Raw genomic sequence first — 232,072 nt, 5'->3', positions numbered from 1 at the left:
AACCACAGCATGTTGGGACAAAAAAATGCAATTTAGCATTTTGAAAAAGTGGGTGAAAACAACAGAGCATAGCATGTGAAGATACGTCAAAAGCAAAAATGTCAAAATATGACATGTTGGAAAATGGGCTAAAAAACAACATAGTATAGTTCGGGTGACATAGGTTTAATCTGCTGAGGGACTTTTTAAGATATACTGAGCTCCTTTTTCCTTCTCTTGCTCCCTCCATCTGCAAACAGTCATGTCTGTTTACCGCATTATGCTAATTCCGTTGCCTCTCTGGAGCATTTGTGCTCCCATGTTTCCTTGTTTCCCAGATCGTGGATGCAATCTTGGCTGCGCCTGATTTTGGTGATGGCTGTGCTGATGCTGTGATCCTGCCTTTGGTTGTGCTTGTGTTGGGCTGCACTGATACTGTACCTCTGGCCTGCCTTGGTCTTGGTTTTGCCGTTGCTGTGGTCCTGTCTGAAGCTGAGCCTGTGTTGTGGGTCCATGGTTGAGCAGATGCCATGATCCTGCTTGACAAGATGTATATGGAGAAACGTCAAAATAGAGCATGTTAAAAAAACAGTTGAAAACGACATCGTAAAATATGATAAAAAATGTCCAGATATGATATATCAAAAAAAAAAAAAAAAAAACAGGTTGTAAACAACATGGTATGGCATGTCTAAACACGTCATTGTATAACTTGTCCAAAAAGTAGCAAAAACCTCATAATATAGCATGTTGAAAAAACGGCTATAAACAACCAAGTATGGCATGTTGAGAAACGTCATAGTATGGCATGTTAAAAATCGACTGAAAAGAACATACTATAGTATGGCGAAATTTGACATGTATGTCATATGTCGATAGTATGTCCAAAAAGGCATAAAAATGTCACAAGATAGTATGTCACCCAAACAGCTTAAAAATGTCATACTATAGCATGTCGTCGACAATGTCATTAAAAGACCATACTATCGTATGTTGTCCAAAACAGCATGGCATACTATAACATGACATTTTTTTTACAGTTTTGCGGCAACAAACTAAACTATGTTTAAAGTAAAGTTTTTGATGATTTTTGAGTGACATACTATACTCTAACATTTTTGATTATTTATGAGTGACATGCTTTACAATGACATTTTTGATGATTTTTCAGGAACATGTAATATTAAGATGTTTTTAATGATTTTGTGTGACATACTTTACAATAAGTTCTTGATGATTTTTGGGCGACCGTTGTAACGGGTTTTTGATGATTATTGGAAGACATAATAAAGTATTACGTATTTTATGGTTTGTGACTGACATGCAATACCTAGATATTTTTAATGATTTTTAAATGACATACTACACTTTGACTTTTTGATGGACATACTACACTATGATTTCTTTGATGGTTTTCGAACAAGATACTTAACGATGACATTGTTTATGTGTTGGGACCCAGGAACTCCACGAATGATTTGTTCATTTGACCACCTGACATTGCACATGTGTCACATGACCTGTGAGTTCCTCCTTCAAAATGGCTACTGTTGTTTTCGTGATAAATTTTCACAAATAAGTGGCATAGAATGGTATGGCATTAAAACAAGTGATTTTAAAAAAGTTATAGTACAGTTTGCCATAAAAAATGTCATGCATTTTTTATAATATTGTATGTCACAAAAAATGTCATCATATAGTATTAAAAAAGAAATGGCACAAAAAGTCACTGTATATTATGCCATATTATGTCATTAAAGGAGTCATATTATAGTGTGCTGGATAACAGTAATATAAAGTTATAGTTTAATGAACAACCTTTTTTTCAATTTTACAACAAACTACAAAGGTTAATACCTCAGAAAAGCCGTTTCAGTCTAATTAATACTATAAATATTAAGAGCCTTGATTGTCACTAGATTTAATTATTAGATTTTAATTCTTCTTTAAGACCCCACAGACACCTTGTGACTTATTAAATGTTTTTTTCTGAGCCTTGGCTACTCATAACATCAGTTTAACTGCTGTGATGGTCCTCATTCCCCACACCTAATTTAAAGCTTTCTGAACATCAGCCACAATGTTTATAATTTAACTTTTACTGTTTAAATCTTATCCATATGTTTGAGAGAGGGAAAGACAGAAACTTTAACCAATGCATGTTATGTTCCCTCCATAGGAATTAACTGGAGCAAATTACAGATGAAGGGAAAGACTGGAAACAACTTGAAACAAATTTTAAGCACTTCTGCTGCCACTTCTTTCCTATCATTTCTAGTTTCAAACCTTTAGATAGAAACTTTCTGTCAGTTTTCGTATCACAATAACTCTTGACTGAAGGGTGCCAGGGCATATTAAAAAGCTGAGAGTCTTACCTGAGATTGCAACAGTAGTCTTAAGTCTGTTCCTTGGCTGTTGCAGCGAGCCATCTTGACAGTATTTTCCAATCGAAGCTCTGCGCCTGCTGTCATCCTACACACACTGGCACTGGCAGGTTCTGCATCGGTAAATATAGACGCACAGGGCTGCATTTGGCTCGCCTTAGTCTTGTGTCAATCCCACACAATGGAGCATAAAAAAATGGCCCAATGGGAGATTTTACTCTCTTCCTTTATCGATCTCTCCATCACTTTTTCCTCACACACCTAAGATGAGAGAAAAACAGAAATGAAGGACTGTCACTCCAGGATTTCTTTTGAAAGACACAAACAAACAAAAAAAACAAACTGTGGCATCTTTGAGTATGATGAGAAGTGCTTCAGTCTCAGAGGACTGTATGGTGGGTGTGCAGACAGGGAGACAAGTGCTTGAGTTGGATTTGAACCATATAAAAATATTATTGACTGTGTGATGCTTTATTGATTACATTAAGGGAAACTCTGCTCGCTATCCCCACTGAAGTCAGACAGCAGGGTCAGCTGGGGAGCAGCACCAACTGAGAGTGTGTTTCTCACTTGGTTGGAGGACAGACCCTCTACCCATCAGGCATTTGTTTTATTTGGTGCAGCCTTGAGTGGGGCTGGCAGAAGGGGAATCTAAAAGATTTATTGCTGCATCAGACAGACAGCCACTGCGGTCTTCAGCACATCATCATCCATCTTTCATTTGCCTCATGTCTTTTTTTCTTTCCTTTTTTTTTTTCTTTTTTCTTTCAAATCAAAGCCCGAACATATGGGGACTTCTGAAAACTCAAGCAATTAGAGGCGCAAACCTCACGGTCCAAAAACAGACACCCGAAGCAAAGTTCAGTTCCTTTGTTGCCTCGTCTTCATCAGACCCCTCTCCTCAGTGGTTCTCTTGCTCTTCAAAGTCATCCTGAGTGATTCATGGGCTCCGGTTCACAACAAAGTACCCGTCCATTTTACAACATCAAGAGGTGTCAACCTTCACCAGAATTAGCTCCTGAGAGACGCAGACGAGAACAAAAGACTTGCGTATGACATGTTCACTTGCTGAGACTGCTTTTCACCAGAAATAGAACAAAAGATTGTGATGTGCATGTGTGTGTATGTGTGTTTTAAAATGGAAACACAAGAGAGATGAAGGGGGTTTAGTGATATAAAGAGGAAATCAAAAAAGACAATGCAGTGTTGGGGTTTGACTAAAATGTATATGTTTTAAAAAAAAATGAGTGAGATATAAAGATGACAGGTGAGAAGGGGACCGTTTTAGCTCTGTTAGGTTCAGTTTCTTCTTGACAGGTGTGTTTCCTGCAGGAATATGACAAATGGTGCAAAAAAAAGTAAAGGCATTTTAGAAATACAGACACCATTTTTCTTTAGCTATTCAAGATCGCATAATTAGAAGACAAATACAAGTTCTGTGTGGAGTATTTACCCAGTTAACACAGTTACTTTTTTTGACAACCTCTTGACAAACTCTGACAATGAGGAAAGACCAGAAGAGAATATCAGAAAAAGGGAGTTTGATTTCTGAGGTCAATAATTAAGTTTGAATCGTAGGTTTTAAATGAGGAATGTGTGGGATTTAGTGTTATCTAGCCATGATGATTGCAGATTTCAAACATCTAAAACTTCTTCAACGTGCCCATGGATAGATTACTTAATGGGCCTCCCGGGCAAAGGCCCAGGGGCCCAAAGTTTTAGGCCTAAAATGACCTCAAAAACAGCCCAAAGAGACATAATATTACCACAAAGAGACACAAAATTGCTCCAGAGAGAGGAAAAATGACCTCAGAGATACAAAACCACTATAAGGAGACACAAAATGACTATAAAGAAACACAAACTGACCAAAAAAGACACAAATTTACCCAGAAAAGACAGGAAATGACCACAAGGAATCCCAAAAATATCACAAAACAAAACAAAACCCAAGACACAAAACAATCACAAAGAGACATGAAATGACTAATAAGAGAGACAAACCAACCAAAAAAAAGCCACAAAAGTACCCAGAAGAGATACAAAAGGACCACAAACAGACTGCAAAAAGATGCCTAAGAGACTACAAAGAGATGCAAAACCACCCCAAAGTCTGTGTGACTAGCTCCTAAGTAGGAGAGGTAGTGGGCCCTTTTGCGTATCTGTGCCCAGGGGCTCAAACTCCTCATTAGAATTCCTTTAATTGTTTTAACTGGGAGTTGAATTATCCCCATATGTCCTTTCCTCTCCAAAACAAAATAACCCCATGATACAAACAGGTAAAAACCCAATAAAAAGCAGTGTCACCTTGCAAAAAAAGTGTAGACATCTACAAACCAGTGATACATCTCAAGGCTTCAGATCAGCTCCTAAACAGATCTTTTCCTCAACTATTATTTCCAAGGTGAAGAATGAGGAGAGAAAAAGCTTGTGTCTATTCTGAAATTGGCAATACAAATCAACTTGATTTCCTTTAATCTACAAGAGTTTTTCACTTGTGCAGAGTGAATGCATCTTGGCAGAGACTTACTCCTCTTGCTGCCCATTAGAAATGCATTAGTCCTGGTGTGCTTGTATAACTCTTGTAAACACTGACTGACTGCAGCAGTGTCTTCAATCAATCACCACACAACCACCAGCGAGGGTAAGACGCTCCGATTCATTATCGAGATAGCTGAGATTAAGCAACTGTTGGGGTGGACATGGAAATCAATTTTAGAGTTGTATCCGTTTATCTAAATCACAGTTTCCTGCTCTGCTGGGATGATCTTTGTCTGGGTTAATGCAATCATTTCGCCCTGCTAATCCTGGCCCAGGGCCCCGGGTGCTGCAGCTGGAGGAGTGGACACAGCCGCTCATCTGCCTGTTCAGGAAATTTACCTTCCAACTCTAGGTTTCAGCTGTGAACATGCAACTTTTTTGCTGTCACTCATCTAGCCTGCTCACCTAATTATCATTAAGATATAAGTAGAAATACCCTTAAAGGATAACATAACACAAGGCTGAAAATCAGCATTTCACTGTACTTGCTGGCTATAAGTTTCAAAAGCTATCGCACATTGGTGTGCTCTGTTTAGGGGCCCCATACCAAAATAGATTTAGTATGACATATAGATATGAAGAATATTGAATTATGTTGAATTATGTTATGCTATTTAAACTTAATGTACCTCCCAAATATCTTAAAACACTTTAACACTTTTAAAACACATAAATCAACTGTATACCCCTCTACATCTTAGGAGGAAAGCCAGCCTCAAGTGGCCATTCGATGAACTGTAGCTTTTAGCACTTTTGCATTGGCTTCATTTTTCAGTCTTAGAGGTTGCTAATAAAACTTTCTTTGTAATGACACATTTCCAGCTGTATTTGTGGCAACCAAACGAAGTATTTTGAGTTAACACATGATGTTTTTCTAACCCTAACCCAGTGGTTTTTGTGCCTTAACCTAACCAGAGAATAACCACAACAAATTTAAAATTAAAATACAAAGAAACATAAGGTTTCATGATGTATGCTGCGTAAATTTACAAAATTTAACATATGGCATATACAAATGTAACATATCCGTAGTTTGCAGAAATGTACAGTGCCAACATTTATCCCGGGATATAGATTTCAGATTTTGATTCAAAAGTGCTAAATCTGAATGATGCTCAGACGTTTGTGACTGTGACATCACCTTTTTCCAACTGATCCTGAGCCACCTCAAACCAGCGAGAAGACACCGGGCAAAATGACACAGACAGAAATCTGTAACGTAAAATAACCAAATCTGTTCTGACTTTGGAAAACTTTCCTCTAACTTCGTACAACCACATTTCTCATAGTGACAAGCTGATTGAGAAACATTTATGCATCAGTGATCTACACCTGAGTTTTTAATCAATAACTCTCTGCTCAGCATCTGGAGGTGTCCGTCACATTGAAGTAGAAAATGCTGCACCCAGCATCGGTCTGTCTGCTCCACACTGACTGAACAGAGTTGCTCTCGGGTCAGGTGAATAATAATGTACAAGGGATATGGATCTGTCCCTCCACAAATCAATAACATCATGTAGCAGAGCTCCTCCCTGCAGTCTCTGATGGGTCCACATTGGACAAATGTCTCCCGTAATGAGAGACTCGGAGAGAACAAGCAGAGAAAACAAGTCAATACAAATGATGAGCAGGAAAACTTAGAATAGCTCTCACCCGTTTTTTCTCTCTTCCCCTTAAGCTGCGATTTTGGCACCATTAGATTTGTGATTTACTCCAGTAAGACGACATTTTGTCAATAACACCCTTAGGGAATGGCTGAACTATGGCAGTCGATAATGAAAGACGAGAAACAGCAAGTAGAGTTTCTTTGTTTGTATTGGTTTCACCCTTAATCCTTGCCTGCTTTGAAGATGCTTTGATGATGCAGCATAAAATCGTTAAATGCACACAAGCTTCCTGGCCTAAAGTCTGAGGTGATTATGATGTCGATCTAGAGGCAAGAAAACCAACAACCATCACAAGATCTGCTCTGACTTTGAGAGAGGTGAAAGGGTTAGTTCACCTCTAAATCAAAAACAACAAAAAACATGTTTTTTGAATAGGAAATTTGATTTCTTTTTTCTGTAACTGATACATCTGCTGCCACCCAATTATGGAAGCGAATTCAGTTTTAAATGAAACTCTCACTCACATAAATGGAAATGAGGCAATGTCCTAAAAATCCACAGCACTCCCTGTCAATTGTTTTAATTGGAATTTGGTAGAAAGTCTTTTTTTTTTTGGCTGATTTTGACCCTACAAACAACATCAAGCGGACACTAACAAGCGCAGAAGGCGGACGAGTCTCGATGCCTTGCCAACTTGTCTGAGAGCCCGCTGTAGAAGAATGCATGCCCATATAATCAGTTCAAGCTTTAATCTGATTTGATTAGTGAGTCCTGCTGGACGAGCAGAGGAGCTGCACCCTGCTGGCTGCAGCCCTCAGGCTGCTGTCACACACTCTGCGTGAAGTCTCAGAGAACCTGTAATGAGGCCAACTAACTCCTTTTCTCTCCTGTCTTTCACAGGCAAGTGCGTGCATGAAGACACATGCACAAACACAGACACAGACACATACACACACACAGACACACAGACACACAGACAGACACACAGACACACAGACACACAGACACACACACCTGGAAACGAGTACTTCAGGGAATCAAGACATGGTAAGGACCTAAAAATAGTCACTTTGCTGAGCACTGAAGCCTTGCTAGATTGTTTTCTCCAGCAGCTGAGAGTATTCACATTAACCTTTTGTTAGAACACACACACATAGAGCACACAGTGTTACTAATATACTGATAATTTATACGGATTTATGTAGAAATAAGATTCCTAAAGAGATACATTATTTGGTATCAGAGATTAAATCTCTGTTTTAGTGTGTGTCAGATGATCTGCATCGATATCTACTGGGAAAAGCACAGAAACCATGAAATATGCACATTTATAGGAACAGTGTGTAAGATTTAGGGGAATTTAGTGGCATCTAACAGTGAGGATTGAACATTGCAAAGAAGTGAAACTGCTCCCGATTAGAATTCCTTCAGTCTTCATTCATTGTTCAGGGATTTTCACCGGGAGCCAAATTATTGGCAGAGGTCTCTACCTCTCCAAAACAAATGGACCAGGTGATTAAAACGGTAGAAACACAGAATAAAGCAGTTTCACATAAAAAAACAAACAAAACAAAATAAAGCAGTATTTTTCCAATGCTCTTGTCGCAGAGTGTCCGCTCCCTATGTTGGCTGACGCAAAAGTACAAAAGGCTCTGTCTAAAGCCAGTGTTTGTTTGACCATTCTGGGCCACTGTAGAAACATGGCAGTGCAACATAGTCATCTCCACGGAAGAGGAACCACAACATATGTAGATATAAACATCTCATTCTAAGGCAACAAGAGCACAATTATTCTTGTTTTCAAGTGATTGTAAACTCAAGAAAACATATGTATCATATTATATTACATTTCTGCCAATATATCCGCCTAAATCCTACACACTGGACCCTTAAGACGCTGGAGTCCGAGAACTTTGACTTTTTTTTTCTTTTAAAATTACTCAAACTGATTATCAAACACGTTTGCAATTAATTTAGCAGTTGACAGTTAATTATTAATTAATTAATTGATTCTTCATTGCAGCTCTACTTCACATATCAAGAAGTTAATATTTTTTATGGTCTGTATATCTGTATTGAAAACCCCTCTTTATTCTATCTTTTAAATAAAACAGAATAAAAATCATATTCATATTTACAGTGAGAGATGGTGTCCCACACCGAGGAGTGAGGGACTGCTATGACCTGTGTGTGGGGAAATAAATATTGCAACTTGTTGCTGTTGTTTTGTGTACATTCTGCATTTGTCTCACCTCTTTTAAGCAGAATTCCTCTTCCCTTTCTGTTGTTTCTCTCTCTTTTGTCCATCTTTGTTAACGAGTGGCTAAGAGTTTCACCAGCTCCAGTGAGTAATCCACTTCACAGACCAGCTCTTCTCAGCCCCGAAACACCACAGCCTCTCCTCCCAGGAATGGATCCATTTAAGTGTGACTGTTGACATATCTGCCTGCTGTGTGTGAGCCAGAGACGGGGCGAGTGATTGAAAGAGTGTGTGGTAGGCTAGAGAGTGTTTTCTTTTTTGCTCAAGAGAGTGCGAGACAGATGCTGTTAGGAACTGACTTACATTTCTAATGAGCACGAGGGCATCGGTATCCATTGGTGAGTGAACAATCTTCCCCCTGAAGACGGAGCTCAGCGGAGGTTCCTGGGCTGGCTGGTAGATAGAGCCGTCAAGCAGGAAATGGTGTCACACACCGAGGAGTAAGGGACTGCTACTACCTGTGTGTGGGGAAATAAATATCCTGTGACACAGCCAGGCATGTAATGGGAAAACCCAGGCACCAAAACCCAAGGACGCGCGCACACACACAGACACACACAGACACTCACACAGACACAAAGGCAAACTGAGTTGAAATATTCAGGAAAACAAAGGCAGCTTCTCGCTTTTTCTGGGTCATAAAATCAATAGTGTTTGACAGATTTTTTTTCACATAAATTTTTAAGGATGACGATGACTTTTGCAGTGAATAATTTATAAACTGCTTTATTTACTGTAGTGTTGAGATAATCACATTCTATAGTGGAACATAACATCACCTTCAAAAATAGCATTTTTTGCCCACTTCAACAAGTAGAAAATGTAACTAAATCTAAATGGGTTCAAAGAAAATGAAGCTGTGATGAAGATGAAGGATGATGTTTGAGCTTAAAGACAGTGTCTGTGTACAGCGGGGTGTGTTTTAGAAATGACAACAACAGTGACACAACATAGGCTACCAAGGCATTGTTTTTCACTATAAAGTTTTGTCTGGCCACGTCTGCAACCTTGCATGCAGTGGAAGCTCATCAAAGGAGATGAACTTGGCAGTCTGTGGAGGAGGCGTCAATGGGATGGTGCAGACACGGTGCCACTGTGGACGACATCTCTTCCCCCCCAACCAAACTGTAGAGTGTGTGTGATGAGGAGCACCTCTCATGACCAGACAATAATTTAAGCATGTGGGAGTGTCTTTGTTTCACATTACTACAGACTGAATGAATGAGAAGTGCACAACCCAAGCTGAAGACACTTTTTATAAGTATTAAATTTGTCATCTAGTTTACTATTTTTTGTGTATGTTCTAGAGCTGTCAAACAATAGTTTTTTTAAAATCGTGATTAATTGCAGAATTTCAATAGTTAATCACAATTAATCACATTTTTTAATCACATTTTCAGTTCAATCCTTTTACATTACAAAACAGTTATGAAGTCCATTTTGAAAAGGTAAAGCAACAAGGTCAGCGGTCAAGGGACCCACGTGAAATAACCTTGCTGTTTTTCCATCTACAAAAGTTAGCCTAACCTTGGAACATTATTCACCCCCCTTTTCTGAAAAGTATCATCACTGTAGCTTTACAACTCAGCTCGGTACAGCCTCTCAAAGACGGGATAGTTGGCTGGCAATTAACGCGATAAAAAAATAAATTACACGCCGTGATTATCACGTTAACGCTGACAGCCAAAGTGCTTAGACTGGCATAGTTCTTATTAGCAGTGGATAAAATAATGTCTATATGTGTAGATTTTTTTTTTTAATTGAGTAGATGTTTTCAACATCTGGCTTTGACTAGTTATGATTTATAATAATGAATGTGTGTTGCTTGAAATCAGGACAAACAGATGTGGAAGGTAATTGCACAGGGTGAGAGACGTGAACAGGCAGATGATAAAAAATGCCGTTACTTTAGTAAGTCTTCGTTAATTATGTTTCAATGGCTTTTCTATGAAAACAATTGACAACTGTTAAAGTGTTCACACCATAGACTGTATATAAAGATGGACAACATGAGCACATAAGAGAAGTCTGCCATTTATTTTAACCCAAATTGCAATTTGTAAAGTTGTTTTTCAACTGTTTGGACACTACAAAAATTGGCTTTAAAGCCTGGCACACTTCCTATGGGACTGTGAAAACCCTGAAGGCAGAAGTGAAGCCAAAACATCTTGATCAACTCCTGGTGACTGGGTGCAGTAAAGGTCATAAATCCCACCCTCTCCATGTTAGCAGATGCCAAAGCAAAACAATCAAACAACACGTTTTTCCTTCCCAACACATTTTTCCTTAAGATGGTTTTACTCATTTGGGGTCATTCTAATAACACTTATGTTTGTTCAAGAGTTTGATTTTCTTTTAAGTTTGGTTTTAAATAGTTATTTGATGCTATACAAAGGGGGTGTGATCTCATAGCAGCTCTGTGTCAACTGGTGTGACTGGTGTGCGAGTTGTGCAGGTGTATGGGCAGGATCTAGGCATGTAAATGACCGCAGCAGCACAGGATGGAAGTTTCCATGATATTTTGGTTTTATGTTTGTACAATGGGACAAAGTGGAGACGTGTTGCCCATCTTTATAAACAGTTTATGGTCCACTCAAGTCTATGTGGGAGATGAATCATCACAAATGACCTAATATAGTGGAACCCAACTGTCATGGTGTGAGTTTGGATGAGGACTGAAATGCAGAAAACAAAAAAAAAGCGGACAGGTATGCAAACAAAAGCGAGCTTTAAATGCAAACAAAAATAAAAAACCCAACAACAAAAAAAGCAGGTTACCAAAAACACACAGTACAAATAACCCAAACTGGAATAAACCAGGATCACGGAGAAGAACCTGGGTGAAGACAGGAGCAAAACAACACAGAGGATCACCACGAGGATAACGGCAAGGCTTACAGATGAACTGACAAAGAACAAAGGGGATCACACCAAACACACACACACACACACACACACACAGGGCACTAAATCAAGAAGACAATGGCACACAACTGAGGACGGTGGACACAGCGAACAGAAGGGAAACACAGGGATTAGCTAACAAATGAAGGTGAAGCAGGGAACACGATGGTGGAGCAAACACGACAAAAACAGAAGAGGTGTGCAGAGAAGACTCTAACAAGGAAGGACAAAGAGACTGATACATAATCAGGGAAACACAAAGACAGGAAGTAAAACCAGACATGACACAAGAGGACAGATACTACAAAATAAAACTGGAAACAGAACACAAGTAACATGAACACATAACAAAAACAAAAACACAAAGTCAACAATATAACAAGAACCATGAGACCAGTAGTGAAAATCAGACCACGTAGCAGGTTTGCTGTTCTTAATTAAGTAATAGCCCTTCACCTGGATGTGCAAAACACCCATATGATCCTTTCAGTGCGTGTGGTTGAGAATGAAGTTGATGTTGATGAATGAAGAAAGGAAGAGCAGGAAGAGGTAGTTACAGTTCTTAAATCTTTAATGTAAACAGCAGTTTTGAGGGGCTTTGAAAAAATCTAAAGAAAAAACATCTGAAGGTATTAAATAGGAAGGGGAAAATATATAAATCATACTAGAAATAACAACCATGATCTGTTTTTAAATTAAAAAAATACATAAATTTCCAATTTTGTGGCCATATAGTCCTGAAAACACAAAAAAAGACAACTTCCCTTTACCAAAAACACTAACATCCTCTTTATATCACCAACTACTAGGCAGTTTCACAATTTAAAATCCCTAAATTATGACCATCTTACAAATGATGAACAAAAAAAAGCTCAAATATTGCTTAGGAATGTTGTGTACAGCAGTCATTACAACGAGAGAGACTCAAATGAGGGAGAGACGAGTGTGTGTTTCACAACGGTGGTGCTTTTACGGTTGTTTTTGGCAAAGCCACTGTGTAGGTGTGTACAATATGCAATAAGCAGCGGTGGGATAGCAACATTAACATTAGAATATTTAAAAGAAAGGCTTTTTACTGTAGTACAGTGCCTTGATTTTTGAGGATCTACTTATTCTAACAGTCTTCAGTATATGTGTAGCAGGACAGAGCAGATATAAGAGACTATTTTTATTAAGTATTTCTCTTAAAATGAACTTCAATCTTCCTTTTCAGCCTCTTGAAAAACATTTAGCTGCCACAAATACTGTAAGTGAGAATGTGACAGGAAATACTGCGGGGGAGAGGTGACGACAAAACACGAAACTCTGTCCCTCCCTGCTCCTGAACTACACGACCATCATCCCTCCCCCCACAAAAGCCCTGAGGAAAAATAATAAAGTAAACTTAAAAAGAAGACAACAAGGAAGCTGAATTTCTAAGCATTTGTCTACACCAATCTTCAAGCAAAATGACAGCGGGCGCTGCAGTCAAGAAGAAGAGGAAGTGAATGTCTCAAAACATCAGACACAGGAGGAGAGTGAGGAAAAAGACGCAGGACGACCGACGACAGGCCAAGAAAATACTTCCTGGTTTCTCTTCTCCATGACCTGATGACTCTGCATCGAACCCGAGTCCCCTCAAGTGCAGCGAGCCTATCAATACGCACCGATTTCTCTCTCATAAAGGTCTAGCAAGAAGCAAGAGGAAAATATTTCAATAAATCCTTTTTCTTTCAATCACAGTTCATGTTTTATATCATATGGTTTTATTTGTTTTTGTTCCAGTTTATAAGAAAAGGGGATTGGTCCAGTGAGTACAGTAGGTGCTGGGTGGATTCGGGCTCGTGGGGTCGTTCGTCTAGTTACAGTCGTAAACAAAGTCATAGTTGCTAGGTTCTTTGGGAATCGGGGGCGGGGCCTCGGGAATCTGGATGTTCTCTAGATCTAAGAGGCGGAGCTTCATCTCCATGGAGAGCAGGGTGTCCATGTCAGATTTGGTGTAATCGCTGGTCATCTCTTTACCCAGGAGGGCGTTAAGACCATCTGTCCACACGCAGTACTGCAAAGACATGGATAGCGGGAGATCCAAGATGAAATCAAATCACACCCACAAACTTAATAATCCCAAAATCTCCAAACTAAAGTTAAGCATGATGTGTTTTTCCAAAGGAGTGCGTTGGCAGCGTACAGACTCCACCTGCTACAGAGGCATGCAGGCATAAAAGATGCTAACCACCAAGGGAGAAAAGTTTGTGTACACTGTGACTCAGGAGAAATACAGCCAGGACACTGTGTTCTCTCTTGTCCTAAATTCTAACTTCTATGCTTAAAAAAAATGTCTAAAAAGTTTCTGGCGTCAAAGCACAATGTGAATCCTTAGAGGTAGTCTTTAAGTATTAGATCTCTGTTTGAAATGTGGAATATTACACCATAATCTATGAAAAACAAGAACACTTTCTATCTAGCAAGTTAAAAATGCATTGTAGTTTATAAGCAGAGCTGTTTTGAAAAAGTTTTTGAGGTAAACTACAAGTTGAGTCTTAAGTTAGGTGAGACAAGTCCAAAAAAAGGTGTAAATCCAAGCTACTGTATATGCAAAAATATTTGGGTGCTATGATGACATATACACCATCAAACAGTAAATTTGCTGGAAATGATCACGCTAGTGTATTGGAGTAATTGCCCATAAAGGTCTAAGGGACTCTTCACCCCCATATTGTATATTTTTCCGTTTACCTTCAGTGCTGTTTATCAGTCTAGATTGGAACATAATGGAAACAGATGCAACTTGGCTTGAGCGCCAAAGAAAACCCAAAATAACTCGACAGCAATGTTACTTTCAAAAAATCATGAACCGGTTATTTAAGATAATCACAGACCTCGCTGTGAGAAGTTTCATGTAGGAACTGTTCAAACCTTTCACTAAGCAGAAGGAGGTGTGCATCTACTGCTAGCTCATCTAGCGCCACAGAGCTAGCTAACATTACAACTCAGCTGAAGAGGATGCCATTAACATTCACATCTTGTGCTGTCACACGCGTCGTGACCATGAGAAGAAGTTCCTACATGAAACTGCTCACAACAAGGTCTGTGGATCATCTTGAATAACCGGGTGATGATTTCTGGAAAGAGACATTGCTGTTGAGTATTTGAAATGTTTTTTTATTTGGTCCTTAAAGCACCACAAGACAAGTGCAATCTAAATTCCATTACATTGAATGATAAATATTGATATTGCAAGCTACATTTACACATTTACCATGACAAGTTATTTTATTCATATCCCCTATTCAAAAGTGCAAATTTTCAATCGCTCTGAATGCATACCATTAAAGTGACACAGCATTTTCCACATTTTCCTTTTAAATTTGTTTTAAATGTGTGTTATTTTGACATTGCTGAAACTAATACACAAACATTTAGTCTTCTGTGTTTGTTTTAAATGAACCACTTGAACATAGTGATAGTTTGCAGTACATATTTGACTCCTACACTTGCATCCACACTACACTTGTATACTGAAGCAAAGCCTGTCTCTTTGTGTGATCACACATGCTCATTCTGTCAGACATTGTCAACAGCCGCTGGGCCGCCGCTGCTGCTGGCTTACCTCATGCTTGTCAGGAGCAATAAAGTTTAAATATTCGTCCGACTCATAGAGGACAGAGAAGGCCAGCTCTAACACCTCCTGGAGAGAGGACACAGTGAAAGGCAGAGATGGGGGGGGGGGGACGGTGCAGAGACAGAGCCGTAGATACAGGCAGTGACAGAGTGGAGGAGGTGGGATGGAGAGATTAAAGAAAAAAAGAGTGCAGAACAGGTGAGATTTACACCACAATATCTTCATACCTATGCAATCTCCCTCTCCTCCTCACGTCTTGTCACCATCTCTTACATCAGCTGCACATCAACTCATCGGGTATCAGTGAGGTGGAGCTCAAAGAGACGAATACCTGGGATGCCCTCAGACACCAGACATCGAAAAATGCCTGGGGAGGCTGGGAATATGATGTGATATGATTTCGGGTGCATTCCCTCAAAATCCACTACGGTCTAACTGAAGGAAATGAACTGAATGCAGTGTGAGGACAGAACAGGTACACTGACAGCCACATTTGTATACATAAAATCAATTCATTAAACGCTTGCTTGCAATCTGCGTGAAATTAGCGTCTGATTTACTACGGCAGCAGGTAATTACACAGTCAGAGAGTGAGACTGCAGCCTTGGTGCACTCTGTGAGGGAGAGCTTTAGCTCAGTGGTGGGATTTGTCTCAGATCAGGAGGCTGAGAAAAGAAAAGATGTAGTGATGCTGAAACAGATACTTATTACTGAATTGATGGGAGTTCAAAAACATTCATACGGCCAAATTCAATTTGACGAACACTTATTTGGACATTTACTACTCAATGCATATTTTTTATTCATGGAAACGTCTATCAAAACAATACTGTGAGAGATTTAATTCAAAGCCTTAAAATAAGTACTAGAGAATGAAAAACCTTAAAGGAAACCAAAGGTTATATTTCAGACTAAGGCCATGTTCACCCTGCCAGCTCAAGTCTGTCTTTTGGCATATTCACAGCGAACCCAGATTGATTTTTAAAGGTCTGGACAGCTTGAGACCATATGAAATGCGATTTTTGCAAATCAGATCTAAACCACATTTGTAGGTGGTTTAAAATTTGAATCCAATCATATTTCTACAGATTTGTCTCAGCGCGGACACTCTGGCCACTCAAATAGGATTTCACAGTATCTTTCAACGTGACACAGTGATGATGTCAAATCCAGAGTGACGGAGAGCTGAGCAGGATCCATGCTGCTGCTAGCAGAGCGCGCAAGAGGACAACATTGAGAACAACAGTCCGTGGACAGACGCTGAAATAAATTTAAATAAATAACCGCAACTAGAAAGCATCATTTTTCCAATGGCGAGAAGACGGACCTTCATTTTTCATGCTTCAACAAACACAAATCTGATTTGCATGCAGTCTGAACGTAGCCCAAGAGTCTACGGTCATGCTAACAGCTCTCTGAAGCTGTACTCAGGCACACTGGTCCTTTGAGTTAATGCTAACATCAGCATGCTAACATGCTCACCCTCTCGATGCTAACATTTTAGTCGAACATCATTTCATCAGTTTTGCAGGAGTGTAGCAGTAGTGTAATAAAGTTATATGTCAAAATCAACATTTTGGGATCACAAAAAATCATTACAGTTCATCCTGTGGGGACAATGAATGTCTGTACGAATTTTTTTAACAATCCATGAAAGAGACATTTAGATATTTCAGTCCCGATGACATTCTCCTCCCTACAGCCATGCCACTAGCTTGGCTACAAACAAATAATTAGGAATATATTAACGAAATAGCAATATAGCCAAGTGAAACACCAAAAATGCAGTAGCTGCAATTGTTTTTATGTCAAAATAGTTTTAGTATAGTATTACAAAACATACTTTTATAAATGAAGCATTGTGGAGCTACAGAGGCCCCAGCCTAACAGAACATGTTTGTTTGTTACAGACCCCAGCAAAAATCACATAATCATTTTTGTATTTTTTTTCCCAGTGAAAATGAAATGTAAAAATTACCATTCTCACTAAAATCACAACATTTTTTGCATATCTTGCAGCCCTAAAAAAGAGATGGTGGATGTAGATGATACCAAAGTCTCCTCAGAGTCACAAGAAAACTGCAACCAAATTCATGAATGAAATAAGTGTAATCCCTCCAGTGCATCATCAGCCTTGTTAGCAGTTCAACTTTATGGCCACAATGCGCTTTATTCTGTGTAATAAAATGATGGCGCTTATTTATAAATTTTCTTTTTTTTAAACTATTTTTTGTTTGTTTATGAACCAATTAAGTCCCCCTCCCCTTTCTTGCAGTGGTTTCTCTATTAAAAGAGATTTCAGTAAAATACTGCTTAATTAAATCTTCTATTCCCTGCTGCACAAATCTGCACCTGCTCTTTAGATGCAGAGGATTTTCCACACAAATCGGACCCATTGCAAATTGCATTAAATACAGCAGAACACACAATCATCCACACTTATCACATATCCTCCAGTCATTTGGGCGATCCTCCCTTTAAATGCATGCACAGCACATAAAGCAGAAGGATGTGCTTCAGTAATGAGATGCAAAATGCCACACAGATGACAGGCAAACTGCACTTCTGGGTCATTACTCCTCTTAGTTAAATAACATGCATACCTAGAGGCACAGGGAGTGTCTGAAGGTAAATATGGCCCTGACTACACATTTAGATATATGTGTATGGCATACATTTGAAATTAAATGATGTGGAACAGCTTATGATGTATATATCTGTATGAATTTTGGAAATGTAGTCAGAAAACACTGCCTGCCACCTCACCCACCCGCCTCTGTCTCAGTGTCCCACAAATGGTCCCCATGCCAGCTCTGTTCCAAAGCCCGTAGAGGTGACTTTGGCTGGCCTTGTAACAGTGAGTAATGAAATGTGCTTGTGTTCTCATTCACAAGGCTGGGACAGGCCTGCTAGACGGCCCGCAGACCCCCCTCGGGTCATCCTCCTAGACCTGCGCTTATCGACAAGGTAATAAAGGAGACAAAGCAGAGAGGAGGCGTGCTCCTTTGTCTTCAAGGCTATTTATCCAACATCCAATATATCAGGGTCCCGTGGGTGGGGGGGCGAAGGTTTGCAGAGGCAAAGTGCAGGAGAGGAAGGGCTGATGTGTACACAGACGCAGACAAGACGGCTCTTTCATCCTGGTTAAGGCTCTGCAGAGGGCATGCCGATGTGTTACTTTCAAATTTATACAGCAAAGAAAAGACGGCGGCATGTTTTCAGCTCTTTTGCCATTTGTGTCTGCAGCTAAAGGGCTATTCTGCCAATTTTTTTCCTGCAACAAAACCGCTGGTGGATACGTCTCTGTGCTGAGCATTGAGACGCAAGTTATTGTGTTATTTCCCAAAGCAAAATTATGTAACTGACATCGTGTTATGCAACTATCACGCACACAGAAACACATTCTCTCGCCTGGATACACACCCACCCACCCACACATATGCACGTGTACACAGGCGTGTGCACACGAAAATGCACAAACACACACACATGCATGCATGCACACACACACACACACACGCACGCACCTTGTTTTGCTTCAGGGCTCCCTTCTCCTTCATGTGAGGACAGTCTTTGCCGGTGATAACAGCTTTGATATCAGCCACAGGCACTGCAGAGAGGACAGAAGGGAGTTCACAACAACAACAACAACAACAACAACAACAACAACAACAACAACAACAACAACAACAACAACAACAACAACAGCAAAAGCAACAACATCCTTGTGACAACTGTGTCATCCCAGATGGGTGGGTGGTTTATTCAAGTGACTTAAACTTTACATTTTCTCCACAGATCTGTCACTGTGCGAACTGATGTTAACACTGATTTTTAAAGCCAGCAGCAGTCAGTGTCAATGACAGTCGCTTGTCACTGCCCACACTGTGTTTTGGTGCTTCAGCGAGGACAGGGACTGTAGACTTGTACTGGAGAAAATATATATTTGAATGAACTTGGTGAGCTGCAATAAAAATACAGACAGTGTTACAATAGTTGATAAAGACATCAATAATTTCATTTAACACTCACGTTTGTCCTGTAATGAGTCGTGGGGCACTTCACCCTGAGGGCTCTCTTCCAAATCCCCATAGTGCAGGACTTTATGGTTCGGAGAAAGACGGCAATACCAAAACTTATCTAGACGAACACATGAGGAGAGAGAGAGAGAGAGAAACAGAGAGACAGATTTAGAGGAGTTATGAAATAAGTCAGTGGCTGGCAGAAGACATCATATGGGATCGCATGAGTCATCAACAGGAGAGAAAATTAGCATGGTAAAAAAATCTGTGACAAAAAGAGAAAAAAGCCTTGAGGAAAATCCACAGATGGGCAATAATGCTCTGCATGAGGGGAGGGCTCCTGATGGACAGCAATACAGACAGTTGGCCTTCATTATTTTAATAATGATCCAACAACAATCCACACACTCAAGTTAAGATCACAGGACAAAGACATCCAGAGTGCTTTTCTCTGGCTCAAATGAGGCAAAGACGAAACCTTAACTGTGAACTGATGACATCTATTTTGACCAGGTCCTCAGCAGATGCCTATTCTACCTACAGGAAGCACCAACTAGGACTAAGATTATTTAATGAAAAAACGGGAAAGGTTTTAGACATTTCAACATGATTTAATTTTAAATAATCAAGGTAACAGTGATTAGAATTTGCACTTAAATACACAAAAATGAAACTTTGACACACATCACGTCTACTTTTGAGACCAAGTATAAAGAAGAAGATACACTTATATGACCATTTTTACAGTTTGTAAACATGCTCATATGCAAAAGTGGAAGTAAAAGCCAACCCCAGTTTCACTCTTGTTTGGCATTTTGCCTCTTTACATGTGTACTTTTTCCACACTGTGTCTCTTGGATGCCTGTCTCTTGGTTGCTACCTGTTTATAAAGCCACAACCTAACAAAGGGAATTTTTTGGTCATGTTTGGGATCTTTTTTTGAATTAAGATGGAAATAGGTGCCTATAATATGCTAGGGGAAGAAGGCTCTTATCTATTCTATTTTTTATTCTTTTAATTTATGTCACTCAAAGTTGAGTATATATGTGACACTGGATCTAGTATGTATTAATAAATGTTGATGCACTTTGTTATCGTATGTATATTTGATGATATTTATTAATGTTGCTGTTTTTTTTCAATGGTTGTATTGTTTATTTTGAAGTGCTTGTTTTTCTTTACCCAACGTCTGACTCATCAAAGAACGTAAATAAAAACTGAAGTGACAATAAAAACAAAACCTTGGCTTTACCTGACTGCTGCTGTTGGAACACGCTCATTAAAGTCCCAAGCACAGGGAATAAAAAGAAAATAAAAAAATACAGTGGGCAGAGTGTCTGCAGAAAAATACACTGCCCAACACTTTTAGTGGGTCATAAGTGATCATTGAGAGTCATTACTTCTGTATGAGTCTATGCATTTTTTTCCTGGACAATCCAGCATAGTATAACTTTGAATTTCACCTAGCTGTATCATTTCTACAACAGAAATAGCTACATGACCTCTATATACACCTGCTAAAATGAAAAGCAGTTTTGAGGCATGTTTTTAAGCCTTGAGACAAGTAGTGCTGCAACAAAATGCCACTGAATACTTTGTTTCACCTACACCAAAGTAAGAAAGCTCTTGAAACAGGTTTTAGTATAACATTATTAGTTTTGTTGTTAAAAGCTGGACAGAATTAGAGTAAGACATCAAATGCTCAATAATACATAATTGCTGATCAAGTTAAGTGCTCTTCTCCTGGCTGCTGTGATGTGTAATCCTCCAGCAGCCTGTAACTACCAGCTGCGTCTATAAAGCGCTCCTCTGCAGCAAGCCTCTGCGGACAGCCTCTGCGGCCAGCGTGGTGTTCTTTAGTGGTTTCCTGCCAAGGTGGGCACGGAGCTGCGCTGGCAGTGAGCGGGCACAGACTGGGGAGGCCTGTCTGGCGTGTGCATGGGTGGTACAGTCCAAATCCTAATTGCTGAAAATAGACAGTTGGCGCTGCCAGGCTGGTGCAGAGTGGCACCAGTCCATGGGGAGCGACTAGATATGTGTGCGGCGGCTGCGAGTGGAGGGGCATTTTTGGAGACGATGCAATCAAATGTTCAGCTTAACTGATAGCGTGACTGATTTGTGCGTTTATGCATGTCTACACACAAGCGCATATGTTCCTCCTTTGGCTTCAAGACGCTGTATCTCTATCTTGGACTGAACATACTTTTTGTATCATTTACACTATAATTGCCTTGAAGGAGTACTACCATAAAATGATCACTTGTACATTGACTTTTTGAAGAAAAAGTTTTTTCCTTGCATGCTTCTACTGTGAAGGACAAATCCAAAAGTCTTGATGAATTGAAGTCATAAGGGGCCAGCTCTAACAACAGCAAACTTTACAGTACATCTGTTTAAAAACTCCCACACAACCTGAGCAGTACAATTCAAGTCTCATTTATCCAGTCGCACTATCAATTCTTCCCAAACACGTGCATTTTTACTAAAACCATACCATCTAAAGCTTCTGCATAGGAGAAGCGCAATTATCCAGTTGTACTGAGCATACGACTGGATAAATGAGACTTGGATTATACTGTACACGTTGTGTGAGAGTTTGTAAACAGATGTTTTGATATAGTTTTGCTGTAGCTTAACGTGAACCCTTTTACTGCAATTCATCAGGAATTTTCTCCATTTTTGGATTCCTCGTTCACGGTGGGGGCAAGCAAGAAAAATGAAGGGAAAATAAAGAAGAGTTCTCAAATTCAAGGTAACACAGGGTGAGTATATGATGGACAAATTATCACTTTGTGGATAATGTATTTTCTTAATCTGATTTAGTTGTCAGAACATGGGAAAATGATACAATAAGATTCAGCAAAATCAGGCCAAATACTAAGTTTACTTTTGCTTTAGTGCAGCGTTTACACAAGGTACACTCTGCTGAGCCCCAAGTGACATTACCTGCCAGTACCTGCACTTAAAAGACAGTACAAGTAGTACTTTTTCTTCCAAACTTCACAACACCATCAACCTGAGCTTTTACAGAGAAGCACCCCCCTTGTAATGGGCAGAATGGCACTTCGGAAGGTAGAGAGAAGAGTCATCTGCACTGAAGTCAGCCAAATTAATATTTGATGTGGGTACTTGAGTCCCTGCAGGCTGGAGGACTTTGAAATATTCGTACAAGATGCTGAGGGAGAAGTGGGAGAAGGAGGGAGGAAGGGTAGCACGTTTTTTTGTATGTAAAAAAAGATAGGACATGACACATAACAGTAGATTAATAAGTATACGTATTGTAGAAGTTTGTCTGAGCGCAAAAGAAAAGAAAAAAATGACATTAATAAACCAAGTTTCCGTATTACGTATGCAACACCCTGCTTCTGATTTAACATCTGGTTTCACGTGATCCCCAAGTGAAATTAAAATTGCTATAGGGCTCAATTTATTCTTGTTCAGCTCGCCTAAGTTCTGCAAGACAAAAGGCTCTTTGCATTGGATATACAAATGGTTATACTGCATATAAGTAGCAGCATGAGAACAAAGGCTCAGGGATAAGAAGGAGGAATAGATGCATGGGTTACAGGGAAGAGAGATGGGAGTGAGGGGAACAACTGAGAGTGGTATACATTCAAACATGCATAATAGGAAAAATACAAGCAAACCAAAATAAAAGGAAGTCTTGTTGAGAATGTCCTTGACGCCTTTAAGTCTTCAGATGCAAAGACAGCTACAGCTAACTTGTAGCAGGCAGACGACTTCACTACAGTCGGGGTGCTGTTGCAGCAGATTAAAGTCAGTGTAACCCTACAGGCTAGTGTGCTAAATTAAATCCAGTGAGGCTCATGAACTGCTTCATATACGACTATGTGCGGGCGTACTGCTCCTGAATGTAGAATGCTTTTATTTCTGTGTTTAGTGTGTGTGTGTGTGTGTCCTCAGTTTCTTCGACAAGGAATCTAGGATCTCTGAAGTAACAAGTTTGATACGGTAAGATGAGACTTTTCACAGCTTCTCGCCCAGTAAAGTCAGACCAGCATAAGTCAGCCAACCGTACGCAGCGGAGACGATTGGACATCCGATCTGGGCGATGCTAGCCACCTGAACATCTGTCCTGCAACATCTTTTCAATCTTTTTTTTATCTTCTTCCTACATTTGTTTTCAGTTTTTCTCCAGTTTTTTTTTATTATCTAGCTTTGACAACATCTGTATGACAGCTGCCAAGACAAATCGTGATCAAATGCCAAAATGTAATGGTGTTCATAAGAAAAAACTCCACCTGGTTGTGCTCAATTAGATTTGACTTATTGGAAGTATTCCTGCAGGGAAGCTGATGGCAGTAATGCAATAACAACAAACCGACTCACAACCTGGGCTTGTCACTGTGTTTTTTTTTATTATTTTTTAATTCACGTGTTTGTATGTGTAGACAGAGAGAGGTGAGGAAAAGGGCAAGAGGGAGGACACAAGAGTGAAGCGATCAGGTCTCAACTGGATTAAATCCTCTTTGACCGAGGAGCAGTGTATTATACAGGCTAAATGCTGCTACTCCTCTCTCTGTCCTCCCTCCTTTCTCTCAAGTGGCAGCAAGTGTGAAACACGATATTAGGCCGAATGATTCGAATATGCTCTTATCTGAGCTGGCTGTTGGGTATTCACTTAATATCCTTCTTCCACTCTCCTCCACTGTATCATTGAAGAGGAAAACTATCAATGCTGACACTGAATCAAGTCAAAAGAGCACCAGTATAAATGGAAGGATGTAACCCCTCCATCGCACAGCCAATGGATCAAAGAACATCAAGCTAGAAAAAATAAGTGCCCCCTAAATGGCTCCATTAAGAGGTTTTACAAAATCTCTTAATGGAGAACCTAGAATCTGCCTAGAACTATGAACCTATGACTCTATAAGCGGTCTGTCCTGTATGTGCTTAAATGCACTACAATGCAAAAGTTTCGTTTTGTTGTGTGACCTGTCCGTTTCCCTTTCTTTTGCTTCCATTTCTCTTTACATTTCTGTTCATATTTGTACCTTCAGGTTCTATATTACGTTAATGGCTTATCTGATAAACTGAAAGCATCTCTATGAATAAAGTGTTATAAAAAAAAAACACTCCTATAACTGGGCTCAGGCTGCAGGAGTTTTAGGCTGACTTATCTCTGCTACATTCCTCCCGACAATCGGAGGACATATCTGGCCTGGGAACTTGATTGGTGTCGATTACATACCAGATTATCAGGTAATGTGAGAGGTTTACGGATCCAGTCTTACACCTCCATAACTGCTCACAGGCAAGTTGTTGCAAACCCCAATAATTTCAATTGTTAGGATTTTAAAACTTCTGTTGTCTGAGCCTGGCACAAGTCCATAAATCCACAAGACATTTGCCTTCAACATATCATGGTGGCACACACAAATCAGACAGGTTAATGCCGGGTACACACACTATATGAGAATCAAGCCAACTTTAGGCATGATTGCCTCCTCCCGACCTGATTTTTAATCATTCATCTTGCCAGCAAGTTCCTGTGGTGTGAGGCATGTTAAGAGTGTTTTAAACATCCCCTGATCTGTTGGAAGGTTCGTCCTGGCTGCACTGAAATGTTGAACATGTTCAATATTTACGATCCAATTCTCTATTGTGTGTGTGTGTGTGTGTGTGTTTGTTTGTATGTGTGTGTGTGTGTGTGTGGGGGGGGGGGGGGCTGCAGGTTAATTAACTAACCTGTACTCCCACTGTAACATGTACAGTCCATATATACACTGTCTTCACGACATATTTCTTTCTTTGTTGAGTGTTTTCCAAACAATCATTTATTTTGGCTAAATCGAGCACCACACTCTCAGACCCCACAGGGCACTCTGGGCACAGACAAGGCAGCAGAGCGCCAGGCACAGAGAGTGAAACTCAGCCGTTCATTAATACATGTAGAAATAGAATAGTCTATTTTTATGATCAATGGCACTTTCATTTTTGCGTTGTCCAGCATTTATTTTTCAACCTACTGTAGAGGAAAACTGTTATCTTACCATAGAAACTGTACACCATGCCATCCAACATTTGGTCTAAAAGTATGCTGTCATTTGCCTCCACAGCAGTTGCTCCTCTAATCTGATCTGATAAATCCTGATCGATCTGATTGCAAACTGATTGCATGATCAATTCTTAATCCTGCAACTCAAACTGAATAAAAAAAAAAAAACATGAAGTCGCAAAATGTTTTCATATTTGTTTACCCTAAAGTCACGTTGAAGTGATTTGTGAAATGTGTGAGATGTGCAAGACTGTTTCTAAGAGTCAGGACTGAGGATGTTCATGAAAAGAATCTGTTAGCGTGTTATGTGCAGTTTTGGCCAAATTTATGCTCTTCACACTCATTAGGAACAAAACTGTTCATCACTTTGTTCAAAACCAGATTAGCATTGACAACATTGCAAAAATAGTGCAGTACATAAACAGGCGGTTGCTTGAAAATCCCTGAGCTATCAAAATAATATTAAATTATAAATAATAAATAACTACAAATTCAAATATGAAACAATTCGAAAACTATATGTTGACAGCTTATGTTGACGTAACATACCGTTACGTTTCCTTACTTTAAAACTGAACATACGTGGTTTTTTGTCGACTTACCCTGCCGTTAAACTCCTCCTGACTTTCGCTTTAGATGCTGCGTCATAACCGTCGTGCTCGCGTGTCCTTCACTTTTGCATATTTAGAACATACTTCTTTGTTTTATATAACGTGAAGTGTTAATGGATGTATTATAAGTCCTTTAGAAGTTTTCATACTACGAAACGTCCTCTCTGCCTCCGCCATGACTCTCCAAAACACCCGCTTCTCCCGTCTGCATGTGACGTAATCAGTCCCGCGAGACCATGCGCGAGACAGCGAGTGACGTAATAATCGCGCGACACAACGGCTGTGTTCCAAAAGTCGTTCAACATGCCCTTGTTCAATTCCCCTCGGCACTTGATGTGAATTTAGTGAGATCGACCCTTGACGGGCTGAGGGAGCAACTGGACAATGATGGTCACTTCAGAGGTCTATGTCACCCACAATGCATTGCAGCTATGCATGCTTTGCAAAAAATTACATCCATGGTTAGGGGGCAGTGATAATTAAAACTAAGGTTGCACCATGGAAGAAAGAGAGGATGAATAAACTGGTAAATAAATAAAAAATAAAATTAAATAAAGGTACATTCACCATCTGATACTTTTCAGTTTCACATCTTCTAATATATCTCACATGTCTGTAGCTACAGGTCGGCTTACTCGTATAAAAATCCACATTATCTGTAAATACATTTTGCAAGATATCATAAACCCATTAAAAATAATAGTTTTGATAATCGTGATGCAGATCACACTCAAAAATTATTATATCAGAAAGTGTATGTGTGTGTGTGTGATAATTAAGAAATAAATGCAGTATAGCGCTAACTCTGCAACTGGTGGTCGATCCATGATAGTCGGGCTGAAAGTGAACGAGGGCAGATGTGTTTCATTTCAGTCCCCCGCCAACTTTCCCTCGGCTTTCCAAGTGGCCTCCGTGCGATATCCACTGTTACCTAACATCAAGTGCTGAGGGGAAGTGAAGGAGGGCAAGTGGAACAACTTTTGGAATGCAGCGGTTAGTTTTATTTGTTGCCAATGCATGTAAAAATCACTTTTATCGATTCAATCGATTTTATCAATTTGTTGTTACAGCCTTAAAACACTCTGTCTTGTGTTATGTCTCAGAGAAACACACACTGCTTTATTATCTTTACTACACCCTCCTTACTGCACCGTAGAGCCCGGGGTTACCACTGTCTGCTCTTTTGTCATTCTTTCATGTCTTTTCTCAGAGCTTTCTCTACAATATATCACAACAAGTGTGTATAAATGTGTGTTCACTTTGCCCTTTGTGTTTCTCTGCATGGCATGTATCTGTATGTAGGGGCAAAGGGAGGGGAAGACGGTGTGTTCGTGCATCTCAGGAGTAAAAGAGGCGGCATGTCGCTATATGTTTTTGTATCACAGCCTGACAGAGACAGAAAAATGTGTGCGACGATCATGACAGCAGATCCACAGCAGCCCAGAGCTTCAAAGATCTGCTGTGATACATATTTCCAGTGGGATTTCTCACAAAGCAGAGGGAGTACGGCGATGAGCCGGGAAGCAGGAGGGAGAAGAACAAACAGAAGACAAGAAAGAAAACTGAAGGATTGTCCTCGTGAACACAGCAGAGGGTGATGTGAATTTCGATGCCTGTGTGGTTACGATATGCGAATGTATGTATCTTTTTATTCATGTATGCATGTTAGTACTTTGTGTCTCACCTTGCCTCCTGCGACTACTTATTTTCCTAAAGCAGGTTCCCTCGCACAACCTGTTGAGCCTCTGCTGTTTGATCAGCTCCATGATCTCGGGCTGGATCTTCTCTCTCAGCTCCCTTTGGACAAACAGAAAATGCACGTTATTGGTTTAATTATCTATATATTCTTGAAACCACACCCTTCCAGATGTAGAAAGCATGACATCAGCAAGCTCTAAGATCTGGAAGAGAATTATTTTACATATCCCGTGTTTACTGGCAGCGTAAATATTCATGTGACTGAAAAAATCCCCTGGATTACGACTATCAGGAGGGAGCAGAGAATGCCTGATGTACTTCCACACATGCATGCACATGAACACACGCTCTGGAATATGTCATATAGCGTTCCCAAAAGGCTGATCTGTGGGAATCTGTGCTGCTTCAGCTCTCCTCGTCATTTATTCATCCTTCATGTATGTGACTGTATTGCATATGAATGTGGAGCACACAGCACTAGTCAACATGAATTATGTATATCATCTGCCCAAGCAGTGCTGCTGCTCCCCATATTTTATTTCTCGTTATTATAGCCTATTTGAATCCTTTCTCTTCAATTTTACCTTTTTTTTCTTTTTCTCTCTTTGGAGGCGAGGAGACGTTGACAGGATTTCAGGGTTTTTTTTCCCATGTCACATAAAAGCCACGCGTTTCTATCATTTCCTTGTATGTCCCCTCGCGGGTGTACTTGATCACACTTTTGTCCTTCTCTCTCTTCCTCGACTCCTTCAGGCTCATCCGCTCCTGTCTCCCTTCATCTGTCTCCCCGCTCACCCTCGCTGTCTTGTGTGTTTGCTTCATCAGTGACTCCAGTCATTACATTGATCTGTGGTTGGACCCTCACTCCCGCATCTTTAAAGAAGCAGCTTGTGGGGAAGGCGTGCCTCCAGGCAGGGAGGATGGATGATGATGGCTGGACTTTACTGCCTCATGTGCTATCCTTCTGCATGCAGACGTGCAGGGCTGCTCTTGTCTGAGAGTTTCAGATACTTTGGCTGTGATGTGTTTTTAGGTCATAGCTCCAGTTTCAATTTCAAACAATTATTTCCAGCAAATGCAGAAAATCAGTGACACGTGAATTCAAGGGCACTCTGGTTTCATATCAGGTTTTCGAATGATGAAAACCAATTTCCATTTTGTAGCTTTGTAGAGATTTACAGTACCTCCACAGTTTATCAGTAAAATGTTTAAAGGGACAGTGTGTAAGATTTAAGAGGATTTAGTAGCATCTAGAGGTGAGTCCATCAGCTGAAACTGAATTAGATTTCCTTCAGTGTTCAGGAGGTTTTTACTGGGAGCCGAATTATCCGCAGAGGTCTCTTCCTTTCCAAAACAAAGAGACCTGGCTAAGTAAACCAGTAGAAACACTTACTAAAGCCGTTTCACGTAAAAAAATAAAATTATAAAACGTTTTTCAAATGCTCTCACTGCTGAGGGGCTGCTATCTATGCTAGCTAACACAAAGTGGCCCTATCTAGAGCCAGTGTTTCGCTTGTCAGTTCTCGGCTTCTGTAGAAACATGGCGGTGCAGCATGGTGCATGCTCCGTATATATAAATGGCTCATTTTGATTTAACTAAAACAAAACAATTCTTATGTTCAGGTGATTATACTCTAAAGAAAACATACTGATTATATTATATTCCATTTCTCCCTATATATCCCCCTGAACACTATACACTGAACCTTTAAACACAAGTTGAGAAGGGAATCAATAATGAATTAAAACCACTTTTCATGCTAATTTCCCCAAGACTGCATTAAAATTAGGTTGTGTTAGTATTTTCTCATAAGTGTAACCTCAGCAGTTCTGAGTTGACCTGCTGCATAAATTCTTTATGTGATGTTTTTATTTTTTTGGTGTTAGCAACTTTCAGTAACTTTCTGCATACATTGCAAAAAAAACCCCAGAATTTTACTTATTATAGCAAAAACACCTCAAAGAGTCAACATGATATAAAACAAAAAAGACGCTCTACAGGAGACACAGCTTTGATCTGAAGCCATAATAGTTCCTTTTCACCTTCTTTTGATGTCTAAAGTCATTCTCCAAAATAATTGATAGCAGAAAACTGGCGGCACTTAGAGGAGATAATGCAGAGCTCCTTTAAATCTGCGCTCTGACATGCTCTACTCATTATGTTTACAAGTCATGACTGTGCTGTATTGATTTTAAGAAAATTCCATCTGCGAGTAGGTTCACGTTGTTAAAGAGAGACTCATCAGCCTGTGATGTTCAGTGCTTTTTAACAGTTAGTCTGTGATAAAATCTTAAAATGGGCTTTTTCATTTCAGCATCTTATTCAGCCTGATATTGATTGTAAACTTGTTGCATTCTGCTATACTTTTATTTTTACTAGTTAATGCAGGAAACTCAATATGTTATATATTATAAAAAGGTTTGTAACCTCATTTTGAATGTAAATATCATCTTAAAGTGCATTTTCCACAACTCCCTTCACTTTTGTTCTGCTTTCTTCAACAGGATTAATTGGCTGCTAAAGTTTGGTCTCTACCCTTCCGATATCGATTCAATAAGCCCTTGGCTCAACATTGATTACTGTTTGGAGGGACAAGCTCTCTCTGTGAAACGATTTTCCAATAGTGCTGGCTACTTCATTAAATACGGGCCGGACAAAACAATGTTCTCCATTACAGGCCCTGCATCCATGATCAGTCAATGAATGATCTATTACAGACGAGCTCTCCATGCTTAGTGAGCTGGAGGGTCGTTAATGGAGTATTCAGCGGGAATGCCATTTGCAGAAAATTTGAATTTAATGCATATTTTCAATCATGGGGAGAGAGCACAGATGCAACCTGCTTTATGTCAGTAGCTGGCGTTCGGTTGACAAATGGAAAGGAGGAAAAAAGGAAGCAATTACAAGCTTATTAATGACCATGGCTCTATTTTGTAGATGCAAATTATGTCCTCATTTGAGACTTAAAATCTGCTTGGGTTGAGGAGAGGAAAATATAACATCTCAGAGCAGTTCATCCTTCTGTACAAGAAAAGTGCTTACTTTTCCTTGTATTCAGAGTGGATTTTCCTCTACATAAAGCTGCCAGGCCCACAGTATGCATGAATACAATAGAGAGGTGGGACCAAGTCATTTTTTCTGCAAGTAACAAGTAAGTCTCAAGTTTTTGCACCACAGTCCCAATTCAAATCCCAAGCAAAGCCTGACAAGTACCAAGTCAAGTCCCAAGTCCCAAACACTGAGATCTGAGTCATTAACAAGTAAAGTTCCACAACAAGTTTCCCAGATGTAATATCTCTGTCTGCAATTTTCATTAACATTCTCCAATTTTTTATTTTTGGTTGACCACCACATCATTTTTGTATACGAAAGCAAAATTAGTTTGGGTATCATTTTTTCCAACTGGCGCTCAATAACTTAGTATCAGCTCTCTCTTCCGCAGCTTGACTAGATGCTGTCAGATTGGCTTAAACAAAGTGGATTTTGGGAAATATCAACTAGCAGGGGATTAATAAAGTTAACATTAGTTGAGATCATTTTTAAATAACATACTTTTTAATCTTTGGGCTTGGGAGAAGGTATAAAGCCTAGGTCTTCAACAAAGGGGCCTGGCGGCTGCCAAATTATTGTTTGGGATTTTATTTATTTATTTTTAAAAAAAATAATAATATATGTCTAAGAATGCACATGAAACATTTTTAGCAAAGACAAATTGGCATATTCATAAAAACACAACCCATTTGATTTGCAGTACACAACACAGTAACATACAAATCTGCGGGGAAGTATTATCTTAATAGTTTAGTATTGTATGCACCAAAAAAGGTATGTTTAGATGAGGCACTTCGGCTATTCTACACACTGTCTCAGGCAAAGTTTAATATGTAATTTTATCAAATAAATGTAGTGGGGGGTCCCTTTCAGCTAAGGGGTCCTTGACCTGGAAAACACTGAAGACTCCTTGCATTAAGTATTTTCTGGCTCAAAGGCTAGAGTCCAAGTGAAGTCACCAGTCCAAGTCAAGTTGCAAGTCTTTTTTTGATTTTGTCTAAAGTCATCAAATTTTTCATGTGACTCGAGTCCACACCGCTTTCTTTCGCATTAAGTTCAGCATTTTGTTCCCATCTTGACTCCCCAAAAAGCTTTTATTGGGATACTTCTAACCAATATGGCCCTCTGACAAATGTGTCAACAAAACTGATTACTTGACTCACAGGATGGGGCGGGACTGGAAGTCTTCCTGATTCATCCTTTCGGACTGGCGTATCTTCAGGATCTCTGTGTAGCTCAGGTTCTGCAGGCGACTCTTGAACTGGTCCAGGGAATTAGGCTTGAGAGTCAATGCTCGCATGATCTGCTCCCTCACCACCTGCATTACCTGCAGAGAAGAGGCAGAGGAGGGAGCGGTGAGGTCATCATGGATGCAGGAGCAGTACAAGATGTAGAAAAAATGTGTGTGTGTGTGTTGACGAAGCCCCTCCCTATTTTTTTGGGGGGGTGGGGGGTGTCAAGGGAGCAAATAAACTTCTGTTCAGTTCCCGATAGGATTAATGTGGGTTTTTTCTTAGCTGTGTGTGTTTTTTTTGTCAGAACTGGAGCCTGTAATCCAGTCTGGTGCACTGAGCCTTAAGAGGAAAAGAGCAAAGCAGAATAATTCAACAGTGGCTAGTCAACTGTTAGCGCCAGGATCATGCATCAGTGAAATGCATGACAGAACTCGCCTATAATACCCCAGCTGGCTAATACCATTAGTCTGGCTGTGGCTGCAGAAGCATGACACGAGTGGTGTTCCGAATCATCTATCCCACTCGAGGGGTCTTTGTGATCAACGGAGCTGACACTACAAAAGGAAGGCACTCCTCAACAACACATAAGACACTTCATGCATGTCTGGATCAATTAGCTGGCTGTGTATGCATTGCTGTCAGGAGATAATTAAAGTCTACACGCAGAACTCTGTGTGTGTGGAAAATCACATCATAATCAGCAGTGAGCAAACAATATCCTCTCAACTCACACAGACCACAAACACAAACCGAAAGAAGATATCTCACGCTAATGCAGATAAAAAAGGAATTAAATTGGAAAACCGTGGTCAGCTGGTGAAAACTAACAAGGGGATTTAACATTCTCTAATTAAATCTAATGATAGAAGTCTATCAATAATTATAAGTAGTCTTATAAATGGTTAACATATTGTGACTGTTTACAATTCTGACACACTTGCATTAATATTGCGTTCATATTTTAGCAATGTTACTTTTATCAATGAAAACTATGACAAAAAATGTTCATCAATTACCTTTTTTCCGCAATCAGACATTGATGAGATAAAAACAGATATTACAATAAACACTATTACAAAATGTATGTTTTGTTTTTGTTGGTGAGACAAGACAAGGCTAAAATGTTGGTGGCAGGCTTCTGGATTGTAATATATGATATTTGCCTCAGTTGTGTGTCACTGTTTGCCAAAAAATAAGTAATGCTATCAGCTGAATTGGTTGAGGGATGTATGAAGGTTCCCTGTGAAAGCGATTTTTGTGTGATTACACTGCTGCACTATTGCACTGTTGCATTTTTCCAACAGCATATATTGCTGTATTTCTGGTGTTATATCGCTATAGCATTGGTTGGAAGATGTGAGTGCATCTCTAACAAGACTGACCATCTAATCTGTAGCATTTCAGTCACTCACTGTCATCCAGTGTTTGGAGAGTATCACTCCTACCTCTTTGTCTTTAACCATTTTCTCCTCTGCTTAAGAAACTCCTAAGCATACTAAAAGTCCCTCTCTCTACTTGTACCATACCTGAGGAGCTCTCTTAATGCTTTGCAAATTACTCTCATTACCAAGACTTACTCTCAACTTTAAGGGGAATTTCTTAGAAAAAATCAGATTCTAATAATTTTCTTATTGCAACACTGAGAGCAACTCTTTGTACTGTGAACCTTTGTGAATACAGCCCCAGGTCTTTAAGCTCTGAACACTGGAAGAGACCAAAACCAGTGGCTGATCAAAACCAAGGGCCTGAATTGAACTGTGCTTACACTCATTAAGGTGTGAAATGGTATTAAACCCCCGACTGAGTTACTTTATGACAGTTCTACACTGACTTTTACACAGTTGATAAAGCACTCATTCTTATCAAAGTATTAAAATCTCCTCATCCTTCACTTGAGCCTCTGTAAAATGAGTCCTAAGCTGAAATCTTCAGTGACAGCTGCTTCCATTTAGATGTGCACTCTGACAATCTGATTTGCAGTCTGCGTAATTAGGATCTGAACACTAATATATCTCAAAGGTAGATGCTTTATTTGTGAAGGTGTTCAGCCCACACACAAGAGACTTGACTGAACTGCTAATGTGCTGGAATTGTTCAAACGCAACAGAGCAACACCTGCAACAGTGGCTTCCCCTCAAAACTGAGAGCTGCTTGCAGAGCTTCGATATATGTGAGCTTGTAAATCCAGCTAAAGCACAATATTTGACCATAAAAATAAACTTGGCTACATAATATTTTTCAAGCCAGGTTAAGCGGTGCTGTTCCAGTTAGTGCGGACGATGTGATGGTAGACGTGACGAGCAGCCCTGATTATGGATCAGCCTTGTTAGCAGCCACCTCCGGGCCTGCAGATGCTGATTCACTGGATGAAATCATACAGAGGTGACAGAAGAAATAGACTGTCTACCCTTCTGTTCTCTTTGATTTAACTATTGTGCCTCTCTTTTCTCCGAGTGCCTTGTTGATCAAATGCTTGAGGACACACATAGGTATTTCTTGCCTCTGCGAACACTTCCTCACAATGCGTTGACTCTCTTATAACAAGAGACAGTAAGAGTTTAGTGTGTTTGTACTCAGAGGTGTAGATGTTTTTGGACTTCCCTTGGTGTGCTCTCCTGTTCTGTACTATTCTCTTTCATCTGGGCTCCTCAACCCTAACAACCATGCCAAAACCCAGTGAGCCAAGATCCCAAACATACTGTTACGTAATATTGTTCTTGCTGTTTGCCTTCACTGCAAGGCGATTACTCATCAACTCCCTAACCTCTGAACTCTCACTAGTCAGACTAAGCCAGGGGTGAGAGCATTAAAAATACACAGTTTGAGCTGCCAAAAATGAAACACGAACAGCATAAACCTCCAGCCGGCAATCAAAACCCAAGACAACAAAGGCGATCAAGGATAATCCTCTTGAATCAGCATTCGCCATGTAAAGAATGCATTACGAAGACGTTTGGACTCAAAGTCCCCGTTTTGAGACGCTGGTGCAGTACAGTGAGAGCGCCACAAAAAGGAATTAACCCATTTCTAATTCTATATCTGATAAGCCCTAAAGGTAACACTCAGCTACCACCAAACACACACTGAAAAAAAAAACAGTCTTTTTCTTACTGATTACAAAATTTAATCCAGGGATTATCTTTTGGAATTCAAATATGTTTGGGGGCAGTAATCACAGTGTATTTTCTATCAAACAGGCGACAAATTGACCTTGAACAAAAAAGAAACCACATGACAACAACAACAAAAAAGAGAACGGTTAGGTCAAATGGAGTTATTGAGAAGCATGAATAAGCAAGTAATCAGCAAGTAATAAATTAGGTGGTATCAGATCGGTGCAAATACTCTTGTACATGCCAATACCTGATTGAGCATTTGAGGCGTTTCCGATACTGGTATCAGTATTGGTACATCTCTAATGACAAACGAATCTTGTTGATTTATATCAAGGATTACTAGCAGAGTCTCCTTTTTGCACTGCATGACAAATAAACTCTGACTGATTGAATGTATTTGATGATTAAACGCACAAGACTGCACTGCAGTCATTACATATGTTCCAAATCTCAAAGGTTATAAACTCAATAGAACCTGATTTCTTTTATTTCTGTTATGGTTCTCTAGTAAACACTTAACACACCACAAGATAAAACAGCCATCAACAAGATATCAAGTGCAAACAACACAACCAACGTATATATAAGCAGCAGGTTGCTGGGTAACTGTGTCAACATGCTCTTGTTTTCTTGGTTATAAAACGTTAAAAATCAAAATATGCTACATGGTATTGCATGCAGACATTTCTTTATTTTAAACGAGCAGTGTGTAGGACCTAGTGGCATCTAGGGTGAGGAGTTCAGATTGCAACCAGCTGAAACTTCCTCTTGTCAAGCATAAAGCCCCAGTTAGGATTCCTTTTGTGTTCAGTGTTAATTAGCCAAATTATCAGCAGAAGTCTCTTCCTCTCTAAATAAAAAAAAAACAGACTCTGTTATTGATCCTGGTAAAAACACTGAAAAAGGAATTGCACATGAAAAAAAAATGTATTGTTCTAATGCTTTTCAGCTTGTTATATGAAGATTGCTAACTACAGATGTTAAAACACAAAGCCCTAACTAGATTTTGGTTTGTCTGTTCTGGGCTGGTGTAGAAATATAGTGTTGCAACATGCTGGACACAGAAGACGAGGACCTGCTCCCCATGTAGATTCAAATGTCTCATTCTAAGGTAACAAAAAAATTACACTTAGGCTGAAGAAGAACATCAGCTACTCAGCACTAGTATATTTTTCAAATCCCCTTTGACAGGGGCAGACAAAAAGGTGAGATCATGCTTTTGGCCCTGTGTGCAGAATATTACCTTTTGAAACCAGCATGTGATGGTCACAGAAAAGGACCAACCACTAGAGGGCGAGGGTCGACACACTTTATATCCCAGCCGGTCAAGACTTGTCTCTAGGTGACTACGTGCAGAGACTCTGTGCTGAGACTTGTGGTAGCCAGTTATGTGACGCAGGATTTTTAAAATTTTTTTGTTAAAATGCGTCTCTTACATCCCTCTATCAGTTTATCCATCCATAAAGACAGCTGTCCAAACGTCTAGGTTCATATTTATGTTTTCAGTAATATGTATGCCATATTGTCATGGGGAGAAACAGGTGTCCGGCTTACAGTAAATTTACAACCCCCAGGACTGGCCTTTCAGCCTCCTCCTCCTGTTTGAGCTGAAAAATGGGCAGACAAATGGATGAAGCCACAGCTTGCAATCATGCTACGAGAGATTCATCACTCCTGTCCACTACTTTTAATCACAGAGTTGCCTGTTATAAATTTTCACACACATACACACTCCTATAATCCTGATAATTAGGCCTCAAATTAATTTATTTTCCCATTAAGATTGCAAATGGTCTGTCAGTGTGTCTGGGAGGAACATCCCTCCCTTAAGAAGCTATTTAAAAATAAAAGAAAGTAATTTGACTGGATAGCAAGGAGTGAGCTTGGATACCTATAACTGATTTCAAGGTCCTCTTCCTTGTATACAAAGCTCTAAATGTGCTTGGACCAAGCGCCAACGCTCACTCCTTGACGACTATCCACATTCATGAACACTGCGATCATCTACTGTGGTTCCCTACAACAACCAATAACACACTACCTATAGATATCAGAGAAAACAGCTCACTAAAGCTGCAAACGTATATGTTCACTCTAGCCTTTAACTAATTCTGACTTTCTAAAAATCCTCTTTTTACACCTCTGACTGCTGCAATTTGTTTCAAATGTTTTTATTAATTTTACAATTTATGGTTTATCCAATGATTTTATGATTTTTAGTACTTAATTTTAGTTTGAAGCTGCTATTAATTGCCCTTTTATGCTGAAATGCCTTGCTGGCATTTTTTTTGTAAAGCACTTTATGCTGCATTTGTTGTATGAAAGGTGCTATATGAATAAAGTTTATCATTGTTGTTGATGTTATACCTCAAAACACCCAAATTATTCCCTGAAATCATAAAAAAAAATCAATTTTTTGTCTATTTAGGAGCCTCTTTTTGCTCTCTTGAGACCGGCTGCTATCCCAGTCAGGGTGGCAACTCTGTCCCAGGGGAACAGCCATTAATATGCCTTGTTTGCAGTCATGTCTGCAGCAGGAAAACAATTCTGTTGGCCCATGTGGCTGCACTCATGCTAATTAACAGCGCGAATATTCATCACATTTAATACGAACACATGGTCCTTTCACAACAGGGCGGAGGGGCATGATGAATATTTAATATTCATCCTTCTTTTTCATCTGCTGATTGCTCAGAGAGCACCTTGGTAGAGGTGAGGTGACGTCAGCGCTGGAACAAACTTTGCAGGCTGAGCTTGGGATAAGCTCAGCTTTGTCGTCTTAGCTGATCTAAATTGTTCGTTCTCGGAGCTGTTGATCCAAGATTTATCTTTTCTGTCTTGTCTCTTTTTCTGTCTTTCCCTACATTCCCCCTCACGCTCTCTAATCTCTCCCAGACAACAGGCCATCATTCATTCTTGTGGCTCTTTGGAAGGGAAGTTAGACAGCAGAGCAAGTGTCAGCAAAGTAATTAAACACTGTCCCATGAGCCGACTAGTACACATGATGAGCCGGCCACGGAGGCTCTGTCACACTCCTCCACCCTCCTCCTCACTTGCTTTCAGTTTCTCCTCAAACAGGACAGTTGGGCAGTTCCCCTTTCCTGGAGTCGCCCCGCCATCCATCATCGCCAACACATCAGCCGTGACAAATTACCATCCTCCCTCTCTGACCAATCGACTGCCGCTGCTGCTCCATTTACCTAAGAGGATGCTAATGACATCATTTACCAGCTGTCAGTCAAACGCTCACCCGCCATTCAAGCCTGAGTGGGGAAATCTGGAGATGGTGCTGGAGAGGCACTTTGGTGGGCAAATAAGGCGGTAATCACAGAATAATGACTTTGCTTATGCTCCCTGAAAGCAATCAAAAAGTTGATCTCACATGCTGATAATGGGAGCGTCAGCGGAGTGTGTTTCTGCATTTGAAGCATTCAAACAGACAAAACAAGCATGCATTAAAAAAAGGAAGTATTGACAAGCATGAAATGGCATACATGTTCACTTGTGTCAGAGTGCCTATTTTTTTTAATAAGCAGAGAAAAAGAGAATACAAGGAATCCATTTCCCCTGTTATTGAAATGGTAATTACATATCCCCTCCCTGCCACCATGTTCAATTAATAATTATCTCTTCCAAAGTTGACCATGATGCCATTAAAAATAAAACAATACCACAGAGATGGACATGAAAGGATGCCTGTCTATCATCATGCTTCACAGAGAAAGGAGTGCTGCTACAGGTTGTATTAAATTTAGAAGCAGAAAATGCATTGAATAAAAGATGAAAAAAAAACTGTTTTGGAAACTGACAGGAGTGACAATATGAAAAAGATGTGGTTGAAGATTTATGACTGCATTACCAAATTTAAGGCAAAGCTGCCATCGTCAGGTATATATTGTAATGTATTAAAATACTGTCCTTTTAACCTGGAATATGGCTACCAGAGTTTAGTCTACACCGGCTCAAATCAAGTATTGACAGGTTTAAGAGGAGCATTGTTTTCCACTCACAATGTAGACAACAGATATTGTTTACTTCTGGTTTCTCGTTATGAAAAAATAGTGACACAAATCTGTACCGACAATGCCAACTGTGCCCGTTTTTGTTCTCCGTCAACCACACGCTCAGTGTGAGAGGACATTTGGGGAGGCACGACAAAAGACAGACCTCCATTTGACGGGTGTCAGACAACACACACACTATGGTTTCTCTTTGGTCGCAACACAGTGTAGCACTTCAAAGGCTTCCAGCTAGGGCTACGAAAAGCTTTTTCTGAAACAACATGCTGCTCTGCATGTCAGCTTTTGCCGGCGTCGAAGCTAGAATATTTACTGAGACATAGCAGGTGACATAAAGATGATGACAGAACATGACAACCTTTTTCTCAGTTTGGATGTGCTTCAAATGGGTTCATGGTTACCATGTTCACAAGAGTCCATATAAGCACCCACCTCTCGAGGTATTCACAACCTTGTCAATGGACATTTTCTGAAAGAACAAGTTTTGACATGTTTTCTGACAGAAATGGCGGGGGCCATAGACATTAAGTTTTCAGTGGATGTTAAGTCAATATTTCAAAATTGTTGTTTTTCCTTGTAATTTTAAATTATATGTCTGAGGAAAAAGTTGATACTCTAAACAGCTTCATATTTATTCTCTGCCATTATGCCTTTTCATTTCCTGCATCATGCTACCTGTTCACTACAAGCGTCTAGGAACAGCACCAAGCCTTAAAGCCAATTTCATTTCTTTTTTTTTTCTTTTTTTAAAAAATTTTTTTAGTCTGTGTGGCTTCTAGATGCCATGTTGCTGTTAATCAGTGTTCTCAAAACTTAACCACTGAATGCCAGACATGTCATTTACACAACTTCCCACGTCATAACCACAAGCTCACAAGTTCCATTTGGCCATCAGCCAGGATGGAAATCGTCAAATGTGAAACAACCGAAATATGGGTCAAACACCGAGCAGCATGACCAGCAGTGAAAGCCTGTTGACAGCAATTGTTGGTTCACTATCGGCATGGTTTTAGAATCTTAGCTATACATACTATATACCAACCAGAGTGGAAGTCTAGGGCTGACCTGAATGCTTCGAAGCTTCAACCACAGCCATGGTTATCAATGTCTTAATCAGTATTAAAATGCTGTTTTTTCTTTTGTTTCTTCACTAATAAACTAAACTGAAAGGAGGTGCCCAGTGTCCTCAGTGAAGTCATTGTACCCCTCTTGAAACAATTCAATTGGCTGTCTGACAAAAAGGAACAGGTAAGACGAACTGCAGACAGTTATTCATGGCTGGCAACTAAAGTAAAGCACTGGCTATGTGATGTGGCCTGACCTGCAGAGTTTAAGTTATTAGTAACTTACATAAACATTACTTGCAATAGTCTAGCCTTCACCTTCACTTTCCCCTCACTATCTATCTCTCTCTCTCTCACAAACACATACACACACACACACACACACACACACACACACACACACACACACACACACACACACACTCACACACTCACACACTCACACACACAGCGGTGCTTAATTGGGTTAGTTGATAAATCTTCTAAATTATCTGGTCATCTTCTGCATTATATATAATTTTACATAATTGTTTACTGAATGTATTTGGGTTTAAGACTATTTGTTGAACAAGATAAGTTATTTGCAACATCGCCATGGGCACTGGGAAGAAATTTCCTTGACATTTTTCATTACTTTCTGGCATTTTCTAAACAAAATTATTAATTAATGAAAAAATAATGTTTAGGTGCAGCCTTGGTAATAACCTTTCACAGTAAAAAGCTAAAAGCTTTGTAATTCCAAGATTTGTGTGGTGGCACCTTTACACTGCTTGATGTATTATATGAAATGTCAAAAAAGAGACAGTCAGAGTGCCATTTCATAGAGGGTAAGGAACAGGAGGTGAATGCTGCAGACAGATTCGCAGATTATATTTAGTATATTCAGCTTTTCTTGTTAGACTCTCCTGACAAGCCTGTCACGGCTATATGTTAAGTCTGCTGAGAGCAACTAAGTAGAAAGGCACTACTCTTATCCATTAAAATTTAAATTATGTATCCTACCCCCCACGGCTGCAATGTACGGAGTCACTGTATCTTGGTATTTCAATAAAATACAATAGAGTGATAAGGGGTAAATGTAACTTGAAAGCACAGTGAAAAGCAGCTATTTTCTCTCTTTGTGAATGCCTTGGGGACCTGTTTGACAGCATTAGTGCACCACAGGGAACAGCACATACTGTATTGTGGGCAAGACAGATATGCACACTCTCAATGTACACACTTGTACTGCACACATACTTATTCACTCCCTCTCCTACATTAATTATACTGCATGAACAAGCCCCAATACACACAAAACAACAACATTAGTGAGTATTCCATGTAAATTCCAAATATTTTCATGTACACAAGCACAAAACAACATCTGGAGATCTTCCTCCATCAGTCCTAGTCTTCCCTACATATGAGTGATGCAGAGTTGACGCCCGCTCTTGCTGCTAGCCGTTGTTGCCATATTTAGAGTGCTAGCCCTGCACGCCCAGACAAACTGTCAGAGGAGCTCTTTTTCAACAACCAGCTCCATGTGTGGTGCAGCACGGCCCATATGGATAACTGGAAAGCAAAGTCGCCTGGGAAATCGCCACTTACTGCGAGTCAAGAAATGCTGATGAAAGCCAAATGCTGACCTTGGCTTGTGCACAGCTTTGCATTAATGAGCATTTGTTATGACACAGTTGTTGCAGGAAATATGAACATTCTGCATTAATTGTCCCAGAGGGATGAGTAAATTGGTTGTGATTAAACATCCATTCAAGGACATTAAATCAAGTATTATTTAATTATATCTCAGATAATAACTCCCATCAGGGATGATCCTTATTCTAGAGTCTATCCATAATGCATTATTAATGAGTAGAAATTCTATCTGAAAAATCTGGATCTGATTGAAGTTGTCGGTTGAAAAACTGAAGTCAGTCATGTCCTCAATGAATAATGCAAAGAGCACCTGTTTAGGCCAATTGCAGGGCTTTCGTACGAAATGATTGACATTGCAAAGAGCAATGCCATTTTTGGAGAGAGCAGCACAAGCAAAAACAGTGGACACAGATTTGCAACCAGGTTTGGCTGCAAAGAAGCTATAAAATAATAATATAAATAATAAGTATCAACAGTTATGGTGGCGACAAGGCGAGTCTCAACTAGAATGGCACAGGTCTAGTCTGGTCCAGTCTTCTATGACATGCAAATTTGCAAACCACTATATACATCTGGATGTATTTCAGAAACTATTATATCAACTAAATGGAGCAACCGCTAGCTCATCTGGTACAGCCTGCATCCCATATAGGCTGAGTCCTTTGCAGTGCCCTGGGTTTGATTCCAACCCACTAACCCAACCTATGCTGCATTCATCCCCTCTCTTTTTCCTTTCTTTCCTTTTATGTGCTGCAATATAGGCAATAAAAGCCCTAAAAATAATCTTAAAAAGAAAAATTCTAATACAAATACCCAAAGGATTACTTGTATCCGTTAAATTAGATTTTAATATAGAGTCAGAGGTTGATGCTGGGTTCTTCATTAGCCTATGCTATACCCTTGCACCAAGGTTTAAGAATATTGGGTCAGTACTCTTTCCAAAATACTGCAGAAATACTGCAGGAAAAAAACTATCCAAACTAAAAACATATTCCTTTCTTGGTGGAGGTAACAATATTGACTAGAGATACACAATATTGGATTTTTTTCTGATCTATAACAACTAACTTTCACTTTCAAATGTTTGGTCTGACATGCTGAGGCACAACACACTCGCCTTTTTGCTGATATTTGAAAAAAAAGTGGACCATTAAGAAACACTATGACCCCCAAACAAAAAGTACCAGATATCCTCCTTACACGCGTCATCACCCTCTCACTGATGGATGCCTGAGTGCGTCAAATTAAACCCGAATTCAAGCAGTGAAACTGGATTATTAGGCGATAATAAAAATGAGAAGCAGCCATGTTCCAGTACATACCACATTAAGACACACCCACACACCCATTAGACTTTTTATCATCTGCATGCAATCTAAGGTATTGTGTGGACTGCTGTGCCCAAAAATGAACACACACACACACACACACACACACACACACACACACACAAACATATTAATAAACAAACTGGCGTAAATAAATGAATAGATAGATAAATAACAAAATCAAAAGACAAGAAAACTTGAGTGTGCCTGTCATCTTTTCCCCAGCGAGCTGCTGTGAAGATGAAACGACAGTATAATTATCCTGACACACAACAAAACAAAAATGTTAGCTCTGCATCTCTGCTCATGCAACTCTGATGGTTTGATGCTAATGGCTGATGATCTCTCTGGTCTGATTAGTGAGCTTAGCTTCTGCGATCTGAGTGTGAGTGGGCCAGCGCTGCCTGAGATCAGAGATCCCCCCCTTTAGGCGCACACACACACACACGCACGCACACACACACACACACACACACACACACACACACACACACACGAAAATACGTTCATGAAAATCTAATGCACTGAACAAAAAGAAACAGACACAAACAAGACATTCACATTCTTCTCTTACTACACACTCATAAAAAACCCCATACTAACAAAAACAAACTCATAAAACCAGACACACCCCTACAAGGACTCAAACACAAACACGGCAATTTGTTGCGACACATGTACAAACACACATTCACGCACTGTCCGAGTGCGCATACGCACAGGCAAAAACAATAAAGCAAACCTTGTTAAGGGAGTGGGAGGTGAGGCAGCCAGGCAGAGAGATATAAATAGCCTGTCTGAATTCAACAATAGAGGTGGAGGGGGGTCAAAAGACAAGAATAAGGAGGAAGAAAAAAGAGAGAGACCACAGGAGGGAAAGAAAAAGAAAAAGAAATGAGCTATAAGGGACTGAGGAAAAGAAGGAGGTAAAGAAAGATCTAGGCTGTTGTGGAGGTAAATAAAACCAGGGTGGAATAAGAAAACAGCAGGTCTCATTGCAGGAGAGAAGGGGAGTGGGGGAGGGGTCGGTTCCCTGTTTCCTGATACGAGTCATATATGTAGCGCTTCATGCAAAGCACGACAGCAGCAGTCACAGTTGTTGGCATATGGCAGCATGTGCGGCGCTTTCACCAACTGTCCCAGGCTGCCAAATATGGCATCCACTCAAAACCTTTGGCACCTGCGCTCACATTATCATTGTCACATCACTTCTGACCGGACACACCAGCACCCATTTTATTAATCATGCATGCACCAATGTTAACCTTCTGGCAAAGTAGAAGAACTGTGCCGTTGCTAAAGAGCACAGTCAGAAGTCATTTGCATTGATTTGCATTATGTGTCCTTAATTGATTTGCGCTGACGGGCCTGAAATAAAATTAGAAAAGCGGCTGAACAAGTCAAAAATATTCTTTCATAGAAACCAACACACATTGATGTGTGATGGTTGATGAGAGGGTTGGTTTTCTGCTGCTGCTGCTGCTGGGGCTTTTGAGGGTTGCCATGTGTATAATCCCACATGGGACAGGTCAGTCTTCAACATGGGTTAACAAAAAAGATTATCTACTCTCCTCTTTATCACCTCAGACCAGAGCAGAAATGTTTAATGACTAACTAAAAAAAAGGCTTTGCTTTACATCTGTTTGTGGTTTATACGATGTGCTGGGCGACCAGGTTCAAGGTCTCCTGCTCAAGGGCACTTTTACAGGGCACTCATACAGACACAGGCAATATTTTTCTTAGTAATTGAACTTGGCTTTCCATGTAGGGAACAATATAAACACTGAGCCAGGAGAGAGTTAGGCTACATCCTAACAAATATATTTTCATTTTAAAACTCCGTCTTTGAAATGAAAATTATCACTGTACACATGACTGATTTAGCGCTAGGGTTGTCGACAATTCAGAATTTTGGCAGTCAAATCGGATTTGGCTATTAAATACGAATATTCGACGATTCGTTTTGTTTTATACAGCATTTTAAAGTTTGAACGGGCTTCAAAGGATGTTCAGTGTTACAGCAGCTTTCATGTATGTATAGTGAAGAAGCTAGACTACACGTCAGACATAAGAAATGAAAGAAAGCCAGAGCATGTATTGTATTAAGCTGCAGTGAGCAGTAAATTAACCACATCCACGCATGTTTCTCCTCCTTCCTCCTCTGTGCCACTGCCTGCATGTCCACAACTCCCTGTACCCAAGGGTAGAGTTAAAGTCAGTTCAATTCTGGCTTGCAGCCCTTTGCTGCGTCTCATCCCCGTTCTCCCTTACCCTTTCCTGTCACTCTAAAACCAGGCTATAATAAAGGCATGAAAAGCCCCCCCCCCCCCAAAAAAAAAAACATAAGATAAGATGAATATTCAAAGGTAAGAGAGCAAGAGGTTGGGGGACACCAGGGATGTGGGTATAACGTAGCGTTTGTAGCGTAATGTTTTGTGTTTTAAAGCAAAAATGTGTGGTTGTAGCCCTAGTTAAGCCTAGCATAAACACTGGAAATGGCTAGCCCGGCCCCTCTGCATGAGTGAATAAATTAATGAATGAATAAATCAAAAATAAAATAAAAAAGTGCTCCAAAGAAACCATAATGGGGCTGTTTTTCTGCCAATTCAGCATGTTGAACTGGTGGCAGCTATGGAGCCTGTCGATGAATGAAATCCTTCTTATTCGCCGTTCAGTTCAGTGCATAAGAAGACAAACGGAAATGAAAAATGCAAACAAAGGGCTAAAGACAAGCGGAGTGAGTTGAAACAAATTTGCTCTAAAAGGTAAGATTACTTTTCTTCTGCCGTTGGGCTCTTAAGCAGAAACGTTTCCTGATGGTTTTTGTTGAAAAGTTAATATGCTTTGTTCTTTCAACATAGGATTGTGCTGTTAATGTGCTAATTGGCTATCTAGCATCATGGCAGTCTTCCCATTTTGAATGGCTATGACAGATGACCGCCGTCTGCTGGTATGGAGGGGAACTTTGGCTGTCACTTTGGTGTGTTCTTATGTAACTTTTTTGCCAAAACACAGTGACATGAGGTGACACAGCAGGGGGCTCACTAGTTCTCTGATGTCGGCTTGGTGTGTCACGGCTCTTAGAGGTGCGGGTATGGGTGGAAATTTTTCACCAAAGCCATGCTAGCTGTTTCTCCTTGTTTCTAGTCTCTATGCTAACCTGTCTCGAAGCTGTATCTTCATCCTGAACACGTGGTGTTGATCTTCTCATCTCTACAAAAAGTATTTACAAAATGTCAAACTATTCCTTTTATATGTCACTTCAATTTTTTAGACAAACCAATTTTTGTTAATTAAGTGTCAGAAAATAGTGAAAAATGGCCAACACAATGTCCAAAGCCCTTGTTAGCATTTTCTGAATGTTTTGTATCAATGTAAATTGATTACAAAGTAGAGAGAAGCAGGAAATCTAAGCATTTCAGAAGCTGCAACAGGAAAATGTTCAGCATTTTTTTCTTTACAAATGACTAATGATTCACCACTTGTCAAAAGTGCTGAAGAATAAATTTGCTTGTCAACCAACTGATTGATCTACTGAACAATTTAGCAAAATTCCTTACAGGTAGCCACCTGGAAGCCAATACACAGTTCCTTTAAACAAAGCCAGGTTTTAAAACACAGGAAGTGGATTCAGTTGTACTGTTTATTGTCCAAAACGAATGAGATCAGGTTCTGGCAGTGTATCACAGACTCCTGCTCTACAGTCTGGGGCTGACCCCACTCTAATCCTGTGTCAAACCCCTTTGGCTAAAAACACTGGTTGAAGCTCATCCAAAGCTGAGCGAGACGGTGTGGAGTGAAGCAGATCAGTGGTAGTGGCATCGAATTCCTCTGGTGACAAATGGTGGGTGTTGGTGATGTGGAGTAATCCCATTCACAACAAAGCCCAACCCCCCATCATACACACGTACACACACTGTACACTGGAATACAGAGTGGAGAGTGATGGGGGGAAGCTGTGTACGCATGCATGTGGATGTGAGTGAAGCTGTAATCTAACAGATTATATTTGTGTGACTGAGTGTGTGTGTGTGCGTGTGTGTGTGTGAATAAAAAGACTGATCTGGGTCCTTGTCTAACTTGCTTACGCCTCGCTGAGTCCACACCAAGCCCCATCTGTCCCTCCTATTTCTCTTCCCCTCTGTCCCTGTCCCATCTTCTCCATCCTTGCCTTTTCTTCTCCTCTCCTTTCACTCTCTATCCTCCTCCCTCCTCCTCCGCAGCCAGGCAACAACACAAACAGTCCCTCTTCCTCCTTTACTACCCATTGCTCCATCCATACTTGCTAATTGAAAACCACTCTCTCGTTCCCATTCTTAGTACTTACATGTCACCTCCATGTTTCCAAGAGTGGAGGGATACTTTCCACAGTGACTGGTGAATCCTCGTGCTTTTGCCAGAGAAGGACTTTTAAAGCGCCCGACGGGAGACAGGGATGGATGTAAGGATGGATGGAGGAAGCAGATGGCTCCTTGGAGGAGCGGTCTAGCTGATTGTGGACAGTTAGCTTTAGCCTTAGCAACAATAAGGGAAGTCTAGTCTGTCAACACGGCTCGTGCACCTCCTCCTTGTGCCTTTTCCTTTTTTGGCTATTTGCTCCCTCAGGTTTTCTATTTTAGCATATTCCTTTTTTAATAAAAAAAAAATAGCAACAAACTCTCCCTGTTTCTTCTTTAACTCTGCCCTCCTCTTACTATAATATTTCTGTATGCCTTTCTATCTGCCTTCCTCCCTCCCTCTGTGAATCTAAGAGCATCAGCCAGGCTGCTCTGCTTCGCTTATGTTGATCTCCAGGCTTATGCCCTGATTGGACACACGCCACGATCAGAGACGCCAATGGTGGTGCAGCAAGTGGATCACATGATAAGTGTGTGTGTGTGTGTGTGTGTGTGTGTGTGTGTGTGTGTGTGAGTGTGTGAAGGGGGGAGAGAGGTTTAGACAGAGGGGGAGGGAGGGATGAGAGAAGAGGAGGAGAAGAAGGAGGAGGAGGGGTATCGTGAGTGGCTGCAAGCCGCTACATCAGTGAGGGATTTTTTTTTTCCTGAGCATAGAGATGGAGGCTTTTTTTCCTCCCTCTGGTGGGGAGGTAGAGGAGGAGGAGGAGGAGGAGGAGGAGGAGGAGGAGGTCTGAGCACAGACGTTTGGATGAAGAGACGACAGGCAGCTGTACAAGAAAGAGTCTCTGATAGACGCACACAAGCACTGACGCATATAAACACAAGCGTGTACACATGCAGCGGAGAAGTGGCTCCATCTTACCGAAACACAGCCAGAGTAGTGCAGAGCAGCAGTGGTAATTGGACAGGGGTTGCTATGGAAACAGGGGAAACGGTTGCCTGGCGGTCGGAGCTGTGCCCTGGGAGCATCAGACTTGCCTCCATTAAACACACACACACGTCACGTACACACAGCACACACACCTCTTGTTCTCTATAACCACTTCTTTTACTAAACATCCAGAAAACAAACAATAATGTGGCTCTACATGGTGTGTGTTTGTGTGTGTGTGAGAGGTTTCAGTACCACAGTTGTTTTTAAGCTTCATTTAAGCCCCTGTGCCTTTGTCTATAATGAGCATAAATTCATGTAAGAGCCCTCGTGTGCACGTTCACGTCTTTGTGTGCAGGGCAGATGCTCAGTGAGCCATGAAGAGCCAGTGGCTGAGAGAGCCTTCAGCGTTTAAGAAATGCTCACACACACTTGCAGGGGCACAGCACCGTGCACATCCAAATATCGATAAAACCCGAGCGAGGTGTTTTAGTATTCCACACCTCAGAAAGCTAAGTGCTGTGAGCGTCTGGCAGCGACTATGGGAGCTGCAGGGAAATATAGCCATACAACTAGCTGCGTTTTGAAGTGGACGCCCTCAGGGTTATCCTCAACGCAGCTTATTATCCTTCCTCACACCTTTGAGAGGATATATCGTCATATACTGTATGTGCATTAGGAATTAAATGCAGCATTGCATTTAAATTTACACACTGCAGATAGAGACAAGTCCTTTAACAACACAAATCTGTTCTTTTGAAACACAAAAGCACGTTTGTGAATATAATCATTCTCTTTGATGACTAATGACGGCTCAAGACTCATTTAATCAAGACACGTTATAAGAGCCCATACATTCCACAGTCGACCGAGACACCAAAAAACATTTACATGACGAAATGCCTAAGACGAGGCAACTTAACTACTAAGTTCAATAGTCCAATTTAAATTACCAATTGGTTGCAGTTAGAAAGGACAATAACTGTGCTCCAAATCAGTGGAAGTGGGACGGACAGCTTTATATATGACTGATCTCAGGCTCTGATTACAGTTACACCTCTTCCAGCCATCAATAGGCAAGTAATGTCTATAAATGCTTATATAAATCAGTTTTCTCTTTGACAGTATTCATCGAAACTTTCATAAATGCTCTAATCTTTGTAAGAGCATTTATGTCTTTGTTTCTGACCTTTCTCCTCATTCCTTGTTTCATCCATTCAAGATTTATTTATTCTGTCCTTTAATTAATCCAAATGAATTCTTCCCTCTTCCTTATTCCTGTCCTTTATAGAGACAGTGTTTTAATCCTGTTTCTGTTTTTTTAGTAATTGTTCGTTTAGCTCTTGGTATATGCCACATATAAGAAAAAAAGCAAACAAACATTTACAGCATAATCATTCACTTTATTCCGTAAAATGTTATTATACTTTTGATGTCTTGTCTTAAATTTTGTGCATATGTATTTTTTTCCAATCACATGTGATGAACTAGCTACACTCAGAGGTATCAGGGGTAGTAGAGGTCAGTTTCTATCGGTAGAAATGTTTCTATTTCCCAGAGTGTGGTTGCGCTTCTATTTAAAGCTATGGTTGATGACTTTCATAAAAAATGCTTGTTTTTATTCTGAAACTGTCACTATATCCACACAGTGGTACTTGAGCTATGATCTGTAAAACAAAAACAACAACAACAAAAAAAAAACCATTTTCCTCCGTCCCCTCGTGTTGCTTATAATGGCATTACCGCACATGAACGAAAACAACCAATCAGAGCCACGGACGGCTATGTTAGACTCCTCAGCTCTGACTGGTTGAATTTGATGCGCCACAGTTAATTCTAGCAAATGCCAATAAAGGTAACAGGACGAGGTACTTTGTTGAGACTGTCTACCTCATGTTATACTTTCTGGATGTAGTGGAAGTTTCAGCAAATATGAAAAGGTTATTTTCATAAAAGTTACCAACTGTAGCTTTAATTTATTATTACAACAATATTATCTACATTTGTCCAATCAAATCGGAACGATGTGATTAAATCAAATTTTCTCTTTCATATGTCACAGAAGGAACATTTAAGACACTCTTACTGTTGTGTGACTTTAAATGTTGATTTTTGTGATTTGCATTTTCCTTCATCCTTTTATTTAAGTACTCACTTTACGGACCGCATGAAAGCAATTTAATATCTTCTTCTTGTTTTGATGTCATTTTTATTTGCTCATGCTAATGCTCAAGATTTAGTGGGATTTACACGGATCTTTCCCGTGTACATTCATTTCGGGACATTTTGTTATTTGAAATGTGCAGCCAGTGACTGTTTCAGTTACAGATAAACAACTCGGTTTCTTGTTGACAGAATTGGGTACAAAATGACAACTTTCAGACATCATCAGAGGGGCTGATGTCTCCAGAGTGTTTCCAAGTTCATAGTGGATACAAACCGAGACACTCGGCGTTGCAGACTGGAAGCGCATAGCTCCGCACGCACCATTTAGCTGATAGGAAGCCCTCGAGACCAAACAGTCTTACTATCGACAAGCTGCTGCTGAATTTCAAACTCCCAAGGCACCGTGTGATGAAAGATGAGGTTGGGGAGGGAAGAGGGGAGAGGGAAGGGAAGCATCATCTATCCCACCTCAATCGAAACTGACTCTCGCCTTCAAGGGAGGGTGTGAAGGATGGGACTGGATAATAGGATCGCTTGCTAGGGGAGGTGAGTGTACACTACGTGTGTTGAATTTTACCCATAGATGAACTAGAGATACAGCTGAACATGAAATATCGTAGTCATTCCGAGCCTATTAGAGATGGTTGCATCACTCCTGGCATATCTATCATAAAATAAATAAAGTTGCAGCTCATTATGACAACATTAAGATCATCAGACTCACAGACGGACACGACAAATTATCCCTTTTTTCATCTCTGAAATCATTAAAGGAAACATAGAAGCATTCTCAGAAGTAGTGAGTGGCAAAAGTAGAAAAACAGATGGTGTGAGGCCTTCAATAGACTGTAGGTGGATTCAACAACAGCTTCAGAGAATAACTACATTTTTCTGTTTCTCATCTTGACCACAATATGTTATGATACTCCATCTGTAGCCTCCTGCAGTGGATCAAAAACGCTCCAAATCTCAAAACAGCAACAATACATTTTACAATCAAACGGTCATTTCCTTTGTGGAAAAGTGGAGAGCCAGACTTTATTCACAATCTTGCATCTGAGCACTGTTTGCAATAGCAGACTGGCTTATGAAACCCACACTGCTGCCTTCCATCTTTTCACTTGTAGAGAAATAACGGAGGATGATGCAACTCCTTCATCACTTCATTTATGCACATGAACTATCACTCCATTCACAAACAAAAATAAGACGTGCACACTCCTAAAATTTCATTTTCCGGGTTGCTGGAGGCTGAACAAGCAGTTACAGCATCACTTTCATGTCGCACAATATATGTCCATTTACCGTAGTGTGACATATTGGACCTGCAGAGCAAATGTAGAGGTGAAGACCGGCTCATTCATGTGTGAGAAGCCATTTCAATGCTGATCAAAGCCTAAATATGAGCAAAGGATTCGGACCACAGCTTGGACACAACCTGTGACAGCCTGGTATTTGACACTGTAAGATAATCATAATTTGTTTGACAAATCAGGGAAAAAGGATACAGCATCTGTTGACTGCTACATCTGATGCCCAATTGAATACACAACACACAATATCTGTCATAAACACCTCATTACTATCGCCGTCTGGCAGTGTGCACACACTCATATTTCCTGTGCAAGTCGACTCAACATTAGCCAGCTTACAGGAAGTTTTTCATCTTCAGCCAGACTCCGATGAGCTCTAAATGAAGATGTAGTAGCTTAATCAGGAGCTCAGCTGATATAGAAGCGGCTAATGTTTCATATCCAAGGGGAAAAAAAAAACAATGTAGGAAAAATTCAAATTCTAAAAAGCCCCCAAGATGTGTTTGCAGTTCCTGCTCTCAATCTGTGCCCTTAAAAAGGAAACGCCTAAAGCATGTTCGTCTGTGCAAACAGGAAAAAGACATTTCCATGTCTTTACACTTTAATCAGGCCTGATATTTGCATGGGACTCTTAGCAATGCCTTTCTAATAACTAACATAATTTGAGATATGATTAATACTGTTAAGAGAGAGCTGTGAGGCTGTGCTTCTTGCAAGTGTCAACAACAAGAAAGACAATGAAGCATGGCACAAAACATATGCTGCCTTAATTCTGTAAAAACACTGTTTAGTCCTCAGTATCATTGACTATCAGATGTCATTTTCGACATTAAAGGGACACTTAAACACAAGATGAAAAGTACATATTTTTGGCACTCAGCTGTTATGGCACTCGGCTTGTGGTACAACGTGCCAAAATAAATAAATAAATAAATACAGTTGAAAAACTCAACAGCAATGTCTCTTTCCAGAAATCATGACCTGCTTGCTCAGACCTTGTTGTGAGCAGTTTAATGTAGGAACAGTTTTTTTCTACTGTCTGAATTATTTTTGAAAAGAGACATTACTGTTGCGTTTTTTCAATTTATTTTATTTATTTATTTTTTAAAATAAAGCACAACAAGCTCCATTATATTGAAGAGATGGCAGACATCCCTAAAATTGATGTCTCCAACATTCAGCAGCTCACACCAAATAAATCCCAATTGATGAATAGCATTACAGGTAAGAAAATTCAATTTTTTTTTTTTTTTGGTTTGGGGGTTAACTGTTACTTTAATGCCCATATCATAAAACTTCCCAAAACTCTGAAAACAAATTTACACTGTTTTTGTCTAATGAGAACATTTATCACTAACGTTATCTGTCAAAGCAGCCCAAATGTATATGCATGCCATGATTTTACCATATGCATGCTCATATGGGGACAGCCAGCCGCCAAAATGAATTTGATTACACAAAAAACTCATGCTGTGATTTCTTATGATATCTCCTCGTTTTGTGTTCAGTTCTTTTAATGTGATTTTTTAACTAGCCAAAGACATGAGTTGTGTCCCAAATCAACAAGAAATTGTAAAAAAAAAAAAAAGAAAAAAAAACCTGCCAGGAATCAAACTGGGACTTTTAAAAAGCAACTGCCAATTTTAAATTTGGAAACTCACTAAAAAATGTTCTTGGGGCTGTATCATCTGTCTTTACAATGTGTTTTAACTTTTTCCAGCAGTCCATAAACAACATGCTCAAAAATCAAACACATTTCGTATGCATACTGGCATCAGCGTTACTTAATGTTGTCTCCTCTCCAGTGTGAATGCACCACAAACAAACAAAATCAAGTTATAATCAGTATGAGGTATGGAAATTCATCTCAACCTTGCATCTCCCAAAACCACACACATTCTGTGTACCTTGTTGAAGTCTTCACTTGTGGCCCTCATCTCCTTCCAGGTTTTGTTGAGCAGCTGGATGCAGATGCAGAAGAATTCCTCAAAGGAGCGATCATGGGTGAAGAACATAGGGTGGAAGTCATGGCAGTTTTCACTGGCTGTGGACACAAAAAAAGAGATGAGTTGTCACCTGCAGTACAGCAGCAGTTTAAATGAGAGCTGACACCAGTGAGTGACAGCAATCCATTTTATGGTGACATTTAATTTATCACAAGACAAAATACTTTGCATTTAATTTATACAAAAATGTCAGTGCCCTAAATAATGCTCTAATGGGGACAATGATGACTTAGTATTCATTGTGTAATTAGTAGGCTAGAACCAGTACTTACTGGTATTGAGGACTTCAACATGTTAGTGCACCATTTTGTCAGACTTGTGATGAAGTAAAAATTGACGGGCATTTTTTATATTGCCGTTTTATGATGATTATTTTCTATGATAAATGTATGTTTACAAATTAGTTGTCTGAGGCTAATAAATTGCTATTACAACATTCTGAGCAACTGCTGGGCTACAAGGAATATTTTACTCTTTTCACTTTTAGTGGACTCTTTTTAAATATATAGTAAATTAAGCTAATTAGGGCCCAAGCACCGAAGGGTGTGAGGACCCTATTGAAATTGGTCTGTTTTTTCTTATTATTATTATTTCCTTAAATGAAACGCTTTTTTGAGGCCTTTATCATATTAAAAACTCATGAAATTTGGCATGATTATGGGGAGTGGTGAAAATTTTTGTATTTTATAGGTTTCAAAAAATGAGCTCAGTAGCACCCCAAATATGCCAGCCCTGGCAAACCATTTCATGTAGAGGAATAAAAATTTGGATGCACATAGGACATGTCAGGACGGACAAAAAAGCCTCTTGAATTGTTATTTTTTGCAATTTTGTGGTGTTGGAATTTAATGCAGTGGTCCTACAGATTTCAACAGATTGACTTGAAAATCCCACAAACACAAAGTTTTACATTAAGAGGTCCAGCTCCTAGCAGGTTGACTTGATATATCTCAAAATTGTGTCAAAAAATCATTAAGATGTTTGGTGATGATGAAAAATGAATATTGTGTCGTTTCTTTGAATGGTGTTCTCGTGACGCCACGGTGAATTTCAATGTTGTGACACGACATCAAAAACTGTCATAACTTGACCCCAGATGGTCAGATCTTAACAAAATTTCACACATTTGATGAGAGTACATTACACACTACATTACACTATTCTCCATAAAACAGAAAGCACTTTTTAAGGGGCAAGGCACGCATGAAAACGCACCAAATGTGGCTAGATCCATCAGAAATCCTAAATTGTAACATCTGATATGATTTTTTTGCATTGATGTGCAAAAATGGCTTTTGAGCACCCCCTAGAAAATTTCAATGAATCAGCCCCCGCAGACCATTTAACTTAGAGCTACGAAACTTGAGAAAGATGTTCAAAAGACCAAGACCTACAAAAAAGCCTCTTGGAGCCATGTCCTAAACCCAACAGGAAGGGCGCCATTTTGATTTGAATTTTCGTATTTTTTGTCATTTTAGTGTCTGTTTCGTTCAAACACTTGTCCTCCAGATTTCATCTGATCGACTTCAAATCTGAACATCAGTATTTCCTAAAGTTGGTGATGTTAAATTGCGAGTCGTTTTTCATTTCATCAAATGCTATTGCTGTTCTGTGGCGTTCTTCACCATGAAAACAGAAAGTTGTGTTTTTTTTCCCCAAATGCACTGATAGGAAAACTCTGTTCACAAACCATATAAAACAGGAAATGATACTGGGATGGTTTTGAAATGGTTGCATTCTATGGTTTGTCCAGCAGAGTGCGCTCCTACTCCATTGCTGACACTACTCTCAGCACTGTAAATCACATGCACCACAGAGCAGCAGAATAGAGCACATACAGCCAAGGCACAATCTCACAGGCTGGATGCTTCCCTTTTTCACACCTGTCACAGCTGCAGCTGTGCCTCTTTCTCACACACACACACACACACAGACAGAGAGAGAGCGTCAGAGAGTCACAAACACCTCTTCTAAAGAAATTTCACAAGTATCTACCTCCACCGCTACATGGAAGAAGCACTAATCTACTGCTGCGTGTAGTGTTGCCCCTTCTCAGAGAGACGCGGTTGCATCAGTCGGCGTCCAGCAAGTAGCCGCGACATGCGCAGAGGTACGAGGGGATGTTCATCTATGCTTGCAGCTTTAATTAAATTTATTTTCCCCAGGGTAACTTCAATGGATACGTCACTCAAAAAATTGACCATTTGTATATCAATTACTCATGCCATGTAACGTTGAATTTGTAAAAAAAAACAAACACTTTTTCCCTCTTGTTAGCCTCCACGGTGAACAGAGAATCCAAACAGAGTGAGCATTCTTAATGGACTAGCATCACAGGGTGTGTGTGGGCATGGTTCAGCATGGGCTAGAGCGTGCGTTTGAACTCTGCATGTGCATTCCTTTGAGGTGCTGACGCGCTCTATTCATCCATGCCGACTGGACTGTTTATGCAAAAGTGTTTTAAATAGTAAGATTTAGCAAAAATGCATGTATTTGGGAAGTATTAAACATACAACTGGATAAATGAGACTTGGATTTTATGCACGAGTTGTGTGATTGTTTGTGAAGAGATGCTTTTAATTTGTGTTGTTGCTAAAAGCGATCCCCTATACGTTTCAACTAGAATATTTGCCATTTTTGGATTCTTTGTCTACCTTGGAGCCATGGAAGAAAAACACTTTCTTTGGGAATTCAAAGTAACATTGGTCGAGTAGTTAGTCATTTTTGGGCAAAGTATTCTCTCAGTGATGATCTTTATGGCCTTTGCACACTGATGCCCCGTTTACACGTACACGGTTATTTTTAGAAATGGACATTTCACCCTCTCCGTTTTCAAAAATAATTCCGTGCACACATATCCGTTTTCAGAAAACTTTGCGTTTACACGAACCCGTGTATGTCTGCTGCCAGGACATTCCAAAACTGTAGGTGGCAGTGTAACGAGAAGCTGAAGCCCACGTTAGCCAATCAGAATCCCGACGCAGACAGGCTCTTGGTGTTGGAGGGAGGAGAAGTTGTTGCAAAATTGCTGTCCTCCGAACACTCATCCGTCTCTGCTCCTCCATGTAATAAATCAGCTGTAGTTGTAAATGTAAGCATGAGAAGAGGGCTTGCACCAACATAAATACGGCTGCTACTCTGAGGGGATCCATGGTTACCATAGCAACATGTAAACATAGGTCGCACTTTTGACGCGAGTGCAAGTTCTGTCGCATACTGTGACGTCTACTGCCTGCGTTTTCTCCGTTTTGCTCCGTTTACACACAAACGGGCAACCGGCGTTTTCCAAGATCTCCACCCTGGCCGGAATTTTTAAAAAGCATCCTTTTCAGAGGCGAATTCTCCGTTTGCATGTAAACGAAGGGTGCAAACACAGGAATATTTCTCCGTTTCTAAAAATAACCATGTACGTGTAAACGGGGCATGAGTCCATTTTTCAGATGTGTTGTTTTTTAATCTGGGGGAAAAAAAGTTACGCACAGAAACCTTGCACACTGAATCCAATGCATTTTATAGTTCTATTTTTTGTAAAAATTTGCAATACAGAACAAAAACAAAACAAAAATGTCCTCCCTTGCTTGTTGCTTCTTTCCCACTGCATTTCTGGCTGCCATCACTATCCCTGTGTTTTGCATTCGGCACTGCAGCTGCATGAAGGGGCTGAGCTGTCCTCTCTCTCTTTCTCCACACTGTCTGTCCATGTGCGATCTTCATCCTCCATTACATCCTGCTCCTCTTCATCATCATTCACCTGAAAATTACTCTCTGATCTGTTAAAAGCAGGCTATCTGTCCGCCTGTGTCCAGCCGGCAAATATTCTTTACTGATTCTCTGTGAAACAACTTTCTCTAGGCCTTGGACAGATACAAAAAACGCAGAAAATCAAACGAAAATTTCTGAGTCAGTGTGCAAACGTGATTCACACAACTTGAGGGTGTATTTATTCATTGTTTTAGATGTCAGACAAAAAAAGTGGACTCTGTGCAAATACCTTTACTGCATCTACTTGAGGGGCAATGTAACATTAGTGGCATCAATCTTCTCATCTAACTCTCAGCAAAAAAGCACATTTCCCAAATTGTCAAATAGTATGCAGGATTTAGTGGCATTTAGTGGTGAGGATTGCAACTGACAGAAAAGTCCTCCCTGTTTAAGCGTGTAGAAAAACCTATGTTGGTCATTACTTCAACGTCGAAACACAAAAATCAAAATCAAAATTTCTAAAGCCAGTGTTTGGTTTGTCCTTTCTGGACCACTGTGGAAACATGGTGGACTCATTCTATGCTAATGAAAACACAACAATTCTTAATTTCAGGTGACTATACCCTAATGAAAACATCATTCTGAATATTTTATTCTATTTCTGCTGATAGATCACCCAAAACTTATCTGAACATAGTCTGGACTATTTTATATAAATGTTACCACTGCACTCACGTAATCACAGCTCAATAAATCTAATCCCAATAAGCCTAATCCTGACTCACATCTACTACATGTCCACGTACACTGACACATAATAACAGCCAGTTGGCCAGCAAAGGTCCATTTACTTTTTACCTCTCTCCTCCATGGAGCGACTCATGCCATATGGTTGCCTTCAATTTATAAATATGCAATTGGGCCTGAAGGAATGTGGCCCCGAGCCTGGACCTGCGCACCTGACTAGTGCGCAACAGGGCCATGCAGACCACACACACACACACACACACACACACACACAATGACTACAGGTAAATATCACTTAGCTAGAAAATGTTACAGATGAAGTCATCACATAACTGCTGGTGAAAAGTTCTGCATCACACTTAAAGTGACAGTTTAATGATCATACATGATCGCTCTGACACTTTGGCTCCAAAGAATAAATCATCAGACTCGTGCACACTAGATTCATATTCATAATACAGCATTTTCCAGAAGATAGAGTGCAGAGTAATATGTGATGTGACAGACTGCTCATGAGAGATAATCTAACTAGTCTGGGAGGGATTTTCAGATTTTGCGGTACAGACATGGCAGAAAGTTGATGTGTTTATTTCATAGAAACAGCCACTGAGAATGAGATACGGTTCCCCAGCGAAGGAAGGCTGTGCGTTATTGAAAATTTAGCTCCTCATCAACTTCAAACACAAAACACCCCTTGGAGACAAATTGTGACCAGCAAACATCGTTCCAACTGGATTAAATTGAGATTTTTCATTTTGCAAAGCTAGAGGTGGTTTATTTTCTATATTGGCAGTGCACTGAAGCGCTTCAATCCCCACTATTTGTGCGAGAGTGTGTTCGAAATAAGAATGAGAGGGAAGAGAAAAGCAAGGGCTCTTCAGTGCCCAAACCATATTAACCAAGAGGTAGAATAACAAGGCTTGACATTCATTTGAACCAAATTCGTCTCCCTCTCGTCGTCTCGCTGAGATGAGTGGCAGCCCTTGAGCCAAAGGTTGGTTCATTTAAAGAGTTTCAGAGCAGAGCAGCAGGGACACTGGCCCACCGCAAGCAGCCATGAAATTGGATGGAAGGGGTCAGGCAGCAATTGAAACTTCACAGTATAATGAGTGATGCCCGCAGGCCATGGGTACAACGACCTGAGCCTTGATTTTGTGCGATGGATGGGAGATTAAGGCGAGAGCGAGGTGGAAAAATCCGGGGGGATGCGCTACCGGTGCCGTTAGTCAATCAGGAAACTAATGGAGGTGAGTCAAAACAGATGCTGACTGGCTGCTTAGTCAACAGTACATCGCCCTTCGGGACACAACAAGGAAGGAAAAAAAACAGGAAAAGATGAAAGAATTTTAAAAAAGTCAAACACTCTTTAGGCCGACTGGTAAAAGTTGTTGGGAAGGTTGAAGTCTGGACTGACCTCTGAGCTAAATGGGCTGTTTATTGATAGGACCAACAGAGCCCTGAGGTGTCAAGGTGAGGGGAATTACATGTCAAGGCTTATTTGGGAGATACAGGCCGTGAGCGGTCTCATGTGGCTCTGCAGAAATTTCTCCATCCTCAGGTTTTGCAAGGCATGCTGCCTCGCCGACAGTTTTATTACCTCTCGCAGGGCTCAGCAGGACCTGGCGCAGCACAGCGACAAGGCAAAAAAAACATTATCGTGTGTTGATGCTCAAAATAGTTCCCAAACATTGTTCTGCATTGTAATACTCTTATTGCAAGCTTACCCAAATGGTTACAGAGTGTGGATCACTGAATATTTCATCAAACAAACATAATTCATCCATGCTGAGGAAATAATTTAAGAGGGGGGAATGTGGGCGCAGCTGCTCTGCATTTCAGCAGACTCCTGAGATGAAAATGCAACAGTATGTCGGTGTAACACTTATATCTATGGAAAAAATCACAATATATAGTCTAAATCACACTAGATTTCAAATGGCTTGTAGATATTTCGTTTTTACCCTTGGGGTTTTATGTATAAAAAGGTCTGCGATTTCATTAGTTCATTAAATGTTGATGCAAACACCTGCAAGTTAAAGCTGAGAGTCAGAACTTTAACCTCAGAGTTGCTGTTACTTTCCATATTCAATACAGAGGGGAAACAACTATCCCAACACTCATTATAGACTGCATTATATTTCACTGAGCCTGTGAGAATTACCAGCTGTTTACATGTATAATTTTTGCAGAGAAAGAGTCTTTATAAAGGACATCTTAAAGGATTCTTTTTGTTACTTTCCAGCCAGCTGAAATGTCACGTCTGAATCATTCTCACCACTGCACAAATGCACTTAAAATTATACGCCTGAATGAAGATGGCACTGTGTGAGTGCAAAGTCATGTTACTGTGATTAGGTAACTATTACTTTAAGCCTTACTAGCCTTAAGCTGGCCTTTTGGATGTTTCCTTTTTTCCTGACTAAAGCGATGCCTCAGCATTATTCTGGAATAGAAAGATCTTCTATACAATAAAATACTGCACCACCCATCACACTGACTTATGGAGCTCAGTGGCTGGACTGACTGTACTGAAGAAAAAAAGAAACAGACAGCTCCTTGCCACTGTTGCCCCAAATCATTAGTCTGCACACGACCTTAATCTGAGGCTGAACGCAGTCATCCTGTGTGTGTATGTGTGGCAACGGGGAAACATTCAGTAACAAGAAACGTCATTTCAATCTTTACATTAAGGCTATTGATGAGTGAAGCTATCTCATAACAATGTCTTTCTATAAGGGCACAAAGAGATGAGACTTACAGTGTCAGTCAAAATATAGAAGACAGATATTCAGAATATACTTGAGTGGACCTGAAGAGTTAGTGTTGCATATACTGTCTTCAGCTGTGATGTCATGATGTAGTGTATCCATTTCTTTTCATTATAAAACATTATTGCCCTGTACGTCTGAATTAATGAAGTTAACACAGGCTCAAGGCTTAAACTGTATTAATAAGGTATGAAATCACTGTGACACTGCCCATTGAATCCACAACAGCTTTGAAGGCTCAAGACTGAAACTGAGGCTGTCACCATCTTATATTTTTGGAGACAGAATTGACTGTTTTTGGACGATTAGAGGTTGGAGCTAACCCTGCTAACAGCTAGCTTGTTTTTTTTGTTTTGTTTTTTGGAGTATGGTTAACTGTGATTATGGTAATTCTACTTTAGAATAGTAAAAAAAAAAAAGAAAAGGTTTAAAACCATTGTAACAAAACGTTCTTGCAGGAAAAGCTTAACATATATGACTCCTTAGATGTTCTTTTGATGCAACTGAATACTGAAAAAAAGAGGTTGTAAGGTAACAAAAATGTTAAAAAAATAACGTTCTTGAAATGAAAATGCACCAAAAATAGCAGTATATTTACCTATAATCTTTGAGTCTGGGGTTATGGACTAGTTTCCTCTCATACCCAACCTTGTTCTTTTGATACAACTGAATACCGAAGACTTGTCGACGGACAGCACCCATCACTCAAAGCAGCCATGCCATTTATTTTGAATAACTTTAAGCCTTACAAACATTTAGACAGGTGAGTTAAAACTTAATCAGCTCACAGTTGTTACTAACAGAGAAATGAGCTATAGAGACCACACCCTTTTTTGTACCAGGCTGTAAATATAAATTTTTTTTCTGCTGGGAAGTTGGGCATTTTAAAATGGGGGTCTATAGGGATTGACTGGCTTTTGGAGCCAGCCTCAAGTAGCCACTCAAGGTCCTGCAGTTTTTGGCACTTCTGCATTGGCTTCATTTTTAAGCCCCGGAGGTTGCCACGGGGGTCAGGGAAAAAAAAATGTCCAACACTTTATCTGTCAGTGATGACGCAAAATAATGATGATTGATAATTATCAGATATCAGTGAACTAGAGGTTGTCTATTATTTAAAAAGGTGTGAATAAGTGAATCGGGTGGGGATTGCAGACACAGCGTTAAGCAGTCTTTGCTGTTATTGGAAAGCTGCTTCTGTAACATCATTAAGAGGTGACCAGAGAGAGCTTCTTATCTTTAGCACCTTCCTCTGTTGTTGCAGTCGTTACTTACTAAATTCTCTTTTTGAAACTACATCACGCCATGACCCATGTCCCTAAAACAGGTAAGAATCCCGAGGCTAAGCACTCCTGAACCACTTTGAACTGAACTCTTAATCGGTGGAAACTGGGTTATGTAAAACCTCTCTGCCTTCTCTCCACTGAGGAGCGGCCTTCTCTCCCACAGGCAGTCTAACATGGTCATGAAGATGGGGTGGGCGACTGGACACATCAAGTGCCTGAGGAGTCTGACACTTCTCGATGGATGAGTCACGCATCCGGGGAGACAGACACACACACATACATACACACACACACACACACACACACACACACTACCCCACTTGTAGCCAGATGACACGCCACAAAGCAGCAGGGTAGATTTGACCTCTCTCTCAATTTAAGTCAAGATTTATGACTCTTTTTGGCCGAGCATATGGGTCCACAGCAGACCACGAAGATGGATGGAAAATGGACTGTAATGAGTTTTCTTTGTCCTGTATGCTTTTTATACATCTGCACAGCCAGATGTTCAGTGCATGTGCCACCCATAAAGTAGGTAACAGGACACTGCAATGACTGGTTTAGGTTACGTTGGACCAAATGCGCATATGGATCAGCAGAATGACTTTTTTATGGATACGGTGCAATACTTTGTGACCATATGTCACTGCAAAATGATGACAAATACAAATTGTACCACAATTTGGTGGTACAACTTTTTTTTTGTTGCTGTGACACTTAACTGATAACAGAAATGTATAGTTGTCCTGCTTCTCGGAGTAAGTGCAAGAAACACAACAAAACTTCCCCCAGGAAGTGACAGGGAGCTTTTTTTTGCTTAAGGACACTTTAGCAGGATGAAATCTGAAAAGCCTTTCAGGTAAACAGTCACAATAACGCTGCAGCTAGGAATTATTTTTGTCACAGTTTTACAGAGCCAAAAGGGATGTCTTCAAATTGTTTGTTCCAACCAACAAGAAGTCCAAAACCAAAGGTACAGTATTCTATTTATGACTTACACAGAAAAAAGAGGAGATCTCAGCAAATCTCAGCAAAAAAATAATTAAACTTTTGACTAACAGACTATTTCTTCCCCATTCACACCACACCATCCTGTCAGGCTTCCCTTGAGTGAACAAAGAGTTCAGAATTAGTTATTTAAGCTTAAGAGTCAAGAAGCCTGTTTGAAAGACAGGGCCTTGTAGTTATCAACTTTCAAATTAAGTAAGACAAAACACAAAGGAAATTTCACACAACAGCGACAATGTTTCTGATGCAGAACCAGAATCTCATTTTTTCTGGTGGTCTGCTCGACTTATAGTCATGGCTGCTGGTTCATTGACAAGTAAAACAGATACAGAAAAAACGTTGTAAAGCTTCTTATAAAGGAGACCTATTATGCTCATTTTCAGGTTCATACTTGTATTTTGGGCTTCTACTGGAACGTGTTATATGTTTAATGTTAATAAAACACTTTTTTTCCACTCATACTGTCTTTACCACAACACCTGCATTCATCCTCTGTCCAAACTAGACTGTTTACAGCGCCTGTATCTTTAAACCCTCCTCCTGAAAAAGCCCAGTCTGCTCTGATTGGTCAGCATTTCCGTGTCTTTTGCTTCTTGGCGTCTCTGCACTATCATTGCAGCCAGAAAAATGACTGTAACAAAGTATAGTGGCACTTTGTACTATGAGAAATCCCCAATAAAAAACTAAACACAACCACACGTTCCAGCAGGAATATTATATGAAATCTGAGAGAAATTAATAACATTAGCGACCAACATGTTTCGCTTATGTAAGTATGTAGTTACATGTATGTAACATACAGTGTATGTAATGTAAACACACAAGTAGCGTTTGTGGAGCAGAAGACCATATAAAGAAATCCATCTAATTTAAAATTTATTTCCAAAGTCGGGCCGTTTCTCTCTCTACAGAGAAACTAATGCACGCTTTTAATATTAGCAGCCTACACTACTGTAACGCTCTCCTTTTAGGTCTATCACAGAATAGAATTAATCTGCTGCAACTAATTCAGAATTCTGCAGCTTGAATTCTGATGGAGACCAGAAGGAGAACACACATTACACCTGTTTTAAAAACTTTACAATGGCTACCTGTTCATTTTCGCATTGATTTTAAAATTCTTCTATTGGTTCATAAGGCACTGCATGGCCTTGCACCAGACTATATCTCAGAGATGCTTTTAGTTTATGAACCAGGAGCTGTTCCACAGTGTAGAACTAAAACATTTGGTGATTCTGCTTTTAGCCATTATGCCTTAAAATGCAGGGACAGCCTGCTGGAGGATCTGAGAGGAGCTGAAAATATTTATACTTTTAAATGTAAACTCTTTTTAGTCAGGCTTCTCTGTCATGTCTTACTGTCAAAATTCTATGGTTTTCGCTTATTCTACTTTCTTTAAAATCCATTTTTGCTCATTTTATATGTTGTTCTTGTTTTTGTTTCTTCAATTAAACTGTAAAACACTTTGAACTGCATTCAGTTTGTTCGAAAGGTGCTATATAAATCAAATTTGACTGAGTGATTGATTGATCAAGCTGATGTCAGCGTGTCTCGAGAGTAGAAAAAAACCTGAATGAGATTTTTGCTCACAGGGATTACTTTTACGTACGTTAACCTTATTATTTGAAACTTCACATTTAATATGAACATTGGACATTATGACTATGACTATAAAATAAGGAAAAGCAGAATAGGTGCCCTCTGAATAAGCTGAATAAATTATAATTTCATTGCGAACACTGGCTTTTAGGTAGCTGTAACTGCTGGGGATGGTAGCTCTGCAGTCATGTTGTCTTTTCACCAAGTGGGAGATAATATTGCTGCTGGAAACGGGATATTGTTAATATTATTAGCAATATATTTTAAACTCAGAATTACAACTCAGCAGACTGGTACTTTTTTCCTCCTCAGTTGCTCGCAATTGTGGTCTGAGGGACATAATGTGAACGCGTTATGAGCTCTGTGGGCAGCGAGGAGTTTCAAGTCAGTGTCATCCATCTGTCTCTAGGGACATGTCTGGCTGGGCTGAGGTCAGGGGTCACTGCCATCTCTCTAAGGTGACTCGGTTTATGGGTTTATGTGTATGTGAATAGGAGCGTGACTGAGTGTGGGACAGCTGTTGCCTGTCACGCTTTTATCAAAGTCCATTCAACGTGAGGGCTCTGTGACGTCAACTGAGAGCTAATTACACAACTGGCCACCACACAGAGTCCTGGAGGAGAGAGAGGTGACTAAGCATGTGTGTTAAAGTGAATGTGTGTGCAGCTGTGTGTCTATTTGTATGCATGCATGTGTGGGTATCGGTGTGCATGTGTGAGAGTAAAAAAGAGACAGAGGGGGGCGTGAGAGCTGAATGCCACCCTGACATCTGTCAAGGTCCACTGTGTATTTGTTTGTGTGTATGTGAGTGTGCACTAAGTAAGCAAAACAACCCCTAGAGTCACCTTGCAACTATGCCACATGATGAATACACAGCGAAAAGTGTCATCCTCACTCTAATTACAATACCAGCATGCTATGATGTCCAACTGTGACAAGGGGAGTGAGTGTGTGTGTGTGTGTGTGTGTGTGTGTGTGTGTGTGTGTGTGTGTGTGTGTGTGTGTCCAGCGAGCAGCATCAGCATCATCTTTCCGGTCCAGTCACTGTTTGTGTGTGTGCAGGATGCCAAGGCAGCAGGTAAACAGAGATGCAAACCACGGACGGCTAGATGACTTAGCAAGCTGACTGTGTACTTCATGGCACAGCAAACAACACCACAGATGCTGGTAATGCAGCCTAAAATAAGCTCATAGTAAAGCCATTTATCAAAGCAAACCAATCTATTTACTGTCATTTTCACTGACTGTGCTGCTCTAATTGGGAAAAATCTGTTGCGTAGATAATTTTTAGTTGCTAAGATTATCCTACACTTCCACATGTCTCCAGGAAAAACAGTGAGCTGAACAGCAATTCTGTCATAGCTACATTTTAAAGTGCAGGTCACATTATGCTCTTGGGCACAAAAAGGTATTTTTCAAGAAACAAGCAGGATTTTTTTGTGTGCCTGCTAGTCAGCAAGGGAAACAATTAAATGCGAATGTGCTACAGCCTCACAAACAGACTCCTGAAAAGCTTTATGAGCATCTTCACTCGGAGTGCAGGTTTAATTAAAATGGGGAACCATCCTGGAATACTATATGAAGTTAGTTTAAAGGGACAGGTCACCCCAAAATAAAAATACACAGTTTTCCTCTAACCTGTAGTGCTATTTATCAGTCTAGACTGTTTTGGTTTGAGTTGCACAGTGTTGTAGATATCGGCTGTATAAATGTGAGCTTTCTCTCCAATATAATGAAATTAGATGGTATTCCGCTTGTGGTGCTCAAAGCACCAAAAAAACATCTGAAAAACTCAACAGCAATGTTTCTTTCCACAAATTATGACCCGATTACTCGAGATATAATCCACAGACCATAAGCAGTTTCATGTAGGAACTACTCTTTCTTCAGAACTATACCCACCAGCCATATCACCCAGCAGAAGGAAGAGTGCATCTACTGATAGTTCATCTCGCACCACTGAGCTAGTTAATGTTACAGCTCAGCCAACAAAAACGCCATTAATGTTAAAATCTTGATCTGTCACGAGACTCTCACCCATGAGTAGATGAACGCTTTCTTCTGTGCAGCAGTACATTTGGCAAGTGCAGTTCCGTAGAAAGATAATAGTTCCTACATGATACTGCTAACAACAAGGTCTGTGGATTATTTCTGGAATTGTTGTTTCAAATGTATTTTGTGGCTCTTCGAGCACAACAAGCAGAGCGTCATTTAGTTCCATTATGGTGGAGACATCTTTACAGCTGATATCTCCAACACACACAACTCACACCAAAACAAGAATGATAAATAGTTCCACAGGTAAGAGGAAAAGATTGTATATTTGACTTTGAATTGAACTGTCGCTTTAATACAAACATGCATTGGTTCAACACAACACACAAAGTTAGGACTCACACAGACGTTCAGTCAGCCAAGCATCGATTAAATTGGCCTTCAAATCGAGAACCACGACTATAATGAGTACTTGAGTTCAGTGAGGGAAACTCATAAGATTACAAGCTAATTTTTATCTTGCTAACAATGCTAGGGTAGAATCTGGGCCAAATGTGTCCCATTAAAATGTAATGTCTGGTTTTTGAAGTTTGGCATCTGTGTAATGATAAACCAGTTTTATAATGTTTGGGTGACACCAGCAGGGCTGCTGTGTGGTACTCGCTCTTACAATTTGAGTATCTCTATCTTGAAACTAATGATCATTATATAATGGAGCCAGGAGAATGAGGTCACTGGTTCAAGTTGCAATGGAAGACAACATTATGCTGTGCAAAATATGCTATTTGTCCACAGTATTGAATTTGTTTTTCTGAGTTTATTTACACCAAGTAGTCCCTTTCAGGGAGGAAAGGAAGCATATGGAGAACCTTGATTAGATAAGGATGAAAAAGTCAAAGCCTTATATCCTCTGCGGTTTCTAATTACGTAACTAAACCATTTTAGCATGCAGTCCCCAACAATGGTCAAGATGCATTAGAGGACAGAGGGAGAGCGAGGGAGAGCAGAACAGCAGATGGAGAGAGGGGAAAATGAGACAGAGGGAGGCATGCAGTGAATCCATCGGCGCTATATGAACTGAGACACGCACCCAACAAATTCAACCATACATCTGCTTTCACAGACGCGTGTCCCCTCAAATACAACAAGGCAACAGGCATCAAGCTGTGGATTTTCTGTCAAGTCAAAGCTGCCTCAGGATGCATCTTTTTTAATAATTCTTGAATACAACTTGTGTCTCAATAAATCAGGTACAGGAGCAACGGTGCGGACTCTGATATGCACATCACGGCAGATTCTTCCGCAGGAAAACCTCAGATCAGACGGTCTTAGTCATGCAAACAAACACACAATCTGTCTGAGTTTGCCCAAATGCAGAAACAGAATTGTTTAATCATAACAAAACAACATAAAATTCTCTAGCTTACATGCACATATGTGCGTTTGCACACATATACACCCACATGAAAGCACACAAACACAGCCTGTGTGCGTGCATAAATGATAATTATGCTTCTAAACATAGAGATGCAGAGAGAAAATGACACATAGGTATTATCATAAACCATTAAACTCAAAGATAATAATGCTGTAACTGTTAGAGGTAAAAAAAAAGAAAAGAAAAGAAAAAAGCATGTACTCATCTAACTAAAAAGCAAGGAATCTTTGTCTTTCTATGTATCTGTCCTTTGCATATCTTGAAAACCTTTCAGCCAATCTACTTCGCACTTAGCAAGTGTTTGCTGGGGACCCAAGGACTTGCAGCACAAAATCTGGTGCAGATTGGACATTCAATTTGAATGAACTTAATAAACAAGCCAACAGCACTTTGTGTCTCTGTGCAGCCGCAGGTGCGATGCGGAGAGTCGAGCGTGACTTGCTGACTGTATGTCTACCTGTTTCCAATAGCGTATAGCCACACTTGGGTGTTTCTTTGTATTCTAACTTCTAACTTTACTTATGTTACCTCCTGCAAAATACCTCTATTAAGTATACACATGCTTTATAACCATAGTGGCAAGCTAAAAGGTCTATTTGGAGATTTATACTTCAGCTACATGTATTTTTTCTGGATTTTTGACCTTGATTGGCCATGACAGGTGTTTCTCAGGCATATTAAGTGATTTGAGGGCCCAAGGCAAATTTCTCGCTTTACTTTTCAACCTTTCTCTAACTGCTGGTATTCACAGTAGTTGAGGAAGTACTTCAAACCTTCCTCTGAAGTAAAACTATTAACTAACGATCTTAAAACTATTAAAACAGCACAGTGAAAGTCCTGCATTAAAACCCTTTTTTAAGTGAAGAGAGAAGAAGCGGTATTATTACACTTACATTTACATCACATCTATTTCAGGTGGAGTGTTTAATTCTTATTTAATGCTGGATAGATTGATGAGCAATAATGCTAATATTTCATTGCTATATTTTGTGAGTAAATCAGACTCTGCAACATTAACAGTAACATGTCCCTGTCAGATAAATGTAGTGGTAAAGTGTTGCCCTTTTAATGTACAAGTATCAGTACACAGTAAGTAAGACATATACCATGGAGTTGCATATTTTTTTGAGTGCTTTAGGGACTTTTTGCTAGTTATTTTGGGATACGAGTTACAATAGTAACACAATTCAGTCAATTGTTGTGTTGGTGTTTAGGGCCCAGGTTTATAGCTCATGACCCAGTGAAGCATAGTGTTGAGTGTTTTTTATATGCACGTCAGGCAGGAATACCACAGGCATATTTTGAACGGGCACTGCACTAGTTTATATGAATTCACTTCATAAACAAACCTCTTTTGAATCTGTGATTGCGTGGAATAATAATTATCAATTGGAAAAATTTGCAATCCTTCATTTTTAATTTGTTGCTTTTTAGTGGTTTCTGTGCCCAAATTTATTCTGTTCTGTATCTGTTCTTCAATAATTTACTGTAAGTAATTTACTGCCTGCTAGTAAGCGGCCTTTTGGGAAAACAGCTTCAGTTTTTTAAGGGTACGGTGTATAATTTCTGACAAAAAAAAAGTTTGAAGGAGACAAGCTGGGGAGAGTTTGATGGTAAATTACATCCAAGGAGCTCAGAGTACGGCAGTTGAGTGGCAGCGCTGTCATAGGCTACGCGATGTTTCATCCACAGCGCCACTTCAATCCACCAAGGATTGCTGAGAGCTGACAGGGGACATGAGCGTCTGAAAAACTCCAAGGATGCTCAAAACTTGAGATTCTCTAGCACCCATCTGTCAAGTTTGTTGTTATTTGTGCAATCCAATTTAAAACATTTTTTCGCTGCCTGAGGCTATGAAGTGGAAAACCCTGAAGACGGCACCCCTCCTTTAACACAAGGCTGCAACTGACAACTGTGTGAAGTGGATGCTGACTGCCAAATAGATCCTCGTGTCACGACTTGAGGGATACTTGGAATTCTCCGCTTGGCCTTTCCTCCCCTCGCCATCATCTACTTCGCTCATGAATCATGGAAAGAGACCTACGGGAGGGATTAGCGGCTGAAACCTTGAGACTTAACGAGTCATTCCAAATGGGATCAGTTTCCGGGCTAATGTTCGGCTCACACTAATGTTAGCATACTAATGTTTGATGTCGGACATAAATTCTTATCCCATTAATGCTTCATTAGTGGAAGAAACTGTTTACAGAGGGAGTTCACTGAAAATGATGAATGAGACAGGACACAAACATATCATGAAAGGTACATTTTGTACACTATAATTTAGTATGTCCTTATCTAGTGTCTCATAAAGAAGAGCCAATTAAAAATATATATATATAAAAATTAAAAATGGAAAATTAGCAGTAGATTTATTAAGCAAACTCTTAGAAAGTCATATTGTAGTTCATATTTTAGCCCAAGCAACTACTCATGTATCACATCAATTACTGGATAATATAATGACTTCAGCATGTGGGGGAAACCTCTCTCTCAATGGGTCAGAAATGTAATTAATCCTATTTAAGTGATGCTCTATTCAAAGTCTGTTAAGTTTAAAACACTAACTTGCTATAGACTTGACTTTTATTAATATTATGCAAAGTTTTAAGGGCTGAAGGTCTAAAAAAAAAAGTGCATGCATAATAATCTAATTCTCCACAATCTAGTGTGCTCATTGAATCATACAATTATATTTTCACCACCATCTTGTTGCTTTCATATCTCAGCTCTTATTAGGGCTACAACCAACGATTATTTTCATTACTGATTTATCTGCCCATTATTTTCCTGATTGTTTTGTCAATTAAATTTTAGAAAACAGTGACTCTACCCAATCTCCCAGAGCCCAATGTAATGACTTTTAATGGTATTTTTTATCCCACCAATTAACTGATAAGTAACAATATGACAAAGTATGATAAAGAATACATTTTTATTTTACTGAATAAAGTAGTTTCACATAATTAAATCAGTGCAATTGCACTGTGCAATTTCTCAGATATGTGTGTGTGTGTGTGTGTGTGTGTGTGTCATGTGACCAGGAGTGGGAGAGATCATGTGACCATGCAGTGTGATGTCACAGTGTGATGTCACAGTGTGATGTCATATTTTTAGAGTTGAAAGACATCACATTCTATCCTTTATGATGTAACGGAATGGTCAGCATACATTTAGCCCTCAGAATCTTATGTTCTCTTCAGATCTCTTCAGCAAGACTCCGGTACTGCATTAGATATCTCGGCTCGACAATCATCACTTCAGTGACAAGTATTTTCTTCACCGACATCTTCGAGAAACATTTCATTAAGCCTTCCATTGATCTAGTCTGGCCTGCCTTTACTTTGGACAAAAAACACTACTTCCAAGTAGTTGAAGTCTGAAGTTTGCAGTGTCAGGCTGACCTTGGGTAGACTTTCTCTCACACATCACGTTTGTTACTTTGAGTAACTTTAAGTACAACATGCAAAACCAGGACAGCTCAGTTCAGGAGGTGCAGGTGAGTGAACCCTCCACTCCCACTCCCAGCACACAGATCCAAGACCTACAGAATGTCTGTGAGCTGCCCATGGACGTTGCTTCTCTGCAGCAACAGATCACCCTCATGGACCTAGAAAAACAGAAAATCCTGAAGGCTCTTAAGTCAGAGCGAGCCATCAGAAAAGTGGCCGAGGGTGAAAAGAAGAAATTGGCCAGAGAAAAAGATGAGGTGATTCGCTCACTTCAACAAAGTCTGTCTCAGGGACTTAAAGACCACCACTCTCAGGAGGCAGATATTGATACCAAAAAGTTGTTGGAAGAAAAAGATGAGCTGATCTGCTCCCTTCAGCAACAACTGAGACTTGCCTCAGCCAATTTTGCGGCCTCCCAAGCAGAGTGGGAGAGCATGTTTTCGGCAAAGGTGGAGGAGATGAACTCCAAAGCCAAAAGTCTGCAGGACAACCACGACAAAGAGTTGCGCCAGGTTCGCCTGGAAAAGGACACTCTAGTGGCACAATTTACCACCAACAAGAATGCTCTTGAAGCCAGACTCTTGGAGTGTGAGACCAAGCTCCAAGAGAAAGACATTAAGCACATCCAGAGCGAGGCAGAGTGGACGGTAACACTCACCGCTCTGGAAGCTCGCATGAACACCGAGCTGGCTGCAAAGGAGGCAAGCTTTGCCAGAGAGGGTTGGCAAAACAAAGTCTGTCAAATGGAGGAAACCATCAAGCTCCTGACAGAACAAAACACCAACCTCCAGGAGCGACACCTCGGCCTCCAGGAGCGCCAAAAAGACAGCAGCATGAGGGAAGAGGAGTTGCCAACAAACGCACCAGATGGAGGAAACCATCAAGCTCCTGACAGTAGAGAATACCAGCCTCCAGGAGCGTCACCTCAGCCTCCAGGAGCGCCAAAAAGACAGCAGCATGAGGGAAGAGGAGTTGCGCCAACAAACGCACCAGATGGAGGAAACCATCAAGCTCCTGACAGTAGAGAATACCAGCCTCCAGGAGCGTCACCTCAGCCTCCAGGATCGTCACCTCAGCCTCCAGGAGCGTCACCTCAGCCTCCAGGAGCATCACCTCAGCCTCCAGGAGCTCCAAAAAGACAGCAGTATGAAGGAAGAGGAGTTGGGCCGACAAATGCGCCAGATGGAGGAGAGTATCAAACTCCTGACAAAGGAAAAGACCGACCTTGAGGTGCGCAACCTCAGCCTCCAGGAGCTGCTGAAAGCCAGCAGTGAGAAGGAGGAGGAGTTGTGCCAGAAAAACGGTCACATGGATGAGACAATTAAGCTCCTGACGCAGGACAACAACAACCTCCAGGAGCTTGCCAAAAAAACTGATAAGGAGAAGGCAAAGATGAAGAAGGAGGAAGAAAAAAGGCTGAAGAAGGAGAGGAAGGAGAGAGAGAGAGAGAGAGAAAAAACAGAGAAAGGAAGATGAGAAAATACAAAAGGAGGAGAATTGAAGAGACAGAAGAAAGAAACAGCGGAGAGGGAGAAGAGAGAGGAAGGAGACGAAAGAAAGAGAAAAGAAAGAGAAGCAGGAGAGGAAGGCGAAGGAGAGGAGAGGGGAGTAACATCCTTTCTCTTCTCGAGGGTTTTTTCCGGGTGATCCGGTTCCCTCAAAAAAACAAAACACAAACAAGGGTAATCTCCGGGTGATCCGGTTCCCTCAAAAAAACAAAACACAAACAAGGGTAATCTCCGGGTGATCCGGTTACCTGAAACTGAAAATAAAAAATCCCCCCCCCCCCCCCCCCCATCAACCAATAATCCCCCACCCCAACCCCCACCCCCCCCCCCCCCTAAATAAAAAATAAATAAAAAATAAATATTATCTGACAATTTCTCATTTTAAATCAGCACCATTACCATGACATTCTGACTTTGGTGGAAAAACCTTAGTGTTGCCATTCAACTTAGACCATGTGTACCTTGGATGTGTGTTTTAGGTGACTTTTAACTTTTGACATTTATTTACAGGACACACTAGCAAGTACATTTCATCCAATGTTTTCATGAGATATTACATGGGGCACATGTTATGACATTCTAATGTCAGCACGACTGCATATGAAAATTAAAAGTAGTTACATTATGGATTGGTTAGGGTTGGAGTAAGAGTGTCAGAGTAAATCAGAGGAAGAGTACGGTGGGCTATTCCTTCGCCATCCAAGGGATTTACGAACTCCTCCTCCTGGTTCCCTCATCTTGAGGTCAATGGGATTTTTGAATGGGTTTTTGGTTAGACGCCTGAAATAAGGTCTGTGGTTCACACAAGCTTAAGAGAGTTTCAAGTATTGTTCTATGACATAAAATATGTCAGTAAATAACCCACATGTGAACTTTGAAGCTTTTCTGCACCCCAAAAAAGGTGGTTGCTAAATAGTGGTTAAAAGAGACAACAGTATGTCATCACATCAAACGCGGTTTGACAGCCTTCTTTTGGTGGCGATGTTAAGTCATGCAACTGTGGTGTAGTTCATCTATAGCCTGCTGTTAGCTTTTTACTTTTTTTACTGGTGAATGCATTTAGGCTTCAAAATTATTTTAGGCTTTGTTCATCTGTGGAGATTATCTTTCTGAACAAAACAAGTAAGTACCATAAATGTTTGTTTGCCACAAATCTTATTTTCTGCAATAATCCAGTGGAAAAATTCCATTGTTCTCAAGGGAACCAGGGCGATACTAACTGGAGTGTCAGCCTACAGAAAAATGTCATCCCTGGTGCATAATAATGGATATTAGCAACTGTGATGTCACCCACTGATTTTTTTGGACTGTTATTTTAAAGCCTAAAGTTCAGCATTTCAGTGGTTGCTGTGTTGCATTTTTTTTAATCAAAGGTGGCCAAAATTAAATAAGAAGGCGGGACTGTGGTGGAGCAACTGATGGATCTGACTCTCAGACTGCAGCAATGCCCCATAGACAACCTGTCACTCAAACAGCCCTGCACTACAGTGCTGGCTTCCACACTGCAGCTGGTTGAACAGGGACTGCATGTGTCTGTGTGTGAGGCTTCTGTGTTTAGTGTGTGTGTGTGTGTGTGTGTGTGTGTGTGTGTGTGTGTGTGTGTGTGTAAATTAGTTTTTGTTGTTTGTTTTTATCGCAGCACAGTGGGAAACTTAGAAATGTCATTACAGGGGGAGTTGTCCAGTTAATGAGTTTGGATGACTCTGAATCACCTGCTGGGTTTGGACATACTGTATACACACCTGCTCCAGCCACCCAGGTACACACATATCAACCACAATGGACATACACACCACGGCAGTGCCAACATGACAAGACATGAATTAACCAGTAGCCCCTAAAAAGGCAGTAGACTCACTTCATATAAGATTATTGGAGTGCTTTTTCTTCACATACTGAGCTGTAGGGTTTCTTATAATGGCAGCTGGTAAGACATATAAAAGGTCTAGAAATTAAAATCTTTTCCAACTACAGTATTTTTCACTAAGGTTTAAAAGCCAAAGATAAAACAGAGAAAGTGGAAGGGAATCAGAGGGGACAATTGAAACATCCTCTATTTAAATTTGCTTGGCTCCAGACCTTTGAATTTGCCTGCTCCACCGTGTTGACCAATTTGTCCAGCATCGTGACATGAAACAGTAGTTTTTCCATTGAAAAACACATTAATTTAACAAGTGCTGCATGGCAATTGTCAACCCTTGTCAAGCTGTGCCTGCATCACCCAACATCATAGTTGTTTTTTTACTTTGCTTAACCAAAAGTCTGACATTAGATAAAGGCAGATACATTGGTCTAGAGGTTGGTCAGGGAAAATTATATATCCTTTCCACCACGGAAATTGGTTAGGGCGCTGACACACCAAGCAGTCAGCCGTATGTCAATGTTGTGCCATCAGTGAGTGTCTGTCAGCCTCGTTTTTGCTGTGTGTCCCACACCTTTTCAATTATAGTTAGCGGTTTGTTGGTAGATCCAGCATGTAAATTCAGCGTTGAAAATGGCAGAGCTTGTTCGTGAGAGAAATCACTCTGATGGGACGAGAAACGGAAGTGATTAAAGCAAACGTCAAAAGTCAAGAGAGTGTGAGATCAAAATATACTTGTTATATTAGATAAACGGTTCATTATCGTTTGTGTTATTATCCACTGCACCTTAAAAATCCTTTGTTCTTTCAAAATTGGGTTGTGTTGTTGATGTGCTAACTGGCTAACTAGCATCTTGAATCCATCCAGTCAATCTTCCAAGTATCCCTTTTGACAAATACAGACTACTGCCACCTGCTGGTATGGAGTTATTTTTCTCCCATACGGGTGCAGAATATATGTACTAGTTGGCTATAATTTTAGCTGTGTTCAATTGCAACTTTCTGGCAGAGACACAGGTAAACTGAGGCATTGCAACAGTTGGCTTTCATTCCCACCAGTTCTTTGATGTTGGTTTGGTGTGTTTGGGCCTTTAGAGTGGAGACAGTGTCAGACAGAATATGGAAACAGATAGTAAGAAGTTGACATTTTTGTCAGATATAAAGCAACTTTTTAACAGGGAGCTAAGGAATTTATAGGCAATGTGATTTTAAGAAACAAAGATAACACTGGCAAGAGATTACTGCTACAAATCACGTAAGTGTGTATCTTATGCTTATAATAATTCCCCCCAAAACAGCTTATATGATTCCATCATATTGATGTGTAAAGATACTATATGTAGCATCTAAATGGTGTAATGGTGTGATTTTTGTATATATTTTAAGTGTGGAGGCATTATCTGTGCAGCACTGAGTCCAATACAAATTTCCCCTACAGAGACAATAAAGTATATCATATCCTATCGTGTCGTATCGTATCGTATCGTATCGTATAAATCAAAATGCCTCATTCGGAGTTCTGACGATACACTGGTCTTGTCTGATGCATTCTCATAACTAAGTAACAAAAAAAGAAGATATAAACCTTAATCTTGTCCTTGACAAGAAACAATATAAAGAAGAAAAAAAATCAGTAAATACATCCTAACAGAAAATCAATCCAAATATTCTGCATTGTGTTCTGTGTTTGTGCACTATGATCATAAACTTAGATGTACAATGGAGCTGTCCATGGTCCTGAATATGACCCTTTATTCTGACCTTGGCTGATGGCTCTCTGATGGAAGACAAAATATGAGGACATCATGTGACGTCAGTCTGGAGCCTGCCCATATCTGCCTCTGTGTGTGTGTGCGTGCGTATGTGTGCTAATACATGGCTGGGTCTGGTCTCTTTTTGAGTTTCATGTGTGCATCTGTCAGCATGCCTATGCAGCCATGCACGGACCTGCCATGGTTCACCACCCAGCTCTCCATCTCAGGAACAAGATGCCGCACCGTGAATCACCAAAGAGGGCCATTACTCACGACGCCTTTCTAAATATCTTCATAAATATTACATGGACTCACTTAAACGGGAGAGTCTGAAAAGTCGCGGCTTGGTGCCTCACCGACGCAGATTCCATTAAGCCTTGTGCTGCAGCAGAAACCTGGCGGGACAATTAATCTTTCAGGATCTGAGGCAGGGCAACAACAATTGCAAGAGTGAGAGAGAGAGAAACAGAAACGGTATGAATTAATGGAAGAAGGTAAGAGAGGGGAAACAGAGAGAGAGACACCTGGATGGATTTATGAATTATGCAGAATCCCTTACATCCTTTCTCCAGATTACATATGCATAGAAATTAAATATCTCAACAACAATCAAAAGGTAAAATGTCAAAACACGTCAAAACTAGGATAGCATTAAACTGAAACATATAATCTGTTGGCTTGAAAGAGCACTAACACAACTGTCATCCCAGACTGTTGAGTGGCTTCTCGGTTATTTATTTGAAAAATGTGAAGATGCTACTTCTTTGTGTATTGGTGTCATTTTTTGTGAAATTTATGGGACCGGAAAAGAGAAACCCAGAGCATGAAAGCATGTGAAAGGATTACAAGTCTGAGAGGGATAGATGTTCTTTAGAGCCACACAGAGGGGAAATAAAGAGCGAGCCTGAAAGGAAGAGCATGAAGAGTGAGAAAAATTAAGCTGAAGAAAGAGAGAGATGGAGCTTGAAGAAGAGGGCAGGGAAGAAAGGCAACTTCAACAGCTACTGGCAAATCCAGAACCCCCCTGTGTTTCATCCTCGTGAGAAAACAAGAAGAGAGTGTCTGGCCTCTGCCAGAGCCACACTGGCATTTCACACAGACAGGGAGAGCAAATGAGGCACTGAGACATCAACACCGTCACCATTAATCTGCTGTCTCTTTCCTCTGCTTTTCTCCACAAAGGGGGATGGGGAGAAGCAAAAGGGAAAATGTAAAAAAAAAAAAAAAAAAAAAAAAAAAAAGCTAAAATTAGCTTTATTTTCTGCACAAGGGGTTGGGTCTTTTTATAGACACCATTTTTGATACAACCACAAATTATTATGGAGAATTATAGAGTGCTTGTGTTCTTTAATAAAGTTTTGGATATCAGCCAGAAGCTTCGTGTCATAGTTTTGCTGCGCGATTAAAAGGGCAATATACAATATTTAGAGGAAATCAGGGTCTGATTCAGGTTGTCTGCACACAGATCTTAACACGGAGGTGGCTGAGCCAGTGGCTAGCAGCTAACAACGCTAGCTCCATAAACATCACTAACAACATCAACACATTTGAATGCTAACATCATCATGCTAAACACTACCCTAACAATGATGGTGCTAACATGCTGACATCATGTTCACCCTCTTAGTTTATCGTGTTGACATGCTGACGTTTGCTGATAACCACTAAACACAACACAGCTGAGGCTGATGGGAAAGTCATTAGCTTTAGCCAAAAACTAAAGTACGGGGAAAATTAACACTTTGACTTAATGGTGGTTCTGTATGAAAAGTCAGAGGATCACCAAAGCTGTTACAATTCATCCCAGTGATGACATAAAGGTCAATTCTACAGCAATTCATTCAATAGGCCTTTTTCTCCCTGCAGAAGACATTTGACATGTCACAGGAAAAACACAGGTGTCAATAATAAAATCAATGGTGGATGACTTCCTTTAAGCTGAGAATGTGGCTCGCTTTCACACTCAGACACATGAACAGAATGGACCAGTCATTAATGTTATTGTTAACACCTGCGCTTTTCCTCATATGGCTATTAAACTTCTGCTGTTAAAAACGGCCTATGGCTGTCAAGATTTTCACTGAAATGCACAAATGTATCCTCATAAGGAAAAGGGGATCACCAGAATCACTGGCTTACATCGTGCAGGCACAATGATATCTGTACTTGGCATGAAAATTGAAAATTTTATGTCAGGGTTATTATGAAAATAAATTGCAATTCTGGACATTCTTTGATAATACCTAAAATATGCTTAAAATGACATTAAAACACAGTGGAATCACTTTAGCCCATATTTTGTTAAGATACAAATAATTTGGGATACAGGGATATTAAACTTGGTTGTTTGGGGGCCACTTATGCAAAATAACACAAGGCCGGGGGCCAGTTGCAGTTCCCATACATGTTTCTGGGATTTTAGGACATTTCTAGGATTTTGGTATGTTTCTAGGATTTTCAGTTATTTCTCTGATATTTCAGTCTGAATTAACGTGGTGCACCAACCGACAGGCTAAAAATGATTTCAGGGTGTTTTATATGTAGAGCAAAAAAAAAAAGACCTGAAATGTCATTGCTACACTTCAAGTTATTGGTGAAATAATGCGCCACAGTTTCTAATATCATTCTGACTCAAATACCACACTTTCAGAACTGATAAAACGATACAGAGACACAGACACACCCTCCAACATCCTCGTTAGTGTCAGGTATTTCATTGTTTCGCTGTTGAAAGGTCAACCGGATGATGACAGTCGGCGTAGAAGCTGAGACTCATTTTTCACCCTGCTTTCCTCTGGGAAAACGCACACTCATGCCCCTATGTTTTACACACACACACACACACACACACACACACACACACACACACACACACACACACACACACACACACACACACACACTTTTTCTAATGACCAGCAGTAACTCGCAAAGCATTTACAACACCTGCCCGGCCCATGTTGCATCCCTCCTACTCATACATTCATTAGTGCATGTTAATATACACAGGGCTAATGGGGTGTGTTTGTAAATGCACTTAGCTCTCTTCAAGTGATGATGCATTGTAGCTTATGATTACTGTGGGACTTACTGGCTTCCTCCCATAAGGGCGAGACACATATAATGCACTGTGAGTGCAAGTGTGTGCAAATATTTACTGGAAACTGTGACAAAGATGGATGGGAGCATTAGGATTGGGGACGCAGTAAATATGAATATATCAAAGATGTCATCTTTCCTCTCCTGTCCCCAATGATTTTCTGCAACAGATTTATTTTATCTTATTCCCTTTGCTTATAATTTTTTTGGATGCTCATAGATGACCTATTTGTGTATATGCACTCTTAGAAATAAAGGTTCTAGGAGTTACATTAAGATCTAAAACCATGGTTGGTGGGAGAGAGCTCTATGGGTAATGTAGTAAATTACATTTTTTTATGGGTTCTATATGAAGTCCTTTAAATATAAAAGGGTTGATGATGGAACACTCAGGGCAGGATTCTCAACAGAACCCCCTGGGGCGAGTTCTAGACAGCCTTTGGAATATAAAAGGGTTCTCCAACCCCTTGGGTGGGTTCTTGTTAGCACCCTTAGACAATGGAAAGCTTCTGGATAGAACACAGAGAGAGGGTTCTGGGTGAAATCATATCACCATAAAAGGGTTCTCTGTAGAACCTCTCATAGGAGGTTCTGGGTGGAATCTTTTACAGATCTTTCACGTTCAGTCCCACAGGCTATCGGCCTCAGTAAAGAGGACAATATAGAGCCTCTGGGGATAAAAAGGCCCAGAACTCTGAGCTGAGGTCACTGCTAGGATTCAACTTCAGCATTCAGTCTTGTAGAGAAATTTCATAAAATAACACAATTCCCATCTTCATAATAATAATAAGCAGTTGTATTTGCTAATGGAAAAAGTTTGGAAAGTGTTATCATGGAAATGAGGAAGATTACGCCATGTTGGGGCAAAACTTTGTAGGTCGGGTTGCATATTCTCGAGCATATCTTTTGAGTAAGTTATGTGAAATCCTGCGCTCGTCCCCGCTCTATTCATTTAAACAAGCAAGTCTCTCAAAAACAAAGTCTTATTCATAATGATGGCCTGGCATTCATCCTGGGGATTTAGCTCTATTGCATAAGCCTTCAACTCCATGCTTAGAAAAGCCGCGGAGAGATAAAGATGTTTCCTCATTTTGGGGACAAGTCTGGCTCTTTAATCTGCATTTTGATATGAATGAGGTCAGAGCGATATTTCTATGAGGGACTAAAGGTAAGCAATTTCGGTCGGCTAAGAGAGAAGATCAAAAGGGCACGTGCATTTGGATTGAAACTAATGAGACACTCTGAATAAAAATAAAGCCCGAGACACAGCTCAGAAAATAAACATCACAAGTAGATGCACAGAAACACACATTATTAGGAAGAATGAGCCACCAGATCGCTGAAAGAAATAAAAGCTGTATGTGTGTTTACATGTCACGCAGCACCGCAGGAGACATTACCCATTCCCTTGAACTGGCCTAAAACCCTCTACTCTCTGTCTCCCAGTGGTGGACAAAGTACACAACTCTATTACTTGAGTCAAAGTATAGATACTCCTGTTTAAGTATTACGCCAATACAAGTGAAAAGTATTGGAGTACTTGCTTTAAACATACTTAAGAATCCAAAGTACTTTTTTTGGTCTGAAATATTGTTGTAAAATTTCGCAATACATGTATAAAACCTAATGTCTCCAAAACAAACTACTGAATGCACTGAATGGCAGAACCTGTAGAAAGCTTGCTGTATATGTTGAAATGCCCTCAGAAACACAAATTGACAAAATGACCTCTATTGTCCTTTTTTTAAAATTTAACTGCAGTTCTTGTTAAAAAATAAAAATAACATAATACTTAAATAAACAAGCTATGTTAACGTCCCAGTTTTTTAACTTCAACAGCAACTCAGCTAGATAGAAAAATCTTATTAAAAATGTTATGAATTTACAACCAAACAAAACCTTCAAACAATGTTTAATTTTGGGGTAACATCCACCCAATTTTGAGTCCAAAAGTGAGCATCTGTCCCCAGTGCAAACAATTTGTGGATTTATGGACTCTTTCATTTTAGAAGAAAAAAAAATCTGCTATATTCAAAGCAAATTAAACGAGTAACAAATATACTCAAAAACATTACTTAAGTACTTAAGTAAATATACTTCATAACTGTCCACCACTGCCGTCTCTCCAGGTCAAGGCATGCCTGTCTGTTAACTACATTTGTGTAATAAAATCGTGCAGACAGCATCTTTGTGGTTGAAACATCTAAATTAATTTGCCTCTGCCGACTGTGTGCTCTAAATGTGATGTGTAAGGTGGAGACGTTTTCATTAGAGCAAAGTCTGGCAGAGATAAGAGCATATTTAAAGAAGGACAGGAAAATTACAATATGCTTAGAAATGTTAAAAAAAAACTACTCCTGCACTGTCTCATCTTGTATTGAAACCTAGCCCAGCACTTTTATCTGCATTGTTAAGGGCAGATGAGAGAATTTGGATGACATTTCTTTGAGCACTTTTAAAGTCACAGATACAGGAGTGGACACTGTTCTTTCATGGACTTAAGTTTAATGTCCCTCGCTGCAATTTGCACACCAGAGTGAAGAACCCTGCAATGCAGCCGAGTCTAAATCCTCTATGAAAAAAAAAAAAAAATGAGAAAAAAAAATGAAAAGGGCACATCAGTTTAAAACTGAGCTAAGAATGCCGTCTCCCCCCCTACAGGGAGCAGCAGGGGTCAGTCTGGAGCGGAACTGAGACCAACTCGCCCATTTAAACAAGTAAAGACAAATGAAAAGGGCACATCAATTTGGAGTGGACGTGGGCACAGCATCTCTTTCGCTGCACTGTGTGCCTCCCAGAGGCGGTATATTAGGCTGAAAGGGGCTTACTGGGGGCGAGGTGCATCACTAAATAATGAACTCCTGGCGGCACAATTACTGAGCATAATGGCTGCTTTCATCCTAACAGGGAGGTAATGTGTGCATTTGTGATTATGCGTGTGTGTAGGTTTGGATTTTTGTGCACATAGTGTATGCATCGCTGTGAGTAAAGCAGTCCCTGAGCTATTTCTTCTTCTGTTTGTGTGCTTGTTCTGAAGATACTGTGATCAAAAAAAAGTAGTAGTGAGATGAAAAAGAAATAATTAGCAATAGTATGTGGTAGGGCAGCAACTAACAGTTATTTTCAGTGTCAAATATTCTGTCTATCTATTTTCTTGATTAAGAGATCAGTTGTTTGGTTGATAAAATGTCAGAAAATGGTCCAGAATATATGACAGTGATTCCGAAAGCCCATGATGATGCCCGCAAAAGTCGACCCAAATATTGAGTTTAATGTCACAGATGAATAAAGACACAAGACAATATTCACATTTAATAATGTGAAATCAGAGAATTGGACTACCAGCAATGCTTTTTTATGCCTCTTCAGAATCAGTCAAGTTGCAGTTACAGTTTATGTCTATGCCTCTCCAGGCACACACAAAGTCATGACAGCTGACCCTGTCTCAAATGGATGTTGTTGCAAAGAAACTACAAATTCTAAAATGCGGATGCTTCACACACATCTTTCCCCCAACAGCACAGAAGATCTACACAATCAGCACAGTTCTTGGACACCCAAAAATAGTGTCTCAAACTCAATATCTGACCAAATGTCTCCCCTTCTGTTCCTAAGTTATGACGTTGAATAATGGACAGAAGAGTGTTTTTGCAGAACATTATGATGTCATAATGTGGTTGACCTTTGACCCTTTGGATATAAAATGTCATCACTTCAACATTTTATCCTGTTAGACATTTCTGGTAAAAATTGTTAGAATTAGCACATAAATTCTTGAGTTATGGCCAAAAACATGTTTTGTGAGTCACAGTGACCTTTTACCACCATAATCTTATCAGTTCGTTATGGAGTCCAAGTGGATGTTTGTGCCAAATTCGAAGAAAGTCCCTTAAGGCATTCTTGAGATATGGAGTTCACAAGAATGGATGGATAGCTGGAAAACATAATGCCTTTCTCCACTGCTATCACCGGGCAGAGGCATGAAAATGACTTAAGCCAATCAATTGATTTTTGGCTATGAATTTAATAGTTGACAACTGATCAATTGATCGTTGCAGCTTTAGTACAGGAAGAGTGGAAAGTGTGTGTGTGTGTGTGTGGTTGATAGACTTACGAAGCTCGCCCACTTTCAGAATCTCACAGAGCATCTTAGTCAGCTCGATGCTGCTGCGGCCGAAAGGACACTCGTGCTTGTCTTCTCGACTGCTGTTCTCCAGAACAATCTAGAAACACAGACAGTCAAATAAGTCCAAACAGAAATATCGGGACAGTGTCCCCTCAGGGGTAAAACATGGTAAAATATGATGACATGACTTACAAAGGCGCTAGAAAATGCCAACCATGCTAACACTTAAACTGAGGAAAATGGCTTCAAAGTTATCTTTCTACCGTCCAAGCCAAATGTTTTACAGATACGAAAGTGGTATTGCCCACTTAATTTATTAATTTTTATGCCTAAAAACCATGATGGGTAGTTTGACCTATGACCCCAAGAATGCACTAAAATTGTTGTACCTGCACTCCACCTTTCAGTATGAGGAAAACTGTTTTCATTATCAAGAAATGTTTCTCGTCATAACAATATATGTGATTGCATTATAAAGTGAAATGTTTCACTTAATAACAATAAACTATATCAGATTATAACAGGATAAATAGTATACTCTTTTTTTATAATAAAAGTTTCTTGTTATAACATGAAAATATTTTGTTGGAACAAAAAAAACTCACTGATCTCTGTTACCAATTATTTTTTATGTGGCATCATCTTCATTCTTACGTTCTTCGTTCGCTGTAATGCACATACTGCAATCTTCCTTAACCTGATAGAATCCCAAATTTGCAGAAGCCCAAGGCAGAGTGCAATAACTAAATTTACTACAGTTTGCCTTGGGCTTGGTAACATTTTTTTCATTTTATTCTATAGAACAGAACAAAGAGAACAGATATCCAAAGTTTTCATTTTAGTCACAACTCAATTTTGACCAAAATTGTAGTTATTGCAGTTACTATTTGTATGTTTTGGTGTATTTACTCTCTGAATAAAATAACAGACATTAGGTTTGTCTTTTGGCTCAGCTGATTCTTGTAGAACACCCGACTATTCACTGAATTTAAATAATATTTAAAATAGCATGTGGATCTGGATTAAGTTACAGATTAAAGCCTCTATGTGAAGAATCTTTATGCGATATTGCATCATGCTGCTTTCATCCCATTATTTCCCACTGTCACTGAGTGCTAGAGGCATCTATTGGTGTCTCCCACAGTACCTGTTTTGACACCACAACTAGGAGCTGCCAGGCAGAAATGCTCAAAGGTAGCTGTTTTAAAGACATCCATCATTTTATATTAAAATAACAAATTTAGAATATTTCGAGGCCTTGGCAGAGATATACACTTTCAGAGCGCTTTGCAGTTAAGTATATGTAAAATATATTTGCATTAATTTACAGTGTCTGGCTCTTCATACTGAAGGTCATTTCCCATAAACATTTCCATTATAGTTGAAACTAGTGGTCATTATCTAACCTTATCTGACCCTCTAAAACTATCTGCTTGGGAGCCAGAAAACATAAATTAAATCTGAACGGCAAAAAAGTCACTCTAATTATATGGATGGTGGCAGGGCGCCATGAATGAGGCCATCAAGGTCCCAATCATTTTAGCTGGTGACAGTTTAATTTGGGAAATTGTAGGCTGTGTTTCATCCCTCTGGTCGACTGATAAGGGCTGAGTCGGCACTACTAAGACAGCTCTTTTCTCGCATTCAAGTCCAGAGAGTATGAGAAGCACACACTAATATTATGATATTATTAGAAGAACACGTACACACACACACACACACACACACACACACACACACACACACACACACTTGCAGGTGCAGTGACTAAACTGCTGCATGTGTACAGTTGGAGACACACAAAAGTTTAATTACAATAGAGTGCTGGACAGCTGCTTTAAAACGGTTCGAACTGACCTGAATTGTCAGGTGGAAACTGGAACACACTAATCACCAAACCAGTGAATGCCATCCAATTACAAACGGCCACTGTAGTTGTTCTACATCCAAATTAATTTGTTTTTACTGCATCTCCTTTTTGTAACGTCCGATGCGATTTGTAGCATTTCTATTATGGTTTTGTTGTTTAGTTAAATGTTTTGTATGTTGGTTTCATTTTTTTGTTTTATGTGCATTTATATAACATATAATAGTTGTTATTATGGGACAAAAGACAAACTGCAACCATATCCTGACAGTCGTACATGAGACAGATAATCTGTAAAAAAAAAAAAAAAGTAATGTCCCTCCTCCTCATTTGCATGAATCCAGCGCAGGTGAGTGAAAACAACCAATCAGAGCCGAGGAGTCTCTAATGCAACTGTTAATCATGTCAATCACTCACGAACTGCGGTCCAACTGTCAACCCAGGCAGCGCTCAAATGTCTTTAGCTGCAAAATGAGGAAATTTGATACGATCTGCCATGTTAATGAAGCATCGCCCACCTGCCGCATCAACTATTTCATTTTACAGCTAAACAGCACACTAAAATATGTTTTTGGTGGGAAACAGGTGATGCAGTAACAGAATATTGATTCGTATTTGTTTGGTGTTGCCTCGTTTGACAGTTTGACTGCAGTTTGCAAGCAATGATTGACAAATACATGAGAGGCTCGACTCAGCTGTGATTGGTTATTTTCATTCAGTCGCAGTGGATTCTTGCAAATGCCATTAGAACCATGATGAGGAGGAACATGATTTTTTAAAGATAATCTGTCTCATGAACAGCTGTCAGAATTAAGCGACTGAGCAACTATGACAAAACATAATCTGTTAGAAAAGTTATCCACTGTAGCTTTAAGGGACTGAAAGGAATGGATTCATTTATATCATCGGAGCCAAGCAACTTCATGAAATGCAGTTTTAGCTGTAAGAAAAATTGGGAACAAGTCAGAAACTACAAAACAGTGAATGAGCTGGAGGGAAGGTGGTTTGGTAGGAAGCAGAGGTGACAAGGAGAAATATAACACCACAGAAATCACTCACCAGTGTGAGTCTGTATGTGTGTGTTAGTGTGTCTACACGGGATAGAACTGTGTATGAAAATGTTTGTGCATGCTCACCCTGATGTAGGCGTCCTGGTGGTGTCTGGCAAAATACAACATGTTATCCAGAGCCAACATGCCTGGAGGAATTTGGGTGAAGTCCACAGCTGGATTCACATGGTTCTGAGAGACAGAGGAGGAGGAGGGTGAGAGATGAGCTTAAACACATTCCACCAAATCTCTTATTTTAACCTTTATTCTTCTAAGTATAATCCACTGAATGTGCTATTTTTCCCGGCACAAAGCAACAGTCAGGCAATCACACGGGAAGTTACACATGGTACAGTCAGTTTCCTTCTCACAGCCTGGGGTTCAAGTACCACACATCATAAACTGCAGTATACCAGAGCATAATTTAAGTGTTTTGACTGACCATTCAATTCAATATAGCATAAATATCAACCTGCAAGGGCTTGATACTTTCTTGGAATAGGTATTCCATTCAGAGTTATGTTGTAGTGGTGGTAACCTTTTTAGAATCTCTGAAAATTTGGTTTTAATCCCTGAGATTTATTCGATAGCATTAAATATTTGTAACAAATTAAGTAACAAGGAAAATTATCCCTAATCAATAAGAAAAATCTCCATTAATCTTCCTTTTAAGGACTACACGGCTGTATTTTGACCAGATTTGATTGGCAGTCACATATTGCTAATTTCTTATTGGTGCATAAAAACAATTTTAAACCTGTGAGACAAAGGCAAAAACAGAAATACAGTGATTTCTCATGTTAAATAATCAAAAACATTCTGACTTTGTCTTATTATTTTGTGTTTGAGTAAAATGCCAATTTAGAAAAATAAGTTTTTAAAACATCCTTCCTTAAACAGTGTCCATGCTTGCTTTTTGTTTATTTTCTGGGTTCCATTTAAATCTTTTTCAGGGTTAACTCTCTGGATGTCAAAATGTCCTTGAATGCACCTCTGAGATGCCTTGCAAATGTGACACTATCTTTTAGCTAATTTCAAGTCTGTAAGTTTATTTTCAAAATATAGTGAAATAATAGAAACAGATGGCTGCCTGGAAGGTCCAGCTGTAAATCAGTCTAAAAAGTTACATCATGCTTTGCGAAATGGTTGCAAAGAATTTCGGGTATACACAATATTTAGTTTGGCCTAAAACCACCGACACCCACAATGTCAAGAACCAAACCCAAAACTTTGCAGTAAGATTCCTGCTCGTCTTGCCTCTACACTACCAGCTCCCATAACATCTGAATATTGTATGAGATATGCAGATATACGCTGCCTGTGCTGTCACAGCCTATCATACTTAATTCCTTGCAGACACTGCAGAGTATTCAAGTCGACTAATGATTAAATCCACGAATACACCTGCAAACACATCGCTCTGAAGCGCATCTGGAGTTTAAAAGGTGAGACAGGATGTTGAGGAGAAAAGCGACAGGAAGAGGAAAAAAGAAAGGATGAAAGAGGAATGGAGGATACTGAGATCTGGCTCATCAGTTTTGTAATTCTGCTTGACAGGAGAAAACATATAGGCTTAAAACAGACACACACACACTTGGGGACATGAATATCTTTAAAAAAAATATATCCTCAAATGGACAAGTGAAAAAATATTTCAGCTTGTGTAAAAATCCCTACCTAAAGAACCTGAAGGCATTAGAAGGCAAACAAATGATCTCAGCAGTGATATGGTCTATCTAGAGAATTATGGTGTGTGTGTGTGTGTGTGTGTGTGTGTGTGTGTGTGTGTGTGTGCGCGCACGTGTGTGTGTGCGTGTGCGCAGTGTTGTCTGTGTGTCTGCAAGCTGTCTAGCTTAGAAAGCAGACTAAGGATTTCAGGGTGGGTTTTCTCCACACTAGCGGAGACAAGGCAGCCCAATTGTCCTTATCTGTACTGAGCACACTGCAGTGGGAGTGTGGATGGGAAGAGCCGTGAAACAGCTCTGGGCTTACACCAAGCCACTGTGGGTTTAGTTCAAGTTCTTATGCTATAGTTAGACCACCGCATACAACACAAAGTCACACACACTCACAAATACAGTATGTTAAAACATGCATGCCTGAAGGTAGGGAGATGAGAAAGAAAGTCAACAAAACACATTTTAGGGAGAATGTGAGTGAAAGAAGATTAAAAAGCCTAAAGAGGAAATAGAGTATAATAGGATTAGGGCTGGGTATCAGTACTTGATACCTTTAAGGTATCAACCAAAATAACCCAGTACCAAGTAGTATAAAAACATATCCAGTCAAATGATGCCCACATTCAACCATACCCAAATCTAGAAAACAAATGATCTTTTGTGTGGTTTTGCTCATAACCAGTCACTGCGAGTGTTCTTTGATTTGATGCTACATGTTATTAGCCCACGACAACCTGTACAGTCTATGTTGGTGACACTGAGCACTGTGTTTTTGACAAAGTTGGCAGATCAGTGGTGGGGGGTGTCATAGAAAGCCCCAATAAAGAGTCCAAAAACCCAGAAATCCAATGGAAAAATCCCATAGGCCTTTTGAGGAGGGAACCAGGGTGACATTTGCTTCCAGGTTAGTCTACATTAAAGCGTCATCAGTGGGACACTCTTCAGTGGGGGAAAAAGTGGGATTGATTACTGAAGGGCCCAAATGGCAGGGGGAGTCCCTCGAAAAGCCTGGAATTAAAAGTTTGGTTTTCTTCGCAATTTTTTATTAATCAATCATTAATTAGTATTAATGCCATAAATCAAAACTGGCTGAATGAATCAGTTGAAAGACTCAACTTGGGATAAAAAAAATATAGTGGAAAGTATTCTGATGCCCTTCTCATCCCTTAAAAGGTGCAAAATGGTTCAGCCCGCCCCTGCACTAGGATATTTCTCAAAATGCAGCTAGAGCTAAGTGAATGACTGCTTAAACAAGGGAATGTGCATATCCACAAAAGAAAAGAAAGAAGGCGCGTGAGCGAAACACAGAATAAGAAATGAAGACTGAAGGCCCACAGAGACTGCACACTCATCCCAGAGCCTAGCACCAAGTTCTGGGATCTATAAGCAGAGATGCCATCACAGTGTTAGACATATGTGTACAATTGTTGTGTCTGGTGGCATTTTAACCAACTAAATGCTTCCATAGGTATTGTATGAAGTAGAAAAAAATGTATCAAATGAAGCAGTATTGGTATAACTTCAAGGATACTGGTATTGGTTCTGGTATGGTAATTTTTCAAACAATGGTGATGATAATGATAAATGATAATTTTGTGTTTTATGAAACAATCTAATAATGTCATACATAAACATATATGAGTCACATGGGCCATTTTATGATGAAACTGGATCAGTATTGTTGTATTGTTCTAATTGTACTTTTACTTATGCATGTAAAATCTTAATAATTCTTCCACCACTGCACAGAAATAATTTCTCTAAGCATGCCAAGACAGATATACACACGCTTTATTCTGCAGTGTCTGAAGTGAAAGACAGTCATATCCAATTAAGAGCCGTCCCATGTGGCCAGACTGGCTCATCGTTTCCTTTCTGATCTCAGTTTTGAGTTGTGTGTGTTTGTGTGTGTCTGTGTGTGTAGTAGCCACAGAAAGTCATCAGAGAACAAGTAAATTTTATGAGACCCTTTGAAACACATGCCAAACTCACAATGAAGCCGAGCTTCTTGTAGTCGCGGGTGTACATGGACTTGCGCTTCTCGATGCTGCCACTGTTGTTGGGTTCACACTCCACATCGAAGGCAATTCTCCGCAGCTCAAAGATGATGTCCCTCTGAGCCTGTACACGCAGAGAAAAATATTAAAGTGCTGCTCCTGAGTCCATCTGTCTTTTCTTCCATTCACCATTTTATAATTTAAGAATGCTTCAGCTCATCTCCACTGTCTGGGGTCTTGCAGTGCCTAAGGCAATCTGGCCAAAAGCCATGTCTCTCCACTGTTTTCATTACTTGGCCAACCTAAAATAACTGTTTTGAAAAACCAGCCAGATCAGGACCAAACTGGCCACAACTTGCCCTTTTTTCCTGAGGTTTTCTTGAGTTACTTGTGCAGTATAGGCTACAGTTAGACTGGCAATATTCCGGCTTCTTATCATTTTGTCTTGCTCATGACTTATTTCAAAAGACAAGTATAATGATATTCCATATTTTTTCTTACTGTCAACAAAAATACCAAAATCAACAGTGAATTGATCTAACGTGTGTCTGTGTAGCCTAAGCCTGATACATATTTACTCCTTTGTGCTATGGAGCTCCATTGTTGTCAAAAAGCTACACCATAGTTACACTATGGCAAATGTTCCCAAACTTTTCAACTTGTCAACTTTGTCAATCCTACATGCACTGTCTTGCTGTAAAAAATGTTCATGAAAGCAAAAAGTGTCTATCAATATGTAGCCAAAGCTCCTCCTAAGTATATCTTTGTGACCTATTTTTAAAGATTAACATCACAAGCGGGAATGAATGAGTGCAGGGCTGAGAGCATCATATTAGCCAGAGAGGTTGAGATGTATTGAGAGACGAACAGATTTGGTTGGTTTTGGTCAATCGAAATGACAATAACAGAAATATAGAGTTTTACAAGTCTCATTTTAAAGATATCACTTCCTTTTCTTGTGTCATCAATTGCTAAGTAAGTTGATCAGGACAGTTTTCACAACATATTTCTGTAAGACATGTCTGAAAAAAAAGTACGACGAATCGACTAATGACTTTGTCAAATATGTGTTTATCAACTCTTTTAAACTGCTAATGAAGATAATGATGCCATGTCCTTTCCCTTTTTGGCATTTCCCTTTTTATTCATCCTTTCATCCATCCCTCCATTTGTCACCCATTCCTGCATCATTCAAAGTACCCCACCTGGTCCTGGGGATCCATTTTGGTCATCATGCGGTCCTCCAGCAGGTTGAAGGTGAGCACCTGCAGGACGTACAGCTGGTGGGCCATCTCATCGTTGATGGGTGTGGGGCTCCGGATCACGTTCTGCACGGTATGGAGGACAAACAGAGGAGGATGAGGAAGGGAGGAGGGGAGAGTAAGACAGAGAGGGGAGCGGAGGTGTTGGGTGTGCAGAAAGAAGGCAAAATGAGAGGAGGGGTTTCAGGGTCAGAGAGACGAGACATGGATTTTGGAGGAAGACAGTGCGAGATAAAGGAGAATAAGAGGATTTGGGAGTGAATCACGAGGATTAGAAAGCACACGTCAGATGGGGGAACAAGAGAGGAAGAAATGAGATTTAACACAAGGGAGAGGATGAAAGAGAGAAAAGGGAACAGGTGTGAGACAGTAAGTACAGTAGATAATAACCAGCGACATGAGACGGCGGCAGAAGTGGCAGGTGTCATTTTCTTTTCTGATATCACACTGGTGCAGAGGCATAAACCCGAACAGAGATAAAGACAGATAGAAGGAGACACAGAGACAGAGGAATACACTGGAGACGTAAGAATGAAAAGGGCACGGTTTGACTTACACTGAGAATGATGGAGCGCAGCTGTTTCTGGGCAAGAATGTGGGCCATCTCCTGCAAAAGGGAGAAAGAAAAACAAGGAGAAATAGAGATAGAAAGACAGAATTTAGGAAGAGCAGAAAGAGAGTGAGAAGATGAGACACAATAAGAAAACAAAAAATACATATTTTTTAGGTTTTTCATACATTGAAATGAAAAATGAATGAGGGCAAAATTAATAAAAACTGCCACAGCACACTGCAAGTATGCAGCGACCGGCCGCAGAAAATAAGAAAGCCATCCCAAAAAATAACTTAATCTTAAAAAAGGGATACTAAATGCACTAACTGATGTCTTCTACAGTGCAAACTACAAAGTGGGCTGATCAAGGGTGCACTTACTGTCAGGGGACAATTTAGGATGTCCACAATGTGCTCATCAAACTACCATATCGTGTGCAGTGAGGAAACAAAGTCAGAGACAGAGAGACAGAGAGGGTGAGTGAGTGAATGTGAAAATAGAGTCTGAGAGGAGGTTAAAAAAAAAACACTTTCTGTCAGTGGTGCATCTTGTGGAGGAAGGAGAGGGGTGTAAACAGTCAGCAAAATGGCAGGAGACTGGGGGTTCATAATAAAAGCTTTACTGATGGTCGAGTCCTTTCCACACATGCACTGTCACCTCTCCTTTAAGACACACACACGCACAGTGAGAGCCATAATGGTGTCATTAGTCTCTCACATGTTTTAAAATCTGTGACCGACCTTCGCATAAAAGATCCTAACACTATGAGTGGGTGCTGTCCCATAACATCACATTATAAAAGTGCCTCTCTGCAGAAATGAAACAGTTTGCTATAAATTTATATTACCACACATGATGGCACCTGAGCAAAAGGAGACATTGTTCACTCATCCCTTAAAACAACCCATAAAGTTGCTTAAAATTGCTGCCAACCAACCACATGAATCTGATTTGAGCAGACCTCCTCTAAAATCGCCAAAATGTGCACATTTGGCCTCAGCAAAAGCACCGCAACATCTGAGCTTGCTACAATCTGTATGCAGCTGTGCTGTGGAGCTTATTTCTTCCTTCAACTCTGTATGCTGCATAGGAGGAAAGCTGTGGGTTAGCGTCATTCATTATTAATGTCAAAGCACATCGCTGGACCCTATAGTGCCAAATCGAGGGATCATGTGATTATCTATGGGGCAAAGCGTGACATAGGTGAGAGAGCGAAGGAGAGGGATGAGAGCATGGCTGAGAAACAATGTCTGCAGAGAGAGATAGAGAGAAAAATGAGTAGAAAATGAGAGCATTTGTTTGGCTTTTACACCTGTTTTATCACTACTGTTCTACTACTGTTTACTGTTACTCCATACAGTGCATTGGTTATGATCACACGCCAAAAAAATACACACAAAGAACACTGTTACGGAACAAAAATGCTGATGCTTTTATGCGTGAATGAGCCATGTAAAGCTCACTACATCATGAAAGTGATGTACAGCAGAGTGTATGCAGTAAGTGCTGAGTATGCACACTGCAGCCTCACCTGTCTCTTCTCCTCAGGAGCTTTGAGGAAGAGAGCATTGATGACAGCAATAGTGTAGGTCTGAATGTCTTGATCGGTCCTGGATTTGGAAAATAGCACACGCAACAATATTAACTAATTATAAATATTACTGTTATTATAATTAACAAATAAGAGTATTATTAAGATACACAAATTCATCATTAACTAGTTGCTCATCAGGATGCATATCAGAAGCATAATAGCTCTTTATTTGTCATTATAAGGCACTTACTAATGTCTTATTCTGGATGATCACATTTTGCAACTATCTTTACAAGTTTTTCCTCAATAACATTTAATTAACTGAGTAGTAAGTAAGGAAGTTTTTGTATATGAATTACAATCTTAAAGTAGCAGTGTGTACACTTTAGGGATATTTAGTGGCGTCTAGCGGTGAGGACTGCTCAGTATGGGCAATAATAATAGTAATTTTCCCTTAATAACACTTTGATTAATACGGCCTAATCTTATGTGACAAGACACAAAACTATTAATAGTCTCTAAAAAACTCTAAATTAAGTCTGAAGCTCACAGGATTCCTATGCTCCTCCTCACACCTGGTAAACCCACTGTAGAGCCAAAGTACTCCAAGAGATCCTAATCTTAATAGGTTTATGTAAGTAGTTCATTATCACCTATCCATGTGGTTTGACATGTGCTTATCACACAATAGGCGATATTGATAGAAATAACTTGGTTTGTGTTAATATATACAACCTACTGATCCACTTACCCTTGAAGATGTGGGATGAGCTGCCCAATGGTGATCTCTTGCGCCACCTTGTGGTAAAGATCCTGACTGTTGAGCACCATGGACTCCAGGATGGCCAGAGACCGCTGCAACACTGCTGTATCCATGGCTGACTTGTTCACGTAGCTGGCAATCTGCAGAAAGGACAGAGAAAAGGAGATAAAGAATCTGCAAACAACACTACATATATGAGAAGTGATGCTTTAAAGAGATAGTTGGGGGTAATCGAGGGTAGCAAAAATAACTTCTTCTTGGCATCCGGGAATATAAATTTGAGGCAAAATTGCCACTCAGTGCTTCCATTTAGTTGTTGTGACATTACATTTACAATAAAGGAATATCTATTTGCAAAGAATTGAACTGTGTAATATGTATTAGCTTTAATTTCACTAAGATCATCACCAAACTACTTAAACACATTAAAGGAACTTCATCCACCAAATGATCATTTGCATATCAATTACTCACCTAGTGTTAAGCTGACTTTGGGGAAAAAAAACTTTCTTGCATGCCTCCAGTTAATGAAGAATCCAGAAATTTAGAAAATGAATGATAGATTGAAGACATAGGGTCCGGGTTCAATAACAGAAAAATTATTTTAAAACATCTGTTAACAAACTCGAGCAGTATAATCAAGTTTTCATTTAACCAGTCACATGTGCAGTACTTCCCAAACAGACAGTTCTTTCTGATGGGTAACTACACTAAAAGGGAATATTATCTGTGCTTTTTTTGGAGCCAGACCCCACTGACAAAAACAGTAATTTTACCTCACTGAACAAAGGGACTGTTGGTCCAACACTGCCTCAATCAGTTGTTCTGTGTTATTGTGTATCTTTGGTGTTTTAAAGAGTTAATTTGGATTCACCTAAGTCACACAAGAACACAAACAAACTTACTCATCGAGGCAGCGGTAGACCAGCAACTCGTGTTCAGCAAGGCAAAATTATAGTTTTTGTCAATGGAGTCTGGCTTTGAAGAGAGCATAGATAAATTACACCACTCGTTCAGTTCAGTTCCAGTTCAGAAAGTGTTTTCTGTCTGGAAAGTGCTGAGCACACGACTGGATGTATGAGACTTCTCTACATTTTTGGATTCTACATTCACCAGAGGACTACGAGAAAACAATACTTTCTCCCTAAATTCAACATAACACCAAGCTAGGAACTCATGTGTAAATGTTCATTCGGGGGGTGCGGGTGAAGTATTCCTTTCAGAAATGTCACAAGTTGGGTTCATGACTGTATCAGGTGAAAATGCTAAACTTCCAACTCTGTATTTATCACAGAGGCTCTAAAAGATATTATACAACAGCAAAATATGCAGTGTAACAGCAGGATTATAAATGTACTCCCGAAACTCCTGCCCTGTTAAATGAGACGTTTTCTTGGCTGACCTTCTTGATGAAGGCCACAGAGAAAGTGTCCCAGGAGACAATGCCGTGGTCCATCAGCTCCACGAAGGCCGTCAGAGTGAAGGACAGCAGGTCGCCAAAACTACAAGACAACACACACACAGACACACATAGACCATAGGAAACTTCTCTCCAGCAGATGGCTTAGAGCAGTGGATAGCTGCAAAGCCCAGATGGCTTGGAACATAACGAGGAATGAGCGGTCAGCAGACAGAGAGAGAGAGAGAGAGAGAGGGGTGGCGGGGAGGGGACAGAGGCGATTAAGATCAATGCTGCGACCAGGCTTGCTGAAAAAAAAGACAGAAAAAACACAGAGGAAGAAATGGGAAAGAAGTTTGCGATGCAGTGCAGACAGACTGGCCTTCAACAAACAGCAGGGGCCGTCAGAAGGCCAGTAGGAGCCGGGCAGCACAGTGCGGCATTCAATCAGGACCAGAAAGCTACATAATAGAGTGAAGTCATGCAATTACACAAATATCAGGAGAAATAAATCACTCTGCAAGAGTCACAGGAGGCCAAAGCAGGGAACACATTAAACAGCTGTTATATCCAAGACATATTACTGCTGGAAGTACTTAATGAGAAATTTGGAAATCATAGTTTTAACTTGCACATAATTTATAGCAGGGTCTACAGTAGGTTATTTCTGCTAATTTGTGTTACAAAACTGTTTCAACTTTTAGATGTTTTATGGCTTCACCAATAGATTTTACAATACTGACCTCTACTGCTTAAGACTGGCATTGCAGAACAACCTGCAGGCTTTTCTTTGTTTATACTTTATACACCATTTGTTTTTTTACTGTTTGCTGCATTGTGTTAATGTGATATGGAAATATACAATACCTGTGGTGCTATTACCAAGACTATATGGTCTCTTACTCTCTCCAACACAGCACAGAAAAAAAAAAAAAAAAAAAAAAGACCTATCAGGCAAAACATTAAAAACCACTGACATGTAAAGTGATTAACAATGATCATCTTATTACAATTCAGTGTTCTGCTGGGAAACCTTGGATCCTGGCATCCATGTGGGTGCCACCCACCTGATATCCACTACCCACCCAAACACCTTTGCAGACCAGGTATATCTCCTCATGGCAACCACAGTCCACACTGGCAATTGACCCCTAACAAGACAAAGCACCATGCCGTACTGCAAAAACTGTTTAGGAATGGCCTGAGGAACATGACAATGAGCTCAAAGTGTCAGACTGGCCACAAATTCTTCTGATCCCAAGCTGATCAAGCATCTGTGAGATGTTACAGTACCTCATAGTTCCCGTGTCCATGCCTTGACAGGTCAGAGTCAAGTCAGCTCCACGATGGGGCCTCAGACGTGTCATAGCTTGGACACAGGACCTCTAGAGGGTGTCATGTGATGTCTGGCACAAGAGCATTGGATCCTGTGGGTTGGGAGGTGGGGCACCAGACCAATCAGTGGATGTTGATCAGATTGGGATCAGGTCAATTTGAGGGCCAGTTTGAAGCCTTGAGCTTTTTGTCCCATTCCTTGGGCCATTCTTGAGTAGTTTTTTACTCAGGCTTGGTGTTGGTATTTGATACCTTTAAGGTATCAGTAAAAATACCACCGTAAGTACAATAAAAATGTCTCTTGTCAAATGATACCTTGATTCTATCCTCTTTGCACAGGGGGTCTTTTGAAGTCAAGGGTGGTGTATAACACAGAGTTAGCAGTTAAGTGTGCCAATATGCCACAAAACATTTCAAAATTATGGCTACTGGTATACTACACACCAAACTATTCATATTGAATGGGTATTGAATGAGGTACTCTGTATTGCTTTAAGGGTACTGCTATTGGTAACATATAGAACATGGCATAGTTACGAGATGATCGATGTTATTCACTTCACCTGTCAGTGGTTTTAATGTTGTGGCTGATCGGTGTATGTTGAACTATAGAGACAGAGAACTTTCAATGACCCATTTCTGTCTATGTTCAAAAACCTTCAAGGCATTGATTTTTTTTTCTCAAATTCACAAACTTTCAAGGACCCTGTTTTTCATAATAGGAGACCATCAAAATCAGCAAAGAAAACAATAAGAAATTTATGGTATAGGCTTTCAGGACACAACTATTCCCTACAGCAGATCAACATTAGGAGTCAGTGTGGCTGCATGTTAGGCGATTAGTGGACGGTTAAATGGACAATTAGTAAAACCAACAGCTGAAGGACGAAGAGGCTTTTGCAGATGGCACTGGGCATTGAGATGACTGTTTTTAACTATATAATACTACATGAAATCACAGACATTAGAGGATAGATTAAAGAAAAGGAAACTTTATTAATGGATGGATGATGTTCCTGTTGTTATAGAGGCTATCGGCTGATAATGTTGAAGAAAAAGTGAGAAAAGTAGCTGAGTAACCCCTTACAGTGAGCCCACAGACAATCTCTTCACCCTGAGCAGAAATATTTTGGAAAGAACACCAAGATTTAATTCAGGGTGACTTGATACATGTAGCTGCACCAGACCTTCATTACAAAACATTGGTTTCAATAAATGTCATATTTCAGGTTTTTAAAAATAAATCTTGGCTTTCTTTCCATCTGTGCTGAAGAATTGGGAAGTCGTTTGAGTCACTGAGTTGCCCAAAACCACATGCAAGAAATTAAAGTGCAACACTGATTTTGAAGCCTGGAAGTGACTGTGTTATACATCTATTTAGATAGATAATTTCCCATAAGGCACTGGGGCTAGAGTCTTAATCATGCAGACTCGTCCAGCAGGTTAGGAAGAGCACAGAGCCAATGATGTTACCCGGCCGGGGGGGATAGGGGAGGGGCTTACCAGGGCTTCATTATCTTCTGTAGTTTCTGATAGCGTCTGCAAAGATTTGAGAAACTTCGGTGTCAAAGATGGGAAACAAACAACCAAACCTTTCAGCCAGCACACAACAGGGAGCAACACACATCACAGTCTGGTATTAAGAAACCACAGTCCAAGCACGTCCAATCTATTGCACATCATAGAAGATTTCTTATTGTATCAATTCAAACACAGGGAAACTGAAATTGTATGCCAATATTTCAATCAATATAAACTTTCTTACATCAATCTATATTAATGAATGCCTTTCTATTTCAATCCTGCTCAGACATTAAAAGCATGCTAAGCAGAAACAGTTGAGAAAGCAGTTTGCTGCCAACCTTACTGTCACACAGCAAGCTCGGCTAGAGACAACAATGCACAGCAATGACCATACATCGACACTTTGACTTCACAAGAAAAAACATACTGTATTATGAAATGAAATCCTGCTGCAGTTAAGTTACACACAAACAAAGACACCATACCATTGACAGAGAAGAAAGTTGCATATCTGAAAATGTCAATAAAAAACTCAAACTGGTGTTTTCTAAGAATCCATGTCCCTGTTACTCTGTATGATCGTTTTTCACCGTGACTACTTCTTTAGTAGTAAATAGTTCCTATTAGGGCTGGGCGATATGGAGAAAATCAAATATCGCAACATTGACTAAATACCTTTATAGTAATATTGTGATGATATTGTAGGATTGATTATATCATTAACAAAATATTTATACAATAAGATTTTTGTTAAATAATAATCAGTAATGTGGATGTAATGACTAAAGGCCTTTTCAGACCAAGTCATATTTTTCTTGTGTTTATTTAATTGTCGTCAACATCATCATCTACCTAAGTATTACTATCTGACGTGTTGAACTCAGACTGTCTATCTATGAAATGATAATGTGCTCCCTGTTCCTCTCTTTTGTTTGCCATCGTTCTTCACTGCTACTCCGTCAAACAACTCTCTAAAGGCTTCTAATAAATGCAAAACAATGCAAAAAATCTGAGCTGTTCTGAAAACTGGAATAATGGCTGAAGATTTCAGAGCTGATGTGTAAAGGTGACTGACACAACATGAGGCTGTATTTTTTTTTGAACATGTGACAATTTCAGAAGAAAGATTCACACTTGGTGTGCAAACACAAATAACATAACAGCTAGAACATTCTGTAGGTTTGGAAAAATTCATCACTTAAATGCAGTCTTTAAAACCAGGAAAAATGTTTCTGTTCTCATATTACAATATCAATACATCAATATATATTGCCCAGCCCTAATTCCAGTGAAAACATCTGACAGCAAGTAACAGGACACTGTTTTTTGAACACCTCCATTGTATTGAGACTGCAGCAGAACTCTCACAAACACACATCTCAAAGTCTGTGCAAATATGACAAAACCTCTGCAAAGATTTATACCACTAAAGGTAAATTAGAAAATTCTCTTTATTTTATTTGAGTAAACTTCAAAACTAAAACCCCTCCTACCATAGTTTTAGAATGCAATAACATCCCTTTATAAGATGAGATTGATGAGGTAAGCTGAAGTTGCACTGTACATTCTGACCAATGACGGACATAAAGCACATTAGATGTTCCAGTTTTCTGTCAGTAGAGGGCGATATCTGCCTTCCACTCGTGATGCTCGTGTGGGCAATCGCAGCATTCTGCCAACTTATTTCCACATGAACACAGTACAACATCTCTGGCAGAAGCATTAGATCACAGCAGTGCTCTGCCCTCGAGAGTCTCCAGCACTGAGCCTCTTGAATAATTACAGTTCACCAAGTTGGTTGGCAGGCACACTAATGAGTGTGTGTGTTTGTGTGTGTGTCAGACACTGATACCTATCTGCGTGTCTGTGTTTCATAAGCTCCTTCTGTTGAGATGGAAATGCAGCAAAGTCTCTCTCTCTCTCTCTCTCTCTCTCTCTCTCTCTCTCTCTCTCTCTCTCTCTCTCTCTCTCACACACACACACACACACACACACACACACACACACACACACACACACACACACACACACACACACACACACACACACACACACACACACACACACACACACACACACACACACACACACAGGCCACTCTGAAACTCTCCAGTCCTGAATAACTGATGTGATGGTAATCTACAAAAAAACATATTTAATGAAAGAGCCAGAGGCAGAGCGGAGTCAACACCAGTGCTGCTCCGATGGCTCTGAGCAGTAAGATCAAACAAGGGTCAAATATTTGCTAATTCAAACATTATTTGCAAAAAGGACAAGATTTTTTGTCAAATAGTAAAAGTGAGCATAATGCTAGAGGCACTGCTGTCTCAGACCCAGAAAAGGGACATTATTAGGTAGTTTCTGATGACTAGAAGAAATTAAATATCCGACTGGCATTTGACCCTACAGTACAAAACAATCCAGCACATAAAAGAAGAGATCCTCCAGTTTAGAAAAGGTTTGCAGGTTAAGAATTTAGTGCAAATAATTGTTTGAAATTGCTTTGCAGAGTTCCCTCAAGTGTCTGTCAGTGCTGTTTGTGTCTTACGCTCAAGTGTTAGGGTTTTCACCGAGCCGTAATAAGAGCATATTTGACCTTGTGTGAGTGTGCGTTTACAACATGAGTGGAGCCATCTCCTTATGCAAGCAAACAATTCTTCAATCTATCCTTTCTCTCGCTGGGTAAAAACAGATGAATAATGAGAGTTGCATGAGGCAGAAAACGAGAGGGTACCGGATGGCTGGCTGCTGCTGCCCTCCCTGCCAGTTTGCACCGTATGTCTTCTTGTGTGTGTGTGTGTGTGTGTGTGTGTGTGCGTGTGCACTCCTACTGTAACTTTCCTCTGTGGTTTTGCTCTGTGCGGAGCCTTGCACTCCTACTGTAACTTTCCTCTGGACACACGTTTTTACTCTGGCCAGCCTTGCACTCACACAGTGCGCACACACACACACACACCACACACACATACACACACACACACACACACACACACACACACACACACACACACACACACTTCCCACTGGCATCACAGCTGAGAAATTCCACCTCAGCGAAAAATGTCCTCGCTTTAACCTTCAGTTGAGACGGTCTCCAGGGCCCTCTGCTCCCAACACACACACACACACACACACACACACACACACACACACACACACACACACACACACACACACACACACACACACACACACACACACACACACACACACACACACACAATGAGTTTTTGGATCTGCTGAACAATCAGAAACCAGTGCAGAGCTCGCAGTTGTATGTAATATCACCATAATGTAAAAAAAAAAAAAAAAAATGAACAAGAGCCCCTGGGCATGTTCTTCACAAGCCACTTCTTCTCCTTTCAGCTTCTGGATGACACCTTCAGAGTGTATTACAGGATTATTGCCGAGCTGTGGATGTTTGCAAGTAGCCTCTGTAGCTTTGCCGTAGGCTTAACTGGACACAGCTGACGTAGACTTCCTCAAAAATTTAACTGTGCCAACGCAAAGCTGCTCCATGGAGACAGGAAGAGCTGTGATTGGTCAGGTCAGGCTCCTGGTGTTTTGATCCTACACAGATTACTTTTGCTATCAGTGAGTGCATGGCAGCAGTTTCCTTTCATTGGCTAGATAGGACAAACAGTTCAGTTATCACTCAGGTGCACAAGGTGAATGTGAGAATAGAAAAAAGAGCCCTTCAGGAATGTGGCCTGATAATGACATATCTATATGGGGTTGCTTTGATGCCATGAAATCCTAAAATATGCTGAACTACAATCAATGCTTCACCAAAAGGCACCATCACAGAGCGTGCTGTAACACCTGAAGCAAAGGTATAGATCTAGTATGAAAGGTATTCTATGCAGGATGTCCTAAAACACAACGTAAAGACAAGGACTGTCTTCTGGAAGTCGAGGATTAGTCAGAGACCCCTCTGTTGATTAAGATTCTTCAAGGTTTAGCTGTTAGATTTTCTTGTTTTGCTTTTTTGTACAGTCTTGGGACATTTTGGTCCCCAGATTTTACTGCAAAGTGGGCACTCCTTGCTTTCACTCTACTCTCCTGTACATGCAGCTGCAGACCCCGGATGAGTCTTCATGAGAAGAAGGAAGCTGCCCAGTCAGGCTCAGAGAAAACTTTATCTTCTTCCTTCTGCTTAGAAATGGTAAAATTTACAGCTCATAGCAACTTAATACAATACAGTTCCTGGCTTTTGTTTGTTTTCTTAAATGTTGATGCACATATACAATAAGTCGCTTGCATAGTTAACATGCATTAGCTTGGAGAGCTAACTTGGCTTGTTTACTATATTACATGACAGTGCTTACACCCTGAATGGACCCCATTAAAACTTGCAAATCTTTATGGAATAAAAAAAGAGCAAATCAACTATTTGTATTGACCAGCCAAGTCCAATTTGACTAAAGCTGCCAGTTGAATCGAATTTGGCAGTTCAATACAAATATTTGACTATTAGTTTTGTTTTTTTATACAAACTTTTTAGGTCCAAATGGGCTAAACAGGACTGTCAGTGTGACAGCGGCATCAACTTCATATAGTAAACAAGCTAACAGGGGCAACAACGGATCACAAATGCGCAACATTTTTTGCCAGCACTAAATATCAACAAATGCCAAAGACTGCACTGTATTGACTTGCTGTGAGCTGTAAATTCACCACTTATTCACCTTACAGAGTAGTGTCTCTCTCCTTTTGTGCCGCTGCCTGCATGTCTGCAGCTGCAAAGAGAGGCGTTTAAGTCTAGAGCACTCACTCTGCAGCAAAATCTGGGAACCAAAATGTCCCCATAGGTGCACTGCACAGGAAAAAAATGACTGCTTGATTTGAAACATTCTCAGTCAATTGAGGGTCTCAGACTGATGATTTGAGCCTCTTCAAGAGGCAGCCCTACATTTGCCTAACATAACTCTGAGTTGGGAACAGTCCTAGTCCCAACTCATACAATAGTTATCACTCTAAATTATCACTTGTCACTCACAAGACGTATGTAGAAATATATTTATCAGCAGAGACCCTCTTTTTTTCTTATTGTATACCCATTTTGCTGTGTTGGGTAGTGACCAGGTGCCAGACTGTAAGCAGCATGCATCCAAGAGGAAGCTACAAAAAAATCACAAACAGCGCACCAAAAAAGTGAATCTGTGGTTGGTTTTTTACTTTTGCTGGCAATAGTATTCAGAAACAGTAACCAACAATTCCTGCAAACCTCAGTACCTTTAATATAATGATTTTTAGAGCGTTAATGAACTGAGAATTTGTCAGGCGGCTTAAACTTCAGCAATCAGAATGCACAGTGCAACTCCAACAACCCCTGGATTTTCACCAACGGCAGATCTGTGTAGGTGGGATACTATTAAAACTTAACTTGGCTCAACATTCATCACCCGAACCCACAATACATGTCAGTGAGGTTATATCAAACATCACGAGCTGAATATCGGAAACTAATGTAAATCTATGTACTTCCAATCGACTACTGTTCCCTATGTTACCTATCATCATCATCACACAAGAGGAGCGAGGAATTGTATAAGAGGAGAAGTGACAGTGGAAATCCTAAATGGCAAAAGACTTACTCTGTCCCACTCTCCACCATCTGAGTGAGCAGGGAGATACCGTCCAGGTTGATGAACTCTTGGGCGAAGGTGATGTCCCGTGACGCATTGGCCAGATCCTTCAGAGACTCCAACTTGGCGTCCATGCTGGATGACTGGATTCGTTCATGAAGCTGGACGGCAGTTTGGTACTAGAGTGAAATAGGTGAGGAGAAAAACTTTATCAAAAATGCGTTGGGATATCAAAAATAAAAATATCTCTCTGTGCACCCACTATGACCAGAGTGTTGCATTTACAAGGATATTTGCAAAGAAATAAAACTTACAGGAGAGGTGGTCAAGCGCAGGATTGATCCATTCTTAATGTCATTGCGATTCTGTGGAGATTTACCAAGATAAAAGCAGAAGTAAATGAGCACTTGAGGCATATTTTTACCTTGAATATTGCTGCCTGGTGTTAAAAACAGATAACCAAACCTTTTCTGTGATATAGAAATTCGTGGCATCAGCAATCTGCAGAGCAAAGTTTTCATGGTTCCCCAAGGACCACCTAAAAGCCATTGGATGGAGAGAGGAAAAAAAACATTGCATAATTGGTGTTAAAAGTGGAGAACGACTCGTGTAAAATAGAACTAATAGGATTTAGGTAGGGAGATCGAGAGAGGGGGCATTTGCAAGAAGCCCTGGGAGAATTATTTTCAAATCCAAAGGCATGCAGACACACATTTAAAAAAAAAAATCCAATGCAGACTTACCCCTCACACACTTCTTTAATGATGGCTGAGAGAGGCTTTTTCTGTGGAGGAAGGCAAAACTACATTTAGTCCACAGTCCAAGCACAAGTTCCGAAAACAGCAGTCAACTCAGAGCGAGCAGCAATTACTTTATATTACAGGACTGGCACAATGAGAGGCTGTTCTTCAGGAGCCTGTATTTAACTGTCCCACTGCTGATGTGGGATAGCTGACCATGTCTGTAGCACCATTTAATTCAGTGTTATTGTACTTGAAACTGCTTCCAGATCAGCAGCTGTGATATTCAGTTCCACAGTGGTGCAACTCTGTAGCTTTACTCAAGCACTGTTGAATACATGTACAAATCAAGCTTCTTGTGCTTTACGTGAGTATTTTGGATCACTACAGGGCTGTTGTTCTGACACCATGAAAAGGAGACTTTTTAGAGATACATGTTTCTCACAGGTCTGCATCGCCACAAACATATCTTATAGAATATGATGCATAGTTGTAAATTAAAGTAGCCAACAGCGTATAAAGGAGTTCAAAATAGCATAACCTTTAATATCTACAGCAGTGAAATGAAACATCAGCAATCAAAGAGACAGGGGCAAGTCAAATTCAAGGATATTCAAATACTCTTTCAAGCACTCAGTTTTATTTTCAAGGATGAACATATTGCATCTGTTGCAAAAGAGTTGTGCAAATTTGTAAATGGAGCAAACATGATTCCAGGGCCTAAAATTAACTTAATAATAACTGGTGGAATATTCAGGCAAGGGCAAAAGACAAAGTGTTTCATAAAATAATTTATCACTCTTTTCTCCTCTCAATTATATTCAAATACTCTTTAAAGGGCCGAGTTAAAAATGCCTGATTTCAAAGGTATTCCAGGACTTAAACTTCTGAGAAAATTCAAATTCAAGGTCTTCAACCCCCTTTAGCACCTTGTGTGAACCCTGAACATACACATAAATCTTGGCAGTAATATTTATCAAAAACATCATATATGATGATGTGCAGGGTATACTGCACAATGAGTGGTTTTAATTTAAGTAATCTTAGTACATTAAATACTTGCACACTTTGACTTTAGTAAGGTTTTGCATGCTTTTTCAGTGTACTACTGCAGTTGCAGTAATGATATAAATACTTCTTCTACACCATCAGTATTTAGAGTACATTTGTCCCCCCAAATAAATACACGGAAGTAGTAGAGGACTTTTATCTGCATGAAATTAAATACCATTCCACCATAAAATGATGCAGAAAAGGCACAAACCAGGCCTTTGCACACCAGGGGTGATGTGAATAAACAGCACAAAATTGCCTTTAATTTGGAGGTGAATTTTGATGTGCCTGTCTATTCACTATTCACATGATAATGTTATTTTTCTTATGTTTTCCCTTTTATCGTACAAAAATGGGTTTTGTGAAGAAAAACGATCAACCGGTACGCCATATTGAATGTTTGCAGTGTGACGTGGCAATAATGAGCATTTTGATTGGTCAGACGTGTACTCGTTGGAAGTGAAACTTTGGAAAAATCCAAAGATCCGAAAAAATAAAAGCCGCAATTTTGCTCGGCAAAATGACGTTGCCGGTGTGAAAGCTTGCATTGAATAACTACAGGATCGAAAACAAAATCATGTGCACTGGTGTGCAAAGCCCTATATTGACCAGAATGCAGAAAATTAAGTGTTTGACAGTCATAATTGAGGAACCCCAAACTTCCCATTTCATCTTTATGTCAGTGCACTTTCAGTTGCATAATGGGAAATCCAGCATTTTAAGAGCCTGGCCTGTACTCAAGACTCAAAGTAAAGATTGTGGTCCTCTGTTGCTTTGTCTTTTTCTTCTTTTTTTCTCTTGTTTTGTTTTATTCTGTCTTCTGTGAGTCTCTCAGCTTCATGAAGCTTAATCTCTGGAGTACCCCTTAAAAACCGCTGTACACTGTAGCTACATTTAGTTGAGCAACAGATCTGAGAGCAGGACTTCAGTCAGAGTCTTATCCACCAGTCGATGTGTGTTTTAAGGATGAGAGTGTTTAAAGGATAGGTATGGGTCTTTATCCCTACTGTGCCAAACACAGGCTTCTTAAAACACACAGGTACAAGCATGTGCACACACACACACACACACACACACACACACACACACACACACACACCAGTTTAGTGAGCATCTGTATACAAACACAATGTACAGAGCATTGTTGATGATGTTGTTGCTTCACCAGGGATTACCCTGAGCAGTGAGAGGATGCTTCAAAAAGCAAAAGCTGTCGTGATGAAGATTTACAGAGAGGAGATAATGGTGGCAGGATGATGGGCATACAGTACGTGACAGGGAGAGAAACGCAGAGCAATGACAGAAGGAGAGGGTCGGCTTATATGTGAACAGAAGATAAAAAAATTGAGAAATGGGCAAACTGAATATGATGAAGGGAAAACAAGAGCAAACACAGGAAGGGGGACAGTGGATGATGATAGTGAGAGAGAGAGCAGAGTGGCTGTTGATCACAGAAACAGGGATTGGAGGAAAATGAAGCCAGCAAGCAAAATACATATGGAGGGATGAGGTGACAAATATAAGGAGCGTGTGTGCATAATGCCAGGAAGTATTAACTTAATATCTGCTTACTCGCCACTGCTGTCGTCCTCAGGCTCTTTGGGACCTACAGTACACTGCCAGAATACAGTGAACACACACACACACACACACACGCATCCAAAAGCACTTCACACTATCTGTGCATTTTAAAAAGCTATTCTAAGATATTATACCTGAAACTGAATTAAAGAATACAAAATAAAAAATAAACAAAAACAATGTAATGCTAAAACCTGTTGAAAATATGCACAATATCCTCCTTTGATGGTAAAATATATAAAATATGCAATAATATACTTATATTGTATTATATATTATATACAAATATGTAAGAATACAAATACTACTCAAAAAATCCAGGTTTATACCTCAAATGTTCAGTACTTAGTTCTACCGTAGCTTTTTTAAAATGAGCAAATTATTAATATGCTCTATCATCAAAGAAATAGAAAAGGTTTGCAATATTCTAAAAGACATTAAACCAAATTAGCATTGCTTGGAGCTATTCCTCTACTCATACATGATCCAAGCTTTTCCCAGTTTTGAGCTGTATTATTAATTAACTCATATAATTATATACTACATATAATACATATAATTTGTGGATATTAAAATAATATCAAAAGGTAACCTTTTTTTGTATAATTTGTAAAAAGGAAAAATTGTACTTTAAGTCTTTAAATCGGCCTCACATTAGAACAAGATTTAAGGTTTGCACTGAATACTATCAAAATGTATTCTCCAACGAATAACGTATGATCTGGTATTTGATCTAGACAGTGGTTTTAGACCTTTTTAGTGTAAATGGCCCCTAATTTGATAGGATTTCCCAATCCATGTAAACCCATGCGCTGCAAAACTTAAAGCTGAGAGGACCTAGCATAGTGTTTAGAGTGAGGAAATCTGTGTAAGGTAGTAGGGATTGGAGGTGGATGGGTCAAACTAAATAAGACTTTCATCAGGAAACCCCAGTTCACACCCTTTGTGAAACCAAAAGTCAAAATTTGTTAATTACAGTAGCCTGAGACTTAATTGTGTCACGTAACATCACAAACCCAGTTTTGTTGCATAAACCTATCTGCAACCGTTTCACAACATAAACCACATTACAATGTGTTTTAGTTGTACATCACATAGACATGCTAAAGTGTGGCCTGTGCATCTCAATGAAAGATGTGACAATTTTTTACATTGGGTTGGTTGAGGAGGTAACTGAAATAAAAACCTATGATCACAATAGTCACTCTTATGACAAAATGTGTCTCTTCTGACACGGTCCTTTACCTCTAAATTGTATCTCAACTGAGGTTTAACTGTTTAACATGCACTGAAATGATTAACATCATCCGTCACCGACTGTTTTAGTTTATAATTCATTTGGACTGGTCTGGGTCTGTTAAAATGTACCAAATAATCTAAATTAATTTATATTTTCGAAGTTATCCTTTCCACAATCTTCTTCTTTTGGCCTCCATCTCCTTTCTCCTTTTATCTCATCACCTCTGAGGTTTACACGCACAGCGCTTTTGCCAACCCTTTCATCATCAAGGAGTCACGCCACCACCACTATCTCATCTACTCTTCCCCTACTACTCCATCACATTTACCCTCTGAACTCCCACATCTTCCTCTCTCTTACTATCAGCTCCACTCATCTGTGCTACTGCTATCAAGTAAAGAGAACCATGCAGGTGTCACACCTGCTATTCACCTTGTGCAATGGCAGAAATGTGAAAAGCAAAGCTGTGATCTACAGCACAACAAAAAATTATATAAGTCTGGTGTTCAGTGATTATAAACCATCTGTGAGCTCTTGAGCTCCTGTTATCTGACACAAACCTCCTCTCTCCAATGGTGAGGATAACAAGCACACTTCCTCTTTTTCTTTCCGAGGCCATACGGTTATACAACAAGCAGACTTCACCAGCTCCTAATGACTGATGGCGGCATTGTCTGCATATCCATTACAGACATCTTAAACCAGGCATGTCAAACCGGTCCACAGGGGGGCGGTGTGGCTGCAGGTTTTTGTGCCAACCAACCAAGAGCACACAATTTGACCAATCAACTGTCTGAAGACGGAGATCATTATTAAATGAGTCAAGTCTGGTGTGCTGCTACTAAACAAAACCTGCAGCCACACCGGCCCCCCTGTGGACCATTACGTCACACAGGCATTCATTTTGATTTTTCACTTCCTGAACATTTTTAATTTGTCTGCTATTCTACAGTCATTATGTATGCACTAGAATCTCCCCTAACAGGCTATCAAAAAAATTCAATCTTATTTGGGGTTTCTTCCACAACCTGTCCCTGTTGGATTTACTCTTTTGTTGTTATAACGCTATTCTCATCAGCTAAAGACTGCTTTATTCATTACATACACACAATCTATACATTATTTTTTTATTTAAAAAAACAAAACATGCTGCTTTTGGCATAAGTTTGCAGCCAAAAGTCACTTTCCGTAGCATCAGGTTGAAACGCTGCCAGTAACATCGTAATAAGTGTGGGCAGGAGGGGTCGTGGATGGGTCCAAAAAACAAAGGACTTTCATGCTGGAGTCTGCAGTTCACTTCCTTTCTGAATGGGATGGGGGTTTTTTTCTATACCTTACTATGTGCCTTCTTCCCCTAATCCTAACCATCTGTGCCAGCATGTGCATTTGTTGACGTTCCGGGGTTGATTGATATTTGCTTGTGTGGTCGAAACATAACCATGTGCCAAAACACCCCACCGTGTGCATTAGCTGACATCTCGGTAGCGACATCCTGCAACGTAAACAGCAGACGCAGAAGGATACCTAAAACAAAATATGTAGACTCAGAGGTCTACTGCAAAATGGCAACATGTGATGAATTGGGATGAGAACGTGTTGGGCATTTACAAAGTTTCCTAAATGGTAATCTATTATACACACCTGTAAGAGGTGGCTGTAGATTCCTGAACACTGTCCACCCAAAATTTATAAAGCTGCAAGTCAATGTTAGGGCGTCAGTGATTGTCTGTTGACCTAGTAACTGCTGTGTGTCCCGCACCATGGGCCGTCATTGGTGTTTGTCAGCTTTTTTTCCCCATCGACTCAGCATGTTGAATCAGCAGAGCCCGTGGGTGAATGAGAAATGAGAAACAGAATAGGAGAAACAGAAGTGAGGAAAGTAAACAAAGAGCTAACGTCAAGAGGGAGTGAGATGGAAACAAATTTGTCATATAGGGTAAGATTATTTTACTTTAGCCACTGATCTGTTTAGCAGAAAGGCGCGACGTGCAGGTATATATAGGAAAGTATACCCACTCCCGCCTTGTTAACCTACCTATCTACCTAGCAGTACACACATCAACTTACCCCACACCACTGCTTCTTTCAGACTGCATAAAGCACCATCACTGTTTCTTTTCCTTTAGTTTCACTCAAATTTTCCATCTTGTTTCCGAAACGTATTTTCTACCTGCAGACATCTACAGCCCTTCCACCTTGTTCTCTCCATGTTCTCTATTACATTTCTCACAGACAATAACAATAAAATGCTTATTACAATCGTCTGCACTTGTACCAATTCCCCAGCTTTCCAACAAAAACATCGGACTTTTGTGCCTATAGGGCATTGAAGGTATTTGGATAGATACAGAAATCACAGTGTGATTTATGCACACAAACACACAGGCGCAGATGTACCTAAACACACTCTTCAACTAACACTGTAGAGGAGCGCACACACACAAACACAGACAGAAATAAGAAGAAAAAAAAAAGAAAACAAATCCCCATACAAATGGAGACACACATACACAGAGGTGTCAGCACATAAGCGCACACACATGAATAGTAACAACTATTCATGTTGCCACACAAACACACCCACGTACTATTTCACTTATGCAGAGTTGTACCCACGAAAACAAACAAAAAAACAATCGCAAAAATTCGCCTACACACACTTTCTCTGGGTCTCAAGACAGTGCAAGCAGCTGAAGCCCACTCCCCATCGCATGACTCAGACGGCCATATGCTGCTGCAGGGCCTATTGTACAGAGATGCAGAGGGAGGAGGAAGAGGTGGGGGCTGATGGTGGAGGACAAGAGAGGGGGAGGCACAGCACAAGTTTCACAGTTACAACAAAAGACGGGGAGGAGGAGTGAGAGAGGGAGCGCACAGGAGAGAAAGCAAAGGAGGACAAGGAGGAGGAGGCAACAGATAGGAGGAACAAAAGGAAGATGACAGCCAGAGATAACAGAATGAGAGAAAGCAGAGGAAGGGGAGGAGGAGAGGTGGATTCCTAAAGATGCAAGAAAGACCAACTGACAATTCAGACTGAGAGCTCTGCTGATAAGGAGGCATTAAATACCAAAAACGACGTCCTTAAATGTACGCTTAAGTGCCTTAACGACCTCATGGCAAAACCCGAAGCACATGTGCTCCGTAGTTCAATGTTTCATTCACTGGTTCATCCCCGAGAAGGGCAATCGTGGCTCCAGTTGCCAAGGTGACTCATGAATTGTACAATCATTAGCCCATCCATGACTCACTCACACACACACACACACACACACACACACAGACACACAGACACACAGACACACAGACACACACACACAGAACAGGCCATTTTACACACTGTATGTGTAATCAAACAACGTAATGGTAAACATGTCATCCCCCGCCACAAGGTAGTCATTGTTTGGGCTAATTATTTTATTAGCATGTCATGCACTGTTTGTTAGATGCCGATGATTGCTGACATACTGTATGGCCTTTATCTGAGCCGTGTGCTGACACACTTGCTGTGTTAAAAGCCCCTTATCAGGCAATCAGCATCATGATTTTAGCACTACAGATTGCATTAATTTAATCACAAATATCACCAGTATTGTTGAAAGCGTTCTCTGTTTTGACCCTGATTTACCACATTATGTAAATCAGTGACATTTTTAGTGATGATTTGAAAAAATCAAAAACAAATCCACTATCAAACTTTTTATCAAATCTAATCTAGATTAAGATTTTAGCTCTCCTGGTTAATTAAGGTTCTAAACAACTAAACCTGATCTGCAGTCTACACTTAACACTTTCATTTTTAGGGGAAGCCCAGCTGATGTTCACAACCTGTATCTTCCACTTAAAAACCAGATAAGCGTTTCAAAATATGAACGGTTTAGGAGCTGTTAGGAATTGATCAGGAACTGTTCTGATCTGATCTCTAGGATAAGTGTCAGGGCTGATCAAGGCATTTTTTAACTGATGGGAATCAGCTATACTGGGCTTTAAGTGTCTATGCAGAGAAACGCAATGAGTGCAGCTGCCCTCAACTTTCCAAATCTACATCTCCTGTTCAGTGCACTCTGAAAAAATGAAGTATTGCATCGGATCTCTGTATCAGCAGATATGCAATATCAAATGACATGAATATTATGATCGGGGGAAAAAACTGATTGGGACAACCCTAGAGGGCTTATTGCAACAACAGCTTATTTAAAGCTCCTTATAACCAGACAACAGCTAAAAAAGTTCATTTTTATCCTTTACAGCTACAGCCGATATAAATGAGAAGCCTGCTACCCAACCAAGTGTCCCTTTGTACAAGATTTGTTAGCCTCTGAGCTTAGCCAGTCCAGGTATTTTGCCATGCAGGAATTCATGGATTGTTTCTGCTCTGATAATGGCCTAAACAGATCTGGCATTGGCCTGACATGACTGATCACATATCATATATATAATGAATAAATATATTTTTTAGTCACTTTTCTTTTAGAAAAATAATAACTCTAGAAAGCTAAACTGATGGTGTAAGACGAAGGTTATTAATTACAGAACCTCTGCCCTCACATTCAGCATAATGTCTTCAAAGTTATGTCAAAGCTGTGGCTGTGTTGCCCGTTAAACATCTTTAATTAAGGCTCTTCCTTTTGGTAATTAGTATAATTGTTAGAAACAAACAAGGATGCATCTTGCCCTGATCACACCTGCCTATCTCCTCCAGACACACACACCCCCACACATATAAACTACTTTCACGTAAGCACAACAGCAGATTACTGTGATAACACTGTGTTCAGACAAAACATGCACCTTGTTTAATGTCTGCTAGGTTTTGTCTGCTAAATTTAGGCTTAGTCTGGATTTAAAGGGCAGTTATGTTAAGTGATAATAAGTCTGTTTTAGTGCTCAGACACGTACCTGGTCTATCTCCATGAGCTTGGGGAAGGCCCCCGGCCACTCAATGGCCACCTTGACGATGTCTGCCGGCGGTGGCATGGCTGACGGGGGTGGGTGGTGTGGGTCTTGCTGCCTCACACCTCTGTCACTACTGCTGGAGGTAGCTCATCCAAACCTGCAGGAGGAAAGTAAAGGAGGAGGAGAGGATGGAAAGAGAGATTAAGGGAAACAGAAGTGGATGGGAATAAAAAGAGGAAAATGGAGCACATTAGTGGAGAACTGGGTCGTTTTTTGAGTTGTTTGCTTGCATTAGAGTCCTCTAAATTCATAGAAGATTATATATGACTGTGGAGAAAAGTTAACAAGGGCAATGCTGAAAAATACATAAGAAATTAGTACAGTGCTGCACTCTGGAGACTGCTCATCAGCAATTGATATATTCATATTGGCAGTAGAAACTACTGAGCAGCTCAAACCAATAATTCACTTTCATACAACATTTAAAGAGGAAACAGGGTGTGTTCATTTGCATTGGAAAGCTGGAATTTTGGATTTCCCAATAAGAAATGTCAACTGGAGATCCCCCAATTACCATGAATTCACAGCACCACATGGCAACTTCTGAGAAAAACGGAACGCAGCTTTTTCAACCCTCCAGCCCCAGTCTAACATTTCCAAGTAATATTATTGTCGGTGCTGCAGTTGCAAAAACAACCACATCACTTTTGGTTTTCCTTAGAGCCTAGCAACTACCAACAATACAGGATTGACACTGCATTTGTTTTCCACTGTTGCCTCGCTTGCTGAACCGTCCGCCATTTCTACTGGGGATGGTGACAGCAAAGAACTTGATAACCTTTGGTAACTGGGGATAGCTGCTAATAGCTGCTGGAGAAAACAAAGTCAAGTCAAGTCAAGCCAATTTTATTTATAGAGCCCAATATCACAAAACACAGTTTGCCTCAGAGGGCTTTATAGTGTACAACATCCCTCTGCCCGTAGACCCTCCCGAAAAACTCCCGAAAAAGAACCCCTGTAACGGGGAGAAAAAAGGAAGAAACCTCAGGAAGAGCGGTAGAGGATGATGAGGGATCCCTCTTCCAGGACAGACAGACGAGCAATAGATGTCGTAAATAACAAATGAAATACAATCATGGCAAAAAAAGGAAAGAGAAAGAGAGAGGAGGAGAGAGGGGGAGAGAGGCACAGCAATAATAGAAACAGATGCATGTCATATTACAATAACGGTAGAGGTGAAATTATTAATTGCACTCTATGATGATGTTGAGGGTGATAATAACAGTCTCATGCATATGAAAAGCTCTAATCTCTTCCTATGTCGATTTCACAATGGTTGACCCACTTCCTGTCTGCCGTAAAAATAATCTTCATTTTAAGGGGCGTGTCTAGAAATCGACAGTTCGACAAGTAAAATGAATTTTTATTTACAGGTGCAATTTAGTCTTAAACCTGAGAGGCTAATGTACCAGAGTCATGTCTAGCCTAACTAACTAATTTTACAAATACATTGATACAACCATTAAAAAGTTTGTTCACACACTTGTTATTTTAATTTTTTGGCACTTTTATACTGTTCACACTATACACTATTTATTTTTGGAGGAACAGTTTTTTTTATAAATTATGGAAGCTTTATGTTACATTTATGTGGTGTCGCTGTGTTGCGTTGTGATTGGTAGGCTTATTTATCTTTTAAAATAGACTATAAACACAATTGTAAGACACTGAAGTGTTAGTTATTAAAGAAGGTATGGGTAGTGGAGACAAAAATGATAAATTAAAGCTATGCTGACTTATGTGTCCGCGGCAGTGATCGTATTTCATGCCACCCCTGCATAAGTTAGTGCCCCATGTGGGCCACCCCAGTAAAAAAGTCTGGACATGCCACTGTTCACTGTCCCAGATCATACCTGGGGACAGACAGAATTTCAGAGTGAAATCAAGGCTTATAGGGAAGCTATCTGAATGCAGATGGTGTCATTATTTCAGAACCATTACACTTTTAAATCGATGTTTAATTTATAATGATAAGTTAAAGCAAAGAAATCTGTCTATATCCACTTTAAAGATCTAAAGGAAAATAGTCAATTGACCTACTTACACCAGTTCACAGTTATTTGAGCAGACACACACAAAGTATACACACTGGCCCCTTATGCAATCATCACCATCTGAGGTCAGGTTTCCCAGTCGCAATGCGTAAGGGTCTATCATTAGTGCTAGTATAGAAACCACACATGCATTACCGGCCATCTCAAGTCATTAGACCACCACAGCTAGAACACGCTCCCCCATTTGTGTCAAGGTTGACTTTAAAAACTGAGCATGTCATGCAAATTCCAGCGCTTAAAATGGTATTCAAATAGACAGTTCAACTTCTAACACCCACTTTAACAAACTAAACCAGACAAACAGAGTTTTCATTCGTCCTCTGAGATGACTTTTTTCCAGCGGTAGCCTAATTTAATTTGCAGTTGTTGACACACAGAACATCAGGACGTGCCGGTGGGGCAGATTCACTCAAGAGCTTAATTCAAATCAAAGTTTAACTGCTAATGAGGTCACAGCAGGTGAGTGAAAAAAAGTTACGATGTTTGTAAAAGATCTACTCTGTTTCATTGGGACAGTCATTCAAACGCTGCAGAAAGACACAAACGAATCCTGCAGCATCTTGCTACAACTTCCAGAGTGTTATATGTGACTGCTTTTAAACACACTCACAGCAGTAAAAGTGCAAGAGCGCCCGCAGTTTGACAGATAAAGCAGCTCCATCTCTCTTTCACAGAAGTGATATAGCAGCACTTTAACCACAATAGCCAGTAAGCATGCAGGACAGCATCAGCTTAAGCAGGTTACTAGTACAGAGCTTCTTTCTCTGCCATATACCTCTGGCTTAAAGGGATATTCCACCAATTTCAAGCCAAAGCATCAGTTTAATCATCACGAAGAGCACAAAACAGCTCTTGAAAACTTTTTTATAATGTCTTCAGTCGTTCTGGATGAGCTTTGACAAACCTTGAGTATTTTACTCAAGTGACATCACCGCGACTTATCTGCTTAAAAGTGTAACTGATGAATAGGCCTGACTGAGAGCACTGAAAACTTTATTTTTCAACCTTTAAAATAACTTGCTCAGTACAAATTTTGGTCAGAAGGGTTGAGTATCATTCCCATTTGAGCTGATAATTCTTCCTCTTCTGGTACCTAGGATTTAGTGCTGGTACCCAATGGTGCTACCAACATAATTTGGTTGATACAGTACTAAGTTCATTACCACACATTTGTTTTTTATTGTCAAATTCAAGAGATCTTCACACAAAAAAAAAGTTATATATGTGAATGTATGAACAATACATTTTTGCAGATACATTGCCATCAGATTTTATGATTTTCTCTGCACATATTCTCAAATTTCAACATTGGCATCAGTCTCAATAATCCAGTCTCAGTCAGGCTTTAGTTTGGAGACTACAACTTTAAATCATAAAACCTCCTTCCTAAAATGGAGTGTGAAGTTTGTGAAGTGTGGGTGTTTTTAATTATTATTTTTTCGTTCTTTTAAATTGCATAACTTTATAGTATAATACTAAATCGGGAGGCAACAGCAATGGGCAGAGAGGGGACAAGGACAGAGTGAAGAAATGATAAAAAACTGTAACTGTAAACTGTCTTGCTCAGAAGTTGTTGTTTTCTTACAGCTGATACAAGTGATACTAGTGAAAAAAACAGTTTTGTATGAGTATATATTGCAATATTACATTTATTGCTATAAGATTTTCTTAAGTTCTCAAATATCAACATTAGTGTCAGCCTCAAGAATCCAGTATCAGTCACTAAAGTGAACAACATTTAACATAAAACCTGCTTTACAAACTGGAGTGTGTGTTAAGTTTGTAAGGTGTGGGTGTTTTTTATTTTTCGTTTATTTTTTTCTTTCAAGTCATCCAACTTTATGGTGCAACACCAAAACAGAAGATGAACGCAATGGCCAGAGTGAGGACAAGGACAGACTGAAAACATGACATAAGAGGTTTAAAAAAACATCATGCTCCAGTGAGTCACATAAGTTAGCTACTAACATCAGAAATAAAGTAATGTCTTTTACTGGTGAAAAAACAACTCTGAACCTGAACTAAAAAACATGTGCACCCTGTCATACACATAGCAACATGCACACCACCTCTCCTCTTTTACACTAACACACCCCTCCCTGGCTTCTGTCCCTCTGCAGAGGACGACTGTGATATCTGACAGAGGAACAGGCAGCCAGCTTGACCTGAAACCCTGCGGCTTTCTAAAATAAGCCAGTTAGAGGTCCCATGGTGGAAAAACAGCCAAATCACAGTCACTCCAAACCACACAGGGTGAGCTGGGTAAAGCCACTTCTGCATGCTTGCAGGGGGTCTAATGAAACCCACCACCGACAGTTATCAAGTGGAAAATGCACCATAGATATCCCTAAAACCCACTGAGGAAGGCATCAATAATTCACCTTCCGAGCCTGTCTCAAAAGCTTGGATCATCCAAGTTCCTGGTTTAGAAGCCTGTTTACATATTTAATCTCAATCCATAATGCATAAAAACAGGCTCAGTGTAATTCCTGGGAGAAAACTATTGAGCAGAATAGTGTGAGTGCTCATATATACAGCATGTGTGCATGAACACAGGCAGAATAGAGAGTGATGAAATGTGTGTGCGCACAAACACTGACCAAAATTGTTTGTGTGCATGTCTGGTGTGCCACTGTACAGTGCAAACAGTACTGTGTGAGGATTTGTATGTATGTGTGTATTTAATGAGCACATATTAATCTAAAGATAGTTTACGTAATGAGACTGGCCTGGCGTTGTGTGTGAGTCACCCCATAATGATCCACATAGCCTTTATTCAAGGGCCCGTTGCCATGGCAGCCGCTGCATCAATAGCTCGAGATGTGGATGCATCTTTCTTTCCAAAGCGCGTGTCATACTCAAGTCACGTTTGTCACAACTCCCCAAAAATGACTCACTCCACCCCTCTGCTTTGAATTTCAACCCTTGAAATATGACCGAGTGTGTTTATTGAAGATTAGAGTAGTTTCGTAATGTATTTGAAATACTTTATGAGACGCATTGCCTCCAGCGAGGCTCAGTGTATGCAGCTGTGTATCTGTCTGTCCCCCCACCCCACCCACCTCTCCCCTGCAACCATATGCAGAGAAAATATCTCTTCTGATCACATTCTTGAAAGAGCAAGGAGGTAAATAAAATATGAAGAGAGTAAATTGGAAACAAAACACGGAGGGATGCATGAAAACATCTGGCACAATCCTGCACACATTACACGTCATGGAGTATTTGCTAAAACAAACATGTATAGTTTTAATATCAGCTGCACTAATCAGTGTATTCTGTTAGAATAAAAATGGGTCTGACGAGCCTCACTGTATGCCCAGAATGTGCAAATGAGTGTTTAATTCAGTTATATTCTATAGATAACCGCATGTTAGTCATCGATGCACAGACCATCATCCTTCTCAATACTGACTGAAGACATGAAGAGGCAGTTAGTGATGGCTATAAAATTGTCACTCCTGAGACTGACAGTCAAGATTTTAACCATGCCATAGCTGAGTGGCTATAAAAAGATTAAAATGCTGATTTGATGGTTGGTCTGAAATATCTCAAACACTATTACACGGATTTCTATAATATTTTGTACAAACATTCATGCTACCCTCAGGATGAACTGCAATAACTTTGGTGATCCTATAATTTTTCTTTATTTTTTTTTAAAGATTATTATTTGGGGTTTTTTCCTTTATTTTATAGGACAGTTGTAGATTGACAGAAAATGTTGGAGAGAGAGGAGGAATGACACGCAGCAAAAGGCCACAGGCTGGAGTGGAAGCCAGGGCACTGCAAGGGCCTCAGCATATGGGGCGCACACTCTAGCAGGTGAGCTAGAGGCCAATCCTATAGTTTTTCAACCTAGCCAGTGTGAGGTTCTCATTTTGGGTTTAGACTGAAATTTTTGCAACAGCTATTGGATGGATTATCTTGAAACCTACCTACCTCTAATTCTGGTGCCCCTGCTTGGACCTAATCTCCTTTATTGTGATCTCAAGCACACACACGTAAAGTTAAGTGAGCCAGGGTTGTGAAAGTTAGGGGGCCAGTGGTTCTTTTCCTACGTCTTACCCCCCCAACTTCCGGTCCTCACGTCAATCTTAAAACTTGGCCTTCATTGTGTTGCGATGCTATTGCAGTGACAAAATCTGTCCACAGACAGACAGACGGACAGACAGACAAACCTGTCAAAGTTCTTAAAACAACTTCTGCAGTAGTTCCTGCTACACCAGGTGCCACCAGGACCAAAGTTTGCCATGATGACACACACACAGGCTCAAAAACCAAAATGTGCCATCATGACTTTCTCATGGCTGGTAATAATAAATTGACTGGGATGATACATCAGTAGATATTACCTTTTGTACCAGAGCCAAATGTCGGTATCTGTTGGTGGATGAGTAATGTGAAACTACAACACAGAAATTATTTATCTGAGAAACGGTGACACCATTACCCAAACAGAGATTGCCAACAATTTTTTTTAAACTGTAAAATCTCTTATCCTGATCTTAAATATCAATATTGGCTTCTAAAATCCATCAGTGGTTGATTGAGCTATATTATAAATTCAAAATCTAAAGTTTGACTTTAGATTGGTTCACCTTTGACCTCCTGCAGTCCTTTGAGTGCACACAGTCTTTCTTAGTAATGCACGACTGGTTTTCATATAATCTGGCTAACCTGACATTTGTTTATGGCTTGTCCAACTGCCCAACTGCTCATTTTTTTGCCCAGTCAGACTTTATTGTAGCCTAAGTTCCAGAAATAAGACCCAAGATGCAATAAACAGAAACTATACTTTAAATAGAAAGTGGAGTTTGTCTGTGTGCTCAGTCAAAATATAATGCTATCCCTCTGACTGAGGTTTTGCTTTGGTTTTCCAGTGAAGACAGCGAGTATGTGTGTGTGTGCCGTTGTGTGTGCGTGTGTATTCCGAGCATCTTGTCATCATCTTCCGAGAACTAGATGACTGAGATGGACGGCCTTGAGGCTTATTGATTTGAGACATACACACACTCACCAATCTCATTGCTGACAGCCACGGTAAATCCCTTGAAAATGGGCTCATATGTAATTGAGAGGCACAGAGATTCAACATACCAGGACACCATGAGCGTGGCTACAAATGGTCCAGCGCTCATTTGCTCAACATGTTTTGTCCTGCAATCGACACACACACGCACTGCTCCAGTGAACACCAGGATTTCTCTCAGGTGTGTGTGTGTGTGAGTGTGTTTGTCTCCATATATTCTCTACATGTCATCATGAGTGTTTACTATAGCCTGGGGGGGAGGCTGTGTATCAATTCCCAATCTGTCGTTCTGGCATCTTATCGCAACTTCCTTACAGTGTAAAAGGAACCTTGTTATCGAGCTACTTGCTGTCAGAGCTCATCATGTCAGAGCAGGTGATTTGCTGCAACCTGGTTTGGTTGAGTGTGAGCGAGTGTGTGTTGACTTTTCGCTCTGCCAGAGGGTTAAACAGGCTGACGGGACACAGAGCGCACATCTTTTATTTGGAGGAGAGCATTTGCAGGATCTGACCTTCCTTTCCTATTTTCCACTTCTCATTCATTTTCTTCACCGCATCTGACATTTCTCTACTTATTGCCAAATCTCCTTTTCCTTAGAACATATCATTTTGCAGAATTTGACCACATAGGACATAAATCAAGCAATGAAAAATCTTAAACAGACTCTACAACCTTTTTTCATTCATTTGACACACATTTATAATCCTTCCCTTGTTTTAATTGCAATAATGTACTGTATGCAACAACATGCTGCCAAATCATCACACCACTAGTCCAACTAGGCTCTAGTCCAGCAAGGTATTGTAATCTGTGAATGTGTGCACTAGTTAATCTGCCTTCAAGAGCTCACCCACCTGCTGTAACCAGAGAGGCATGTGCCGCTGAGTTACAGCAGCCATAATACCTCAGGATTTGCTCCAAAACAAACCTTAAAAAAAAACAAATCTCATGTTACCCTGTGATCTGATCTGGTGCCGGAGGTCGAAATTAAGGAGAAACCCATCAATAAAGAGGGGGAGAGGGTAAGAGGATAGGAAACAGAGATAGAGATAGGCCTGTGATTTGCTGGACAGCAGAAGAGTATAGGTTTTCACCTCAATAATTCATGATGTGTAATGTGGGGGTCACATCGTCTCCAAAGAGAGGAGAGAGAGAAAGGGAAAGAGAGGAGATGGAGATGGAGTGATGAAGGTGAGAAATACAAGTGAACACGAGGAGAGAGAAAGGGAGGAAGAGAGTGATAAGTAATTAGAGAGATAAGTAATAAAAATAAAGGCAAACAAATAAAATTAACATGAAATGAAGAAGATTAAGATCAACAGAAATAATTACAAAAAAGGATAAAACTAGAATAGCCCTCTCACTGTTGTATACCTCCACAAACCATCCAAGTTGCACTTACAGTTTACATTCATGTCTGTGAAATCATGGAGGCTTCACAAACATTTTCTACACAATCAGTTCAGTTTAGAGGTGGTCACCAAAGATTAGTGTCACCAATTCAGTGTCTGACCAAATGTCTCGCTTTCTGTTCCCGAGTTATGACGTTATAATGAATTTTTGTAGATCATTATGTCACAAAAACACTTTTGACCTTTTGGGAAGGAAATTACTTTATCATTTTATGCTATTAGACATTCGCACAAAATTTTATCATAATTTGAGTACAAATTCTTCAGTTATGGCCAAAAAATGTTTTGTGAGGTCACTGTAACCTTGACCTTTGACCACCAAATTCTTATCAGTTCAGTCTTAAGTTCAAGTGGACATTTGTGACAAATTTAAGGAAACTCACTCAAGGCCTTTTTTAGTTATCACGTTTACAAGAATGAGATGGAAGCAAGGTAAAGGTCACCTTAACCTTTGACGACCATGTTCTAATCATTTGAGTATGTGGACATTTGGGCCAAGTTTAATCTTGACATAACACATTAACAACAGATGGATGCAAGGTCACTGTGACCTTTGGCTATCAGGATCTCTTCAGTCCATTGTTGACTCCAGGTGGACATTTGACTTAAATTTGAAGAAATTCTCTTGAGCTGTGCTTGAGATATTGCAATCACAAGAGTAAGACAAACAAGGTAAAAGTGACCTTGACCTTTGACCTATGACCACCAAAATCTAATCAGTTCATTGCTGAGCGCAACTGGACATTTGTGCCAATTTTGAAAAACAAAAATCCCTCAAGGTGTTCTTGAGCTATTGTTTACTTGATAATGGGACGAACATTCAGACGGATGAAGGGACTGACGAACAACCCGAAAACTTAATGACTTTACCCACGGCCATCGCCAATGTAGAGGCATAAAAACCTGCAGATAGAGTGAGCAGGAAAAGGGCACAACAGAGCAAGTGAAGAAAAGACGATAAAAGAGATCAAGATGAGAGGACAGAATAAGGGAAAAGAGAGAAAGAGTGTTTGAGAAGGAAAGACAGAGAAGCAAATGTAAGACACTCCCTAAACTTTACCTCAAAGTAAACAGAAGAACAACTTATCCAAGATCGAGAACCCAAAAGCTGAATGTACAAGAATTGTACAAAATACAATCAATACTACTACTCCTGGTGGAGTCACTCATATCCTGCAGTACAACTTATGTAACTATGCGGCGTATGGCATTTGTCTCATCACATTTCCAGTTCTCTTAAAGAATCCATCAAAGATGCTCACTCTCCGCGTTAGAGGGATTTTAACACTTTGAAGTCTAATTAAAACTTTTAAAGACTTGCTGATGGAGAGAGAGAGAGAGGACACAAATAGAGTGAGACTAAAGGCAATAATATCAAGGGGAATGTGATCTCAGTAATGCACATCCTTTCCTGCCAGCTCCTCTTGGGACCTTTTACTACAAACCCTAATGGTGTGAGAGAACATGAGGCAGCAGTTTTTACAGACAATGTCAGTGTGACCAACCTCGGAAGTTTTATAAAAAAAAAAAAAAAAAAAAAAAAAAAAAGCCTTTGTTAACACATTTGCTAAACTGTTATACTTAGTTTTTTTTTCAAAGTATGTCAACCTTTAAATTGTAGATGATTTTATGATTACCTCAGGCTTTTGCATTTAAATTACAATTAATTTGGAACACTTAGCAGCCTGATGCATGCTAAACACCATTTTCCAGACTTTGTGAGTAATTTTGACACATGATACACATACATATACATATAACGCCTTTCTCTCCTTAACTTCTACTGTCACATCAACTATACTGCAACCAACAGTGTTGAACTCAAGACCACCTAAACGGAGACCAAGTCATGACTGAGACTACTGTAAGACTTTGAGGGGTCGAGATTGAGTCAACACTAAGACTACAGTACTGCAAGTCTCGCCCTGCATGACACATTTGTGATAAACTATGGAGCATGCAAGCCATGCACACTCCTCAAACTGATCTGAAAGAGTGACATTCCTATAAAAAAAACTCAGTAAACAAGTTAAGACTCCTCTTCATTCATCTCTTTACATGCATACTTTACATATGTGTGTATGTGTTGCACAGGCTATTTAGTGATATCCCCACAGTTGTGATTTTGAAACAAAATCCCAAGTCCTTTTTGTCCAGGACCGAGTAAAAATGTGGTTATGTCCCAAACAAGACAGAGACCTTCAAAAGTACCCCTTTTCCACCAACAACCAACCAGTTCCGATCTGGTTCCCACACCTAATTTTGAACTGTTCAGAGCATTTCAATTAATTGGTTCAGAACCAGAAAAGTTGGTTTCTCAGCTGAAACCAAAACCACAGTCAACTGACAAATCAAAAGACAAAAAGAACGTACAGTTTTGTCATTAATTGTTTGGTCCATGCTTGTTTTTTGGGTAAAAACCCCCAACTGTAATAACCAGATCCACTGTAATCTCACACATCCCATTTTTCATGAGCTACTTGAACTAATTGCTGACAGCCCTGATTGAAGTATAAAGTTGAGATGCTTAAATTAGTTATATGATATGAATGAAAGCTTAAGGGAAATTTCCTTCATAAAAGTCACAGATGCTAGGTCAAATCTTTTGACTCATCTCTCTTTTGCAGTTAAAAAAAAGCAACCATAAATTTAATGTAACCTCATCCTCCTACAGAAGACCACATAGGCAGCTGTCCAAAGCTTGATACTTGTCGCAAACAACTCATAGTTCAGCCACTTCTTATAAAACCCTGACTCACCCTGACAATTCTCTTCATTTTTTACCCATTTTTAAGCCATAATTACAATGGATTTGGGAACATTAAAATCTATTATTGTCATAACCAGCAACTTAAATGAAGGAAACCAAACATGTCAGCAATAAAAAGTCCTTTTTTCCCCCGTTTACCCACACATACCATGAAGCAAGCTACAGCAAGATGCCATCCTGTTGATCAAAATCTTTTTTTTTTCAGCCTTAAAATGAAACCCTTTTGGATTTCCACATCCTGTGCTAAGTCCCCTTGGTGGTTTAAGTGTGTGTGTGAATCACTGTATTATGTGCATTTTGGAATATACTCATAGTTTATGCAGAGGTCTGTGCCTGTGTGTGAATATGTCTGTATTAACCTATGTGCTGGGTGGATTTCAAAAGAGCCCCTTCTAGCTCTTCTTCATCTGATGCCTCTACAAAGGGCCCGCCTCGCCGCAGGGGCCTGTCTGTCTGTGTGTGTGTGTGTGTGTGTGTGTGTGTGTGTGACAGCCTACAAAAAGAGCACCATCCTTTATCTGAGAGCTGATACAAAAGGCCACCGACATGGTGCTAAAGACTGAGTTATTGTTGCTCCAAGCACGGCGCCTTCACACGCCTACACACATACACTCGCCACAGGATGGTCATGTTACACCCTAGAGTAGAGGTGTATGCATGTCAGACACACACACACACACACACGCCATCAACCTTAAAAAGTAACTTAACACCATCTTAAATGCAGTATTTCACTACCCTCTCTGTTTAAAAGTTTAGTAGTTTTCTGATGTACCCTCTCAGCCCTGTCAGATGAAATAAGGTATCACTTTGTCAACACAACTCATCATCAGAGGTGGGACCAATGTCATTGTTTTGCAAGTCACAAGTAAGTCTAAAGTCTATGCACATAAGTCCCAAGTCACTTGAGCCCAAACCTCTGCCTGTCGTGTTCACAATGTGTGCATTCTTTTAGCTACTTAAACCATTAATAATTTACTTTTGCTATCAATTTCAAAATATTCATCCATTACTTCTATGCAACCATTTTCTAACTAACAGGCTCTGAATGCGACTTTGCTCAGGTTAACTAGTTGACTCATTAATGGATATTTTCTAAATCCAATTCTATTTTAACAAATTGGCTAAACTACTCCACAATCTTTCCACATACCATCTAGCAGCTGCAGAAGTACCTCCTGAAGTGCATGAGCCCCTGGTTGGGAATCGCTGATGTAGGATATTAAAACAAGAACACAACAGATAGTAAAATGACAGACGGAGTACGCTAAAACTAAGAATCTTAAAAATGCTATTGTGTTGTGCCCAATCCCTCCCAAATAGACACACACATAACCGACACCCAGCCCACAGGAAAGCTGCTGGCTGTAAGACAAAAGGCTGGCAAAACAGCTACAAATAAAGGAAGAAGACAAAAGGAAAAGGGGGAAGGCTGAGGTCAGGGTTTAGAAATATGGCTATGTCTAGATTTAAACAAAGGAGGAACTGCCATGTTCTAAGAGACTTAACATGCATGTGTGTACAAATAAGATACCAAGAAAACAACAAAAATGTTCTTCAAACAACAAAGCATCAAATGAGGAATTCTTTTGTCAGTGTAATTCAGTATGGCGTCTTCTAAACTTCTGAGATTGGATTGACAAGAAGCATCAAAACAGCTTGGTGACGTCTCTGTGTGCCTCTTCCCGGGCCTTTGTGCCTCTTAGCAGGCCTCTTTTTTGTGTCACAAACCCGCCCTGACTCTCACTAAAATGCCGCAACCAGGATATCCTGTCAAATGTCGGTACTAGCAGCTCATAATAACTCTCCTCAGCAGGCAACAACCTCCCACAGAGGTGTGAGCCAGCTAAGAGGACACCTAGCAACTCCTGTGGACATACTGTATACCAGCTAAATCTACAGTATGTGTTTCTAAATACATAAATCTGCACACACAGGAGAACGAGTGAGGCATGGAGCTACAGTATTGCTGAACAAGGTACAAGCGTAGCCTAAATAGTGTGTTGTAAGCAGAGCAAGCCAGCAATTTGAGGTAAACAAGTGAGTCAGAAACAATTAGAGGCACTTGGATGGCATTCTGCAAACCCAGATAATCAAAACACTGGAACATTTAGAGACAAGTACACAAAAAAAAGACAACACTTGCCAGAGGAAAAGAAAATGCAAGGTAAAATTAGGCCGACAGGCGCACAACTAATCCATAATGTGCATTGTGCAGGAACCTTCATATTGCCAAGTAATTACTTTCCAATGCAGCAGAATTATCAGCAGTGTAAGTATTCTTTTTCTTTATCCTTTCCAAAATCATAAACTACTGACACCACATTTCCATCCCCCCAAAACCATGAGGCCACAATGCTCAACTGACTTAAAACACATCCGTTCTTTGACATTTCCATTCTTCTCTGGTCAGATGTGGAAAACCCAGAGTCCCATGTTGAATCAGCCATTAAGCATGTACAGTACGTACCAAGACATTTACTACTCCATCTAACCACAACATTCATGCCCACTGGTGACACATCGGAGAGGAGGCAGGAGAGTGCACAGAGCCGCACCCTAAGGCCTACTACATCCTGTGTAGCGGGAAGGAAGAGTAAAAAACACACCATGAACACTTGAGGACTCACCCCAGAAAAGTTGACAACCAACAGGTTTGTTAGTTCTTCTCCCAATCAACCTGCTTCTTGTGCAAACAGCTGCTTCAAGCTGGGAGGGAAGACGGCTCTTTTCTAGGCAACTTTAGGCTGAGTATCTGCCTGTAAAAGCAGTGCTTTCGGCATCATAAACCATAGACAAAGACTTCACAACGGTTTGTGCAGCGCTTCACTTGAGGCAAAGAGAGTGCTGAGACAGACAGACAGAAGGAGGAAGTAGGCGTTTGTCGAGAAAAGAGGAAACAGGTCCGTCAGCCGAAAAAAGCGGCAAAATTCAAAGACAAGATGACAGCGAAAGAGTGAGAAGACACTCTGAAGCCCTGATTCACATTTAGAAAAAACAACCATTCTTCTATCCCTAAAAATTAAAAACACACATAATTGAGCTGATTGTATTAATTAAGGGTAATCACATCTCATAAATATGTTGTTAGTGTTCCCCTCCTCCAGTGCATAGCTGTGAGAAGGTTATCTTAGTATTTGACACAGTGGGAAACATCTTGCATAAAAAAAAAGGTTCCTAAATCCACCAACTAGCAGTTCAAAACATAACTAATCATTTTTTAATCTTGATTGTTTATATGCCAGACTATTGTCTGGCTGGGAACAGTAACTTCCTGGAGCAATACTTATACACTAAAGTTATAATTAGTGAGTTTCTAAAGGGCCAGTGGATTTTGGACAGAGCCAAGCTAGGTGTTTCCCTCTACTTCCAGTCTTTATGCTGAGTTAAGTTAATTGGCTGCTGGCTGTGGCATTAAATTGGTTGGACAGATACAAGAGTAAATAACTGTATTTCCCAAAATGTCCGACTATTGCTTTAAAAGGACAGTTCATATCATTTTTTATGCACATTTTTCCTCTAACTTGCAGTGTTTTTTAATTCATCTTGATCGGTCTGGTGTAAGTTGCCAAGTATTGGAGATATCGGCTGTAGAGATTTCTGCCTTGGAACTATAGATGGTACTTGGCTTGTGGCGCTCGAAGAGCCTAAAAAATATTTTTGAAAAACTCAGCAAAAAAGAAACAGCAATGTCTCTTTTCAGAAATCATGACCCGGTTACTCAAGATAAGTCACAGACCTTGTTGGGAGCAGTTTCATGTAGGAACGATTTTCTTTTTACCAAACTAAACCCACCGACCATACATCTACTCATAAATGAGAGGCTCAGGCTCATGACAGCACGAGATGGAGCACTGTCGGTGGTACAAAGTCGGGTGGAAAGAAAATAGTTTAGTCCCAATGAGGTCTACAAATTTTCTTGAGTAACCTGGTCATGATTTCTGGAACAAGACATTTCTGTTAAGTTTTTTAAATATAACACCACAAGCTGAGTGCCACCTAGTTCCAATATTTTCGAAAGAGAAGGCAAATGTCTCTACTGCTTATATCTCCAACACTTGGTCATATACACCAATATAAAATGATAAACAGCACCACAAGTGAGAGGAAAAATGTGTTTTCTTAATTGAATGATTTACTCTGAAAACAAATTCCACCTAATTCCCCCCTATGCATTACATAAGTCTCAAAAACTCTTTAAAAAAAGACACCCAACAAACTTGGACTGAGTTTCAGCAATTTAACAGCCAACTTAGATTCAAAGATGCATTTAATACTGCTGTTCAAAGACTGCTAGAGAGAGGGTGATACCAAAAACACGACACATGCTTTCACAGTCAGAACAGTTTCCAAGCACCAACAGAGTGAGTCAGTTGGTTTACACGCTGTCACAAAACACTGCTGATCTTGAGCTAAGAGACTAAATGCCCAAATGAAACATTTAATGTTTAAACAGGGCGATGACATCTTCATCTCAGACTGAGAGCTCAACAGGCCATCTGTGTGTCTGAGTGTTGTACAAAAACAGATGTTTACTCCACCCATGCTGAGGTCAACTTCAGTTCGTATGAGCCTTATAAATGCAAGCAACCAGGACTTTCAGTTCTGACTCAAACTCCCAAAGAGCCTCAGGAAGTAGTATCCTAGTAGGAAATCATTTTAACACCAGGGGAAAAACAACAAGCTAAAAGAAACGTATCATTTCCTATTGAGTTTCTGTCTCGTGCCAAGCTGGTGCGTGACTTGAGCTTTCATGTGTTTAGGTTTGGCCTGAATGAAGACCTGAGGAAGTGAAAAGGTTCAGAGAACCTTTGTCACTTATGAATCCTTGCAAATATTTTTTTTTCTGTGATCTACACATAACGGTCTGTCAGGGAAGCTTAAACAGAGTAAAGTCTGCTGAGTCAGAGAGCTCACTGGGGACTCTGTCCAACTCCATGTCAAAGCTTTAATAATCTATCCAAACTATCTCACTTCCCTCGTGAATACTCTGCCTCTGCACTCTCCGTCAGCCTCACTGACCCGTCCAGGATGCTGCACTCCGATTCAGACCACAGCCTTTCAAAATCTCCCTCATAACCCCATTTTACACTCCAACTATGATGACAGATCTTGTTAAAATTTAAATCCTGTGTGTTTGGGTCAAACACTGAAGGAATGAGAAATGTACATCCTCTGACTTTATCAAAGCGAAAGTCTACCCTGCAATAGATCTGATATCGCCCATTATTAATGTGAAATGTGAAATTGCATTGGCAAACCCACTGAGCAGCACCTGACTTGAGAAGTTTCTAGATGTTTTATAGTGAATGCTCATTACTGGTTAGGGACGGGAGGATATACTGTTTCATCTCTGTAAAAAACACACTACTCCATACTTGGAGTATGAGAGCTGGACGACATATCTTTCAGTTTACTGGTCCATCTATGTTCCAACCCTCACCTATGGTCATGAGCTTTGGGTAGTGAGACCGAAAAGATGAGATCGCTGATACAAGCGGCAGAAATAAGTTTCCTCCAAAGTATGGCTAAGTTCAGTTTCAGACATAGGGTGAGGAGCTCCAACATCAGGTGGTTCGGTCATCTGATCAGGATACTTCCTGGCAGTCTCTAGTTAGAGGGGTTCTGGACACGTTCATCTAGTAGGAGGCACCAGGGCAAACCAAGAACACACTGAAGGGATTATATCTCTCATCTGGCCTGGGAACGCCTTGGGATACCCAAGGAGGGGCTGGAAAGCGTTGCTGGGGAGAGGGATGTCTGGAGTGCCTTGCTCAGCCTGCTGCCCTCATGATCCTGACCAACATAGGTGGATGAAAATGAATAGAAGGAAATAAACACTGACAGTGGGATCATGGTGAATTTCCATAATTGTGATGACTATGAATATCATGTCCAGAAGTATCCCAAGTGATGACAAGATGGGCAGACTCAACAAAATAGGCTGCATACATACTAACCTCAAAAAGTGCAAAAATAATAGTAATAGAGCACTGGGGTTGGCTGTTTCATATTAAAAGCTGGCTAATTTAAGTAGTTTTGATTGTTTTTCACTAAAAAGGATATTCATTAAAATGTGTATCCTATATGTGATGCAATAAAAATACATGTAAGGTTGATTCCAGTATGTTTAGTGATAGGAGTTACAAGCCTGTTTGAATAATATCATAAATTGCAATTATTTTGCCCAGGATAATCATCACATGAAATGTTCATCTTGTCGCATGATTGGTATCTGTGACAAACAATCCACTTCAACAATTCAAGCTGATTACAGCTGTTGTGCTCCATAAACAAGTAACAAACTGCTAACTGTTAGCAGCCGGCTTTAAGCCTACAAGTGATGAGTATCAGGTCTCTTCTGGATCGTCTAAGAAGTGGTTTTTAATGATGACCTGCTACTACGCATACACATATGTAATTTGTTCTGGTTTTATGATCCCATCAGCAGATTTAAATAACCTTTTTTCTACTTGCTCCAGGAGCAGCAGATTGCAGCCTAGTTTGGTCAGATCGTTGTAACCTGACTGCCTAAGCTGTTTGTTGTTCTAATTAGAAGCAATTCAGTCTTAGTATGGAAGGCAGGTTGTGTTGAAGCCGTGTTTGAAAGAAATGTTAGACACAATTACTACTAGTAAACATAAAGGCCTAAGTTTTTGAAAAAATCAGGAGCCTTGTATGCTGGTGTTAGCAGTGATTTTAGAGCAGTAGTTTTATTTACTAGACACAAAGAAATCAGATTTGTGCTGCAGTAAAACAGCAGTGTACAGAAGTAAATACTGCAGGCTATATAATGTGGAGTGTAGAATACTGAAAATGTGATTCATCTTAACTTGTCAAAACCTCCAACATTATATCTTTTTAACCCTTTTTTGCCTATTAAGTAAAGTTTAAAGGAAGGGCTATTTAAGGGGAAAAAACACACATTTTCCTGCAGAGTTAGATGAGATCAAATTAGGGCAGCCAAGTTTGCTTTCAATAGCCCAACACCCATTAACCAGCTACTAACCGGTTAATTTTTAAGAAAAAAACAAAGAAAATCATTATGAAACACAAGTGGCCTATCCTTTAAGTCCAGCACTGCATTGACTCAGTTAGCTTTAGTGCTGAACTCCAACATGCTATCCATTTAGAGGTGGTCAAAATGTTTTTATTTTTTATTTTTATGTTTTACCAGTTATTATTATTATCACTAGTTATTCCGCCTATTTATTTGCTGAAAGACAACTGGCTAGCCACGGTAACATGCAGAAACATAGTAGCCTTTGCCTTCTCTCCATTTTCCACTGGTTAGCTAAAATTAGGCAACGTTGTTGGGTTGGGATAATTTACAACGCTAATTGCCGTATGAGCAGCACCGGCACTGCTAGCTTGCTCTTACCTGATTGGTGTACGATGTAAAAAACTCAAGAGTAGCAAAGGATATAGACCCATGTTCATAACTGATCATAAACAACCTTGGAGGTTAACCAGCTAACAGTCAACTGCTGACATTACTAGTTTAAATAAAAAGAACAGATAAATGAAATAGTTATTTCCTGAGGTCTAAAGCTGGCAATTTGTGAGATTTTGATTAATCTTTAGAACTACAGTCTGACTAATTGTCAAATTACTGTTTTTTGTTATTGTTTGTACTATTCAAGCAGGACTATTATCAGTCAAAAGTGGGTCCAACCCAGGTGCACGTTACTACCCGCTGAAAAAAAAAACAAAATGTAAAAAATGTAAACGCAGGTGATGAATAATAATATCAGGCAGGTGTTGACGTCATGTGCTCTATTAGTGTTTCATAACCTTTTTTGTTATTCACTGACTTTCTTTCCCCATTTTTCAAATATGAAATGAATCGGCACATTCCCACAGTCTGCTTGCAGAGGAGGTTGTCAGGCAAAGATAATTCCACAACACCTCAGGGGATCATCTATTATTCAAAACCACATCCAAATGTATTCCACTTGAAGGGGAGTAGCATGCTTTACTTGTAACCGTCAAACTCCAGTGGTTATGATCCATGCATTTCAACATACAGTGGTCTGTGTTACATATGGTTGGTGCAGACTGAAAGCTGGGCCACATTTTAGTTTCCAAACACATCACTGCAAAACAACACCTTTCAAGTAGGTGTATGATCACACAATATTCTGCTTTCCAAAGCAACACAAGCTCTCAAAAAAGAACATTCACCATCTCCAGCGGCCTTGTTCAATAAACAACTGCCTGCTAAGTTAACATATGCTAGTTGTCTTTATACAAACCAATAAACACAAGCAATTAGTCTGTATAGACATAGAGTCCCTGTATTTCCACAATGAAGAGGATACTCGAGAAAGCCAGACTTCCTGCTTGGAAGCGTCATTAGAAGATTAGTTTTGGTGGGGGACTGCATGTAATGTAATTATCATGGGCGATATGTTACAACAGCAGAAAATTCTTCGATCAAATTGCAGTTTGGAGTCCAGATCATCATCAACACACATCCTTGTATGCGCATGCTGATCTACAAACCATCAGCATATACAGTGATGAATGATAACATTACAGAGATGTCAATTTACAACGTAATAGGAAAACGACCCTAGAGTTTCCAGAAATGGTTTATGTATGTGGCATAGTTTTTCCTCCTTTAATTCCTGGACAAAAAGTTGACTTTCCCCAGTAAAATATAGTCCAAATCATGCCTTTCATACTGAGTAAACAACTGCCACAGCCTGCAGTGAATACCACAGAGGCAAAGTTAATAGGTACACAACCTGCTAGCTACAGCAGCTACTTAATTGGACCAAACACTCCTGGGTCTATCCTACTGCACGAAATGTCAAGTAGAGTTACACTGTTAGTTGGGTCTCACTGCCCACGGCTTCTGCAAGTAGCTATCCTCTCATTATCCTCTGTGATACTTTATAATAGTAATAATTGGAACGTGGTCATACAGGCTAATGTGCTGCTGACTCTCTGCTTGTCTCACAGTAGTTTTTTACACCACAGTGGTTCAGTGAATGAACTATGATGAGAAATGAACTAAACCTGCATGGCATAAAAGAGGCAACAAGCAGCCTAAAACAGCAAGCTTATACTGGCCGTGCTGTGAATATTATGCTTGTGGAATAAGCTGCCAACATGCTCATTCAAAAGGGCAATTTTTCACAAATATTACAGAGTGCTGCAGGAATGAGTCCTAAAACCAGGAATTTAGTTTGTTTTTGCACTTTTGGTTTCCTCATCTCAAAGTCAATGGCTTTTTGATTAGGTTACATACCTGAAATAAGGTCTGTGGTTAGCACAAGATTGACAGGCTTTGTTCTGTGACATTGAATATTTCAGTTAATAACCAACTTGTGATTCTTGAAGCTTTCATGTGTTTTGAAAAGGCGGTTGCTAACAAGTGCCTAAAAAAGACTACAGGACGTCATCACGCAGAACATGGCTTTAAAGCCCCTTTGTTGTGGTACAACAACAAAAATGCCTTCTGTTAAAACAGGCATCACAACATAGTGGTCAATACTGATCACTGGTAAAGATGTTTGACAGCCCGGTGCTGTTATCTCATTATCAGCATCATGACTGATAACTGAATTCATTTGGACTTCTAATTAATTGGGTGTTTACAGCATCTAACATCCGAGTAACAAAATGAAGTGAGCAGACAAACATGGTGACGCATTGTTCAAAACGAGGTTTATTACTTCTCCCTGACCAATCAACTCATGATATTTCAGGATATTTAAGTGCTTATGAAACATTACCTGTAACATTAAAATACCCCGGTGTGTGTATTTTCATCCACCGCACTCACAGTGTGTGTATTCAAGAGTCTTATGTAAGGTGACCATTACACATGTTGTTTTTCCCTCCGTTGCCTCGCTAACTGAAACACAATAGGCTATGTGCTCTGTTCAAACACAATCTCCTTTCTCTTTAGATTTAAAAATAACATGCCATCCTCCCCCATTACATAACTCAATATCAGTCAGCATCAAGGTCGGCAGTGAGAGCTTAAAAACAGAAAAGAGGAGCACAATTAGGTGTTTACCCTGGAAGCCTTTTCACTGCCAGTTAGGGAAAGAGTGTGTGTGTGTGTGTGTGTATGTGTGATTGTGAGTGAGCCCACAGGCTTAGTGAGTCACTGACAGTGTGACCTTCTGCTCTCAGGCTCCTCAGCCCTGTTGGAAGTAGTCTATCCAGGTCAAACACTCACTCTCCCTGTGTATTTCTTCCAAACTGACAGATATAGAGGATTGAGTTATGGAAATACTGCCTGATTCAATTATGTCCTCAATAGTTCATTGCAGCTGGGAAAGTTTTCTGCAGCAGCAGGAAACATTAGATGGGATTGTTGGATTCTAGCTGTGATGACAGTAACCAATGTACCATATTGTGTGTACATGCTGACTTGTGCAATCAGCAAGGAGACATTAGTATCTTTTTTTGTTATAAGCAGGCAAAGATTCTTAGGAATAAGGATTTGCTGCATCACAAATATGGCTAGAGTTACCACGGAAGACACCGCGCCATCACAATTTCCTCCCGAAAACATCAGCCCACTCAACCACTCGTCCATTCTGATCTTCACCAGAAGGCTTTTACAGACCTCCGATTAAATTCTGAGGCTGATAACAGCGGTTTCTAACCTTAAATTACCTCAGCTAGAGATGTGGGTTAGGGAGATAAAAATGTCTGCTATGCGCATCCCCAAGAGACTCCACAGTGGCTGGTCTGGCTGCAGGCCCTTGGGGTCTCTGGTGTAATCAACTTAGCTACATAGCTGGACCATTAGAACAAAGCTGGAGAGGAAAAGCTGAATGCTTAAAGGAACAGACTGGAATCTGTAATGTGAATGTCAAAAAACTCTAAACAGCAGCAGTGTATGGATCTAATCAACATGCAGACTATGGAGGGGATTCAACCAAATTATTATTCAGGTATAAAGTTACTCCAGGATGAGGGCTTGTACACACATACATATACATACATGCACACATACATACATATATATATATATATATATATATATATATATATATATATATATATATATATATACAATTTTATTTTATATATATATATATATATATATATATATATATATATTCATAGGTAGCTTTTTTAATGCATTTTGGCTTTTCATTCACATGCAAACTGCATTTTAGGTTACTGAAAATTGACCTTTTGTCCAGGGTGAAAAATTACAGAAACTCAGTATTCCTTTCCTACCCTACTCTACCCCTTGGTGTATAACCTTAGCGTACGTACTCAACTTTAACTTCTTTGTGAGGCATCACAATGAGACAACATTTTTGCAAAGGCAGCCAAGGTAGTGCTGGCTTCAACCTTGCAAACATTTTTTTTTTTTAATTTACATAGTGTAAATGTACAGCTACTCTTCAACTTCATTGAGGAATAAAGGCATCAGAATAGAGGTTTTACTCCAGGTAGCTTTCCTGTAAGCCAATTTGCAAAACCTAGGATAGCAGGGGAATGACCAGCCATACTCTGAGAGGCTAGTACTTGTTGCCTTCACAGTTTGGATTGGTTACTTTTTGACAAGAAAAGTGGGATAGGTGATGGTTAGAGTAAGAGTGTCAGGATAAGCCAATCAGAGGCAGGGTAAGGCAGACCATTCCCTCGCAATCCTAAGATTCACAATTTCAGTTCCAATGATAGCTTTTTGTCAGGCTAGGGTTAGGGTTAGGGTTAGGGTTAGGGTTAGGGTTTTTAGGGTTTAGGGTTATACCACTGTCTGTTGGTTTGGCATGCTCTTGAGAGAGCTTCAATTGTGTTTCTGTGTTTTAATATGAAATGACACCACTCATCTCTTTTCCCGTGTTGGGCTGCAGGCAGCAGCTTAGCTTAGCAAAAACACTGGAGACAGCTGCTTCTGTCCAAAGATAACACAATCCAGCTAGCAACTCACTAATTAACACGTTATATCTCGGTCGTTTAATCTGTACAAAACATGAGGTGTAGAAAAGTGACAAGTTGCCAGGCAACCAGCAAAGACTCCAGAAAGACACTGCGCTCAACAAAGAAACAGTCCAACTCAAAATCCCCACAAAACCACAACTAGTTGTATTTTCACTTTGGTTTTTGTACAGATTAAACAAGCAAGATAACCCAGTCTGAACTCTTGTACTGTTGTCTGTTATAAACATAAGTATTGTATCTTCATATATCCTCTGTAGCAAACTCAAATCAAAGTACTATTTCTTAATATTACCACATGGTAGACACAAAACATTAAAGGGCAGCAAAAAATAAAGGCATTTTCCAACAGCGGGATCTTAAACTTTCCCTTCTTTGTCATCAAACGCAAAGTAAAGTCCTTTTTTACATATCATGAAATATCAAACAAGAGCAGAAAAGTGGAGCAAGCTCAAGAGAGTCAAAAGAAGCACAACAAAAGTGTGCTTTGTTTCCAAAGACACAACAGTTTGTGATGTAGATAAAACAGAACATCAAAGTGTAATTCTTCAAAAGCTGTGTAGAGTGGGGGGAGAGACGGGGAGCGGTTTGACCAGAGCTTCCCTCTGACTGATCACGGCAGACAATGATTGGAGCCTCAGGGGCCACGCTTCAAGGAACAAGCCATCCTGGAAAAGTTCACTGGACTCCACTCTGTGTGTTTGTGTGTGTGTGTGTGTGTGTGTATGTGTAGAGGGGATGGGTAAGGACTACACAAAAACCCTGCCAGGTCACGGGGATGAATGGTGCTTTTTGGTTGGCCAGAAAGAAAGTCATGGAAACAGGTCTATAGTCCCATTGTCTAACTGCGAAGCCTATATTTATGTGTGTGTGTGTGTGTGTGTGTGTGTGTGTGTGTGTGTGTGTGTGTGTGTGTGTGTGTGTGTGTGTGTGTTGGAGGAGGCGGGAGCTCGTTGTAGCATCAGAAGGGATGAGCATGGTATTCTTCATTCACAAAGCAGAAAAACGCCTCCATCATAAACTGACCTTGACTACTCTAACAGAACAGCGAGTGCATCAGAGCTCTCACACCCCCTCTTATTCCAAGTGGGTGCATTTCAGAGAGGCAAAACAGCCACATAAACATAAACTGCCCTTTGTCTCTATAAAAACACTGACACAGTTCATGTTGTGAAGCCCTGCCTTCATTGAAAAAAAAAAAAAAAGACATTATTTATGAAAACCAGTTCACATGAGCATGTTTTATCCACCACATGCCTGCAAGGCTGGCTCTATAAAAACACTGACACAGTTCATGTTGTGAAGCCCTGCCTTCATTGAAAAAAAAAAAAAAGACATTAAGTTATGACCAGCTCCAGTTTCCACATTGTGTAACTAATCAAACTGCGCAACTGCAGGGCAAATCAATAACTCTTCTCCAACACAGCATCATAATGAGCATGTTTTATCCACCACATGCCTGCTAGTCTGGCTCATTCAAACTATGATGCGGAAATCAAAAATAATCCTAACAAAAGCAGCAGCTGGAAAATCACTTTGCTTTAGGCTTAGCTGTTAAAAAAAAAGAACTAAGCCTTTAAAAAAAAACAAAAAAAGCCAACCTCAAAAAAGTAGATTTCTTAAAAATTCACAGTTGTTCACTATGTTTTAACTGGCTCCAACTGTTCAATTCAACAGCACAATTTTGTTTTGTTTGTCGAAGAGTTTGGAAATGTGAAAAAGGACAAAAATCCCACTTCCTCAAAGTGCTAAAATTACACCCCAGACAGCAGTGGGGGAAAAAACTAGTAGACAAAAGGTTACTGTGGAAAAGATGCTCATGCAACCACAAGTGTATGTACAAGCAAAGGACAACAGACGATAACCTCCCCTCTGAGGGGCTTCTCATTCATAAAACACAGACAGTGATTATTACATCCCAGCTAACCGAATACAGCTCTTGAGGGATGTTCCATCCCTAAACTGGATTAGTGCTGTTCATGAGGAAGATAATGATGCCACGTCTTCTGTGTGCTAATTGAAAACCAAACTGGGCAGGTGCTTTGGGAAAGTTACTTCCACACACCCACATATCCACAAAAAGAGCAGAGCACTCTGCCGGCCAGGCATGAATTGTGTGGAAGTCCCAGAATAGAGCAGTGAGGATTATGCAAGAACAATACTGTAGCTAAAGGCTTAGTTCCACTCATTTTAGAGAGAAAAGGCAACTTTTCTACGGCAGAATGCTGTAATTACTGCAAGTGTTAGGCTTCATATGTTATGGTGCCCATCTTGTTAAACACATCTCTTTTCAAAGTGAATGAACACAGATGGCAGGATTATAGTCAGGGTGAAAATGCTGGGACTTATCTATACCACAAGAAAAACAAGTTTCAAATGTCCTTGTTATGTACTATACATGATGTATTCCTAGCAATCAAGATAGGAAAATTAACTGAAAATTGGCCACAAAAAAACGTGAAAAAAAAATAGAATTACACCTTGTCGTACCTCCATGAACCATTGACATTACAGTTTACTGTTATGTCTGTGAAAACACTAATGCTACACACACGCACATTTTCCCCCGCAGCACAGATCTATAGTATACAATCACGACCGTTCCAAGATTAGTGTCACCACTTCAATATCAGTCCAAATGTCTCCCCTTCTGTTGCTGACTTATGGTGTTGAGCAATGGCCAGAAAAGTGCTTTTGCAGAACATGATGTTATGATGTCTGTGAAGTTAACCTAAATACCCATAACCATAAAATGCCATCGCCTCATCATTTTATTTTATTAGATATTTGGGTGAAATTTTGTCATAATTAGCATATTGACCAAAAATACTTTTTTTGAGATCATTGTGACTTTGACTTTTGACTACCAAATTCTAATCACTTTGTTTTTGTGCCAAATTTGAGGAAATTCCCTCATGGCTTTCTATAGATATTGCAGTCCCAAGAATGAGACCTGAAGAGGACACAGTGACATTGACCTTTGACCTTAAACCACCAAATAATTCAGTTTATTCTTCATTTCAAGGCCTTCTTGAGATATCGCATCCACCAGAATGGGACAGATGCAAGGTCTCAGTGACCTTGACCTTTGCGTACCAAGTTCTAATCAGTTCATCCTTGGGTCCAAGTAAACGCTTGTACCAAAATTGAAGATATTCCCTTGAGGCAGACAGACAACCTGAAAACATTATGCCCCCGGCCACAGCTATCACCGGCACAGAGTCATATTGATGCACGTTACTGAAACATGAAGTTCAAGCAGGTGATGATCCAGCCTAATTGATGCCCGGTGAGGAGGCTGCAGCATCACTTCCTTAAAGATATGTCTTGAGACTTATAGAATTTGTGTCTGATGTGGTTTCCCTACAAAAAGTTCATTTTACTTTGTTTGAAAAAAAACTTTAAAAGTACATCTACTTTTTCTCCCTCATTAAAAAGCCAGAATATATGAATATGTAAACATTGTTCATTCCAAAAGTTTAAACACTGAAAAGAAATGTATCCTTCTTCACTGAGTATCTGTGCAGGAGGTCTCAAGTTTTTACACCAAACTCCAACAACTTATATATATTGGACCACAATTACATTTTAAAACAAATGTGATGCCACGAAATCCTGCTCACATCAACACATCTTATGTTGAGTACAAAACACTCCTCCTTCAGCAGATGAAAATCAAGCACCCAAGCGATCTGTACCAATGAGATTTCTGAGTGGAAAGGGACTTTAAATTTAAAGATATACTTTGAAGGGTTTTCCTAAAATAAAGATATATACAGACTCATACAGAAGTAATTCATTTCCTCCAGACATTTATAGGTGTGTTCTCAGGTGAGGTTGGGGCTTTATAAAAAGGTAGCAACCAGGCCATAAGCAGCAGGTATTCAAGAGACACAGACAGCTAACAAATCACAAATAAAGTACGTCAAAACGCCAAACAAAAGTGTATCTGGCATTGGCTTTAAGTTTCATTTTTGCCGGCATGATTGTATGCCTTTATCTGTGAAATACTGTTGTTATGATGTATGTAAGGTTTGACCCAAACAGCTAACATGGATATTGGATGGATAAAAAGGATGCATTGTTCAATGTCGCAAATCCACAGCTTTATAAAAACCCAAAGATGATTTGAAGTATCCACCAGTCAACGTGGCTTACCGAACATAAAATTACATGATACACCGAACATTTTCTTGTTGCAGAGTAAAAGCATCGCAGTTATACCTACCATCTTAGCGGGGTTTAAAGCTAAAAGGCTACTGGTTCACTTATGACTAAAAAGCTTTTTCAGACCCGCTTTGTTACATTATAGGAGCTTAACTCCCTCTGCTCACAGCGCTGGCAGAGCTGGCATGTGCTCCATTGAGTTAAATGGGATGTGAAGAATTGGGCATCCCGGGTCAGGGAATTTCCATTGCAAATGATTGCAGAGCCACCAAGGCCAGGCTTTCATTTTGCTCAGCGTTTAGACAAACATACACAACCAGGATTGCTTTCAGGCGAGTCCGTATCAAGGACAGCCATACAGTCGTACACACAGGAAGGTGGTGTATATTATGTCCAAGTGTTTGCGTTGTGCTGCAGATGATTTTCCCATGAAACTCCAATGCACTTGAAGTTTCTGATGTGTTTGGCACCTTGCAAGGACAGGGTCAACACTGTGTGACAAGGTCTACACAAAAACTGAACACTGCTGCAGTTCTTCTGAATGCTGTGTGACAAAAATTTACTATTTTCTCTTATCACTCTCAGAAAGGTGTGGCCATGATCAGATCTGATCATCAATGTTTGCGGTGACCTGATTGTATAAACATGCAAATATGGCAAAACATTGCTTGTTTTTTAATGTCGTCTTTGAATCCAAAGCACAAGAGGACCCATTCTTGATACAAGCACAATGTTTCTGTACTAAATTTGGATTTGGGTACATTTTTTTCCTCTGTTTTCACATTATTTTTGTTTTTCTTTCTGCTCATTCTGCCTGTGTAAGGTTTTGTCATTTGGTAATTCAATTTAGAGAGAAATTAGGCATACTTGTTTTGATGCAATGGAGCTCCCTGCTGCTCCCTGCAAACACTGCAGAATCATTGTCATGTAAGAACAAGATGGCATAAATTTATTAATAGGACTAGAAATGAATAAATCACTCAGCCCTTGTGTTCTCCATTCAGTCATTAATAATAGGGATGAAGAACAATAATATCAGTTGCTGCTCAGGTGAGTTGATGCTAAGAGGCCTTTTAACATTATAAATATAAAAATATCAGTTACATAAAAATATTGGTGGTGATTTGTAAGTGGGCTATTATATAACTCCTGTACAAACACAAGATATTTAACTGGCAATGGTTTTCCAAAGTGTTGCAGAGCCCATGTAGTAATATTCTTTATACAATAATTTTGGTTTTTAATGCAGCCTGAGAGGCTGAAGGTCATGGCTATGCATGCTAGTTTTCAGCCTTGCCTTTACAATGTGAGATTTCTCCAGATTTTCTAAATATTTTGATGGCGTTATAGATAGCGGATGGAAAAATCACTAAATTTGGGTTGAGAAACTTGTACTTCTGATCATCTTGAGAATGCAGTTTTCCACAGTGATCATCCTTGCTGTTGAAAGACTGAGCCTTACGAAGACGCTCCTTTCAAAGCCATCATGGTACTACAGTATCACATGTTAACCATTTAACCTGTATTTCTGTGAAATGTCTCAAACAGGTGCTCTTTTGAAAAATGCAAAACTTTTAACTTTTGTTGCTGCTGTCCCAGTGTTTTTGAAACGTGTTGCAGGTATCAAATTCAGAATGAATGTACATTTACAAAAAAACAATAAAGTGTGTGAATTTGAACATTAAATATCATGTCTTTGTACTGTATTCAAATAATATAGGTCAAAAAGGATTTGGAAATCAGTTCACACAGCATCCCAACTTTTTTAGAATTGGTGTTGTACCATACAGATTAAAAAGTTTGGCTTTTGTAGTTGATCTGATGGTATGAATATCCTACATGAAGGATAATCTGAAGATCTCTGCCCGCCTGCTGATGAACACACATTGCTCTTTAGCCCTGCAGGTCTTGCTGTACCATCTCTCTTGTGGAATCACGCAACACTTTACAGTATGTGACATTTCAACACTATCGACAGTTTGGTCTGCTGTGAACTCCTGCTGCAGTATTGTGCACGTCATATACTGTGCATCTCTTAATGGAAACACTGTCTCCACTTAGCTAAATTCAATAGCTCAGAGGATTACCATCTCTGCTGAAGCATGTAATAACCAAAAGGTCATATCATCATCATAACTCAACAAACCATAATCCGCCGCTGCCTCTTTAATGGCTTTTAAAGTGTGTCAAGGCCCGAATCACTGCTACCAGTCACATTTTTAATGAACATGCCCTCCTCTAAAGTGCCAGTCTGCCAGTCATCCTGCCCAGCTTTGAATGCCGTGTCACTCTATCCCCTGTTGGGTTGTGCTAGCCTAGATCGAGATGTGCGAAGAGCCTGAGAACATTTGGGATTGATTTGTGGCTATTTTTACTCGTCCTACTTGAACTAAATGGTTCAGATACTCAGAGGAAGAAGTCAGGGGCTGAAAAGGCTTATTGAACTCCTGAACAAAAAAAAATAGCTGGAAAGCAAAATGGCTGTAAGAGAGTAGACCCTTTACTGTAGAGCTTTTAGAGACAAAAAAAGCACCTTTTAATGATAGGGAGGAATAAGCAATGGAGTACATACTCCATCCATTGCTCTGTTATTTACAGGCTACTTGCATTCCGAGAAGTGAAAATTAGTGTGCTGAGTAAGATAAATGCCCATGCGAAGGCACGCACCAGACAGGTTTAATAAAAGAAAGCCGGAGTAAGCTGTCTCAAGTGGCCTTACACCTTGATAGACTCGACGCACAAAGTGACAGGCAGCCTCACAGGACCACTGCGCACATACAGCGCTCCTCTCCACCAGAGCAAGAATTACTCTTCTTATTAAACCATAACTCAGGAGAAAACACCAACCCTCAACAACACTCATTACCTAAGCATATAGCAAGCAGGCTACCGTTCAGTGTTGCTGGGCGCCACAATTACATTCGCACTGATGACTATCATCACAAGCGTAATAAGTGCTCTACGGGTGCACTGACATTATGGAAGATGGTTATGGGCTACCTTGTGGAAATCTCCTGCTGCCATATCCAGCTCTCTGTGGTATAGCGTCACACACACACACACACACACACTGAGGAGAGAGCTAGTGTAATGCTAGACTGTGTATCTGGTCTAGGTGCTGTGAAAGGATTCAGTCACTTCACAGATCAGCCATCTACTCGCTGTGACTGGCACAAGTGAGTGGGAACAAAGGAGTCACTGTGGCTGTCACACTCACTCCTCGTTACGCTCACCCTTTGCTCTGCCAGCTGTCCCCCCCCCCTTTCCCCAGCTGTGGCTATACATCAAGCTACCCTTGATTCCACACATGCAAACACACCCATCGCCGCACATGTCTTGGGTGGCTTCACCAAAACACTTCCTCTCTTCCCCCCTGCTGGGTGCTCCCTTTGCCTATCCGCCATGCTGACTGACGGCACTGTTGGAGGCATAATGTTATTCATCACAACCACCAATGGCTCATCAGTGTCACACCACTGCACACAGCCACAACACATGAGCTCATGCTTGCTATGAATAATATACTGCTGCTGATATTCAAAATATTTTCCAAGTAATTCTCTCTTTCTAGAGTAGGGGAGGCTGGGTATGGTTGTGACACGGGATAGTTGTAATTTTTTCCGTTTCTCTAACCTGGAACATGCTCACCCGAGCATGTTCCAGGATGTTTTTTGCTCACCCGAGCATGTTTTTTTTTTTTTGTGAATGTTGTGAGGAAGATGATGAATTTCCTCTTTTTCCCTAGTTTCCTAAGTTTTGTTTCCAGTTATTATCAACGTGTTTAAAGGGGACTATTCCCACGTTATTCCTGTGGTCTAAGACAATCCAAAAATATAAGTAAACATGAACGACTCCCAAATCCCCAAACTAGAGTACTAAAACTCAAACTTGTGATGTCATAGGGTATAAAGTCTAAATGCACATAAATGCACATGTCTGGCCACTGGACGCTGCTTATTTTAGTTGTTTGTTGTAAATCGGCTGATTATTTTAAGTCACTGAAACAATTAATTGATTCATTTAAAAAAAAAAATTTAATTAAATCATTTAATTTATATTATTTAAAAATTAAATTAAGTAACACTATCAAGTGAACAGGTTTGTTTTTGCTCAGACACTTGGCGCATGCACAAACATACATAGACAGACAACTAAACATAGACCCACATTAGAGTGCAAAACAAGTGCACAAATGCAAAAAAACAGACAAACACACACATACACACACATCAAGTATATTAAAAAGTAATTTAAGTGTTGAATAAAAAGCTTTCAATGTGTTAAATTTCTGTCATGCCCCTTATTTCATAATGTTACATTTCACCCTAGGGTGCAATGACTAACCCGGACTATGGGGTGAATTGTAACATTACACTCCTTGTGTTTGAGACCAAACCATGCATTGTCTGTTTGTCTCATAGATATTACACCATTTAATAGCAGACATGCAACCAGTTTGTATCATTTTGAACACATTAGCTTAAAAGAGCTCCAAGACACATCAGAAATGTCAAAAATGTTAAGAAACATCTCTCCTACTGTCTCACAGATGCTTGTTGTTGTCCTTTCTGCTCAGTCCTGCCCACTGTTTGCCCGACCTCCTCTTCATGTATGCCACACCCTTTCATCACAGTGCCCTCCTCCTCTCCTGACAGATGCCCCGTGCCCAATCTTTGGGCTCACCCATTAATTTGCTAAACCCTAAACACTGCCCTCAGCCTCCCTCTCTCCACTGCCTTCCTATTATTTATTCATCCCCCATGTCTTTTTTTTAACCATATGCTACACCCATGCCCTCCCCTCCCTGTGTTTACCCACTGACAGGCTCCAGCCCTGCCTGCCTGGTCAGTCATGAGCCTATGCCAATGCCATCCTGGCCTCCACCCTCGCAGTGTGGTGACTGTTCGCTGCTAAAACACTTTCATCCCTCCTGCGTGCCGAGCCTGAGTCCTCCGAAGCCATTCATTGGGGCTTTGCTAGCGGTTGCCTTATTATTGTCAAACTATAGTAAAACTGTGGGTGGGGGCTTTGCTTGTAGTACAGAGGCAGCAACACGAAATGAGGCTGAAGTCATGCTATTTATGGACTGGGGCATAGAATTCAAAGTTCACTTTTGCCTTTTATGGGTTAATTGCATGTAACCCACATTTATGTGAAATAGAGACTGAGGAAGAGGGGGAAAGAAAAACACAAGTGGAGGGCATTCCTCAGGCCAGGCTTTCATTGCTGTGGGTACGATGTCATTGGGTGATGTAATCGGCGCATAGCTGCCCCCCATACATCTTTTCACTGAGTACATGGAAACAGACATCACACACGACATGTTTCGCTTGTCAGCCTGCCCTGTAATTGATACTGAAAAACATGAGCCACATGACATTGGGTTGTGCCTGCACGTCTTGACCTTTCTGTCAACAGGAAATGGATCGGTTCACATGCAGATATGGGCAGGAAGTGGCTCTCCTTCCACCTTCAGCTCAGAACAGGCGTGTTTATTCTGAAACAGCTTCATATGTACCAAACATTAACCACATGTCTTAAAACTTATACATCCGGTAGCTGTCCCGTTGCTGTGATAATGCCATCGGTATTTCCTGTGCCTTTCTTCCATGCCACAGTCTGGGCTGTAAAATGCTGCCAGACAAGTCGGACATGCACACACAAAAAATACAAACACAGAGTGTTAAGCTTCCCCTCCAGACAACAAAAGAACAGACACAGCAACAAGCCCCGAAGGCAACATTAAACCCAGCTAGTCTGACATTACAATACCCCTCTTCTCTCAATGGAGAGGCATGCTGAGCCCAGCTGAGCTGAGCACTACCGTGTTATTCTTCAGTTTCTAACATAACTGGGAATAACATAGGGGCTATGTGTAACATCCACAGGAAATGGGAAACACTGATGTGTGGCCAGCGTGGAGCAGGAAGGGTGACACGGGGTAAGGCAGGTGGTTTACAGATGGGGAATCTGCTCAGGCCACAAAAAACAGAATCCGGATCTCAACACAATGGTACAACTGAGTCTGAGAGACAACAGCGCACCCCTTGATGTTTGGTCTCAGATGGCAGGGAAAAGCTGTGTCTATAGACACAACAACATAGCTGGCAGGAATGGCAAGAAGCAAAAACACTGATAAGCACTAAAATGGAAGAAAAAACTCAAATTGGTTGTCCTATGGGTGTCTTCACAACAGAAATACTCTGCGTTAGTCTGAAGTGACTCAACGGCCTCACACGTTGTTGCAATCTTTCAGCTCCCAAACTCATCAGGCAGAAGAGGGACGAATAAAAGTTTGATGAGTTGCCTTTATGTGTTCATGAACACTTATTTACCGTCCCTGACATGCCCGAATAGGGAAATTAAAAGAAACTAATTTAAAATCCCCAATATTCAAACATTGTAGCAAAAAACAGACACAAGGGCAAGCTGAAACACTGCTTCTTGCACAGAGTAAAGAAAATATCCATGAGCTCTTATAGGAATACTTTGCCGACTTTCAACCAGCTTTGTATAAAAAACATTGTGTGTAGTATGTGGGGATGAACTTTAGTAAACATTTCTCCATCTCACCAGTGCCCAGATATCCCTCCTTCCCCCTCCCAGTGAAACTCCTCCAAATTAGGAAATTTACTTCATTTGGAGGAGTTTCGCTGGCTTTTGGGGCTGTTGCTCAAACTACAGGCTGTATTTTTACATTTTCACATTGCCCACCAACCGCCAACAACCCCGCTGCCACCGCCACGTACTCAGAGTATACAGCTGATCAAGAGACACACCTGCCTCTCCGTCTCTCAAACCGAAATGTGATCAAACGGTAAAACTAGGCAGTGTTAATCGATTATAAATAAAAATTCCATTACTGCGCTACCTATTTCTTGCCTAAAATGTTTTCAGAAATGTATATAATGCCCCTTTTTGGTGTAATGGCGAGAGTTTGTAAACAGGAAGTGGGCACCACACTACTTCCTGCACAGTAAAACCGAGATCAAATGGTAAAATGAGCAGCGCTGGTCAAATATAAACCAAGAGTCAGTTAGTGCGATGCATATTTCTTGCCTCAAATGTTTTGAGAAACATGTTTTAGCCTACCGCTTAACTGTAAAACTGTACTTATTTGTAGGTTTTCTACTTCTTAAGTAAAAGCACCCTTTTTCTCTGATCATGTGGTACGAATTTCAAAAGTATTCACATCTTTCTACTACAGAGACAGCCTAGTTTTATGGGGGCCTTCTTTATATCGGTGACCTTTTGGTCTTTGAGGGCATCAACATCCCCCTAAACAAGGCTTGGTGCGCCTATAGCTAGTCCTCTTCATGCAGTCGTTGTTTTCCAGATGAATTACCCAGCTGCAGATCACATTTAATTGTTGCCAACAGGTGATGAAATGCAGCGTCAGGGTGTGAGAGTGATTATGGCTTGTTTCTACTGGCTTGTTGGAGCCAACAGAAATAGACTTCAGGCTGCTACTGAGCTGGAGCAGCAGGAGAGACAACCACTGGAGCCTTGTGTAGGTCGATAAATTCCAGATGCCCTGTTGAACATTGCTGCTTCTGCTGCTGCCGGTGGTCAATGTGTGGGCAGTAAGAGTCACGAACTGAGCAATATGTATATGCAGAGTTGCTCAGATGGACAGTTCCTGTGAGAACATATATGTGACAGATAGAGAAGAGGCAAGAAGTGATAGATGGATGAGCATGCAAGGCAGAAATGATGAACGAAGGGGGATCAGCTTGTAAAGTCTTACAAGTGGGGAGTGAAGACAGAGATTTTGAAAGCAAAAGAAATAGAGAGAGGGAGCTATCAAAGTGTCTTGTTTCTGAATGTCCTTCTGCGTTTTGATTTATTCAGAGACTCAGAGGCAGCCCCGACATAAAGCAACACACCTTCAATCCAAGGCTTGCAGTTCCCCAGCCGGAGAGAACCAGCGAGCTTGTGACCTTGGCATGTTATGAGAGGCCCTCCACTCCTCCTCAATCCCCTTTCTCTAGAGGAAGCCTTGACTAGTCTCACCGAAAACACTGCTGTGACATGTTGGCATCGCAGAGGCCTCCATCGTGACAGAATGGGTTCAAATCCTTAATCTCAGCCCGTCCATTAATTATGCAATACATTTAGCTATGTGGTACTGCGCTACATCTTCACTCTACCTTCAAGTCTTCCAAACAGTAATAACTTGAAATGAACAAGCTTGCTGCAGCCATAAGAAAACAAGTGGGGGAAGTATAGAAAGATGTGTTTTTGTAGTGAAGTGTGTGGAGCAACACTACCATCAGAAATATCAAAGACTAATGTGTATCATTTAAAACATTTCAATACCAATACCCTTGTAGTGATACCGATACCAATGGAGAACTTAACTTGATACCTTTTTTTTCTCCACATCATTTGATACCAATCATTCAGTTAAATAAAATGCCACCAGACACAGTATGCCCATACTTTCAAACAATGTCTTCACTGTAGGCTAAGCTGTCAGCTCCATCAAAGACACCAAGGCATCCAGGAAGCATGCCAGACTTTGGCACCAATTTTCGTAGTGGCCAAACAGTGGAAAACATCTATCACACCATGTCATGTAGCCCAAAAAGATGTTTTCATAGACTTATGGTGAGAGAGACGTCTGTAAGTCAGTAGATATGTTTTTTGAGAGTCACAATTCCTGGAAAATGGCTTGTTTCACTGACAAAATTTGATCAAATTGGTCCAATAACATTTTGAACCTGTGAGAAGAGTCGCAGAATAAAATCATTTTGACCGGGTTCATGTTAGTGGAGTGCTAAACTCTAGGTAACAGGCTCTACAGGCCCCCCTTACAATGCTATATCCAGTTCTCTTTATACATCCATGAATACAATGCACTTGACTTCACAGACACAGACTGAAAGGAGTGAAGGTGATGCTGTCGCTTTTCCATCACACTTTGCAATAAATTGAACACTTGCAGCCAAGCAAAACCATACAAATAGTCTCTTTTATTTAGATCTGGGTATAAATAGGATCAAATGCAGGTATCATTTCACTGAAGAAGTTTCGATACTACTTGGTATTGGGTTACTTCAGTCGATACCTAAAAAGGTATCAAGTACTGATACCCAGCCCTGAAGAAAACACACACAGTCACACATTTTGCCAGTATCTTCTGTGCATATCTGCTTTCCCTCCAGTCACAGCAAAGAATAAATCAAGTCTTAACAGAGTCATTTTCTAACCAATACATAAATCTAAGCAAACAGGGACTCCATAATCATTGCTTAGATTGACTCTTAAAAACAGAGAACGAAAAGGGAGACAAGGAGCACAAGAAAATAAGGGGCCAAAATAGAGAGCGAGCATGTTGGCAATTAAATGGTAAAATAGGAAACAAATAATACGGTAGGTTTCTTAGAAGCAGTGTCTCCCCCCTCCCATACCGAGCAAAACAACAGGCTAGTTTTACTTCCGCTCCACCTCACTGAACTTCCACTCATCCGTATGTGCTGTCCACTCTCATCATGGGACGGCGTTGACGAGATCATAGTTGTGTGTGCACCTGTGAGACACAGACAGACGACATGGGGCCAACCTCTGATTGGCCCTGGCTTTAACACGTGACTCAGTCAGACCTTTCCTTTACTTGGAAAAAATATATATTAATCTCAGCCTTCTGTCTCAGTTCTGTCTCTCTGCAGTGGTGTATTATATGTAATACTGGGCATGAGAGACTGGATGATACCAGTCCCAATGTCTACCCTGATCCTTGTATATTACAAGTGACATTGTTTTATCGTTTAGATGAGAACACATCAATGTGACCATGTTCTTTTCTAATAAATATGCTGTTCTTGGGTTTTCAACTTCAACTCCTTGTCATCCACATGTTTAAAATAAGGGCATGAAATGTGGGTTATTCCCTCAAGCAAAGTCTCCAGCATTTACAGAAAGGGCACATGTAAAAAGGCTCCAAAAGTCAGCCAGGGAGTCCTCAAGCTCTTGCTGATGTTAAGGGGGACAGCCCTAAGCCCTCAAGGTCTCATCAGTGCTTCACTGAAGTAGAACCTGCTCTTTACTTCCATTACTGTAAACACTCAGCCCGACACACACAGTAGTGGAAGATGTTAAAGGCACAGGCCTTAAAAACATCCGAATTTAGAGAGGGGGAAACAGAATGGTAAAAAAAAAGGGACACACACACAAATAACAATAATTCTGTGGAAAAGCTGAACTGTAAGATTCACGACGAAATGCTCTCTTCTTCCTTGTGAAAAAATGATGCCTACGATACCCATAACGCAGCCCCACCATTGACAGTTCGGTCGGAGTCGAAAGCCTCGAGAAAAGAGTGAAGCAGCCTACAGAGGTCTTGTCAGCTCACTTCTAACTCGCCAGATTGTTATTTTCAAACTTGTAGTTTTTAAACCCAACCAACTCTGTCTCTGTTGTTATCACGTGTGGCAATTTATCAGACTTTGCTCAGCTCTTTCTAGAGCCAAAAAATTCACACATGCAGTAGAACACCACAAAACATGTTACCAATCTGTGGTGTGTAAAATTGGTTGCCTTCCCTTTAATAAGTATATGTAAGTAAGAAGGAGGTAAATGAACCTGCCAGATATAATTTTAATATGATTCCTTTCATGTGCACTCGTCTCCACCTGCTTTGTTACTTTAATGTAAGTGAAACAGAGCAGTAAATGTAATTTGCTACTTTGATTGTTTTAGACTTGTTTTCACCTATGTACAGCAGAAGATGCACAAGTATGTTCTGCTCTGTGAGGGCAGGAGGGAGGGAGGAAAAGAGGGAAAGAAAGAAGGAAAAACTATGACATTTTAATATTTTTCACAGCAAGCATCATGAAGCACAGCATAAATGCTCCAGGAGACATGACAACTTCGGTCTTTCCTTATAATCAGATGCACATCGTTTGGATGTAAGTTAGTGTTCGGCTCACACCAACAGTTCATAAACTTTCTCAGTGATACACTGTTCAAAAAATTACAAATAACACTGCGGCAATGTCATAATAAAGTGCTTGAAAAAGATGACAAGCACACAGTGTTCATACAAATCCCTCAACACCCCAAATCAGACAGCAAACCGAAAACTCATCGCCACATGAGACAAAAACTTCCATGAACTAATGGTTCGACACAGATACCGCAAGTCAAGTGCACACTTTGGGGAGAGCGGTGCAGAAAACTAGGGCGCCTCCACTGACTCACACTCACTGAAGACAGTAGTGGGCGAGACTGTCGTGTCAAGGGACGTGTACACCGTGGGGCCTGAAGGGATTCGCACTGATCATGCAGGGATTTAGTGATGATACATGTGTGCCTGATCGAGCCAGACCACCTGGTCATATTGTCATGGACAGGGAGACAGAGACAAAGAAACAAAAAACAAAGCAACGGATGTATGAATGAATGAGCTCGTGGATCAAGAGATGCATAGATGGATGGATTTAGTGACGGATACGCAAGGGAGTTCGACAGCAGCCATCCATATGTGAACGCATGTATAGTGATCAAGCGATGACCCATACATACCACTTAAAGCACTCAGAGACACACAAATGCATGCACATACACACATACACAAGGGAAAAGCTATAATTAGTTTACAGCTGACGAAAACTTGTGTTTAGCACCTGTGTCAAGCTGAAACACCAGCACGCAGCTACTGTGAAAAGGGCACAAGCCTTGGAGAAAAAATAAAAACTGACACAGCAACACAGCGCTGAAATCCGGCAGATCTCTGCAGCACATGTGCAAACATGCCATAAATCATATACCGTGTGATGTTAATGCCACTGACACATTACGCACAATCCCACTACAGCAGCCGCATACACCCCACACACACACAACTCGACAATCCCTGCAAAGTACCCAACTCTAAGTGTTAAGTCAGTTCAAGCCTCTCACACAGCTGGAGTGGAGATATACTGGTTAGACTACCTAACCATTTATCCTACCGGGTCAGTAGGCTCAGAGGCTGAGCAGCACTTAGCTGAGAAATGCTAAACACCACAAACACATAAGAGCGAGAGAGCTGGCTAACCTCTCACTCAATATTTACAGAGCTCTGCGGCACCGCCACAGCTGGAATGCAGCGGGCAGAGCGAGCACGCAGGGGGAACCATATCAGTTTCTGGGTCATCTAGGGCTGCTTCACTCCGCATAAAGTCTAGACTTGGACTGAAAAACATGCCTACGGATGCTCTCTGCTGAAACTGATTCATATACTAAGAACGGATGGGCCCGAGGAACAAAACATATACATTTATAGAAGCTCAGGTTAAAAAGGTTGAAATACATACCCATGCGCGGCCGCTGCAAGATCACAGTTTGTCATAAAACAACACGTTTTTCCATCAGTTTCTCTACTTTATTGCAATCGTGACAGAGCTGCTTGGCTTTGAATTCAGCCCAAGGCAACAATCAGAAATCTAAAGAGCAGAACATGGCAGCAGTACCTATGAGATCTCTTCTCACCCACCTATGTCTGTCTGGCTGTCTGGCACCTTCCCATCGCACCTTCAGTACCTACCTGCTGTTTTAATTAACTTCATACCACAGGGAGCAATTATGCAAGGCAACATTCATCTCATTTGGAACTGCAAATTAATCTAACCTCAAGCTGCCAAAGGACAGAGGCACCAGTTTGTACCAGGATACCTGTACATTAAGTGGTATTTTTTTTTATACACTCAAAAATCTGAAGAGTTGATCTCACTTAAAATAATCTTGGACATCGATTGCCTTGAATAAAGAAAGTAAAAATAACAGTTAAGTCTTAATTATAGCTATATTATATCTAATTATTAGATTTTCTAAAGAAATGTTGCTGCATTTACTAAATTTTGTGAAGTTGTTGCAACTAAAAAATGACAAGTGGAATAGCCACTTCTTTTCTGAGTGTTTACGACTTCTGTATACCAAGTTAGTCTGGTTTAACTTGACAAAGAGGATTTCAAAAAATGATGAAGTTAGGAGATATGCAAGTTCTGTTTTCTTAACATGTTTAGAATATGATGACTAGTTTGCAACCAGCAGAAGACAGATGGTTTACTGAAGTTGCTAAAACGCAGAGAGATTGATATATTTAAGTTGTATAGAGTTTTACGTGACTCAGAATTATGTCAGTGGAATCTGATTTGACTGCTCAACACAAATATGCGATGGCTCATTCTGGTGTCCATACAAAGGTTTAAAGTATGAACGGGGCTCCGCAGGAAGTTCAGTGTGACAGCACCATTTATGTAATATATAACAAGGAAACACCGCTAATGACAGGTTGTAAATGTGCAACAACATTTTTTGCAGTCACTAGATGAACAAAAGCTAAATAATTTCTCCTTTTAACATACCATGAGGTACAAATTCACAGCTTCTTCATGTTATGTTGCGGCCTCTCTCTCCCTCTGTGCCACTGCATGCATGTCCACAGCTATAAAGAGTAGCATAAAAGTCAAGAGCACTCACACGGCCGCAAAATCTGGAGACCAAAACGTCCCAAGAAGTACACCGCATAGATTTAAAATGACTGCTTGACTTCAGTCTCAGTAGACTGAGGGCCTCCGAGTGATGATTCAAGCCAAACTTTCAAGAGGCAGCCCTACTAAATTTTAAGTAAACATTTTGATATAAAGTAAACACTAATTAAGACTAATAGTTATATTTAATTGCATTTTCAAGGTGATCAGTTTCCTAGATTTTTTAAGTAAAATCAAATAGTTAGATTTTACAGTGTAGGCGTTCTCAATGGCTTATAGCACAAATAAAGACATAGAAAGTGGCAGAGAGATGACAGGAAACTTGGGGGCCCTGAAGTTTTTGGTGTGACTTTCGGGAGGAAAAAAAGGGGGAAATGAGTTCATTAAGATGGACAGATAGCAGGCCAGGCATACATCAAGGAGAAAACAATTTACATACTTCCATTTCCCGCAGGGAGCAGGAACTGAGAGTGAGAAAAAAAGATGGGGGCTGCAATGTGCGAGTGAGCAAATGAGAAGAACATGCAAAGAGATGGGGATGCTAAAATGAGAGAGACAGCAGGATCGCATGTGTGAGAAAGCGAGTGTAAGAGAGTAAGCTAATGAGAGGAAGATAACAAGCTGAAAGAGGAGGGAGCAGAGGGCTCTGACAGGCAAGAGGAGACAGAAATTGGCGAGGTTTGCACTTCAGGAGGTGGTGAGAGGATGTCAAACACATACAACACCAGGGTCTCAGTAAGCGAGGCCAGGCACCGATCCTTTCCCCAAAAAAGTATTCCAAGCTGCCTCTCCATCTCTGCCTCTTTACACTAATCTCATTTCCTGGATTATGTTTCACTATTTAAAACAAAGCACTCGTGGTTAATTCCATCAGTTTGCTTTGGCGTATGGTTTAATTCAAGGCTGCTACCTTCTCACTTTTCATCAACTCTTGTGTTGCAATGCTTGCTGATTTTTAAGACCCTGTAGGGATAAAGAAATATTTATTTGGGCAGGCCAGCTAACAAGAAATGGAGGTTTGCTATGGCTAATAAAACTTGTTTTCACATGTGTGTGCATTCCTTTGACGTGTAGGTCCCTCCGGTGGCTGTAAAACTGAAATATAACACTTCTGGCATGCTTCAGTTCTGAACTGGACAGCTACCGGCCGATGCTGCGCACACACATGCCGGTTTGATGGGAGAGAGCGCTCAAGTTCGCGGTTTGCTCCAAAGTATGAGTTGAAGATTGCGTTGCTTGACTACTGAAGCTGGGCCAGACCTGAATCTAAAACCAAACATCAATCTCTAACCCACTGTCAACCACAGTTACATAGACAGGGCGCGCATATAGGCCAAAACCTCACAATGCAACATAGAATCGCTTAGTTCAAGTATGTCATCATAATGGAAACTCATATCACATAACACTCGATATCCTCATGGACAACGAGAAGGAACCAAACAATAACCTAGAACTTTCTCTCCCAGAGTGGCACTTGAAACAAACCCCTCCCATATATCCCTTATAGACAAGCTCTTGAGATCCGCTTCTTTGTCTGTGTCTGAGACATGCTGATGTGCTCCTGTATCTAGGCTACTGTATGTTTGCCTGTGTTTACTGTCAAGTTGACACGGTGATTCCAGCAAGCGTGCAGGCTCCATCACAACAGAGACGTCTTTGGTGGCTAACAGGGCATGTAAATGGGTTCTCACTCCATCAGAAGCCGCCTGCAGGGGCAGAGGGACCGAGAAAAGACGACAGAGTAGCCTCCAGGCTGCGCTGACGTGAGGAGGAGAGAGCCGAGGCACGCTGTGTGCCACAGAGCAATGCTGCTGTGGTCTCTTACTGGTTACTGAGCGATCAGTGAGGGGGAATGGAGCCACGGTCAAAGCGGGGTCTAGTGACGACCAGGGGATCTTACCACCGTGGAACCAAAGGCATAAAGAGAAATAGCTGCAGTTTCTCTAATGCAGCAGTCATTTCCCAACTTTTTGTCCAACAGCCTTATCAGACAGGCTCAAGAGACTTTTTGATGGATGGGCTGGCTTTATGAAATTGTTAAAAAATATTTTACCACAGAGAAACTCACCGCTAGCAGTGGTGGACCATGTGAATTCATACATAGATATAAGACAACATAACCCTGAAGTCATCCTTTGTTAGCCTTTGTGTTTGTTTCTGTAGGGTTCGGCCATTTGTGACACTTGGAGGGGCAAAAATCAAACTTTCTACAATTTAGTCACCACTGCAGCTATCAACTTCTCTGCCTGTTTGCTGACTAGATTTAAAATACTCTTGATTACAACATGAATTGACTCGACTGTTTGGTGATTTCTTGGAAATAGGGCTGCAACAATCTTCATTGCCAATTTTTTTGAATAATCAATTAGTTGTTTGGTTTATAAATGTATAAATGGTAACAAGAAAAAAAAAAAAATCAATCGGTGTTTCCCAAAGCCGAAGATGACATCCTTAAATGTCTTATTTTGTCCAACCCAAAGATCTTCAGTTCACTGTCATAAAGGAGTAAAGAATCTAGGATATGCTCACATTTAATCAATTATCAAATTGGTTGGTGATGAATTTAATAGTTAACAACTAATCGATTAATCGTTACAGCTGTAATCAGAAACTGAGTGTCATAGCTGTTTGGATTATTGTGGCAATAAATATGCTGAAAGTCAAGCGTTGCTTCAATTTGTAATCCTATTTGCATGTTAATTTACCCTCAAAACACAAGAATGTGGATATTTTTCAATTTAATCAAATATTTTCTTGTTTTTTCAAATTAGTTGAGCTACAGAACAATCTGTCCATGTCCCCCCTGGTAACAGCGTAAGTACCCCCCCAGGTACACCTACCACTGGTTGGAAATCGCTGATGTACAGTATTAATATTTTTAGGATCCTGCTCAAATAACTTCAGAAAGGAGCTACTAAGGGCAAACTCTTTTCTAACAGAGGTGGTATAAAGCAATGGTTCTCAACCAGAGGTCTGGGAACCCCCAAGGGTCTTAAGGAAGTCCTGGGGTCCCCAGAAAAATAAGAAATAGTTTATTTTTACTATTTAATTCACCATAGAAATAAGGTATGTGAGCAAGAGTCATAGAAGTGACTACTCTGTTGATAGGTCTCACGTCCTCTGTGGTTATCTCTTAATCAAATCTAACAACCAGATCTTTCCAGATGGACGTCCCTGAGGCAAAATCAAAATCAAAATCAAATGAGGTTGTGTAACCTAATATGTATCTTGACATGAAAAAGGTCAAGAGCAACTGGTCCAATGCAGTGGCAAAATCAGGCTTTGTAAGCCAGTTCTGAGTAGTGTGAAACAACCATCATTACAACAAAGCAAAGACATGGTGAATTATTAAATCCTTGAAGGAAAAAAAGACGTAGTTTAGAGCAACATTATAATACTTTTAATTGATTCTTGAGTCTCATTCCCAGGTTGTCAAATACAGGTGTTTTGGGTTGGTGTTTCGGGTCCACTACCAAACCAAACTGTTGATATTTGACGACGTGGGAACGAGTCTCAGCAATCAACTTAAAGTTGCATAATGTTGCTTTAAATAGCTTCAATCTGTAGGCATATGCAACCTGTATTGAGGGGTTCAAGCCAGAAAAGTTTGGGAATCACTGATCTAAAGCGCTTTAGTTAAGTAAGGGCCATGTGAAAACTTTTGGAAATCCCTGAGGCACAGCTTTGAAAAGAGAGTGAGTATACTAAGTATACTAAGTATCTAAGTATACTAAGTATTAGACCTCAGATAAATGGATGAACTGTTGCCAAGTCATAACATATCTTGATAACATTTATTTTATGGAGGTCCACAGCTCAGACATTGCACTTGCCTTGCCTTCCTTCTCCTAATCACAGGCCCATGGTTTACACAACAACAACAACAACACAATGGCCCCAAAACTAGCTAAAAAAAAGTCTTTAAAACATGTTTATGTCTTGAAAACTAGCAAAAAATTAATGAAATTTCCTTAAAACTAAAGAGGGGGGTGGGGGGGGGGTGTAAGAAAACGACCTGAAAATTAGTAACAAAAAAAGAGAGAAAAAAAACAATAATAATTAGCAATAATAAACAGAAAAAACACGCAAATTAAGGGTCACGTGAAAACTTTTGGGAACCCCTGATGTACAGGTTTGAAAATACAGTTGGTATGATCGGTGCTAGATACACCGCAGATAAATGTGTGATCTGTTGCCAGGTTGCAATGCATCTTGATATCTTTCATTTTCTGGAGATCAAGAGCTGAAACATTGCATTTGCTGTCTAGCTTTCCCTCCCCTCTGCTTATCACAGGCCCTCGGTGTGGCCATGCATGCTGGGCTGGAGTTACACACTGCACACCATTAAAGCAGCTCTTTAATTAGCAGTGGAGAGAAAAACAGAGGCATCTACAAACGCAACACTTTTTTGCATGAAGCGAACAGCATGCACTGAACAAACACGCCGGGAAGAAGAAGCAGCAGCAGCAGCAGCAGCAGCAGCCTCGGCGTCCTCACAGTCAATCTGCTGCAAACACAACACAACTTGCAGCGTCAACGCGCACTTGTTTAACAAACCAGAACTGAAAAAAGCAGCTCGGTGAATGAAACCACTTGCAGTTTGAATTTTCGCTGCAGTTCAATGTGTGTGAAAGCGGAGTGGGCTGCGATGTTTTAATCAGGCACGTCAATAAGCAAAAACAACAACAACAAAAAAAAAAAACAGAACAGCGCCCAAAGCTGCTATGGCCACTTCACAAAAGTAAAGCCGGAGCAGGGAGGTATACAGAGAGAGGAGGCAGCAGAAGAAACACAGTATTGTCTCGCTGCAATGTAACAGACACAGAAACGCTTGCTGAGGCAAAGCGCAGCGAAGCCCCCAAACATCGTGAATCCTCAACATTTAGCACAAAGCGCGAGGGAAGTGAAGCTAAAAATACCGCTCAACACCAACATTTGTGCAAGAAGAGAAACGTGCTTTGACAAACCTGACGAAGCGAGGACACTTCTTCCACTAAAGCGCTGATGTCCGGAGTTTGTGTGTGTGTGTGTTGGGAGTGTATGTGTGAGTGTGTGTGTGTCACTCAGTGGTGTTTTCTCCCTCTCTCTCTCTCTCTCTCCTCTGCCGTATAGAGATAGTGCTGATGTTTCCACTTCCTCTTTTCTTCTTCTGCCGTCTGCTGGCTGGCTTGGTGAAGCCAGACAGAGGATGCATGAATACATGGGAGCCCAGCTGCTCACTGACTCACTGGTTAAGGAGTGTATGGTGGCATTTCATCAGATTTAAATCCAGAAGTCTGTGTGCTACTTTAGTTTGAGCAGCTCTGAGGTCAGTTATGTCTGAAAATAGGGGAGACTGGGGCTGGTTGGCACACTTTTTGCTCTCTGCTATAGCCTATTTCTTTGGCATAATTTATATTAGAGCAGTCTAACCAGCAGCAAAGTAAGGGTTAAGGTCTCAGTTAAAAATAAATGTTTAATTTACAGAAATGTTTACTAAAATTAGGTGATTATTGATTAATGTTGTGCATTTGTGCCATCCAGCTCCTTCAAAGGGTTGGTTGGTGCAATGTTATACGACAGAGGATTAGGGCCATGCAATAGGGAAAAAAAGGTAGATTTTGAAAATAAAGTCAGAACATTATGAGAATAAAATTGTAATTTCAAGAACGAAGTCTTAATATTATAGGGGAAAAAAGAAGTAATTATCCGAGAAAAAGTAGTCATTTTATGAGAATAAAGTTGGAATATTACGAGACTGAAGTTGTAATTTTCAGAGAAAAAAAAGTCGTAATTTTACGAGAATAAATATATATTTTTAGGAGAAAGGGGATATCATATTACAGAAATAAACATATTGCCTGCAAACTATAAACCAGGGGAGAGCACAGGTTTTTCTCATAATATTACTGTATTGTTGAAATCTCAAAAAAAAAAATTTCCTCAATGTGGTTAGTTACATGTAAAATGTAGTAGCCTCCCAACAAAACTGAAGTGTGTGTGTGTGTGTGTGTGTGTGTGTGTGTGTGTGTGTGTGTGTGTGTGTGTGAAGGGGGGGTTCCTACACTCAACATAGGTCAATAGGTTTGTCTGTTTTTCATAAGCAGTGATTAATTATATGTTAAGTTATTTTATTATAGTTATTTAATTGTTTAAATATAATTTTTATGTCAATAATGTAAAAATTTCCAGAGTACTTTCAAACCACACCTTATTTATGCAGTGGACAGAGGAAAATGAATTAGCTTTTTATTGTTTGTTTCTTGTGTCTTCTTATGTATAAAATGTTACCCTAAAACTCCCCTGGTGGACAGTAGCCTTGCCTACACTCTCAAATACCAACTAGTGAATAAAGCAGATCTGCAATAAATTCCATCTGAATAAAGAAAACAAACATCTATGTACGCCACGTCTTTTCTCACGACGTTGGGTGACACACGGACTTGACTGCCTCCAATCTTGCAGCCAGACATGGAAGGCAAACAGGAACAATGACTTCAATAATTCATGGTTATTGAACGCTCTCTGGTCTCCACACAGAGCTGTTTGGAGGGAAGGGTTATGACCCTCTGATGTTACATTATGCCGAGGACCATTTTGATAGAGCTCAAGCGTGGTCCTACACAGCATAATGTTACAGTTTCATTGGATGTCAGCGCACAGGACAGGATATAGGACTTCATCACAGAGCAGAGCGGCACTGAGCCACACGAGGCCACTTCCCTTTAATTTTGTCAGTGATTACAGACAGTTTCTGATATTAAATCCAGAGTGTGTTTTTATGAGTAAAACAGAGTGAACAGCAGACAGTCCTGCAGCTCATCCTTGTCTCCACTCAGCAGGAGCAGCAGGAGGAGGATTAATACAGGAGCCCCCATCCGTCCTGATAAATAATCTAGAGCAACACACCCAGCAGAAATCTCTCTTTCTCCCTATTTTTTTTTCTCACTGTGAAAGACACAAGATACAAACCTCCGCCTCATTAAATGACAACCTGTGTTCTTCACTAAAATCTTAATTTGAAAACATAATTCATATGGCTTGGAAGGCAGTTAGGCCTGATACAAAGATAACAGTAAAGTGTAGCAGGGCAAGTCAAACGCTAGTTTTAAATCATTCTTTGTTTTGTTTGTTTTCAACATTGGGGAAGGGGGACTCAAAAATTGTAGGCATCAAACACATAATTTCCTGCATTCTGTTGAATTTTTATGTACAAATCTGTGCCTTTTCTTCATCAATTTATGCCATAAATGTCTTTAATATTAGAAGTCCTCGTCTGCTTTCATGGTTTCATTTGAGGAGAGTGGGGGACGTTTTCCCTGCGTCCCCCTTGAAATCCATTTGGTTTAACCCTCGAAGATCACATCAGATTCGGGGGTTCATCCAAACAGTTATCAACAGTAGAAAAAGAAAGCACATCCACACACTCAAATCCATGCAAAAATCATGTTTACAATGCCAGCTTTCGGTCTTTAAGGCATCTGATCATCTCTGACCGAAAGCTGGCATAATAAACAAGATTTTTGCATAGATTTGAGTTTGCAGATGTGATTTTTTCACTGTTTATAACAATTTAGCTCAAGCAACTCAGTCTAAGTGATGAGCAGTGGTTTTTCAAGATTTGATAACATCCAAACAGCTCAAATTGTGCGGAATTATTTGCTAAACACTACTTGATTGTTCTTTGGATTATGGAACAAATAAACTTAACTTTTTCCCCTTTATTTTGCTCCCATCATTGAGTTTTGCTGACTTTTGCATCTGACTTCAGCCTCATAGTGGTCAAGACTACATCAGAGGGCTTACAGAGGATGTGATCTTTTTTATCTGAGACTACGGAGACAGTAGAAGGTTTTTAAGGCCAAATGTGTAAGATTAAGGGGATACTATATAATACGTATGTTTTCTTTTGTGAATGATCACCTGAAAATAAGAATCACTGTGTTTTTAGCACAGCAGAATGAGCCAGTTATATCTCAAAAGGGAGCTCCATGGAGTCTGTCGTGTTGCCCAGCTATGTTTCTACAGTGGCACACAACAGAGAAACAAGCTCTGGTTCTGGACAGGGCCTTTTGCATACTCCTGTCAGCCATCATAGCTAGTCGCCCCTTTGTGATGAGCAGCATCAGAAAAACACTTTTTTCAACCATGAAACTGCTTTATTCAGTGTATTTACCAGTGTAAATCAATGGGTTTGTTTGCTTTGGAGAGGAAGAGACCTCTGCAGATGATCTAGCTCCCCGTTAAAACCTCCTGTATGTCTGGATCGTAAGTTATCAGTGAAGAAATGTGAGCTCACAGTAGCACGTGCTTGGTAAGCAGGCCGACTCTGACAGGCCGAACAGCATCAGAGAAAATATGTCTTGTAATCTTAGACTGCTTTTTTTCACTGTTTTAATCACCCGGTCTGATTGTTTTGGAGAGGAAGAGACCTCTGTGGATAATTAAGCTCCTGGTAAAAACCTCCTGAGCGATAAATATTGAATGAATCCTAACCAGGAGTTCACTCTTGGCGCGGGAGAGAAGTTTCAGCTGGTTAAAATCTGAAATCCTCACGACTAGATGCCACTAAATCCTACACGCTGCTCGTTTAAACCAGCCCATATGATTTAAAAGCGCTGTGTGATGCATTCAGTAAAGTTCACGCTCCCAATGCAGCACAATGAACCCCTGCATCGCTTGTTTCTCTTTGCATCTCACAAAGTACACCTCAGATTGTTTTCCTTTACGCATGGACTTTTACCTCACTTGGATGTGAACACAGCTTGTTTCACAACCACTGGACATGTGGTGTGAAGATGATATCACATTACCAAAAGGGAGAGAAACCTTGTTACTGCATCTTTCCTGCAAAACATTATTATTCATGAGTTAAGCGCAGAGCTCCAGTCATAAAGATTTAATTAGCTGGTTTTCTGAAAATCTGTTGGGCCTGTCTCTAACACAGTCTGCACAACGAGCACTGGCCTGGCTCTCAATCTAACCTGTCCCTTGTCCAAGAAGACAGAGTGCTTCAATAAAGACTCTCCGCTGACCAGATTCTCTCTACGTGGCGCAACCTCCCTCTGAGCAGCTTGTGACTGAATCTCATCTGGGAGATTCATTGTTCTACTCAGAAAGAGAGAGAGAGAGAAGTCAACGTGGAACAGGCTGTTTCAATGAAGCTGATTTATCTTGTGTTATTGATGAAAGCACCAGAGGAGGGATAGACAGAGCCGCCATGACGAAGGAGATGAGAAAGAGGAGAGGATAAATAAGCGTTCTATCAGCAACTAAAATGCTCTCATAGCTGCATAATCTGTCACTCTTTGATGGAAGTGTAATTTCTCACATATACACATACACTCCCTGCAGCATTTGAGCTCAGCAGAAAGCTTAAGACACAAATCTAAATGGAAATCTAGTTTACTTGTTCCCTGCAGGTCTACTGTAATTGTCTCTCTATCAGGGTCATTAGGAAAAGGGAATGTTTCAAGTTCATTCCCACGGGGCGTCACGCTCAAAAATGTGATGCTCGTGGAGGAGAGGAGCACCAGACTTCCTCACATGTGGCCTAAAGGTTCGAGTACAGCACGAAGAAGCAACCGTGAAGCTGCTGGTTTGATGAGTTGTTGATGGAAGCGCAGCACAGAGAGGGAGGATCGCTTCGCATTGTGTAGGTTACGGACTGTGAAATGATTTCTGAGAAACGCTCTCTGAAGTCTCCTCAGACTGCTCGCAGGACAAGATCAAAAGTAAAAAAATGTTCTTCGTCTCTTAGGAAGGTCACAGCAGTACGGTCGTGTGCACTTTTTAATGATCGGACTTCTGTGAGGAGTTTCACTGCACCGTCTTCAAAAGATAATTGTTATCAATATGAAAAATAGTCGTGCATGCATTAGGGCTGAAATGATTAACATCTTTGTTTTTGCAGCCTTGAGCCGGGTAAACACTGGAGAAAGAGAGCCATCTTTATTCTCAGAATGAGGGAGCACATTCACATACATTCTTTCCCCATGTCTGTGGCTTTTTTTCAGAGCAAATGAGCATATTCCAACCTCAAATCATTCCAAATATTTATGTACAGTCACAAGCATTCAAACATTCAGGCTTGTGTGGAAGACAAATCTTAACTGTACTCCCGATGTTTCTTTTTTTTTTTTTCCACCTCTGCGTTTAACACAGTCTACAATCAAAGTATTTCATACCAGCGAGATGGCAGAGCTACAAAAATATGGTGGAAAATACAATCTCTTAATAACACAGTGTATTTGCTGACATGCTATCTCTTACACCAGCGGGCTCATTTCATATCACTTAAGATTCATTACCCATGCAGCTAATGCTTTTTGACACACACATGCACACAGTTACTTAAGCAGCTGTGCCATATGAGCCTGTGCTGTACGATCCGACAGAGAGGATGCGAATGCAAGTCATCACCCTGGAGACAATGAGACGGCTGGGAGAAGTCATGCATACTGGACATAACAGTTTTCAACCTGCAGATAAAAGGATTTAAACAGTCTTCAGAGTGTAGTTCTTACTGAGGCACTCTGCAGAACACACTGCACTACAGCGCAAGATCTACCCGCGCTGCTACTGTATTCAGTCTCTTCCTACGTTTAAAGCTGATGGCGCACGTACATCAGCATGCTCCCAACAGTCAGTCTGAATCTGAGCAGTCACTGGTTTTGGAGGACTTGTGCTTTCGTTTCCTTTTTCTCTTCTTCTTGTCTTTCTTCTTTTTGTCCCTCCTCTTTTTTCTTTTCTTGCTCCGATGGTGGTCAGAGGAGGAGGAGGAGGAAGAGGAGGAGCTGTCTGAATTGGAGGAAGTGGTGTCCTGAAGCATCTGCTGCAGCTGCTGGATCCTGGAAACAGGAAGGGCAGGGAGGAGCGGAGGTAGGATTAGAGTCAAGTACAGGGAGGAAATAACAACTAATGCAGGCTTGGATACCCGGGTTGGCAAGCATCTGAAGTGTCCTTCATGAAGACACTGTCTTTGTCCAAGTACCGACATTTCCTGACAAGTGGCTACTTGTGTTACATATATCCAGTAATTGCCAACAGTGCCCAAATACCTGCTAAGTCTGCATGTATGTGGAGGATTTTTCAGAACACACTGGGACACACCTGGATATTGGGGTCATCCTGTCACTTAGTCTCGAGCTCAGATGACTGAAATACATCAGATAACTTACAATTAAACCTTTACAGAAGTTCGAGAAGTATTTTACTGCTGGAAAGATGGTCTTTTCATAAAACAGGGCTGTCTATGCAGCAGAAAGACACAAATACTTTTGAAATTGGTGCTACATGACCACAGAAAGCAGAAGGAAAGGGCTGTGGTATTTGCTTTTGATTAAGAGATAGAAAACCTACAATTATCAGAAAGCACTGCGCCCCACTGCACCAATAAAAACTCCTGATGGTGGATGAAATAATGCAAGCTTGTCCGAATTGACTCAGGAAACAGTGTATCAACTGGCTGATAACAAGCAGTCTCATATTACATCTAAACAGTACTCTAAAATATGTTTCTGAAAACATTTGAGATGAAAGATAAGCAGTTACAGCATCTTGGTTCAAATTCTATCAGCACTGCTTATTCTTTAATCACAGTTTTTTCAGCCTTCAGTTTTACAGTACAGGAAACAATATGACACCCACTTCCTGTTCCTGTTCACAAATTCTTGTGTTACAGCCAGACAGTGCACTAAAATATGTTTCTAAAGACATTTTAGGTGAGAAATTAGTAACACAGTGGCACTTTTACCATTTGATCAGAGTTTTGTCAGAGTTCAAGTGAGAGAAATAGCAGTGACTCTGTCTTTATGCACTTCTATACTCTGTGTCCGTAGCAGTGGAAGTATAATCTGTAGTTTGAGCAACAGCCCTAGAGCCAGCGAAAAGCTGGCGGGAAACCTAGGTGCTGGTAAGATGGGGGGACGTCTAGTATCCCTTTAAGGGACTGAGCCTGTACATTCTGCAGGGTTCTGACCATCCTGGAGAAGTCAATGGTAAAGGTAATTACATAAACATCTGCTGAGGTATCCACAGCTAAATTAGGTTCAAGGAGGATTAAAACATCACATCCCAGAATGAGGCAGGAAGCACCACGCAGCTCACTGAAATATAAAACATTTGTCAGAGAAAGAAAAAGAGATGTACAGGAGGTGACTGGCCGTTAATAAGCTCAGAGAATTGGGCCGGGACGCTGAGAGGGATATCATTAATGTACAATTTTTAAAGACAGTCAGAAACTATTCAGCCATGAAAGCATTTCTCTGAAAAAAGGCTGACATGCTCTTGTGAAGTGTCCATCAGGCCTCATTATAGCGGGGCTGACTTCACAGAGCAGAATGATCATCTGAGCACTTCGAATGTCGCACTACTCCTTAAAGCAAACCTCTAGTCCTTAAAGTAACTCCATCATAACAGCACTTCATAACCTACAGCTAAATAATAAAAATGTCTCCTCCCTCAGCTCAAATACTTTGGTTTCCTCAAATGCACTTTTGAAAGAAAAAGGTATAATTCCTGCAAACTGTCAGTACTGAGTCTATTAGAGACACAACGTTTTAGTTACCAACCTTCATCAGCCAGCAAATTCACAGTGTTACAACAACACGTCTTTATACTTAAGCCTCAGGCTGCAATAACAAGTGAAATAAAGGGAGCCAACTCTCAAATACCTGAGACTGTTATTGTCACATTCATAGCTGATGAAAATAAAGAAAATCTGTGGTATACAAACCAAAATAGTGAAGAAAAGTCTAAAGATTAGATTAGCAATGCATAATAAGTCATTTTGGGAATGCCTATCAGAAAACAACTGGCCTGAGTCCCATATCCAGCTGGGGATATCTTCACAACCCTAAAGAAGTGCAAAAATTGACTTTCTAAATAAAGATGTGAGTACTTTTAAAGCTACAGTCACTTTTAACAAGCTCATTTCCACAATTTCATCATTAAACGCACCTTGGGACAACTCGAAACACAATACTGTATATGCAACTGGAACGCAAGCTGGGAGAGGCAGGACAGCTTCACCTCCCTTTCAAATAAGATGCCAAAATGAATGTGGCACAGACACGCAACTCAGGCTTCAAAGAGCAACTGGCCTTTGAATAACCTTTTCGTAATGCATGCAAAAAACACACTCACAAGCGTGCATGTGCTGCTGCTCTGCATGTACACACGCACGCCTTCAGTGAGGCTTCATAGTAAGCACACCTCAAATTCAAACACCCTGGTGTCAAATACTATTTGCTAGAAACGAGCACAGAGAACCAGCCAACCTGAGAGGATTTCCAGGTCATCTGAGTTTGTCCCACTCCACTGTGGGAAAACATTAAAACAAAAACCCTGCAGGATCTCAAGTGTATGATCTGTCTGAGAACAACCTCAAAATCGGCAACCGATTCTTGTCCTTTGGTTACCGTCAGTTACAACCACTTGTAAAAAATTAGCAATGATAGGTGATAAACAGGTGGAGGCGTCAGGAGCTGGCATACCCACTACTGGGGTGATGAACACTGCTATACTCGAGATAAATGCTGCAAATCAGGAGATGTTATAAAACTTTTCAACACTGCTTATTATGTTCTGAAATACTATCAACTCTTTACATCCTTACCTGATTTGGTGCAGCTGACAAGCTACAGGATGGATCAGGCATGCAGGAGATAAACCATGGTGACCTGGACTCTGTTTGAGAACTGAACTCACTGATCAACACATTTGTTTGTTGTTGGTGACATGTTGTTTTTGGGATGTTTGTTTGCTGTCACATCAAATCCGTTAAACAAATGGTCAGTTCAACATTTCTATCAAGTTGGGCTGAAATAAATGTACCGCAAAGCACGGTGTGAGATGTTTTAAACTTCAGCAAACTGGGTTTATTCAGTATGTCTACTTCAGCAAGCAGTGTTTAAATGATGTTAATCTCTGCTGTTTACATTTCGGATAACATTTGCTCTGTTAACTATAGGGAAAGTTTTAGTAACACTTTGCAGATTAATATCCGATCATAGAATTTTATTTAGTTCTGTTTAAATCGTTATTAGTATTATTATGGTTTTTGATCTGGGTACCTCTGTAACTCTAAAAAGAACATTCAGGTAAAAAATGTTATATTTTGTTGAATGAAAAAATATGCAGATATTTGCCCAGGGGTGTATATAGACAGTGCAGGCAGTGCAGGTGCACCAGGCCCTGTGGGGTGGGGTTTGGGGCCCATAGAGAATTGGTAGAGGAACTGGCCCTGTGAAGTAATTCAAACTGCCACCTGAAAAATATTACTGTGACCAAATAAGACTTGTTAAATTAAAAGTGCTGCCATTTCCTATTAATGTGCTTGAAAAGGCAAACTTATCTCCATTATGGTTTTCCTTTTTTTTTTTTAAATATCTATAACAAAATTATATGCTTATCCTACATTACAAAAAAACATAAATAAACTTTTAAAAAATTAAATTAAATGAATGATTTCTTTTTATTTTTGGTACTTTTTGTCACATACATACATACATATGTGCAAATGGCTGGGTAATATGTGCAGTATGTTAATGCTGTCCAATGTAAGGTCTCTAATCATGTGATGAGATAATGCGATATATGGTAAACAGTACAGATGCAAAATCTGGGGCCTGTCACAGCCTGCACTGGCGCCTGTCGAAACTACCTCACACCACTGAATTTGCCATATATAACAGGTTTTTGTTCCATAGTCACATTCATTAAAACATTTTGTGACTTCAAACGTGATCATTAACAAATTGTTTGATATTTGATCACAAGGCTGTAAACAAAATTCTGAGTTGATTTCAGAGACACTGAGTCTCTGGCTGAATCTCTGCTGCTCTTTGGGAACAGTGTAGTTTAGCTTATAAACCTTTTTTTACGTCACACTTTCATTATGAAGTTAATGTAAAACTACACAGCATCACAACTCAAACTAAAAATGCCAATCATATTTTTGGTTTTGACAACCGACAGCTGATGCCTTATATTAAAAGTTTTAGTTTTAAAAGTAAGTGTTTAGCCTCTTTTTATATCTTTTAAGGTTAAAAAAAAATCAGACTATTTTTTTTAGTTAAATTTGGCAAAGGATATGAATAACAAGCATGATTATAAAAAAAAAAAAGAGTGTACGTACCTGGTTTCTTTTTCATTCCTTTTGTTTTCCCGAATAATGTCATACATCGGGTCTTCATGAGCCTAAAAGACCAAAACAGTCATTACGTCTTATGAGGAAAGGAAAAAAATCATACCTACTCACAACAAGAGTTGCTACTTTTCATATTAAATCCTGGAAAATATTCGCTCATACATTCCAACCATTGTACTGATTCTTTATGTCAGCACTTTTTTAAAAAACCTCCATGTGACATTACAATGTATGAAAATATGACACAGCTGCATTTATGGTAATCATTGCAGAGGCAGTGTGCTCCTGCAGTAGTTATTGCTCCATTACAGGCACATTGGAAGCGGCTGTGTGAAGAAGTCTGCTGCACACATGTTCCTCAGTGTAAACTCAATATGCTCTAACTCTGCCGGCAGCCTGAGACACAGACGTTTGTCTCAGTCACAGCTCCTTGACCTTGCCACAATCCAACCTACATTCTTTGACTAAAGACCGTTCTTTGATATTTTCTCTAAATAACTACGGGTGGGCTCTTTTTTTCCCAAAGCAGTTAACAAACTCACCACTCTGAACTGCTCTAGTTTCTGGTTGCCTTTGATGAAGAACGGACACTCCCTGTCTCCCGTCCTGTGGCCGTAGCGTTTGCATCTCCAACCTGCAGTGAAGGAAACAAATATAACTCTGAGTAGCTGAGACAACTGACATGACAGTCAAATCACATTTAAGCAGGGATAATGTGCATTAATCCACATTTAAACAAATGTAAATGCACCAAAGTTAATTGGGGAACTATGTTTCATCAGTACTCACTTCCCTAATGTTGATAGGCATCCTAAAATGATTTATAATAATATAAATAAGGGCATGAAATCACAGTGTTGACCTTGGGACTAGAAGGTAAAAAAAAATCTAATAATAAAAAAAATAGCCTGAACTCAAGCACCACGTACAAGATCTTCTTGAGCTTTCAACCACATCTCACTGTCTCCATCTTAAATCATAGTATATATATATATAATATATATTTATTTGTATATTTTTATTTACATGCATCCATATTAACTTAGGGTAAAAAAAAAGGTTTCCTTTTGTCAGTGAAATTTAAAAAAAAAAGCTGAACAAACTTGCCTGAAGTCACGCCCTCTAACAGCTCTGCACATGTTATAAAAAACAGACCTCCTTGAGCAATCATAAATCATCACTTGTGGCTTCACTGAAAAGAAGTGAAGAACTTGCATCAAAGTTTCACACTGTTTCAATGTTCATGGCTTTAAGTGGCAGCGTAGCTGCTATGAATAACTTGAGTCTTCTCCACATGAGACCACACAAAGTCTCGGTTCATCCTCTAAAAGTAGTCGTGTGCAAAATTGTTTACTTAGGTTTTTCATATCCATATCATTCACTGTGACATCTCTCCGTTCCTTTAAACAGGATAGCATATTCAAACATTGTCTCGAAGGATAAAGCAGCACAAACGCACTCCGATTCTGCAGAACAAATGCCAACTTGTGCACAGGGCCCGCATGTTTGTGTGTGTGTGTGTGTGTGTGTGTGTGTGTGTGTGTGTCTGTGCTGACTCCCTAGGTCCCTGGCTGTTCATGCAGCATGAAAATGAGTAGGACGAAGGAATGAATGAACACTGAATATAAGGACAGTCTCTGTCTCACCAAAAAAGACAGAAGGTAATCTCCACCAACACCAGTATTAATCTCCAGCAACAGACAAACAATAGATGTGGTGTTAGTTGTCAAGTTACAGTTGTGACATGTGTAACCGATCAAGACCGCTGGCCACACTGACATGGTGTATATTAACTCCCACCTACAATTCCTCAACTATACAGGCGGCTGTTACTTCTGATAAACTTAATCCAAGGCGCATATGAGATCTATCAGCTGAGGTTGGGACCTTTTACGAGCTTTTTCTTTATAAATCAACGAATATGAGGACCAACAACAGAGTCAAAAGGAATTAAAAGATGAGAGCTGTCAAAATTCAGAAAGTATCACATTTCAAAGGACCAGTGGGTAAAAAAAATATATTAATATTAATGCCACGGTCAGGGGCTGTATCATAGGACCGATTTTCTTATCTTTAAAGAAAAACGTATAATTACTTCACCTCTGAGATCCACTCATCGCTTCTGTAACTGCATGAATTGTCCTGGAGGTTTGTGGAATATGCAGTCATGGACTAAATGCTTACAGATACAACAGCAAACTGAACATATATCTGTATATAAGATTGTCAGTTTAAATGATAAGATGACTGATGGAGTCTCACAAATACCTGTTTTTTTTTTAAATAAAAGACAATCTGTCTTTTAGGCAACATGTCGAGTGTCTAATAAAAAAAATCAGGGTGGAGATGGTGTTCTTTTCTAGAAACAAATGCAATTTTTCTTTTGGTCAAAGTAACAAAATAATTTAAATGACATTTTTATGTACAATTGAAAGTGGTTATATTTTACATATGGAAAATCCATCTTCTTTGAAAATGTTAGATTCAGTACACCATGCTGCATTGCAATTCCTCTGATTCTGGGCTCCGCTCACATCATTGCAGTTTGAGAAAGTTGGTTTGTCTTTTTTATATAAACATAAAATGGAACACTGTTACATTTTGCTTTATGAGGCCATATTACTCAAACTGCCTCCTAATATATGAGCTCTACTGTCTCCTAAAACCTCCAGTCACACTAACAAATCATACACGTCATTCCTCAAATCCACACCGTCTTTGGTGAGTTTTTCCTTCCTCAACTTGGCGTGAGCTACAGTCACCTTAAACTAGAATATTTAAAAAACACGGGCGATAATAAAAACAGGATTAAGGGCTATTTGACCAATGAATGCACATTTCCTGTTAATGAAGACTGCTGACTCATGGTTTGATGTAGATTGCTGTAATTTGATTGTTTGTGCCTTTTATGTGATTTTTTTAAAATGCTGTTTGTTTTTACTCATTAGCTGTTTTGTTGTAAGTTGCATGTTTGTTCTTTTACTCAAAACTTCTTGTGCCACTGACTAAGCCAGGACTTCTTAGTAAAGGACATCCTGAATCTTGAAGATGATAAGACGTTAATAAGTTAGTGTAAGTGTACTCACACTGCATCACCTTCACCTCCTTCCCCAGAGGCATCCACAGCCCTTTGGTGGGGGCGTGTGCCAGGAAGCTCCTGGCTTCTTCATTTCCTGGTTCAGCAGGAATACAGTCCTCTGGTTTGTCCTCGTGCTCCTGCAACAACAACAACAGTGTCAATCACATGTTTAAAGCTTCTTGGAATTCACTAAATGCATTTTGGTGTGTATTATGTTACCTTTATGAGTCCTGGTGGAGGTTTTTCATAGCTGTATGAAAGAAAGACAACACTGATTTACTTGCTATGCAACTACAGGATTAACTATTTCAAACTCAGCTGTCCCAAAACTGTCAAACAAACAACATAAACTCCTCAAACAGCAGGTCCGAGCTAACATTAATAAGGCTATAGTATTGACTACTTGCAGTCACGACAGAAAACCAAATTAACATATTTAATTCATGCAGAAGTTTGGGAGTTTGAACAAAAATCTCTCAGTGATTTTACTCACAACGTCTCGACGTGTTTCAGTTGCTGGACTTTCTGGTTGAGTTTTTTCGTCTGTGTTTTGAGTTTGTCCAAATCCTGTTTGGATGACTTGTGTCTCTTGTGGTCTCGTCGGTGCTCCTTCTCTGATTTTCGCTTTCTGTCTGACATTGTCCCAGTCTTGACAAAACCTGCGTCCGGAAAATCATCAACTTACAAGTTCTGTTGCGTTCAATGTAAATGTGTTAGCTACACGGTGAAAAACATCTTTCGACGTGCTAACCAGCGGCTAACTAGCAGCAGACATGTCTCCGGTGCTGCGGTGGACTTCCTGTGCAGCAGGCTGGTTAGTTAAAGTCCAGCGACACCTGCAGGACACGAGCGGCAGCGCGTGAGGGGACGCGGAAACCTGGATGATCCTGCTGTCCTGTGCTGGGCTGAGACGCCTTTCACACGCTTTTTGACCCTTTGAAACGTGAGCTAATTGGGTTTATTTCTTTCTAAAACACTTGAAAAAAGACAATGACTAACTAGGCAGGAAATGTCCCAAAAGTTGCAAGAAATGAATAAAAGATGACAAGACAATTACCTAAAAATTTGGTTTTTTTGATTTGTCTTTTTTTTTAAGAGGGGAGGATGATTAGAAAATTCGCAACACAAAAATGTTAGGTGGTAAAACTATAATTTCAATAATTTTAATCTTTAAAACTACGTTACAGGAGAAAAGATAAATGTATAAAATGCATACATTATTTTTTCAGCACTCCTTTTTAAAATGTTTTTTTTTTTTTTGCATTTTTTAAGGAATTTTCTTTCTTTCTTTTTTTTCATTCTTTGTTTAGTTTTTTGTGCTAAGTATTGAGCCTCATCTTGTTAAGTTGATGCTCCCATCTCCCCATGTTTCTGAAAGAAATCAAACCAATCTGCTTAGGCTTCAAAGGGTTCAAAAGCTGGCTTCATACAAATAAGCACATAGTTATTTTCTCAGGGCATATAATTACTTCAGGCAATAAATTACACCTTTTCATTCATTTTTTTTTTAACTTTATAGCTTGCTTCCATCCATTCAGTGGTGTAAAGTAACTAAATATATTTACTCAAGTAAGCTATAATTATACTTTAGGCCCATATCAATCTTTAGGCTACTTTCTACTTACACAGCATGTGTGTATAACAATTCATATGCACATATCTCTCATGGACAAACATTATCTGCACAAGGGAAAGGTGTATTGTATATAGCTTTGTTTGTATCACTTTACTTTTATTTGACTTTATTTGTATCTTTGTGTTTTTATCTGGTCGTTTTTCCCTTCATTTTACATGTACATTAATTTGTTCTGTTTTAATTTAGTACTAATGTAGCTTTAATTTGACACACTGCTGTTTTCTTTGAGATAAATATTGGTCGAAAGATTCCTCAACCTTTTGAAACCTGGACAAATTAGTTGACTACTTTCAAAAAACATGGGTAGAAGGCAATGAGCAACTAAACAAAACATGTTAGTTTGTAAACGAGTTACAAGAAAAGTACTTTAAAATAAGAAGAAAAAAAAGGAAAGAAAAAAAATTATCACCCAAAAGTTTTTTGGTTTTTTTTAAATGTATTAATTCCTTTTTTCCCTGTAACGTAATTGTGAATAGAAAATTATAGAGATTAAATTTATAGTTTTTCTGGATATTCTCATCATCTTTTACAAATATCTTGCCCAGTTGGTCATTGCCATGTTTTTTTCAAAGAAATCAAACCAATTTTCTCAGGGTTTAAAGGATAAAATAGACCGTGAAAAGCATCCTAACACATTACAAGGAAACTGATGAACTGGTTTCAAAGGGTTAAAGAATCCTCAATAAAAGAAGCTGATTGAATCACGTATTTTACATCTTCATATGCAGAGACAAGGACATAAAATCTGCAAGACTGAAGTTGCGGTAAAAGACATTTTCAAGCACTCATTTCACAGTGAGTAAGAATAAACAGAACAGGTTCACAGACTGAAAAGGTTTTTATTTTCGACAATCACAGTGTAGGTGGAATACAAATGTGAGGTATTTCGGGATCTAAGCACATACTGTGCACTGAACAGCTAATGGGAAAGCAGTTGGGTAATCAGGCAGTACAAAACGCAGTCGATACATTCAAATTCCCGCTCTTAACAAAAAGATGAAAAGAGTAACCATTCAAAAAACAAAAAATATATAAAGAAAATGTAAAGCCCTGGCAATGTTGATTGTCAATAAGTCTTTCTGTACAGGTTTTAGGCAAATGTGCCTACTCAATGTAAACAGCAACTGATGAGTCCCATTTTAGATGATAATCACAAATATCTTAACTGGTGACAATGCACAGTTTCAAAATGATTTTCATGCATGTATAAAAATGCAGCGATACATTTGTCTGTCTGGTGATGTCAAGCCATTAACTAAATGAATTTACAAAGACACATCTCCCCACTGGAGAGGGCCAAAAATAAATAAATTCAAATACAAAAGTTTTGACATCAAGTAATATCAATATGAAATAGTTTATATATACGTATCATATAAATGTATACTTGTAACTTTAGAAAAAAGAAATCAAAAAGATATTGGCATGTAAAGCAGGTTTTTCATGCCAGAAATGTCAGCACAGAACGCAGGTGGGTTTCCTGCGATGGCTGCAGCCATTTGATAATATTTCCACCTAAAATAACATCCCCAGCTCTGGAGATTATAAGAGGCTTTTGCTAAATAAATTAGACAAAGAGGCATTCTCCTCCGATTGGCTCAGCAGAAGATGCAGTAACCCTGATTTATAGTTGAAACAGCCAGCCCAGTGCTCCCAGTTGTTAGATTCAGGATACCAGGAGTGCCATTCCAAACAGCCCGGCAATAGCTGTGTTGGTGGGCAAACTGTAACCTTTCCCACACCGGCTTGGAAACCAAAGTTTCCCCCTGTAGCCTTGGGTGTAACAGGTTACAAACATGGGTCTAACTCCTTGTTGTTGTTTTTTTTTTTACATAAAGACAAGGAATATATTCAAAGTGAAGAGAGAAAATCTTTCAAGCCCCCCTTCTTGCTGCCCTGGTTGTCCTCCCGCATGAGGATCTTGCTGAGGCGCTGGACAACCCAATTTTTAGGTTTAGAGGGAGGCTTGGAGGAAGATGAGCCTGACCCTGAAGTGTTAGAGGAGGTGGAGGACCTGGAGAGACACAGAGAGTTGGGACGTGAGGAGAAAGTGACAGAAAAAGGGAGAGGAATGAAAAGTTACAACACAGTAACTTGAGACTTTGTTGGTTGGCAGCAAATGTTAAAAATGTGCTGACAACATGTATATGATCTAGCAAGCCTGGATACCTGCACGTAGCACCCATACAGCCATCTGTAGTTCTCTTTATGAAACAAAATCATTCATATGCTTACATGCCTGACACGTCATCCTCTCAGATGTCTGTATCAGCAACCAACTTTAGTCAAGGAAGGTTTTATCTTAAGGGGAATCACCCCAGGTGAATAGAGTAAAACTTTTAACTGATCGAAATCATCATGAAACTTCCCTAGCTGATTACTAATATTAAGACAATTGTTTGTTTTTTTATATTACAAATTATCTGAAATTTTATGTTTAAAGGTCCAGTGTGTAGGATTTAGGGGCATATATTTGCAGATCGTAACATTCATAGCTCATAGCTCTATTTTCATTAGCTTAGAATTACCTTGAGTTAATAATCATTGCCTTTTTGTTATAGAATGAGCTGTTTATATTATATATTAGCCCTTTCCCACAAAGTCTGCCATGTTGTTTCTACAGTAGCTCAGAATGGACAAACTTAACACCGGCTCTAGATAGTGCCATTTGCATTTTCATGTTTTACACATACCATAGTTCTCCTACATGGTAGATAGGAAAAGTTCTGCAACCCCACCGCTAGATGTCAGTAAATCCTACACCCTGTAACTTTAAATATGCAAATTGGGAATTATCCGATGGAATAGGTGCTAATTTGCATATATTTCCAGAACATAAATCTGAACATTCATAGAGCCAGGTTCAAAGGTCTTGTTTCATATTGTGGACATTTAGAGCTAAGATTTTTACAGAGGGACTTAAGGATATCTCTTTTTATCAACCAGGCTGCCAATAGCAATTGAAAAAAAAAAAATCAATTTCTGCCATGTTTTAAAATATTATATAAATCAGACTATGAATGATTTATGAGCACATCACATTGTAACAACCTTCAGAATATATATATATATATATATATATATATATATATATATGAATAAAGTGTGTATGAAAGTGCTACTGGAGTGGACGTGTTCAGCTTAGAGTATGAGCAAAAACTCATTTTGAGAGAATGGCCTTTGAAGAGAAGTACTGTAAAATTCTGTACATTTTAGACCCAAAAAAAAAAAAAGACACTACAGGTGAACAGAGTAAAACTTTTAACTAATAGATATTACCATGAAACTTCCCCGGTTGATTACTAACATTAAGACGATTATTTTTCTGATTAAGTTTTCTGAAAATTTTTGTTTAAAAATGCAAATGATACATTATCTGATCAGATGCATGTATTTGGACGTTTTCTTTTCACTAGTCTGTCAGAAGACATGAGACTTAAGCAAAAATTACCAAAATTGACCATGGCATGAAAGAACTAACTGAAAGAGCTGTTTCCCTTTAATTTTCTAGCTCAGAATATATTAATACCAGCCACCTGAAAATAACTTACCTAGGTGTGTGAGCAGGTGTCTTGTCTTTGCCGGGAGTCTTGGGAGTTGTCATGCTGGCTCGGTGGGTTGACTGTGGGGTCTTGTGTTTTCCGACACTCCCCGGTGTACTGTGGGTCTTAGCGAGGGTAGCTATAAACTCCCTGTTCATTCCTTTGTGTCTGGATGTCCTGTTGCAAGTGTGGCAGGTGGCCATCTGGGAAAAACGGAAGAGAAGAGCATATTTATTAATATTGCATGGACAGCATCTATGTATATTCTTCTCTCACATAACAAGGTTTTGAGGTGAAGGCATGCAAGGTATCCCCATGGGGATGCTTTACAAAAGAAATCTAAAGGTTTTCTTAAAGGTTCTTGAAACTAATGTTGTATAATACCAATCTAATGCAAATCTAAGTGTGGGAGGGTGAAGCTTTTTTCATTTGTCATTATTTTTCGTCAAACTCAGTATAGCCACAGCTCTGTGTCTTTCTTTGGGACACATGGGAGTTTGTTGTAACTTGGACATTGGTTTCAGTGACAGAATGCCGCCAGAGACACAAAGCGAGGGACTTGTGGCAGGCAATGGGGCTGTAATGAGAGTTGCTCATATGCTCTGTTTGACACTGGCCAGCCCAAAGCCTCACAGCTGAGGAATCGTTCATAAATGGGGTCCAGGAAGCAAATTCATGACAGGAGATGATTGCCTCAACAGCTGAGGCCGTTCCCATTGGCCCTGCCCAACATTCCCAAGATTATCTTACCTTATGTATGTACGGATATGAAAACTGGATTAGTTAAAGCAGGATGGGAAACATTGGCTTAGCCTATGAAAGGGCAAGGTGGGGTTGTTGCCATGCAGTTTCACCTATTCAGGGTATGGGTGCTACAAGAGCCAGGGTCATTTCTATGACCCTTTTCTAACAAAAATTACTTTAAAATGCTGGTGGAGTTGACACTATACTGCGCCTTACATGATCAATTCTGAGCAATTTCGTGACACGGATTACACAAGGCCCTATATTAAGCAAAGAACGCAGGCACTTGTGAGAGTTACGAGCCCCAGCTGCTGGTTCATGAGATCCACATGATTCAAGACAACAATTGGCATCCAAGATTCCTGCACACCACTGTCTTGTGTCCCAATAAAAAGGTATAGTGCATGTGTCTTACATGTAACTGGGACAGTGCAGTTAGTCATGAGGTTAATGACAGACATTATGGTACATCCCCAAACAGAAGAAAAACCCAGCAGCTGAGGTAACCACCACAATCACTCCTTTAACATTTGACCAATGTTCTTATTCAATTGCTAACCAGTATTTACAACTAAGAAAACTAAAAGATCAAGCGATGATAACAGTTTGGAGATAATAACACCATCTCAGTGATAAACTGAAGTGCAAGACAAGTCACAGAAGAATAAACCAACACTAGGACATCAGTAAACTCTTAAACTAGTGAGATTTTCTCTGTAGAAAAAAGGTATTTAGTGTAGATTCAAGATTCTTCTTCAACATTCCTCTCAACCTTCAGTAACATAAATCCCATTACGCCATCAAGAGTTACACACACTGGTCCTAACAGACCACCCCTGCAGAGGTCAGTAAGTCTGAGTCAAGCTGTTGACAGTCCTGAATGCTGATGAGATGGAAAACTCACCGACACGAAGGTAGCCATTTCAGATTCTGACAGGTGTCTGTTGGAGAGCGTTGGGTTTCGATGCACCGCGAGTACACAGTTCCTCCTTGCTTCTACGTGACCGTGTGTAAAGTGTTTACTACATGAGCCTGCATGTCCAGCTTTATACAGAGCCAGCCGAGCAACTGATCCACCCATTGCACAGGGGTGTGGCTCAAAGGAGGACGGACCAATGCACTTTCAAAAAGGTTGACTACTCTGTGGGACAGCCAGTACTCTCTGTTGCTTCGTCAGTGGTGACAATTAAGATTCAAACTGGACTCATCTAGAAACATCGTTGTTTGCAAACAAAATTTACCTCAAGGGATAAAAAAAATGTTAGACCTTCGTCTAAGCATTAAACCCAGGAAGGTAGGGTTAAAAGATGTTGTTAGAATCCAAGGCCTTTTTTCCATGTAGAATATGTAAGATTTTGATTTTGTATCGAACGCAATGTGATTAATTATTCCTGCGTACACTGCTTTTTAAAAACCAATGGTACTAAATTCAAAAAAGGAAATTACAGTATTCGTAGTGCAGCACGCATCCAAAGGATTGAAAGAGAAATCACTTTGAAAACCATTGTGATCATCGTAAAAAAGGTTTGCTAGTGACTGTATTGACTTTTTGAAGTATTTTCTTCATTGTAAAAGTGCAGCTGAATATAGAGGCCAACAGCACCTATACAATTTAATTTTCAATGCAGCCTATACAAGAGAACTGATTGCCTAATATGTTTTAGCGAAACAATTATATTATTTCTCAAGGACTCAATAATTCCCAAGTTAATACAGCAAGGTCATCCACAGTCTATACATAAGGTTTCAGTGGTGGAAGAAATATTCAGATCCTTTATTTAAGCAAAAGTACGAATATCACACTGTGAAAAAACTCAGTTAAAAGTAAAAGCCCTGCATTGAAAATGTTAATTAAGTAAAAGTAAGTCAGTATTCTCAGGAAAATGTACTTACAGTATTAAATGTAAATGTACCCAATGCAGAAAAATCACCAGAAAGAAACCCACTACTAAAAAACTCAACATAAAAAGAAATAGAACAAAGCACCACCAAACTTAAGTACAGTACTTGAGCAAATGTACTAAGTTACATTCCACTGGTTCCTGACTTATTGTGATTATATAAGTAGTAAAAACAATTTCTTTCCAGGCCTTGATACAAGCCCGTATTTCAGCATATGAATCTTCACATTGAATGAGAAAATTCAACAGTGAAAGCCTTTTCATCAAACTCATTATCTCTCCTCATTGACATAATAAGCACTCTTTTAAACTTAGCAAAGCTCCGACCGATTTTGATTACAATCGTTGTATTTAACTAGTCGTAATAACTCAAAGCAGATAATGCAGAAGATGCAGACAAAGCTGGAGCAACTGTGTTTCATCCACGAAGGATGGATTTAGCTGGAGATCATAAAGCTGTTCAAACTTATCATTAACAAACACTGTCTGCAGTCTTTTCTTTCGGTCTAATATGTCTTAATATTGAAAAAGCATGGCAAAGGTTGTTATACTCACACCACCGGCTGGTTATATAGAGGTATTTCACAGAAACAGTCTACAGAGAGCAGAACGGCACTCGATTAGAGGAGCTGGGTTCACGTATATAGGAGGAAATGTCTATCTTGCTATAGTGTCCTCAAGTCCCACATTGAATTTCTAATGTTTCCAGAGTGTTCCAGCTCTCTCCTTGGAGGATTAGTGAAGCATTACTACTGCACAGTAGAGATGGACTATAAAAAAAACATACTAAATTCAATCTGACATTGATATATTTTGTTCCACTTTCAACAATATTGATATTGATTATTTCTTTATTGGGTATATGATTTTTCAAAATAGTGGTCAAATTTAGGGAAAAAAAGATCATTAGAATTAAAGGCAATTCACATTGCACATAATGGCTGCTAATAACAGTTTTAATACAAATGAATTATGGACAACTTCTTGTTTTTGTTCAGCCTCCTTATAACTTTTAGGTTGTGTTTTTTTTGTTTGAAGAGGTCACATCTTGCTGCTGTGCTGCATTTTCTTGTCAGAAAGAGTGCATCTTGCTGTATTTTGTATCAGGTGAAAAGTATCACCAAACCATCCAACATAATTCCTATCTGCCGTTCTATCACGTGTTTGATGTGGAAGTGTGCAACACGTGCGCACGAGGTTCTGATGTCACATACTGTAGGTTTCCACAGTCACGTCACATGGGCCAGCTTAATATTTTAGGCCAGTTTTGGCACAAACATCATACAAAGGAACTAAAAACATTGAGAAGTAATACAACCACCAATATTTTGTATTTACCAGTAGCCTGTTTTTATTCCTGATCTTTTTTTTTTGAAGGACTCGATATATTCTCGATATATATTTTATAGTCAGTCTCTATCCTTAAATTTATATATATACACACACACACACACACACACACACACACACATATATAATGTATATACTATATTATTGTTTCCATGCTGCATTGAGATTAACTGGAACTACATTCCCCTACAGAATATTTTAAACAATGGCATGCATCCTTCCAATTTTCACGTCATGACTGTTTACATCCATCTATTCATCTGTATTTATTTTTAAAGTGTTGTGATAAGCAGTGTTATTATATTTCACTCTGTATTTGCTTTTTTGTTATTTTGAACATTTCCATCACTGCCGTTACCCAATTTCCTCTTGTAGATCATTTAAGTTTCATCTAATCAAACACTGACAGGAAACTGGCAACGAATACTTTAACAAAATCTGTTTGTTCTGCAGTTATAAATGGTGCAATAACCGCAATTGTACTGCATTCTGTAAGTGATTAGGGCCGTGGATATCTAGGTGACAGTCTAACTCAGATGACTATCAAATACATGATTGCCAAGGAGGTAAAAAAAAAAGAAATTTTAGGATACAGGAGTGTGTAGCTCTCAGTGGAGTGGATCAAACACAGACAGCTGGCTGCAGATGGATGTTTACAATCAGAATGACCTGCTTCTGTTTATCCTCTTGTCCTCTAGTTGCCACTACTGGCCCCTCCATCATCAGCTGGCCTGCACTGAGGCACTGAGATGACAGGCTCTAAAAAAAGAAACCTTTATCTAGTGAGTGTGTGTGTGCACGTGCACGAGAAGCACAGTGCAGAGACTTGTCAAACTCAACAAGACCAAGGCGTCGACAAATGACACCGTCCACTCATAAACAACAATGGTGGCTATCGTATGGCTATGACAGTTCATGACAAACCGAAATGAAAACCCAACCGTCACGTGTACCCGTCTAATTTACGCTAATCCTTGGGCATGTAGTGTATGCACTTGGAGGGACACACGTGAGCCAGCGCCACAGACAGATTTGATTTCTTGTCTGCTGATCCTGGGAGCAGACAGACCAGCAGTGGCCAGAGCGCAAAGCATATGGCAAAAGTGACAAGTTGGAGATTCAGTGTAGGAAGAGGATAAACGACCACCTATATACAGCTGGAGGAGAATTAAGGAATTTTGTTTTTTGCAGAGAATCAAATTTCTTTTTCTGAAAATCTAGATCCATCATATGATCAGAGGAAGACACCATGACTTGTAATTATGATATCACAATGAAATTCACCATATAAGAAACAAAGTGAGCAGCATTATATTTTCACACCGTGCTTCAGCCTTGACTTTTCATCCTACTGCCATCCTAACAAAAAAGAGGAGCTTTTTGGTTTCTCTCCGACAAAACATGTGCCAACACAGCCAACCAGCCAACACACACAGCAACAGTCACACACACACTTCTTCTCATACGCATACATTAGGCTGTTTAGCTCTGGAAAATTATGCACAGTGCATGGAATATGAGCATTGTGCTGTTCATCCCTTAAATCATAGAAAAAGACAATGTGCAATCACATACACCTCACTAGCAGCCCACCTAAATAGCTTAAGTCTCCTTTAATCTTTTATAAAGAGGATAAACCAATCTGCTAATTCTCATGGTGTCTGTGCAGTGAAAGGTTTAAAGGCAGTCAGCACAACAGCAAATCACCACCACTGTTTTAATCTATGAGCTTTGACTAAGACGTGCATCATCCTATGTAAGCTTGCATGAACGTGCAGGTATGAAAATTAAATGTTTAAAGGGGGCAGTTCACCGAAAAATTAAATTATTCAATTTTCGTCAAACCAGTGGTTCTAATCATCAATCTTGATCATTTTGGTTTGAGATGCACCGAAAGAAGCATGCATCTACTCATGGACGAGAGGCTCGCGGTCGTGACAGTGCAAGATGTAAACATGAAAGCTACAGTGGTAACAATTATAAAAAAATAACTTTTTGTCATATTTGTTGAAACTTTTGTTATATCCTGACAGGAGGACAGAGACAGAATATGTGCAGAAAAAAGCACCTTCCTCTGATTCCTCTTATTGCTCCAAATGGCATATGAAAGAATCCAACAGAGGAGACGTCAGTCCTCCTCTGTGGAAGTTTAAGTTAAAACAAGTTTGTCGGCCTCGGTCTTCTGCTGGCTTTCTTGTCTCTGCACATGTTGGCAGTACAACATGTGCATGAGCACTGACTAACAGCTGCATTAGATGTTTCGTTCAATTAAATACATTTTTTTATTTTTATCACTCCTTTTCGAATATGAAAACCAAGTCATTATTCATTCATTTTCTGTAACCTCTTGTCCTTGTAAGGGTCGCAGGGGGGCTGGAGCCAATTCCAGCTGTCATCGGGTGGAAGGCGGGGTACACCCTGGACAGGTCGCCAGACTATCGCAGTGCCAACACATATAGACAGATAACCTTTCTTGCTGATAAATCGCACTACAGGTTAGAGGAAAAATATGTATTTTTAATTTTGTGGTGAACTGTGCCTTTAAAGGCAGTCAGGGCTTGCTGGGATGCTGATAAATCACCAGCAAAGTTTAAATCTATGAGCTTTGGCTTAAGACATATATCCTATATAAGTTTACATGAATGGACAGGGATAAAAATATGATGGTAAAATGAACAAAAGAGTGAAAAAAAACTCTGAACGCGACTTTGCAGCTTTGTGTCATGCAGCTGAAGTTGCGCCCAGCTGACAACGTGTGACCTAATATTTTGAAAAATGAGAAGACGGGAGTAAACACTTCTGAGGTTCAAAACAGAAATCATTGCTTCTGCTGTCTCTGACCTACTGAGTCTTTCAGGTCAAACCCATGTAGGTTCTTTTTCCTGTAACATACATTTCTGCCGGCATGTGACACCCGTGCTTCTAGCCTGACAATGTAACATTACTACATGTATCATTAGTCCTGAGAATTATAAGGTAGATTGAATGTGAAATAGCAATAAGCAACAGAAATGACACAAACTCACACAGACCCACATAAATCAATTCTACAGATGGACCCCTGATTCTATTATTAGCCCCTGCTCCATAAATACCTCCCTTCCTGACTTTCTCTCTCTTCAGTTAGAGGTCAGCTTGGGTTGATTAGTTTGACCTAGGCAGCACGACAGCGCCCAGGAAGGGAAAGACGAGCAGAGCAACAGAGTGAGTGACAGAATTAAGTGCACATAATTGCCTTTGAATTGAATATAAGTTTGAAAAAAGTGTTGAATGTTGATTGCGTGACAGAGTTTTTAAAATGCCCTTGTGTGCGTGCACTCAAAAGCACAAATATCTGCGCGCACTGTGTGTGAAAGTCATTTGAGAACACATCAATACAACACAATAAAGCCGAAAGCAGAAGAGCAGTTGGGGGATCAATACGAGGCAGGCTGTGATGTTGCAGGCAGCCACTTAGTCACACTGTCTGGAGGCAGGATGCCCGGTAAACACACAGAGACACCCGATCTGAATGCAGAGCGGCTACACACTGCCATTTATAAAAAAGAAAGATGTCATATCTGTTCCTCCTCTTTCCTTCTGTCTCTGTTGGGGGTGATAAAGGTCACTTTTCATCCTAAATCACACCAGCAGGTTCTCAGAAAAAAATACATAAATAAATAAAACACTGTAAAGGGTGAAGGTAAGATATTAAGTTTTTTAAAAGATGATTTATCACAAAGTCAAGTAGGATTTATTCAGTTTGCCAGATTTTATGAAATAATGTAATTCATGATGCTGTGGGTCTTCTGTTGCAGATTTTTGTGAGTTGTTAAATGGTGAGGGAACATCTAGAGCCCAATGAATCAACGATATCTCACGGCGGAAAAAGTGACGCTTGATAAGGTTCTTTCAGATATAGCATAAAAAATATCCTAAGATAAACTGTGAGAACAAATGCTTCCTCCCATTCTCCTGATATGATCTGTAAAGGCTTTTTCCAGGGTATGCTGTCATGGTTTGGATTAAATCTAGCAACACATTGCCTGATTAAAGGCTTAGTGTCTGTATGACATTTGAAAATGCAAAATTAAATGTTCTGTATAAACAAAATCATCACATTCTGTTTTCATTTATAAGCAAGGAGACCAAAGATTATTTGATGTCACTCGTTACGACACACATATGCAATGCCGGCACATCAATTTACAAAATGTCTTTGGCACGAAGACACCTCAAGGGCCAGATATATAAAGGACGAACACATACGTCATTTCTCACACTGGTATGCATAAAAGAAGAATGTACAGTGAGACTGTGCGCACCTCATGCATACCTCAGACCAGGCACACGCATGTTTTTTTTAGAGATAGCTGTTGGTGATATAATAGAGTTGATATAAAATATAAGGGGAGAGACATAAATTTAGAATATTACATTGTGGACAGTGAAATTAGGCTTGTGCATCCAATTTCACAATCAGAGATTTACAAACCATAACTAAGGGATATGCGTGGCTTCATAAATCTGCAAACAATAATAAATAATGCATATGAATAGTTCTGTCTTTGTGCACATAGTTGTAGTCCTTATTCTGCACACAGTTTTATGCATTTTACTCCCACATGGACCAGCTGTGCTTCAGGATGTAGCTGCTCTGATCGCAGGTATAACAATAAACTAGAATTACCACCGTGCGGTTATGTACCTGTAACAACCAGTCAAATTACAATTTACATCCATGTCTGTACAGACTCGTATGTAACCATGACAATAGTCCATGCTTCAAAGATGGAGATTGCTACAAAGAAGCTACAAATTCTAAAACGTGAATGCTTCACACACATCTTAAAGCCAGCAGCAGAGACAAGTCTCACCAATTCATTATCTGACCAAATGTTTTCACTTCTGTTCCTGAGTTGTGACGTTAAGTAGTGGCCAGAACATTTTTTGCTCAACATTATGATGTCACGCTGAAGTTAAACTTTGACCTTTAGATATAAAATGTCATCACTTCATCGTTTTATTCTTTTAAACATTTGTGTGATTTTTTTTCATTAAGTGTATGAATTGTTGAGTTATGGCCAAAAACCCAGAGATTGTGCTTTAGGGCTATAACACAAACCCCTTTATTACACTGGCTTTGCTTTTTTTATACAGAACCAAACAAGGAAGGCATAGTGCAGCTCTAGTATTTCGAAAGCAAAAGAGGCCTGACGTGTAACACAACAGCGTAGGCCTCTAGTGTGACATATAACATACGCATTAGATAGCCCTTTCTGAACAATGTCAATGGCATAACATGGCACCAACAATAAGTTGCTGTCCCTGTTACATGGCGGCTGATCTTGCCTGCTGCTTGGAGGATAAGGAGCTCCCAGACTTCACTGTCTCCCCACTTTGGGGACAATTTCTATTGCTGTTCTTCATCTTAGAGTTAGATCCCAACGACTGCTAGCTGCTTTTAAAATCTCCCTGCAATGGGTCGCACACATAGCACTTTGTCGAAACATCACACTCATCCTGTCCTGCTGACTATCCTTGTTACACAGACTTCCACTCAGTGCTGTCACTACATACACTGTTGCGTAAGAGGTGAGACAACTGTGTCCCCTATTCCGATTTTATCCCTTTTATACAGAACGGCAAGGTGGAATAATGACACAACATTCATGCTTTGAACAAGCAAAGGGGCTACAGTGACCTTAACCTTTGACCACCAAAATGTCAGTCCATCCTTTAGTCCAAGTGAACATTTGTGCCAAATTTGAGGAAAGTACCATATGGCATTCTTGAAATATCACATGCACGGACGAATGAACACAGATCGTTCAGACAACCCCAAAAACCTATTGCCTCCGGCCGCGGCTGTTGCCGGTGCAGAGGCATAAAAATACAGCCTAGAGACAGGTCTGGATTTGAAGCCCTCCAGGTCATATTTAAAGGTAACTAATGGCACGTGTGTGGCTTTATAACAGGTATGCGATGAATGCCATTAATGTGCATGCATACTGTCAGAATGGGTTACAGGAGCAATATAAATGCTGCTGAGTGAGGATTCAAAAACTGAACTGTGGCGGCTTCCAAACCTTAACACCCGTGCCAACTTACAGTTGAGCTCACAGTAGAGATTGCCAAGTTCCAGAGTAGGCTTTTAATAGTGGTGAGGAAATGAAATGAAGAGCGGAACAGAGGCTAATTGACAGATGACACGCTGTAATGGAGCAGCATCAAGTTCTCTATATGGGGTTTATCCTGCATATGAGCTGGGCTACAAACATGTTGACAGCAGAGAGCAGAAGCTGAACCTAGCCCAGGGTTTGTAGTGTGTTTGTGTGTGTGTGTGTGATAGAAAAACAAACCAATATGCATGCATTCTTACACTATGCATGTTTTTTTTTATGTTAATAGGCCCTCCAATGTTTCCAGAGGATGTCAGTCACGAACCCAGCATTGACTTGCCATGCACAGTGCTCCCATTAATGGTGTGTTAACTTGCTTAAAATACCTCAGTACACACTTTGTCAAAGCGCGACACACGTGAGACATAAGTGAGTGTTTCCACTTCAAAGCAAGTCTCCTGTGTTTGTATCTAGAAAGCTCAAGGCCGCAACCACTGGCCTTTCTCTTCCAAGACACGTCCCCCTCTCGTCATCCTGTCACTCGCTACCCAATCTCGAGGTGTCAAAACCTCTCTGAGGGGGTTTTCCTGTTCCCTGAGAGCAAACACAGACAAATAACCAGCCAGACATCTCTGTCTCCTGTTTCCTGTCATCTCCTTAAGAGACACATTTTCCAACAGCATTACTCCAGTAAAAATAAATATGACAGAGGGATGTGGTGAAGAGATGAGCGAGAATGGGAGGAGAGAAGCAAGATGATGGTAATGTGAGAGGGCAGGGGGCGGTCAGGTAGAAGGGTTGAGGTAAAAAGCAAGCGAAAAAGCAGTGCAGGGATTGGAGAGTACAAAAGAAAAACCCCAGAAGACTGGGGGATGAGAGGTGGCCAGTGAGGTCAAGAAGAAGTGGTGACATAAATTACAGAGGAATGTTGGATTTACGTCAGGAAGAAATGGCCCTTCTCGGAAAACTGAACAATTTTTCAACCACTTATGTTCTGCCACTGTGTTTTTTTAAGCCTGGTTCATCTGTTATTCAGAAGGCAAGTGTTGCTTTCAGAGTAAAACAAGTGTTGCATTACAACACTTGTTAAACAGCATCGTGACTGCACATTCAGTAATTGTGCCTTTCCACCTGTCTTATAGCTGGGTTCTCAGACATTTTCATGGACAACATTTCAAACTTTTCCATCACTTTTCAAAGACCCATAAGAATGATTTTTTTGTTGCACCAGTTGTTCAGCACTTTTCAAACATATCATATTCAAAACATATTCAAACATAATTTCAGCTAGATGGCATATAAAAAAGGGAGGGAAGAACCCAGGGATGGAAAACATAACATTGTCACACACTGACACATATCATAGCTACGTTACATCGACAGCTATCGATAATTTATTTACCGTTATACTACATTACATGAAACAGTGATGTGCCATATCTTATTGTTCACAATAATACTGGTATAATAAAAATTCTGATTGTGATAATGGCAATATTCCAACATGTAGACATAATGTTGTCATACCATTAGGCGCGGCTACGTCAAGCGTGCCTATGAGCATATTTGCTATTGGTTACGGTTGGTTTTTTACACACTAAAGAAATCCTGACATATAGAACTATGCACTCATTTTGTTGAAACTGCATGTTCTTGAAATTAATGATGAAATACTTTTTATATTTTGTCATAGTTAAAAATATTGTTATCACAAAAACACCCTGAAACATGGTGATATTGCCCATTTGTAATGTGGAAGGTTATCTATAAAAGAATATTGTGACTTTTCCAGGTATTCCGTGACTGTGGGAACCCCAGATAAGTAAGTCTTGAGTATAGGCACTGAGCATAAATTCACCCTCCGAAACAATATTAATGTATATAGCCAGGAAAAGCCCGTACTGAAAACTTTTTTTCTTGTAATAAACAACTCTGCTGGGAAGCATAAATCTAGGCTCAAGGAGGAAGAGCAGAAGAACAGAGGAGGAGGCGAATGTGCTATCCTTCGCTCCATTTAGGGTCTCCACTTCTCCTGTGAGGCAACATTCCAACTTATTTCCATATCCGTTGCTACATAACCTGCCAAGCAGACATAAACATACCAGATTTATAATACCTATAAGAAACAACTTGACACAGCTGAGGAAGGAGTATCATGTGCTTGCATCAACCCAGAGGGCGACACATACACACATCCTAAAGGAAAAGCAATATGGTGTGAAATGAAGGGGATTTACACCCTGGAGTACAACTGCTGCACATTACCCGTGTTTTTGAGTTTGAAGATACATTTACTGGTCATGTGCATGCTTATATTTTTGTTAAGATAGGGACATGTTTTATTAAAGGGCAACTTTTACACTAATTTTCATGTTCATACTTGTACTTTGGGTTCCAGCTAGAACATGTTTACATGCTTTAATGTTAAAAAAAACAAACATTTTTTTTACGTATAATGTCTGTGTTGCATACTCTCTCTCTGTCTGAGACGCTTCTTTTTTTTTTTCGCCCCCGCCTGTAACTTGGTGTCTCTGCATCGTCATTGCAGCCGGGGAATCAGTGTATGGGAGTGTCACTTTCCTTATGTAAAAAAATCGCCGATAACATCTTCTAAAAACGACCTCACGTCTTCTGGCAGGAATATGGCCCAAAATCTAGGACATAATATACATCAATTGCAACCAAGATGGCATGTTTACCTTATGTTAGCACATAGCTACATGTAGCAGTGTACTTGCAGCTGGGGAATGACTGTAACATAGAGGGACTTCCTACTGTGAAAAAGATCACCAATAAAATCTTCTAGAAATTTTTCAAATGCAGACATTTTCCAGCAGGAATATGAGTCAAAGTAACAGAGAAATTAACAACATCAGCAACCAAGATCACATTTTGCTGATGTTAGCATGTAGCTACATGTAGCAGTGTAGGCTACGTTATGTTAACACTTGCAGTTGCATGCCTTGAGCAGATGTGCAAAAGGCATGAGCAGATCAAAAAGCTGCTTGTCTCAAAACAGTGCACAGTACTGTATACTGTATAGTTGGAACGATCTGAAGCTCACCAGGATTACTTTTACATATATAAACATATGTGAATTATATTATAGTAATATGTACTATGTATATTGTTTGGAACACTTAATATTTCACCCACAAAAGCTGGAAACACTTTATGAATGCATAAAGGCCTCGATACACTACAAATATCAGATTAAAAGAACAGTTATAACAACAATTAGCTCTTCAAAGCGTCCTACAGCACCTCTCATCCAGAGCAAGATCCCAGAATTGTTTTGACACTCCGAAAAGGACTAAGAACACAAGCAAACATGGATCTCTGTGTCTGCAAGTACTCGCACCTTGTTTCAAATAAACTGTCTGTCTAAGCCTGCACACAAGGAGGAATAAATGGGACAGTAAATTTATATGACAGGATGTTTTGATTATTTCTCCAATAAATCCTCTGCCTCTCCCTGCAGGCTGCTACGTGACTAAACAGTAAGAGGAGCAGAATATTGTGTACACAGTCATAACACTCAACTCTGGCACACTAGAATAAAACAATAAAATTATGAAGCACTAACAAAAAAACAAATTAAAGCTTCACGGTCACTGCGGCACATTATCTCACGCAGGATGTTTTCAAGTCTGTGTTTATTATTCTCAGAATGAACAAAAGGACAGCTGGTGCAGGTTTGAAAATACTCCCTATATATTACATCTGATCATCCCTGCACCCCAACTACAACAATGCTCCTATCTTTAAAGAGCAGACGAGTGGATGCTAATCTGATTATTCAGGCTCCGTGTTGACCCCCTCTCTGTCAGGGTTGTTGTGGTCTGTGCATCAGCATGGAGCCAGGGGGACAACGACAGGAAAGTAAGTCCACATTCCTTTTCTTATCTCACTGCTTCACCAGTGTGCATTTTAAAGGTATCACCTCTCTATCACCCCTCAGCTGAGCACAAGTGTATACTGTCTCACATATGTGGCTTGACTTGTTGCCCCTTGGAACGCCAGTATATGACAGGCGAGTGACCATGAAAACAGTGGGTAAAAATACCATGAAAGACATGCTCGGGTTGTATTGGTTTACTAGGAAGTCACGTGATGGACAAGCATCAACATTGTCCATCGTGACCAAAACACTGCTGTTGACATATGAGTAAGAGGAGAGGTGCTCAGTCACGACTGAGTGTCTGTAAGAGAGGCCTTCAGGGTACGAAATACAACACAGTTATGTTTGACTAAGGGTGTGTGTGATGAGCTAAACAGGTTTATGTTTGGGGATTTAAAGTCCAGGATGGGTTTGCAACAGTTATTCATAAATCAATCAGCAAGTTTCGGTGTGAATATCCTCCTAAGGGCTTAGAAACTTACTAGTTACAAACTGGTGATTTAAATGGGTTTTCTTGTTAAAACCTACACAGAATGATAAATTATTGTTAACTAGAATTACCGCCGCGTGGTTGTATGCCTCTGCCAACCAGCTGAGTGGCAGTTTACATTCATGTCTATCCAGATTCATATGCAGCCATGACAGCGGACAATGCTTCAAATAGGGATAGTGCTGCAAAGACGCTGCATATTCTAACACATGGAGACTTCACACATATCAGAAAGAGATTGTCGTCACAGTGAAGTTAATCTTTTGGAATTAAAAAGTCACTAATTCATCATTTTGTCCTATTGAACATTTGTGCGTAACTTTGTAAAAAGTTCTGAATTCTGGAGATATGTCCAAAAGTGGGTTTTGTGAGGTCACCTCCAACCACCAAAATCTAATGAGTTCATTCTTGAGTCCAAAGTGAACGCTTGTGCCAAATTGGAGGATATATAGGATGTACAGACAGATGGATGGACAAAAACAAAATGCCTCTGGTCACTGCTGCGAAGGCAGAATAAAAATTCAGGGATCATTTTTTTAAGTTAGCAGATTTCTCAATAACATGTTTCACAAAATCCATGCTGGTGCAGCATTGATGGCATTTTAGATGCAGAAGAAGGCTGCTTTAAAGGCCCGATGCACTGAAAGCAATAACTCACACACCTCTTTTGACGCTTGTCAGTTGATGCTCATACGGCATACTGCATGCATCAGATTTTTGGTTACCAACACCACAGAACCAGGAGTATTTATATGTAGGTAGTTTGTATTATTATGATTTTAAATGTATTTCTTTATAAATTAATGACTTCTTGGGAAAAATTCCTACCCTCTTTTTCCTTTTAGCTCTCTCTAAGCAGTAACTATGGCTGCAGAAAAAACAGCATTGTTCACTGTGTCCTCATCTGATCCGAAATTTTAAAGTTCAGAGTAGGGCCATCAAAGCAGCTTCACATATCCATTTAAAGCAATATATATACTTCAAAATGCACGAGTCAGACGCTTTTAGTGTGCTTGGGCCTTTAATGTTACAGCTGTAGCTGCATTCTTATATTTAGGCCAATCTCGGCACTCAACTTGGGCCTGTATAAAAAGACTCTTTTTATTAGTATATCATTAATAGTATTTTCTTAACTGAAAACACATATAATAAATCTAACATTTTACAAAAGTGTCATGATGTAAAGATTCTCTCAAATCCCTTTCTCCAGATGACTTTCTGACCCCAGATCTGACCTTCACCACAGACTACAGACGCAGAACATGAAGGAGCACCCAGCCACTATTTCATGCAAAGTTAGGTTACTAGATGACAACTTTTTTTTCTCTTGCAGTCCATCATTTGACTTTTCCTGTTCACCTTTGTAATCTATCTGCCTTCCACCCTCAGGCTTTTATTCACCTTGTCTGTTTCACTCTCCTGTTATTCTCCTCCACTTCTCTCACTGCCCTTTTTTTACTGCTCTCTCTCTCCATCTGTCTTCCTCTTTGCCCTCACAGTCAACTGATAGATAGTGAGATGGAGTGGGTTCAGAGTGCCTTGCGTGGTGAATACCTGCATTTTAAATGAACCCAACCAGATTTTAATGAGGCAGCAGCATTTCCACTAGAGCTGCTCTTCATTAGGGCTGATGTCAGATCACCAGACGGACTCTTCCTCTTATCACTGCTCTCTGATTGTAGAGGGGGAAATGACCCTGTTGCCACAAGCTCCACCACCGGTTTCCTCATCTAAATGGGCTCATCAGGAGAGCGAGTGGGTGCTTGCCAAAATAAGCTGTCCATTCTGTCTCTGCCTGGTACTATCTACTAAAAGGACAGTCAAAAAAGGACCAATTTCACAGTTAGGGGGCTATTGGGGGGACAGGGTGAGTGTTGACAAAGCACTGTCTGGCAACATTAGCTCTCTTACAGTTAAGCTTAATGGGAGCACTGTAACGACAGTAATGATGAGTGGAGCACCATAATGAAACCAGGCACTTTCTGTGGAATGAATACAAATGACTTCATAAATCTAAATGGCAACAACAGCTGGAGGCAATACATTAAGAGACAATGCCGGCCTTGTTATGTTAAAATAAGTAATGACTCGACACATTTTTGATCGTCGCTAAAAAATTATTTGTTGTCTCTCCACCTTTACAGGTCAGAGGTCAACCCCAGCTAAAGGATGAGTGGTCAGCTAGAGGGCTCTTTAACGGGGCTGATACAAATATGTTCATGACCGGTAAAGCTCAATCGATATAAATCACAAACACCAGAATTACCAACAAAATAAGTAAAAAAAACCCAACAAAAACCTATAATTACCGCTTTGCCATTCTATGCACCTGCCAAGCAGCACTTACAGGTTACATACGTGTCTGAAAACATGGATGTTTCACACATATTCCCCCTTGCAGCATGGAAAATTTGCACAATCAGCACAGCTCCAAGGTGGACACCAAAGATTAGTGTCACCAATTCAGTATCATGCCAAATGTCTGCCCTTCTGTTCCTGAGTTATGGCGTTGAGTAATGACTGGAACGTGTTTTTGCAGAACACTACGCTGTCACAGTGAAGTTGACCTTTGAACTTTTGGATATAAAATATTATCACTTCATTATTTTCTCCTTTTAGACATTTATGTTATATTTTTGTCCTCAGTCTCGAATCAGTTCATTCTTGAATTCAAGTGGATGTTTGTGCCAAATCTGAGGAAACTCCTTCAAGGCCTTCCTGAAATATTGTGCTCATGAGAATGAGACAAAATGCAAGGTCACGGTGACCTTAACTTTTGATCACCAAAATATAATTAGTTCATCCTTGACTAAAAAGTAGATGCTTGTGCCAAATCTGAATAAACTCCTTCAAGATGTTCTTTAGATATCACATTCACAAGGATGAGACAGATGCAAGGTCACAGTGACTCTGACCTCTGACCACCAAAATTAAATCTGTTCATTGTTGAGTCCAAGTGGAAGTTTGTGCCCTGTTTGAAGAAATTCCCTCAAGGTGTTCATGATATCACATGTATCAGAAAGGGACACATAGACGGACAGATGGACAACATTAAAAAACATTATGTCTCTGGCAACAGCTTTTGTCGGTGCAGAGGCATTAAAAATAGAGGACATAATCCTCAAAAAATGATTAAGGTAAATTAGAAACTGTGACATTACACAGTTCTCCAGCATGTCTTATCCCTAAATACTAATATCAGCATTGGTCAGGCCATAAAACCAACCCACAGCCCAAACTTTCCCTTAGCTCAACACTACTATAACTGAGGACACAATTCAGCATATGCCCCTGGTGTTTCTTCTGCAAGGACAATATGCTGCAGTGCAGTACAATAACCGGGTCTGTGGGGTTGTAGCGTTTTGTCTTCTCACCAGTACGGAGGAGGACTTTTGGAAGCGTTGCAGCAGATTTTTCTGCACCAGGCTGAGTCGTTTGCCCCTGGCCTTCCTGCGTAGGACACTCTGCACCCGTGCTGATGGACGCTGCTTGGGCCGCAGCCGCATCCGGTGGTTGTCAGGCTGCAGCCACTGATAACAGTACGAGCACACTGAGGTGCTCTGCAGCAGACTGGAGGATTTCTCCTTCAGTAGTGCTGAGAAGAGAAGAGAAAGAACGCCTAAACACTAAATGGCACCGCTACGTATTGATGTGGTTTTGGCTGGCATGGACCTGTGTGTGTGTGTGTGTGTGTGTGCGCGCGCGCGCGTGCGTGTGCATGTGCGCGTGTGTGGTTGTATGAGTTTGATCCTACCAGGCAGTCTGCTACAGACAGCTGGCTGACTCAGTGTGTTTGGCTGAGGGTTTATTGAGGTTTATCAACCTTGACAAGCTGGTGACAAAGTCCTACTTACTACTGCATTCAGTTCTTCATGGCTATTACACTTTAGGGTTTTACTGATGGAACATGCACAAATGAAAACAGGACAAAAATTAAAAAGTAAAATTTGTCAATGATGTGCAGGTGACTTAACTTACCTTTATTCTTGACAGGCCACTGCCTAGAGAAGAAAAACAGGAGACAAGATGAGACATTTTGAATAGATACTTATACCAGATTAGAGTAAAATTAATCACTAACTGAGTTTAATGTTGAAAACCATTAGTAAAAGATAATTATGAAGTCAATCTTAAATGATGACAGCCTATCTTGAACACTTTTTGGTTCTCTAAAATACTGGAAAAAAAGCATTTATAAGTATTTCAACATGCATATTAATGTATTTCAAAATGCCCTCTCAATTTGCATTATAACAGGTCCTTTCACACTGGAACAATGTTAAATGACAGGGAAAGGATAAACCATGATGTTTAAAAATATGTAATTAATTTAACTGAAAGAAACTGGCAGATAAGAACTCTGTTAAAATTAAAGCATGCATATAAACGCATTCAAAAATGGAAACACCAATTGGAAAAAAAACTTTGTCACAGACAGCTCTTTCCATTGTGCACAGTGGAAAACGTGCCACCGGAAAATCAAATAGGACTCTCCCAAACAATATAGGGTAACCCCCCACATGGCTGCCTCTGCGACCATGAGGCTACCTCTAACTTTGGAACGCTTGCAATGACATATTGTGAAAACATTTTGACTAAGCCACAGCTAAGTCCTGCTAAAATTAGCTCTGGGCTTAAATCGATGTAGGGAAATTTACTGTCCAGCTGCACGTGTGACAGAAAGAGGGAGGAACGAGGCTGGCTGTTTGTGGAGGGGAGGAGGAGGCATGGGGTCGACTTTAATCTGGAGTTGACCTGCTGGCTGCTGCTGCGTCTGGCGACAGCGGTTTGTTGACGCTCTTCACTTGCATTCTTAATAACCCCATACATGACATGGTGCATTATATTGCTAGATGAGGTGCAGGGTGGAGAGAGATCTGCAACATATGTGCTATCACTCATCCCACAGTCTGAGTCACTGTCCCTTGATCCCCCCAAATTTAATAATCAGTGACTGGATTAAACTGCCAGATTATATACAAGCCCTGTCAGAAGTTGTTCAAGGACGGCGTGGTGTAGTGTGACTCTGTCGAGGACAGACAATGACTCACGCGTCCCAAAAAACACTTTTCAAAGTTGCTCAGGAAAAAAGCCTTATCATCCTTTTCTGATATAAAAGAAATTTAGAAATTTAGCAGGTTTTGAATATTATGTTGGAAGTAGGTGCTTCTCTATTTATAATCAATGATCATTAGGTGCACTTGACCCCACTGAAAAATACATTCTCGCAACATAAAACCACACATTCTTTATTGCTTTGCAATACCATAAAAACAAATTCTACAAAAGGCTATGAACCAAGTATGAACCCAAGTTTATGTCTGACCGTTTTGAAGCCTTTAGTTTGGCATTTTGGCCATCGGCATCTTGTTTTTTGGAGCTAGAAGGGACCATATTCGAACGAGAGGGTGGAGCTCTGGAGGAGCGAGTGCTGGATCTGACAGTGGCAGCGAAACTAGTTGCGATTAATCATCTTTTTTTGATCACCTGTTTTCAATTCCATTATTTTACATTACAAAACATTCATGAAGTCCATATAGAAGGTAAAGCAATTCCTACCAGATTGTCTTGATTAGGTATCAAATGACAGAAAAAAACTGCATGGGCTAAATAAATAAATAAATTAAGTAAAGTGGGCATGTCTGTAAAGCGAAGACTCGTGGGTACCCGTAGAACCCATTTTCATTCAGCTATCTCGAGTTCAAAGGTCAAGAAACCCCTGTTCAAACACTGTTCAGTTTCTCCATTTCAAAAATGTAGCCTAATTTTGGAGCATTATTCAGGCTCCTTCGTGAGAAGCGAGCATGACATAATACTGGATTCCTTGAGTCATTTCAAATGATACCAGCGTCATCATTCACAGTAAAACTCAGCCCGGTACAGCCTCTTAAAGACAGGAATACTGGCTTATGATAAAAAAAAAGTTACTTACGGCCCTAATCGCATCCCGATTAACGCGTTAACACCGACAGCCCTAACTGAAACTACTGATTGAGATCATAAACTCATTAGGAAAATGTTTACTGAGGTAATAAATCAAGTGAGAAGTGGGGTTATTTTCTCATAGTCTCCCCTGCTGGCCATTTAATATAATGCAGGTTTAAGGCACCTTTGCATAGGCTTCACTTTTCAGACCCAGAGGCTACATCCCCCTCTCTGACACAGTCTATGCTATGAACAGACCACTGATGACTCGAGTGTAGAGAAGCTGGATTCTTTTGGGAATGTTGTTTTCCCACAGTCTCTCTTCCCGCTGCTCCCCTGATGAGCCAACTCTCAGAAATGGCACACCGCAAAGACCTCTTCCACAGCACTAATCTTATTATCATACTTGTCATGCATCTCCTTTTAAGTGCACACTTAGTTGTGGTGATGAACACTGAAGATATGGGGCCTAAGAAGATATGGAGGTGGGGGGGGGGGTTTGCTACAATGTAATTGGAGACAGAAGTGCTGGCTGAGGCAAAGTGCACCAAATGAAAAGCACTATTAACATTTTATTGCTACCATCAGGGAAAACAGTGCAACTGCTGGCATATTCTGAAGAACCTTCACTGATGCTTGTAACTCAGAGATATTTAGACACAACGGTCAGGTTCAGGTAGTGGTGCGGTCAGCGTCACTTGGTGTGTCACCAGATATTGTATCCTTCTATCTACAGCACAGACCAGCAGGGCTCCAATTTATCAGCTGGACGTGACACAGAAAGAGGCCAGCAGGTGCCTCCCAGTCTAGAGCTCTCTGTACGGGTGGAGATGTCTGCTGGCTCCCGCTGAGAGGAGCCGTAAAACGAGAGATACAGTACAAGGAGAGATGAGAGCAAGTGGTTGTATCGGGGGAGAGAGGGAAAATAGTTTTCAAAAGGTGCTGGCAGTGGGGCGGAAAAAATGTAGTGACCTTTTTTGAAAAAATCAAAGATAAAGACCGTCTGTCGCCTAAAGCATGAATCATAACTCTGGTGATCCCTGACTCTCAATTTAGCGCAAACTTCAGGTCATTTGAATATGTCCAATAATTTGGTTTATTACCTGCAGAACTTCCCATCGGCCTCAACTGTACTTTGCGTTTGGTGCTAATTAATTAATATCAGAATCCCAACATGCTAAATTAAGGTGGTACAAGTGGTAAAAATGATATCTGATAAACATGGCCACTGTGATTAGAGGTGTAAGAAAACATTGACCCACTTGAGTATTGTTGTTAATTATGTTTTGTGATACTTTATCAATTCTCCTAAATACTGTATCACTTTTTAATTGTCCTTTTTTTGTTTTGTGGTGTACCTAAAGGACCATGCATGCACTTATTTTATTTTATTTTTTTTTTTACAGATATAGGCAAATGTTAATTCCTTTACTCTGATTGCACAAAATGTCATGCTATGATGTCTGATGTTACAGTGACTGTGGTGATGAATACAAATGCAGACAGAACTTTTCTAATTGCTTGATCATTTATGAATATGGCGGTGTGCTTGTTACAACATCACAGTTTTCCTAAAATAAGATTAAAAACTAGAATTTAATCTGATCAGTTCATCCAGTGGATGTTTGTGCCAAAATTTGAGGAAATTACTTAAAATCTTTTTTGAAATATTCTGTTCGAGAGAATGAGATGGATGCAAAGACACAGTTGACCATAACCTTTGACCGCGAGAATATCTGTCTATATATTTATATATCTAGATAGATAGATAGACAGATATCAATTCATATCTGAGTCCAAATACACGTTTGTGTCGAATATGATGTTATTTTGTTATTTGGGACAGACAGACAACCAAAAAACATAATGCCTCTAGCCACAGCTATGCCAGCATGGATGCATAAAAATTGTAATATATTGTCTACATAGCAATATATTTAATGATAAACCCGGTAACAAGATGCTTATCTCATCAGAATCTTGCCAATTCATGGCACTAATGTGAGAATGAAAGCAGCACTGTGCCTAAGGAGCTGCCTGTAAGTCTTTAGGACAAAAACGGGGCTTTTTGATAAACATGCAATCTATCTGAACGCATCTCTTTTGGCTCTAGGAAATCATAATGGTAATCCTTCACTATTGTCAGACATTTTGCACAAATAAATTAAATTAATTAATGGAGAAAAAATAACTGTCAAGTTATTTGATATTAAAATTAATAGTTGCAGCCCTACTCTGCTTTAAAAACTGCTTGCCTAACAAAGACCTCCACAGATATGTAACAGCTCCAATACCTTTGGCTGATATTCAATTATCAGTATCAGATATATCAGTATCAACATAAACAATATGCTGGTCTCTCGGAAAGAAAATAACAATGCAGAGAAAAAGCAGCTGAGGCTTTTGAAAAGTCACGTCACTATGACATTGTTTTTCCTGCAGACATCCTGCGTGTTTTGGTTATCAGAACAGTCAGTGAGGCCCAGTGACCACACACACAACTATGAATATGAACTTACTGGAAAACAGCTTTACCAGTCTGGCAACATGAGCCACAATAAAAGTGACGTCAGTTCACATACAAGGACAAACACGCACACACATGAAACAAGCTGTCACGTTCACTCAATACACTCCTAGAAACACACACGCACGCACACACACACACAGACCACTAACAGTGGACTGCTATAATTCAGTGAAAGCCTTTACTCAAAGTTAACACTGATAAAATGTTTTACTGAAACCAAAAACTACTTAAAACTCACTGTGACCCCGATGCTAACATACAAAAACAATCAGTCATCATCAGCCTGACGGAAAGTGAAGACAGTGACAGAGGGCAAGTAACACGATCTCCAAACAAATACGTGTAGTTGTTAGTATGAGTACAACCATGACACAAAACACTCCAGTGACGCATGACCAAAACCATAACTGGAGAAAGCGAAGACAGTGGAAACCCCCAGATGAACGCGGGGTGACAGTTGTGGTTCATTAGGACTGAAAACATCACCGACCACAGAGAAAAGCTATTTTAGTGGATGCTGACAAAAACATTTTCATTTCCCCTCAGGTTAACTTATCAACTGTGTCCAAGACCTCTGTCTGAAACGTTTATACTTAACAATAATTCCTGAATTCCTGATATGCCTTCCATATTATCACTCTGGATGAAGATCAGATTCAGTAGTCAACTAGCTTATCACACTTAAGGGTGAGTTTTGGCTCTGGCCGCTAACCGAGTCATCTCTGCCAGGCGCTTTGGCACAAAACCAGCCAGATCCTACAGCCAGTGGTCCAAACATTCAAATTCGTGTCCTGCCTGCTCGACAGCCGGTGGTTATAGTTAAATGTGGTCAAAATGTTCTCCATAACCACATTTCATCATAGCCAGGGAATCTGTGGAATAGATCAATGCATCAAAATAGCAGTGGGCTCGCACACATCCGTAAAATGACCCTGACTTTGGGGTTTCACTACGAAAACCTCTGTTTTTGTTTCCATTCATGGCCGTGCCCACAGATTTCCTGGCTCAGGTGAAAGTGAAAACAAGCTGGAGGATACAGGGACGTGGCTGGAACCCAACTCAAACACACAAGAGTTCATACACACACTTTTACACACTTTAAATGCACTAATACCCATATATACTATGATACAGAAAATTAGAGCGCTCAGACGGTACAACTGTAAATATGCAGGGCTTACACACACACACACACACACACACACACACACACACACACACACACACAATCTATTTCTGTCTTTGAGGCGCACACACACACACACACACACACACACACACACACACACAGAGACTAAGGCTTAAGCGGATTTTTCATGAAATTACTTTTAGCTTTCTACTCAATAAGGCAATCAAAACTGTGAGGGATACACCATCAGAGGAAATACTAACAATTATTATTATTAATAATAATTCCTAAGTTGGCAAAAGCAATAAATTTGAAGCAGTGAGCTGTAAATGATGATCCAAATTAGAAACTTAATTAGTATTGTGCTTTATTCTGATAGGGATGAAAAGACTTGACTACTAGAGGCTAATTAGATACAGTTGGAGAAGATGTGGTTCTCTGTATGGGTCCTTTTGACAACCTTGCAAAAGATACAAGAGAAGAGACAGACTTTACAGACTGTCTGTCTCTTCTACCCGATGATTAGAGGGACTGTCTTTGCTTGCAGCACTATGTTTTCCTTATGGTGCATTGTTTGTTAGGAAGGTGTTGTGACCTCCCCTGTGAAATCTATTTCACTGTGCAAATGCATGAGATTGAATGACAGTGAAGTCGAGCTGAATGCGTCAGTTGCAATAGCTCATACATGCTGCACAAACATTACATCTTTTAGGGGAAACACACTGCATGTTTCGAACCCCCTGATGAATGCTGACCAACAAGACATAATGGAAATTTACAATATCCCTCAAAGAGAAACGATCAAGATAAGAATACAACTTTACTCCTGCATGACCATTGACCCAAACTACCTCAACATCTCCAAGAACCAGAGATGCAAAGACAAACTTAAATCCCACTGTGAACTCTGATCTAAACTAAAATATAGTTTGGATTTTGTCTAAGGACAATTAATGCAAACAAGTACAAAAGCGGATCAAGATAGACCTGGCTCTCTCTCTTTCTCTCAAACTCAGACCAAACTCCTATCAAACTAAAATTTCTTCAGAAACATGGTATAGTGCACTGTTTGGCTGTAATACAAAAATTTGTTAACAAGAAGTGGGCACCATACTGTTTCCTGTATTGTCAAAACCAAGGCTAAAAATACTGAGATCAAACAGTAAAACTAAGCAGCGCTGATAAAATTTTGTTTCGAAACATGTTTTATCTTATTGTTTAAGTGTAATTTCACATCACTTATTACCAGCTGACCGCCTTTTTGTTTTCTGTGTTAAAACAGACAAGCTTGCATTACATCACCCACCCGGGGGAGCATTTATTGGTCCACTGCTGCGCAGTGCATTTTGGTAGTTGCAGGTTTTCTACCTCTTGGGCGAAAGTGAATGCCACAGTCCCTATCCTCTGCTGTCTCTGGTCATGATACACCAATTTCAAGTTTTTGAATATTTCTACTGTACTCACAGCCCTATGCACATTCAAATATAATATTAAGTATTACCAGTAGCCACTGCAGCTACACTAACAGCAAGCTTCACAACAAGAGGCACAAACCAATGTTCAAACAACAACAATATCTTGATTGTGCGGCATCACTAAAGACTGTAATAAGCGAGCACAAGCACCAGCAGCAGCCAAATCTTACTCATGGACTAGTTGTTTTTGCGAAGGTACAAACACAATGATAAACCAAGCTGTGAATGCATATCAGTCACTGATGATCTGTCAACAAGATGGATGTAACACATCCTCATATGGGCAAATTGACAAAAGCAGTGAAAATATGAGCATGACGCATAATCATATTCAAATATAAAATGCACAGATATGTGATAAGATGAGGAACACTACAAACAATCACAGCCAATTCTCAAGCAGATGTACATATTCAGCCATTTGAACAGTGGTTCACTGTTTAAAACAAAACAAACAAGAAAACAATGACAGTAGAGTCCCACCACTACAGGTTATCAATTAAAAATTGATTGGTCTTTTAAAGCACGGTGCAGCACTGGACATCAATTGAATTGGTTACAGATACTTTTCAATAATGTTAAAGGTCTGTTAACTATCATTTATATTTGTTAACACGCCAATAAAACAAGCCCGTAATTTGATTATGACCACAGGAAATGCTGATTTTTTGTTTCAAAGTCTATCCGGTCATTTTAATGTTTAAAAATTGATGTAATACACTCAGTTACTTTTTAGATCAATTTTATATGTACACTATATGATCAGTTCAAGTTAACAATTATTTCTACATTTTAAAAATGCTCATCTTAAAAATGCTCAGCTCAAACAAAATGGTCTCTCCTCTATCACAGATGGCTAAAAAACAACAGTGAATGGGCAGTAAGGTGTAAACATCTCCAGAAATGGTGATGTAGTTGTCTGCAAGTAACTGCAAAGCAAAGATAACCCAGGAATCGAGCATGTCCAGTCATTTATTCATTTCTAGAATTAGTTGAAAGTGTATTATAATGGTAAACATTTTTTAATAAAGTTATTTGTTGAAGAGAGCAGCCTTGTGAGTACATCTGCATGGTCATATCGATGCAAAAACAGTGAACAATCCGCACAGAAAAAGTCATTTTAGCTCAAAAATTCACTTTAAAACCACCACATTGGTAACCTATGAATTTATTTCCCCTATTTAATTGTTATCGGTTTCCAAAATCCCCATATTGGTGGTGCACTAATTTATAGGCTATGGTGTGAATTGACCGACAGGGCCTTGTTGTGCTTTCTTCTGGTGGATGTCTCATCTCGCCTACTGTATGTCACGAGATAAGTTGTCTGTAGCCTGTAGGCACAGGGTTAACAGAGGGGAGCCTAATGTGAATTGTATAATTAGTCACTATTTAAACTCTACAGATACCATTTTAGAATAATGTTTTTAGTTATTGTACAGTTGTAAGTAAATACACAACACTCTAACTAATGTTAGAAAATAAAGATTTCAGTATATTGTTCCCGCCATAAACACAGGTATCACATTAGCAGGACTGCTAACACTGGTCGAGCTCCACCACCTAGTGCCGACATGCTGCTATTACATCAATACAGGACACACGATAAGGACTCAGCTGTCAAAGTGAAATTCAAGTAGCATTTTGAACAAAGTTTCTTACAGGAAGTGCCGTGATAGCTCCGGGCATTTTTCTTTATACAGCAAGGACGCCTTCAACAGAAAGTTGGCTGACTGTTCTTCAGGAGGTGTCTTCATTTTCACACAGGGTAACTGCGACTCGTGAAAAACTGTAACTTCCCTACAAAAAAGAGCCGTGTCAAAACTTCTTCCGGAAACGTTAAAATGACAAACGGGGTGAAAATTAAGGTTAGTAAACGCCGCGGGAACTGCAGCGACCGGTAATTGCTGTATAAGTCTTAAATTCAGTTTAGATAAAAACGGTGCTACCGCTGAGTTGCTGCAAATCTACGCTGCGTCGCAACATTGTGACGTCACCCACCGTGCATTATGGGAGCTTGAGTAAATCGGAGGCACACTGCGGAGCTACTGTATTGTTCTGTAGCTTACTGGTATTTACTGTGACAGATCATTCTCTCCTACTTACTGGAAAGTCCTTAAAATAGACTAAAATCAAATGGATTGAAAATGATGAAATAAAGATAAAATAAATAATAATAATAATAATAATAATAATGATAATAAATCCTAACAAAACATGGCCAGTATCTCTCGGATAACGCAGTGTACAGATATGGAATGCTAAAGAAGTCATTAACTTTAGAAAATTTTAAGAGAAAATTTAATTATACATATATATTTATTCTTGTTACCTTTTGTCTTTGCTTTGTGTTGTGTGTGTTTCTGTTTTATTTTTATTTATTCTGTTGTATTTTTCTGTAAAATTTTAATTTAGGTATTTTCTTTGTTCTCTTCTTCCTCTGTTATTGTATAAACCTCTGGCTTCTTGACCTCTCTTGACACATTTCTTTTTCATTTCTTTCGCATTTTTATCCATCTGGATTTTATGCCTTTTTTCAACTGTGCACAAATTAACTAACAAATAAATAGATAAATAAATAAATGTGTACGCATTTTTATTTATTTATTTTTTTGGTTTTGGTTTTTTTTTTGGAAGACCAACCTGATTTAGGATGAACTTTTAAAATGCTTGTTCAAGGCTCATTTATAAAGAATTAGGTTACTAACAGCCCCAGTCTGGGATCCACACTTGTGATAATTTATCAGACAGCAATGTTACAGCCAAAGTTAAATACTTACACACGAACTCATGTCTGCATTTCCGAGATAAGTTATTAATTTACCGCAGCCCAGCTCTATTGAACAGATATCCTTTGATGTCATCATTCCTTAGATCTTATTGGACAGTAAGAATTACCCGATGTTAGACGACAGTGGGGCTGTATTGACATCATTATTGCTGTATCCTGCGCACTAACAAACCAGGTTCCCTGAGTCCACAACACACATTAACCTATGCCATCCGGCAAGGACTCGAGGTATCGTTTGAGTCCACAAAACCCCCAGCAGGATCCAGTGAAATGATTGCATCGGGGATCAGAGGGAATTCTGCTGGGAGGAGAATGAGCTACAATGTGAAATTGGATATTTTGAGGCAGCGGGGAGGGAGAGCCTACCGAGTGCGCACCGATGGGTACCCTCTGGGGTGCGGATACCACATGAAGCAACCCGGTCAGACACACGCCCGGTGAATCAGAGACGGGAGATGACAAGACAATAAGTTGCAAGGAGGTTTTGTTCGAGACAATAGGGGGACTTCATTCAGCACGACAATAGATGGGCTACTTCGCCCGCTCTGCTCCTCTCAGGGTGCCCAAGGACTGATCGCCGGACCGGTGCGTTTTACGCACATCTTTTCCCGGAATCCACCCTGCCTAACGGTTAGTCACATTTATTTATGACAAATGCTGCAATTTTAGTCAAAATCGGATAATTCAGCCTCATCGTAGCCTCTTATAATTTATCATGGTGCCACTGGAACTTGATTTAAAAAGAAAAAATGCCTCTGACGGCATCCTTTTATCGTTAAGTTACAATTTCCATCCTTTTGTTCCTTTTGGAACTTTTGCATACAACATGGGGCATAAATATACAATACAAACAGCACAGAGTTTATGATTTCATGTTCATTGGTATTCTATTTGCATTATTTCTAGACGCATTTCGTTATTTATAGCCTTTAAAATGTTCTTCGCAGGTTATACTTCTTTCTTTGTGATGAATGTGTTCGTGTGTCTGTTTATGGATGGAAGGAGGAGAAGAAGGGGGCTGCCACCACACACTGAAGAGATATTAAATCACTGGGCCAGTATAGAGCGCACAGAAACTGATAGAGTAAGCTAAAGTGTGAGGGATTGCTTCTCACTTTGTCCGCGAGTAAATCTTCACTTTATCAGGCGCTGTCAGGCAGGCGCTTCCTCACAAGATTGAAATAGCCAAGCGGTGCAGCTCCTCCTAAGTGTAGTCCGCGGATAAACGGATTTTCCCTCACTACAGGACTAAATTGACTCGCGATTCCGAGGGGGAGAGTCAGACAGACAGACAGACAGGTAGGCAGGCAGACAGACAGAGAGACAGAGGTTGGTGCTCAAAGTGCGACCATATCCCGTCTTCACTGCCGACATGAAAAAGAGCCGGGAGAACAGTGATGGAAAGGTAGGCTGACTATTATTCACTGATTCTGAAGTCTCGCAGTAAATTGGCACAAATGAATGTTGTTATGTTGAGATGATGAAAATGCATGATCAAAGACTTGTAGAATACTTCTCCACTGGTTTGTGCAGTTAGAAATGAAGCTAATTTTCCTGCAGGGTACATGAACCCTGCAGTCTGTGGAGATCAATCATTTAACTATAAGGCATGGTGTTAGGAAGTCTTTGAAGGCAGCCTGGAGATGTGAAGAAATGTATTTCCACACATTAGAAATCCAATGGATGCTTTTGAGTCCACCATGAGTTGTGCACATTTGTAGATTCACCAGTGGGACCCTAAAATTGCCCTGCGCTGACTCACAGATGATAGAAGCTGCAGCCCTTAATATAATAATGCACCACTCATTGAGCCACCAATTGTCTCCATTGTGCTGTGGTTTCACTGGTGCCAGCAGGACTCTTCTTTCACCTATATGGAGGACCTCACAAGGGGAGCAGAGACACATCCAAAAATGTCCTGTCAGCATCTGCAGGGAAAAGCCAATCCCAGCAGCCATCGAGCCAGCTATCACTTCTGAAACGCAACACCAACTCCAATAGTGCTGAGAAAGCTCGGGAGAAAAAGGCACAACGCACTGTGAATGTGTGTGCTTAAGTGCACGATTATAATCGGCTGTGTGTGTTGTACATCTTTGCGATGACTTCGCGCTGTCGTGCAGCTATAACAACTCAAGGGTCCACTTCAATCAGTTTTTCTCCTGCATACTGATGCCAGGCACAGATATGCATTTGTCTGCAGGCTGTTATCTGAGGTCATTTCCCTGCAGAACTCCCTGACTTCACACATCTCCAGCTGGAACATTGCTGAGTTTAACAGTCTATACCCTATAATGAGTGTAATTATCCACTTGAATTAATAATTAATAGCGAGAAGGTCATTCAGTCACTCAGTTTTTATGCTGTGTACTGATAACTGGCTGCATATGTTTTAGTCATTAGTGCATAAACAGTGCAGTCTTGCTAATCCGTAGCTTATTTACTACTTTTTAGCAGCTAGTCCCTCTGTTTTTCCTCCTGTGCAAACATGTGTGCATGAACACATGTGTGCATGTTTGTATTCCAGACCTCTACTCCTTAGTTATGAAAGCATTTCTCATTTTAATGCATCATTTAGAGAGCAAGCAATCCTCAAGCAACCCCCTGCTTGTGATGCACTTATTGCAGCCATTCTTCAGATCACCGTGTGGATGAATGGTCTGATGCAGGAGCACAGACTACGAGAAAACCAAGGTCACAGCATCCCTCGCTCAAGTGCTTCGTTGCGTCTTTGGGAGTTAACGAATATTCATTTAAACATCACTTCAAGGACTCCATGTTCAACTTCATCCTCAATCAGTGGGATGAGAAATCCTTTTTCAAAGAGCCACTGTGCAAGATCAATATAATTTTATAGTCAACATTTGAAGTGATTACACCCTCAGTGGAGATTATTTGTGAAGAGGGCTGAACCACTCAACTGTTACTGGAAGCTGCATGCCAGGAGACTTCATGGTTTTCTTTTGCTATTTTAAATAAAAGCACGTACTGTGCTTCTTGTTGAAGATATGTGAAAACTCAAAAGAAAGTGATCTGGTTATTCGACCTTGTTACATCCTTTGGCACAGTTTTTTTTAAACCAGCACCCTAGAGCATAATTCTTTATAGATCTTATCATCAACGTCCATTTTTAGGCAATAAGCGGATGTGTTTGTGTGTCTCAAACAAGTGTACATTCTGAACATATGCACTGGCTGCTGTGTGCACTTGGGAAGCAGAGCTGCTGGTACAGATTATTTTGCTTCACCATGCATAATCAGGTTGAGGGGGAACAAAGATGTTGGTTCTACAAGCACTGTTTGTTTGGATCAGGATGATCCGGGCATCCAGGACCCAAGAGAACAGTGGCTCTTTCACAAGACACCAAGGGAAAGGGACCCAGTGGAGGGACCAGCTAAGGTCTTTGTAAAAGGTTGTGTATCCCTGGAGAATAACAAGGAGAGGCATAGCAAGGAATAGTAAAGCCTTCTGCCATTATGTGCTTTTCATAATGAAATGATTGAAGGTTAGCATTGAAAGACATGCCCTGAAAAGCTTTGAAAAGCTTTATATGAGTACACAACTTTCATGGTGAAATGGCTACAGTAAACCTCTTTGAACATCAGTTTTGAACAGGTATGATGGGAAAGTTATTGTGTTTGACAGATGCCAAACAGTCAGCTTTGGGTTTAACTAAATGTCTGACCCATGATTTGATGTATACAATGGTTGTCATTTCAAGGTCCCGTGTGTCGGATTTTGGGAAATATATTGGCAGAAATGAAATATAATATAATAAGTTTGTTTTTTGGGTGTGTAATCACCTAAAAATAAGTATTGTTGCGTTTTCATCAGCTTAGAATGAGGCATGATATCTATATAGTGAGCAAGAAGAGACTTCTACAAATAATTCGTCTCCTGGTAAAAACCTTTTGAACAATGCAGGGATTTTGGCTACAGTCTGCAATTGCCACGGTTAAATGCCAGCAAATCCTATGAATCCTACACACTGCTCATTTAAAGTCACTGTTAAAAGCTGCTGGTTGAATGTCAGACTTAAAAGTTGCAAGTTATGTCTCAAACTATGGTGTAAAATCTTATGCTGTCTGTTTGTTTGTAAGCTCCCTGCAGCCTTGCTTTAAGAATAAATGAATGGGCACAAAACCTCACACCCAAAGTGGCTGCCAGACCTTTCTTTTCCCTCTTAAGTCAAATCCCAGACAGCTAACGGATTGTTGCAGAGCCAATCTTCAAGGCTGAGCGACCTCAAGCACACAGACGTATTTAATGCACATGTATGGATCCACATGCAAATGAACGCAAAGTTTCATACTGTCGTCACTGTTAAATTATGGATGGAGCAAGTGATGTGTTTTGCCTTATGTGATGATGAACAGCCTGAGTAATTGCTGTTAGTTATTTGACAGCTGTATTTTTTTTTTCAATTAGGCCCTTGACTTTGTGGACTGTCTCATTATGAACATGTTTATACAACAGTGATATTAATAAACATAAACTGCAGATGAAGTTGGGGCAAGACAGGGGCACAGGCTTTATGTAAATTGGTGAATCTGGTATGCTGATTGAACTTTTTTTCCTCCATCTATTTCCTCGTGAATGTAGGATACTATCTGTGTTTTCTTCACCGTCTCCTCATGATATGCCAGCAAACTAAAATCTGCCTCATATCACAAACTGATCCGAGGAGCCACACCATTGTTGCAGCTGGCACAATGCGCCATTGTTGAATTGTCCATTGTGTGCATCTCTGAATAGAGGAGGATCTTTTTAAATGATAAGGTTTCTGTTAAAGGGACGCATGGTGTGTTTCCATTACACTCTGTGTGATCATTGTCCTGATTACGGAGAATAAGTGGGACTTATTACTCAACATCAATACTTAAATTACAAGTCCCATTAATTGCACACTGGGACTGCGGCAATTTTCGCCTGCCAAAGTCGTTTCAGTTCAGTCAAAAAGCCATTGTTGCTGCAGTAATGACAGGCAATTCACGTAAACGATTAAACACACAATCTGGGTGGCCTCTTTCCTTACCAGTTGTGTTGAGCAGTTTCCAGTAATACGCCACCCATTATTTCTCACTGTTTTTTGTCAAATGTCCTGCATGAAAGTAGAGATGCACTGTGACTTCGATTACAAAAGGAACCGATGCCCGGTATTGCCTTATGCACTTGATGTAGGGGATCAGTTATTCCTGAGAGCAAACTTCAAAAGCATCATTCCCAAGCATCGCGCAGCCTTTTTCTCTCCTCTCTGATAAAATATCTGTGCAATTCTATCTGACACTGTTACCTTTAAAGCATCCAAAGACTTTACTCTGACTCCAAACCTAATCAAAGCCCCAACTGTAATTTATTTTTCAAAATATGTATTCTCTGCTAAAATCTTTTTATTCAGAATAGAGGAAAAAGGGTTAAATGAATCAAATTTTACCCCTGGCTGTCCTCTACTTTCTTTTTTTGTGTGCTTCGTCCTTCAGCTCCTTTCATCTGTCCTCTGAGTTCATATCCCTGTAGTCTCAAATCTAGGTTGGACCCATTTTCATGTAAGATCTAGGCAAGAGAAAGATAGTCATGTAATTGCCAAACTGTACTGCATCACAAAAGCAGAGGTCTGGTTTAACCAGCGTAGCTGATGCAAGCATCTCTGACAAGACGGGGGGATTGGAGAACGATCCCGACGGAAATACACCACATCAGAAAATTTGGGGTAAATGTCACAGACAAAAAAGGGTGGTCGATTGTTTTTGTTGTTTTGCCTTGTTGATGTTCCTTCTGCAGATACGAGGACATGTCTGTGAAGCCATGACATTTTCAGACCTTTGTTTGTGATACGCGCAGCTTTGAGTTCACTCGGCTTTGACCTTTTCATGCCAGTTACATGGCGGACTCCCCGAGAGAGATGAGCAGAAAGTGAGAGAGAATAACTTGGGGGCGATTTGGGAATTTATTGCATGCCTTTTTGACAACAAACTAATTCCCCATGAGAGCAATAAACAGTACAATCTTAAGTTTTGCTTGCACACATTTGTGATTTTTAAGCCCAAATCACCCCAACCGATCTGAATTCTTTCCAAGGCACAACCATAATAATGATTACATTTATTCCTAATGACACGCTCCAATTCTGCCACAGGGCTTCTATGTAAGGACATTTCAGACAGATCTTTTCCTGTGGACCCGTGGCACTAGTAGTCATTAACCTTCTAGTCAGGCAATTTGGGCCAAAGGAGCCTTTTTCTCTGGGTGTCGAGCAAGGTGGATATGAGATGTAGCTGGGAAGGCCAACCCCCTCTTCGCAAGGTGAAAAAGGCTATTTTCATTGGCCATGTGATGAATGTGGTGTCCATGGAGGTGCATCGCCCTTTTGGGGCTCTCTTTTTTCACTCTCATTCGGTCTCCATTAGTTCTTTCGTTCATTCTATTACCCCTCTTGTTCATTTTCCTTCCTGCTCCCCATGTCGTCCTCTAGTCCCACCACTCTCTGTCACTTTTTTCCTCTCATTTTCTCCCATCTGCTCCCCGTTTCTCTCACAGAAGAACCTATTGTAATTGACTTTATCTCTCTCTCTGCCCCCTCCCTCTCCCCCTCATTTCCTTCCTCCGTGTCTTCCTCTCCACAGTGGATCAGCTGTTGCCGGCCCAAGCTGAAGGTGACCTGTTGGCTGGGCCAGGGGCTGCAACACAGGACATGGGTCCTGCCTCTCCTCCCCGCTCGTGTCTTGTGTTGCAGCCAGTGGAACAGCCTGTCTGTCTCTCTGCTTGTCTTTCCTCCCACCACTGATGGACTGAGCTCCAGAACAGATGGCTCCCACTAACCATGGACCTGTTGACCCCCTTCCTCACTTTACAGCGAGCTTTTGCCCTATTACTGTCAATGTCAAGTGTAGTTTTTAAAATCATTATATTGTCCTCTCTCACAGTTTAAAGGCAATAAAATACTAAAGAGAAAAATGTTACTCCTGTTATTTTGTGATTATAACAGTTTGATTCAAGGATTTGTTTGGGGCTACCTTGTCTTTAAGTCGTGTTGTAACACCCTTTCAAAATAGGCTACTATTTCTGGGTCCAGACCTTGCACTGTTTACAATACAGTGCTGGGAGTCCAAAAAACCCCAAACTTGTCATTTTACTGCTTTCTGAACAATGAGTACAAGAGGAAGAAATGGCTGCAACAGATCTGGTAAGTCATATGTCTTAAATGAATGAAGAAAACCAAAGTTTTAGTGCTAGTGCTAACTTTAGCTAATGTTAACTACTTACTGTCAGCGCTAACCATTACCCGTTAATGTTAACTGAAATAACTCACAAAAACCAAACCCGATTCTTGTGGATATCCCAGATAAAAGCGAGGGGCTTCTTACTGTGTTTCTTGCGCTAACCAAGCAAGAGCATAGTTGATATTGCTGTCTACAGCTGGTTAACTTTACCTGTTAACAGTCATTCATTATATGTCCACTTCCCTAGCTTCACCTGATACATATTAGTTTCAAAGTTTGAGCAGTCCTGTACAGTTGTTCATAAATGTCTTATTCAGAACAATACCTTGTTGATATGGTAGAAGTCAACTCGCGAGCTAGCTAACCGCTAACTTCTAACTCACCTCAACCTCTTAAACTTTATTTTTCTGTGATGACAGGGTGCTAGGCCTTTATCAAACCCGCTGGCAGAACAGCTAACTGTCCTAGGTGTTTCACTGAAGAAAGACGTGATTGCAAAAAGATAACAGGTTTGGCCACTATTTGTTTGGCAAAGTGTTTGGATCCATGAATAGTAATTTGAAAGGGTGTTAGCACTAGCACTAAAATTATGGTTTTCTTCATTAAGAATTACAACTTACCTTATCAGCTGCAGCCATTTCCTTGTCTTTTTCTCATCAATAAGAAAGCAGTAAAATTACAATTCAACCATTTTTTGGACTCAGATCTATTTAAACAACAGGGAACACAGCACCGTGGCACTGAACAATACCAGGTTTGGACCCACAAATAGTATTTTGAAAGGGCATTACATCAGACTTAAAGACCAGATAATGTGCTTGGTGTTCCCAGTTAAGATTCAATACTTGTTTCAGGTCGTGTCTTATCAAGCATATAGCTGCTGCCCTGAATGAACAGGTCCCCTGTGACATTTGCAGCAAAGTTAGTACCATCGCGGATTATTATTCTTTTGAAACTATAAACACATGGAAAGCCATAAAGGGTTTTAATGAGCCTTGTCTTGCATCAAATGATGCAGCACTTCTGACTTTTCCCAGGGAGCAAACATCATCATGAAGCAATACCTCCTGACAAGGTCAACCGGGATGCACCTCTGGGTGAGGCAGGCAGGTGCTGCAGAGGCACGCGTGGGCTGTCTGAGCCCCTTTTAAATGCTTCCTCATCCTTCCCCCAGGTTTCAAACGATAGGCACAGAAAAAGAGATTTGAGAGTGACACAAGATAGCCTTTGTCTTTGTTCTCATCTCAATAACAAGAGGAGAAATGAGGGAAGTAGAGGAGGCGGGGAAGAGGACAGGGATGCAGTACAATGCCTCCAGTTACTAGATGTGACCGTTCACCTTGCATTGTCGCTCCAGTAGCCCAGACTTGGCCAGAAATCACTTGGGGGTAAGACAGAAAAGAGTAGAGAGATAGTGGGGTGAGTAGAAGTGGCTCTACGTTTGCGCACATCAGGTGTGCTTTTTTTGTGTGTGTGTGCATCTTTATTATAATGGAGTGGTTGTGTGTGTGTGTGCTGAAGAATGGAGAAAATGAAGCCATTTTCTGACAGGGGTGTCACTTGATTGGAATGTAAATCCGGGTGCGGGTGCTCGCTGTTTTCAATCTCCCCCCACCAAGATTGTTTACCAGAGGGATTGAAAGGAGGCTGTGTGCTGAATGCTATGTGAGCTGATATTGGCTGACTGTGTTTACCCTGTGTTGGTGCAGATGTCTCAAAAGCAATATTATTTATTTACCAGTATATAGCCTAGAGCCCCGCCAAATGTTTTTGTGACCTACGTACCTCCTGGAGTGTTCCATAACCTGATCTTCAGGTAGGCTTAAGGAGAAATATCTCTGAAATGGCATGTTAGGATCTGTGAACATCTTTTTGTGGCCTCTGCCACCTTAACCATAGCCACCTCAGGGTAACTTCTGCTCAGATTAAAGTTGTCTCTTCCAGTTGCTCTTGATGTTTGACACATTTAATGTTCAGTGGTCTCTTTTTGATTTGAAGACTAGATTAAAGGAATGGTTTGACATTCTACTAAATACTCTTATTCACTTTCTTGCCTGGAGTTAGAGGGTTTGATTGATAGGCGACCAATCTCAGGTCTCATGCCTTAGCTTAAAGAGATGGAGGGAAACTGCTAGCCTAGGTCTGTTAAAAGATAGCAAAATCTACCAGAACCTTTAAATCTTTATAATTAAAACATTACATCTTGCATTACAAATTCCAGAGTGTAACATTTTTTTTAAAAAGTAGGGGTTATGTGCAGGACTATTTTTCTGCCAGGTGCAGTGACTTCCTGCTGGATGCCCAGCAGCCATGGACTGTATCAAGCAGTGAACATAGCCTCTGGGCCTGAAAAAAAAAATGAAGCCAGTATGAAAGTGCCTTAAACTTGCATTCTTTCTAATGACCAACAGGGGTGACTCAACATTGTGTAGAAGTCTGAAATATTAACGTTACTTCTCACTTGATTTATTACCTCAGTAAACATTTTTGTAATGAGTCTCAATCACTAGTTTAAAGTCATCTTCAATACAGCATGATGTTGATTTAGTAAATAATGGTCCCATTTACAGTAAAGCCGTCAATAAAGGAGGTTGTACTTTAGGGTGTGGCTAAGTCCATACCACAGGGACCTGTTAATCAGGATAGAGGTGTAATACTGTGTTCACACTATGAGCAACAATCCAACTGCATGACCAGCTACATTATCGCTGATTTGCTGGTTACGTGTTGCTCAAGCACTCGCTAACAAAGATACATCGTCCCAGGCTTGTGTGTATCTGCTACCTGCCACAAAGCACCTTCACTGAGTATCATTTAAAGTCTGTAAGCAAATTGGGTCAAAGTAATGTCTATGCTTTTGTCCAATTACCATTTTCACATCATATTTTACACAGACCTATTGCATATCTATGTGCACCACAATACATAGAAAGCTAGCAAAGCATCACCTAACTAAGCTAAATAACAGTACCATAGCTAAAAACAAAATCATAATGGTTGACGCTTTTGTAGGTATCCTCTAGCTCCACACTCCAAAAAACAAGATGTCGACAGCCAAAATGCCAAACTCAAGGCTTAAAAATGATAGTCCTCACACCGTTACACGTTGCCACAGTTGCTATATATCCACTTCTTTTAAACAATCTATGCTGGCAACTGCCCCCAGCCATATAGTCCAGCACATAACACCATGGAAAACCACAACTTGATATATACTCATTGACTTTTGTACAGATTGTAAAAATATGATACACTATGTTTATTCATAAGCAGTGTTGCTGGTAAACAGGAATTCTTTGCTAAACTAACTATATAATGGTGCTAGCTTCTGATAGCATACAGAAATAAGAATGTTAGCTATCTTTTCAGATTTTACAAAGAAAATATGATGTGTTTGTTTTTGAGCTTTAGCAATGTGCAAACAAATTTTGTTACCTTTGAACAGAGCCAGGCTTCAAGTCTTTATGCAAAGATAAGCTAACCAGCTGATGGCACAAGCTTCTACAACCGTGGTAACAATCTTCTCATCAAACTCAGCAAAAAAAATTAAAAAATAAATAAGCGGTTTCCTCAAAATGTTTATTTCTTAAATTAAATGCTTATAGCAAGCTCTGCCTGATGTCATCCCTTGATACTGTATGTTCCCTGTCTCGCTGTCAAGAAACAATTTATACCTTAAACCCCACACTAACAAGAGCTGAATCTTGTAAAGTGCCTAATTTGCTAAACGAAAAACATTTGCACCCAACACCTAGAGAGGTGAGCAGGACAGATCAGTTTGAGATCTAACAGATTGCTGGCTCTTAACAAGGTTTTTCTGTGCTGCATATTTTTCCACACCAGTGCACTTTGTGTCTGCAATCAGCAGTTACATATTGAGGGAGAGAGAGCTATCCCCCTTCTACTGCAGTTTTAACCCCCCCCCAGCACACCTCCAGCGCCCCAGCGGCCTAGTTGGTATGGTAATGCTACAGCAACAATATCAAGTCAAGGAATTTATTCAATTCACAGTGGGGGAGATGAAGAGAGAGACTGAAGGCAGGGTCGGGAGAGGGAGGGAGCCGAGAGCAAAGTCAGCATGTTACAGGTGTCTCATCACTTTGTGTTAGACTGGATATAAATGCAGCTCATGACATGGCTAGCACCCCCAGGCTGAATGTCACGCCAACAGGTTAAAGGATTAACATTTGTTTGATAATGACGTGGTGAAATATTGTCAGTGTTGTGCTCTGAATAAGAGGAAATAATTTTTAAGAGGGAGTTATAAAGTGAGAAAAAGTTATACTTATGTCACAAGTATCACTTCTTACATTTGGGCTAACTGACTGACTGTATAGACAAGGGAATAAATGATCGTATGGTTGAATGCTCATAATCAATTACAGCATATTAAATGAAGTCAGAGACAAAGAGTGGACACCAAGGCCTCATAAAGTCAGGCTTGCTCACTGTGATGAAGGATTGCCAATATACATCAGGCTCATTTAGGAAATGGAGTGCATGGCAGCATAATGAATTCCTCAGTCTATGCCAGTGGCTTACATATATCCATTCACACACACATATACACCGATCAGCCACAACACTGTAACCACTGACAGGTAAAGTGCATAACACTGATCATCTCTTTATAATACAATGTTCTGGGACACCCTGGGTTCTGGTATTTATGTGGATGCCACTTGACATGCACCAGCCATCCAAAGACCATTGCAGACCAAGTACATCCCCACATTGCAATGACACTCTCTGATGGTAGCCCCCAGCAGGATAATGCACAATGCCACACCACAAAAGCTGTTCAGAAATGGCCCAAGAAGCGTGACAAAGAGCTGAAGGTGCAGAGCTGGCCTTCAAAATCCTCCAGCTCCAAATATGATGGAATATCTTTTGAACGCACCGTGACCCCAGAGGTCCCTAGGGTTGGAAATTACCTTTTTTGTCCACCTGTCACTTCGGCTTGTGAATTCCAAAATCTACTAACCACACAATGTTTAACCATTGTTTTTTTTTTTTTGGGCTGGTGCCTGAAGCAAATCTAGCAGCCACATATTTTACTAGCATTTGGATGGTGGCTGGTGCATTTTTTTTAAAACCTTGGGTCATGTGCTCATGCCTTAACAGGTCAGAGCCAACTCCATTCCACAGCCTCTGACCTTCCAAGGCATGGACACAGGACCTTTGGGCATCCTGTATTGTGCCTGGCACGATTTCAGTTTAATCTAGCATCTCATGGATACTTGATTGGACTGAAATCTGGGGAATTTGGAGGCCAGGTCGATGCCTTAAGCTCTATGTCATGTCCCTTGGGCCATTACTGATCCCAATCCAATTGAGCATCCATGGAATGTCCCAGTACCCCACCTTGCCACCCACAGGACTCAAAAGATCCGAATTTCCGATAAATGATCCATGAATTTCAATGATCGTGGCTAAGCGGTGTATATGCACATATGTGTTTGTTACAAAGGATGAGAAGGCCAAACGTAAAGAGACTAGGAGCATATGGGCAATACGAGAAAAGAAAACATACTGAATAAAAGGCAGAAAGTGCTAGAGAAAAGTGCTTCCCCATTAATTATACCATATCTCTGCCATCACTTTGCAAAAAGTGAGGAACCCACAATACCTGACTTCATCCAAGGACCCTGAGCTTTTAGAACATGCTCAATGTACCAGCACTCCCAGAGTAGATGACAGAGGAAGTGGCTCTTTTTGAGCAACCATTGATAAGAGCTTCTAAAGAGAGACCGGAAAGGAGAGAGAGAGTGAAAGAGAGGGAAGAGGAAGCTAAGTATTAAAGCGGGGGAGTTGGAGATGGTAGGAGAGGGACGAAGAGATTGGCAGCTGGGAGAGATAAAGACAGACAAGCAGAGGGGGAAAGTAAAGGAGGGAAAGGGAGCAGAGATAGAGAGTGATGGGGAGGGAGAAGCAGCAGGCTTAGATAAGTAGTGAAAGGGACGAAGCTAGAGAGGCAGGGGATAGAGAGTGGAGAATAGAGTGACTGGGCACGATTTATTAAAACTGAGCGAGGCTGAACTTCAGAGACAGCTGCCACTTTTCACCGAGTTTCAGACAGGGCGAGTGACAGTGACACATCAGTCAATAGAAACATAAACTTTGCCCCAGTGTTAAGCAAAAAACAAGAACTTCTGAATAAGGTTTGATAATCTGGTTGTGGAGGTCAGTGAGTTCGAAAATACGTTAAAAACGTTACAAAAATACCAGTGGTCTGGTGTTTACGTACCAGAATAGGATATTCTTAGGTCCTACTTTTTCTGGGGTTTTTTTTGTTCTCCCTGTGTTCATGTAGCTTTTCAATGTGAGTCTGTTTACCTGAAGCAGAGCATACCCAGCCAAAATAAATCCCAAATGCATGCAAGGCTACACTCCCAGTTGCTCTGAAATGGAATAAGCAGTTTGACAGGAAGAATGAATAAGAGACATTTTCACCTATTGCAGTGTCAGCACACAAAACAGTCGTTACCAGCATTATAATACGTCCCTTCTTCAAAGGTGAAGTATCGATTTTACCTTCCTACAAGGGACAGAAATAAAAACATAATGGAAACAGATAGCATCTTTAAAGAATACTCCACCACAAAATGACCATTTTTTATATTCATAATTTATGTTGTGTCACCTTGAAAATGTGAGGAAAACTTGTAAATGGCAAGCACATTGATTGATTGATTGATTGATTGATTGATTGATTGGGGACCATGATTAACAACAGGGAAACTATATCTAAGCAACTGTTTACAATCTCTCACACAACCCGTGAGGTATAATCCAAGTCTCGTGCTCAGTGCTTCCCAAACACATGCATTGCCACTAAAACCTGACTATATGAAGGAACATTGTGTAAGATTTTGGGTAATTTAGTGGCATCTAGTGGTAAGCATTGCAGATTGCAACTAGTTGAAACTTCACCCGGTTTTAACTCCATCAGTGCTCATTGTTCAGGAGGTTTGGGAGCAGAATTACAGCAAAGGTCTCTTCCTCTCAAAAACAAAAGTACCAGGTGTTAAAAAAAAAACAACCCAGTAAAAACATTGAATAAAGCAGTTTCGCATTACAAAAATGTGTTTCTCCTATGCTCTTTGAAATGTTGCACATGCTAATGTGTGCTCACCTATTGTTCCAGGCTACTGTAGAAATATAGCAGTGCAATATGCCGATCTTTGTGGATGAGGTCCCACTCCCTATATAGATATAACTGCACGCTCTAAGGTAACAAAAACGCAGCAATTCTCATCTTCAGGTGATTATACACTAAAGAAAGCATACTTTGTATACTTTATTCTATTTCTGCATATATGTTTTGCTCTAAGTCCTACACAGGACCTTTAAAACGGAACTGACAGTGAAGCTTATTTATGCTCTCTTCAAAGCCATTTCCAATGTTAAAGTTTTGAGCAAAATGTATGTGTTTGAGAGGTACTGAGCATATGACTGGATAAATGAGACTTTAATTATTTTGCAAGGGTGTTAAATGTGATCCAATTCAATCACTAAATCAAAAATATTTGCCATTTTCCAAAGAGCCACAAAAGAAAAACGAAGCTTTCTTCACGAATTCAAGGTTACACAACATAATTAACTGATATATAAACGGTCATTTTGTGGGTGAAGTATTCCTTTAATGAAAACTACAAAATCTACTACAGTAAAACAAGGTAGGTCATATGAGGTTCAATGCCAGTATTTGTCAGCTTTAAATGTGCTCAGCACACTTTGATGTGAGCTTTCATAGCAATATGAGATGACTGAGAGCGCTTGAAAAAAAAACAAATATTCCCAAATTTCAGGTGCGCAAATATGCCAAGACGAAATGTCATAGAAATTATTAGAACATGTGCCAAACACAAACTGCATAGCCAGTTTGGCTGTGTTGAAAGAAAGGAACCAATGCTACACTTTAGTGTAATGTAGATATGGTTTCTTCAAAAGTATTTTCTCATTAAATATTTGCATGATTTAATCTGCCCTGTGCACGTATATTATGTTTGTATGTCCATGTGTGTGTCTGCATGTGCATATGGATCCCTGCACTGGGAGTTGCCCTTGAAATGTTCATGGAGCTGATGGAGAGATTCGGATCACAGATTTCCTGTAAAACCCAGTGAGCTGTGTCGCAGGAACAGGCAGTCAGACATTTCTGTGTTGCCCCTGAAAGCACTTGTAAGCTGCTGAAGTGTGACTTTGATAATACAAACGTCAACATATGCTAAGCCTCACTGGGCTGATGGCCTGTAGTTTGGGGGAATTTACTTGTGATCTTAATGAAATCCCATATTCCATCACTTTGTTGACACCTGAGGTGAAATCGATTCTACGCTCCCTTTAGTTATGGGCAACAGATTAAAACTCATGCACTTTGCAGGGGATGTGTCTTTTCAGAAAAACAACAAATAGACTTGAAGTTCACTTCCCAAGCTGGAGCAATTTATGTAAAGTAAATACAAATTTGAGCTTGTCTTTGGATGTCATATTCACAGCAGAAATGCATTCACTGATGGGAAGAAACTGGATCAGAGGAAAAGGTTCTCTCTCATCTCCTGTGTTGGACTGGATAAACACCTTTGTCTCTCTCTTCTCATGTTAGCTTCCATGAGTACCAGTGTTCCAGCTCCAGGGCTCATGGTGCGCAGGGAGGGGAGTGTGTGTGTAAAGATAGACAGAGGCAGACGGACAGATAAAGAGACAGAAAGGAAAAAGAAAATGCTCTTAATCTTTACATAGGCAAGGTGTAGAGAAAAAAAGAGCTCAGCTCATATAAAAACAGACAAATGGAAAGTTATCATTCAAAGACAGGCAAGGAGAGTCATGGAGATTAAATGGTAGAGACCATAACAAGGAAAGTGTGTGTGATAGAGACAAAAGCAATTAAAAAAAATGAGTAACAGAAAAGAAGACAGAGATGAGACAAGAACATAAAGCATATGAGAAAAAAATCAGACTGCTAAAAAGAGTCAGTTCCTGCCAGAGTGTGAAAAACAGGCAAAAAATTCCCGAGGTACCAAATGTGACCAAGGCGGAGGGAGAGATGGGACAAAGGAGGAGAAACAGAGGACAGAGGGAGTGATATGAGCTTCAAAAGATGAGAAATGAATCTCCAGTTGACAGCAGATAGGGGTCAGTTATGATAAGTGTCCCCCTCTCTATCCTCAGTGGGAGTATAGTCCAGTGCTGAGTTATCAGCTGCCAGTCCCCTGCTCAGGTCCTACAGACACAAGGTGACCTTCTGTGAATCAGCCAGTCCATGGCAGGAAGCTGCAGACTGCTGACAGTGACAGGTGTTCACTTTCAGCTCCCATAGCTCCCACTGGCACACTGTCATTATGGTTTATTCATTCATTCTGAATTCGCACAAAACTTTAAAGGGTAAAGAGGTCCCCTGCAGGGCGGATATGAATCAAGCATTCTTGCACATACGCTAATCTGTGCTTTGTTGTAAAAAAAAAACAAAGGGCTGCGTTGTACACCCAATGAGAGAAATCGCACCAGATGTGACAGGCAATACGTAAATGTTGAAAGCCTGTCAGATTCACTCCGAAATGATGAGTGGCCAATTATGAGTATGTTCCTTTAAGTGCCAGAGCTTTAAAATGGCTTAAGAAGACAAAGACTAAAGTGATATATTGCTGCATTTCCTGACAGCCTTGGATAATGCATTTTCAACAGAGCTTGCTTTACCAATGAAAGTGATAATGATTGTAATATATCAGTGGAATGTGAATTTAATGTGCTCAGGTTCCAAAAGATCCGCAGGGTGACACACAAGGTTTTTTTTCTTTAAATTTACTGTCATGATACACTTTTACATTCTATCATCAATGCAATTTAAGCTTATCACCAGCCAAAGGCGTAGTTTTTGTTTCAACATTGAGGGAATTCATATGAAACCGGAGGTATGGAGGTCCTCTGTTAGGAAATTTGACCCTCAAAATCCTTTTTCCTTTTGACTTTCTGTTTTTTTTTTTAGTGGTGTGTCACGTTCGACATCGTGGACAGGCCAGAAAACAGGTTACTAAGGTGTAGAAAGCAAAAGTGGGTCCTGTGAAAATGTAGTTACTTTTTTTTATTCTTGTCTCTTACTTCTCTCTCTCTCAAACTCGTTGCCAGCCAAATCTGAAACGATGTTTGAGCACTGCTTGGTCAGAGACGGATGGTATTCTGCGACGTCATTGCATCACACCGGTAGAGGGGCTAAAATTAACGCGTCCTCCCGGTGTTGTATTTCCATCACTGCTGATCAAAGCTGATCAGAGCTTGAGCTGATTAATATCTATGACTACATCTAAGCTTTTGTCCTGGAAGTAAATGCAAATTGTAGCCTTTCCAAGACAAGAGCGAGTTGTTGGGGGGCATTAGTGGGTTTTATGTGCGGGAAATGGGAAAGGGGCTTTAATTTCCTGCATTGTGGTGAATTTTTATGGCGTTTTCTGCATCAATTTATGGTCTAAATGTCTTTAATTTTATTATAATAAAAGTGCTACTTTCATGTGTTTGTTAAGGGGACAAAGGCACTTTCTAAATATATATGTCCCTCCCAAAATGAGCACCTCTGTCTCTAGCTGCATAAAAATATTCACCTCGCAGTACATTGCACCTTGCAAAAAAAGCAAAGATTTCAATTCATCCTGATGGAACTAAATCACACACATCATTTAAAAGAGTGGTAGACAAGTGTAAGATATTTTCAGGAACTTCTCATCTGAACCTGATAAGAAGCTGCAATGTGATGACAGTCACAACCGGCACTGAAAGGAGGATATTAAAAATCCTCAGTCATGCGCCGACCGGCAGTTGCCAGTCGCCCATTTGGAAGCAGGACTTTGGTGCCGCAGCTGCTGATGATGTATATTATTTGCCGCCAGTGGGGTGAGGATGTTTTTATGAGTCCAGCGGCCATGAAAGCACCAGTGTGGGGACCAGCTCTGAACAATTGTATTGTCCCAGGGCTTTTGATTAATGTGAAGGGCGCTGAGGAACAATTCCAGCAGTGTTATCAGGAGCAAACAGAGGGAGACAAGGGGCCCTCAAGCTCAGCAGGGGCCCTCATCAGTGGGTCCCCATGCTGCATGGCTGCGAATCATACAGCTGGATTGATAGTGTCTGATGTGTTTTTGTTTACCTAAGCGTGTGTGTGTATTTGTGTGTGTGTGTGTGTGTGTGTGTGCTCACAGCTGGGACGGAGGGAATTGTGTTTCAGTGTTTACCCCGTGATTGAAAATCTCTCTTCCACTGCACTTAACTGCTGAATGGTTTGACATTGTCGACGCAATCCATTCATTTTACCAACTACCTCTGAAAAAAAATCTCTTCCATCATGCGGCATTTCACAGCTAAACCCACCCATGATGTAAATATTTTGAACTGAAATAAAGCCCATCACATAAGGGCAGATACTTATTTGCCTGATGTCGGAGTTCCTTTGAAGACTAAAGCAATAGCAAATACCGACGTTATTTCAAGTCTAGACATGCACTTTTATCTTTAGCAGCTGTGCGATAATTCCCAATGATGATTATCTGTCTTATCTCTAATTACAAATATGACACTGTTTCCCTACAAATGAGGCTGATATGTGAACAGTTCACTCTTCCAGTCAACCAATCCTTCGGGTGTTTTCTACTCAAATGATGTCCCAAAAGAGAAAGAGCGGGAGAGCGGAGATTCTTTATCCCAGCCCGCCTTGTTGGAAGAAACCATCAGCAGCTGTCACACTCATTTAAGAAGGCGCCAATTACAGCAATTTGACATTTGTGCTCATTTTTGAACAGATCCTGTTTCAAAGGGGCAGACCTGGCGTTGTGCCTGGCGCAGAACTTTGTGCTGGCAAGGCAGCTTCGTTTGCATGCCGCCCTGCTCTCCTCTGTTTTTTCTCTCACCCTTTTCTGTCTCTCTCCGTGTCTTTCTCGCCACCCTATCCACTCCAATTGTGAATCAGAAGTGAAACAAACAAGTTAGATGCTCACTGGACTGAATGTGATGTGTTGCCTGGACAACGGAGGGACAGGCCTGGGGAGTCTGGTGCTAGATGAGAGATTGGAGAAAAGTGAGGAGGTGGATGTGTGTGTGTCTTTTGGACACTCCCATTGGGCCCCCTGGCTGGCGAGGACGGACTGCTGAGTGGGCTGACTGGCACACAGACAACACCCCCCCACCCCACCCGACCTTCTCCTCTCTCTCTCCCTTCCTCTCTCTCTCTCTCTTTTCTCCCTCGCCTGCTCATCTCCCCTCTCGTCTTTCTCCTCCCTCGCTCTGTAATGCTGATGATACGTTCTGCTCCGGGTTTACTTCAGCCGCATAAACAAGTGGATGCTGTTTTGTCCTGAAACCTTGGTAATGTTCATCCAACATGCAAAAATACAACAAAAAAGACTGGCACACAGACAGTCAGCCTTGGTTTGCAGCCACTTAAGAGAATAACACACAATGATCAGCCTCTTCTCCATACACAATTAGTGTGCAGGGGAAATGCAGTTGAGCACGCTGACCTTACAACTCTCATAAGCAGAAATAGTACATCGAAACACAGAAGAATAAACTTTCTCTAAAGTGAGCCTTTTTCCACTGCTCTTTAGGACAATGCACTATGATATATCTCATTATGAAAGGTCTTTTTGCAGCATTGCAGACATGTGGCCTCTATCTGAAACCTGAATGGACATTAGTTTTTCTTACACTTCATTCAGACGACTCTCACAAGTATTGAAGCCTTTGAAACCTGAGCAGAAAGGTTTAAATCTCTTCAAGTACATGGGAAAAGGCAATGAGCAAGAAATTAGAAAGAACAACTTATTGTTTAAAAAAAGAAGAGAGAGAGAGAGAAGAGAGAGAAATATCCAAAAAAATTAAAAATCCTGATGCTGTATTTATGAATATTAGACTTGCATATTTAAAAGATGTATGTTAAATAAAACATGTTAACTATTTTGCTAATTTTCATTTTATTTTCTTGTAGGTTTTTACTAACTTGTTGCTAATTTTTGGGTCATTTTTTGTTAGGTTGCCCTTTGCCTTACTGCCTTCATGTTTTTGGAAAAAATCAAGGTGATCTGCTCACGTTTCAAAGGGTTAAAGCCCAGTGACAATTAGCCAGCATGCACAATACCAGGACCCTGAAACAAAAGCAGCTAAATGGCATTCAGTCATGATTAATTTTCATTGTTTACACCTACGCTTCTCTAACTGTGACATGTCACAATGTCTCCAGTGAAAGGTGCTGATTACAAATGCTGCTGAGGTGCTAATTAGCAACCTGTCAAACTGCACTTTGATGTCATGAGACAACTAATAGCACTCCGAAAAGACCAAATCAGCTGTGGCAACACTGAAGAACAGTGGAAACTTACTGACAGGTATTTGATAAAAATCCACAGCAACTCAAATGTTGGTGTCTAACTTGCACATCACAGTATGACTCAACTTTGTAGCAGTGCTTGCAACAGTTACTTCAAATTTAAGGATTTGATATGAAGTTTTTTTTATTATTTATCTACTTCCTGTACACATGTTCTTGCACAAAAGGATTACACTCTCCAATATAGCCGTATCTCATTGTATTTTATGTCTACGAATGTTGCAGGGGAGAGGGACATCTGGAGTACTTTGCTAGGCCTGCTGCCCCTGTGACCCCGCCTCGGATAAGCGGATGAAAATGGAAATGGAAAATGTACCCACTTCTTTACTCACTGAGCTTCATAACCACAAAAGACGGTAACATGACCAAATCAAATTGTGACTTAAGGGCTCTGAAAACATTTTCTGCCAATCTGTTTGTATGAGCTATGGATTAAATAGACTGTACATACTATGTATTATAATATTAAAACATTTGCACCGCTGTTGTGAACAATATAGGGCCAAGGAAGTCAAAGAGGTTTCCTGTGCATAGCTATAACCATCAGTGGACTGTCAGTGAAGAAATCACTTGTGAAGGTAAGAAAGTAGCCCATTTTATGCCAGTTTTTATACAGGACCTTTGCTTGTGATGTAATGTTTACAGGTTTTAATTTAAAAGTTTGATCTTCTGTTGCTGCTGTGCACAAAGGCCTACTATTGATTTGTTTCATAACGGGTTTACAGATAAGAAAGGCACTTCATTTATTATTTGTTGCTGTCCTTTGACAGGAAGTTCTGAATTAATGTTGCAGTGTCATAATCTGAATAGAGGGAAGGACATCCAAAACGTCAGTAGCCTGAGGGCCGAAAGTAATATTAAAGTGCCTAGGGTTGTTTGCTTATTTTGCCAGGCCACAGTCAATGAAATCTGATCGAACCTCAGCCACACAGTCCTGATGAAACAAATCAGTTTTTGAGTGTTAAAAATATCAATAAATTGTATTTTAAAGACAATGTACAGCAAAAATGGCCCTGTACAAAGTACCACAAGCTCAGATTGATTGTAATGTCTCCCTCTTTTACACACACATACACACACACACACACACACACACACACACACAGCAGCCTCTGGCACAGAATCGAAAGGGGCGTGTTGATCGTCTTATCTCTGACCATTCAACACACTGTAAATGCAGTGCACAACTCTCCTTACAAGGTGAACAGTGTCAGATTGACAACAGAATCTGACCAGAATGGATGGTTATTTTTCTATTATCTATCATGTTCTTTTGGCCAAAAAGATCAAATGTGTTTTTTTCTTGTTTGTCCAGAGCATTTTCTTAGTCACTGTGTTTTTGTCTCTCTCTTTCTCTCTCGGAAACACACTGCAAACTTGCCTCATTGAGGGAGTATTAACCAGCACTGTGTGCATAATGATGCATGGATATTCACACCCATCCGTTTCAGGACACGTGGTTCAAGGAGTGAGCTCTGGCTGTCTATGTAATAATACACCATTGATTCTTATCATGACCAAGGTCATAAAAGAGGTGTAACCTTCACGATCAGAATCGCTAATTGATAACCATATTCAGTCCTTATGGCTGAAGGTCATTGTGTCTTCTGCTCTATGTGGAGTTAATAAGCTAAGGGAGAGTGTGGGCCAGAATCCATCTCCATTAAATTAAAGGAGCCTGGTCCCACAGTGTGACCTCTATTCACTATGATTTATTGCATGAACAGAGTAAATGAACATCAAGCGCAAAGGACAACCAGCTAATGAAATCATTGGCCCAACGGTTAAGTCAGTTCAGATGTGAATGGAGCTGTAATTGAATAGAGTTGTAGGGAGGACACATATTACTTGCATCACTATTGTGTATGTCGAGCAGTTTGTTAGTGCTTTGACAAACTCAGCATGCATGACAGCTCTGTGCTTCTAATTTTAGATGATTTGCTCTAGTAAACCAGCATTTATTAGTGACGCACAGAAACCACAGACTCACAAAATGGTTCATCCATCTTACATGCCTTTTCCAGCACAAGATATGTAAGAGGAACCTAAATTATTGTCTACTAAAAAACAGGGGCAGATGATTCGCTGAACTTTAGTATGTCTTTTGTTATCTTACACTGCAGGAGAGGGAGTAGGGGTGACTCAGGACAGAGAGCAGGACACATTTCTGCTGGTCAGTTTGAGTCCAAATTGGCTCCAGAGGGATAACTAACTCTCTAAGCTATTCTAGGACACAACCCCTTTGTGTTTGTTGGGCTCTGCAACCAGCTTGGATCAGATTATTTCCACTAAAGTAGTAATGTAGTACTCCTATGCTGGGTGAGGTGTAATTAAATAGGATGTATTCAGTGCAGACACTAGATGGCGCTCTTTACTTGAACTCTTCTCATCTGAACTGCCTATGGCACCAGGTCAAATACTGGCTGATGTGGTTTCTCAAATCCGCTTGACTCATGTTCTTGAAATCTGTCAAATGAGAGAGATCTCAATCATAAGCTCTGCAGCTGCTGAACTGAGCCCAACTGCAGATTATCATAAGGGAGAGCAATAGGCTTAGTTGGGTGCTGACCAACAAATCAAGAGCCTCCACAAACCCATTTAAAGGGGTCAGAAACACTGGAATTGCTCTGGATTTCAATAAATCTCTTATGAAAGAAGTGACTTTTGTTTAAATTTAGAAAAACTCAGCAGGCCAAAGTTTTTATGACAAATACTCCAGTTGCTCTTTTTTTTCTTGATTTATGCTTCTTTGTTTTTGTTTGTTTATGTTTCTCATTTTTTCCTCTGTTTAGTTTCTGTTTTAACTATATTAAAATGTTATTATTATTATTATTATTATTATTATTATTATTATTATTATTATTATTACTGTTTTATCATATATTTGAATATTTCTTGTGCTCTTTGTGTTGAATAAATAAAAAGTAAAAAGAAAATATTCCTTTGGTCACATGTACTGAAGGTTTACAAAGCTTCTTTTTTTTTTTTTTTTTTTAAAATCTGCTGCTCCCACACAATGAAGAGAGTAAATCAATACTTTAATTCCAAATTGATTAAATGTTTTTTCTCCCCACTAAATTAAGAACGAAGTGCAAACAGGGTATGCTAAATCTGTAAACTAATTAACAGTTTGAATGAGGGGAAAGATTGAAACGCAAGACCTGTACAAGAGCCCCCCTTGTAGCTGTGAAAGCCCCAGATCCCTATCATGGAAACGGGACCCTTGTCAGTTCCGGATGGGGGCACATCAGCCTCACAGAGAGAGAGGTGTCAATTGGTTTCAACTGGGGAGAAGAAAGGGAAGAGGGAAGGAGAAGGAAAGAGGGGAAGGAATAAAAGAGACATTGGCAACTTACCAAGAGGTGCAGGTGTCTGCTTAACAACAGGCTGAACCAGCGCTCTGCAAATTCTAGGCAAGTGTGGTCCGGCTTGAGCAGGACGTAGAGACTATGGGAAAACAAACCCAGTTTATAATGGCAAACAAACAGAGGGAAGTGCTGTTTGTGTGTGTGTGTGTGTGTGTGTGTGTGGTACATTGTCCATTCATGCAGTGGACGAATAGATCCTTTCAACGCTGTGAATATCAAAACAGGATTTACAACACTGTGACTTTGTGACTATTTTTTAAAAATCTATCCCAAGCTCAAAACTGCACTCCCTCATAAATCGACTACAAAAGCTGAAACATCGTCCAAACATGCCTAAGTCTCATGCTTAATTTATCTGATGCATCAGATAAATCAATCAATTTAATAAACTTAAAGGTCTCATATTATAAGAAATCTGATTCAATTTTTTTATATAGAGCAGCGAAGCACAGGTGATTTATAAATACTATGAAAATATCAAAATGCTCAATTCACAGAAATGTTCACAGTCCTGATTTGAAAACTGTGCCTTTAAACGAACCATCAGAATTTCCAAGAATTTGTGATGTCACAAATATACTACATAGATTTATAGTCCTAACAAAGAAAAGTCTCATGCTTTATTTATCTGATGCAGCACACAGATCAATACTTTAAATAAACCCAAATCCTTGTTTATCCTTAACTCCTTGAAAGTGATCTATGTTCTTAATTAATTATCATTAAAATATCGGACTACCAAAGTAAAAGTTGTATTTGCTAAAATTTCGCAATTTAGGCATACAATGACCTATTATTGAAAGTCCTTTGAACTTGGGTGTTTACTGCACTTTGTTGTTGACAATCCAACTGCCTTAAGCGAGAACAAACAGTGACACCCGTTGTATAGACAGACTAAAGGTCATTCAGTTCATGAATAGGCTACAGATAACCAGCATTTTTAACTGAATAAACACTTTTAGTAGTGCTCATAGAAACCTTTGTCTATTAAGTATCAAAAACTCACGTCTGGAAGTTTTTTTCACTACACTTTGTAGCCACCTTGTTAACTTGCTTTTGTTTCCTAGTTTTCCTTTGCCTTGCAACAGAGTAGGCCTACACAAACCGACTGAACAGGTTAATAAAATGTTTGTGGTAGCAATTGTATTTAACCTGAGGCAACTCGCCGCAGAGACAAATGACAGCTAACTACGGTTAGCATTGACTGCTGCGTCAAGCTAACTGGAGATGATGCTACCGACACCGGAAGTAAGGTACAATTAAGGGTTTTTCTT

At 40.1% G+C, this 232,072-nt stretch overlaps 3 protein-coding genes across 5 annotated transcripts; all 3 read right to left on the bottom strand.

Moving 5' to 3' along the window:
• Positions 1-12,228: 12,228 nt before the first annotated feature.
• elmo1 (engulfment and cell motility 1 (ced-12 homolog, C. elegans)) lies at positions 12,229-160,181 on the bottom strand. 3 transcript variants are annotated; one of them, XM_042505984.1, is made up of 22 exons: positions 160,088-160,181; positions 114,232-114,385; positions 105,465-105,505; positions 105,187-105,259; positions 105,036-105,086; positions 104,731-104,900; positions 99,113-99,148; positions 96,278-96,377; positions 94,864-95,015; positions 94,110-94,188; positions 92,582-92,632; positions 91,969-92,091; positions 90,759-90,887; positions 87,175-87,279; positions 84,160-84,268; positions 53,733-53,869; positions 31,842-32,005; positions 27,613-27,725; positions 19,309-19,416; positions 18,804-18,886; positions 15,265-15,342; positions 12,229-13,713 (listed from the first exon to the last, which is right to left on the bottom strand). In XM_042505984.1, the coding sequence occupies exons 2-22, from the start codon at positions 114,307-114,309 to the stop codon at positions 13,513-13,515; spliced, it is 2,181 nt and encodes a 726-aa protein (XP_042361918.1). In that variant the 5' UTR covers positions 114,310-114,385; positions 160,088-160,181; the 3' UTR covers positions 12,229-13,512. The 3 variants fall into 3 exon arrangements, with proteins under 3 accessions (XP_042361918.1, XP_042361917.1, XP_042361919.1); XM_042505983.1 differs by lacking the exon at positions 160,088-160,181 and adding an exon at positions 128,187-128,396; XM_042505985.1 differs by lacking the exons at positions 12,229-13,713; positions 15,265-15,342; positions 160,088-160,181 and adding exons at positions 18,044-18,428; positions 128,187-128,396.
• A 4,403-nt stretch (positions 160,182-164,584) lies between these two features.
• rp9 (RP9 pre-mRNA splicing factor) lies at positions 164,585-174,119 on the bottom strand. The gene is made up of 6 exons (XM_042505918.1): positions 173,823-174,119; positions 173,549-173,579; positions 173,337-173,466; positions 170,793-170,884; positions 170,239-170,300; positions 164,585-165,949 (listed from the first exon to the last, which is right to left on the bottom strand). Exons 1-6 carry the CDS (start codon positions 173,966-173,968, stop codon positions 165,745-165,747), a joined length of 666 nt encoding a protein of 221 aa, XP_042361852.1. The 5' UTR covers positions 173,969-174,119; the 3' UTR covers positions 164,585-165,744.
• A 1,665-nt stretch (positions 174,120-175,784) lies between these two features.
• Positions 175,785-206,021, bottom strand: c18h18orf21 (chromosome 18 C18orf21 homolog). The gene is made up of 5 exons (XM_042506575.1): positions 205,713-206,021; positions 196,973-196,995; positions 196,369-196,589; positions 178,517-178,710; positions 175,785-176,979 (listed from the first exon to the last, which is right to left on the bottom strand). Exons 1-5 carry the CDS (start codon positions 205,805-205,807, stop codon positions 176,817-176,819), a joined length of 696 nt encoding a protein of 231 aa, XP_042362509.1. The 5' UTR covers positions 205,808-206,021; the 3' UTR covers positions 175,785-176,816.
• Positions 206,022-232,072: the final 26,051 nt, after the last annotated feature.

The sequence above is a fragment of the Plectropomus leopardus genome, chromosome 18, assembly GCF_008729295.1.
Source record: "Plectropomus leopardus isolate mb chromosome 18, YSFRI_Pleo_2.0, whole genome shotgun sequence".
Taxonomy (NCBI): Eukaryota; Metazoa; Chordata; class Actinopteri; order Perciformes; family Serranidae; genus Plectropomus; species Plectropomus leopardus.
The sequence above is the reverse complement of the archived record's forward strand: the minus strand, read 5'-3'. Positions and strand labels throughout refer to the sequence as shown.

Bases quoted from the DNA above. Each gene is read 5' to 3' on its own strand.
- elmo1 (XM_042505984.1), bottom strand. From the start codon at position 114,309: ATGCCACCGCCGGCAGACATCGTCAAGGTGGCCATTGAGTGGCCGGGG. The intron at 104,901-105,035 runs GTAAGTTTTATT...ATTTCACTCTAG, and splicing joins TGCGCTTGACCACCTCTCCT to TACCAAACTGCCGTCCAGCT. The intron at 95,016-96,277 runs GTCAGCCAAGAA...TCCTTTCTGCAG, and splicing joins CTGTGGCCTTCATCAAGAAG to ATTGCCAGCTACGTGAACAA.
- c18h18orf21 (XM_042506575.1), bottom strand. From the start codon at position 205,807: ATGAAGACACCTCCTGAAGAACAGTCAGCCAACTTTCTGTTGAAGGCG. The intron at 178,711-196,368 runs GTGAGAAGACAA...CGTTTTTCCCAG, and splicing joins AAAAGTCCTCCTCCGTACTG to ATGGCCACCTGCCACACTTG. The intron at 176,980-178,516 runs GTAAGTTATTTT...GTGTCTCTCCAG, and splicing joins ACACCTGCTCACACACCTAG to GTCCTCCACCTCCTCTAACA.
- rp9 (XM_042505918.1), bottom strand. From the start codon at position 173,968: ATGTCAGACAGAAAGCGAAAATCAGAGAAGGAGCACCGACGAGACCAC. The intron at 173,467-173,548 runs GTAACATAATAC...TTGTTGTTGCAG, and splicing joins CTCCACCAGGACTCATAAAG to GAGCACGAGGACAAACCAGA. The intron at 170,301-170,792 runs GTGAGTTTGTTA...TTGGTCTTTTAG, and splicing joins AACTAGAGCAGTTCAGAGTG to GCTCATGAAGACCCGATGTA.